Genomic DNA, 288,358 nt, shown 5'->3' with positions numbered 1-288,358 from the left:
AGTCGCTACTGTTGCTCATTTTAAATATCCAAAGAGTCGAGTTCGTCGGTGACCTAAATACGCATTCATACACAGTGCGTGGAAGGTGCAGTTCAGGCCAGCGGTGGGTCTGTACTGTCGTGGAAGGGTCTCCCGTACCGTCGCTCAAGACCACTAATTCAGATAACCTTAAACATGAACCAGGATGTCCATTTCAACATCCTGAGTTGCTTAGTTTTACCCGTTTTTCTCCATCTTCATGTCGACTACGACACTCATTCACGCCTTCCAAGTCGATAATAGTCATATTCACAGAGTTTAATGCATTCCTTCTTGGTTTGAACACTCAGGCCCCCCGTTGCATCTGCTTGCTACATAACACTATCTTAATCCTACAAAAAAAGTTGATGACTCTTCGGAACATCGGATGAAACGTATCAATCAACGTCCCTGCAATTTGGCGGCTTTACCGTACTTAATCATGGGCTAGTAACTTACTCTGGTTGTCGAGTACTCGAAGAAACTTCTGCTGTTCCACGCATAACAGATGTAATTATCAAAGTAATCGGCGATGGTACCGGTACTAGCGAAATTCCGCATGGTGGTAACTAGTTTTCTAGTGTTCTTACCTCAGGACAAATAGATCCAGCAGTCTTCAGTTCTATGGGAACTTAAGAATTCATAAGCAAATCAATAAGAGGCGTCTTTGGAACACGAATGTCGTTCATAATATGTAAACATCTTCACTAATTGGTGTAGAGAGTCACAGTAGTCGTGTAGAGCATCTGATGTTACCAGGCTTGTCCCTTTCCACCACTGACTGCCATTAGTTCCAAAAGATGCGAAGAAATGTTTTCTGCGAAAGTTAAGAGCTGTTGCGCCAGTGGTAAAAAGTCTTCTAGTTCACCAGAGTGATACTGTGGAGGGCTGCACTAACGAAAGAGTGCTTGAGTAGTTAGGAAAATTGGGTTATTTGAAACCCTCATGAGAACTTGTGGGATTATTCATTTCTAACCGTACTGGTGACTGATCCAGTTTTAGTCAATCAAAATTTGTTGTGACCTGTGGACCACATGGTAGGTGTTCCTACAGTGTGGTGCAGCACACTACAAAGTCGTCGCAGATCACATTTCTTAGAGGATTTATCCTTGGTCGTCCCTCATAAAAATAGTTTCCGAGAGGAACATGCGTGTTTTTATATATGTATCTAAGTATCCTTATGTATATATGTGTCTATATGTTTCAAGTTGCTGTAAATTTAATTTAATATTTTACCTTTGTAGTTAATGTCTAACAATTACATTGACATACACATAATTTGACATGTAACTAAGTCTGTAATGGCATGTATACTCTAGCTGTCTTCGACGTTTACTTTTTTTTTTTTTTTTTTTTTTTTTTTTTTTTTTTTTTTTTTTTTTTTTTTTGTCACCAGTCTACTAACTGGTTTGATGCGGCCCGTCACGAATTCCTTTCCTGTGCTAACCTCTTCATCTCAGAGAAGCACTTGCAACCTACGTCCTCAATTATTTGCTTGACGTATTCCAATCTCTGTCTTCCTCTACAGTTTTTGCCCTCTATATCTCCCTCTAGTACTATGGAAGTCATTCCCTGATGTCTTAGCAGATGTCCTATCATCCTGTCCCTTCTCCTTATCAGTGTTTTCCACATATTCCTTTCCTCTCCGATTCTGCGTAGAACCTCCTCATTCCTTACCTTATCAGTCCACCTAATTTTCAACATTCGTCTATAGCACCACATTTCAAATGCTTCTATTCTCTTCTGTTCCGGTTTTCCCACAGTCCATGTTACATCCTCAGAAATTTCTTCCTCAAATTAAGGCCGGTATTTGATATTAGTAGACTTCTTTTGGCCAGAAATGCCTTTTTTGCCATAACGAGTCTGCTTTTGATGTCCTCCTTGCTCCGTCCGTCATTGGTTATTTTACTGCCTAGGTAGCAGAATTCCTTAACTTCAATGACTTCGTGACCATCTATCCTGATGTTAAGTTTCTCGCTGTTCTCATTTCTACTACTTGTCATTACCTTAGTCTTTCTCCGATTTACTCTCAAACCATACTGTGTACTCATTAGACTGTTCATTCCGTTCAGCAGATCATTTAATTCTTCTTCACTTTCACTCAGGATAGCAATGTCATCAGCGAATCGTATCATTGATATCCTTTCACCTTGTATTTTAATTCCACTCCTGAACCTTTCTTTTATTTACAAAATTGCTTCCTCGATGTACAGACTGAAGAGTAGGGGCGAAAGGCTACAGCTTGTCTTACACCCTTCTTAATACGAGCACTTCGTTCTTGATCGTCCACTCTTGTTATTCCCTCTTGGTTGTTGTACATATTGTATATGACCCGTCTCTCCCTATAGCTTACCCCTACTTTTTTCAGAATCTTGAACAGCTTGCACCATTTTATATCGTCGAACGCTTTTTCCAGGTCGACAAATCCTATGAACGTGTCTTGATTTTTCTTTAGCCTTGCTTCCATTATTAGCCGTAACGTCAGAATTGGCTCTCTCGTACCTTTACTTTTCCTAAAGCCAAACTGATCGTCACCTAGCGGATTCTCAATTTTCTTTTCCATTCTTCTGTGTATTATTCTTGTAAGCAGCTTCGATGCGTGAGCTGTTAAGCTGATTGAGCGATAATTCTCGCACTAGTCAGCTCTTGCCGTCTTCGGAATTGTGTGGATGATGCTTTTCCGAAATTCAGATGGTATGCCGCCAGACTCATATATTCTACACACCAACGTGAATAGTCATTTTGTTGCCACTTCCCCTAATGATTTTAGAAATTCTGATGGAATGTTATCTATCCCTTCTGCCTTATTTGACCGTAAGTCCTCCAAAGCTCTTTTAAATTCCGATTCTAATACTGGATCCCCTATTTCTTCTAAATCGACTCCTGTTTCTTCTTGTATCACATCAGACAAATCTTCACCCTCATAGAGGCTTTCAATGTATTCTTTCCACCTATCTGCTCTCTCCTCTGCATTTAACAGTGGAATTCCCGTTGCACTCTTAATGTTACCACCGTTGCTTTTAATGTCACCAAAGGTTGTTTTGACTTTCCTGTATGCTGAGTCTGTCCTTCCGACAATCATATCTTTTTCGATGTCTTCACATTTTTCCTGCAGCGATTTCGTCTTAGCTTCCCTGCACTTCCTATATATTTCATTCCTCAGCGACTTGTATTTCTGTATTCCCGATTTTCCCGGAACATGTTTGTGCTTCCTCCTTTCATCAATCAACTGAAGTATTTCTTCTGTTACCCATGGTTTCTTCGCAGCTACCTTCTTTGTACCTATGTTTTCCTTCCCAACTTCTGTGATGGCCCTTTTTAGAGACGTCCATTCCTCTTCAACTGTGTTGCCTACTGCGCTATTCCTTATTGCTGTATCTATAGCGTTAGAGAACTTCAAACGTATCTCGTCATTCCTTAGAACTTCCGTATCCCACTTCTTAGCGTATTGATTCTTCCTGACTAATGTCTTGAACTTCAGCCTACTCTTCATCACTACTATATTGTGATCTGAGTCTATATCTGCTCCTGGGTACGCCTTACAATCCAGTATCTGATTTCGGAATCTCTGTCTGACCATGATGTAATCTAATTGAAATCTTCCCGTATCTCCCGGCCTTTTCCAAGTATACCTCCTTCTCTTGTGATTCTTGAACAGGGTATTCGCTAAGTTACAGAACTCAATTAGTCTTTCTCCTCTTTCATTCCTTGTCCCAAGTCCATTTTCTCCTGTAACCTTTTCTTCTACTCCTTCCCCTACAACTGCATTCCAGTCGCCCATGACTATTAGTTTTTCGTCCCCCTTTACATACTGCATTACCCTTTCAAAGTCCTCATACACTTTCTCTATGTGTTCATTTTCAGCTTGCGACGTCGGCATGTATACCAGAACTATCGTTGTCGGTGTTGGTCTGCTGTCGATTCTGATTAGAATAACCCTGTCACTGAACTGTTCACAGTAACACACCCTCTGCCCTACCTTCCTATTCATAACGAATCCTACACCTGTTATACCATTTTCTGCTGCTGTTGATATTACCCGATACTCATCTGACCAGAAATCCTTCCACTTCACTTCACTGACCCCTACTATATCTAGATTGAGTCTTTGCATTTTCCTTTTCAGATTTTCTAGTTTCCCTACTTCCCTACCACGTTCAAGCTTCTGACACTACACGCCCAGACTCGTAGAACATTATCCTTTCGTTGATTATTCAATCTTTTTCTCATGGTAACCCCCACTCCCCCCCCCCCCCCCCCCCTTGGCAGTCTCCTCCCGGAGATCCGAATGGGGGACTATTCCGTAATCTTTTGCCAATGGAGATATCATCATGACACTTCTTCAACTACAGGCCACATGTCCTGTGGATACACGTTTCGTGTCTTTAATGCAGTGGTTTCCATTGCCTTCTGCATCCTCATGTCGTTGATCATTGCTGATTCTTCCGGCTTTACGGGCAATTTCCCACCCCTAGGACAAGAGAGTGCCCAGAACCTCTATCCGCTCCTCCGCCCTCTTTGACAAGGCCGTTGGCAGAATGAGGCTGACTTCTTATAACGGAAGTCTTCGGCCGCCTTTCGGACGACGCAAGACATCCCGTTCAAGTTCGGTGGTTGATCCTTCCACTCAGTTTTTTTATTGCAGAGGCCAACCGGCTCTCTGATCGAACACGTTGAGCTACCGTGCCGGCGATCTCATTTTGTTCGTTTAATCTGCTCGGGGCGGACGTCGTAAGACATCCGTTTAAGTTCGTTGTTGATCGATTAGCTGAGCTTTTTTATTACACAGGGCTGCTAACCCTCAGACCGAACACGCTGAGCTACCGTGCCGGCACCCCTAGATCACGGGTACTAAGTGACGTTTACATATACAACCATATAAGCATACATACATACACTTATTATTATTATTATTATTATTATTATTTGCTTCGGGACCCTGTTGGATCACGCAAAGCATTCTGCCTCATTTGAGCATTTTTTTCTGATCATTCACGATTCTCTCTCTTTTTTTTTTCTCCATGGCTCTTTCTATTCTCAGTCCACTTGTTCCCTGCTTTCTTTGGGACTTCATTCCCTGCCTTAACGTTATTCTTGTATATTCTGTCTCTGCTTATGTCTGTGCCTTCAATTTCTGTTGGATCGTTTTCTGCTTTTCCTAGGTCGTGTTTGACTTGTGTGATCCATGATATTGTTCACTTGAACCCTTGTATGAATGTCAGAATTCTGTCGATGAGTCTTGGAGGCAGTATGCTGATGTGCCCTTAGAGCTTTAACCTTCTCTTTTCTGACATCTGCTAAGTTTGACAACTTCTCTGCGGTTTTCCTAGAGTATAGTCTATATTCTTCTCCTGGCAGCTTTTGGTTCGAGGATGTCACCTAGATATACACATAGAGATACACATGTAGAGATGTACACTCATATACACATACAGGATGAAGAAAACATGCAGCACTCGGAGGCCAGCAAGCCATTTCTCACTCACGTTCTAGACGTGGTTACCTAGCAAAATCTGATCGGTTGCATTTCGAAAACACATGTAGCTTCAGTCTGAAGAATACAGTCTTCCACGTTTGACTATCCTCTCTCCCTTCATTTCTGCATAGCTATAGAAAACCACCTCTTATTCAACCTATTTACTGCGTTCATCATTTGGTCTGCCTCTACAATTTCACCCCCCCCCCCCTCCACTTACACACACACACACACACACACACACACACACAGATATATCAGCTCACTTAGTAGACTGCTGGGACATCAAACCCATATCCTCAATAGAAATGCGGTTCTAACCCTCATCATATACCTTCTTTAGATTTTAGACGTCCGTTCCCTAGTTCTCGTCGTTCATAAGCAAGTCATCATTTTGTCACATGACACATGACCTCATACATGACAGCGAGATCCATTAAACTGCATGCATGTGTCTAACAACCGCGCAGTGCATAATTCACACTAGTTCTGCCATGTTTGTTCATGAAGGCGGCTTCCTGATAGAGTACAAAAACGATGAATACGTCGATATGCTTTTGGTGCTGGGTGCATCCAATAACTAAACTCCTGCTGCTACTCGTGCGTGTGCTGCACGGTACCCTCAAAGGCGCCATCCGGACAAGAATGTTTTTTGTCGCCTGGGGCAACGCCCTCGGGAAACGGGTAATCTTCGTCCACAAGTAATCGACACAGGTCGTTCAAGGTCTAGATTTACTTCACATCGAGTGAGGTGGCGCAGTGGTTAGACACTGGACTCGCATTCAGGAGGACGACGGTTCAATCCCGCCTCCGGCCATCCTGATTTAGGTTTTCCGTGATTTCCCTCTATCACTCCAGGCAAATGACGGGATGGTTCCTCTGAAAGGGCACGGGCGACTTCCTTCTCCATCCTTCCCTAATCCGATGAGACCGATGACCTCGCTGTCTGGTCTCCTTCCCCAAACAACCCAACCCCGTACTTCCCGTACTTCACAAACAGAGGAGGCGATTCTTGAAACGGTTCACCAATCGCTTCGACAAAGTACCCGTGATATTTCAATGCAGTTCCGGGTATCTTAGAGACTGACTGCTGAAGTATTCCACTATGAAGAACTGCATCCATGTCACTACACGGTAACTCAACACTAGTGGCCAGGAGACAGCATTCGACGACTACAGTTTTGCGAATGGCTTTTGTACCAGTGGAAGTTAATAAATATTTTATAAATAGCGTGAAGATATATTCAATGTCCACAACAGTCATTATTAGTGAGAAAAAAAACTTTGAAGGTTGCTTTCGGGCACGCTTTGGCATAAACCTTTGGGCTGGAACCGTCGGAGGAGTGTTTATATGCCCTTACGTGTTGCCGGACAAGCTGAATGCACTCCTGTATCGTTTATTTGCAGAACTTTGCCTGACGCATAAAAAGTTCACTTGGCGTTCGGCGACGGCTATGGTTTCAGCCTGATGGTGCTACGCCACACTTTAGAATGAATATGCGTAACTGTATAAATGAAACTTTTCTAGGGAAACGGATTGGTCATGGGTGGCCAGTTTTCTGGCCTCCACTTTCTCCAGATCTTAATTCACTAGATTTTCATTTGTGGGAACACTTGAAGGAACATACTTCTAGCACTCCACCTATGGGTATACACTACCTAATATCTCGCGTGCATGTCGATTTGGCTATAGTGGACGCAGGTGTGTTACGTATGGTGACGCAAAGTATGATAGAGTGACAGGTGGTCGCTTTGAACATCTGCTCTGAGGTGAACATTGCTCGTATGTGTGCATGTAGGCTCTGAGAAGATTAGGCTGGACATCAAACGTACAGAATGGAATTATTGTGTGTAGCGTGAATTTGTAATGTAGTGTAGCGTACCTGTTGTGATTGTACGGAACAATCTGGTCGTTTACGTCTGTAAGAAGTTCATATTGTGTCTTAATGTTTAAGTAAAGGTACCAGTAAGAGAAAGAAGTACGCAATATATCGCATTATGGATAAATTTTGACACTTTATTTGAAAAAAAAATTGCGCGAACGTTACTCGAACATTGGGCTGTTTGCATATCCATTTTCCACGGCATTGCCTCGTCTCCCGTTTTTGTTTTATTATCAGAGTGACTTGGTACTTTCATGAACATTCAGACGATCATAGTCAAAAACATCATGTAATATGATAGGTAAATTGAGAGAACAAGCTACTATTAGTAATAACAGGAAAGAAAAAGTATCTGAGTAACCAGGAAACTAGCTCAGGATCTATTGTCTATTTCTAATTTTATATATTTAATTTTTAAATTTTTTATTTTTGTGTTTATAAGAAAGAAAAGTGAACAAAACAAGATTTCACGTTACTGGTCACGAGACGTTGGGAGGAATCAAAGACAACAGGGGAACATAATCAAAACCTTGTCGATTAAAGACAGGAAAAACCGTATTTGCAAAAAGCACTCTATAACGTGGAAACCGCAGCTACTTCCAATGCGCCGTCTCCGGACACCGGTGAAAGACACTGAGGTCAGGGTCATTCCTCATTCAACAACGTTTTGATGGCGGTGAGTCAGAAGCCAGACGATCGTATTCATTTTCGTCTGAGGAAGAATGGGTATGTGCGGACGAATAGGATATTTATCCGAAAATGAAGATTCAGGCCTGTTGACGAATCCAGACACAATGATCCCGTTCACAAGAGATCAATCTTTGAAGTAAGGTATCAGTGTGATGATATCCGTGCTATTAATCAGTCGGGCGAAAGCCTATGCGAAAAAGACGGTAGCTAGTCAGTATCAGACTATGAATGACCCTATACCGCGAGGAAGAAACCTCCGTCGGTGATATAGGAAGACTAAGAAGAGACCAGACAGTTTCCAGGGTGTTGAAGGGGGAGCTATTTCATCAGATACGAATCAAAACGGTTGACCCCAATGGAATGATTAGTCTCTGATAGTGAGTTGCGTCTTTGAAAGACTGTCAGCACCAAAAATCTGGCACTTATAAAGTATTCGTGAGTATATGAGTGGCCGGCTGGAGACAGGAAGATAAATGATATATAACGGAATACGGCGACTGCGTCCAAGTTAAGACATTGCTTCGTTCAAACGAGATGAGTGCCTTGACTTTAATATCGGAAAGGCATAGTCCTCCGAGCTTGCAGAGCCTCGAAAATACATCATACTGAACTTGCAAGATACTTCGTCGCCACAGGAACCGATCACATAGTTATTTGTGGCTGGGGACCATCATCACAGGAAGCGGGAATATCTTTGCAGTGGTAATACACTTTACCGAAAATATAGGTGTCTAAGACCTGCACCTGGTGAAGGAGCCTAAAGGAACAGCCTCCAAGCGCTAATACGACAGATGCGGCACAGCGCAGAGTTCTCTTAGCTGTTCTTGGCCACGCTGCACGTAGCTACAGCGTTGCCAGAGCCTCTTTCTCTAAATCGCACTTTTACTAAACCTGTTGGTGGGACTAGGTTTTGTTAGATACGTTTTTGTCTTGAACTGGGATGAGGAACCGCATGTCTACCGCAAAGTGCGGCATTTTCTCTTCAGTCTGTACGTAGATACTCACACACATAATAATGTAATAAAGTATAAAAAACTATAAAAAAGTAGAAAAAGAACAATACTCGCTCTTAACCGAATAGTCATTCTATTGGTATATAAAAATCGCCCACGGATGCTAATGTAGAGGCAATGTTGAGATTCCTCGCTCTTCCTTCTATGCCTGCAAAGTCCACTTGTGCCCGGCAACAGCCTAATGTGACGAGTTTTTAGCTAAACTGGCAGCAGAGAAGATCGGCAAGTCGAGTTTCTGAGCATACGGAGACGGCGAGATAAAGTCACCTGAAAAATTGTAACACAACCCTTATGAGAAATTTTTGTTTCCTATTGAGAAAAAAAAGGTAGAGCTAATGGTTTAAGAGCATCCGCCATGCGCTCTGGGTAGGTGAATGGAGTACTGTCCTGTCCTCATGCAAAGAGCTGTACATCTGTCCTTCCGGAACCGGCGTTTCTTACTCAACTTTTATTGTCCGTACCCCACAAAACCACTAAAGAGTACATTTTGTTTTCGCCTACCCTTGTTCTGATGCAACTCTCTTGTTTAGTATTTACCGTTGTTTTGAAACTAGTTATCACGTATCTTCTGTAAGTAGAACAATAATAGACCGATAATTTGCGTTTAGGGCCAATAGCGAGAAACTTGTTGGCTCTTCTGCCAGCGCATCAAAATAAAATCTCTCTCAATATGAAACTTATTACCTTCATGGCCTCAAAAAGCTAGTCACGACTTTTTTGCTGCCCAGTTTCCAAACACTGCTTTTTCCGGCACCAGTTGACTTTCATATTAGTGTGGTTTTTTTTTTAACATAGTAATGTTTTCTCCTTTCTAAACGCTTAAGTATATACCCGAAAATATATTTACGAATAACTGCATTTGACAAGAGTACCATGCGACTGAGGTATCGTCATGTCTTGTACTAGATGTCGCCGTGACTGTTAACATCAGGATTCTTGGTGATCATCATGAGCGCGTCAAATAGTAGAGGTATTTAGAAGTAATACGAGAGTAGGTAAAAAAAATTATTGCCTCATGTGTCTTAAAAATTTAGTAGTGAAGACAGAAGAGCGAAATTGTTATGGATCATAGCGTGAACTGTCCTCTAGACAATGTTGCCTTCAAGATAGGCTCCAAGCATTTACACACATATGTGTTATCGTTGAACGCAGGCATGAAAAGCAGTTTGCAATAAGTCAGGATTTTGGTTCTCTACCCAAGATTTTAAAAACCCATGTTTCGCTGTCGATTGTGAACACTGAACCGCCAGTCTCCTCACATCACTGTATGAGCACCTGCTGGGCTATCAGCAGTTACAGACGTTGTAGGCCGGCCGCTGCGTCGTTTATCTGGAATGTCCCTTTCTTCGTTACCAACCTTCTTCGCCAAACGCCGCACATTTCTGAAGCCTATTACAGTGTCTCCGTACACTTTCTTCACAGATAAGGTTAAAACAGATTTTAAATAATGGCTCAACAACCAAAACTGTGAATTTCCCATACAGTTTTTAATCTGTGAATTCAAGGATGGCACAGATGTGTACAAAATGCACGGTGACTATGTAGACGGTAGTGATGTGTATAGAACAGTTCCGGCTACGTTCTTTACTAGTTACCCTGTTATATGTTCATTATTTAATTTTTTATGACACATGAGGCATAACGAAGTGAGATCAGTATTAGGGAACGTGAATGGGAGACTCATATTTATTGGGAGGGTTATGGGAAAATGTAACACATCTGTGTAGGAAATATAATGAAAGACATTATTTTGATGTATTTTAATGTATTGTTCCAGTGTTTGGAATCCTTATGAAGAGGGCATGAACGAATTCAGAGACGAGCTGGCACAGCACATGCGAAAGTGGAATAGAAGATGACCGGGGAACATAAATGGAAATCTTTAGAGAAACTGTATTCGAAAGAAACAGGTGCTCCCACCGTATATCTCGAGTAGGGTAATGCCAATAAGGTAAGAAAGTTCGTGGCACATACAAAGGCACATGGACGGTAATTTTAAGCCTGCCTTATACGTGAACTGAATAGGAAATAAAACAGATAATACTGCTGCTTTTTACCATACGCCATACTATGTGCAGTGACTCGTAGCAGATGCGACTTGTTAGCACATTTACAAGTGACTTGATGGTGAGCTGAAAGAGGACTGGGGCACTCCGTGTACCAGATCGTGCAAATACTCGTCGTAACACAGCAATTATTAGGCGCTTCAGTATTTCACTAAATCAACTGGTGAGCATCCATATCATCCACAACTACCTCAGCTATGTTGGACATACAATCCATCGCCCCATCCGTTTGTTTCTGCCCACCGTACCCCGCAGGGTGCGGAGGTTAACGTTAGAGCAAGAACATCGTGATTGGGCACTAGAAGCATAGGAAAAGGTCGCCCGAATTTTGAGTGACGGTACAAATTGCTACACACAGTTGACTGAGTTCAAGTAGGTATTACGAAAAGCACATGAGGCGGTTCGCCCTGGCGTTCAACAAGGCGTCGTTTAGACAGATCGTGGTGGTATCCTCCCATAAGGAATGTTTATTTAGGAGGTAATGGAACCCTTATAAGTTTGTGAACGTCTCTTAGAGGCAAGTGCGCTACAGTTACACATACTGTAATCAGAGATGTGATGAGAATTATTTGCTGTGGATGCTAGTGAGGTTATGTACCAAAATTCAACCCTCTATAGAAAAATATATTTATTAAAATATGTACTTTAAGTGAGGTATACGCTCATAATATTCCATTACTATCCTTACTTACATTGTCACTGAAAATTTGTTTGTCCGGCACGCAGAGCACAATAATAAACACCTAATCATCGCTTAACATTTTCACATTCAGTTGTTTTTATTCCAAAGACTCTTAGCTGCCACGATAAACTTTATCGATTGATGAAATATAATGGAAATGTGATGTTTTCATAAATGCATATTTATGTCGTAACACATATTAAATAGTATGATGAATGGTATTTCTTAGTCATTCAGTAACGTTAATACTTCATTTTTCCTTTCAGCCAAGTGTATTGGTTGACATTACAAACCTATACACAAACACACCCATTTCAGCGTCACGTTAAGTCATCAGGTCAATCGTCTTGAAACATAAACAGCTGTAATTGCCTTAAATTGGTCATTTCAAGGACCTACTTGAACTGCTACTAACCTAACACGGTTTCTCATTTAATAATAAAATTTACATGCAGTATAAAGGTCTCACAATGAATTCAAGTATAGCAGGTATCCTTTGGGTCAAACTGAATCAGGTGGTAGTGGGTCCGCAGCCGATTATATTGAGATAGAGAACCAATGGTCGCATATCATATTTATTGTGTGATGGACATTCACAACATACACAGCATAACAACCACGTAGCTCACAGTAATTGTTCGAAGTGATGACGACCAGTCTCAAAGTAAGTATTGCAATTCTGCTGAACTCTCGCAAAGATCACAGGTGTCTGTTGTACACTGGAATAGGCAGTGAATGATAATCAGCGTACATCCCTGGCTACCAGACACTCATGCTACGCACAACTTAACTCATACAACGTGTTTCTTGTGACAACTGAATGAATTGCACGAGCGCATTAACCTGTGCTTCACACACACTACTATTGCTTCTGTCAGTTTTCCTTTGCATCTAACAATTTGTGATGTGTTCATGGTATGGTGCTTTACTATGTACAGTGCATGGTGTGTAGTCAAACATGAAGCGTTGCTCGGCACGAGAGTTAGCAGTCATGCATTTAATATATGGTGGGACTGGACGTGGTGCCCATAAAGCAACACAAATGTGGAGAGAATGCGTTCCCAACAGGCGTCGCCCCAATTGGAAGAAGTTTATCTTTATGGACACCAGCGTATGAGAGCTGGGGTCGTTCATGCCACAGAGACCTGCCCATGGTTCCCACCAAAGACATGTCTGAATACCAGAATAAGGAGATTGTTATGTCCTTGTGGTCGACCACAAAGCAATATGCACACTTCAAGTTGGCTGTGAAATTGACACTTTGAAGGATACTGTGCGGAGAGTAGTGTTCGAACAGGTGTTACACCACTACCATAAAGAATATGTGCAAGCACTGGGACCTACGGATTCTGAGCCCCATGTTCACTTCTGTCAAGGGATTATCCTCGAAAATGCTGCAGTGCCGATCTTCATAATGTTTATGTTGTTCACGTATGAGGCCTCATTCACAGCCATGTCTGGACTGATGACAGTCCCCACGCCACCCACATCAGTGGCTACCAGCAACGATTCTCTCTTAGTGTATGGCTTTGCAGTGTCCAAGGTCACCTAATAAGACTTTATTTGCTGCCTCCCCACTTGACTTGCCCACGTTACCTGGTGTCCATGTGAGATGTGCTGCTACAGTTCTTGGAGACTGTACCCGTCGTTGTGTGTGAAAGGATGTGGTTTCAACAAGATGGTGCACCAGCCCACTTTTATCTCAATTTCCACGAGCACGTGAACAACACATACCCGCATTGTTGGATTGGAAGGGGAGTTTGTGTCCCATGGCCAGGGGCGATCACCGAATCTCACACCTCTGCACTTTTTCCTCTGGGGTTAACTGAGGTTACATCAAGAGCTTGGTACAAGAAATCCCTGTAGAAATGGATGAAGATCTGCTTGATGGGACCCAAGCAAGCGTCTCCAGGTATAACAAACACTGGGGATCTCTGAGTGAGTGCACCAGAACTCCGTGCGCCATCGCCTCACATGCACTGAAATCGCTGATTGACACTTTGAACGGTTACTATGAGCCACGTTTTTGTTATTCAGTTTACGCTGTGTGTGTCCATAACACAATAAACATACATTTCCGACCATTGGTTCACTATCTCAGCCGGCCGCGGTGGCCAAACGGTTCTAGCGCTGCAGTCCGGAACCGCGGGACTGCTACGGTCGCAGGTTCGAATCCTGCCTTGGGCATGGGTGTGTGTGATGTCCTTAGGTTAGTTAGGTTTAAGTAGTTCTAAGTTCTAGGGGACTTATGACCTAAGATGTTGAGTCCCATAGTGCTCAGAGCCATTTGAACCATTTATTTGAACCCTATCTCACTATAATCGCATCTTTCAGTATGACTGAAAAGGCTTGAGACACCCTGTATAGCGTTTACAGTAAATAATTTTATTCATGGAGGTTGATTTAAATGCAAGGTTCTCTTCTCCAGGTGCTACACACACACACAGACACACACACACCACTATAGCAAATATTTTCAGGCCCAGAAAATTAATTAACTACGCACACAAACTGGAAGAAACTTTAAAAAATGCAATTAAAACATAAACGTTTACCAAACATTTGTGCTAAATCAGCAGTAGCTACTCACATTACGAACTCTGGCCACACATTCCAGAATACCATGAATGATCTTCACAAATTACATGAAATGAACAAGAGATATGAAATGGTAAGTTATGAAGGACTAGAAATTCCCTTTCATCATGACACAGTACAGGCTAACAGGTTGCTAAATTATAAGCTAGAATGTAATATGTAAATTTCTTCAAAACTTTCTCCAATGCAAGGCTTATTTTCTCAGTGTAAAAAGTTAACTGAAAATAATTGTCCTCAGTAATTCAGTAATGTAAGGACAATTATTTTCAGTTTAATTGTACTATTCAATATGTATCACGACATTAATATGCTTGAATAAAATGGTTTGTATTTTCACTGCTTGTGCTATTTTAGCAACTGGAAGAACTTATCTTACTAGTTGAGAGTCTTTTAAATATAAAACATATAAATATGAAAGTAATAAGTAATGTTGTTGTGTTTATTACTACATCCTGTGTCCTAGACAAATAAATTTCCTGTAAAAATGTAAGCAGATATATCAATAAAATTTTTAAACATACCACTCAAAGTGAAAACTAAAACAAATTAATCTTTCTGTAGAGAGTTAAATTTCACTACATAAATTTACTGACTTATTTAGCATATAATCCTCACTACACTTCTTATTAATGTACTTGTAACTAAAGCACCAGATAAAGGCAGGCAAAGTTGTGCTACAAATTTTAGTAAAGTGTGATTGAAGCATTAAAAATTGGATCTTAAGTTCGAACACCTTTATTGTCTTTTTACCAGAACTGCTTATCACTCGCGTTTCACTTCCATACCAAGCTACACTCCAGACGAGTTTCTCCACAAAAGGCTTCATACATTCAAATTTATGTCAAATGTCAACAAATTCTTCTTTTTCATAAAAGCTTCCTACTTCGTGCATCATCAGTTAATTTTCGACATGAGCAGCGAAACACATATACTACGTTTAGTGTCATTTTCTTAATAAATTCCCTGACCATCACCTTGTCAAATTCTGTTACCCTTGTTTTACTTCTGTTAATGTTCATCTTACAACCGATTTTCAAGATCCTACCCATTCTGTTCAGCTACACTTCCAAGTCCTTTGCCATTTTTGATGGAATCAGAGTGTTAGTGGCTATTCTTAAGTTTCTTCTTTCTTCTCCCTCTTCTTTAATTCCCTTTCTGTATTTCCCTCATTTTTCCATAGCTTGCTTCATGTACATACTTAATAACATCTCCGTTACGGAGAGATCCCATGACGAAACGTGCTGCACTTCGTGTGGTCTTCTCTTCTGTCAGTCCTAGCTCGTAAGGGACCCAGATTGATGAAGAATACTCCAGAATCGGTCGAACAAGGGCCTTGTACGCCACTTCCTTCGTGATGAGTTTCACTTCCAAGACCTTGGCGATGGCATGGCTATGATATTTGAACCCTACTAACCAATAACAGGACAAATACACTAACAATCACAGACACACACAAACACACACACACAAATTCACACTCCTGGCGTAAATGTAGCTTATACGCTGACGTAACGTCGGTGGTACGCCGACGTAACTTAATACGTCAGCATATATACCACATTTACGCCATTGCTAAGAGTATTGACTAAGTACCACCACAATACCGTCAAGTAATATTACTTTGTTAAAGCTCTTGAGAAAAAAGACATGTATCAAATGCAAACTATCATCTACCTGCCTACCGTCTACCAGTCTACAGTCATGCACTGTTACTTTCAGCCAATAGCTGTTGTGCTCCAGTGTTCTTAGGCAATTTCCCCTCAATTCTAGTTCCGTGCTTTGTAGTGTAAGGATTAGGTTAGGATGTGAGTATGGATATCGAAGCCATTGCTGTGAGGAAGCACGTCTTACAGTGTCTTTCGTGCCCACCTACAAATATTCGATTGAACTCCCACGTCTGTAAGTCTAAGCCTGGCACTATAGAGATACATTTCTAATTTTGCTTGTCAGGATGCTACGTCTGCTAGTCGAATCGGATCGTAGGTCTTAAGAAAAAGAACCAATCTGTTCTCTACCCATCTATAGTTTTAATTATTTAACGAGGAAACCGGGATGCTATTGCGTCACGTGTTACAGCGTTTGGTTGATCTAGTTTGAGTTTTAAGTTTCGATTTATGACTACAGTATTTATTCTAAAAACACGAGAAAGGAGGTGTCTTACTACTGCGCTGCAGGTGCAGCGTCGTTAGCACACGGATCGTCAAGGGCTACAAATCAACTTTACATCTCACTGAGGACCGAGTAACGTGTTTCTTCAGAAATTAAAGAAAAAGTGTTATAACGGTATTTATTGCTGTTTAACAGAAGGACAATATTCAGTGAAAACCGAAGGTTCACTTCATTACTCTTTGTTACTAGGTGTGAAGCTCGTTTTCGAATTAATAACTTCATCAAACTGTGGCTTTAGCTTACTTTGTTGTATGATGTAAATATCTTGTAAATGTATGTCGCTCAGGCTGCTTATGTATTTAGATTCAGTAAATTTCAAGAGAAAAAAAGGTTGCTACACGCCTGCAAGTAGTACCAAATGCAGATAATAACCTCGTTCTTTGGGTGGATTTCTTCTGGAAGGGATTTGTAAAATTAAACGAGTCTTCCTTCTTTAAATGTGTCCTCCGCGGTGTGATAAGTTTGCAAATCAATGATTTCTATTTGCAGTGTTGCCTGAACACCTGCAAGTACATAAGAAAAATAGTTCTGGAAAATCTGGATCTCACTGGAATGACCACCGAAATCCGAGAACCTGGAAGAAAACTTTCTTCAGCTCACTAAGAAATTCAACAGCAAACAAGAAGGGGAAACTTCAACCATGTTCAAGATTGGTAATTAGCGAAGTGTAAGAAAAATTTCTTTCTGACTGTTGACCTTAAACACCAGTTTCTGTGTGAAAGCTTTAACATGTGCGTAAAGGTCCTAACTAATATTATCCTCAGCTTGAAGCATTTTATTCAGTTCATTCAAAGGGAAAGCAAAATCAGCCCGTCTCTGAATTTTCTCAATGTCTTCCTTCATTCCAGTCTGTTGCGGATCCCAAATACTGGAGCAGTACTCAAGAACAGATCGCACTGGTGTCCTATATGTGGTGTCCTTTACAGATGAACCACACTTTTCTAAAAGTCTGCCAATAAAGCAAAGTCAACCATTTGCCTTGCCTACCACAATCCTCACATGCTCATTTCATTTCATATCGCTTTGAAACGTTACGTCAAGATATTCCAATGCGTGATGCGTGAAGCATCCAGACATTACGAGTTTGTTTTTCCTTCTCACCCGTATTAAGTTACATTATTTTTCTACATATAGAATCAGCTGTTATTTACCCCACCATAAAGATGTTTTGTCTGAGTCATCTTTTATCCGCCTACAGCCACTCATCTTCTTCCACATACCACACCAGCGTCAGCAGACAACTGCAGATTGCCGTTCACTCCGATCCCCAGATCATTTATGTACACAGAAAGTAACAGCGGTCCCATCACAGTTCCCTGGGGCATGCCTGACGACACCCTTGTCTCTTATGAACTCTAGCCGTCGAGGTCAGTATTTTTTTTTTCAGTCATCTGACTGCTTCGCTGCGGCCATGAGTCCCTGTCCTGTGACCACCTGTTCATCTAAGAGTAACACATACAAGATATGTCGTAAATTATTTTCTGCTTTTCACCTCCTCTTTGCTCCGACCGTGAAAGATTATTTTGCTGCTTAGGTAGCAGAATTCCTTATCTTCATCTACCTCGTATTCACCAATCCTAACGTTAAGTTTGGAAGGTAGGAGACGAGGCACTGGCAGGAGTAAAGCTGTGAGGATGGGGCGTGAGAAGTGCTTTTTTAGCTCAGATGGCAGAGCACTTGCCCGCAAAAGGCAAAGGTCCCGAGTTCGAGTCTCGGTCCGGCACACAGTTTTAATCTGCCAGGAAGTTTCATATCAACGCACACTCCGCTGCAGAGTGAAAATCTCATTCTGCCAACGTTACGTCCCTCGCTGATCATATTTCTGCTGTTATTCGTTACTTTCGTCTTTCTCGGTTTGGTCTGTACTCATTAGCCTGTTCATTCTCTTCAACATATCTGTAATCCTTCTTCACTTTTACTGAGGATACTAATGCCATCAGAAAATCTTATCATTGATATCTTTTCACTTTGAATTTTAATCCCACTCTAGAACCCTTCTTTTATTTCCGTCGCCGTCATTGTTTCTTCGAAGTACAGATTTAGCATTAGGAGCGAAAGACTTCATCACAGTCTCACACCGCTTGTAATTCGAGCATTTCGTTCTTGGACTGCAGTCTTATTGTTCCCTCCTGGCTCTTATACATATTCTATATGACCCTTCTTTCCCTATAGCATACCTCTATTTTTGGCAGGATTTCGAACGTCTTGGACCATTTGACATTCTCGACAGTATTTTTCAGGTTAACATAGCCAATGAGAGTGAATTGGTTTTTCTTCAGTCTTCCTTCCATTACCAACATCAACGTCAGAGTTGCTTCTTTGGGGCTTTACCTTTCCTAGAGCCAAACTGATTATCATCTAACACATAATCAATTTTATTTTCCAGTTTTGCGTATTCTATTCTTGTCGCCAACTTGGATGGATGAATTTTTAATCTGATTGTGCAATAATTCTCGCACATATGGGCTCTTGCAATCTTCGGGACTGTGGACATAATGTTTTTTTTTTCCGAAAGTCAGGCAGTATATCGCTAGATTCATACACACCAACGTGAATAGTCGTTTTATTACAACCGAGAGTACAATAGCCTCTGCTTCCTCACTATTTTCCGAATCTCGTTATTAAACTATGATCGGTCTTTTCGGTCCTTAATTCACTCACTAGGCTTATTTTATTTTGAGAGAAGAAAGTGTGAGAAACTTATTAGATATCGACAAATGAGTTGTGGAATTACTTGATAATGACAGTGCAGACTGCGTCCTTTGTACAGAAGAAAAAACGCAACATTTACAACAAAACAAACAAAATATTTAGAGTACCCTAAAGCAACGATCAGAAATAAATTCATGTTTGTTGAGCAGTCCGGTGTGTCAGTTGAAGATAGCAAAACAAAATCCGAAGCTCTAAATTTCACGTTCAAGAAATCGTTCACAAAGGAAAATAATAGAAACATAGTTTCGTTTCAACATCGAACAGACTCTAGTATGAACGATATGGTAATAAGTATCCCTGGCATAGAGAAACAACTGAAGGAGTTGAAAACAAATAAATCAGCAGGTGTTGATAGAATCCCAGTTCGGTTTGTCAAAAAGTGTTCTACGGCATTGACCCCTTGTTTAGCTCGCACTCATCGCGAATCTCTTGCCCAGCGCTAAGTCCCAAAAGACTGGAAAACAACGCAGGTGACTGCTGTGTAACAGAACTGCAAAAGAGCGGACCCTCAAAATTACAAACCAATATCCCTAACATCGGTTTTCTGCAGAACCCTTGAACATACTCTAAGTTCGAATATAATAAATTTTCTTGTGACCAAGAATATATCTTCTAAGATAAGTCGTAGGGTCAGTAGTGCCTCGCGTGTTCCAACGTTTCTAAGGAATCCAAACTGATCTTCCCCGAGGTTGGCTTCTACCAGATTTTCCATTCGGGGGAATTCGTGTTAGTATTTTGCAGCCGTGACTTATTAAATTAATAGTTCGGTAATTTTCACATCTGTCAACACCTGCTATCTTTGCGATTGGAATTATTATATTCTTATTGAAGTCTGAGGGAATTTTGCCTGTCTCGTACATCTTGCTCACCAAATGGTAGAGTTTTGTCAGGACTGGCTCTCCCAAGGCTGTCAGTAGGTCTAACGGAATGTTGCCTACTCCCGGGGCCTTATTTCGACTTAGGTCTTTCAGTGCTCTGTCAAACTCTTCACGCAGTATCATTTCATCTTCATTTACATCCTCTTCCATTTCCATAATATTGTCCTCGAGAACATCGCCCCTGTATAGACCCTCTATATACTCCTTCCACCTTTCTGCTTTCCCTTCTTTGCTTAGAACTGGGTTTCCATCTGAGCTCTTGATATCCTAGCAAGTGGTTCTCTTTTCTCCAAAGGTCTCTTTAATTTTCCTGTAGGCAGTATCTATCTTACCCCTAGTGATATATGCTTCTACATCCTTACATTTGTCCTCTAGCCATCCCTGCTGAGCCATTTTGCACTTCCTGTCGATCTCATTTTTGAGACGTTTGTATTCCTTTTTGCTTGCTTCATTCAATACATATATACATGATCTGCGGATAGGGTGGGCAGCAATCTGTGGTTATTTGATGACGATGCTGTGGTGTACGGTAAGGTGTCAAAGTTGAGTGAATGTGTGAGGATACAAGATGACTTAGACGAAATTTCTAACTGATGTGATGAATGTAGAAAAATTTAGGTTAATGTGGATGAGTAGGAAAAACAAATCCTTAATGTTCGGATACAGGATTAGCAGCGTCCTGCGTGACAGTCACGTTGTTTAAGTATCTGAGCCTTACGTTGCAAAGCAATATGAACTGGAACGAGCATGTGAGAACTGTGGTACGGAAGGCGAATGGTCAAATTCGGTTTATGGGTAAAATTCTAGAAACGCGTGGTGCATCTGTGAAGAAGACCGCATATAGGGCGCTAATGCGATCTATTCTTGAGTATTCCTCGAGTTGTTCGAATCCTTTCCACCCCGGACTAAAGGAAGCCCCGAAGTAGTTCACAAAGACGAGCTGCTAGATTTGTTACCGGTAGGTCCGGACAACATGTAAGTGTTGTGCAGAAGCTTCGGGAACTCACACTGGAATCCCTGGAGGTAAGGCAATGTTCTTTTCGAGGAACACTATTGAGAAAATTTATAGAACTAGCGACTGAAGCTAACTGAAGAACGATTAAGTTGCGTCTCGTTCTATATGAGAGTGGAACAGGAAAGGAAATGACCCGCAGGAGTACTGGGTACTGGTGGTATGAGGCACCGTCCGCATAGCCTCATAGGCTGGATAGCAGAGTATCGATGTGGACGTAGATGTACTCCATCTGCTGTTATTAGTGGAACGCAGAGAGCATTAAATGGTTTCGGGGGAGTCTATAACAACACATTTTATTTCAAGCTGCCATCCCGACAGAACTTGACATAGGTATCAGAGACAGGATTAGGTCTCAGAAAATTGTCTTTGTACCTCAATTATCTGTGAAAGACATTTTATATGCTTTTTTTTTTAAACTAACGAAGTTGATATTCCTTTCTTGCTCCCCTCGTCTTCTTCGACAGTGATTTAAGATTGTATCGTTCATGTAACTTGTATTTTTTTAAGTTTAATAATGATGCTGCCTGAATTGCTTCCTCTTTATTTTGGTAGCATTGTAGGAACCCCTGCGTTCCTATGATAATGAAGTTCGTTTTTTTTATAAGCTTTCGTCTGTAAATTAATTGTAAGTAGTCAGTTTGGTGAATAGATGCTCGTACGCCATAAGCGCGCTATTGTTTTCCCATTTAGACATTTGTAAATCGAGCCTCCAGCTAGGTTTTTAGAGAAAATCCGATTATGATTACACCTATTAAGCAAAGCCCTTGCATTAACGATTAACACGGTTTCTTGTTACAAATCTCGCTGCTTCCCAATGGCAACTGCTTGGCCTGAAGCTAATTCCAGCACGAAAATGAATTTAAACTAAGATAAGTAAAATTCGCAGCTTGCCAAAAGAAAGGGTAAAAAGGATAATACTTGCTTGCTGATTTTGTGATTACATGTTTACTTTTCTTATCACCAATGTAATGTATCCTTCCTTCGACAGCATTTTACTTTCATGGACGAATTTAAAATAGCCAAATCTAGTCAGTGGAAGAGAGGTGATACACTTAGTCTCTCAGGGAGTGGCGGTGCGAGGATAGGTAAGTGCCGTTTAATGCCACGTTCGTGGCATAGCATTTAATGTGTGCAAAAGACGCATGTGACAGGTATACTTTTCCTGCACCTCAGCGTGTGGCGCAGTCTGCTCGTGTTGTCCTTCGAACCAGGCACTGTATCACTTCTCTTTTTTGTTGGCTCCTTCCAGTGTGGCGTGCTGAGTATCAAAGAAGATAATTTCCCTTCGCTGCTGTGGTGAAGGGCACATGTACGCTGAGTGATGTACCGCCTTTACTGTAATGTGTGGAAATCCTTGACATTAAAGAGCAGTCAAATTTAATTTTGGCCTGGACAAAATTGCTTCACAAGTGACTGAAGTGGTATTCAATTCAATAATTATTGCCTTTTTGCATACCCAAAATCAGAAAAAACGAACCATGGGGAAGCATATAAAAAACGAGAAAAAATGCCGTCCATTTATCAAAATTATTTTATTTTTAGTATAAGAATAAGTCTTTTCTAATCAGCTACTTAAATTGAGATAGTGTTTAACGAAAATTTTCCTGTTTCACGTAAAATTTACTAAAAGTTGCTTCTGCTGGGCAGAATTCCAGTATTGGAAAAGAAAAATTCAGAAACGGACAAGAGGCAATAACTCTTACGCAAAATGGCGCTGATGACATGAACGCAGCCGAAAAACTCCTGTGGAAGCGACATCCTGTTAAATGTTGGAAATAGAGTGTATGTGGCACTCCGAAAAACACACAGTGGAAAGAAAAGCTTAGATATATGAAATAAATACAATCTACAAGTAAGACACGTATTCGTAAGACAAGTGTCCGTTTAGCTGTAGTATCATTTCTCGTGCCAACTGACTGCTTGTTTTGAGAAACTAATGTGGATTTTTCCTAAGAGTACAAATTGAAATCAGCTCTATATTTGTCCAAGCCATCAAAAAATCACATGAAAAACATTCGACCAATGATTTTATGTACTAAAAATACGCAGAGTATATTTTGTTTCAGACCAGCATGCTGCTGACTGTCTCTACCACAGCACACATTGTGCGAATTCCGTAGCGGGAAAAATCTTCCACAAGAATATGCACGAACCGAACAGTTCTCAAAAAGGCAGAAACAAGGGTGATAAATCAATGCAGAACGAGAAGTGCCTTTTTTGAAGACATGTCCATACCATGGATCTAATGACGAGAAACGATTGTTAGCCGATTGAACTTATTTCAAAAAATGAACAAGTATCTGAAAGAAAGTGATATTTGGTTCTTACATGCTTTTATTGATGTTGTTACAAATCCCATGATCTTTGGGATTGGAAAAGCCACTGCATTCTAAAAACTGATGAAACAACTACAAGTGGCTACAAATGTATTTTCCTCAGACGGAAGCCAACAATTTTAAACTGAATCAGCAGGACATATGTCTATGTTATTACTATACGACGAAAAGATGGGAATTCTTCACAAACACTTCGTCATCGAATGTTATAGAAAACGTTGCAGCAGCTAAAGCATTTGACGGATCTGCACGTTGGCCACCTACAGAATCAGAAACGAAGTACCATTGCTTTCGGACATTCAGTAATACCAAATCACTGTTTGGAAATCAAGAGAAATTCTTTTAAATGCTACTGAATGGGGTTGGTTTGATATAGAAAACTCATTTTACTATACAGCTCTGATATGCCACCAGCACCAGAGTGGTTGCTAAAAACAATCCATCGTTCTTACAAGACGGAAAGTGCAACAACGCGATATGGTTGCAAGCTCAAGGTCCTGCCTTGTTCAGCCTCTTGTGGGGAGTGTCATATCAGTCGACGTGACAACAGCGTTATAATTTTAAACAGTGACAGTGATTTAGATACCAAGTTTATTGAATTCTTATGGAATGTGTTATTACCTGTATACAATGAAGAAGTCATTCACACTTATCACCAAAAAATTAGAATTATTTCTATGTTGTTGATAGAAAGTCTGTTGTTTTAATGTTATATAATTTCTATGTTGTTTAATTATATACACTAACGTTTAAAGGAATTGCTTTTATTGCCTTACATATTACAAAAGTCTTCAAGCTAAGGAATCAACAGTTGCAAAAACAGACGAAATTTTTGTTATAGGTTGACTCTTACACAGAAGATTACAGCAATCAGACACTTCTTTACAATGCTATTTATTTATTTAAACAGCGCCGTTACCGGTTTCGTACCGATAGGTTCATCTTCAGACGGCTAGTTCACGTTTTACATTAGATTTCTCCTTTTGTTTCCCCACCTGATGAAATTTCCTTGGGGTGGTGGTGTCCTGCAACCAAAACAAGAGGTGATACAACGCCTTTTTAACTGTAATTGTGTCTCACAACGATTTTAACTAATGTAAATAAATTATTATTATTAAAGGGAAGATGTTTCGATTACTTACGATGATGAATCCGCGCCATTATGTTCCAGTGCAGGTTGTTCATCAGCTTGCGCCAGCAAAAACTGAATAATGCACTTTTTTGTGTATATAAGTCGTCTGAAGATGAACCTGTCCGTTCGTAATCCGTAACGGCGCTGTTTAAATAGATAAATAGCCTTGCAGAAACTGGCTAGTTGCTGTAATCTTCTGTGTAAGAGTCAACCTATATTTTGTACACTGCTGCGGGCTCATAATGTAAGTTTTTGCGAAAATAGCAAGAATTTTTTATTTGATTTTCCGCTACTTCCCCATTGTCCAATATCGTTTGATTTTTGATATGTTTAAAAACAACATTTTTTGAGCTGAATACAACTCCAGTTGCTTGTGAATATGTTTTGTCGAGATTATTCTTAATTTCACTGGGCTGTTAACCCGGCGGACACCTCCCACTGGTTCCACCTCACCCGTGTCACACAAGGTAGCCCACGTGGTCGCAGATCTCATCGGGACAGCTCTGCGTCCGATCGTGAAAGTAGTTAAGTTCAGCTGGTCCCTTGGTTTCGCCTTTCTTGTCGAAACCTGAAGCCCTATCGTCCTGCCCTCTGTGTTGTCGATCACTTCCTGCGGCACGTTCCTCGGTTCACCTGTGTAACCAATTGCATACCATAATTCCTACAATAATTTCTACGAATAACATTAAGTAAACATGACAACTTATGCAAGGTTTACAAATGTTTTACAATGAGAGCAGTTTCCTCTTGAAACAAATAATTTACGGAATGAAATTAGCTTTCAATTTAAACAGTGCTCCATGAGTGTGAGTTGAGTTAATGATAAGTGACCAAATGACTAATGTGACTTTCCTTATGATTCATTTACTACATATTTATTGAAACAAATTAATTTTACGTATATTTGATTGAGTATTAAAAGTTAGTCACTTTACCTTCTTAGTGACCATGCATCATCATTCTCTTTTGTCATGCGATGTTTTAAGTGCAATTAATGCTTTAATCTACACTAATTATCGGTAACCTAATACACTGTACAAAAATAGGAAACCTTCATCGTATCCTATGCAATACTCCCTTATGCGTCATACTTTCCTCATCTGTCTTACGACTTTCAATCGGTTATAATATTCTACCATCCTTTTATCTTTCTTGCTTTTCCACTCTATCTGCGCATCGCTCGAATCTGTGGAGATCCTTATCCAAAGCAAAATTAAAAAGTAAACATACACATTTCGTAGTATTGTCTTCTAATTCTTATTAATATATATTCTTTTGGAACGAAAAATTTACTTATCATCAGACTGATATAAGCCTCTATACCTTGCCACTGCATTTACCAGATCATGTTTTGTACTTTGTTATACTGATTTTGATTCCCTTCTTACAGCTTCCTTCTTGGTGTATCCTCTTTGTCGTGTACCTACGATCCTTGAATTAGTCTTACGTCTTTCATCAATTCCGTCTCTGCTCTCCTGGTGTCATCACATTATATAAGCAAAAATTTATCAAGACTACTCACCCATTACTAAAACTGACGTTCTGTCTTTCTGAATTGTGGCTCTCGATTGGTGTGCGTCTAAATCTCAGCCGTGCATACTAGGCAACTGTCATTTCAAGTTGATCTATCAGAGCTACATTTTCTTGCGCCTTCTGAGCCCCTTAAACAAAACACATAAGAAATGCCTCCAACTTAATCCCATTAAAGGTGCAGGTACCCCTCACTGAAAACCCTAAATACCAACATCATTCTGCATTATGGTCCTTACGCTCTCGGCGTGGACAAAAAAATACCCATTTACATTCCTAAGTATCCCTCATCCAGATACCTCCATGGCGTAAACGCTAGAAGTGGGACATAGGGAGATCTGACGTAATTTTAATATCAAGTTAATTATTCAAATTACTTAATAGACCAATTAATTATCCTCCAACCAATTATGACGTCAAGGGTCATAAAACATGTGGGTCGCCCTCAAGGAAATCCATTCCACTCCCCTCCCCTCTCCATGACACCTAAAACTGAGATGTCCACACCTAGGAGTGGAGCATATTCCCACTGCCTTTATTCGCGTGAAATCCATATACAAAAACGAACTGCTATGAGTCAGATGCCTCAACCTCTCTGCTACACATCCTAGTTGCTACTGGTAACACTCTGTTCCTTTATTCTTATTTTGCATTTTCGACTTGCCCTACAGTTAAACTCATTCATTTCTCCTTTACTGTTCGTCCTCAGTGGTGCACAGTTGCGTTTTTCCATCGGATTTGCCTCCGGTCCTAGCACTTGCATTGCTTGTTCTCTTATCATCAGCATATCGTACCTTTGAACTTGTGCCACTTTTACCTGGCGTAGATGTTGGACTTCTTCTTGCAATCAAATATGCATTTGAGCTGTCTGGCCCTATATACCTCTTGTACAATTCTCTCTCAATAATTTCCTGACTACGCAACTCTAGGTGCCCTCTTCTAGTTTACTGACGATACATTCTTTCGCGCTGTTTATCCGCTCTTCAAAAAAATGGCTCTGAGCACTATGGGACTCAACTGCTGTGGTCATCAGTCCCCTAGAACTTAGAACTACTTAAACCTAACTAACCTAAGGACATCACACACATCCATGACCGAGGCAGGATTCGAACCTGCGACCGCATCAGTCGCACGGTTCCGGACTGCGCGTAGAACCACGAGACCACCGCGGCCGGCTATCCGCTCTTCCGTCCTGCCTATCAGTTCCTCTTGCTCTTCCTGCTTATCGCTAATCTTCTCCATGTCTGGAAGTTGTTCTAATTGAACATTTTTTCTTCCTCCTCTTGTTTTTCTCATTAGTCACCTTCTTAACTACTTTCGCTTCTTTGTTAGTCTCTGTATCTTCAACTTTTGCTCCCTTCGCTACTTTTCTGACGTTCTTAGTTTCTGCAGTTGTTATTATCCATGTTTCCCCATTTCTTTTCTAACTGATTTAGCTTCCTCTGTGAATTCCTTTCATATTTCTTCTACCCTTGTCTTTATTCCTCTTCTCGTCCTTCTGTCGCTTTCCTAATTTCTTTTCCTCAAGATCTGGAACAGAATCCACAGTACAAAAGAAAACTTGTAAGAAAGATTTATCTGTTAAGTACTGGCCACAGCAACTTAATCTAAAATAGTAGGAACGTTGTTCTAATATATCTCAAACTTTGCAATGAAAAACAATTTTAAGTTATTACAATCAAATATATGTTATTGGTTGAAATTTTCTAACGTAACTCTCTCATAAATGACCACAGAAATAACTGAAATCTGGCCAGATTATGCCAGATTAATGTGATCCCCGTTCCCCATTTCTATCAAAGATAGAGTATCTAGATCCTTGCTTATGTAACCATGCTAATCACTCTCTGCACAACGGATTAATAAACTCTAATTTTCGGCCCAGAAATGGATCAATGGGTGAGTAATAATCACAAATTTTCGTTAATTATGCAAAGACATGAGTAAACAGAAATCACAGGTAAGAAAAATCCCGAGCTTTACTAACATAAATTGTCAAGTTATTCAGTAAAAGCTCACTCCAATGTGACAACATTAATGATTTTATAAAAAAAAATTGAAATGAATTATGGTTGAAAAGTTCAGCTTCTGAAGAAATTAAATGTTAACTGGCCCAAATTTGCAACAATCAAGAGTGATTGCTCATCAGGCTTGGAACAGAAGTGAAATTGTTGTGCAACTGTACCTGACCCAGGACCCAAGTAGAAACTAACCGTGATGTTATGGGTAGGTAATTAAATTCATCGCCGGCCGGGGTGGGCGAGCGGTTCTAGGCGCTACAGTAGGGAACCGCGCGACCACTACGGTCGCAGGTTCGAATCCCGCCTCGGGCATGGATGTGTGTGATGTCCTTAGGTTAGTTAGGTTTAAGTAGTTCTAAGTTCTAGGGGACTGATGACCTCAGAAGTTAAGTCCCATAGCGCTCAGAGCCATTTGAACCATTAAATTCATCGCGATGTATACGCCAGTGCTGCCTGTAAATCTGACTATCACTGAAGTGCGAATGTGTTAACTGCAGCTGCTAATGATGACTATGTTTTTATTTACGTCACAGTTATGACAAGATTTCCCACATTTTCTTTGAGCTCTTCAGTTTCTTCGGAAATTGTCTCTCTTACAGGTACTTCACTTTTTTACTTTTGATGGTTTTTTCGTTGTATGCAAATTCTCTCTCGGAGTGATATGGGCATCTTCTTCCATGTCATTTTGCTTGGGTGCCTTTTGAATACTTGGTACTGACGTAGAAGGGGTAACAGATTTCAGCCTGAAGTTGACTGGCGACTGGTAGTGCAAAATTTTTGCTTTCTGTTGTTTTTTTTTACCTTTACTGTGCTCCACTTCGACGATATTTGACATTTGTATACATATTTCAAATAATATTTCTGCAAAAAGTACATTTCTTTCTAAAAATTTATGTAATTTAGTCACTAACAACAATTTTGCATTGACGAAAACGAAATAGTTACGAAAACTAGTAATTCATTAAGTACCAGCAGCATTTACTTACCAACACTTAATGACACCGAAATGATTACGTGCAAAATAAGGGAAATATAACTTAGTCCGTAGACAGTTATAGAACAAATTTTTTTGCAGCATTGAAATACTTCAGTTAGCTAAAGGTTTTGTGCATACAACGCTGCACAGCATTTGGCACACACTCCCCTTGCAAGCAGCACGTTATGTTGAATGCTAGGTAACGTTTGTGCTAGGGCAGATGTGACGTCTCTTCATTTTCTGCAGTGTTGCTCCTCCTACTGCTGCCGAGTTGGTACTTCTGTTCCTCTACGTATCAGAAGCAGCTTCATTCTCTCTAATAATTTAGGTTATATTGTTATTACCATTTTATTGACAAGTTCTCCACGATAAGTTAGTTTTAAGTTCCTTGAGAAGTAACTCTCTTTGTGTCTTTTTAACGGTCTTAATTTTGTAAATGGTATATGTGTTTAATGAGCAGGCGTTCAAAAAATAGAAAATGGCAAGGGGTCATAAGCGTATCTTGAGCCCACCACTATACCTGTTACAGGGATCTTCATTCGTGTTCAATCTTCCCTCAGGGCAGTTATAGAAAATAGTATTTTTACGTGTATCTTCATGTATGTTGTCATCCGTTTGCCTTGATTATCTTATAATTACGCATCGGGACCTCTTCAGAACCTAAAATGTCATACAAAATTATTCGTACAACCAAGCAAACCTGAAAGCAACACCTCTGTGTTTCTTTGGGTGGAGATCAACAAGAATTTCATGTTGATTTTTAGTTATATTCCCATTAAAGTCAGCTTTACGTTGATTGAGATTGTTGCAAGTGGGACACTGATATGCCAGTCAGCAATAGTTTCATTTCTCCACTAGTCCTCTATATGAGTAACAATATATTTAAGAATATCCGTAAAACGGTTACACTTCTTGAACGCACCGACAGACTGTATTCCTGCATTACAAGCCAAATGTGTGCAAATATAAATTTTTATATTCTAGAACAGAAACCCATTTTGCGAATTTCTATTGATTTATTATTCCAGTACTGCTTCAACGAGGAACACACCCTAAATGGAATGAGTTACTCGTCAAACATAATAAATTTTGTAAGAGGACATGATTCTTTTTTTCCTATGAGGGTTAGAGTCAATCTGTATATTGAGCAAGCAGTGAAGGAAACAAAACAAAAATTCGGAGTAGGTATTAAAATCCATGGAGAAGAAATAATAACTTTAAGATTCGCCGATGACATTGTAATCCTTTCATAGACAGCAAAGGACTTGGAAGAGCAGTTGAACGGAATGGACAGTATCATGAAAGGAGGGTATAAGCTGAACATCAACAAAAGCAAAACGAGGATAATGGAATGTAGTAGAATTCAGTCGAGTTATGCTGAGGGAATGAGATTAGGAAATGAGACACTTAAAGTAGTACAGGAGTTTTGCTATTTGTGGAACAGAGTAACTGATGATGGTCGAAGTAGAGAGGATTTCAAATGTAGACTGGCAATGGCAAGGAAAGCATTTCTGAAGAGAGACATTTGTTAACATTGAGTATTGATTTAAGTGTCAGGAAGTCGTTTATGAAAGTATTTGTTTGGAGCGTAGCCATGTATGGAAGTGGAACATGGACGATAACTAGTTTGGACAAGAAGAGAATAGAAGCTTTCGAAATGTGGTGCTACAGAAGAATGCTGATGATTAGATGGGTAGATCATATAAGTAATGAGGAGATATTGAATAGGATTGGGGAGAAGAGAAGTTTGTGCCACAACTTGACTAGAAGAAGGGATCGGTTGGTAGGACATGTTCTGAGGAATAAAGGGATCACCAATTTAGTATTGGAGGGCAGCTTGGAGGGTAAAAATCGTAGAGGAAGACCAAGAGATGAATACACTAAACAAATTCAGAAGGAGGTAGGTTGCAGTAGGTACTGGGAGAAGATGCTTGCTCAGGATAGAGTAGCATGGAGAGCTGCATCAAACCAGTCTCAGGACTGAAGACCACAACAACAGCAACGAGGGTTAGAGATCCACGAAAAGCAAGAAATAGGTGGATTTCTTCGTCTTATAATCACAAATTTAACATGTAAATATGGATGTCACATATTGTATTTTCGTGTAATTTTAATGCCTTATTGTCGCTGTACAACCTAATGTACCATGCTGGTGGCTACGACGGGGAACAGCTCTGGTCTTATGCTGGACTATTCTTACGATAGGATCCTGCTTTTGTACATCTGAGGCATGACCACCCTAGCTCCACACAAATGTGTGATAGTAATATTGTGTTTTTAGCACGCCTTCTGTGGTTAAATGACTGCTTCACTCCTGTGATTTTACCTTCAGCTAAAATACAAGGAACCATCAGTCATAGCTGATGTTTCAAAACTAAAAGGAGCAACAAATGCTGAATAAATACAATATTTGCACCTGTAGTTTAGGTATAGCGTCTTTGACTAATAATCAAAACGTCCTCTCTCCCGGTTTCGAACTGCTTATATTTTGGTTAATAATCACCAGCAAAGCTAGTCGATGACTTCCGGCTTCAGAACACACACTCGTTCTGCCAAAGACCTTTTCAAATAGGGAGGACAGTGGCTCAGGGCACATTCCTGGTGGGAAACTGCCCCTAAAAGCAGGAGAAGCAGCAATGATCAGCGGAATGAGATTGCAAAAGGCAATAGACAGCACTACATTAAAGACCCATAATGTATATGTACAGAACGTATGGCCTATAATTGAAATAGTGTCATGATGATATCTCTTTTTAAAAAAGTTTCGTCACAAGCCCCCATTCGGAACTCTGGGACGGGACGGCCAAGGGGGAGGTGACAACGAGAAAAAAATTGAATGGCCAACGAAGGAATAGTGTTCCAGGAGTCGAGGCGTGGGATTTCAGAAGTTGGAACATGCTATGGAACCTAGATAATCTGAAAAGGGAAATGCAAAGGCTCAATCAAGATATAGTGAGAGTTAGGAAGAGAAATGGTAAGAAGATAAGGATTTCTGATCAGACGAGTATAGGGTAATATCAGCAGCAGCAGAAAACTGTAAAACAGGAGTAGGATTCGTTATGAATAGGGAGTTAGGATCGGGAGTTCGCCTGTTTAGCTGAGTGGTAACTTGCTCGCCTTCCATGCAAGCGGGCCCCGGTTCGATTCCCGGCTGCGTTGGAGATTTTCTTCGCTCTGGGACTGGGTGCTGTGTTGTTCTCATCATCATCTCCTCCTCACCACCAGCGCACAAGTCGCCCAATGTGGCGTCAAATGAAATAAGACGTGTACTTGGCGGCCAAACTTCCCCGAATAGGAGCCTCCCAGCCAACGATGCGATGCACTCATTTCCATTTAGGGCAGGGAATATGCTACTGTGAATAGTTAAGTGATAGGTTTATCTCATTAGAATCGACAGGAAACCAATACTGACAACAATAGTTCAGGTCTACATACCGACGTTGCAAGCAGAAGTATATGAAGATATTAAAAGAGCAATTCAGTACGTAAACAGAGAAGAAAATCTAGTACTTACGGGAGATTGAAATGCGGCTGTAGGGGAGGGAATAGGACAAAGTGTTACTGGGAATATGAGCTCGGTAATAGCAACGAGAGAGGGAACAGACGAATTGAGTTCTGCAATAAATATCAGTCAGTAATAGCGAATACAATGTTCAAGAGCCACAATATGATGAGGTATACTCGGAAAAGCTTGGGAGATACGGTAAGATTTCAGATCACGGTAAGGCAGAGAGTCTGATATCAGATACTGGACTCAAAGGCTTAGTCAGGAGTAGATACAGACCCACATCATAATTTAGTAGTGATGATGAACAGGCTGAAGTTTAAGAGACTAGTCAGAAAGAATCAATGCGCAAAGAAGTGGAATATGAAATTACTAACGAATGAAGAGATACGGTTTTAGTCGTCTAACGGTATACATGTTTGCGTTAATGAATGTCTCAGTAGGCTGTTAAGTTGAAGAGAAATGGACATCTCCGTAAAGAGCAGTCAAAGAAATTGGAAAGAAATCTGTAGGTACAACGAATGTAACAGCGAAGAAACCGTAAATAACAAAAGATATATTTCAGGTGATTGACGAAAGAAGGAAGTACAAAAATGCTCAGGGGAATTCAGGAACACAGAAACAGCCGGCCGCGGTGGTCTCGCGGTTCTAGGTGCGCAGTCCGGAACCGTTCGACTGCTACGGTCGCTGGTTCGAGGACCTGCCTCCGGCATGGATGTGTGTGATATCCTTAGGTTTGTTAGGTTTAAGTAGTTCTAAGTTCTAGGGGACTGATGACCACAGCAGTTGAGTCCCATAGTGCTCAGAGCCATTTGAACCAGAAAGACAAGTCACTCAGGAACGAAATAAATAGGGAGTTCAGGGAATCTAAGGCAAAATGGATCCATGAAAAATGTCAAGAAACTGAAAAAGGAATGACAGTAGTAAGGACGGATCAACAATAGAAACGTTAAAATAACCTTCGATAAAATTTAAAACAAGAGTGGTAACATTAAGAGCGCAACGGGTACTCCACTGTTAAATGCAGAGGAGAGAGCGGATAAATGATAATTAAATCAAGACCTTAAGCTGGCGACAGGCGTTGATATACATCAACGGTGACAGTTGAAAATGTTTGCCCCGACTGGGACTGGAAACCGATATCTACTGCTTACGCTTTTATTTCCAGTATAGTTCGTTGCGTTTGGTCTGAGCGGACGTCACAAGACATCCGTTCAAGTTGATCGTTGATTCCTTGACTCAGTTTTTTTACTACAGAGAGCACGCAGCCCTCTGACCGAACATGCTGAGCTACCGTGCCGTCATCCATCTGAGCCATCGAGGGCACAGAAGATAGTGCGACTGCAGGGATTTATCCCTTTCACGCTCCCCGTGAGACTCACATTCCCAGCTTAATGTCCACACACTACATTCGTAGTGCCATCTTCTTATAGAGAGCGAATAGGTGGAAAGAGTACATTGAAGGTATCTGTGATGGGGAAGACCTGTCTGACGAGTCATACAAGAAGAAACAGGAGTCGATATAGGAGAGATAGGGTATCCAGCATTAAAATCAGAATTTAAAAGAACTTCGGTAGACTTAAGATCTAATAAGGCAGGAATGATACATAACATTCCATCGGAATTTCTATAATCATTGGGAGAAGTGACAACAAAACGGTTAATCACACGAGTGTGTAGAGAGCATGAGGCTTAGCTATCTACCACCAGACGTCTGTAAAAATATCATCCCCACAATTCAGAAAATAGCTAGGGCCAACAGTCAGCTCAACATCTCATGCAGCCATGTTGCTGACAAGAGTAATATACTGACGAACGGAAAATTGAACTGATGATGATCTGTTAGATGATGATTAGTTTGGCTTTAGGAAATGTAAAGGAACCAAAGAGGCAGGCTGCCGTTGTGGGTGAGAATGGAAGCAAGACTGAAGAAAAATCAAGACTCGTTCAATGGATTTGTCGACCTGGATAATCGTTCGACAGTGTAATATAGTGGAATATGTTCGAAATTCTAGAAAATAGAGGAATGCTATAATGAAAGACGGGTAATATATTACACTCCTGGAAATGGAAAAAAGAACACATTGACACCGGTGTGTCAGACCCACCGTACTTGTTCCGGACACTGCGAGAGGGCTGTACAAGCAATGATCACACGCACGGCACAGCGGACACACCAGGAACCGCGGTGTTGGCCGTCGAATGGCGCTAGCTGCGCAGCATTTGTGCACCGCCGCCGTCAGTGTCAGCCAGTTTGCCTTGGCATACGGAGCTCCATCGCAGTCTTTAACACTGGTAGCATGCCGAGACAGCGTGGACGTGAACCGTATGTGCAGTTGACGGACTTTGAGCGCGTACCGCCGAATTGCTCAACACATGGGGCGTGAGGTCTCCACTGTACATCGATGTGGTCGCCAGTGGTCGGCGGAAGGTGCACGTGCCCGTCGACCTGGGACCGGACCGCAGCGACGCACGGATGCACGCCAAGACCGTAGGATCCTACGCAGTGCCGTAGGGGACCGCACCGCCACTTCCCAGCAAATTAGGGACACTGTTGCTCCTGGGGTATCGGCGAGGACCATTTGCAACCGTCTCCATGAAGCTGGGCTACGGTCCCGCACTCCGTTAGGCCGTCTTCCGCTCACGCCCCAACATCGTGCAGCCCGCCTCCAGTGGTGTCGCGACAGGCGTGAATGGAGGGACGAATGGAGACGTGTCGTCTTCAGCGATGAGAGTCGCTTCTGCCTTGGTGCCAATGATGGTCGTATGCGTGTTTGGCGCCGTGCTGGTGAGCGCCACAATCAGGACTGCATACGACCGAGGCACACAGGGCCAACACCCGGCATCATGGTGTGGGGAGCGATCTCCTACACTGGCCGTACACCTCTGGTGATCGTCGAGGGACACTGAATAGTGCACGGTACATCCAAACCGTCATCGAACCCATCGTTCTACCATTCCTAGACCAGCAAGGGAACTTGCTGTTCCAACAGGATAATGCACGTCCGCATGTATCCTGTGCCACCCAACGTGCTCTAGAAGGTGTAAGTCAACTACCCTGGCCAGCAAGATCTCCGGATCTGTCCCCCATTGAGCATGTTTGGGACTGGATGAAGCGTCGTCTCACGCGGTCTGCACGTCCAGCACGAACGCTGGTCCAACTGAGGCGCCAGGTGGAAATGGCATGGCAAGCCGTTCCACAGGACTACATCCAGCATCTCTACGATCGTCTCCATGGGAGAATAGCAGCCTGCATTGCTGCGAAAGGTGGATATACACTGTACTAGTGCCGACATTGTGCATGCTCTGTTGCCTGTGTCTATGTGCCTGTGGTTCTGTGAGTGTGATCATGTGATGTATCTGACCCCAGGAATGTGTCAATAAAGTTTCCCCTTCCTGGGACAATGAATTCACGGTGTTCTTATTTCAATTTCCAGGAGTGTATATGTAGAAGAACTAAGAGGGGACAATAAGACTAGAAGACCAAGAATGAAGTGCTCGGATTAATAAGGGTTTAAGGCAGGGCTGCAGTCTTTCACCTCTAATGTTCAATCTACACATCGAAGAAGCAATGACTGAAATAAAAGCAGGGTTGAAGTGTGGGATTAAAATGCAAGGTGACAGGATATCTATGATAAGATTCGCTGATAACATTGCTATCCTCAGTGAAAGAGAAACAGGATTACAGGATGTGTTAAATGGAATGACGTCTACTGAATAGAGGAAATGGATTGAAAAGAAATAGAAGAAGGACGAAAGTAATGAGAAGTAGCAGAAATGATAACAGTAAGAAACTTAACATTAGAATTCGGGATCACGAAGTAGAGGAGGTTAAGGAATTCCGCTGCCTAGGCATCAAAATAACCCATGACGGACAAAGAAAGGGGGGAATTAAAAGGAGACTAGTGTAGGAAATAAGGTATTCATGGCCAAGAGAAGTCTGCCACAATCAAACACAGGTCTTAGTTTGTGGAAGAAATTTCTGAGAATGTATGTTTGGAGCACAATAGCATACGGTATTGAGACATGGCTATTGGGAAAACCAAATCAGAAGAGATCTGAATGGTTTGAGAAGGGGTGCGGCGGAAGAATTTTGAAAGTCAGGTAGACTGACAGGGTTAGGAATGAGGTTCTTGACATAATCTGTGAGGAAAGGAATATGTGGAAATCACTGACAAGAAGAACGAGAAGGATGGCAGGATATTTGTTAAATATCAGGGAATATATTTCATGGCACTAGAGGGTGTTGTAAAGGGTAACAACTGTAGAGAAAGACAGAGATTGGAATACTGCCAGTAAATAATTGAGGACTTGTGTTGCAGTTGCTACACTATGATAAAATGTTTGGTACAGAAGAGGAATTCGTGGCAGGCCACATCGAATCAGTCAGAAATCTAATGACAAAAACAGTATCGTATTCACCTTTTTAAACCTTATCATATTTAAGGTTAGAAATACGTCACAGATTCATCATCATTATCATCATGACCATCATCACTGTCATCACTACAAAGTGAATCCCAAAGAGCCTTAAGGAATTTTGTAGCTAGAAAAAAGAAACCACTTGCCACATTCCTTACGACTGAGAGAATAAAAAATATTTGTAAATAGTTCTATTTAGTCGCTTTATTCGATCTTTCCTGAGTTATATCTTGCCAACGACAACACTCACATCCGTTCACTTACGGTAATAGAAGAGTGCAAACAGTCGTGTCAGATGCAAAATAATGGCATATTAATGTGAAACAACATTAGCAGCAGTGACTCCGATTATACTACTCCGGATACATGAACAGTAAAAGAAAATTCACTGTTTTGTTCATATGTTATTTTAGAGATAAAATGCGTCCAGCCCATAAGCTCTCTGGCCCGCCCTCTCCCGTAAGTGTCAGGAGCGAAACGACGAAACAAAACATCAGAACAACGTATATCGTCAGTTAGCATGTAGTCGTACCGGGTGTTGGTGCATGTACATTTTTCTAGTATTTAATCCGATGTTAACAGTTAGCCGAATTGCATTATGAAATTAGAATTATAAAGTGTGGCCAAGACTGAAACAATTCCGTGTGTTCGTGAATGATTATGGCCACTGATCTATACAAAAGCTGCTATTTTAATATATATATATATATATATATATATATATATATATATATATTGACAGCTCTTGTCATAGAATGTAGAAAATTTTGTCTCCCCCGTGGAGACGGTATCCAGTGCCGACCGCACTCCTCGCATCCCCTTTCTTAAGCTTGTGGTGACCTCCTAAGCCTTTAGGGCGACCATATAACCCTTTCCAAGCGTTCATTGCGCCAGTTAAAACCACATTTACATCTCAGACTGGACATCGCGAGCGTATTTTGCGTTTGTAATTACGGTAGCTTTGAACCTCTGGATCTCAACAACGGATAATGATATCGAAAAAAGTTTCAAGGTTCCCTGAGAACATCATCTTAAGAACAGATGGTGAGAATTTAGACGATTTTGCATGAATATAAATTAAGTAGTGGCCATACCCGCAATTGATACCTTTAGTGCCCCAAAAACGCGATTTCTCTTGTGTATCTTGATAACGTCTACAGCTTCTCGAAAACGGAAAGGGGCGTTTATTTATGAATGTCTGAAGATGTACAGTTACAATTCGAACCATTTGCTATGGTAAGCGGATTAGATAACAATGACCCACCATTCAAAATCGTCTCAAACTGTTTTTTCCGCTTTGCTGGGTATGTACGGTGAATCTGAAATTCTCTATCTTGTAACGGAGAATAATACCGACAAATGTTACAAAGTTTCCCCATAATATCATCTTCACAACATGCAGTAAGAATTTCGAGTGTCTGCCATGAACAGAAATTAAAGAAGTGGCCATCCCCATGGTTGGTGCTTTTCATACGCAGAAACTATCGCTTTTCGGTGTTTGCTCCTGAAACGCTCATAAACAAATGGTGGTTTTATGAGCTGTATAAGATTTACTCTAGACCACATCTAATGCAAACGAACGAACCGATGTGCCGAATTTGCCTGTGCTGGAGGAAGTGAGTAATATTTAAATTTTGACCCTGTACTGTAGGTTAGCTCAGTATGCCCGTTCTTCCGGCAGTTGTACAAATGATGGCTGGGTCAAGAATTATCCAAACCATTTGACACCTTATCTCTAGAATCGATAGAACCCAAGATATGATCTCCTACAATATCGCATTTTCACGGACTCCTTTTTGGAACATAGACATTATATGTACCGTGCTTAGATTAGAAATTGATAGAATGAATATCGTAGGATTAATAATGTTGACCAATATTATAGAATTATTATTGAAATGAAGTAAATAATTATTGATGTTAATCAGAAATTAGCAAAATCTCTCTTCGAATTGGTGCATATCCATATGAAAGTTAATAAGATACTAATAGTTAACAATATACAGCATAAACGTGAAACTCGTGCATGCCGAGTGTGTTTCTGAAAATATTAAGAATTGATGCCAACAAACAAACCTTTTGATTCCACAGTCTCTTATCTATCACTAACCATGAAGTCAAACATTGTTCATTGCTCTAGAATCTCTCGAAAACAATCACATATTTCACTTGCAATTACTAACGTAAACTGCAGAAAAGTGTTCTAAGTTCCCTGCTTCTTAAATTATCACATTCTCAAAGTTGAAGTTCATACAAGCATTCCAAAATAAATCAGTGAAGCTGCGTATAGAAGCAGTGCAAATATTTAAAACATGACCCCCTCTAGTTGTAATTACGTAAAGTTCAACACTATGTATCCAGAAACAGTGAAAGTATTACATCGCGCAGCGCACTCCCCGCCCAGGTACTAATTTCTGCAAACTCACACTGGCCCAATAAAGACCAAACACACCACAATCCTGCCGACTCGAACACTTAAATACTGTCTTTTGAGGTCACATGTTACAAAGTCCAAGCTAAGTAATCACCACCGTTCAGGATTATGGCTATTATCACACACAGGGATGGACAAAAAATGAAAACACCAAAAACACACATCACATAATTATGTGCTACACGCTGTAGGAAAAACTTTGCCATTCAAAACAGCTTCCAGTCGTCAAGCGAACTTTATACCATTCTTAATGTAAAATAGAGGCTAGTGCAGGTAACAATGATGGAGGTGGTTGGTGGACGTGGATAGCGATTATACATCCTTATTTCCAAAGCAGGCCACAAAGGCTCAGTAATATTGAGATTTGGTAAATGTGGTGACCAGAGGATGCGCAACCATTCATCCCCGTGCTCACAAAACAAGTCGTGGAGGATGCGATCTATATAAAGAGGGGCTGCGTTGTCTTGGAACACAGCATCGCCACTGTGGAACTAGCATTTCAACATGTGATGGATCTGATCAGCCAAAATGGCCACGTAATCATCACAGAAGCCCCGCTATGTTTCTCTCTTCAGATGTAAACTCAACGAGAAGTTGGAAGCGGTGTGAAGCAATAGTCATCCGATGGGATGATATTCTGCCATTACTCCACACTCCAGGTGTTAGGTGTCATAGCTTCGACGTTTTCCTGTTACGGGCGTTTCATCATTGATGAGTAGTTTTGAAATTCCAGCTGGCCTTGCAATTTCCTGCTGATGATTTTAGTGCCGACAGGTTTCGTGATTGCGACATCCAGTTCTGCAGTGACTTCTGCAGCTCCCGTCTTGCTATTTTTTGGCCCGGTCCTCTGCGTTGTCTGTGACGATCACGCGCTTTCGTCCGCGTTGTGAGTTAGTGTATCATAGTTTTCTGCTTTCAAGGTATGTCATATAAATCTTCGACACGGTAGCTCTTCAAACACCAAACAGTCCGGCTACATTGGTAACGGAAGCCCTTACCATACGAGCCCGATCATTTGCCGCTGTCGCATTAACTCATCTCCCACACAATGCACTCACAGCTACATAGGACTCTGCTTTGACCGTGACTGACACTTGCGACGTATTGAGCACATTGTGCAGGTTCCCTTATTGGTCGCCGGCCGGGGTGGCCTAGCGGTTCTAGGCGCTGCAGTCTGGAACTGTGCGACCGCTACCGTCGCAGGTTCGAATCCTGCCTTGGGCATGGATATGTGTGACGTCCTTAGGTTAGTTATGTTTAAGCAGTTCTAAGTCTAGGAGACTGATGACCTCAGAAGTTAAGTCGCATAGTGGTCAGAGCCATTTGAGCCTTATTGGTCAAATACGAAAGCGCAGCTTGCAGGCTTGGCTAGCATCTGCATTTGTTTGCAAGCATGCATTTCTCGCGCTGTTTCCACATCTTTGTCTAACACTTTGTGCGATTATATTATAATTACCTTAAATTTATCGTGGTCATTTTGCGAGCTCTTAAGACGCTAGAAATACAGTGTTTCAAAGGTATAAATAAAATGAAAATCGTGCTCACATATGCTTTTTGTAAGACGAATGTAAATTTATAAGAATAAATTTATTAGAATTAATTAAACCATCTGAAAAGTACCCTTTTTCAGCACTCTAATCATTTGGGCCACTAGATTTCAAGTACCGTGCACCATTTATTAATTAGTCGAAACTTTACTAACGTTCATTTGCTTAATCAGTACTCTTTTAACTAAATTTAAACTACAATGCTCTTCACCTTGGCTAATTGGTGTAGGATTTGGGTAAATCGTGCTATTTTCACACTACATTCAACTGTGGAGGCCTCAGAGTAATGGCACATTTACATAATCATACTGTTATAAAGGACTTGAAGTATTATTTTATGTGCTTCTTACTGACATCTTCAGCTTTCATTTGATACAACATGTGCTATGATCACTCAGACTCCACATCACAGCCATTCTCAACACTGTGAATAATGACATTTTGCTGACTGTTAACTAAATTTAAACTGCAATGCTCTTCACCTAGGCTAATTAGCGAAGAGGTGAACCAATTGTCAGCTACTCCACATATTTCGTAATGGTCCAACTTCTGGAGCAATATTTTGTGATAAGCACAATCAAACCCCTTAGTTAAATCAAATAATATGACTAGGGTTCTAAATCTTTTGTTTAACCCATCCAGTACCTCACAGAGAAGACATAATATACCATTTTCGGTTGTTAAACGACTTCTAAAGCCGAACAGTACATTTGATAGCAAATCGTGTGATATAAAATGATCAATTATCCTTACATACACAGCCTTTTCAATAACTTTAGCAAACATTGGTGGCATGGAAATAGGTCTACAATTGTGTACATTATCCCTTTCTCCCTTTTTATAAAGCTGCTTTACTACTGAGTACTTTAATCGCTCAGAAAAACTGACCATTCCTAAAGGAAAAATTACAAATATGGCTAAATAAAAAGCTAAGATGTGCAGCACAGTACTCTAATATTCTGTTAGGCACTCCATCATATCCACGAGAGTCCTTAGTCTTCAGTGATTCAATTAATGAGTAAATCTCCTCCTTGTTTGTATCATAGACGAGTATTTCAGACATCAATCTCGGAAAGGCACTTGCCAAGAGATTTATATGATTCCCTGTAGAAACTAATTCTTTTTTTTTTAATTCACCAGCAATGCTCAGAAAATAATTGTTAAATACTGTACATATATCTGATTTATCAGTAACAGAAATATTTTTTACTTTATATCTTCGACCATGTGCTGCTGATCAGATACTTCCTTCACAACTGACCATATGGTTTGAATTTTATCCTGTGAATTAGCTATTCTACTTGCATACCAGATACTCTTTGCCTTCCTAATAACATTTTAAGCAGTTTACAGTACTGTTTGTAATGGGCTACTGTAGCTTGCTTGTGACTCTTTCTAACATTTTGATATAATTCCCGCTTTGTTCTACATGATACCCTTATCCCAATAGTCAGCCACCCGGGCTGCCTTTTACTGCTAGTGCCACGTTTAGAACGTTCTAATAGAAAGCAACTCTCCAAGAGCATGAGAAATGTGTTAATGAAAGCATTATATTTGTCATTTATGTTATAGGCACTCTCGTTCCTTGACGAGGTTTAAAAAACTCTGTATTTTTGTCGGATTAACTTTGCGACATAGTTTGTGAATATAAGTGACATATGCTTGAGTACAAAAGACTTTTAGTGTTAACATTTGTGTATCATGGTCTGAGAGGCCATTCACCCTTTTACTAACAGAGTGCCCATCTAGTAATGAAGAATAATAAAACTATTTTCTATGGCTGTGCTACTGTTCCCCTGCACCCTAATAGGAACAAACACAGTCTGCATCAGATCATATGGACTTAGGAGATCTACCAACATCCTTTTGCTTGCAGAATCATGAATAAAATTATTATTGAAGTCACTATTTATAACTAATTTCTGGTAGGCCTACTTCCTATAATGTGAATCAAGAAATCTCTCTAGCTTGAGCAGATATGCTCTGAAGTCAGAGTTAGGGGACCTATAAACAATAATAATTAGAAGTTTCGTGTCACTTAATTCAGCTGCCCCTGCTCAAGGTTCAAAATCTGTTAATTGCAGTGCCGTGATACGTCTATGGACCCAAATGGAATATTATTTTTTGCGTACATTGCAACTCCTCCACCCCGCACGTTTGGATAAATGTCCACTACCGATAATTTTATTGTCTTCATGAAAGGATCTCCGGAATTATCAGTCAAATATCTGACAGGTTTCATATTTTTCACCACAGTAGACGCCAATAATCGTTTCCAGATTTACGAAACCAACGTGAATAATATGTTTTATATGCACCAGATTACACCACTGGATAGTTTGAAAATTAAACATTTTGTTTTTAATGTTCTGCTAACCCCAGCATATGTCATAATTCAGAAACTAAAAAGAATGCTTGTCTGTTATGGCTTGCACAACTACTACAATCGATTAACTTAGAGAGTCTATAGATTAAGACGATGGTGACACTGACGGTAGTGGATGAATGCACTACGTCAGTCGGATTCCGGATGTAATATAACCCCCATTTGGATATCAAGGCGGGTACTAGTCTGGAAGATATCGTTATCAGGAGAAACAAAAGTGGCGTTATACGGATCGGAGAGTGGAATGTCACATCTCTCAATCGGGCAGGTAGGCTAGAAAACGTAAGAAGGGAGTTAGTGAAGTTTGGTAGCAGCAGGAAAAGGACTTCCAGTCAGGTGAATACACGGTTATAAATACAAAATCGAAAAGGAGTAATGCAGGAGTAAGCTTAATAATGAATAAAAAGAAACAGGAAGATGCACTAGCTACTATGAACAGCACAATGAACTCATTATTGTGGCCATGATAGACACGAAGCCCACACCCACCACAAAAGTATAGGTTCATATGCCAACTAGCTCCCAGATGATGAAGAGACCGATGAAACGTATGATGAGATAAAAGAAATTATTCAGATAGTCAAGGGAGACGAAAATTTAGTCGTCATGGAGGACTGGAATTGATATTATGAAAAGAAAAAAAAAAATAGTAGGTATATACGGACTGGGGTAAAGGAATGAAAGAGAAAGCCGCCTGGTAGAATTTTTCACAGATCATATTTTAATCATAGCTAACACTTGGTTTAAGAATCGCGAAAGATGGTTGTATACGTGGAAGAGACCTGAAGACACTGAAAGGTTTCAAACTGATTATACAATAGTAAGACAGAGATTTAGGAACCAGATTTTAAATTGTAAGACATTTCCAGGGACAGATGTGGACTCTGACAACAATTTACTAGTTAACTGTAGGGTGAAAAAACTGCAAAAAGGTAGGAATTTAAGGAGATGGGACCTGTACAAACTGAAAGTACCAGAGGTTGTAGAGGGTTTCGGATGGAGTATCAGGGAAGAATTGACAAGAAAAGGGGAAAGGAATACAGTAGAAGAAGAATAGGGTAGCTTTGAGAGACGAAATACTGAAGGCAGCAGTAGAACAAGTAAGTAAAAAGGCGAGGACTAGTGGAAATCGTTGGGTAATTGGCGAAAGGAGAAAATATAAAAACGCAGTTAAATGAAGCAGAAGAAAGGGATACAAACGTCTTAAAGACGAGATTAATAGAAAGTATAAAATGGCAAAGCAGGGATGGCTACAGGACAAATGTAAGGATTTAGAAGCATACGTCATTCGGAGAAACAGATGCCGCCTACAGGAAAATTAAAGAAATATTTGGAGGAAAGTGAACCATCTGCATGAATATCAAGAGCTCAGATGGAAAAGCCGTCCTAAGCAAAGAAAGGAAAGCAGAAAAGTGAAAGGAGTATAAAGAGGGTATATGCAAGGGAAGTGTACTTTATGACAACATTATGGAAATGGAAGACGACGTAGAAGAAGATAAGATGGAAGATATGATGCCGCATGAATAATTTGAGAGAACACTAAAAGACCTAAGTCCAAACAAAGCCCCGGGAGTAGACAACATTCCATTTGAACTACTGATAGTCTCGGGAGAGCCAACCGTGACAAAACTCTTCCATCTGGTGAGCAAGATGTATGAGACAGATGAAATACCCTCAGACTTCAAGAAGAATATAATAATTGCAATCCGAAAGAAAACAGGTGTTGACAGTTGTGAAAATTACCGAACTACCAGTTCAATAAGTTGCAGTTGCAAAATCCTAGCACGAATTATTTACAGATGAATGCGAAAACTGGTAGAAGCCAATCTCGGGGAATATGTGTTTGGATTCCGTAAGAATGTTGGAACACGAGAGGGAATACTGAACCTACGATTAATCTTATAAGATACGAGGGTAATCCCAAAAGTAAGGTCTCTTACTTTTTTATAAGTACATGGACCTGTTTGTTTCTACAATAGTTTACATCAGTTTACAGCTTGAACATTTGGCTATTTTCAACATAATCACCATTTCTGTCGATGCATTTTTGTAGACGCTGTGGCAGTTTTTGTATGTCCGTGTCTACCAGGCCGCCGCCATGCGGTTCAGAAACTTATGAACCACTTATTTCAACTCGTCGTCGGAGCTGAATCGCTGGGACCACAATTAAAGCTGACAGGTACTGTGAGACAGAAAAAACTCAAACGGGCAATTCAGAACCGGAGAAGAGGAATGTTGAGGAAGGGCGTACACATTCTCCATGACAACGCTCTCCCACACGTCGCTCGGCAAACCATTGCTCTCCTGCAACAGTTTCAGTGGAACATAATCACCCACCCACCCTGTAGTGCTGACTTGGCGCCCATTGACTATCACCTGTTCCCTATGTTAAAAGAACATTTGGCTGGAAAACGATTCAGATCCGACGAGGTTCATAACTTTCTGAACAGCATGGTGGTGAGCTGGTATGACATCGGCATACAAAATCTGTCACAGCGTCTACAAAAATGCAACGACAGAAATGGTGATTGTGTCGAAAAATAGCTAAATGTTCAAGCTGTAAACTTATGTAAACCGTTGTAGAGATAAACAGGTGTATGTACTTAAAAAATAGGAGACCTTACTTTTGGGATTACCCTCATAGATTAAGGAAGGCAAACCTACGTTTTTATCATTTGTAGACTTAGAGACAGCTATTGACAGTGTCGACTGTAATACTCTCTTTCCTGAAGGTGGCAGGGGTAAAAAAGGGGGGGGGGGGAAGGGTATTTACAATTTGAAAAGAAAGCAGATGTCACAGTAATAACAGTCGAGTGAATGAAAGCGAAGTAGTAGTTAAGAAGGGAGTGTGATAGAGTTTTAGGTTATTCTCTATGTTATACAATCTGTATATCGAGCAAGTAACAAAGGAAGCAATAGAAAAATATGGAGCAGATATTAAAGTCCAGGTATAAAAGAAAAACTATGAGGTTCGCTGATGACATCGTAATTCTGTCAGAGGCAGCAAAGGACTTGGAAAAGCAGTTGAACGGATTGGACAGTGTCTTGAAAGGATGATATAACCTGAGCATCAACGAAAGTAAAACGAGGATAATTTATTGTACCCGAATTAAATCAGGTGATGCTGAGGGAAATAGATTAGTAAATGAGACACATAAAGTAGTAGATGAGTTTTGCTATTTGAACAGCAAAATAACTGCCCATTGTCGAAGTAGAGTGAGTAAAAAATTTAGATTAGCAATGGCAAGACAAGCTTTTCTGAAGAAGAGAAATTTGTTGACACCGAGTACAGATTTCAGTGTGACGAAGTCTTTTCTTAAGGTATTTGTATGGACTGTAGCCATGTATCGAAGTGAAATATCGATGACAAACAGTTTAGACAAGAGGAGAATATAAGCTTTTGAAATATAGTGTTGCAGAAGAATGCTGAAGATTAAAATAACTAATGAGGCGGGCGTGATTAGAATTGTCGAGAAAAGAAATTTGTGGCACAACCAGACTAGAAAACCTGATCGGTGGCCAGGACAGATTCTGATACATGAAGGGGTCACCAATTTAGTGGCGGAGGAAGAGGGCGGGGAGGGGGGCGGGCGTTGGAATCGTGGTAAAATTTATGGTGGGAGACCAAGAGATGAATACAGTGCGCAGTTTCAGAAGCCTGTAGGTTGCAATAGTTACCTCGAGAAGAAGAAGCTTGTACTGGATAGAGTAGCATGGGGAGCTGCATCAAACCAGTTTCCGACTGCAGACAGCAACAACAACAACAAAAACAAGTCGGGGTATAAAACGAGTAGCCAACTTGGCCACCAGCGAGCAGTAGCAGTGCCAACAGCGCGAGAAAAACTTTCTTTGCTGTGCTGATTTCATTCCTGTAGTGAAAAACGCCTTTTTTATTCCATGCTAAAGACAATATACTGATCTTAACCTTAGTCATGAACTAATAGACATGTCTGTAAATATTCTAACTACATAAAAAATATCCGTGAAAGCATTTTTAAGGACTTTCGAGCACAGCGTCTGCTGTTTGACTTCTTTTTGAAGGGGGATCATTGCTAGAATACGGTACAGATATTAATTCTAGGCCGTTAAATCGGTGTCAGGTAATAAAATTCATTATTTTTTGTGTGATATGCAAATATGTCTTTGCTTTGTGAGACCTTAACTTTTCCCGGCGAATTGAATGTTCAAATAACTTCCGGGTTTGCTGCCGGGTGACGTCGTCGAACACCGCCGATATTTCGACAGGAGCACACCCTGCCATTCTCAAGGCACATTTCTTCTTCCTTGCAGTTATGCCTTGAGAATGGCAGGATGTGCTCCTGTCGAAATATCGGCGGTGTTCGACGACGTCACCCGCCAGCAAACCAGTTATTTGAACATGTCTTTGCTTTGCCTTGACCAGAAAAAAAAATTGACCTAGATTGTAAAGTAAACTTGCACGTGAATGAGTCTTAGACACTTTCATCCGATAGTTAATTTATTTATTTATTAATAAACTGATAGATTACTTCTAGTAGTGATGACGGTCATAATAGGAGTAGTGGTATTTCTTTCTGGTTTGTGAAAGGAATGCCCTTTCGGTTTCACTTTTTAATTCTCGTATCCTGAGCGTCAAAGACATATTACATACAAGTCCTTTTGAATGCCACTCTGTAAAATTATGATTCTGGAAGGAAGATTAAGCTGTTCTGCAATTTTTTTCCTTATTGCAGTCTCACATTAATTCTAACATTAGAACGCCTGCATATAATGAGAGTAGTTATATTGCCAAAGTAAAAGGCCAGAGAGCTTTCCAGTAGAGTAATGTTTTTATCTTTTCATGTGTTCAGGTTAACGTCTGCAGCTGAACAGTGACAAAGGATTTCATAGTTTACGTCATCTCAACTATTTTTCTGGGTGATTTGTTTACGATTACAAGTCTCGTTGTGTTCCGCTGTCATAAGTAAACAGCATTTTATTTCCTTTTATGGTAAGCGCAAGCAAGAGTATAAATATCTATTACTTTCTGAAAGGTAACCTAACTTTGCCAAATAGGAGACTAATTCGATGTGGTCATATTATTCGAGCACACAATAATAGCTTATGAGTGCCGTTTTAATGAATATACAAATGTGACTGTGTGCTTTTTCTACGAATGAATCCACTATTTCAAAAAAAGATGCGGAGCGCCGTTCATGCAGTGCAGGCATACTGTGTGACAAGAAAGTGCGCTGTACATTACTTGGTTAAATAAACCGCCTACATTATCGCCAACGATATCAGGATCTGCATTTTGTTTATGTAAGAGTATTGTTATTTCTGATCCAGAAAGTACGAGTGCTTACTTAACACTTCAGAAAGACTTGATATTTATAATCTGGTAATATCAGAATTGACTGGATCAATTTGCTATCACAGAGTGGCCCAGGATGGGAACGTTTGCGAGGGTGCCATCATGAATATCTTGGACATGAGTGCAAATTTGCCCAATTTTTGCATCAACAACTCTCTGTTAATACTGGAAGTTGTACATTATGTACGTTATGTGACTATCCTTCAATGAATCCTGTGCAGGGGTGTCAATAGTTTTGACCCGGAATGAGTAAGTGATTAGAATGAGATATTCAGCTGCTTCTGTACTGCTTTACAATATTTCTTCGCCTAAGTTTGCCTATTGAACAGTCTATTAATTACAGTTAGGAAGCCCTATGGCAGCCAATATGTGCTTATTCCAACTGTGCTGGATCCTTGTAAATTGTCCAACGTAGACCTAAGGCTCTCTAATTTACGAGACAACGGATCTACGTTAATGTGCTGACCGGTCAGTTTAAAATTGGTAACGTAGAACCCACTGTCAGAAGAATGGCTCTAAACTGACGTTTACGGCGCCTTCAGTCTGTCAGGTAGTGTGTAGCGACCAAAGAAAAATGAGCAGAGCATTGAGGGAACATTCTATATTGCCGCAAAAGGCAACGAGAAAGGCGTTTGTCTTAGTTTGACAAAATGATATCAGAATGGTTTTGATACAATCACTTCAAACCTCAGCATGTTTTTGATTGAGTCTGGTACTAATAATGTTTCACATGTGGCTATTCCTAAACAGTAACAGTTTCGTGGAAACCTTCTATAAATAAAACCGTGTAATACGTTCATAATATTGATATACGACTTACAAAAACTTGTTGTTTCCACTTTTTGCTAATAAATAAAACCAAAAACTAGTTTTTATGGAAATCACTTATCGCTTCCTGCGATTACCCCGTCAAAGGAGTGTACTGTTTTCGGCCATTAAAAAACTTAGTGACTCATTAACTTTTCTGTCGGCCCAGGTGTCACATTTCTACACCGCTTGTGAAGTGCGTGTCCTCTGACGTGTGTACTGTCGTTATTTTAGCTGTATAGTATTTTCTGAGGCGGAGATTGGGACCAACATAGAGCATACGTAAGGGACTAGAAAACTGCGTAAAAACCACACTCACACTGATGTGTCTACGCTAATCCTCTGGGTAAATTTGTTCCTGTTTTGACTCACCTCCCCGTCTCGCAAACCTAACGCGCTACTTTATTAAGTAAACAAGCTAATCTTTTTATCGATTTCACATATTTTCATTACATTCAAGGAACCGTACATTTCCTTCTAATGCAGCTAGATTTCACACTGTAATTGAATTAGCGTTTGTGAAACAGGATTTCTCATTAGAAATTTTAGAAAGTCCTAAGATTTTTGAGTAACCAAAACAGGCATTAACTTCTGAAATCGTTAAACAAGATTTTTAGAGTAAGCTCGAGTTAGAGATGTAGTGGAAAATTAGCATTTCCCTGAAATCACTAGCTCCAGAGATGAGAACATTTGGGGAATCAACAACTCTCTCCTCCCAAAAGTTCGACATTTGTCCTTGGAACGAACATATTATTTAATACTATCTGAGTACCACGCGCTGCCGGGTTATGTATTGATTCCAGACTTCTGTTAGTCCATCTCCTCCTGTCCCTCTCTTTGTCCATGTCCTCTCACCCTTCTCATTGTCTATTTGCTCATCTGTCCCTCTCTCTATCCCACTCCCCCCCCCTCTGCCAACCTACTCATTTACCCCTTCCTCTCTGTCCACCTCCTCCTCTCCCCCATTTCATTCCATCTCTTCCTCCCCCTGCTCTTTGTCCATTTCCTCCTCCCCCTCTTTCTGTCTGTCTCCACCTCCCTCTCTTCCTGTCCATCTTCTCTTCTCCCTGCTCGCTGTTTATGTCATCCTCCCTTCTCTCTCTGTTGACCTCCCTCTCTCCCTGACCATCTCCTCCTCACCCTATCGCTGTCGATCTCCTCCTGTCTCCCTCTATCTCCTTCTCTTTCCTTTCTCTGTCCTTCTCCCCTCTCCCTGTCCATCTCTTGCTCCCCCCAACCTCTCTCTCTGTCCATCTCTTCCTCACCTCTGTCTCTGTCCATCTCCTGGCCTTTCCTTTTTCTCCGTCTCATCCCCACTTCTCTCTTTCTGTTCATCTCCTTCTCCTTCTCCCTGTCAATCTCTTCTTTCCACCTATTCGTAAGTCAATCTGCTCCTCCCCTTTCTCTCTCCACGTTATCACCCTCACCCCTATAGGATGCTGGCAGTTCTGACCCCCTTAGTGTTTCTTTCCAGATCGTAAGATATACCAAATACGGTTAAATCGTTCCAGGAGTTCAAAATGAACTTTTGACCCATACCTTTGCCCGAGCACGCTCTTCCTGTCAACCTCTTCTTTCCACCTATTCGTCAGTCAATCTGCTCTTCCCCCTTCTCTCTCCACGTTATCACCCCCACCCCTATAGGATACTGGCAGTTCTGACCCCCATAGTATTTCTTTCCAGATCGTAAGATATACCAAATACGGTTTAAATCGCTCCAGGAGTTCAGAATGAACTTTTGACTCATACCTTTGCCCGAGCACGCACATGACACAAATTTCACATATATTTATCGTTTTCCATAGGTATTGGTACATATATCTAGTGAATTTCACTGTGCAGTTTCACTTACACGTACCTCAATTTTTCTGATGTATCTCTTGAACTATGGTCCAACAACTGTATAATTTTACTCATACATTCAGTGGTATACACACTACTGGCCATTAAAATTGCTACACCAAGAATAAATGCAGATGATAAACGGGTATTCATTGGACAAGTATATTATACTAGAACTGGCATGTGATTACATTTCCACGCAAATTGGCTGCATAGATCCTGAGAAATTAGTACCCAGAACAACCACCTCTGGCCGTAATATCAGCCTTGATACGCCTGGGCATTCAGTCAAACAGAGCTTGGGTGGTGTGTACAGGTACAGCTGCCCATGCAGCTTCAACACGATACCACAGTTCATCACGAGCAGTCACCGGCGTATTGTGACGATTCAGTTGCTCGGCCACCTTTGACCAGACGTTTTCAATAGGTGCGAGATCTGGAGAATGTGCTGGCCAGGGCATCAGTCGAACATTTTCTGTATCCAGAAAGGCCCGTACAGGACCTACAACATGCGGTCGTGCATTATCCTGCTGAAATGTAGGGTTTCGCAGGGATCGAATGAAGGGTAGAGCCACAGGCCGTAACACATCTGAAATGTAACGTCCACTGTTCAAAGTGCTGTCAATGTGAACAAGAGGTGACCGACACGTGTAACCAATGCCACCCCATACCATCACGTCGGGTGATACGCCAGCATGGCGATGACAAATACAGGCTTCCAATATGCGTTCACCGCGATGTCGCCAAACATGGATGCGACCATCATGATGCTGTGAACAGAACCTGTATTCATCCGAAAAAATAACGTTTTGCCATTCGTGCACCCAGGTTCGTCGTTGAGTACACCATAGCAGGCGCTTCTGTATGTTATGCAGCGTCAAGGGTATCCGCAACCATAGTCCATGCTGCTGCAAACGTCGTCGAACTGTTCGTGCAGATGGTTGTTGTCTTGCAAACGTCCCCATCTGTTGACTCGGGGATCGAGACGTGGCTGCACGATCCGTTACAGCCATGAAGATAAGATGACTGTCATCTCGGCTGCTAGTGATACGAGGCCGTTGGGTCCAGCACGGCGTTCTGTATTACCCCCCTGAACCGACCGATTCCATATTCTGCTAACAGTCATTGGATCTCGACCAACGCGAGCAGCAGTGTCGTGATACGATAAACCGCAATCGCGATAGGCGGAAATTTGATGGTACGCATTTCTCCTCCTTAGACGAGGCATCACAACGTTTCACCAGGAAACACTGGTCAACTGCTGTTTGTGTATGAGAAATCGGTTGGAAACAGCACGTTGTAGGTGTCGCCACCGGCGCTAATCTCGTGTGAATGGTCTGAAAAGCTAATCATTTGCATATCACAGCATCTTCTTCCTGTCGGTTAAATTGCGCGTCTGTAGCACGTCGTCTTAGTGGTGAGGCAATTTTAATGGCCAGTAGTGTATGAAAAATGTCTGCTAAATGTGTCGCGAGTATAGTTAGTAGTAAAGAAGTAATATATTAGAACGGCACGCTGCATGTGGCAGTTTTATTGTATGAACAGCGAAAATGTAGTAAGCGATAAAGTTATATCTTTCATTATTTTTCGAGAGTTGTGAGCAAGGAAAGGATGCATATTATATGTAGAGTTTATTTCAGGTCACTAAGAGCTTTCATTCTCAGATACTGGACGAGTAAACCATGTATCTTCGTGCCGCTCGTAGGCTACACAACTTTGTTACTCTTACCCCCATAGCGAGTCCTTCCAGACAGATATATGTACTAAGCTTGGCTTAAATCGGTCCACTCGTTTAGGAGGAGATGTCGCACTTATATATGTATGTTAGTTTGTTATTGACTTTCGATGTGAATAAGCCTTTCGACGACAACTCATCTGTAGAGCTAGTATAGTTTTAAATGACTATGGTTGGCTTGCAACAGAAACTTGTAATCGTTTACACCATTGTATAACATGGTTGCCATTTATGCCTGCCGAGCTAGAAAACGGTTTATGACCGAAACTAGAAGCTGTATGCAAAATAAAAGAAAGCAGAAGATTTACAACATAAATTTATACGTATAATTTGTATAATATGTGTGGATAAATAAATGTCAAGGCATGAGGAAGGAAATGTTTTCAAGCAACTTTTACTGGCACAGAAAAAACATAGCGATAACAACAATTTGGTACAATTGGCGGTCTCTGCGGGCTACACGTTCTCTGGGAAGATCTCATCGTAAGGCACCAGATTTGTGATGCCGGACAGAATCTGCGTCACCACCGCGGCCAGCGCCTCCGCCAAGGCCGGACCAATCTCCTTCGCCACGTCCTGCCAGTTTTCGTTAAGGAATTTGTTTGTGTTGTCACCTGCAAAAAAACCACAAGAGACATCTGTCATCAGTACATCATCACGTATTCGCATATTACAGACTGCTCGCAAGAAGGAAGTAGAGCAGTAGGACAATGCCGCACGACCAGAGAGGGAACAAAAAGGAAGGAGGCTGGAATGGTGCATTTAGATGGATAAACTAATCATGAAAACTTAGTGAGTTAGCATACCGATGCATATTGTGAAATAATCATTCCTAGTTTCCGCGAACTGTGTGTTTAAGACATGTTGGTATCTCAGACTTCTAATGGAGATAATGGTTCCACGAGCTATCGGCCAAGTATCCCTGCTCATTCTCAGGGGGAAAATGCTACCTCTCGTTTAACTGACGGCTCCTGCCACATACACCCAAGCTAACAGCTGCGCCGTCGCCGGCGGTTATTTAGGGTTGCGTTATGTGTCCCGCATGTAGACAGCAAATGCGATGCTACGTCCTCAGCTATCTTTCTTTCACAGTTCCGCGCGACAGGCTCCATCTGCTCTCCCTATTGGTAATTAAAATCCTATGGCATGGTGCGCGTGGGATCTCAGTTTCTGCTTCTAAAGCTCTCTCGGAAAACTGAGATAGTGTAGTTTTGCTGTCTCTTGTCCGTGGAACAGTCAGCTCTTTTCGTAATTTGACCCATAATGAAATCTATAGCAGCAAAACAGATATCATCATGTAAAGATAATCACAAAAAATCGCCGATAAATGTTCAATAGCCACTCAAAGTGCCCACAAAAAACAAAATCAGAAGAATATCTCCCAGTCACACTTCATATTTTTTGTTCACTACCATAGTCCATCGTTGTAGCAATTAATGTTCTCTTAGGCATGTAATGGGCCTGCTTTACATGATCTGTGACTCGGTCCTGCATATTCCATTGTTCAGGAAGTTATGTGTTAATTCAGTTTTTGCTTATTCTGTTGTAGAGCATTTCCAGACTAATTGGGACTAATGATAACGATATTATTGAACAGGCATTCAAAGGCAATTGAAAACTTCATTCTAGAAAGAACTTGGGAGCGGGGAAGGTGTGCCACTAATTACGTTTTAGCGAGTATTAAGAGGAGTAGTACCAACGTTAACGACTAGCCGCTATGGTCAGTAATATTGTGGAGGGGCTGCAAGCATTGTAGACAGCGTGGTGAGTTAACGCCTGCAGCCCTCTCCAGCAAGTGTACACTACCAGTCAAACATTTTCCATCACTCGTGCTAAAAACAAACACCTCTTACAAATTAAGTATTTCAACAAAATAAGTACTTTCTCTCTATCATCAAGTACAATACAATATAGTTTACGTTTTTAGTCTCTTCAAAGTATCCACCCTTTGCCCTCAAAACAGGTGCACAAACTCTTGGAATTCTGTAGATAAGATTTTGTAGATGCTGCAGTGCAACAGCTTTGTAAATTATTCAATAGATCTTCAACATTAGATGACCTCAGCTTGCTGACATCCATGTCATGTACATCCCATTAGAGACGGGCGACTGACTTGACCAAATCATATTCTTCAGTTTCCACATTTCTCTTTCGTATTGACATAGCCGCTCCACAGTTCAGAAGCACCTTTGGAATCATTGTCCTGCTGTAGAGCAAACCTACGACCAACAAGTCTCTTCCAGATGGAACTGCATTGTTGATCAGTATCCTCTGATATCCTTCCTTCTTTAATGAATCTGTAATTCTCACTAGACCACAGTCTTTACCACTTGTAAAACATTCCCACTGAGTCCTAATAAACTCACTGTGAAGACGACGAACAAACATTCGACGATAGCTTCCATGTGCGTCATACCTGGATTCGTCCGTGAATATCGCATTCGACCATGACTGCACGTTCCAGTTTTTACGTTGCTGTGACCGCTGCAATATTTTAACTCTATTTTGTTTCCGTAATAAATGTTTCTTTGGCCTCTATGCTCCCCTTTAAACCCTGTTCACGAAGATGGCGTTGGAGCTGCTATCATGCTGTTTACTTACTTGCAAATTTGAAGTGCAATACGTCTCATCTGACATTCATTCTATGCGCATAGAACTGACCTTCCCTATGAGATGTTACTCGGGGCCATCCAAATCGCGAAACACTTGCATTGGTACGACTTCACTTGAACCGGTGCGATACATACTTCAGTATAGATTGGGTTACGAGCTTTTCTTGCTATTACCCTAATACATCTAAATCTACGTGATTACTCTGCAATTCACAATAAAGTGCCTGGCAGAGGGTTCTATGAACCACCTTCATGTTGTCTCTCTACCGTTTCACTCTCGAACGGCACGCGGGAAAAACGAGCACGTAAATTTTTCCGTGTGAGCCCTGATTTCTCTTACTTTATCGTGATGATCATTTCTCCCCATGTAAGTGGGTGCCAACAGAATGTTTTCGCAATCGGAGGAGAAAACTAGTGATTGAAATTTCATGAGAAGATCCCGTCGCAACGAAAAACGTCTTTGTTTTAATGATTGCCACTCCAATTCACATATCATGTCTGTGACACTATCTCCCCTAATTCGCGATAATACAAAACGAGCTGCCCTTCTTTGTAATTTTTCGATGTCATCCGTCAATCCCACCTGATGCTGATACCACAAGGCACAGCAGTACTCCAGAATAGGGCGGACAAGCGTAGTGTAAGCAGTCTCTTTGGTAGACCTGTTGAACCTTCTAAGTGTTCTGCCAATGAATCGCAGTTTTTGGATGGCTCTACTCACAATATTATCTATGTGATTGTTCCAATTTAGGTTATTTGTAATTGTAATCCCTAAGTATTTAGTTGAATTTACAGCCCTCAGATTTGCGTGACTTATCGCGTAATCGAAATTTAGCTGATTTCTTTTAGTACTCATGTGAATAACTTCGCACTTTTCTTTATTCAGGGTCAACTGCCACTTTTCGCACCATACAGATATCTTATTTAAACCATTTTGGAAGTCGTTTTGATCATCTGATGAATTTACAAGACAGCAAATGACAACATCATCTGCAAAAAATCTAAGACGGCTACTCAGATTGTCTCCTATGTCGTTAATATACACTCCTGGAAATGGAAAAAAGAACACATTGACACCGGTGTGTCAGACCCACCATACTTGCTCCGGACACTGCGAGAGGGCTGTACAAGCAATGATCACACGCACGGCACAGCGGACACACCAGGAACCGCGGTGTTGGCCGTCGAATGGCGATAGCTGCGCAGCATTTGTGCACCGCCGCCGTCTGTGTCAGCCAGTTTGCCGTGGCATACGGAGCTCCATCGCAGTCTTTAACACTGGCAGCATACCGCGACAGCGTGGACGTGAACCGTATGTGCAGTTGACGGACTTTGAGCGAGGGCGTATAGTGGGCATGCGGGAGGCCGGGTGGACGTACCGCCGAATTGCTCAACACGTGGGGCATGAGGTCTCCACAGTACATCGATGTTGTCGCCAGTGGTCGGCGGAAGGTGCACGTGCCCGTCGACCTGGGACCGGACCGCAGCGACGCACGGATGCACGCCAAGACCGTAGGATCCTACGCACTGCCGTAGGGGACCGCACCGCCACTTCCCAGCAAATTAGGGACACTGTTGCTCCTGGGGTATCGGCGAGGACCATTCGCAACCGTCTCCATGAAGCTGGGCTACGGTCCCGCACACCGTTAGGCCGTCTTCCGCTCACATCCCAACATCGTGCAGCCCGCCTCCAGTGGTGTCGCGACAGGCGTGAATGGAGGGACGAATGGAGACGTGTTGTCTTCAGCGATGAGAGTCGCTTCTGCCTTGGTGCCAATGATGGTCGTATGCGTGTTTGGCGCCGTGCAGGTGAGCGCCACAATCAGGACTGCATACGACCGAGGCACACAGGGCCAACACCCGGCATCATGGTGTGGGGAGCGATCTCCTACACTGGCCGTACACCTCTGGTGATCGTCGAGGGGACACTGAATATTGCAAGGTACATCCAAACCGTCATCGAACCCATCGTTCTACCATTCCTAGACCGGCAAGGGAACTTGCTGTTCCAACAGGACAATGCACGTCCGCATGTATCCCGTGCCACCCAACGTGCTCTAGAAGGTGTAAGTCAACTACCCTGGCCAGCAAGATCTCCGGATCTGTCCCCCATTGAGCATGTTTGGGGATGGATGAAGCGTCGTCTCACGCGGTGTGCACGTCCAGAACGAACGCTGTTCCAACTGAGGCGCCAGGTGGAAATGGCATGGCAAGCCGTTCCACAGGACTACATCCAGCATCTCTACGATCGTCTCCATGGGAGAATAGCAGCCTGCATTGCTGCGAAAGGTGGATATACACTGTACTAGTGCCGAAATTGTGCATGCTCTGTTGCCTGTGTCTATGTGCCTGTGGTTCTGTCAGTGTGATCATGTGATGTATCTGACCCCAGGAATGTGTCAATAAAGTTTCCCCTTCCTGGGACAATGAATTCACGGTGTTCTTATTTCAATTTCCAGGAGTGTATATCAGGAGCAATAGAGGACCCGTAACACTTCCTTGAGGAACTCCGGATATTACTTATGTGTTTCTGGATGACTTTCTGTCTACTACTGCGAACTGTAACCTTTCTGACAGGAAATCACGAATCCAGCTACACAACTGGGGCGATACTCCGTAGGCAAGCAGTTTGAGTAGAAGACGCTAATGAGGAACGGCGTCGAAAGCCTTCTGGAAATCTAAAAATATGGAATCAATTTGACTTCACCTGTCGATAGCGCTTATTTCTTCATGAGTATAAAGAGCTAAGTGTGTTTCACAAGAATGATATTTTCTAAATTCGTGCTGACTAAATGTCAATATATCGTTCTCTTCATAACGTCGAAAACAGTATATGTTCTAAAACCCTACTGCAAATCGACGTTACTGAAATAGGCCTGTAATTCAGCGGATTACCCCTACTTCCCTTTTTGGGTATCGGTGTAACTTGAGCAATTTTCCAGTCTTTAGGTACGTATCTTTTTGTGAGCGTGTGGTAGTATATAATTGCTAAATATGGAGCTATTTTATCAGCATACTCTGAGAGGAACCTGACTGGTATACAATCTGGACAGGAGGCCTTACCTTTATTAAGTGATTTAAGCTGCTTTGTTACACCGAGGATATCTACTTCTATGTTTCTTATCTTGGCAGTTGTTCTTGATTGGAATTAAGGAATATTTACTTCGTCTTCTTCTAGATAACCTTCCCGATGCAGAGCTACGCTAAGAGTATATTTTTCAATTTCAGTTTCGTGCTTTCGTCCCTTTAGGAGGTAAGGTGGTATGAACCCGATCATGTACACAAACACATTGCTAGAAGCACCCAATATACTGTAAAGTAATTCGAACTGATTGCTACACAGACAGCTGAAGGAACGAGGCCTGTCCGAACGCAACTATCTTAGGTCAAAGCAGTGATGTTGAGGATAGTCATCTCCCCTCTGCACGAACAACCAATCAGATACACCAGAGAGACGCTTTGTCTTTACGTATTTGTATTTGTTTTACTATCGGAACGGGAATGTGATAGAATTTTTAAAACTAAATCTAACTTTTAACCATAAATTCATGGTTCTGATGGGTGATTGGAAGCTTTTGACCTAGCGACACAAAGACTGACAGAAGCCAAATGACATTATTACGACAATTTACTTGTTTGTTAATTTCATCTCAGACGCTTTTCTCATAAAACAAACAACTATGTTGTTCATTTAGTGCGAGGTGGTAAAGGAAATCAGATATAACGGCAGTCTTCGAAACGGAGTTAAGGTTTTTAAAGGGGTTGATCGTAAAAGAGAAAAACATTGTGACAGAGAAAGGCACATTACTAGCATAAGTATCGCTAAAGCAAAAGCTATAGCCACGGACATCCCGTGACGAAATTAATGTGTCTTGAAGTAAGAGACGGAGCGAAGTGGCGCAGATGTTAGCTCCCTGGACTCGAGTTGGGTGGCACGACGGTGCAGTTACGCATCTGGCCATCCGGATATAAGTTTCAGTGGTTACCCAAAATCATTCTAGGTAAATACTTGGATGGTTCCTTTGAAAGGTCGCGGCCCATTTCCTTCTCCATCTTTGAAACGTTAAACCTAGTCTTCCTTAAAAGTGTGCTATAGGATATTCCACCGAGTCGGTAGAACTGCCGGAAGCACACTAGTACTCAAACGAGCCGAGAAAACATGGGAAACTACATAATCTCCCTCTTTCTTCCTGGTGAGGGTGCAAATTGTGGGGTGGACCGAAGCTTTTCTATTCAGAATTGGAATAATCCACATATGATTTTACACACCTACTAGCTACAGCTCCACCGCTAACCTAGAGCCACCAAGGCTGTATCAAACGCCATCAGCTGAACCAGTCAGCCCTCAAACAACACCTAAACATATCAACACCAGCGTACTCAAAAACTGTGGCTCATTGTATCATTTTTATGTGGAAATTTACACTAGTGTAATATAACTGAAGTGTAATACGCCTTAAGGGGTCATCAGGCTTCAGACCAGTAGCCACATAATACTTTATGTGGCTACGAAGTCCGTCTCATACTCATAAACTGAAATATAATCCTTTGCTTAGTGAACTATCGGTGGATCCGCAACGGAAGTTTAAGTAAAAGCAGGAATATACAGCAATTTTCACTACTGTTTCCCAATGGTTTTTCATGTCTAAAATATGTCGTTGAATGTCTTCTTCGATCAGAAACGCATTTTGACGATTTTCTTCCTTCTTATTTAATCCAGATTTCTAACAAGCGCGGAAATAACGTCATGATACAGTATGCAGCAACAGAAACCAATACGTTCCCAAGGCAATCCTCTGTGCCACTGTGAATATTCAAACTCATGCCAGACTGTTCAGTTATTCTTCATGTGTTGACATCCTTGCCTTCCATGTATAATGTGAATCCTGTAAAGCTTCTACCGCTAACATAAAATTTCGTGTGAGTCTAATTACTTTTATAAATTCCATATAAACAGAATTATGAGCTGCGTTCAGTAAACACCGTAGCAGAGGCCTCTAATATAATTCATTTTTCCATTATCGTTCGACTACGCGATAGCCATCACGTCAAGTGCGGAAGCAATGATCGTTCTTGAAGACCAGACCTGCGCCTGTGCAGGCCCTACTGGATTATCTTCCTAATTCCTGTACGCTGTCTTACGGAAAGAGGGTAAGCGAATTTGTTCATCCCTTTCGGTCCATCTGATAGGGACTTTGTGCTTGGCAGGTGCTTTACCGCTTTTTGAGAGGAATAGGCATTTCTTCGACTGGGTTTCATCCCTTCCTTCTCTTTTATAACTCTCATCAACCACACGAGCACTATCCTACACTCCTCAAGTTCTGACCAGTCAACTAGAATACAGCTTGAACTTTAACGAAACCAACAAACTACGGGGACGAATTTCTGAATGGAAATGGAGGAAAAAAGGACCTATGAACATGTCTCCAGGAATGTATCGTTGCCGCGGTAGATGGTGTTGATGAATGGAAGTTCCTCTGACCACATACAGTGTGTTCCTTGTGTGTTGCAGGCTGTGTGACTGATGCAGCGTACTGTAAGCAGCAGAATGGCCCGGTATTCATGTCAGTCGCAAGCTGAGGTGGTGTTTGTGTAAAGGCAAGGAGATGGAAACGGTAGAGAGGCAGCACGGCTATACCAAAACAGGTACCCTCAAAGACAGCAACCACATCACACAACATTTCAAGACCTTTTTGAGTGTCTGTATGATCATGGGTTCTTTCAGACAGACAGACGTGCAAGAATGCGGCAGCCTGTACGTGCACCAGATTTGGAGGACCGTGTTCTGCCTCTCGACCACTTGGCCGCGTACAAATACCACCTCAGCTTGAGACCGACATGAATACCGGACCATTCTTCTGCTTACAGCACACTGCTTGCAGCATACAAGGAACACACAGTCCATGGTCAGAGGAACTTTCATTCGTCAACCCAATCTGCCGTGGAAACGGTGCAGTTCCGGACACATGTTCATAGGACCTTACTTTCCCATTTCCTGTCAGGAATCCGCCTCGGAAATGGTCGGTTTTAATAATGTGCTCCCTGTATAAACATTCACACTTAAGGCACGACACGCTTCGAAAATTTAAGTTGTCCGATGGATGCGAATAAAGAAAGTCTTTCTGGTACAAGAGACTAAGCACTAGGGCTATATCTCAGCCTACATTGACACACATTTAATTCTAACTGCCGCAGAGTAATAAAAATGCACGGTTGCATACTCTCTCTGTTTCCTATCCCAGCAGACTATCACAGTAAAAACGCCCAAGGTCCATCGCAAACATACTACGTGCTGCATTCTACTGTCTCATAGGAAACACGCCTGTCGTCAAAGTTATGAAATTATGCCACGTGAAACAGAGATCAAATTATTAAACGTTCTTGCTCCACTCTGACGACTGGTGATTGAAGCCATTTTGTCGATGAGTTGTAGAAACCCATGAGACGCGTTACAAGTAGAACGTTAATGTGTCACTTTTCATCACTTACTCAGAGCCTTGTCGCCACCGAACAGACCGTCCAGGTTGATGTAGGCGCGGCTCAGGTCGTACTTGATGTCCGAGTGCACAGGCTTAATGTACTCCTTTCCGTCGTCTCTCTTCTCCAGCTCCCAGTGGACCGTGACGGTGAGGTCCAAGTCAGCTGAAAATAAAAACAACCAATGTGATTTGGTGGTGTAATTTCATTGATGGGTTTCTCATTCTAATTTTGAACAACTCGGTTGGTTTCAAAGTTTCTCTTGGTACTATTATAACAAGCAGAGACATACTGACAGAACAACTATGGAGAAAATGAAGCACTTACACCATCACGCTGTCTGACAAAATAAGTGACTGAGTAAATTTAGAATTAGGCTTCGTCTCCAAACAGCTTTTGTCTATTACGCAAGTTTCCATATAAAGAAGCAATAGCCTACACAGAAATTTATAAAAATATTGTTTAGATTTGTAATTTCAGTCCTCTGTTTCTCTATGCCTTAGCAGATATTTTTATGTCCCGGGCATTGCGTTTTAAAAATGAAGATGTATTGTAGAACAGCTCTCGATGTGTAATCACTTTCGGATTTTCGACCCCTCCACTGCAGAGTGACACGTATCTTGTAGCTCCTGTTGTTGCAAAAATCTACATCTATTCTCTGCAAAATGCCTTTTGGTGTGTGGCGGAGGTTACTTGTCCCACATTTACGGTCAGCTCCATTCCCTGTTCCAACTGCGAATGCTGCTTGGGAGGAAAGACTGTTGGTAAGCTTCTGTACGAAATGGAAATTCTCAAATTTTCTCATCATGATCATTTCGCAAGACATGAATGTAGGAAGCTATATGTCCCCTAGATCTTCGAACGTGCACTCTCGGAATGGTAATCCCAAACCTCTTTGTGATCCACAATCCATTTCTCATACCGTCAGTGAAGTTAGATTCCAATCTCTGTCTCGCTCTCACGCTCAGTAAACGCCCCTGAGACAAAAAGTACCGCTAGTCGTGGGATCTCCCACCTTGTAAGGGCCCCAGCCTGATGATGAATACTGTAGTATCGGTCAATAGAGGATACTGTAAGCTACCTCTTTCATGGGGTGCTTGCATCATTAAGATACTTCCAACGATTTTCGCTCTATCTGCTTCTTTTGTAACTACATTGCCTAACAAAAAGTAGTAAAATATCCACAGCACATGGTCGAAAGTAATTGTAACTTCGTACACATACACACCATCGGCGGGTACAGCTGCAATTTTTTATGATAAGTAGAATGGCTCCCAGAGAGCATTATTGTTGTTCGTATTTAGTATTGGTATCAGGCCTGGTTGGATATGCAGCAGCAACGGGCACAAGTGTAGATATTTTTGTTGGTGACTGAGGGCAGTTTAAGGAACAATATTACACTAGTGTTTTCGTCATTTGCAGACTAAAAATTGTAGTTATTAAAATCGTATGTTGTCAGGTTGGTTAGTACCTCCAAGTACATTTGGCAAGAGCAAGCCATAAACGCTTGTTTTCCCCTGGCCAGCAGGGCTTATATTGCAGTGTGGATGCGTGGACGCACAACAGGTAGTCTATAGTACCAGGCGTAGTCCACTTCGAAGTGCAGTTATGACTGTGCAGAAACATTAGGTCGTAAAGTTTGTGATGTGTTTGTGGGAAGACTCTTCAACGCAGAGAAAAAACAACTTACGTGTGTGCAAGCTAAGGTACAACGCATTAAAATATTTGCACTTGTACCTGTTACACCCTGTGTACACGACGTGAATAGCGTCAGATATTGAATGACTGAGTGATCATTGTGGACGAGACGGAGATGCTGTGTATCATATGGCACAGCGTTATCACCACTTGATGGAGTTTCAAAGGTGCGTCATTGCGGACTTCCATTTGGCTGGGTGGTAGAATCATGCAATATCCAGATTTGTGGTATATTCAGATGTGACAGCTACCTGATGATGGACTGCATGAAAACATGAGAGCAAAAACAGTCTTTGTCAAGGTTGCTGCCAACCACGTCTGACCACCATAAGGGACAATCGCTATGTTCTGCACCATGCCCATCGTAGCCCCTTCACATCAGACCTGCCAACCCGAGAACAAATAATGGACTTCCTGCAACTTTCAGTGCCATCCCGCACCAGTGGTCGGACAGGGGAATTACCGTCCCACGTATAGATCGCCATTAACACCGCAACACAAACGACTGACTTGGAGTTGTACTGTTACCGGGAAGTGTGGACTGCCGATGAACGACGTCACACTGAACTCAGCAACGAATGGCAGTTCTGAACTAAACCTAATGAACGCGTCAGCGTGTTATGGCGAAGACTTGCGGTTGTGTCCCAATAGTCCGTTGTTTTGGAGAGGCACAGCGGTGTTACTTCTGGCTTCATAGTGGGGGGGAGACCGTCGGGTATGACTTCAGAACGCGGTCGATAGTGACCGAGGGAACTCTGACATCATAAAGGTAGGTCACGGTCTTTATGCGTTCTCACGTACTACCTCTGTTGGTGCCCTGTTACAACTGGACGATGTTGGTCCACACACGGCATCATGGCATGTGTCTGCGAACGTTGACGTTCTCCTGCAGCCAGCAAGATCTTCATATCTGTCCCCAACATGTGTGTCACCAGCTCGAACGTCACCTGCGTGCCAGATCAGTATCCAGGTTACCAAGGATCCGTTAGGCAGTTATGGGACGTCTTACCTCAGGAGAGGACAAAACGGCTTTATCACACACATCAGAACTGAATCAGTTCATGTATCAAGGCCAGAGAGGGTGCAGCGTCATTCTGATACGCGGGCTCGTACTGCCAAGTTTGACTAGATTTTCTAATCACTGAAATAATATCACATAGCTTCTCAAGCCGTGTAGTTACATTTCATTTCCTAGTCCCCTTCCGTGTGCTCGACCTTTTTTTCATCTTGCAGTATAATTTTACATGACTCTTCCAGATCCCATCTTCTCAGACGATTACTACCAGATATTTGAGGTTGTTACTGTTTCCAGTGGTTTAGTGCCACTCGCATAATCGAACAACAATGTAGTCTATTTTATGGTCAACTAATTTATTTGTGTTCAAAGTAAATTGCCATTACTTTGAAAATTACTTTTACATATGACGATTTCATCCTATTCAGACCGACTGGATTTGTTTTACCTGTTAGTGACTATCTGTTGAATAGTCACTAAGCCGGTCCGGTCTTCCTTGAACTTAAACGTTTTTTCAGTTGACGACAGAATGCATCTGTATGCAAGTGATGCAGTACACAAACCTTGGATCCATTATCTAATGCCGTTTGGACTGATGGACAAACAGAGCCAGTTCAGTTTCACAACAATTCATGTTGATTCTTACAGAGGATCAATATATCTTCAGTCAAAATTTCTAATAATTTGGTAAAACAAAATGTTATGCGGCTATGACGCAGATAGAGCATGTTCATAAACAAAATACATTTGTATTTTCTGTAGAATTCGGAAACAAACCAGTATTTGGTTTCGAAATAAAAAAGTTGCTGGCCTGAGGGGTATTTGGTTTCGAAATAAAAAAGTTGCTTGCCTGAGTTGTTGTTCAAGTTCCCGGATGCCTGATGTATCTATCTAACAATTAAGTGCTGAGCTCTCTCAATTTTAATCAAATTTACTTTATCCAGTGCTGGAATATTATCTAGTTTTGAAATATTATTTTCTTAGTTTCTTGATTCCGTTGGACAACAGTGCTAAAGTCTTTCTCTAAGATATAAGCTCATTCAGAGTTCTAACGACAGTGTGTTCGCAAGTGGCGACAGGGGTAGTTGCTGTAAACTCATTGAGGACGTCTACCGCATTTTTCTCTTTTCTTGTAGTCTCCGAAAGTTTGTGCTGAAGGATAAATATTACTGGAGACTCTTATGACACTTAACAATATTTCAAGAAGCGATGGCATACGATAAAGATTAACTGGAGTGTATTTGTACTTTCTGAGTGTTACTCTAAAGTACACCTCACCCATGACCACGACGAGAAATTCACAGAAAATCACATTCCTCCCACTCACCATAGGGGAGTGGGACAAGTAAACAAGGAGGGAGATGAGAGTACTTCCGGAAATATCGTCTGCCACATCCCGTACTGTGGCTTTCGGAATATAGGAATTACTGTAGATTAAAAGAAATACGCATATCAATCTTGATACACTAGGAAACTCGTGGCTCGAAACGTCAGTTGAAGAAATAAGAAACTTTCACTAAAGTGCCGTCAACCGGAATTACTTTACACACATTCTTTGTGTTTCTTGGTTTATAAAGTGTGGTTAGATATATAACTGACAGAAACGAATTTGTGTACACCATCAGGACTCTTAAGGACAATTGTAACCTGAAAATGAATGAAAATCACGTTTATGATGTGTCATAAGAAAAATTGTGTATGAAGTTACCTCCACCAAGGGGTAACTTTACAGACATATATTTAGCAAGATATTCAACAATATTGCCTCGTAATGGTTAACTTTACACGTGTACGGAAATTTTAAATGGAATGAAAACAGAAAGCTGTAGAGGCACGGAAATTTTCGTAGCTTTATTGACTTGTCGTGATACATTAAAAAATCAGTGGAATATGGCGAATCATTGCAATTTTAAGTTCCTAGAAAATAAGCTGAAGACAGTGTTCCTGTAGTTTCCGGAGCGCGACTTCTCACTCTTCACTTTTATGGCACTTCTACGGCACCATGGGACAGCACTAACTCTAATTTCACTGCAGTAAAGATTGATATGTACGTAAATGATTACAGGTGTTCTTTGAACTTCAGAAACCCTCTTCGCACAAATCTAGGTTTATCAAGTGCGCACACAATGTCCTTATAATTGATTTCGGAGATATCGTGAACATCAGGCCTATAAATGTGTATGTTGGATCATTCGTTATCTTCTCGAAATTGTCTCTCATCACAACATATCACTTTGTCCACATATCCAATAAAGTTCTTGGTTTTCTTTTTTTCTAATTCTGTCTGCATCTAACAGTCTATGTAAAGTTTCCCCCACCCAATCGTGAGTAGTACACCTACGGTTCTTTTCGGCTTTCTAGTGAATTTTGCCTATGTTTCCCACCTCTTGAAACCTTATTGAAGTACATTTCATGCAAATCAGAATAACAACTAGAACGTAAGTATGAAATAGCAATGAAAATTTCTAGGTAACATACAATATATAAAGTTACGTATTATTAACTGCATTTATCATCCAGCTAAATGATGTACCAACAACACAATCACGTATTTTCTACCACTAAAGTTCACTGTGTCTTACCTATGCAACCATTTTACTCAGAACTTCCAAAATCGACCGGGTGCGGCACTCGATAGCACTTAATGGGATGAGTGTTAAGTAACGCAGGTTGTGTAAAATAACACCGCTTGATGGTACGCTAGGAAAAACAACAATATAATTCCCACGTTTCGGGTGAACCAAATCTCGGAGATAACCTTTCTTCCAAAAGTACTAACGCATTTAGGTAAGCGGTACAGCTTACGTGAAATTCGTAATGTATGAGAGAAGTCATGTGAAGGATGAAGGGATTAGAGTTGTGAGACGTGCAAATTCATTATTGTATTAGTATACATTTCTAATTCTATAGTAAATTGCCAAAGAACGAAAGAAAGGCAACGGTTAGCTAGTGGTCGAGAGGAATCACTTACAGGAGGACAGAGGCTGTGGTGCGGAACAGCACGGGAGGTGGGATTGCCGCCGACATGCACTTGTACTCACTGAGTGTGATGTTGGAGTCTCCGTTGCCCTTGATGGGTACCAGGAGAATCTTGCCGTCCACGACGTACTTGCCCACCATCTGAGCTACAGGGACGCTGGCTTTTATCACAGCTTCGTTTTTGGCGAGATCGAAGCTGTAAATAAAACAGTGATGGAGTGAATCATTAAATCTCATACCACTTCCACAACTATAGCAAGCGGCTGTGACAGTAAGCTCGTTCACCTTAATCGATAGAGAGATCACAGGGACTAACATTGTCTGGATAGGTGGGCAGTGATTTGAACCTCACTCATCTCAGATGTGTGCCAAAAAGTCAATTAAAGAAAAGAACATGTTATTAGGTAAACAAGGTTGCAAGTAATGTCGTTTGAGTACGTACTCTTCCTCAACCCCTAACCACGTAGTACATCTCTAGACAAGTTTGCCTTACCGGCCTGGTAGAGCCTATGTACCATCGTGGGCATCCAGTTCTGAACCGTCGCCAGAACCACGTCATCCGAAGACGACTTCGATTGACGCAGGTCAATAGGGCCAATGAAATGAACACCGCCTGGAGATACGTCAAGACTGAGCGTTGCTCCAGGAGCTCAGAACTACGATTCTGATCATATTGGGGCGTTTTTCCAGCCGTAAGAGGGCGCGCATTATCATGAAATGAAATCACACTTTTCGAAAGCTTGCTTCTCATTTTCCATTCGAGTTTCAGATCTTGCAGCTGATCACAACAGCTGTCATTTGTCAACACTTTGTTTAAGGAGTTTAAAGTTTAATGAATTAGCAGTTTAAGTTTCATATCTCAAAACACTGTCATTAACAACTTCTTTTGCTGAAGCGTAGTTTTTGAGCGGTTCTACTATAGGCGGAGATGGATATTTCGACACCATGCCCTCCCAATTACGCTGCAATACGTAGTGGTGGAACCTTATCGCAACAACGGTTACTATGCGTCTGAAGAAGTCTCCGCCTTTCTTATCAATACGGTCCGTTTTTCTTCGTTCACATGTTATCAGACAGGCACAAACTTGAGCAGTACAAATACTCTGTCCAATATAGACCTTTCGATAATGACAGGGAATGCTATAAACTCCAGGCTTTCTCAATCCCAAATCAGTTTCAACTGATCCAAACTGGGCTCTAGTCTTGGTTACAGGCAAAACGACACTTTTAATGTCATATTTTCTGAGAATTCTAGCAATTTTTGAAGAAATACTTCCAGCAAAGGGTACAAAAGCAACTGATTTACTAGTATCTGGCACTTGTTCACTTGATGGTCCAAACTGAAAGGCCCGATTAACTGACAAGAAATGGGATGTTGCTACTTTGTCGGCTTTGGAAAAAAAAAAGTATGGACTTTGTTCCTACACCAAGGAATCTGCCCACTATTGACATGCATGATTTGGGTATACATGGACGATTTCAAATTCTAATTTTCAACTTTTACCATATAATTTTAGTTTTGGCATGACAGGCATCATGAACTATTAGCTCAGGTATCTCAGTGTTCCAATCCGGTTTCGAAGTGGTTAGCTTACCTCAACGTTCTTCGTCTCAAATAGATACACACCAACTTTCAATACTATTCATTCAATCCTAAAGTCGTTGTTCACTCAGACAGTCACGACTAGAATGCAAACGCATTCTGCTTCATTCTCTCCGCTACGTTAATCCCTCCAGTTTATAGAAAAAGAATTGACTCTACTCATTACGGAGAACGGAGCAAGTAATAAAGAGCTATGGAATCATTTGTAATAGAACAGTTCTCTGAACCAACGCACGAGAAGCACAGTGATGCCAAGGCACGTCATTGGTGAGTGACTGCAGTCAACCTACAGAAAGGAAAAACAAAATGACCTGGATTATCGACTTGCCCTCGTGTCTATAACATCTGCTTGTACATTTACGTGGTTACTCTGCTATTCAGAATAAAGTGCCTGGCAGAAGGTTCAATGAACCACCTTCAAGCTCTCTCTCTACTGTTCCACTCTCGAACTGCGGCGGGAAAACGAGCACTTAAATTTTTCTGTGCAAGCCCTGATTTCTCTTATTTTATCCTGATGATCATTTCTCCCTATGTAGATGGGTGCCAACAGAATATTTTTGCAACCGGAAAAGAAAACTGGTGATTGAAATTTTATGCCTGCCGCCGGATTTAACGTATAATTTTTCCAGCATATGGAGGGTAGATTGAAGTCACCACCGACTGTAATTGTGTGAGTGCGGCACCTATTTGAAATGAGACTCAAGTTTTCTTTGAACTCTTCAGCAATCATATCTTCTGAGTCGGGGGGGGGGGGGGGAGGGGGTCGGTAAAACGATCCAATTAATAGTTTAGTCCGATTGTAAGGTATAGCCTCTACCCCTTACTATTTCGCAGGAACTATCTACTTCAATTTCACTACAAGGCGAACTACCTCTGACACCCATAAATACTCCAACACCGACTGTATTTAATCTAACATAAGCATACGCATTAAGCATTAAGGACTAAAGTACTGATATTTTTGATTTCTAACTTTCGTGAGCCAAATGACTTACCGCATATACTAGAAGGTTGGAAAGCTGTATGCATTTAAATGATTACCGGCCTTTACAGTCAGCCCCCATTCGACTGGTTTACTGTCGTTGGTTGATTTTTCTTTACGAACCTCTTCATTTGCTGATGTACCCAATGGCTCGATAATAATCTGTTACATGCTATGATCACTGTCTACCCTTATAATAGTCTTCCTACTGGCTTTAATGTAATTTAAATATTTAACGTATAGCAGTAAAAATGTATTCATTATAAACCATCATCATAACCATGATCAACACAATTTGACAAACATATGTAGATAGAAATATACATTAGAAATATAATTAATTATTATTTAAATTATATAATGTTACAGCTACAGAAGCGATGTACACACACACCTGTACCGAGCTGCCGCAAATAATTACTCGAAAATTGAATTTTCGTGCCGAAAATGGTCATGAGATGTTGACTTTTGAAACGTGGGTGTGTAGCAGCCTTGTAATGTTTTATGTTTTAATGTACCAATCATCTTAAAGTCTTTACTTATTACGTTCTGCAGTTGTAAACCGAAATCACATAAGAAAGTCTTCCTACTGCACACTGACCGGAAGTAAAGAAACGTCTTGGCAGGAGCCGCTCCGCGGAAACAGGCGCAGCGAGAACTCACTTGGTCTCCTTGATGACCGCGTCGGTGATGCCGTAGAGGTTGACGTCATTGAAGGTTATGCCGAGTCCCACGCTGCCGTCGCCGGGGCTCACCTTGATCTGACTCACCTTGAGGGGGTTCATAGCCGGCACGTTGTACCTGCGGTCTCCTGCGGGACAACGGAAGCATCAGAAAGCTGCGCTCGAGGCTGCGCCGCGTCACGCCGGAAGCGTGACCCGGTGTCTGTGCCTAGTCGGCAACCGTCATTTCTCAACGCACTCTGCACGATAGCACAACGATACGCGTATGAAAAAGTACTTTTGTCGGCATTCGCTGTTACGTGATAATTAAAAGCAGAGGGTCACAAAGCGTTAAAATAGTGAATTTACGAATATTTTATTTCACTAACATATGAAATTTTGTTCGTGGGTAAAGTGGAATGTACAGTTTAGATTTGCGTAGGTGAGTAATTTGAAAAGACTGTAATAAAAGAAAAACTATAAGTTCTTATGTAACGCACGGGGAACGTTACTGGTGCCAAGTTAGCGGTGAGTTTCTTTAAGTGTGAAGCGTCATTTGCAGGCAACGCAAAATGCACGGAGAAGGTACGTTCAGTCCTTTTCTTGCGTTAAGTTTTAACAACAAATAGGAACCGAAGAAAGTTTAGTGAACAAGTAAACAATTTATCAGATCGCTCTATTATAAACATGCCTGACTTTCGAAGGCTAACTTCTTAGCTAATTTTCTATTCTTGTTAGTTCAGGTACTGAATAGTGGCTTTCAATCTGTTACGTACTTCTTTTGTCAGACATCTAAGCCTTACATTGCTTCAATTCGAAAGTGCTGGATGTAAGACTGCAACGTGCTTCCATTTCATCAAAACTGCAAGGTTTTCTTAATATTTTCTATACTTTTGTGGTCACCGTAACATATTTCTGGAAAGTTTCTTATTTTTTTCTGTTAGAAGAACTAAATGAGCACAGAAGTCACTGTGAAAAAATTAGCACAGGAAGACACTCCTATGTGCCTAGGCAATAACTGAAAGCAAAACCTTTTCTAAAAGAATTACGAGATGGGAGCACACCTCGCGCTCTGAGTCTTTCTTACAAATTTAACTATTTATATAGACAATTCATCCAAAATGTTTTAATTTTAACTTTGAAGTCAGATAACAAACGAGAAAAGAAATATTTTTTGTGTGTGATATAACTAAAAATTAACAATTTTCTGATTTTTTCGTGCACTGTAACGCTTTGCTTCTTGTCAAATTTGATGTTTCTAGGTCAACGTGAATTAGAGTATAGCTGCTAATGAGTGAGTTTGCCAGTATTAAAATAAGCTGGCCGTATCTTTGGTTGCACTGACTTAGACCTTAACTATTTTATTTCACCTAGGCTCCATAGACATTGGAATGTGACTTAAATTTCAATTTGATACGTCTACCCGGAAAAACAGACAAACGGACAGCAAAGTTGTCCTATAAGGGTTCCGTTTTTAATGATTTCGATACGGAACCTTAATAAATACTAACAGGTGGTTAAAGTTTACAAATTGTGAAACGAGTTATTCAGAATCTTTATTCCAGCATATGTGAATATACGTAAACATTAGCACAAAACAGCGATAGACGAATGACGTCATCAAAGCGGTTACAATACCGAAATATTAGGCGACTTGGTGCTCTGTTGGCGTTTCTTAACAGATATAGATTAGCTTCGATTCAGAAACCACTTTCATGTTTCAGTGCCGTACAGAAAGAATGAGATCATCTTATGTCAAAAATTACAAAGCTTCACGTGTAACAGACCTCTTAATACAGCAAACGCTTTACAGCACGACATGGTACGGCACGCTATAGACTGGAGGACGACGCCCAGTACTCACCTTTGAGGATGCTCGGGATGGCCTCTTGTGCGTGCTTGTAGGCGCAGCCGTTGAGGTTCGGGTCATTCTTGGAGCACGGCTTTATGTAGCTGGCTGAAACGGTACAAATTTTGATTTTTGAGACACTGCCGTCTCCAAAGCTATAAGAGCAGGTAACAGTGAGAAGAAAGAGAGACAAAATAAAAACTTCAAGATAATCGAGCGAAAGAGATACTGAAATGCAGTTCTCAAAAAAAAAAACTAACTATCAGTCAATCTCTCTCTCTCTCTCTCACACACACACACACACACACACACACAAAGTTTGATAGGAGCCGACGGCACTATATCTTTTGTGGTGGTACATAGCTATTGGTTCTCCTTTTTCTTATTGTTGCTTTGCACACTATACCACCCACATGAACAAATTTGTCTCTTTATGAGGTGCAACAGAGTTATATTTTTCTCTAGTTTTCACAGTTCGCTTTGCTTCTTATTCCAGTAATACGTAAATGCAGACTGATCTGAAGCATTATATCCAAATTTAGAAAATATACGTACATCATAATTTCACATTTCTAAAGAACTATTAGTGTGAGTGGATGAACTGACTTCTTTCCCTTTTTTTCTCCCTCATATCGATCGGAAGTCGAGACTGTGGCTTTCACTGGCTACCTAACTTTACTTGATGATCAGTCAGTAAAGAGGAAGTTTAACTGTTAATAAATTAGTATGAGATATTCTTGGGGATCAGATACTAGACGCAGTCCACGCTCATTCGAATAGATGTGATGCTTGAGAGCAAGTGGCAACGTGTCACAGACAGTCATTCGTTTGGAAGGAAAGAGAGGAAGGGACGAAGGTTAGCTTTGAACGTCGGCAAAGAGAACATTAGGGACAGAAGACACGCTTGATTGGGGAAGGATGGGTAATGAAATCATTCGTGTCCTTTTCAAAGGCGCCAACCCATAAATTTAGGGTAAGCACGGAAAATCTAGAACTGGATGGCCCTCTGAGGTTTGAGCCACCAACCTCCTGAATGCGGGTCTCGTGTCCCAACACATTCGAGTCACTTGGGGAAGCCAAAGAAATGAAAATCAAGATGGCCAGACAGGGGTTTCTATCCCGTCTGTTCGCAGTAATAGCTCATTCTCTTAACGAGTATGCCACTTCACGAGTAAATGTATTTTTGAGGCAAGCGAATTTGTGCACTAGTTTATTTAATCGTTTGTTTCAACTCGATAGAAATGGGTGAAATAACAACAGAATGGAAAAGGAAAACTCAGTAACTACAAGACAGTTCAGTATTGTATCTTCAACGAAAAATCAGACTTTTGGAAAAACATATTTATTTATCACACACATGCCAAAAAACACCAGCACTTAGTATAAGACACTTCTAAATTAAGGTAAGTGTAATAACTCGTGTCTTTTAATCAGTTCCTTCGAAAACAATCAGACTAGAGACGAATATTGAAGACATACTCGACGCTAATTAGCTATGGGTCAGAAAATGAATATATCAAGGAAATTATTGTGTTAAATAGTGGTAGCTAATTATAACTGAGTAAAATAGAGATGACGTAAACTCAGCGAAGCGGTTACCAATAGCTGGAAGCATTAAATACAAATAATTACAGTGAAATGTGTATGAAGAGGAGCTCAGTTTCAAGGGGAAAAAGAAAGTGTCACAGTTGTTCGTCTCACGGTATGTGGTTAGCGCGTTTTCACAACAAACGTAGCAACTTGTTTCGATCACCGACAGTGCCCAGGATTTTTCCGCTGTGAAAAAACTGGAACGGGATACAAGCAAACGCGCTAGAACAACTGAGTTGCTTCTTGAACGTAAGGAAGAGGTCGAGTTAAGTTTCGAAAGACGAAATGACGACATCAGGAGTGGACATATGGCTGTGAGGCGCCAGTGCTGCCGTCCCTCGGTCTCTAAGGCAGCGGCCGGTGAACTGCCGGTTAGCAGGTCCAGCAGCCACAAGGTCTAGCATTCAGATTTATTTCTGTGTTAAAAGACAAATGTTCGATAAGGACCATAGTGGGGAAAGGACAGTTCTCTCTATGTAGAAAACAAAACCTGCACAGAATGAAGCGAACAGACGTTTCCTAATTACAGAATGAAGAGCACTGCCTTCTAGACCGGCGGAAGAAGCTACCGGAACAGGTACAAGCAGAATGCTATGCGGAAATGAAAATGACTAGTGACTCAACCGCTAAAGAAGAGACTGGGTCCATTTGTCAGTTGTTGGTGAAGATCTTAAAAATTTACCGAACAGAAATTTAAGTCTATGAAATGTAGAAACGAAATCCAGAGACAAGTATGGGTTAACGACTTACCACAGGAAGATATATGTGAACTAGAGGATGTGAAACACAGTTTGGAAGATTTTATTTATTTAATCGTATGGTAGGGGCTCCGGTCGCCGGGTCCGGTCTTTCAATCTGACGCCACTTCGGCGACCTGCAGTCGATGAGGATGATAGGATGATGATGAGGACAGCACAACACCCAGTCCCTGGGCGGAGAAAATTCCCTGACCCAGCCGGGAATTGAACCTGGGCCTAGAGAATTGATAATCCGTTACACTGACCACTGAGCTACCGGGGGCGGACATATAGGAAGATGAACATCTGCAGTAATATACTTTACATTAATATGAATGTATAGATTAACAGATTCACACATGAAAGCAGGAATGGGGTGTGCCCCAGTGTCAGAGAAGGTAATTGCCTGACTACATACCCAGGTAGCTGTGGTTCTATTACCAGCTAGTCCTAGGGTCTTTCTCTCACTTATTGTTTCTTTCACGTATGACAGTCATTTATTAAGGCGAACAAGGCCAAGCTGCACTGTGGTTCACGGTTCACGTCAAAATCTAAGTATCCCTGCAAGTGGCTGGATAATTCAGGTCAAAGGTTGGTTACGGTCTAATAGGAGCATGCCTAGTAAAGCACAGCGGTGCTGACATCTAGCTGCGGGATGAGGACAGCTTTACTTTAGTTAACAAGGGATCATGTCGAAAGCACACTGAACTGAAAATAATAACTAAAGCCATTGAATTGAATCCTACAGTTGTTTAGTCAATAATTCCACTGTATAATCACTTCAAAAGTAGCAAAAATACATTTCTGACAAAGGTATATTTGTTATCATCGAGAACAATTATAAATTTTTACATAAACCGATTCCCAATTGCTCGAAAAATATTTTAGTTAGCTTGTGCCGGTCGTATTTCTTCACTACAAGCTTTCTTCGGCAAGAGCTGTCATTTTATCTGTCAAAAATAGTATTCTATACAGAAGAAATTAAGTAATTCGTACTACATGTCACCAGACAAATATCCCATCCAAGGTGCATTATGGAAGTCACTCCACTTAGACATACACTTCACACACGGCGTACTAGGCGCAACAAGCTTGTGAAGAAGAAATACGACCAGCACAAGATAAATATAGCATTTATCTGATAACTGGTAATCATTTCCTATAAAAACTAGCTGATAAACAAGGCACAGCCGGGGTTTTCATTTTGCCAGTTTTCTATCAGAAGCAAAAACAACAAAGAACTGTATTTACAGAGAAGTATCGAATAAAATTCGTTTCCATATATTCGTGAAAACACCTTTGAAATTATGGGACAGTCGTTCAAATTAGAAGCAGTAAAAAACAGTCTTGATTCCATAATCGGTTTTGTCCTCTAGTAGTAGACCATCTCCATATAATGCACCTTCCGGCTTACGACCACGACGCTTGGAACAGCTGGGTTGACCACAGTCACAAAACTGCTGTCCCAAGAATCATCATCTTAAGCCCCATGGTGCATATCCTGAATATGACCTACTACTAGAGGCCGAACACTCTCATATTTTTAACAAATGGCTGTGCAATGGATTCTGTTTCTTACTAATTTTACTTCACTGGCAGATCGTTGTTTCCAAATAATGTTATCTAAAATTCTGTAGTCGTACAACGTAATATGCACAATGTACAAATTTATACAAACAACATCCAGTTTAAGAAACGTTACCCCGGACAGTCTTTATATGCTGGGAGCAGCTGCTTCGCTCGTCTGCAACGTGATCTTGTGAACATCTCTATGGCAACACCTCTCCATATCTCTATAGACTGCTACTGTTTTCGCCTACAGCCATTCGTGCTTTGCAGTTGAAAGCTGTCAAAAGCGCTGCCAGGTGTCAGCTCTCATTAATTTGACTCGACTGAACGAATGTCTTAACAGTAAAAAAATGAATGTATTACAACTTCACATATGATGCGACAATTTTTCACGCATCTCATTGTTTATTACGTCATATCTCCCTAAGTATGTTAGGTAGGGGGACTTACTCTCGCCGCAGTTGTCGCCTGACAGTACAGGAAATCTGTGCCAAGTGTGGTTGAAACCGATCTAGTGGTTTAGGAGCAGATTTGAACGCACACACACAAACACACACACACACAAATATATGAATATCATATTTTGACCACATCTATGCTGTTGGCTCAGCAGAGAGGAGACAAATTTAAATCTGAGGATGGCTTTTCTGGTTGTTTAGAGCAGAGACGGCTACGGCGTGCCAAACTTCACGTGTGCAGCGTGTTTGGGCCGCGTGGGGGCCAATGCCCGAGCTGTCAATTGGTTTTGCTGTGTCCTTCCCGGAAGTACCCGGAATAGCACGACATTTCATTTAGCACTGCGCTGTGGCATTTTTTGGTCAGCACAACTCTTTGATTTCTGCAGAATCGCGCTGTCAACACTGTTTAATCTTCACTATGTGCTCTTGATATGAAGGACGTTCATACATCCAGTGGACGTTTGCAGAAAGTTAGTCAGTCCACCAATCTGTTGTTGCAGTCCTTTAAAATGAGTGAGGATGACAGAAGAGAGGGATGAGAATTCTCAGTTCAGATAAGCGACAGGTACTGCATATCTGCTATGGAACGACATTACAGTACTATGCAGAAAGAATTTAAAGATTTAGTTGGCAATGAAAGACCAAAAATTTACGACCCTCGACTGACGGGATTGATTGATTTGTACCTCAACAAGCACTGTGCACTAAATTTGCAGGTCTGGACCACGTGAAGAAATTAGTGGAAAGAATACTAAAATTAATGACATCGCACATTGTCAGTTGTAACAATTTTCAGTGGAACTGTACGAAGAGCATGGAAACTAGACATAGTACTGGAAAGTACGTTGGTTAAGTCAAGGGGCAAGCTCGGAACGATTTTTCGATGTGAAGCTCACTAAGCGAGTGCATTTAAAAAGAAAACTGGAAATAGCGTTGTACAAGTGACACATTCTCACAAAGAATGTCCAGCTCTACAAGCTCGCTGGCATTGAGGATCAAGCAAGGTTTGAAAAATTCATTATGGTCTTGAAAGAGTTACAAAGAGTTATATAAAGATTTTGAGGACACTGTCTCACATCTGTATCTGGGCTGTTCCCGATATCGTTTGCCGTTTGAGTTGGAAAGCGCTCCTGCGCTTGTACAGAGGTAACTGACTGACCTGCAAAGTAATTCCAGTTTTAATGACAAATACCTTTAAATTTAAAAGTCTACATTGCTTTCCTGAGGTAGAGCTTCAAAGTTTCCATATGAAGTTGCTAAAGTACTACAATATTTCAATCCACATGTTTGTGTTAAATATTGCTCGATTAAGAAACTAAGTAAGTCAGGATTACGTGGCAACCTGAGGTCGAAATTCCGTGAAATTATCTTCGTCTTTTCACATGCTGACAGTTTGTACTAGATAAAAATTATATTACAGTTTTCAAGGCGCCAAAAATAATGAAATAAGACCGAAATTTTTGTTTGTTTCTGATCTTTGTTATTGAGAAATGTGAAATATAAAACGAAGTAAAAGCCAATTAGTATGCGGTGTGACTGCACTGCGCGGACGGGTCTGTACTTTTCCCCTCTTCTCCTCCTCACGCTGAGGCAGCGCGCCGTGGTGGTAGGGGAAACGTGGTGAGGCTGAGCGCCTTGCCCGGGCACGACCCGCGAGCCGAAATCTTCACCGGTCATGGTCTACACTGTAGCGTTCTAGTGAAATTAAACGTGAATAATAGCAGGTTCGGATAAGAAGAGAACACAAGGTTTTGATATGTATTACCAAAAAAGAAATTCTTACAAGGGAACCTCACCATCGCACCCCCCTCAGATTTAGTTATAAGTTGGCACAGTGGATAGGCCTCGAAAAACTGAACACAGATCAATCGAGAAAGCAGGAAGAATTTGTGTGAAACTATGAAAAAAATAAGCAAAATATACAAACTGAGTAGTCGACAGGCAACATAGGCGACATTAAGGGCAATGTAAACCCAAGAGCGCCGTGGTCCCGTGGTTAGCGTAGGCAGCTGCAAAACTAGAGATGGTTGGTTCTAGTCTTCCATCGAGTGAAAACTCTAATATTTTATTTTCAGATAATTATTATCTATCCGTCCGTCCGTCCGATGCGAGGTAACTACGCCGTAGTATGGGGACGCTACACGTAAACAAACATCGAAACAAAACATTATGTTTTGGCAGAGCACAGGGAAAACTGTGCGACTGTGAAACTGTTGCATTCATTCTTTGCAGTTTATGTGACAAACTCTTATGTTTTCATCACTTTTTGGGGGTGATTATCACATCCACAAGAAAACTTATATCGTGCAAGGTAGAAGAATCTTCTTACCCATTCGCCAAGTGTACAAGTTAGATGGGTCGACAACACATTCCTGTCATGTGACGCACATGCCGTCACCAGTGTCGTATAGAATACATCAGACGTGTTTTCCTGTGGAGTAATCGGTTGACCTATGACCTTGCGATCAAATGTTTTCGGTTCCCATTGGAGACGCACGTCCTTTCGTCTACTAATCGCACGGTTTTACGGTGCGGTCGCTAAACACAGACACTAAACTTATTACAGTGAACAGAGACGTCAATGAACGAATGGACAGATCATAACTTTGCGAAAATAAAGAAAGTAATATTTTCACTCGAGGAAAGACTTGAACCAAAGAGCTTTCGTTCCGCAGTTGCTCACGTTAACCACTGGACCACGGCACTCCTGAGCTCAGACTTTCCTTTATGCTACCTGTCTTGCAAGTGGACTACTCAGTTTGTATATTTTGGTTATTTTTTTCATAGTTCCACACAACTTCTTCCTGTTTTCTGTATTGATCTGTGTTCAGTTTTTCAAGGCCTATCCACTGTGCCAACTTATAACTAAATCTGAGGGGGGTGCGATGGGGTGGTTCCCTTGTTAGATTCGACGGGTGGAACGGACAACTACTGAAGAGATGTTAAATCTACTTAGGGGAAACGAAACTTGTGGCACAGCTTGACTAAGAGAATGGATCGGTTGATAGGATACTTCCTCAGGCAATAGCAAAAAAATAAACTCCGCCGGAACAGTCCATGAAAGCCCAAAGGTACCGACCGACCACCCTGTCATCCTCAGTCCCTGCCATCCGCAGACCACAGGCGTCACTGGATGTGGATATGGACGGGCGGGTGGTCAACACACCGCTCTCACGGCCGTATGTCAGTTTACGAGACTGGAGCCGCTACTTCTCAATCAAGTAGTTCCTCAGATAGTACGCAAATTGGGGATCCAGGCTTGGCCACTGAAAAAAGGGTTTAAATGGCTGTAGGTCGTACGGGATCGAGTATTTTAGAGATATGCGTAAAAACCAGTCTTCACGGTTCGGTTTTCAAAATATAGAATAGGTCGTATTCGACGATGCCAGTGTGGTCCTCGAGGTGAACAAGCAGTGGAACTTGAGTGGACTGGATGTGGCTACTCACGTAGCTTGAGAGCTGACGAGGGAAGGACGGAAGCCGAGACAAGCAGCAGCAGCAGCAGAGCGCAGTGGGCAGCGGCGTCCATGTCTGGTGCGCTTAGTGTGCAGGAAGGCGGTGTCCGGCGGTGGCGGCGGCGGCGGCGACTACGCAGCCGGCCGGCCGCGCGCCCTTTTATACAGGCGCGCCGAGGTCTGAACCCCCGCCCAGCCTCACCGCGCGCCGACCGCACAACTAAATCTTCCGCAGGCAGCACTGACGCTCGCGCGCACTGTATGACGCAGACAGCGTCTAACCGACGTTAATCGGATCCCGAGGATTACCAAAATACCTTAGGATAGAGAAAAACAAGTCTGGGGCCTGCCGGCTTAGGTCATATGAAAATATTGGCGACTATCTAGAATAGCAGTTGCTGATGTTTACTGGCTCACTGACTCAGCAAAATGGCTAACTTGGTCCAGCGACTGGATGTGGAATTTACACTTGTCACACTGCGAATACCAGTATGTCTGTACGCAGTAGGATTTACTCAGAAAGTAGACATTCTTACTTGTTTATAAAGGCCCGAGATTTCTATTGCAGGTTTCCGACAAATGACAGTACGCACATTAGCGGGTATATGCCGTATTATCAAAACCTTTTACGGACCTAAATACTAAACTTCTGTATAAAATAATATTTATAGCAAATCGGGAACAGTTCTATAATAGGACAAATATGAGTGATATATTTCCCACAGTAAACTGCGATTTTCCTATTAATCAAACCCAGATCTTATGACGCAATTTATCTTTTCTTGTCCTTTCAAACGACGTTCATTTGACGGCGGAAGTTAAACTCTGGCTGTTTTGCTCTTCGTATTTAACACATTTACGCCTTTTTTCATCTTCCTACAACCTTGAATTTAGAAGCCTAAAACCATAATAATATCCGTTAACACATTTCTAAAGGAAAAAGCTTTTCTGCAAACCTCAATATATCTTATCACTACTTATCAGTCTCTTCTGCAGAGCACTTGCATGCCCTAGACAGTGTTGTTGTTGTTGTTGTTGTTGTTGTTGTTGCTGCTGCTTTCCTCTAATATTAAACTGATGATTCCCTGATGTCTTAAAATGTTTACTATCAAACAATGTCTTCTTCTAGTCAAGTTTTACGTTGCAAAACACTTTCCTCTAATATTAAACTGATGTTTCCCTGATGTCTTAGAATGTTTACTATCAACCAATGTCTTCTTCTAGTCAAGTTTTACGTTGCAAAACCTTCCACTGTCTTTCTTGTCTGAACTGCTTATCTCCAGGTTTCAATTCCGTACATGGCTACACGCCAGTCAAATAACCACAGAAAAAACATCCTAACATGACGAATTTCTCTTCTTCTGAAACAATTTCCTTACCATTGACTGTCTATATTTTGTCCTCTCTCTACTTGACCCATAATCAACTATTTTACTGCCAAAACAGGAAAACACATGTATTACATTTAGTCTCTACTTTGTAATCTAACTCCCTCACCTGCTTCAGTTCGAAATATCCCATTACCTTTGTTTTGCTTTTGTTGTTCGTCATATGTACTCCTTTCAAGACATTGTCCAATACATTCAAGTGCTCTTCGAAATCCTTTGCTGCCTCTAACAGAATAACAACAGAATAACAAGTACAATATCATGCGGAAAGGAAAAGTTTTTATTCCTTTTCCATGAACTTTAATTTCTCTACCAAACTTTTCCCTGTTTTTTCCCGGTCGTGTGCATACAAGCATCTCAATAGCTGACTGTCAGTTATGAAGATACGAAGTTCGGCAAAACTCAACACCCAGTACCTAGCGGAGAAGTTCTCCGACCTGGCTAGGAGGAATCGAACCTGGGCTCCTTCAGCTAGCATTCCTCCGCGCTGACCCATAACTACCGAGGCGGACTTTTGCTTCTTTATCGTTTCCGCAACTGACGGATACTACACTAACGTGTTTAACTTCTCACAGTCGAGCTGTTTCAAAAACATCATATTCGCCGTTGGCTGTAGAAATCATTTATTTCACAATTTCAATTTCGGCCTTTGGTCCAATTTTACGTAGTACTCGTTAAACTAAAAGATTACAAAAATGAAGCACAGAGTGCATAGACAAAACTGCACAAACATGTCATGTAGATAGCAGTACGTCACAAAAAGTGAAAATAACAGACTACATCACTTACAAGTTCTTTGAGCACATGTCGACTTTAACATCCTCCGAAAGTCATAGTCAAAATTAAGCCTTTTCACAGAAGAAATACCGTAACTTCAGGCGACTGCAAAGCTCTGTACATTGTGACATGATGAAAATCTCGTGAAAAGTTGCTAATGTTAACACCCTTCACATGAATCGTTAGCAATCAATGTTCTAACACACTGTTTACAAGTGAACTAAGGCCGTTGACGCGAAAATATATTCACAAGTCTGAGCGTTTGGACTCTAGTCAGAGATAATACATTCAAGCGATATGAACATTCTCGAAGAAATAGAAATTTACAGCTACATTAAAAATCAACCTGATGACTTACATTATGATCAGTGTTATTTAAGAAATAGAAGATTTCTAGATAATTTCCAGTCTATTTTATGTGCAACTGACAGAAAGTCAGTGTGTTTGCTGGCCTACGATTCCATATAGAAATGTTTGTCCTTGATTTAATAATATGTCTGGTGCTTACGAAGCTTTTATTCAGTAACATGTGCGCTATTACTTTTTATTTTCATCTTTATTTATTTTTAGAATCTCTTAAGTGATATATGTTACAAACTCTTCATAAATGCTATGTAACAAATTGTATCAGTGCTCTCGATGCTTGCTTTTGTATTGCGAGTTCTATGAATGATAACGAGGAATGATTAAGTACACTACCATACATTTTATTTCAGTAAATTAATTTTATCTTTTACATTTCATTTTGTTCTTAAGAGGTTATCTTGTCATGTCTTATTTATTTTGGCAGAGCATCATACTAGTGCGTAATTACTTTTTACAATTTCATCGAAAGCATTTTAAGCACTTTGCAATTCAATGTTTTATATACATAAGTTTTTACACATCTACATTCCACATATTAGGACTTGTTAAGAAGACTTAGCCTGTATTTACGGGGTAGCGTCTTCTGATTAACTGTCCAAATTTGTTGTGCTGCATCGTTGGCTGTATCTTTAGCGTTCATTTGGAGCTTTCTGTGTTTTTTTCATCAGTTGCAATGTACGCATAAACAAAGTAATTCTTAAGATTATTGTTGCCACTTTCTCTATGAGTATTCAAGTCAGTGAGAGATCTTTAGATCAGATAACGTATGTAATTTTACGCTACTTTATTACACACACAAATAAATTTTCGTATCCTCTCCACTGGCGCCTTATGACTGTATCATCACCTAGAAAGCAATATAATGTCAACAGATCTAAAAAGATTTTATGTTATGAAGCTTACAGTTGCTATCGCTGGATTGTAATATCTCTCATTATTACACAATGTACTCGCGAGTCAACGGTCTTAGTTCACCTGGAAGCATCCTGTTGGAACATTTGTTTTTAACGGTTTATGTGAAAGACATTAACATTGGTAATATTTCATTTTATTTCCACCAATTCACGACATACAGGGCTTCGGACTAGTCTGATGTTACGGTATTTGTACTGTGAAAAGGCTTATTTCTGATAATCGTGTGTCGGACGATTTCAAACTCGACTTGTGCTAAAGCGAAATGTAAGTGATGCCTTATTTTCACCATTTTTCTAATGAACTACTGTCTACATGACATGTTCGTATAGTTCTGTATGTACACTGTATACTTCATTTTTATGTTATTTTAGCTTTTTCAGTACCAGTTACAAATGGCTCAAAGGCCGGAACTTCTGCAGCCAATGGCGATTAAGATCCTGTGTCTCACTGTTTAAAGCATTCGATCATAAATATATACAAAAATACGCATGTCAATCCATAGTATCATTTTTCACAAAATATCTGTGGTTTAAAAATGATATCAGGAATATTTGATGTTCACATTCTCTTTCACGTGCTTTTTCTAGACCCATTCATTCGGAGCACTGAGTACGGCCGCTAGCAGGAGGGAATGTATTGATACAAACCATTGAATTCGCTGTGTCAGCGACGGAAGTGTAAAGCTTAAAGCAATATTTGTATAATACATTTTTTGTGAAAAATTAATATATTTTGCCAATTTTAGATTGCGTGCTGTTTTTTTTAAAAAAGGGCGAAGTAGCCTACAAGTAGTCGTCTTCCTTACCTGTGCGTGTAAGCCACTGGACGATCAGGTCAGATAATTAGTGTGATCTTGAGAATTCTTTTGAAATAATAAGAAATTTAATTGTTATTCGGGAACATTACATGTAACGCTGCGACCCTCTAGACGATGAAATCTTTTAATGTCTGTGTTAGCCTATTAAATTAATTGCGAGTGGTCAGTCTGGTGACGCAATAATGGCGCCATAATTGCGCTAGCGTGTTTCCATATTACAACGTATATGATTCGAGTCGGTAGTTTACAATTTTAACTAAGTCAGATCATCACTGATATTTTCATTGAAACCTAACACAAAACATATTTGCCGCACGGAGTGGCCGGGGGGTTAGAGGCGCCATGTCACGGATTGCGCCACCTCTCCCGCCAGAGGTTCGAGTCTTCCCTGAGGCATGGGTGTGTGTGTTGTTCTTAGCATAAGTTAGTTTAAGTAGTGTGTAAGTCTAGGGACCGACGACGTCAGCAGTTTGGTCCCTCAGAAATTCACACACATTTGTACAAGACATAGTTTTGTGTCACCAAGCTCTCCCAATTTACAACAACGACTTCTGAGTCTAATGCTTTAGGTTCACAAAGAGAACAGATTTTTAATTGCTTTAAAGTGATACAGCAACAGGAGAATTTTCTTTGCTCTCAACTGATGAATCCTAAAGCATGAGTATTCGTATGTTTGCATCATTCTCTTTTTGTCGTTAATGTGATGATACCTTCTTTCGTGAACATTTTATATTGTTACTTTAAAAAGGTTACAATATCCTCACAAGTCGGAAGGAGACAGTATCACAATATGCATCTATGGACGTACATTAACTCTCTCAGATTTAATGAGATCACAGCAGAGAAACGCGAAAGAGAGTGATATTCCAGCCCTAACACCCAAACCTGAAAAGCTGTTAACGCCCACAACTCCAGCGCCATGTTCGTTGTAATCAGGTTGTTTGAATTCTTGTCAGCTACTGAGCATTTCGTTACCAACAGAGCTGTTATTTAATAACTCCGTAGATGCAGCGGTTACATGATTATGAAGTCTTTTACAAAATATGGTTCACATATACTAATTATTTAATTAAATATTGTAAAAATTAACTTTCCTGTTGTACTGCAACGGTTATTGCTACCTACAGCCTTCCAGAGTAACTCCAGAGTAATCCCCACCCTTTTGTAACACCTACAAGCCATCAGACGATAACTATTCGTACAAATGTAAGGAGAAATCAGTAACACAAAATATTGACGACCTCCATCCACTGAACTACTTTCCCAGATATCGCTCGCACTGCTCCAATTATATTTCACTTTTTTTAAAGAAAATGTAATTTTGAAAACATCGTTATATAATAACGTCTTAATTATGACAGACAGTTTCAATATGTTCTATTCTTCATCTGCACGATATAATTGCTACAGTGGTATTTGCTACAATTGTAACTACAGCGTGACTTATCTCCAAAGGTAGTGTTATTATCCGCTAAATGATGGCCACTATATGTCCTCCTACTTAAGGGCCCCCTATATTTAATTGTATAGAGCTATGCTGCCAGAGTCAGTCAACGTAGAAGTTTAGGTTTTTATGTTATAACGAGGTATCATACCCAGAAAACTTTTGTATTAAGTGGCCCCCATATTGTCCAAAAGAATCACATTGGCACCACGGCCTGTCTTTCACAGTACTGCCAAAGTCTCAATATTCCAAAACCGGTCCCTTTTCCATTTTCCCGCTTAGAAAGTCTTGTAAGCGCTATTAGAACCCCAAATAACATTTGTCATACTGCTACACCCGATCCCGTCCACCGGCAAGGCAAAGTTCTGTCAGTGATCCCAACCTTGACAATATTCGCCGAAATAATTCCCTCCTGCAATCCTAAACCATAGAATCACCTCTTACCAGTTCATTCTACGTCCATATTATCTCATACGAAGTACTTTCCTGAAACCGAGCATTAAATGTAATGTCACCACGAACCGAACCTCTGCGGCACCAACAATAGCAACAGAACTACCAATGTAATCACCACCACATCATCATAGAACAGGGGCTGGTATGGCTGAAGAAGTCACATTCAGACAATAAGCTTGATCCAACGGTACAACGAATGCTACATTCTTTTTAAAAGAAGAAAGGAAAGAAAAAGAGAACAGAACAGCTAGTTTTGATTTCCTTCTCGTACCCTTGAAGGATCGCTATATTCTTTTTTTCCCCTATGCCTCCGTTGCCTCTCTCATTCTTTTACCTTACCAGTAATGTCCATTATAAACAGAATCGTCGATTTCTTCTACACTTTGTGTGTATGTATTGTGATGTAATGAACTAATTCCCGTTCAAACGTTCGTTTTCATTTAATGTTGTCCATAAGTAAAGTTGCGCAAGGGAGTGAGTGTTATAGGAAAAAATCTCATAACTTACTTACCCACTGCAACATTATCAAATGTTTTTATGCAGTGGAATGTTCTGTCTCTTAACGACATCCGAGAACTCTCTATCAGGGCAGTGTGATTATGACTAGATCATTAACTTTTATAACAAAATCTCTTCTCCAAAGAAACAGGGTGAGAAATATGCTAAATATGACTGGCATGATTCCAACATTGTTCCACTGTTATAGACACGTAAATACCGGAAACTGTTACGCCACCAGAGTTGACCTTCACATGAGGCAAATTTCCAGCTTCTCTTGTGACATATCTCAACCTGACATGACGTCACACACCACTCTCTGTTCCCAATTTTAGGGTACTGTTTCTGAATTACCAGTAGACTATTGCGCCCCATAGTATTCTCCGCAGCATATTATACCATTCACAGTTTTGGGGCTATTTTACTAATTTTCTTTCACTAATCGAGAATATACTCCTAATTACGGGACTTTAAATGTTTAGCAACTTGCATCACTATCCATGCCCTGTAACCACACAACATTTTGTGCTAATTTTATTGTTTTCCCACTTTTCAAAAAGACACATTAAACACAGGAAAAAATTTTGGAAATTTGTGGTAAGGTTCTATGGGACCAAACAGTAGAGGTCATCGGTCCCTAGACTTGCACATTACTTAAACTAACTTACAGTAAAGACAACACGCACATCCGTGCCTGTGGGAGGTCTCAAACCTCCGACGAGGGAGCCGCGCGAACCGTAACAAGACGCCTCAAACCACTCGGCAACGCTGCGCGGCTTAAACACTGGACTGTGAATGATTAAAAATTTCCACAGTGAATTATATAACAGCGAATACACTCCTACTGTGTACATTCTGCAAGTACACCACCTCCACCCACTACTATTACCAGTTATGCCGATTTTATTCCAGTACTCAAAAGCATGGCCAACGTTATCTGGATGTCACCATTCCAGGACGTTGTACTGGACGAGGAGGAGCAGAAAATGAACTTCATGGCCGGTGGCCTCCCAGGTCTCCAGACCTCACACCTTGTGACTTCTATCTGTGGGATTACGTAAAAGACCGCTTTTTTACCCCTTCTATGCCTGACACTCGTGAAACTCTGAGACATCGCATTGTAGAAGCTGTGAACTCCATAACGAGAGACCAGCTGCTTCGTGTATGATAGGAAATGAACCGCCATTTCATCGTGTAAGACATGGTTCGCACACTGATTGCATAAGAATTGATATTTTTCCTATTCCAGGAACGCTGGAATTGTGTTTCTATCTTTTGTGGTTTGGAAGCAATAAATGTTTGAGATCTGTACCTTCTTTCTGAATATCCCTCTATACTCAACGCAAGATTCAATGTCCTCGGTTCACTATTCATTGTAACAAACAACATCTACATCTACACTCCGCAAGCCACCCGACGGTGTGTGGCGGAGGGCACTTTACGTGCCACTGTCATTACCTCCCTTTCCTGTTCCAGTCGCGTATGGTACGCGAGAACAACGACTGTCTGAAAGACTCCGTGCGTGCTCTAATCTCTCTAATTTTACATTCGTGATCTCCTCGGGAGGTATAAGTAGGGGGAAGCAATATATTCGATACCTCATCCAGAAACGCACCCTCTCGAAACCTGGACAGCAAGCTACATCGCGATGCAGAGCGCCTCTCTTGCAGAGTCTGCCACTTGAGTTTATTAAACGTCTCCGTAATGCTATCATGGTTACCAAATAACCCTGTGACGAAACGCGCCGCTCTTCTTTGGATCTCCTCTATCTCCTCCGTCAACCGATCTGGTACGGATCCCACACTGATGAGCAATACTCAAGTATAGGTCGAACGAGTGTTTTGTAAGCCACCTCCTATGTTGATGGACTACATTTTCTAAGGACTCTCCCAATTAATCTCAACCTGGTACCCGCCTTACCAACAATTAATTTTGTATGATCATTCCACTTCAAATCGTTCCGCACGCATACTCCCAGATATCTTACAGAAGTAACTGCTACCCGTGTTTGTTCAACTATCATATAATCATACAATAAAGGATCCTTCTTTCTATGTATTCGCAATACAATACATTTGTCTATGTTAAGGGTCAGTTGCCACTCCCTGCACCAAGTGCCTATCCGCTGCAGATCTTCCTGCATTTCGCTACAATTTTCTAATGCTGCAACTTCTCTGTATACTACAGCATCATCCGCGAAAAGCCGCACGGAACTTCCGACACTATCTACTAGGTCATTTATATATATTGTGAAAAGCAATGGTCCCATAACACTCCCCTGAGGCACGCCAGAGGTTACTTTAACGTCTGTAGTCGTCTCTCCATTGATAACAACATGCTGTGTTCTGTTTGCTAAAAACTCTTCAATCCAGCCACACAGCTGGTCTGATATTCCGTAGGCTCTTACTTTCTTTATCAGGCGACAGTGCGGAACTGTATCGAACGCCTTCCGGAAGTCAAGAAATATACCTGGGAGCCTGTATCTAATATTTTCTGGGTCTCATGAACAAATAAAGCGAGTTGGGTCTTACATGATCGCTGTTTCCGGAATCCATGTTGACTCCTAAAGAGTAGATTCTGGGTTTCCAAAAACATTATACTCGAGCAAAAAACATGTTCTAAAATTCTACAACAGATCGACGTCAGAGATATAGGTCTATAGTTTTGCGCATCTGCTCGACGACCCTTCTTGAAGACTGGGACTACCTGTGCTCTTTTCCAATCATTTGGAACCTTCCGTTCCTCTAGAGACTTGCGGTACACGGCTGTTAGAAGGGGGGCAAGTTCTTTCGCGTACTCTGTGTAGAATCGAATTGGTCTCCCGTCAGGTCCAGTGGACTTTCCTCTGTTGAGTGATTCCAGTTGCTTTTCTATTCCTTGGACACTTATTTCGATGTCAGCCATTTTTTCGTTTGTGTGAGGATTTAGAGAAGGAACTGCAGTGCGGTCTTTCTCTGTGAAACAGCTTTGGAAAAAGGTGTTTAGTATTTCAGCTTTACGCGTGTCATCCTCTGTTTCAATGCCATCATCATCACGGAGTGTCTAGATATGCTGTTTCTAGCCACTTACTGATTTAACGTAAGACCAGAACTTTCTAGGATTTTCTGTCAAGTCAGTACATAGAATTTTACTTTAGAATTCACTGAACGTTTCACGCATAGCCCTCCTTACGCTAACTTTGACATCGTCTAGCTTCTGTTTGTCTGAGAAGTTTTGGCTGCGTTTAAACTTGGAGTGAAGATCTCTTTGCTTTCGCAGTAGTTTCCTAACTTTGTTGTTGTACCACGGTGGGTTTTTCCCGTCCCTCACAGTTTTACTCGGCACGTAACTGTCTAACACGCATTTTACGAGTGCCTTGAACTTTTTCCATAAACACTCAACATCGTCATTGACGGAAAAGAAATTTTCGTTTTGATCTGTTAGGTAGTTTGAAATTTGCCTTCTATTACTCTTGCTAAACAGATAAACCTTCCTCCCTTTTTTTATATTCCTATTTACTTCCATATTCAGGGATGCTGCAACGGCCGTATGATCACTGATTCCCTGTTCTGCACATACAGAGTCGAAAAGTTCGGGTCTGTTTGTTATCAGCACGTCCAAGATGTTATTTCTACGAGTCGGTTCTCTGTTTAATTGCTCGAGGTAATTTTCGGATAGTGCACTCAGTATAATGTCACTCGATGCTCTGTCGCTACCATCCGTCCTAAACATCTAAGTGTCCCCGTCTATATCTGGTAAATTGAAATCTCCACCTAAGACTATAACATGCTGAGCAAATTTATGTGAAATGTATTCCAAATTTTCTCTCAGTTGTTCTGCCACTAATGCTGCTGAGTCGGGAGGTCGGTAAAAGGAGCCAATTACTAACCTAGCTCGGTTGTTGAGTGTAACCTCCACCCATAATAATTCACAAGAACTATCCTTTCTAAACACCGTCTGTACCTTTGTAAAAATTTCGGCAGAATTTATCTCTGGCTTCAGCCAGCTTTCTGTACCTACAACGATTTCAGCTTCGGTGCTTTCTACCAGCACTTGAAGTTCCGGTACTTTACCAACGCAGCTTCGGCAGTTTACAATTACAATACCGATTGCTGCTTGGTCCGCGCATGTCCTGACTTTGCCCTGCACCCGTTGAGACTGTTGCCCTTTCTGTACTTGCCTGAGGCCATCTAACCTAAAAAAAACCGCCCAGCCGCTTGTTGCGTGTAGTGGACTCCTGACCTATCCATCAGAACCCGAAACCCCACCACCCTATGGCGCAAATCGAGGAATCTGCAGCCCACACGGTCGCAGAACCGTCTCAGCCTCTGATTCAGACCCTCCACTCGGCTCTGTACCAAAGGTCCGCAGTCAGTCCTGTCGACGATGCTGCAGATGGTGAGGTCTGCTTTCATCCCGCTAGCGAGACTGGCAGTCTTCACCAAATCAGATAGCCGCCGGAAGCCAGAGAGGATTTCCTCCGATCCATAGCGACACACATCATTGGTGCCGACATGAGCGACCACCTGCAGATGAGTGCACCCTGTACCCTTCATGGCATCCGGAAGGACCCTTTCCACATCTGGAATGACTCCCCCCGGCATGCACACGGAATATACGTTGGGTTTCTTCCCCTCTCTTGCTGCCATATTCCTAAGGGATAAGTTTGCACTTATTTAGCTGGACACTACAACGATTTTAGTTCAAATGGTTCAAATACCTCTGAGCGCTATGGGACTTAACTTCTGAGGTCATCAGTCCCCTAGAACATAGAGCTACATAAACGTAACTAACTTAGGGACATCACATACATCCATGACGGAGGCAGGATTCGAACCTGCGCCCGTAGCGGTCGAGCGGTTCCAGAATGTAGCGTCTAGAACCACTCGGCCACTGTGGCCGGCACGATTTTAGTACTATATCACTTGTTTGTGCTGTTGCCATCACAGCATTCGTTTTAAAAGTGTAAGGCTACAAGCTTTACACGATATGAGGCGAGGTCTGTTAGTACAATATTCGTTGTACCAAGCTAAGAATAACACCCAGAGAATACACGATGGTAATACTTAATGCAGCAAATGAGTGTTAATGTTCATTCAGTCACTTTTTATTAAATAGGTGGGCGACATTACAGCAGGTGAGCTGTTAAGAGTGGCAACATTTTAGGCAGTGTGTTGCGCCAAGAGGATCAACTGACCTGCATAAAATTCCTCCACCGTCTATTCCTCCACCATCTGTCAGCGGGAATGCCTCTCTTTCAACACCAATATCCCTTAATGGGTGGGTGTGTATATTATTTCTGGAACATGTTTCAACCGCCCACGGATGTAGTTAGAGCATAGTTGACAAAGCATTTTACTTATACAGATGTTCCTAAATAAAAGGGATGAAGACAACATTCTGTCAGATAAGCAGAATACCTCAACCTTCCACAATATATGAGGTTGTTGTTCGGTACAGTTGAGCATCTGAAACTTCTGCCAGACGGCTTTCAGAGCGTTTAATATCTTACCAAATAGGATTAACAGAAGAGGGAGGTAAGATCCAATGCATATCAGCACGTTTCGTTATGCGATCTTTCAGTCGCTGCAAGAGAGGCATTGTATATCACGGAGAAGACAACTGCTGAAATTAGGAAAGCGTATTTCTGAAGAAGAGTCAAGCAACATATTACTTCCTGCCACACATCTCTCGCGAAATGCACATGAAGAGAAAATCAAAGAAATCCGAGCTCATCGAATTGCCACGCACAATTCATGAATGAAACAGAAAGGGGAGAAATGATAGTGCATCCAGAAATAAGCTCTGCCACACGCCATACGGCAATCCACCATGCGGAGTGTTGATGTCGACCTAAACACGACATAATTGAACTTTTCCGTCAAGTCGAAGCTGTGTGGTGAACGGTACGGAAAAATAGACCCCTGGAAAGAAACTGTCCTACCATCTGTGACATCCGAAGACTTCTCCCTGACCGACTTACTGTTTCGAGTAGATACTGGTTCTCTCCATTCTTAACAAGTTTCACGGAAGCTGTCAGTCAGTAAGGGACGCTCGTGTGGCCTAATGAAAGAGCGCACTATTATCGGAAGGCCGGATTCGAATCCCGGTTGGGCAAACGGGTTTGGGTTCTCTGCTACGCAAAAGAATAGCAAAATGTCATATCGGTATATATATTCTCTGTAACCCAAAGCTGCAGTAACTGAAGCTTGCAAGAATCTGCTGTCGACTATCGCATCGCCTGCTTGTGCAACACCCCGTTGGGTCGTTAGCATAGTGTGTATACGGATCTGTTAATCGCAATGTTACCATTATTTATGCTGAGCTGGAGGTGAGGACAGTCTCCGTACACTGATACTGAGACTGAGTTCCCTGCAAAGCAATACTACAATGTGGTTTCGTACTTGCTTGTTAAGGCTTAATTTTTGTCACACCCATTACGCAAACAATATCTGGATTTGTACAGATGTCAGTAATTGGTGGTGGTATTTTCTTTGATACGAGTGAAAACCTTTGTTTTTAGTTCGTCTTCTATAATGTAACATTCGGTAGCATTGTCTTGTCAACGCTAACACATAAATGAGACACAGGCCAGTAAAATTTTCAGAGATGTTAACGAGATTTCGAGAGCTACTGAGTGATCACAGACGAGCAAAATTTAATGGTTTCCAATACTGAGACGTGTCTAACGCAATTACTCCACACGTTAATAACTTACGTTCGTTTTGCTGAAGATTTTTATGCAGTCAGTTGAACAAACTGAAAGTAAGTCGCTCTTCCCTATACTGCTCGCACCATTAACCCCTTGGGTGGGATTCTACGTATTATATAAATATAACGTATTTATTCATATACAATCCTATGTAGAAGAATATAGTTTCAAACATATTGTGAAAAAGCTCTAATATATTGATACTGTGCTCAGAAAATCTCCTGGATAGGAGTCAAGGTAATAGGAGAAATGACGTCTGAAGACATCGCGACCACGTTTAATGTAGTAAATAAAGACAGGCAGCGTCTGTGTCACAATTTATGTCTTTTCAGATTAGTGGTTTCGATTGTTACTGGAAGTGATCTTCAGTTCCAAATGTAACTACCGCAAATCACACTTCATCAACAAAGCGAAGTTTATGTTAAATCGCTCTGCACTAGTGTAATAACTGAAAATTGGACGAAGCAGCTTTAATGACTGTTCGTTATGTCGTCGCCTAACAAGGCCAATACTATATCACTCCAGCATGGGATACATTCGCGTCATCCAACTTGGTGTACCTGAATAGAGTCGTTGGCAGCTGACTTCAAGATAGACTTATATACAGTATTTGTAATTTATTATACAAATCATCTAGAAGATGCTACATCAATCTTGTTGACAAAATGTTGAATTAATCTACAAAATTATTATATGTAAATAGGAGCGCTCCTTGTTCAGTACGAAAGTCAGCTGTATCTGTGTATCCTTGTGTGCTTACATAATAAACCTGCTTTTCGTGTTAAGCGTTGACGATCCTGCGCTCGTGTTCGATACAAAGTTCAATGAGAACGTGATAGCTACATCGATAAGCTCCCGAGATACAACCATTCTTCAAAAACAACAGTCCCCAGCTCGGGAGCACTTGCGGAAGGTGATGGCATAATATACCAGGAACGTTCATGGGATTCGAATCCTCAAAGACCATTGGCCGTTACACACGCTAGGGCTGCCAAAACTGATTGTTACCCACAACAACGGTCGGGTGTCTTCAAATGGGGGATTGATGCTATGCCACAATATTTGCATGTCTCAATACATCGTTTGCAAGACGCTCCATTTAATCAGTATCATTCAATCGATCCCAACCAAGCGCAGTTTCTCACAATAACCTCACCCAGTCAGTTTCATTCAGTCAATTTATAATCCCCTAGAGTAACGTAATTACCCCTGAAACACCTCAAGTCCAAAGATACAGCACAACCTCTAGCTACTGCTCCCCAAAACATAAAATTTTTCGAAAATGAAACCATGGAATATCAACAGTGTAGGAAAAGGCAGCCTGGTGCTTACTCTAAAGAAGACACATCAAGTTGCAGAGAGGCACAATTAAAAGACACTCACATATAACATTTGGGTGCAGCCTTCGTCAGTAAGACACACACACACACATACACACAAGCAAGCAAGCATACCTTACGCACTTACGATCTCCAATTCCAGCGTCCCAGGCCAGAATGCAACATCATGTCGGATGCAAGCAGCACTCTGGAGGGGTGGGGATGGGGAAACAGATAGTAGTGTACGAGTCGGGGAGAGACTAACACTGTCTGGCGGAGTGTGCAGGAACTAGACTGCCAATAGGTACATCATCAGAAGGTTATGTAGCAGGGAGGTGGAGAAAAAAGGAGAGAACCGGGGAGAGATGGGCGGATGCGTTGGCAGAGGGTTACAGATAAACAACATGAAAGGTGAGAATTAGGAGGAGATGATAGAATAGACGGATTGGAAATTGTTGAATGAAGGTGTGGGGACAGTATGTTACCATAGTTAGAAGCTGGGATGATTATGGATGTGAAGAGTGTGTTGCAAGGACAGGTACCATCTGCACAGTTCAGAAAATGTGATGGTGGGGGGAAGGATCAAGATGGCTTGGGCAGTGAAGCAGCCATTGAAATCAAGTGTACTATGTTCAGCTTCATGCTGTGCCACAGGGTGGTGGTCTACTTTGCTTTTGGCCACAGTCTGACAGAGGCCATTCATCCTAGTGCGTAGCTGGTTGGTTTCATACAGTATAAAAAGCTATGCAATGGTGGCTGCTTTCACAGGTGGCGCAAGCCCTGATGGGGTAGGAAAAACCTATGACATGGCTGGAAAAGGAAGTGCTGGGAGGGAGTGCTGGGCAGTTTTTCAACCTGGGACTTCCACAGGGATGTGATCCTTGTGACAAGGGGTTGGTATTGGGAGTGGCATTGGGATGGTTTAGGATGTTGTGGAGATTGTGTGGGTGACAGAACCTCACTTTAGGAGGGTAGGAAGTATCTTAGGTAGGATGTCATTCACGTCAGGGGGCAATGATAGTTAATAAAAATCCTGGCGAAGAATGTGGTTCAGTTGTTCCAGTCCAGAGTGGTACTTGGTGGTGAGGGGGACTTTTTTGTGGCTGGTTCTTGAGGGTGCTGGAAGGATTTGGGGTGTGAGGGGAAAAGGCACAGGAAATCCATTTGCAGACAAGGTCTGGGGGATAGTGCTTCTCTGTGAAGGCCTTGATGAGACCCTCAGCATACTGAACAAGGGAGCAAGGCTGTATGGGAGGGATTTTTTGGTGTGAAAGGGATGACATCTGTCAAAATACAGGTGCTGTTGGTGGCTGGTGGGTTTAATGTCGACAGATGTGTGGATGCAGCCATCAGAGAAGAGAATGTCAACGAGTCATCGCCTAAGAAGGTGGCACGCTGCATTGAGGAGGGCCACATGAAGCGGATGGGAGATAATGTGTTGAAGTTGTGATGGAATGAAGACAGGATGTCTTGGCCCTTAGTCTGGACTCAGGGCCCTGAAATGCCCAAAAATGAGGGACTTTCTACTCCAGATACTTCCAACCTCCCCTAAAATGGTGTTCCATTACCCAACCAACATCCTAGTCCATCCCTATGTGACTCCCAATCCCAACCCCTTACCACAAGGGCCATATCCCTGAGGATGTTCCAGGTGCAAGACCTGCCGAATCCACCCACCCAGCACTTCTTATTCCAATCCTGTCATAGGTTTATCGTACCCCATCTGGAGCAGGACAGTTGTGAAGGTGGCCATGTCATTTACCAGTCTGCCACAATCACAGCTGCCACACAACCAATGAAACCAACAAGCTGGCCACCAGGGTGAACAGCCACCATCAAATAGTGGCCAAGAGCAAAGTAGACCACTACCCAATGGTACAGCATGCAGCTGAACGTAGCTGCTTCTTTAGCCCAACCATCTGTATCCTTCCATTCACCACCAGCTTATCTGAACTGCGTAGATGGGAGTTATCATTGCAACATTTTCTTCGCTCTCATAATTATTCCAGCCTCAATCTACAGTAACATACTGTCTTCACACCCTCCACTCTATCTGTCCCATTACCTCCTCCCGATTCTCATCTCCCACCCTATTTATTTGCAGTTGTCTGCCAACATATCCTCCTGTCATTCGCAGCTCCTCTCCTTATTGGCTTCGTTTTTCCCCACCTCCGTGCCCCACAACCTCCTGACGCTGTGTCTATTGGCATTCTAATCCCTGCACACTCAACCACACAGTGTCGTTCTCTCCCCACACCTGTACACTAATATTATTTCCCCTTCCCTAGACCCTCCAGATTGCTGCTTACATCCCAAGTGATGAGTTCCAGGCAAAGATGCTGGAATTTGTGGTCACGTGTATTTGAGGTATGCTTGCTTGTGTGTGTGTGAATGGTATATATATATATATATATATATATATATATATATATATATATATATATATATATATATATGTGTGTGTGTGTGTGTGTGTGTGTGTGTGTGTGCCTCTTTTACTGACGAAGGCTGGCCGAAAGTTATATGAGTATGTCTTTTGTTGTACCTTTCTGCAACTTGGCGTGTCTTGTTTACATTACGTAGGAACCTTTCGAAAAGTGTCATGTATAAGCGGCTCATGCTTGGAGTACATTGCATTTCCACATTACAGTACACTCCATATATTTCAGTAGATAAGTGGACTTTTACTCTAAACATACACTCCACATATTCCAGCAAATAGGTAGAAGTTCTCTTTTTCGTTTACTTTGTTTTATTGTCCATCACGTTTTAACCTCACAAATGAGACCCTTAGTGCCTAATGTTGTGGTGCAAAAACAACAGGACTTACTTGTCGACAGCATATTCTCCTTCATCAAAAACCGACATATGGTTGTGGAGGCTATATATCAACACCTAGTACAACATTTCATCCTCACTTGATCTTTGTTTAGGTAAACTGTTGAATCGTGACGTTAGAGGTATGGAAGAAATTGTCTAAACTTAAGACGCCTGGTCTTTAACTTAGGACAAGCAGCATGTGACCTCAGGAAATACTGTGGCCATCTGGCATCATACTCTTGAATTCTGTACTGAGAAGAAGTGGTATCATAGGGCTAGGGGGAAATCTGGCAACCATGCAGAGATACCAGTATTACAGGATCAGTCGTCTTGGATTAGGTGTGGGGAAGCTGCGCCAATATCCCAGAGTTAGCCAACTTGAATTTTGGCATTGTAAGGATGGGGAGGAAAACTGGCAACCATACTGGCTGCATCAGTATCCCAGGGTAAGTCATCTTACTCTTTCAACCAATAGGGTAACTGTCCAATTTGGGTTTTTAAATTTCCAACCATTTTACAGTTAGCATGACCCGCCTACTTCCACAGTGATGTCACGTGAGTGGCTATGTTGAATTTCCTGCTGCTTTACATATCGGGTAGCTGGTCTACATCGGAAGAGTAGGAAGAAGGAGAAAGAGGGAAATATGACTACAGCACAAGATGTCAGGAGGTGAGTTGGGAGGAGGAGGAGATCATTGTTTAACGTCGCGTCGACAACGATATCATTAGAGACGGAGCACAAGCTCGGATTAGGGAAGGATGAGGATGGAAATCGTCCATGCCCTTTGAACGGAAGCATCCCAGCATTTGCCTGAAACGATTTGGGGAAATCTCGGAAAACCTAAATCAGGATGGCCGGAGACCGATTTGAAGCGTCGTCCTTCGGAATGTGAGTCCAGTGTGCTAACCACTGCGCCACCTAGATTGGTTTGAGTTGGGAACATTTTAGACTGCACCTGAACACACTCTGCCCTACTATTGGCACAGATGTCACGATATTCTGCTTTCGTTATACAGCTAATTACTCCCCCCCCCCCCCCCCCCATGAACCATGGACCTTGCCGTTGGTGGGGAGGCTTGTGTGCCTCAGAGATACAGATGGCCGTACCGTAGGTACGCCTACTACAGTAGTACAAGTTTATATGCCAACTAGCTCTGCAGATCATGAAGAAATTGAGGAAATGTATGATGAGATAAAAGAAATTATTAAGGTAGTGAAGGGAGATGAAAATTTAATAGTCATGGGTGACTGGAATTCGTCAGTAGGAAAAGGGAGAGAAGGAAACATAGTAGGTGCATATGGATTGGGGGGAAGAAATGAAAGAGGAAGCCGTCTGGTAGAATTTTGCACAGAGCATATCTTAATCATAGCTAATACTTGGTTCAAGAATCATAAAAGAAGGTTGTATACATGGAAGAATCCTGGAGATACTAAAAGGTATCAGATAGATTATATAATGGTAAGACAGAGATTTAGGAATCAGGTTTTAAATTGTAAGACATTTCCAGGGGCAGATGTGGACTCTGACCACAATCTATTGGTTATGAACTGTAGATTAAAACTGAAGAAACTACAAAAAGGTGCTAATTTAAGGAGATGGGACCTGGATAAACTGAAAGAATCAAGGAGAGCATAAGGGAACAATTGACAGGAATGGAGGAAAGAAATACAGTAGAAGAAGAATGGGTAGCTCTGAGGGATGAAGTAGTGAAGGCAGCAGAAGATCAAGTAGGTAAAAAGACGAGGGCTAATAGAAATCCTTGGGTAACAGAAGTAATAATGAATTTAATTGATGAAAGGAGAAAATATAAAAATGCAGTAAATGAAGCAGGCAAAAAGGAATACAAACGTCTCAAAAATGAGATCGACAGGAAGTGCAAAATGACTAACCAGGGATGGCTAGAGGACAAATGTAAGGATGTTGAGGCTTATCTCACTAGGGCTAAGATAGATACTGCCTACAGGAAAATTAAAGAGACCTTTGGAGAAAAGAGAGCCACTTATATGAATATCAAGAGCTCAGATGGAAACCCAGTTCTAAGCAAAAAAGGGAAAGCGGAAAGGTGGAAGGAGTATATAGAGGGTTATACAAGGGCGAAGTACTTGAAGACAGTATTATGGAAATGGAAGAGGATGTAGATGAAGACGAAATGGGAGATACGATACTGCGTGAAGTGTTTGACAGAGCACTGAAAGACCGGAGTCGGAACAAGCCCCCGGGAGTAGACAACATTCGATTAGAACTACTGACGGCCTTGGGAAAGCCAGTCATGACAAAACTCTACCATCTGGCGAGCAAGATGTATGAGACAGGCGAAATACTCTCAGACTTCAAGAAGAATATAATAATTCCAATCCCAAAGAAAGCAGGTGTTGACAGATGTGAAAATTACCAAACTGTCAGTTTAATAAGTGACAGCTGCAAAATACTAACACGAATTCTTTACAGACGAATGGAAAAACTGATAGAAGCCGACCTTGGGGAAGATCAGTTTGGATTCCGCAGAAATGTTGGAACACGTGGGCAATACTAACCTTACGACTTATCTTAGAAGAAAGATTAAGAAAAGGCAAACCTATGTTTCTAGCATTTGTAGACTAGATAAAGCTTTTGACAATGTTAACTGGAATACTCTCTTTCAAGTTTTGAAAGTGGGAGGGGTAAAATACAGGGAGCGAAAGGCTATTTACAATTTGTACAGAAACCAGATGTCAGTTATAAAAGTCGAGGGGCATGAAAGGGAAGCAGTGGTTGGGAAGGGAGTGAGATAAGGTTGTAGCATCTCCCCGATGTTATTCAATCTGTATATTGAGCAAGCAGTAAAGGAAACAAAAGAAAAATTCGGAGTAGGTACTAAAATTCATGGAGAAGAAATAAAAACTTTGAGGTTCGCCGATGACATTGTAATTCTGTCAGAGACAGCAAAGGACTTGGAAGAGCAGTTAAACGGAATGGACAGTGTTTTGAAAGGAGGGTAAAAGATGAACATCAACAAAAGCATAACGAGGGTAATGGAATGTAGTCGAGTTAACTCGGGAGATGCTGAGGGAATTAGTTTAGGAAATGAGACACTTAAAGTAGTAAAGGAGTTTTGCTATTTAGGGGTAAAATAACTAATGATGGTAGAAGTAGAGAGGATATAAAATGTAGACTGGCAATGGCAAGGAAAGCGTTTCTGAAGAAGAGAAATTTGTTAACATCGAGTATACATTTAAGTGTTAGGAAGTTGTTTCTGAAAGTATTTGTATGGAGTGTAGCCATGTATGGATGTGAAACATGTATGATAAATAGTTTTGACAAGAAGAGTATAGAAGCTTTCGAAATATGGTGCTACAGAGGAATGCTGAAGGTTAGATGGGTAGATCACATAACTAATGAGGAGGTATTGAATAGAATTGGGGAGAAGAGGAGTTTGTGGTACAACTTGACAAAAAGAAGGGACTGGTTGGTAGGACATGTTTTGAGGCATCAAGGGATCACAAATTTAGCATTGGAGGGCAGCGTGGAGGGTAAAAATCGTAGAGGGAGACCAAGAGATGAATACACTAAGCAGATTCATAAGGATGTAGGTTGCAGTAAGTATTGGGAGATGAAGAAGCTTGCACAGGATAGAGTAGCATGGAGAGCTGCATCAAACCAGTCTCAGGACTGAAGACCACAACAACAGCTAATTACTATGCAATAATGGAATTACCAGTTATGGTGTAAAGATTTAATTCAAACGATAAAATCCATTTTCATGCTGTTAGTCTGACATTCAAGTTGGCACCTGTCTAAAGCTGTTTAGGGGAACCACAAGAAACGTAAATCAGGATGGCTGGATGAAGACAAGGGTCTCCGCCATCCCGAATACAAGGCCAGTCTTTTGAAAACAGTGCAACCTCATTTGGTTTCTCCCAAGTATACCATACTGCGTTACAAAGAAGCTATTTACCAATTGAAAAGGTTTTTGCTTCATTGTCCTTTCATTCAGTCCATGCAAACACTACACATATTTTACATACATTATTTAATAACGTAACATTACACTATTAGCTTAAATCATTGTCACAGGAGCAATATTTTGTTCTAATGTCATGTATGGCAACTTCCTATTTGTTATTCTGGAATACTAAGTCGTCGTTGCTCTGTAATGAGTGACATGTTGACGTAAGAGAATACGTGGGTTAAGATTTTCTGGAAAATAAAAAAAAGAAGGGAAAACGGTGTGAAAGTTTTATCTAATATGGTAGATGTTTTATTATCTTTATTATGATTTGATTTGTGTTAATTTCTTAGCAAACCCTTGCTCTGTTTATCTATGTATTCTTTCACTGTATCACATTCGTTGCCTAACAGGTACTTTTTAATTGCCTTTTTAGATAAGTTCGTTTTAATAATTTCTGCAATCACGTTTCCCAATTGGTTGTACAGTATTATTCCATAGTAGAAAATAGTTTTGAACAACATGTTTATTGTTTCTTGGTAAATGTAAGTTAAGTCTAGATCTTGTTTCGAACTCAAGGACAGAGCTGTTTATGCAGTAATCATCAATGTTGTTTCCGATTCACACAAGTTATTGGTAAATATACTCATGCGGTGTAGATCAAATCCCCTAGTGGTATTCGAACATATCTTTAAAATGAACTCGTCTACTGTTTCTGGTGATTATTCTTACGGTCCATTTCTGTAGTTTAAAATTTTTTTTTCAAAGTTTGTACATTTGTTCCACAGGAAAGAATCCCATTACTAAGAACTGAGTGTACATAAGAATTTTACGTAACTGAAAGACACTTAGCAGTTACACACTGACGACAGGAATCTAAGGACATGACAGACTGATGATATTCTGTTTTAATGTATTTTGGTTGTGATACGTACTTCGCTAAATGTTTAGCCTTGTTAGAGATATGTGTTAGCTCTACTTTACGAGCTGTTTTTGCTGTATATGATCGGAACCCGTTACTAGCTACAACTTTCTTTCCTAACGATTCTAGATTGTTTAGTGAAATCATAAGTTTACCAGCATCATACGTCTATAGGGTGAGGAGTCATAGTGAAACATGAAAAATGTGAGAAAACAGAAAAGTGACAAAATAATTGAAAAGGGCGACGAAATATTCTGAAAAGGTGTTTAAAAGGTGACATTATTTCAATAACCCGAAATGGTATCAGGCCGTAATCAACATCCGTGTAATGATCCTGAGCGGAGTACGGCCTTCTTTCCCATCGTATATATTTTTTTAAGTCATCGGTAGCCTGAGGCAGTTTTGTTGCGGCCGGCCACGAATTCACCTCCTGTTCCAGCCATTTCATACCAGGGTAGCACCTGCAGCCTACGGCCTCAACTGTTTGCTGGATGTATTCCAATCTCTGTCTTCCTCTACAGTTTTCTTTCTTTTGTTACCCCTGACAGCTCCCGGTGGTACCGTGGAAAATTTGCTTGATGTCGTAAGAGACGTCTTCTTCTTGTCTATGTTTTCCATACTTTCCTTTCCCCCCGATTCTGCAGATAACCTCCACATTACTTAGCAGTCCATCTAATTTTCAACATTTGTCTGTAGCACCACATCTCAAATGCTTCTATTCATCTGTGCTGTCGGAAAAAGCACATTCTTAGAAATTTCTTCCACGGATTAAGGCCTATATTAGATAAGAGAAAACATCTCTTGCCCTGGAATGCCCCCTTTACCAGTTCTAGTCTACTTTTAATGTCCTCCTTGCTCCTTCTATTATGGGCTATTCTGCTGCGTAGGTAGCAGAATTCCATAACTTCGTCGACTTCGTGAGCCCCAATTAGAGTGTTCTTTCTCATTGCTCTTATTTCTGCTAATTCGCATTACTTTCGCCTTGCATCCAATTGTTTGAAATGCTTATTTTGCTCTCATTAGACTGTTCATTCCATTCAAAACGTCCTGTAATTCGTCAGTTTCACTGAGGATAGCACTGTCATCAGCGGATATTATCATTGGTATCCTTTCACCTTTAATTTTAATCCCTCTCCAGAAATTTTCTTTTAATTCCATTATTGCTTCTTATATGTATAGATTCAACAACAGGGGCGAAAGGCTCCATCCCTGTCTTACTCACTTTTTAATCAAAGGACTTCGTTGTTGATCTCCAGGCTTGATATTCCTTCTTACGTCTTGTACATACTGTATACAAACGTCTGCATCTACAGCTTACACCTATTTTCTCAGGATTTCTAACATCTTGCACCATTTTACTTTGTCGAACGCTTTTTCAGGTAGACAGATCCTATGAACACATTTTGATTTCTCCTCAGTATTGCTTTTATTATCAACCTCAACGTCAGAACTGCTTCTCTTGTGCATCTACCTTTTCTAAAGCCAAATGATCGCCATCTAGCACATCCTCAATTTTCTTTTCAATTCTTCCGCGTGCTAGTCTTGTCAGCACTTTTGTCGCGTAAGTTGTTAAACTGACTTTGCGATAATTCTCGCACTTTGCGGCTCTTGCTTCGCATAGTGTGGATGATGTTTTTCCAAAAGTCTAATAGTATATAGGCATACTGATATCTTCTGCATACGAAAATGAATAGTCTTTTTTTTGTAACTTTTCCTAATAATTTAAGAAACCTTGATCGTTTGTTATCTACCTCGTTATTTGATCTTAGGTCGTCAAAAACTCTTTTAAATTTTGACTCCAATACTGGATCCCCCACCTCTTCCCTGTTCACTTCTGTTTCTCCGCCCATAATATCATCAGATAAATCCTCCCATTCCTGTTTCCTCCTGTCTGATGTCTACGCAGCATTTAACAGTGGAATTCCCACTCCACTCTTTATATTACCGTCTTTGCTTTTAATTTCATCGAAGTTTCTTTTGTCTTTTCTATATTCTGAGTCACTTCTTCCGGCAATCATTTGTTTTTCGATTTCTTCATTTAATATACCCATTTCACCTTAGCTTCCCTACTCTTCCTATGTATTTCCTTCCTGAGCGACTTGTATTTCTGTATTCCGGAATTTCCACGAACATTTTTGTATTTCCGTCTTTGGTTTATCACCCGAAACATTTCTTCTGTTAGACATGGTTCCTTTTCAATTACCTTCCTTGTACCTACGTGTTTCTTTCCAACTTTTTAATTGCCCTTTTTAGAGACGTCGATTCATCTTCAACTGGACTGCATACTGAGCTGCTCACTATCGCAGTATCTATAGCCTGAGAGACCTTCATGCATATCTGTTCATTCCTTAGTACTTCCATATCATACTTCTTTGCGCATTGGTTCTTCGTCTTAAGCTTCAGTCTGCTCTTAATAGTGACTAAATTGTGATCTGAGTCTATATCTGCTCCTGAACTGTGTGGTAATTACAAAATTTGCGTACGAGTGCAGGATGTGACGCTGGAATAACGACACATGGAAGTCTGGAGATGGGCATGAGCTGCGCACGGACAGCCGAAGCAGTTGAGGCCACCACTTGAGCAAAGCGGGAAATTCGGGTTCAAGTCTCGGTCGGACACATATTTTCACTGCTGTCATTCACTTATGTAGCTGATGGTTCTTTGTATTTGCGACTGCTAACACATTTCATGTATTGCATGACGGCTGTAGTCGCCGCAGCGTCTGCTCCTTCGGACATGCATGTATGTTCGAAGGAACATTGCTTTGCGCTTCTTAACAACGCAGGCGCAGCTATTTCATATCATCGTATGAATGTTGCAATATTTGATGTTTATAAGTTTTCTGTTCCAGGTCTCCTTGGACATCACTATCGAAAGGCGTAAACACTTCCTGTATCAATGCTAGATCCGTGTGATTCCAGCATAAGGCATTTGGACAAGTCGGCTTCAGAAAGTGCTTCATAAAACTCGTAACGTACGTAGAGGCTACGTAGAAAATTAAATACTAACTATACCAAGGCGAAATTATTCCACGGTGCAGAGAGCCCTCAAGCAGTCGCGACTTGAAAGCTCAGTTCTGCTTTGCTGCAAGGGAAGACATTGTTTGGGATAAGGTCCTAGAGCTTGAGCCCATAATAATTGATCAGGGGCACGTAGTCAATTTCAGTCTTTGGGTTCTTTCTGTATGCCGAAAATGCAGATTTGAGCTGGCGATATTGGTCATACGAAAATTTAACTGAACGACTGTTTATATCACAGTCAGACCTCACACATGACTCGTTTTCAGAAAAAATAGAGCCTCTACGCCGCTCAGTTACTTATCCGTCCTACAGTTGTGACCTTTAGAAAGTACAGGTGTCAATCATTCTCTCGCACTGGTTGTCACTCGCTCCGTCCCACTGCTGCCGCTTACTGCCCCAGTGCGAAGTACCGTACAGTGTATTGAGTACAAGCTTAGTGAAATACTTTTTTTGAGATTGAAAACATACTTTGCTCAGCATGTCAAAATGCAAGGTTTCTGTCCTGTAGCTCGTTCCAGAGATCTCATTGCGTTGAAAATTTTCATGTTGCGATTCACAAATGTAATGTAAATTAATAAAACGAAGGAGTGTATCATTAAGGGAAGGTCTACTATCGTTTGGTTCAAAAAATCGATTTTTTTAAATAGCATATTTGGATCCACAAAAGTGTTTAGAATCCACCCCTGAAACGGTTTTTCCGAATACGGAACGGAAATGTTTGTAATTCGCACTTGAACAAAAAAACGCACCTGCCTGAAATCGGCCTTTTTCACACACCATTTTTTTCGGGAAATTTGACTTTGTAGTCGCGAAAAATTATTCTATGTGCTTGCCCATGACTAAAATTGATAATGTGATCAAAGAGCTTACTACGTACTACGGCTTGTCAATCAGACGGCATTCCAGTTCGGTGGAACAGATGAAGAAGGCAATTTGCGTAAAGTATTTCCACAAGTGTTCGTCGGATGACTATCCACAACACCAAAATTGTTCGGCTGCGGAAACTGGTTGGTAGGAGAGGCGCACTGCAGAGGCTACCGGACATCTGGACGAATATCAACACTACTAGCCACTCTGCAATGAAGTTCAAAAAGTGATTCATCCAATCTACGAGGCCTGTGCTTGGGAGGGAACACATAAAATTCAAATGAAAGTTTGAACCCCTGTGTTTGTAAGTTAGCCCCCAAGCATTTGCATTCTGCTGCGAAGACTGTGGAGACTGCGACTTTCCTGGCAGCGAGCAGCTTTAACGAAGGGTATTCAGCAGTTCTGAAGACAGTGACAATGATGGACGTCACCCTGGGACTCTATTCGACGCAGTTCGCCAAGCATTCGGACGACCACCGGATTCAAGCGGCCGAAAACCGCTTGTCACCGGCCGTACTTGCGGCTCTAGAGCAGTGCAGGATGGCCGAGATCGAGCAGAACGCCCTTTATGAGGAAACGGAAGGACTATTTTATGGATGCGGAATAGCAGATTAAACCTAAGTTGCATAATATTGCATTTATACGTAGCCAAAACTTCAAACTCGTTTTTCGCGGAATGACTTTTTTATCGCACTGTATGGTTACTTCAAATCAATTGAACAGATTGGCATGATTCTTTGTTTCTGACAAAGCTAACTAAATTGTCTAGGAGTTGTACCACTTTTATTCCGATCCATCGACTATAAGAATTTTTATTTGGCGGACGAAGTCGAAAAATCTATGAAAAAACCCTATGTTTTTGGAATGACACTCATTTTGTTTCCTATGGTCCAGATAACTTAAGCGAGGTATAACTCCTAAAGAATCTTATATACTTCGCTAAAGTGAACTCAATTTTGATTTTAGACGAGCAGACTGACCCCGACATACCGCGCGTTGAGGTCTACTTCGAAATTTTGTTTCGTTCCGACGGCAGTCCCGCCTTTGCCCTTCGAGATTTCCGGTCGAAAAAATTCCAGATTGTAGAGGAAATATCAGCAAACGTTTTGACCAAATTTAACATCGATATCTATAACATATCCCGAGAAAAAATTCTCAAAGAACATGCTTTTTCCAGGCCAAAGATAGTAAATCTCCCCTTAAAGAAGTAGCGCAACGCGTTTGAATTGTTACTATCGCAGTTGTGCGTCGTGTCCTTTGGATTGTAAAACTGACGCTGTTAAAATCATGTACGTTTTCAGGAGGAGCTACGTTGTTGTTCAACGTGATTAGTACGATTAAAACTTGAATCGAGAATCATTAACTTCATATCGTAATTCAATGGTCGATAAAAAAAGTTTCCGTTCGATGGCTTTGCTGCACGTGTATACGCAATCCAGCGCGATTCCGATGCGGGTATGTAAGTACAGTAATATAGGCAAGGGTTTGATGTGTCATTCGTGTCTTCCGGAATTGGGTGAGGCAAACACGCCAACTATGGCGACGTCATTACAATATGCGTCCAAACAAGACCTCTCTATAGTTCTGATCTTCCTCATGCGATTATCACATCTTCGGTTGCGTGAAAAAGGTACTGAAGGTCGACGGCTCGAATCGGACGAGAATGGGGAGCAATCAACTGCGGACTTCTTCACGCAGCAGGAAGAATAATATTGAACGTACTTGTGCGTGATGTTTACATATTACGTACTCCATTACTTACCTGTTTTTAACGTAGAATAATGTTTGCTCTAAAGCAAGATATCAAAACACGTTAGACAGAGGTGACCCCTCCACCCTCCTCGGCCCTCGCGATCAACATCCAACGAATAAGAGGGCTCTAGTTGTTAATCCTCAGTACAGCGCTTAGTGCTCGAGAAACAGGCGGTTACTGTGGGACGGAGCGAACGACAAATAACGGTTGCTCACGAATGTTCAAAATCTGTAGAGTCAGAGGGTCTGACCTGCCTACCATTAGAGTTACGCCCCAAATTTTCACGCAGTGTCGAGCGCTGGAACAGTTGTTTTACATTTGTGTTTTATTCTCCTTAAAATACGAGTATAAGGTCGAATTGGTTTATTTCCTAGTTATAGACAGAAATGTGGAACTTCTTCAGTGGTGTCGTTATACATTTCGTTCCACGAAAGATGACTTCTAAGGCAAATGTAACAGGTTCTCCATGAGTAGAGCTAAGAGGAGTAATTGGTAATAAAAGACCGAGTAGGCGCAGCCACGGCGCAGTCCTCGGTTATGAGGCTCCATGGCAGCGTAGGTCATCGCGTGCGTTCTCCCGTACGCGAGACACGTCGCGGCGTACGTCATCGGAAGGGATGTGCGCGCGTTTCTGCGTGTCTCGTCGGCCGCGGGAAGCCCTCTGAGTTGTACGACGCGGCGTCACGCACGCAATTTCGCAGAGAGCGACAGGTGTCGTTCATCTTTCGGGAAATCTATGTTCGCATCGACATTCAGCCAATGCCGGTAATCGTTATGCGGTGAGTACTAGCTAGCACCGACGTTGCGACTTTTCTGATAATTTAAAATGATATTACCGCTCAACTTATGCAAGATACGTAATTGGCCTCAAAATCCCCGTTCTTTTGCGGAGATGAAATACACACACAGGAAGTTAAAGCACCCAACAAATTATACTGAATTACGAGGGCGTGCTGGAAATTAATGCTTCCGAATTTTCGTGTGAAAAATCTTAGGGGTTTTGAAATGAAATAGTCGTTATTAACATCCTATCTTTTTATTCTTCATCTCTATACACTTGGAGCCCTCTGCCGCTAGAGGGCTCCGAGTTGTACCGTGTAGCATGACGGTGTCTAACGTCACTGTACGGGTGCATCAGAAGCAGCGTGCTGTTATCGAGTTTCGAATTCGAAGAGTTCGGCCACACATGGCGCACCTTCTCCTTTAAAGTGACGATGACAGGTCACACAACATCACTGTGACCTCTACAACAATCCGAGGCCCTTGGTTCACAGTCATCGATCATCCTCCGTACAGTCCCGACTTGTCCCTATCTGATTTTCATCTGTTTCCGAAACACAGAACAACTTCGAGGATTTGGTTTTGACAGTGATGAAGCATTGCAAGCTGAAGCTGTGAATCCGTCAACGAAGTCAAGCATTCTACAGTGACGGTATCAACAAACTGGTCTCTCGTTGGGAGAAACGTTTTCGTCGCCAGTGACTGTGTTGAGAAGTAAATTTATAGACATAGAGACTAATGATGTAGAATGCTAATAACGTTCATTTTATTTAGGAAGCTTTAAGAGAACGCTCTCGTAAACTAAAATGTGTTAATTTGGTTATGAGTCAACGAAGTGGTATCGAACACTTCAGTTAATCGGAAATTTGTTCCTTGTGTTCTTTTCTGATCGCATTTTCAACACACGTTACACGCTATAAGTCTTCTATTTTCTTTTTTTGGCACCGAAATCAAGCAGGAAACTCTTAGACGTGGCTTGAGAAGGACTGTTTATTTCTTGCTTCGGGTTTCTAAAAAACAATACGCCTTCTTTTTTTCATAAACGACGTTATCAACACCCGGGAGTTGTTCTTTGAATCTTCTCAGTGTCATTACGTAATACAATTTTTAGTAACTGATCGAGTGAATTAGCGTACGCGTTAAGACATTGGGCTCACATTTCGGGGCAGGAGGGTTCAGTGCTTCAGCCGACGGTCAAGATACAGGCATTTTAAGGTTTCCGTAAATCTTTTAAGAAGGATCCCTACACACTTTTGAACTGTTTTACAATAAACATTATTACAGTTAATATTTACGTGAGCATTTCTGTGGCTGTGGCGGTCATTGTTCATGAGCATCTCCTCAAGATTTGCCGGTAGGAGTCTCGCTCGTGTAATGACGCTATATGTCGAAGCCTGAGGGCTATGGAAACTTACTACCCAGCTGAAACCAATGAAGTCATAGAAGTTGAAACGTCCTCTTAGAAAAAATATTGAATTATTGTGCTGGTAAACCCCTTACGTTATTTGATTTTGAAACAGCTGAGCAGAACTGAAGGTACTCAGACATTTCGCTCTTTGCTTATTCTGATCAACACTAAACTGACACACAATATTTTTAGCGCAACGTAATCTTACTTTCAAAAATCCCTACAAAAGAATGGCCCTGACTAACAATAACCGATACCTATCATGAACCACTTACCTCACAAAAATCTTCGTTATTCAAACTACTGCAATACAGCGAGCGCCACTACTGCCAGCTAAATAAAAGATTCAAACTACTGAAGTCACTAAGTACTGATAGGCATTGTTAGCAAACGAAAGATTTTGATAAAGGACAAACAATGTATTTACCTTAATAGTGTTCAAAAGTTATAATATATATATATATATATATATATATATATATATATATATATATATATATATATACATATCAGTTCTACATATACATCTACACCCATACTCCGCAAGCCACCTGACGGTGTGTGGCGGAGGGTACCCTGAGTACCTCTATCGGTTCTCCCTTCTATTCCAGTCTCGTATTGTACGTGGAAAGAAGGATTGTCGGTATGCTTCTGTGTGGGCTCTAATCTCTCTGATTTTATCCTCATGGTCTCTTCGCGAGATATACGTAGGAGGGAGCAATATACTGCTTGGCTCTTCGGTGAAGATATGTTCTCGAAACTTTAAGAAAAGCCCGTACCGAGCTACTGAGCGTCTCTCCTGCAGAGTCTTCCACTGGAGTTTATCTATCATCTCCGTAACGCTTTCGCGATTACTAAATGATCCTGTAACGAAGCGCGCTGCTCTCCGTTGGATCTTCTCTATCTCTTCTATCAACCCTATCTGGTGCGGATCCCACACTGCTGAGCAGTATTCAAGCAGTGGGCGAACAAGCGTACTGTAACCTACTTCCTTTGTTGTCGGATTGCATTTCCTTAGGATTCTTCCAATGAATCTCAGTCTGGCATCTGCTTTACCGACGATCAACTTTATATGATCATTCCATTTTAAATCACTCCTAATGCGTACTCCCAGATAATTTATGGAATTAACTGCTTCCAGTTGTTGACCTGCTATTTTGTAGCTAAATGATAAGGGACCTATCTTTCTATGTATTCGCATCACATTACACTTGTCTACATTGAGATTCAATCGCCATTCCGTGCACCATGCGTCAATTCGCTGCAGATCCTTCTGCATTTCAGTACAATTTTCCATTGTTGCAACCTCTCGATACACCACAGCATCATCTGCAAAAAGCCTCAGTGAACTTCCGATGTCATCCACCAGGTCATTTATGTATACTGTGAATAGCAACGGTCCTATGACACTCCCCTGCGGCACACCTGAAATCAGTCTTACTTCGGAAGACTTCTCTCCATTGAGAATGACATGCTGCGTTCTTTTATCTAGGAACTCCTCAATCCAATCACACAATTGATCTGATAGTCCGTATGCTCTTACTTTGTTCATTAAACGACTTTGGGGAACTGTGTCAAACGCCTTGCGGAAGTCAAGAAACACGGCATCTACCTGTGAACCCGTGTCTAAGGCCCTCTGAGTCTCGTGGACGAATAGCGCGAGCTGGGTTTCACACGACCGTCTTTTTCGAAACCCATGCTGATTCCTACAGAGTAGATTTCTAGTCTCCAGAAAAGACATTATACTCGAACATAATACGTGTTCTAAAATTCTACAACTGATCGACGTTAGAGATATAGGTCTATATTTCTGCACATCTGTTCGTCGTCCCTTCTTGAAAACGGGGATGACCTGTGCCCTTTTCCAATCCTTTGGAACGCTTCTCTCTTCTAGCGACCTACGGTACACCGCTGCAAGAAGGGGGGCAAGTTCCTTCGCGTACTCTGTGTAAAATCGAACTGGTATCCCATCAGGACTAGCGGCCTTTCCTCTTTTGAGCGATTTTAATTGTTTCTCTATCCCTCTGTCGTCTATTTCGATATCTACCATTTTGTCAACTGTGCGACAATCTAGAGAAGGAAGCACAGTGCAGTCTTCCTCTGTGAAACAGCTTTGGAAGAAGACATTTAGTATTTCGGCCTTTAGTCTATCATCCTCTGTTTCAGTACCATTTTGGTCACAGAGTGTCTGGACATTTTGTTTTGATCCACCTACCGCTTTGACATAGGACCAAAATTTCTTAGGATTTTCTGCCAATTCAGTACATAGAACTTTACTTTCGAATTCATTGAAAGCCTCTCGCATAGCCCTCCTCACACTACATTTCGCTTCACGTAATTTTTGTTTGTCTGCAAGGCTTTGGCTATGTTTATGTTTGCTGTGAAGTTCCCTTTGCTTCCGCAGCAGTTTTCTAACTCGGTTGTTGTACCACGGTGGCTCTTTCCCATCTCTTACGATCTTGCTTGGCACATACTCATCTAACGCATATTGTACGATGGTTTTGAACTTTGTCCACTGATCCTCAACACTATCTGTACTTGAGACAAAACTTTTGTGTTGAGCCACCAAGTACTCTGTAATCTGCTTTTTGTCACTTTTGCTAAACAGAAAAATCTTCCTACCTTTTTTAATATTTCTATTTACGGCTGAAATCATCGATGCAGTAACCGCTTTATGATCGCTGATTCCCTGTTTTGCATTAAGTGATTCAAATAGTTCGGGTCTGTTTGTCACCAGAAGGTCTAATATGTTATCGCCACGAGTCGGTTCTCTGTTTAACTGCTCAAGGTAATTTTCAGATAAAGCACTTAAAAATGGATTCTTTGTCCCTGCCACCCGTTATGAACGTTTGAGTCTCCCAGTCTATATCCGGCAAATTAAAATCTCCACCCAGAACTATAACATGGTGGGGAAATCTACTCGAAATATTTTCCAAATTATTCTTCAGGTGCTGAGCCACAACAGCTGCTGAGCCCGGGGGCCTATAGAGACACCCAATTACCATGTCTGAGCCTGCTTTAACCGTGACCTTCACCCAAATCATTTCACAATTCGAATCTCCGTCAATTTCCTTCGATACTATTGCACTTCTTATCGCTATAAACACGCCTCCCCCTTCACTGTCCAGCCTGCCTCTGCGGTATACATTCCAATCTGAGTTTAGGATTTCATTACTGTTTACATGTGGTTTCAGCCAACTTTCTGTCCCTAGTACTATATGGGCGTTGTGACCGTTTACAAATGAGAGCAGTTCTGGGACCTTTCTATAGACGCTCCTGCAGTTTACTATTAGCACATTAATATTGTTATTCCCTGTTGCATTTTGCCTACTCCTGCCTTGCCGCGTCTCAGGAGGCGTCTTGTCGGGCCTAGGGACGGAATTCTCTAACCTAAAAAAAAACCATGTGCACTCCACACGTACTCCGCTACCCTCGTAGCCGCTTCCGGCGTGTAGTGCACGCCTGACCTATTCAGGGGGACCCTACATTTCTCCACCCGATAGCGGAGGTCGAGAAATTTGCACCCCCAGCTCTCCGCAGAATCGTCTGAGCCTCTGGTTTAAGCCTTCCACTCGGCTCCAAACCAGAGGACCGCGATCGGTTCTGGGAACGATACTACAAATAGTTAGCTCTGATTCCACCCCGCGAGCGAGGCTTTCCGCCTTCACCAACTCCGACAACCGCCTGTACGAACTGAGGATGACCTCTGAACCCAGACGGCAGGAGTCATTGGTGCCGACATGAGCAACAATTTGCAGTCGGGTGCACCCAGTGCTCTCTATCGCCGCCGGTAGGGCCTGCTCCACATCTCGGATGAGGCCCCCCCGCAAGCAGACAGAGTGAACACTGGCCTTCTTCCCCGACCTCTCCGCTATTTGCCTAAGGGGCTCCATCACCCGCCTAACGTTGGAGCTCCCAATAACTAATAAACCCCTCCCCCCGTGTGCCTGCTCGGACCTTGCTGAAGGAGCAGCCACACGGCCAGCCTCCACATTGACCCTCCGCCTCGTGCGCCGCGAACGCCGCTGAACCCGCCACTCCCCTTGGGGAGAGGGTTGCACAACCGCGCCCGGTACCCGCGAAGATGTCTCGACAACAGGGACAGTGGGTGAAGCATGTAACACCTGGGGTGTACCTTGCGACGCACCAGACTCCCCACTGCCGGTACACTCCGAGGCAGCAGCCTGAAGACGGCTGACCGCGGCCATCAACACGCTCAGCTGTTCGCGAACAGTGCCCAGCTCCTCCTGCGTCCGTACACAGCAGTCACACATCCTATCCATCCTAAGGAATCAATTTACTGAAGAGACTTAATCAACTTTTAACTAGACTGCTAATTCACTAAAGGCGGCTGATTATTGACTAAACCGTGATTGCTAACCACTTCTTGTAGAAAACAATGAAAATAGCACTACCTGTCTCTGGACTGTATTCAAAACAAACACGAAATCTATGGAACACTATTACTTGCACTCGACAATTAAAGCTTCCTAAAAGCAAAAACACACGGAAGAAGTGACAAGTAAGAAAAATACTGTTAATACTTAAATTAAGGTAACTCGCTGCACAGCAGACGTGAAGCAGACGACGGTTAGGGCGACACTGACACTACTGGCACTAGTTCATGACATCCAGTCTTACAAATTTACTCTTTCTGGCGGACACACGTCCAGATCGTCCGCTCTTAAAATTCTGCAATCTCTCTCCCCACATTCACCACTGCTGGCGGCTCACCTCCAACTGCGCAACGTTACGCGCTGTTAACAGCCAACTGCCCAGCACTACAATAGCAAATTCCAACAATGCAAACCAGCCACACATTGCACATAGCACAGTCAGTGATTTTCATATAGAGCGCTACATGGCGTAACCAACACAAAAACCTAAACATCCTACTTACAAAGTGTTGACTACTTCCTTAGTGTATTACGTCTGTATCTGCGATTAAATGAAGGCCGACCGCCATATTCATATCGCTGCTTTTACTTTTGTTTTGTCTTCAGTGGCGTTTCCTTCGTATTTTTGCTGTGATGGAACAGAACTGGGTTACCTCATACAGTCCAGAGTGACTTATTAAGCACATTTCTACGCACATTTCCCTGTTTCTACTTCACGTTGCCATGTGCGCGCTTATTAACACGGTTGTTTACTACGTACACGTTTATAGTACCCAGTGAGGTGACACAGTGGTTAACAGTCGGACTAGCATTCGAGAGGACGACGGTTCAAACCCGCGTCCGGCCTTCCTAAATTAGGCTTTCCGTGATTTCTCTAAATCGCTTCAGGAAATGCAAGGATAGTTCCTTTGAAAGTGCGCGGCCGACTTCGTTCCTCATCCTTCTCTAATCCAATGGGGCCGATGACCTCCCCGTCCCCGCCCCGAATCAACAAACCAACCAACCAAGGTGTGTAGTGTGTATAGGCGTTTACAAAGACATACTATACATGCCCGTCGAACAAATATTATTTTATTTAGTCGCAGAGGAAGTCATTATACACGAGTAAGATAGGCATCGTGAAGTTAGCCACTTAGGACCTACAATAGATACATACTATAATGAAGCCATAGAAATACGCTGGGCTGATTAAACTCATGCGACACTTCCTAATATCGTGTCGGATCTCTTTCTGGCCGGAATAATGTAGTAATTCGAAGTGGCATCGACTCAAAAAGTTGTTGGAAATCTCCAGCGGTAATAGTGAGCCACGCTGCCTCTACAGCCATCTATAACTGCCTAAGTGTCGCCGGTGCAGGATTTTGTACGCGAACTTAGCTCTCAGTTATATCCCTGAAATGTTCGATGTGATTCATATCGGAAGATCTGGTTGGACAAACCATTCCCTCGAATTATGTACAGTGTTCTTCGAACAAATTGCGAACAATTGTGACCCAGTGACATGGCGCATTAACATCCACAAAACTTCCATTGTTGTTTGTGGAACATGAAGTAAACGAAAGGCTGCAGACGGTTTCCAAGTAGCCGAACATAACCATTTCCAGTCAATGATCGGTCTGCTCGGTTGGACCACAGGACACACTCCATTCCATGTAAGCACAGACAACACCATTATGGAGCCACCACCAACTGGTACAGTGTCCTTTTGATAATTGGGGTCCGTGGCTTCGTGAGATCTCCGCCACATGCGAACCTTACCATCAGCTCTTGCCAACTAAAATTGGGACTCATCAAACCAGGCCACGATTTTCCAGTCGTCTAGGTGGTCTCGAGCCCAGGAGAGGCACTGCGATGTCGTGCTGTTAGCAAAGGCACTTGCGTCGGTCATCTGCCGCCATAGCTCATTAACGCCAAATTTCGCAGCACTGACCTAACGGATATGCTTACTGTACGTCAAACTTAGATTCTTGCGGTTATTTCACGCAGCGTTGCTAGTCTGTTAGCGCCAGTAATTCTACGCGAACGGTGCTGTTCTCTGTCTTTAAGTGAAGATCATCGGCCACTACGTTTTCTTTGATCAGAATTAATGCCTGAAATTTGGTATTCTACTCACACTCTTCACATTGGTTCTCGGAATACTCAATTCCCTAACGATTTCCGAAACGAAATATCCCATGCTTCTAGCTCCGAGTACCTTTCCGCGTTTGAAGTCTGTTAATTCCCGTCGTGTGGCCTTAATCACGTGGGAAAATTGTACACACGATTCTCCTGTGTATAAATGGCAGTTCCGTCAAAGCTGTGCCATTTTATACCATGTGTACTCTATACTACAGCCATCTGTATAACTGCATATCGCTATCGCATGATTTTTGTCACCTCAGTGTACGAAAGCGACAGGCGACTGTAAGGAAACGGTATCGTAAAATCTTGTGCTATCTACTGCTCTCTGCCTAATGTTGCAAATATGAAACATATGTTTCCTTTTCTGCTTGGACCACGTTTTTTTGTTGTTAATGTTATAATGAGTCAAACGTGCTAGTCCTTAAAATGAATCTGCGTGTATCGGACTTCTTCCGTGAGGCGAAGTAAGTAATTTTTTGTAGCTACTATTTTAAAATTCAGTCTCCTGGATGCTGGAACAGAACCTGTATCTGTATGTACATAATGCCAGTTTCTCGCGTCTCCCACGCCACACTACACGAGGTAAAGACTACCACTGATAAATAATCGCCACTGCCACAGTTAAACATACGACAAACTCTTATGAAACATATTTTTGTCACTTACTTGTTGAACAGACTCAAAACTATGCTACTTTTTGGAAACAGAGAAGTAATACTTCTCCAAGTACGTCGTCCGATTTGCATTAACTTACGTACAACCACTGGATCGGAGATTTTCTCCTCTCAGGGACTGGGTGTTGTGTTGTCCTAATCATCATCACATCATCCCCATCGACGCGCAAGTCGCCGAAGTGGCGTCAAATCGAAGGACTTGCACCCAGGGAACGGTCTACCTGACGGGATGCCCTAGTCGCACGACATTTACATTTTTTCCATCTATAAAACATACAATTAACAATAATCCTGTTATTGGTATAAAAAGGCAAGGAATCATTAATCTTCGCAATTACTTCGCTGCAGCTTGAAAATTAGACCTCTCTGGTTCACTTTACGTTTTTTGACGCAGTCACAGGTCGCACTCACCTCGATAGTCCATGGTCATTCTATCAAGTTCTCTTTTTTCCATCAGAGGGCTATACCATTGTCTGTCAGAGCGTCTTTCTCTCTCTCTCTCTCTCTCTCTCTCTCTCTCTCTCTCTCTCTCTCTCTCCTCAGCGTGTGCTATAAATATTTGACTGCGGCATAAAAAAACCAAAAGATCAAAACGTGAACTCCTATTCCTTCCTTTTTCTTTCCGATTGCAAAACATTTGCCAGATATTATATTTCAATAGAGTGCTGTGAGAAATTATGTGTGTGCTTTGGTAATTAAGCAGCTCAGACGTACTGTTTACGACCTGGCTGTGCACACTCATGGTCGAGTTGCGTTTACTGCTTGCAGATTCTTATAGACGAGCACTATAACACACTCTTTCAGAAAGACCACGCTCATGTTCATGTTCTCTAATGAGTATGCGAGTTCTAAACCCCATCAAATCGAACACTTTCTGCGAGACGAAGTGTACATTAATTACAACGACCTTATGGCATCCATTTATCGATCGTGCACTGTATCGTCTACGTCAAGCTAGTTACAGGAACTTCAAAATGTCAAACGGGGATTAAAATTTCGACACTCAGAGTGCTATATAGGAAATGTATCAGTGGATAACGCACGTTTACGTATCCACACCATATGAGTCTTTGAACTGCCTCGTGAGGTACAAAAATGACAGTGAGACACACATTAAGCCAGCCACACCGCCGATAAATTGGCAAGCTTCACAATTTATCCAGTAGCCAAGGGTGTCCAACAGGTCCGCTTTGAGCTGGCAAAACATGTACTCACATATTTGTACATCTGGGGCTGCAGAGCCATAGTGATATCCGATAGACAGATGAGGACCTGTTCCAGATGCGGCAATGAGGTCCATGTTCGGTCGGAATGCCTACAGAGGAGACAGAAGCAATTGCCTAGAGGTTACTAACAAGTTACAAATGCGACCACGCCTCTTGCGCTGACATACATGGCCGCACTTCGGATCACACCGACACTGACGCCGAAGCTTTTTATCGATCCGACGACTCAGAAGGTGACGGAAATTCCGCTGCATACGGTCGAGTAGACACCGATCGCAGTTACATCAGACACAATATCGCCAGATATGCACGACGTGACACGCGATGACGTGGAGAATGCAAACCAGGAGCCGGCCTCATTGGCCGAGTGGTTCTAGGCGCTTCAGTCCGGATCAGCGCTGCTGCTACGGTCGCAGGTTCGAATCCTACCTCGGGCATGGATGTGTGAGATGTCCTTAGGTTAGTTAGGTTTAAGTAGTTCTAAGTCAAGGGGACTGATGATCTCAGTGTTAAGCCCCCTAGGGCTTAGAGCCATTTGGACCATTTGTGAGCAAACCAGGATGAACCCTTACCAAGGCGTCAACACACGTACGCGAAAATAGCGTTAACCCAAACAACGTAATAAGCGTCGACTCAATAAAAATGATTTCCATTCCCTGCCATCCGAGATTAGTGATGGTTATAACACCTTGGAGCATTCGTCACTAGAGCTGCAACACCATGATATACGGACTGTATGCTTTGTGACAGTGAAAGTATGACATGCTTTTCTGATGACTCTTCCCCTACTCATACTGTACACTCTTCTGTACTCCAACAGGATGCGATGCGACAGAGGCGTCGCAGACACCACCCGACAACACAGATAACATACAGAGAGGGTTGTGGACGCGATGCTGGGGCCTGCCCACTCAGATGAATGATGGTGTTCGACATCCACAGGAGTAGCTCCACCGTGGAAAACGTGGGTGTCCACACTTCGGATGCACCCCGTACTCCATTTTGAACTCATATGACGGACGCCAAACCGCAGGCCTACAAAATTGGGAATATCATAATGAACAACATTGGTTCGACGGAGAAGTTCCAATTTTTTCTTGATATGCTGTACGCATATTACATTGCTATCCTGTTGATGCAAGAACTTCGACTCGACGCGCTCCCTGAGGTATCTGGTTATCTCACGCACAAATCACCTTAGTCGGCCTATACCAGTGGCACGGAGATATTGATACGGGAAGGGATGCCGGCTACGGAGCCACCTTTTCTACCATCTGCACGAACCTGGCGGTTACAGTTATCGGGACTCGTCTCATCGACATCTACGCTCTCTCTGGCACTGACCAGCGAATGGAAAGGACACAGTTTCTCCTCTTTTTGCCGACAGGTACGATTACTGTCACCTCGGCGGTGACTTCAATTGCATCCTGGCTCAGAAGGATCAAACTCTCAATATCAATACCAGCAAAAAGCTGCAAGGGATATGCCAGGACATGAACATGTGCGGGACACTGGAAAGGATCCACAGAAATAAGGGACGTTTCACTTTTTCCGCCGGACATTCGGCGAGTCCTATTGAACGTATTCATGCCTCCAGTAGTCTACAGGAAGCGAAGGTTGATGCTGAAATATGGCCCACGCTGTCTTATCATCTAGCATACTTGTGCACCATCAGCCTACCATGACAGATTGTGTGGCACAGTCGAAGAACTTGGAAATTAAACGTTTCTCTCGTGTCAGTTCGAGGGTGTCATGAACGAAACTGAGAACGTATGGGCCACCTGTGAGCGGCGACTTTCAGCACACGCAATGCCGATACAGAGGTGCCTGGGATATGCGAAGCCGGCTCTACGCCGTGTCCTTATTATGCATGGCCTTCGTTTGCGCGCTCATGCCACACAGGGTGGCCATGGAGCTATACTCGTAGGTCTCTGCCAGAGTAATGGATGTGGCCTGACAATGGTGTCCTAGCCTAACGACAGGTGATCTTTTAGCCACTCAGACCTGGATCTGCCAACATGCTGTCCACTCGCGAGTGCACCGGCTGCTCCCGGAAAGGGCAGTGGCGCTGGTGTCATGTTGAGATTGCATCCTGGGAAAATCATTCCTTCCTATAACATCCGACGGTGCTGCATTACTGGATAAGAAACACCTGTAACATATTACTAGGGGCTATCTATGTAATTTTGGTGCTATCTCGTTTGTAATCTATAGTGTACTTGATGTGTTACACAGGATTTTGTATGTATATGCAGTGTATACTGTCCTTGTTTCATATCCGACTGTGGTCACTGCAAAACACTTGCGGCCCATGTTTTAAAACACAAAAACTGGGATAACCTTTGATTTGTTAAACGTTCTACGATTTTCAACTTGTAGCAAGCAAACTTAAGTGGACTATTTGAATTTTCTCTTAGAACAAACACAATATCTTAGATCTTCCCGTGCTTCTTGAATTTCCCGCCATTTATAGATGTGTGAACAACTATTTTGGAATACTGGAGGTCTAGTATGTACTTCATCTTTGGCTGTGGCAATTGCTTTTAAAATCAGGCTTTCCTGCTGGTGCCAGATCCTTTCATTAAGGTGTTGAGAACACACGTGATGGTTAGTGCGCCAGGGTAAGTAGCGCCTACACTTTCTTCCAATATTTTTAAGTCACCCAGTCAGCCTAGAGAAGTGAAGGGGTGGGTAGCTTTGGCACCCATGTAGGCTGCGCTCATTTTCCCATTCAGTAGGTCAATGCCCTTTCGTTTCTAAATCACACAACTGCCCTAGAGAAGTGGCGAAGGTGAGATGGCAGATGGGTAGAGGAGGGGTTAGGGGAGAGGGAGGGGGCAGGAAGAAGAGCACCGAATAATCGATACTGGTAAGTTTTTCACCATCTGCCAATTTTCAGATCAGTTCTTCTGATAGTGGGCTTATCCATCATGCATTTTCTGGTTCCGTTAAAAGTAATGATGTACTGGTGGTGGTGTAGTATTTGTATCATACAAACTGGCACGTACCACTGTTCATACAGCTAAGTAAACTAGTGCCAACTGCTTGCTGACATCAACAACATAATCATCTTGATTTGCTAAAACTTCCCAATCATCCTTTTTGAGCCAAAAACCCCGCACTATGGTAGAGTCTGTCACTCGCTTGCCATGTACTTTTTTTTTTTTTTTTTTTTTTGAGTCATCAGTCTTCTGATACGGTCCGCCACGAATTTCTCTTCTATGCCATCCTCTTCATCACAGAGTAGCACTTACAACCTACGTCCCCAATTATCTACTGGATGTTTTATCATCTCTGTCTTCCTCTACAGTGTTTGTCCTCTACAGATCCCTCTAGTACCATGGAAGTCATTCCCTGGTGCCTTAACAAAGGTCCTATCATCCTGTCTCTACTCCTTGCCAGTATTTTCCACATATTGCTTTCCTCTCCGATTCTGCGTACAACCTCCTCATTCCTTACGTTTTGGTTATCCTTGCTTCACTACCATGCAATGCTGTACTTCAGACGTACATTCTCAGAAATTTCTTCCTCAAATGAAGGCCTATGTTTGATACCAGTAAACATTTTTTGGCCAGGAATGCTCTTTTTACCAGTACCAGTCTACTTTTAATGTCCTCCTTGCCCCGTCCGTCATTGTTTATTTTGCTGCCTTAACTTCATCGACTTCGTGACCATCAATCCTGATAAGTATCTCGCTGATCTCATTTCTGCTACTTCTCATCCCTTTCGCCTTTCTTGGGTTTACTCTCAATTTGTCCATTCCACTCAGCAGATCATGTGATTCTACTTCACTTTCACTCAGGATAGCAATGTCATCAGCGAATCGTATCATTGACACACTTTCACCTTAAATTTTAATTCCAGTCTTGAACCTTTCATTTATTTCCATCATTGCATTTTCGATGTACAGATTGAACAGTAGGGGAGAAAAATTACATCCCTGTCTTACACGGTTTTAATCCGAGTATTTCGTTCTTGGTCGTTCACTCATATGAATTCTTTCTTGGGTCTTGTACGTATTGTATATTACCCGTCTCTTCCTATAGCTTAGCCCTACTTTTCTTAGAATTTCGAACATCTAGTACCATTTCACATTGTGAAGGATTTTTGTAGGTCGACAGATCCTATAATCGTGTCTTGATTTATCTTTTGCCATCCTTCCATTGTCAACCGCAACGTCATAATTATCTCTCAGGTGTCTTTATTTTTCCTAAAGCCAAACTGGTTGTCATTTAATCATGTAACACATCCTCAGTTTTCTTTTCCATTCATCTGTAAATTATTCTTGTCAGCAACTTGGATGCATGTGCTGTTAAGCTGATTGTCCTATAACTGTCGCACTCGTCAACTCTTACGGTCTTCGGGAATGAGTGGACGACATTTTTTCCGAAAGTCATGAGGTACGCTTCCAAACTCATATATTCTACACACCAACGTGACTAGTCGTTTTGTTGCCACTTCTCCGAATGATTTTAGTAATTTTGATAGAATGTTATCTATCCCTTCTGCCTTATTTGATCTTAAGTCCTCCAAAGCTCTCTGAAATTCTGATTCTAATACTGGATTCCCTATCTCCTCTAAATCGATTTCTGCTTCTTCTTCTATCACATCAGACAATTCTTCCCCCTGATAGTGGCCTTTAATGTGCTGTTTCCACCTATCTGCTCACTCACCCGCATTTAATAATGGAATTCCGGTTGCACTCTTAATTTTACCACCGTTACTTTTAATTTTACCGAAGGTTATTTTGACTTTCCTATATACTGAGTCAGTCCCCCCGACAATCATTTCTTTTTCGATTTCTTCACATTTTTCATCTAGCCATTTCGTCTTAGCTTCCCTGCACTTCTTATTTATTTCCTTCCACAACGACTTGTATTTCTGTATTCCTGAATTTCTCGGAACTTTTTTGTACTTCCTTCGTTCATCGATCAACTGACGTATTTCTTCTCTTACCCATGGTTCTTTACTTTTACCTTCTTTGTACCTATGTTTTTCTTTCCAGCTTCCGTTACTGCCCTTTTAAGAAATGTCCATTCCCCTTCAACTGTGCTGCCTACAGGACTATTCTTTATTTCTGTGTCTACAGCCTTAGAGAACTTCAAGCGTATCTCGTAATTCCGTAGGACATCTATATCCCGCTTCTTTGTATACTGACTCTTCTTGACTAATCTCATAAACTTCAGCCTGCTCCTCGTCACTACTCCATTGTGATCTGAGTCTACATCTGCTACCGGGGTCTTAAAATTCAGTATCTCATTTCGGAATCTATCAGTTATTTAATCTAACTGAAATCTTCCCGTATCACGCAGCCTTTTCCAAGTACATCTCTTGTGATTCTTGATCAGCGTATTCACTATTGCTAACTGATATCTGTCACAGAACTCTATTAGTCTGCCTCCTCCCTCAATCCTCATCCCAAGCCTATATTCACCAGTAAGCTTTTCTGCTATTCCTTCCACTACAACTGCATTCCAGTTCCCCGTGCCTATCAGATTTTCATCTCCCTTTACATATTGTATTACGCTTTCAATATCCTCATACACTTTCTCTAACTCTTCATCCTGAACCTGCGATGCCGGCATGTTTACCTTAACTATCGTTGTCAGCGTTGGTTTGCCGTCGATTCTGATAAGAATAACCCTATCACTGAACTGTTCACAGTACTATACAGGCCCTTCCTTCTTATTCGTAATGAATCCTGCTCCTGTTATACCATTGTCCGCTGCTGTTGATATTACCCTACACTCATCTGTCCAGAAACCCTTGTCTTCTTTCCATTTCACTTCACTGACCCCTACTATATCTAGATTGAGCTTTTGCAGTTTCTTTTTCAGAGTTTATAGCTTCCCTAACGCCTTCCAGCTTCTGTTATCCACTCCTCGGCCTGTAGAACGTTAACCTTGCATTGATTATTCAATCTTTTCCTCCCCCTTGGCAATCCCCTTCAGGAAATCCGAACGGTGGACTATTCAGGAATCTTTGTCCAATGGCAAATACAGGCTACATGTTCTATGGATACGTGCTATGTATCTCTAATGCAGTGGTTTCCATTGCCTTCTGCATCCTCATGCCGTTGATCATTGCTGATTCTTCCGCCTTTAAGGGCAGTTTCCCACCCCAAAGGCAAGAGAGTGCCCTGAACCTCTTCCAGCTCCTCGGCCCCCCTTGACAAGACCGTTCGCGGAATGAGTGTGACATCTTATACCGGGAGCCTTCGGCCGCCAATGCTGAATATTAATCAAATTTTAAGGGGTGGCGGGTTTTTTGAACGCGGGAGCGGGGCCGTTCTGATTGTTAATCAAAGTCGCTACCTCTAGACCACGGGTGCCATGGAATGCAGAGCCTTCAATAAACTTGCTTTGACCTAAGTACTGACTAATTCAATCAACCAGTGTAAAATATAAAATATGTAAAAGCCAAGATGAGCACATCTATTACAAAAGTTTTCTCGTCTTTCCACATGGGTCCCGTCCTTACAGCCAGATTGACATATACCAGTTTTCTTCTTAATCACTAAAATGGTTGGTCTATCAAAAATACAGCAAACAAAGGAAAAATGATGTAAACGTTATTCTGCATATTAATACGGTATATAACTTGCCACTTGTTACGTACTTTCCATTGCTGTTATCAAACATTATATATTTGAAAACTCATATGAATCAGAGTCAGTTTTATTCATCATCATTTCAATTAAATATTATTTTTGCCATTAAATTAATCTTACATCTAAAATATTTCTGCATGGGAAGATAGATAAACGTAAAATAAATGGCCAAGTAACTGAGTGTTAAAAACATTCTCTCATGGCGTGCTGCTACCGACCCTCAGTTTCCAGATTGAGGGGGTAGGGTTGGGGGGGGGGGGGGGGGGGGAGGGGCAGCTGTGCTTTGCGTGTGTGACATCGTTGGCGCCCTAATATCGATTGTATCTGTCCTTTGTTTGTCTCTGGACTGTTGCTGGGATACCAGAGGACGCCTGATCATAAGGGGGCACATAAGCAGTGGCAGATGTGGATATATTATAGCATGCTCAGCTAGCTACAGGGAGGTGACTTGCTGGCACCACTTTGAGAGTCAGGGTTCACTGAGTATAGTTGAGTGCTTTGTTAGGCCAAACATAACTGGAAGGTCATAGCCTCGTCTGTGTAGTGTTATTGGCGCCATCACACTAGCTGTAGTTTAGCTGACAGCTACTCGACTATTGGAAGAAACCAAGTTCAAAGAATGGCATCACGTTTTGAACACGTTTTGTATTATCCCTAAATATGGGAGAGGGTGTCACTGAAATGATACAGGATTTGGGCTGGACATCATTAAAAGAAAGGCGTTTTTCTTTGCGACGAAAAATTCTGACGAAATTCTAATTACCACCTTTCTCCTCCGAATGCAAATATATTTTGTTGACACCGACCCACATAGGGAGAAACAATCACTACGATAAATTAAGGAAAATAAGAGCTCATACGGAAAGATATAGGTGTTCGTTCTTTCCGCTCGCTATACGTGATTCGAATAATAGAGAATTGTGAAGGTGCTTCGATGAACCTTCTGCCAGGCACTTAAATGTGATTTGCAGAACATCCATGTAGATATAGCAGATGTATAACCTGCACAGGGAACCGTTGCGTGCTCTTATTGTGGACTACACGGTGAGGCCTTTGTAATGGAAATTAATTTTGTTCTTAACTAATGTGTGGCCCACTGCATCCTGGTTCCTTCTGGGTCTAGCTGGTAATCATGTCGATTCCCCCTATTCACTGCTGTGAAACACAGATACTTGTTTGTATTTTGTTGCTGTGTAGTCGACTTTCTTGACACTTATTCGCAATTTGTGGCAAACGTAGACTATATTTTTTTTATTTTTCTGTCTACTTTGCATGTTACCGAGCAGTATGGCATGTTACTGAGTAGTATGGCTGGATTGTTTGGGTACACAAGACACACTATCTGTCAAAACATCCTGTAAGTCACCTGCCTAGTATAGGCCTATTACTTATTCAATGCTCACCAGTTTTCTTTAATTCATTGATGTCCTGTACCTTATTATAATAGCGTTTAAATCACTCACTATTATGGTTAACTATAGGCTACCTGTGTGGCATATTATCTTTTCAATACTCGCCAGCCTTGTTTAATTTATTGGTGTCTTGTATTTTATTAAAGAATACTTAAACATTTATTGTTAAGGTTAATTGTCAGCTACCAGTCTTGGTTGCTGTTTTCTGAACTAGCTGCCTGTGTAATGATTATATAGTGATTTGTTCATTTGCCGTTTCTGCCCATCAGGATTAGTTGATTCCGCCTTTATATTTGGCAAACTATTGCCGCTGTTTGTTTTCCTGTAACTTCTGAAATTAAACACTTGTCTTGCATTGGCGTTTTATATTTCAATTGCATATTCTTTAATACTTCTGATTACTTCTAAATCCCAGTTAAGTAAATCTAAGGAACACCATCTAAAGGCGGCACGTAGTATACATTTAACGTGATGTTTTGGCCGGAAATTGCTCTATAAAGCTCTCTCTTTTAAGTTTAAGGTCCTTCAAAATAGTTACTAATATTATGTCATTTTTTAGTAAATCCTGAAGCACCTTCATCAATCGTAAAGTTTCTTGTTTGGCCGCCGGCCATTAACTCAGTTGTCCTTTATCTGCTGTTGAAGTTCCTTCTAGTGAAAATCTATTAACTCAAGGGTGGTCAGTATCGCTGTAAACGGGTCTTTAGGGCCAAAGTGTCGCTTTCCTTAATGAAAATTATACCTTAAATAGTATTACTCGAAATGTCTTCGCCATGGAACATATTTATCAAGAAGCCTTAATCTATTTCTGAAGACGCTAAGTATAATTATTTGCTTGATCAGTTGATTTCTTGACACGTAGTTCTTTATTAGTAACTTTTGCTGCAGCTATTTAAATATTTAAATTATTTTGATTTTGCCATGGAAGACCTTTACCACTGGGCCTTAATCTGTTTGTGTAGTTCCTGAGCAGAATCATATGTTTGATCAGTTGATGTTCTTGAATTGTCTTTTAATAAGCAATGTCTTAGGGTCACTAATAATTTGATTGGTATTGCTTATTAGTTATATTACTTTGATCATTTATTTTTTGTTTGCCAACGTGGGACAACCTTTGTTCATTTTTAAATTATCGTCTTACTCCCATGCATTTCATGGATTGTATTTAATTGTGTATTTCCTCAATGTAAAGAGTTTAATTTTTTTGATTGGGGTGCCAATACCTTTCCACTCCCAAAACAGCTTCCTAAAACTTCAGTCTCATATTGGCTGGTCACACAAATTGCCTTGTTACCACTTTATATGCCTTTTCGTCCAGTATCTTATAGGCGGATTACTTAAAACATATTATTCGAAACGGAGGGAATGAATCTGTTTTGGATTAAATACGTTGACCAGCACCAGGTTATTAAGATTGAAATGAAATAAATTGTTATTGACAGTTCAGAAGTCAGCAAACAGTACTTCACGTCAAGGCAGAAGCAAATGAAAGTTAATAACCAAATAACAATGAATAAAGTGCAGCAATACAACATATATGCCAAACATGTGCACGCAGAATCCTTTCCTGAACACATTTACTGTGGAAACACATGAACATTTATTCAAAGTCAGAACTCAGTGTTCCTTCACTAACCATGAGCATTCTAATATAAACGAGTCAAGCTGTGTACAGAACACGTTACATCCTGAGCAAAGTTAAAACATGAGCCTAAGCTCTTTTGAAATTCCAACGATTTGCACATGGAGAAACTTAAATCATTAACTCACACCGTCGTCTCACCACTGAGATACTATCTCTAGCAACCTCACCATAATGACCACCACCAGAGGCCACTAAGACAACACACATAAACACTTCCGCTCAGAAATACTCTCTGTGATGTCATGCACAACTGAGTCCTAATTTAGTAACGACCGCTATATGAAACTCTCTGTTTACATAAACATGCCTTACATTGAAGTGGTCTTCCATTTGTGATGTTGATTTTGCTTCATATACAATACAACGTTAATAGTAAGTGAATTAAAAAGTAAATCGCGCCCACACATGCTGTTTAAACCACATGTTAAATAAATACACTGGAATAAATGCGGTCAGTTGAAAAGCAGCGTTCTACGACACTCTGTTCTTTTGTGCCTTTAGATTTTACGCAGTTTGCATCATTTAATAAATGATTATCTAGAATTTCACTAATGTTCATTTGAATAATCAGTAAGCCAACTATTACATAAACTTAAAATTTACATGCTCATCACCTGCAGTAATTAGCAAAGCATTTTGTGCAAGCCATGCCGTCTTCACACTACATGCAGTTGTGGAGGTATCAGAGTAATGCTTCATTAACATAATCATACTGTTATGAAAGATTTGAAATGTTACAGTATGTAATGTTTACTGACATCAACAGCTTTCATTAATTGATACCCCACATTCTACAACAGCTCAAAGCAATTGCTACTGACATAATTCATAATTATTTAGTAATAAAGGAGACAACTCTTGTATACCTAAGTAATTAGTAGAGTCATCTCCTTTATTCCCAAACAATTCATAATTCTCAACTGCAATTTTCCTAACCTTGTAATTCATAATTATAAAAATCTGTAACCTTTGAAAAATTATCATAAAATTTTGGTCTGTATTTCAATCAGTTCGTATCATCCCCAAGTTCCCCATGGTTCTATTGTAACACGTTCATAAGAAACTGAACTTAATTCTGATTAAATTGCCAGAGCCGTATTACAGTCAGCACTCAGTGGCCACCATGACATTCCGTCCAAGTCTCCTTTGGCCAAGAAGTCGATTCACAAGCTGTGCCCTGGCACAACTGCCGTAGCACTCGGCCTGCACACCAACTCCTCCCCTCCCCCCCCCCTCCCGTCCGGAGAGGGAAGGCTTGCAAACTGCCTCAGGGTAAGGGGAGGGAAGAGTTGCACTGCATACGACTTGGTTTTATTTTTCGCATTTATCAACAACATGGATCACAAACAAATCAAATTTTCAGTATTATTTAATAATTTATTGCACTCTTAAGTTGTAATACAATTTTTGTCTGGTACAAAACTGTCAGCAGACAAACAGATACAGACAGTTTCACAGACTTTCACACTGATGTTGCAATTGTAGCGGTACCACCGTTTAGGATAGGGAAACTTAGTTTTGTACAATATCCTGAGCACAAGTTACAGCCAGGATTGCATGTAGTTACAGTTCGAAGTAGCATAGAGGCCACAGGGCCATCAAATTGCTGAAAGAGTATACGTAGCAGTTTTGCATGTCGCAAATCTGGCCAACGTAGCGTGTTATGAGTACTTGACATGTGGCAGCTCTCCTGTCTGACGAGGCGTGTCACACCGCCAGCTAGATGCAGCAACAGATGGGGCACCAGCGTTGCAGACTACTCCGAGTCGCTTGTTCGATCCTCTCAGGCCGACGTGCGGTCCACAGCCAGCCAGCGGCGGGCCACTCCATGGCTCTGTACCGCGGACAGGCATCCTGACTCCCCAAACACGCCCGCAGAAGGCATCCTGAGGCGAGGGTCACAGATTCAGACGCCGCATAGTGGGCACTTGTCGCTGCGATCACAGCCATGATGGCGAGAATCACGCAGGTGGCCGCCTGCGGCTCACACCGAACGGCACTGAGCAGGCAGGGATGCAGCCAACTGCCGGCATCCTGACGAAGCCGCAACTCCACTGGCGTGCAAAGACGACACACAGTGCGAACACAGGTTTCACAGACAGTGAAGTGGTGTCCTCAGCATTGCGGGACCCAGTGACACAGACCGAGAGGACCACGGCAGTGTAGTTGGAAACAATAAATCACTTGGAAAGCTCAGACGATTCTTAATATAGTGCCTTCTACCTCTTCCCACTACATTTGGTCATACTGATACATTTGGTGACAGAAGTTACCACTTCACAATGTAATTGTGGTTTATTTTGTCTCATCAACGTGGGAGCTCCAAGCTGATGTAGGACTTGTGAACCTCTAAGAACTTCGACTTTCGGTGCGTTGAAGAGAGAGATTGTATTTTATTTTTTCATCTACACCACATACATATTACCATACAACCAGTACTGTCACAGTACGTGGACTCAGAGGTCAACAGAACTGCCACAAGGTAGCAGTACAGTATAATCAAGCGGAATATAACGTAAAAAAGGGAAAAGTGCTAAAACTGGAATTTAAAAGGGAACTAATATAACCAACAGTTTTTGTTATGGTGGTCTTGAGTTTGAAGTCTGGTTCAATGCAACACTCTGTGTTAATCTGTCCTTGCAAGCCTTTTAGTCTCTGAGTAACTACTGCAACCTATATCCTTCGGAATCTGCTTGCTCTTTCATTTCTTGGTCTCCCTCTAGGTTTTTGACGCCCTGCACTACCCTCCACTACGTAAACTGGTGAGGCCTTCAAGACTCAGAATGTGTCCTACCAACTGATTCCTTCTTCTACTCATGTTTTGAGACAAATGACTTTTCTCCCCAATTCTATTCAGTAGCCCTTCATTGGTTACATCGTCTACCTATGTAATCTTCAAGTTTCTTCTGTACCAATACATTTCAAAAGCTTCTGTTTGCTCTTCTCTAAACCGTTTATCATTCCTGTTTCGCTTCTGTACATGGCTACATTCCATATAAATCATTCCAGAAAAGATTTCCTGACACTTAAATCTATATTTCTTCCCATTGCCAGTCTACATTTTACATCCACTCCACTTGACCATCATCCGTTATTTTGCTACCCAAATTACAAAACTCATCAACTACCTTAAGTGTCTCCTAATCTAATTTCCTCAACATCATCTGATTTAATTCGACTACATTCCAGTATCCTTGTTTTGCTTTGTTGATGTTCATTCTGTTTAACTGCCCTTCTGAATCCTTTGCTGTCTCTGACAGAATGACAATGTTAGCGGCAGATCTGAAAGTCTTCATTTCTTCTCTCGGAACTGTAATTCCTTCTCCAAAATTTTCTTTGGTTTCCTTTAATGCCTGCTCACTGTACACATTGAATGACATCAGGGATACGTTACAACGGTGTCTCACTCCCTTATCAACCACTACTTCCCTTTCATGCCCCTCTATTCTCATAACATCTGTCTGGTTCCCGAAAAAGTTGTAAAAACCTTTCACTCTGTATTTTATCCCTGCTACACCTTTCCTTTACATATATTAAATGGGAAGTCGTAAGATCAATATTGCCTCACGTGTTCCTACATTTCTACAGAATCCAAACTTATCTTCCCTGCGGCTGGCTTCTACCAGTTTCTTTCCATTTTTCAATAAAGAATTCGTGTCAATATTTTCAGGCATGACTTATTAAACTAACAGTTCGGTAATATTCTCACCTGCTTGCTTTGGCTTTGAAATTATTACAGTGGTTTCGAAATCTGATGGTATTTCGTTTGTTTCATACATCTTACTCACGAGATTGAAGAGTTTTGTCATGAGTGGATCTCTCAAGGCTATCAATAGTTCTTATGGAATGTTACATAATGCTAGGGCCTTGTTTCGACGTAGATCTTTCAGTGCTCCGTCAAATTCTTCACACAGTATCATATCACCCATCTCATCTTCATCTACGACATATATAATTTTCATAATATTGCTCTCAAGTACATTTCCCATGTGTAGACTCTCTGTAGACTCCTTCCACCTTTCTCCCTTCCCTTCTTTGCTTAGGACTGGTTTTCCTTCTGAGCTCTTGTTCGTATGGCTGATTCTCACTTCTCCAAAGACGTCTTTAATTTTCCTGTAGGTGGTATTTATCTTTCTCCTAGTGATACATTCTTCTAAATCCTTACATTTGTTCTCAACCCATTCCTGCTATGGCATTTTGCACTTCCTATCAGTCTTGTTTTGTAGACGTTTGTATTTCCTTTCGCCTGCTTCATTTACTGCATTTTCATATTTTCTCCTGTCATCAATTAAATATCTCCTGTGTTACCCAACAATTTCTACAAGCCCTCGTATTTTTACCTATTTGATTCTGTGTTGTCTTCATTATTTCATCTCTCAAAGCTATTCATTCTTCCACTACTGTATTCCTTTCCCCTGTTCTTTCTCTTTGAAACTCTAAACAAGCTCTGGTCTTTCATTACATTTGAGTCCTATCTTCTTAATATCCTTCATTTTTGTAAGTTCTTCACTTTTAATCTGCATGTCATGACCAATAAAGTGTGGTCAGTGCCCAGATCTGCCCCTGGAAACGTCCTACGATTTAAAATCTGGTTCCAAATTCTCAATAATCATTCTGCAACCTTCCGGTGTCCCCAGGTCTCTTCCTCGTATACTACCCTCTTTCATGATTCTTAAACCAAGTTTTAGCGATGATTAAGTTATACTCAATGCAAAATTGTACCAGGCGGCTTCCTCTGTCGTTCCTAACCCCAAGTCCATATTCACCTACTACATTTCCTTCTCCTCTTTTTCCTACTATCGAATTCCAGTCCCCCATGAATATTAAATTTTCACCGCCCTTAACCATTTGAATAATTTCTTTTATCACATCATACATTTCTTCAACCTCTTCTTTATTTGCAGAGCAAGTTGGCATATAAACTTCTACTACTGTGGTAGGCGTGGGTTTCATGTCTATCTCGGCTACAATAATATGTTCACTGTGCTGTTCCTAGTATCTGACCCATGTTCCTATTTTTTTTATTCATTATTAAACCCTCTTCTTTATTTGTACAGCTAGTTGGCATATAAACTTCTACTACTGTGGTAGGCGTGGGCTTCATGTCTATCTTAGCTACAATAATATGTTCACTGTGCTGTTCGTAGTATCTGACCCATGTTCCAATTTTTTTATTCATTATTAAACCCACTATTGCATTAGCCATATTTGATTTTGTATTTATAGCCCTGTGTTCTCCTGACCAGAAGTCCTGTCCCTTCTGCCTTTGAACCTCACTAATTCCCACTGTATCTAATTTTAACCTATCCTTTTCCCTTTTTAAATTTTCTAGCCTAAGTACCCAATTAAGATATCTGGCATTCCACACACTGATCTGTAGAACGCCAATTTTGTTTCTCCTGATGACAACATCCTCCTAGGTAGCGGCCACCCAGTGATCAGAATGGAGGACTATTTTACCTTCAGAATATTTTCCCCAAGAGGATGCCATTATCATTTAACCATACAGTAGATCTGCATGCCTTCAGAAAAAATTACAGCTGTAGTTTCCTCTTGCTTTCAGCTGCTCACAGTACCAGCACAGCAAGGTCGTTTTGGTTTATGATAGCAGACTGTCGGCCCTGCAGCTACTGTAAAGGCTGCTACCCTTCTTCGGACCCACTTGGTTGTCTGACCTCTCAAAAGATGCTCCTCTGTTTTGGTTGCACCTATGGTGTGGCTATCCATATTGCTGAGGCACACAAGTCTCCTCACCAACAGCTAGCGTCTGTGCTCCATGGTTGGGACCAATAGTTAAAGTTATAAAATTATCAAAATTTTGTTTAATAAATGTTGGTTATAAAATTATAATTATAGTTATACAATTATTTAAATTTTGTGTACTAACTTACCTGATACGACTGTTTAGCATTTAATCAAATTTGAACCATACACATAGTTCTACATATTATATATTCCAGTAGCCACAGGTCTGTATCGATTATTAATTTACATTAAAATCTTTTATAATCTCACCAAATTTGTATAAATCTTGCCTATATATTGTATTACATTACTTTTCACAAAATATTAGTTCAATTAGATATTGAATTTTTATTCATAAAACCACAATTCACGCCTAATGTCTGATCTGTCATTAGTTACCTTAGCTTACATTGCCATATCATATACCATTTCCCTGTTCTGACACACATAATATGGTATTGTACATCAACATTTAGTCAAATCTACAATTAGTTATAAGTCCAATGTTAATATAGTCCTGTAACTAAATGTCTATCTTAGTCAGAATTTCTATTTATAATCTTTTATGTCTTCACTACAAGGTGAATAAACATTGTATACATTGAAACTTTACTGGCAGAAGTAAAGCTGTGAGTACCGGGCGTGAGTCGTGCTTCGGTAGCTCAGATGGTAGAGCACTTGCCCGTGAAAGGCAAAGGTCCCGAGTTCGAGTCTCGGTCGGGCACACAGTTTTAATCTGCCAGGAAGTTTCATATCAGCGCACACTCCGCTGCAGAGTGAAAATCTCATTCTGGATTGTATACATTACTTTACATTATCTTTCATAACAACATTAGTTCCAGGAATGTTATCGTACATTAACAAAGCCACTAGGTACACCTAGAGTATGTCTGCTCTGTTTCCAATGTTATATTCTGTTTGATAAGGGACTTTTTCTGAGTATATGTGTTACGCTACCTATTACAAATTTGATGTTAATATTGATATATTTATTTGTTATAGGTCTGTCATTGGCTATCTTGAATGATTGTGCTTGAGGACCAAATGCAATATTTGTGTTACTGCTTTGATTGTTATTCTAGTCTATGTATAATAACATAGACACATTCTACATGTAATTAATAGTAACAATAACATTCAGTAACTATCCTGAGGATTAGTTAATGGTTCATGTAAATATTGGGCCAATTTCACTTCCACTACCAGCCAGTTATTCAAATTATTTCATTTCTTACTACAGGTTATGGGTGTATTATATGTATTGTATTGTATTCTGTATCGTTTACAGCAACATTTGTTGAATGGCGTTGTGTTTGGTTATAATGCTGCTATCATTCATAGTGCCTATTTCTCCTGGCTTTCGTATCACCCAGTTAGAGCCAGTGTAATTTCATTTATTTAAAACAATAGTCAAGATCATAATAATATTTATTTATTGATCGGTTTTGTTTTATCTACACACCATCTTCAGAATCTTTTGGCTCTCTATGGCTATTGCACACGATCATGGTATAACGAAAAATCCTAGGAGCCTCCAGCACCAGCCACACAGGGCCAAAAAATTCTAAAGATAGCTTGTAGATAATATGAAACCGGTTAATAAGGAGATATTACTGCGATTTCGATTGTTCATTTTTAAATATAGAATCAGGTCGCTGCTCTGGATTATCATCCATTTATAGGCATCTGCTATCTATACAGCAGCCGTTTTATTACACATAATTTTAGTGATTTTACACCTTTAGCAATTGGTTGTATCGGTAACTTCATAAACTGTTTTAGTGTTTCCACATTTTAATTTTTCTATTACATTATATTTCACTTCATTATAGTACACTGCCACCTTGTAGCATGTTTGCTGACCTGTTACCCCAGTCAGTCTATTTGCCACCTTGATCTGATTAACTTTTTACTGATGTTGTGAGCAGCCATTATGACTTTATCTTATGTCATATTCATATTACTACTATGATGTTTGTATGATATGCTTCACATAAATACATTGTAAATACAACAATAAGGTATGTTTTTACTGTAATTTTCTTGCACATAGCTTAATATTATTGGCTTCAGATTAAATCCATATAATATTATTCAATGTTATTGTTCAGTGGAAATTTCCTTAAGTACATTAACACTACAACAACAAAGAGTCTAACCTCTTCTCTAGACTTAGATACTGGAAGTTTGTACCCTTGTATGTAATTCAAACAGCTTTTGCAGAATTATTCTTTTTAATGCCATTGCATTCTAAACTGTTTTTGATTTGAGATGTTTTTTAACAATTTACATATCTGAGGGTGACCATTTAAGTGGTTGAAATTAGTAATCACTGTTTTCGACAATGCAGTCTTTGCTAAATAAAAGTTTTAATAAAATCTCCAACATTCATGTTCACAAATGACTTCCATGCTATGTTGGGTAAATATACAATGCAACAGTTGTGACGCCGGGTATGTGAGGCGAACAGGTGGAATGTCCCATGTCAGATACAAATACACTTGAGAGCCTGAATGACATCCTGCAAATTTATATATACTTACTACCTGGTATGCGTCTATATCTCTTGTAAGTTTTAGAGCATATTTTTGGGTAGTGTTGTCTGTTTTTGTATGATGCTGTAATGCCTTCACGTTTGAAAATGTTGATGGTTTTATTTGTGAATTTGTTTTACATGTTATTATGTTCCATCTTGTGTCTTCCCTTACATTTTTCTCACCACTCTTCTTCTCTTATATTTTCCTGACTTTCGCATGTTCCTCTTATAGTATTGCTGGTGTTTGTGTTGGGTTCTGTTGTATTTTTTTCTGTGGCTTGGTGTTTAATCATATTATTTTTCTTATAATTTGTTTTTCAGCATCATGACTGGTTTATTATTATATCCATTGTCTGTGGCTGTCTCCATTATTTTGGTTAGTTCATTTTGGTCATTTTGTTTGTCTAGTGGTACTGTGTTAAGCCAGAGGAACATGTGTTGAAGCACTGCTTTCCTTTGTGAGTTTTTTGTGGTTCTAACATTTATGGAAGATTTTCTCCATTGTTGTGGGTTTATAGTAAACTTCGAATTTGTATTTGTTTTATTTTCTGATTGTCATGTATATAAAGTTAATTTGATTATTATGTTCATTTCCAGTTGTCAATTGTTTATTTTTATGTGCCTTGGTAATGCCAGCATGTTGTTTTGCTAGTTTTGATTGTGATTAATCTATTAAGCAGAGTATTCATCTATATATCTGAACCAGTAAAATGTTTTGTAACCTGCTGCAACTATTTTTTTGAAAATGATCTATTCAAGATAGTTTGTAAAAATATCTGCCAAGACTCCTGAAACTGGGGAAAACATTGGTAAACCACCCCTCGTACATAAAACTCATTCTTGAACAAAAAGAAATTTTGTGTCATTTAAAGCTTTACTAACATGACTATTTGATTGATCAGTTCATAAGGGAGTTGAATGAATGTTTGTAGATTTTTATCTATAATGTCTACCGTTTCTGTTACCAGTGTCCTTTTTGTCTTTTATTTTTCATGTTAACTGTGTAGTGTTTTAGCGACCTTTCTTCTTGTGCTTCCAATTTCTCAGACAGTCATTATAACATATGCCTTGCAAGTTTGTAAGTGCAGGCTTTTCTGAATTTCACTAGGTAACTGACTATTATCTTGCACTTGTGGAATTTTGGTTTGCTTTGGAGAATCAGTGCAGTTGGATTATATTGTACGATTTTGTTTCTACTGCATTATGCAGTGTAATGTCTATATTTTTCAGGTTTTTTAACTTTGTCTGCAATCTGTTTGTTCTATCTGATTTTATTTTTGTAATATTATTTTGCGTTTTATTAATACATTGCGCTTTGTCATAAGTACTATCAGTACCATGGACATAGACATGCCTGCTTCTTTCTATAAAATTTTTGTGTATTGTAGCTTCTGTGTTTGTTTTGTTTCTGAGATCTTTCGTTTCCATGTCAGTTATTATACTGTAGATTAAATTTTTACTAGCTATCCAGTTATTTCAATGTTGACGTTTCTGTTTCCTCCTCAATCATCTCTCTTCAATTACCTTTCTCTCTATAATTTGTTTTTCTATATAACCCTTACCTATTCCTGAATTTACATTATTTTCAAACCCTTTCTCAAACTGGAGTCTTACTTTAAAATTCCGTTGCGGGCCGTTAGGTTCAGTTTAATCTTAGATAAAATTTGTGTGTATGGTCGTGTTTAGAGCCGCTGTGTTGCGTTTAGAGCGTTCTCAGTTGACTCATCCTTATGCATGAACTGTTTCTGTTCTTATTACATCACTTTTTGGGTGACAATCGATGTTGTTGACCAATGTGTGACAACTGCACTGTTACTAATGGTGTTTGCAAGTTGTAAATATGTTGTACATAACTTATATTTAATTTTTGTTTTGATGAGTAGAGAAATTTGATATCTGAATTGAACGACTTTTCTAAGCAGCTTGCATTACTTTCTTAGCTCTGAGTAAATTGTCTTTAACCTTTACATTGGCACACTTACATACAAAATCATTAAATTTGCATTTAGTGTTTTACTTTTATGTTTTGTGTGATTTTAAATTTGTTAATTGTGATGCAATGTATTTTACTCCCCCCACAAGAGTTTTGCCTTTTACACTAAGACATCTTGTGTGGATTTTGTCTTGAATAGTACACATTTGTTATGTGTTTTTTGTAGATTAGAAAACTGAACGTAGTAGTTTGGTTCTATATATATTACAATGTTAACTGTCTTCTAACCTACAAATATCACATATTAAATAAACTGTAAGAATTGATTTGTTTATGAAAAATTATGACATGAACTCTTTTCTGATCGAGTAAGAAAGATGTATTATTCCAGATAAAATCCATTGAAGATGTCTTAATGACAAAATGAGTGTGGATCAAATAAAATACATTGCAGCAAAATAAACGTCTTCCAATTTAGAAAACGAGCATTGTATGATGTTTGATTATTTTTGAAGAAGGGGAGTTACTAGAATACAGATTTTCAAACCAGACCCTTTAATCTGTATTAGCTAATATAATTTTATGAAATATATTTTGTGTGTAATACGCTTTGCTTCGACAAGAAATACAGATTTTGAACTTTAGAATAAAGTAGATGTTCTACAGTGTACAAGTATTTCACATATCCCTCAGATTATTTATTTATTTATTTATTTATTTATTAATAAAGTGAAGTATTATTTGTAATAGTGGCAGTGGTAGTAGTAGTTGTAGTAGTAGTAATCGAAAAGTTTTGGCACTGTTAGTAAATGTGAAGTACCCCTGATTTCACTTTATGTAGCTTACAGCCTAAAAATCAAATTGTTTTGAATGCCCTTTTGGAAAATTATGATTTTTATAGCAATGTTAAGCTGCCCTGTGATTTTTTCCTTGTTTCAATATGACATGAGTTGAAGCAAATGGAAAGCTACCAGCATCAAGCAAAGCTATATTGGTAGTAGACCAAAGACCTTTTCAGTAGGACGATATTTTGATATTTGCATTTGTCTTTGCTATCTACTGCAGATGAATAGTGACAATGGATTCTTTTTTGCATTGTGTGAAATATTTTTCTGAACCTAAGGTATAAGAACTAAAGGTAAAAGCTTTATTATTACAAGATATGCTCTTATGATTGTAACCCACTGTCGTAATCAAGCAGCATTTTATTAAGATACTGGTATATGCACACAATTTCTCAGCATAAATATCTCTTTCTTTCTCTTTCTGAGAGATACTGTCACGCCATGAAATAGAATACATATTCGATATGAGTGGCTTATGAGTACCATCCTGCTAAATATACGAATGTGACTAGGTGCACTTTTTAAGAATGAATCCACTTGAGACAGAACCATCAGATATATCTCTCATAATTATCTGACATTGTAAGTCAGTCTGTTTTACTTTATCGCTTACTAACTGTTTGCGGTGGTAGGTAACTCTCCCTGGACAAAATGACTCGTTTTATTCTCATTATTGAGCTAGAGATTTGAGAAAATGTGTCTTTTATATATCCATTTCTTATTACTTAATCTGTAGCGCGTGACTGAAATGAGTGATTACTAGTTTTCGTAAGGGAAGCCAGTATCTGTTGTATGTTAGGACAGTTGCACCCATAAAGTTAACTTCCGTCGAAATGCAGGGACGTTTGCTGATGCTGTACGCTATGTGTCTGAGAAGGTGTACAATTAACTTCGCAGGAGGGATACTGGCCACCTACCCACTGCGAAGTGGCAAGGGCTTTCTGTTCATCCGGTACCTCATTCGCCCAATGGCAGTAGGTAAGGGCAAGGGCTATCTCGACACTCTGTAAATCGATGTGCTTGAGTGTACTTACTGCATAATACGTAACAATCTTTCTTTTGGACTTTTGGCAAAAATTATATTAGTTACGCTGGAAGAAAGTTTTGAAGTGACTTTTTCATTATTATTCCTGCACTTTTGATAGGGAGTACATTTTCCCATGCATCTACCGTTTTGCAGTATGTAAAGTAAATCTGTGGAATGTAAGTGCGAGGAGTGTGGGGCTAAATTCTATATTTTTATGACTTTTTGGGACTTATAAGTCGATGGCTTTATTCAGCTAGCATGCCACATAGACTGTTGTAGGATTTAAACCTATTCCTTATTTACCTTTCGGTAAACATTAACACCTTCAGTGTGTGGGTGATACCTACTGAAGTTTCCAAATTTGATCTTATTTTTCTTTTTCTTTCGGAAACGTGGGTGTTCTTTGTTTGAGTCTCGTGGTGTCCAGCCGTGTGTAGTTCAGAGTATAGTGTACTGCAGTTCCTTCCTAATCTAAGGAAGAGATGGGTTTATATTCAGTTCTCTGTTGTTCATTGTATACATCTAAATCCGCGAAACACAATAAGTAGCTATTATGGACTTTATTTCCTTTTCACTAAATAGAATTTTATGGTTTTTTCGTAGTTCGTGGCCTGCTACTGAGCAGGTAGTAGGCTACATGATACTATCTGTGGTGGGAAAGATGTTTATTTTTATTTCTTGAGGTATGAATGGATGTTTGATTCTGAACGTGCTGTCCTAAATCACGTATCCTTTTATTATTTTGGCTACTCCATGTCTCTAGTCAGTTTGGTGCATTAATAAAATTAATTTAATTCTCACATGAAGCACAGACCATATCGATGTAATGTTGCATTTTCCTAAAGCCACTGTCATATTTAAGTCATATACTGGTCAGTAAATCATTTGACAAATTAAGGAGGATGAACAAATTAAAGTAACAGTTTGGATTATCACAATATTGGTAACTAAAGGTATATCAGTTAGCGACTCATGCCAAGATTTCACGTTGTTTGTTTTATCTAAGAGAGACCTTTCAGTAGATGACCTCTGGCAAGATAGTGTTTCGTATAAAAACAGTTGCCTTTAAAATCTTTCACACTACTACAAAACTCAAGAGATGGAGCAATATAGTAACGCACGCACTGTGCGGCAACAAAAGATTCAGAGGCTGTTGATTAAACAAATCATCTTCCTGCCTGCATTCTGTTGAAGTAAGAATATTACGATCTCTGATATAGAAACTGAAAGTGCTTGTGCAACACCTCAGGAACACTGTTGATTGAGATTTATAACCTGCTAAGATCAAAATCGACTCGACCCATCTGGTACACAAAGTAGGTCACGATGTGAATGTCTGGGAGATCATCACCAGTTGTTATGCAACATGAATGTGCAATTTGTCCAATATCTGCATCAACACCCGGCCATTAAAACAGAGCTGGAAGGGGTTCTTCATGTAAACCATCTTCCAGTTACTTCTGTGCAGGAACATAAATTCTTTTGCTCCACAATGCCTAAGTGATTACCAAGATAGATTACTTGCATTACAGTATTTCTGTGTCTAATTGAAGTCCGTCCAGCACGTAGCAAATAAAGTTAAGAGTCCCTGCCGCAGCCAGTAAGCGCTTAGACCAACTGTACTAGAACTTTGTAATGAATCGTGGAAGTGGGAACAAGCTGAGACGTTACCGGTAAATGATTCAAGGTTTGTGATACTTCATCGTCTGTACGATAGGAATTCACTTTTTGCGTATCAAATGTTGATATAAGGTCTGTTTACTTACGAGACAAAGCATTAGCATTAATGTGCTGACTGGTCGGTTAAAATGGATAATGTAACTCACTGCTAAGTAGCATGGCTAAGAACATGTTTCTGGCTGCTGCAGACTGCAAGACGCGTTTCAAGACTGAAGGGACATAAAGAGCAGTGCACTGAGGAGGTATGCTTTATTGCCACAAATGTACACGAACATTGCTACCGAGCTTTTCTCAGTTCGATAAACTGATAGAACGCTTCTTAAATGTTCTCTTGTGATAACATCCACTTCAAAAACCAAATAGTTATTTGCTGGAGCCTGAAGTTAGTAATTTTTGATAAGTGAGTATTCCTAAACAGTAACACGTTGACAGTATTAGCATTCAACTTACAAAAGGCTTTTCTCCGATTTTTGCTAGTTATTAGAACAAAAATTAAGTTTCTAATTTAATTCCCATCTGTTCCTTTGCGTTTACGTCTTCGAATGGGTTCACTGATTTCATAACTTGGTAATATTCTTAACTTACAATGACCTTATATCCCACCTGTCGCCACAGTTATCAAGGTGAAATAAGGGAGAGAAATCTTTTCCGCCATCTGCCTGTGTAATCTTTGTTCTACTTGTTACCGTATTTCAACTGTTCGTATCGTATTTTGTTAGATGGAGACTGGGTAACAGTCCAGAATATATATAAGATCGCCTAAAAACCACACTGCGGCTGGTCGGTGACCGAAACAAACAGTCGTCATTCGCCTTTTGAATTAACTCTGGATCTCACTGACCTCCCAGCCTCGCAAGTTAGGCCACTGTGTCCAAAGCTATACGAGCGTGTCTTTGATTGATTTCCCTTATTCATTAAGTACTAATGGAGTGGGAGTTTCACATTGTACTTCAATTAGTGTTTGTATGGTTGCGAAATAAGTTTTATTCATAAGGAATTCTATAAATTGCTAAGATTTTTGAGTAGCCAAAACAGTCACTGACGTCAGAAGTCATCATACAAGTCAATAGTGATAATACAAAAGGCAAGTCATTTATAATTTTTTAGAGTAAACTAGAGAAAAAAGTGTAATGGAAACCAGTGATAGGTAATTATCATATTCTCTGAAATAAAATGCCCTTGCTCCGGAGGGCCAAAGGGGAGAACGTTTGTGCAATCGACCACTCTCGCTTCTCAAACGATAGGCATGTCTTCTGGAGAAGTAAACATTATTTAATATAAATAAGTGTCTAAGCACGAGGAAGGAAGTGTTTTCGCCTAACTTTTAAGGCACACGAAAACATATCAATAACAACAATTTGGTACAGATGGCGGTCACCGGCGGGCTACACCTTCTCTGGGAAGACTTCATCGTAGGGCACCAGGTTTGTGATGCCGGACAGAACCTGCGTCACCACCGCAGACAGCGCCTCCGACAACGCCGGACCAATCTCCTTCACCACTTCCTGCCAATTCTCGTTCAGGAATGTGTTCATGTTGTCACCTGTAAAAAACACACACGAGATGCCTCATCAATTTATCAGGAAATATTGAGACATGACAACTTGTGTACAGGAACAAAGTGTAGCAGTAGGAGAACGCTGCGCGACTACGGGGTAACCACATGGAAGGAGGCAGAAAAGCTGCCATTAAGTGGATAAATTAATCACGGAAACTTACTGAGTGTAGCAAACCGATGCTTGTTGTTGAGCAACCATTCATAGCTTGTGTGCGTTGTGCATATAACGCAGAGTGATACATAAGGCTTCCAGCTAAGTTAAATGAATACATGAGCTATGCGACGAGAGTTTCTGCAAATTGTCAGCTAGAAAGTACTACCTTTTCTGCAGTTGACGGCTATGATTATGTGAATCCAAGCCAGCCCGTTTGTATATTATTGAGGGTGTCGTACAGATTTCGAATACCTGATAACTCCCTCAGTTAGTTTTCCGCCACTGCTCAGCTCGACAGGCCCCAGTTGTTCCCTCTGCTGTTAGTGCTGAACTGGGGTCATCGTCCACAAAGAGTGCCACTTTTAGTTTCTGACCCTTTCTCGTAAAACTCTCACAGTATTATTTTACACTCTCTTGTTGGTGCAATTGTTGGAAGTTTTTCTGTATTGATCCACTAGAAAGTGCAACGGCAAAACAGACATCACTCTGCAAGAATAATCATACAAATTAACGCTAAATGTTTAAAGTCTTCACTGGAGTAACCACAACCAACGAAACTAGCAGGACGTGGCCAGTCTTGCTGCGGGGCCTCTCTCTTATTTTCCAAATACCTCAATACTGTAGTCCACAGTTATCGTAAACAATGTTGTTTTACGCACCTAAAGCGCCTAATTCAAATTCATTCTGCTGCAGGTGTCGATGTCCTCAGGGATTCGCCTGTTGATTTAATTCAAACTTGTTCGGTTGTAGAACAGTTCCAGAAGGTTTTTACTCAAGTAATGACAGATATATTATCGAACGCATATTTCTGTGCGACTGAAAAGGTGCCTCTACAAAGAACTTGGGAGGGGGGTGTGGTGGACGAGAGAGGGTTCTCCCTTAACCAGGTTTTAGAAAGGCCTAAGAAAAGCGTCGTAGACTTTTACGACGATAATGTTACGGATGGCCTGCTCTCCAACTCGCACTGCACACAGTGTGCTGAGTTGAAGTCTGCGCCCTCGGCCATATGTGTTAGGAGTGACACAACGACTAACAGAAACCAAATTACATTATCATAATAATTTATTTGTTCGCTAATCCCGTCTGAGACGCTCTATACGTAAAACCAACAATTGTGTTGTTCATATACTGCTAGATTGTAAAGGAAAGCAGGCGTAACGTTGGAAAACTTCATTGTAGCCCTTGAAACGGATTTGTAGCTTAAAAAGGTGTTGAAGATAAAAATAAAAATTAAATACTCTCCAAGAAAGTGGTATATTAGTAGTGTAAATATTCCTAACGTACATGGTACTGCCACGGTCAGCCTAGGTCGAAAAGTCTGTTAATAACATCGTTAACTTCTCTTGACGTAAGAGTGCGAATCGTCTGCGGACCCACGCTTTTGCATGCAGAATCTCAATACTCCCCATGCGAGTTTACACCCTCCTGTTAAAACCCTACCGCTTATCCAGAGCCAACAACACAACCAGGGTCCAGCACCTGCAAAAGTCAGCTCATAGGTGCCGCTCACACACACTAATACCAGCACACTCAAAAAGCCGTGACATGCATTATTCTATTACGTGGAAATTTACATTATCGTTACGTAACTGTAGTGCAATATTGTTAACGGGGTAGTCAGGGTGCTGACCAGTAGCCAATTATCCACATAATACTTAATACAGCTACGAAATCCCACTCACGTAGCTTGTATGAAATGAAATACAGTCCCTTCCAAAGTCAATTAAGCTGCACCCACAACGAATGTTTATGTAGTACAAGATACAGGTTGTACTTTTGGTTTCTCGACAATCTTTTATGTTGATGATATTCCGATCACTGGCTACTTTACTCAGAAACGGATTCTGATAATTTACTTCATACTTATAAAACCCAGTTCCCCACTAAACATGGAAATAAATCACTATATAGCATGCAGCAACGGAAATCGTGTGTCACTAAGACAATGTTCTGTATCGTTGTGGACTTTCAACAGCACGCAGCGTTGTAAAAGATCCTTCATGGGTTGACATCATCTGATTTTCGAGTATCCTGTGAATCTAAGCTTCTGATGCTGATCAAATCATGTTTGCTTTAAATACAAGCTGTAACGATCGTGAGCGCTATTTACCTCTGAGACTGGACACGTTGAGTTAACGTCAGTCAAGAATGCCTTTAAGGCGACAATGACGCCGTTATCAATGCCTAACTGAGTTTGGACGAGATCGATAATTAGGGCTGCGAGAAGCTGAACGTTCCTCCGCGATATTGCAGATTGCGTTGGGAGGAAAGTAGCCACTGTACATGATTGCTGGCAGTGGTGGCCATGAGAACGTACAGTCGCAAAAAGATCGGGCTACGGATGGGCACGTGGCACTACCGAGAGCAAAGGCCGCCGTGTTCGTCATATTGCGCTGGCTCATCGTACTTTATCTGCAGCAGCAATATGAGCAGCCTGATCAAACGAACTGGTATAGAATTGTTATTTCTAGGAAAGCTCCGAGCCAGACTCCCTGCAGTGTGCATTCCACTAGCCCCAAACCACCGCCATCAGTGCGACAGAATGTCAATCGTAAGGGCCCGGGTTCGATTCCCAGCTATATCGGAAATTTTCTCCGCTCAGGGACTGGGTTTTGTGTTGTCCTGATCATCAACGTTTCATCCCCATCGACGCGCAAGTCGCCGAAATGGCTTCAGATCGGCAGACTTGCACCCGGCCAACTGTCTACCTGACGGGACCCCTAGTCACACGACATTTAAGTTTGTTGGTGGGCAAGATTAAGGTCTGTTGTGTTTTCAGATGAAAACTGGTTGTGTCACGGTACCAGCGATGGCCGTGTGTTGGGTAGTTGAAGTCCTGCAACCAATCTGTCTGCTTGCTGGACACACGGGGCCTACACCTGGAACAATGGTTTTAGTTGTGGTTTCCTACGACAGCAGGAGTACTGTTGGGTTATCCCATACACCCCGACTGCAAATTTGTGCTTCAGTCTGGTGATTAGACATGTTGTGCTGCAATTCATGAACAGCATTCCAGGGGTGTTTTCCAACAGGGCAACGCTCGCCCGCATTCCGCTATTCTAACCCACCGTGTTCTACAAAAAACCAACTTGTGGGCTCGGCTTGGTTGATCACCAGATCTTTCTCCAATCGAACACATATGGAACATCATCAGACGACAACTCCACATCATCCACAAACAGTATTAACCGTCCCTGTATTGACCGACCAACTGCAACAAGCAGTATAGTAATCGCCGTTTCCGTTCCCAGTACACTACGGCAGTAAAAACGCCCACTATCCAACGTAAACATGTCGTAGGTTGTATTGTCTTGTTTCCTTGGAGATGTACTTGTCGTCAAATATTTGGAATTACGCCAACGAGCAGCAAATATCATATATGTAAATTCTTTTTTCTACTATTATTCAAGGCTTTGTAGTGATCAATCTTATAAAAGCGTGACGCGCGTCACAAGGAATACATCAATTGATCTTTGCTCACCCAGAAGCTTGTTGCCACCGAACAGGCCGTCCAGATGCATATACGCGCGGCTCATGTCATACTTGATTTCCGATTGCGTAGGCTTAATGTACTCTTTACCGTCGTCTCTCTTCTCCAGTTCCCAGTGAACCGTGACAGCGATGTCCAAGTCAACTGAAAATAAAAGCAAAGGTGATTTGATTAAACAATGCTACTGATGTGGTTCTCATTCTAATATTGAACAAATCAATTACTTTCAAATGTTCTTTTGAGATGAGTAAAACTAGTAAAGACATAGAAACAGAACGAGTATGGGGTAAATGAAACACTTATACTACCAAGTTATCTGCGAAAATAGGCGAACGAGTAAATATAGAAGTAGACTTCGTCTCCAAACAGTGTTTGGTCAGTACGCAAGTTTGTGTGTCAGGAAGTAACAATATACACAGGTATTCCAAAAGTATTGTTTGGATTTCTGATTTCAAGCGAAAATCACCGAAATTTTTAACGAGGAAATCAGAGTAGTACCAACGCCAGGCATACCGTAGGATGGCTTGCGGAATGTGAATGCTAAGGTACACTCCTGGAAATTGAAATAAGAACACCGTGAATTCATTGTCCCAGGAAGGGGAAACTTTATTGACACATTCCTGGGGTCAGATACATCACATGATCACACTGACAGAACCACAGGCACATAGACACAGGCAACAGAGCATGCACAATGTCGGCACTAGTACATTGTATATCCACCTTTCGCAGCAATGCAGGCTGCTATTCTCCCATGGAGACGATCGTAGAGATGCTGGATGTAGTCCTGTGGAACGGCTTGCCACGCCATTTCCACCTGGCGCCTCAGTTGGACCAGCGTTCGTGCTGGACGTGCAGACCGCGTGAGACGACGCTTCATCCAGTCCCAAACATGCTCAATGGGGGACAGATCCGGAGATCTTGCTGGCCAGGGTAGTTGACTTACACCCTCTAGAACACGTTGGGTGGCACGGGATACATGCGGACGTGCATTGTCCTGTTGGAACAGCAAGTTCCCTTGCCGGTCTAGGAATGGTAGAACGATGGGTTCGATGACGGTTTGGATGTACCGTGCACTATTCAGTGCCCCTCGACGATCACCAGAGGTGTACGGCCAGTGTAGGAGATCGCTCCCCACACCATGATGCCGGGTGTTGGCCCTGTGTGCCTCGGTCGTATGCAGTCCTGATTGTGGCGCTCACCCGCACGGCGCCAAACACGCATACGACCATCTTCGGCACCAAGGCAGATGCGACTCTCATCGCTGAAGACGACACGTGTCCATTCGTCCCTCCATTCACGCCTGTCGCGACACCACTGGAGGCGGGCTGCACGATGTTGGGGCGTGAGCGGAAGACGGCCTAACAGTGTGCGGGACCGTAGCCCAGCTTCATGGAGAGGGTTGCGAATGGTCCTCGCCGATACCCCAGGAGCAACAGTGTCCCTAATTTGCTGGGAAGTGGCGGTGCGGTCCCCTACGGCACTGCGTAGGATCCTATGGTCTTGGCGTGCATCCGTGCGTCGCTGCGGTCCGGTCCCAGGTCGACGGGCACGTGCCCCTTCCGCCGACCACTGGCGACAACATCGATGTACTGTGGAGATCTCACGCCCCACGTGTTGAGCAATTCGGCGGTACGTCTACCCGTCCTCCCGCAAGCCCACTATACGCCCTCGCTCAAAGTCCGTCAACTGCACATACGGTTCACGTCCACGCTGTCGCGGCATGCTACCAGTGTTAAAGACTGCGATGGAGCTCCGTATGCCACGACAAACTGGCTGACACTGACGGCGGCGGTGCACAAATGCTGCGCAGCTAGCGCCATTCGACGGCCAACACCGCGGTTCCTGGTGTATCCGCTGTGCCGTGCGTGTGATCATTGCTTGTACAGCCCTCTCGCAGTGTCCGGAGCAAGTATGGTGGGTCTGACACACCGGTGTCAATGTGTTCTTTTTTCCATTTCCAGGAGTGTAGATAGAAAGAAATTGGGATATAAGTCCTGATAATGTGGGCTTCTCGTGGCTCGAAACAGCACATCATGACTATACAATTGTCATTAATGTACTCACGGAAGACTAGAGCCGGCCGAAGTGACCGAGCGCTTCTAGGTGGTACAGTCTGGAACCGCGCGACCGCTACGGTCGCAGGTTCGAATCCTGCCCCGGGAATGGATGTGTGTGAAGTCCTTAGGTTTAAGTAGTTCTAAGTTCTAGGGTACTGATGACCTCAGAAGTTGAGTCCCATAGTGTTCAGAGCCATTTGAACCATTTGAAGACTAGAGCATAACCCCTACTTGGTGGATAGACCAAATTTTAGCGATATCCTTTCTTTCCCAAGGGATCAGAGAAGCAAGGTAAGTTCGAAATGTATGAGAGAAGTCTTAAGAAATGGTTTTGGCTCTGGTTGGAGTTGAGACGTGCAATTATATTATTAATATATAGTTATGTTTCGAAACCGCGACTGAACAACAGACAGGAAACTGTTGGCTAATTGTCTTACATGAATCATTTACAGCAGAACAGATTCTAGAATGTGAAACACGACACGGGGTGAGTTGTCCGCTCACATGCACTTCTACTCACCGAGTGTGACGTTGACGTCTCCACTGCCCTTGATGGCCAGCAGGAGGATCTTGCCGTCCACGCTGTACTTTCCCATCAACTGGCACACAGGAATGCGAGCTTTGATTTCTGCTTCGTTTTTGGCGAGATCAAAGCTGTAAATAAAACAGTAATGTCCTAAAGTAGGCTAATCCTGTAACTTTAGCTGACAGTAGTGGAAGTACTGAGATTTACCACAATCGGTGGAGAGATCCTAGGGACTACATGAATCTGATTGCCGTAAATGCAGCAAACGGTAATGACAATACGCACATTAATGTTAATCAGGAGTGAGATACCGAATACTGCCTGAATGTGGATGGCTGGACAGAAGTTTCAACCTCGTTCATCCCAGCTGTGAGACCAGCGCCTTAACCAGCAAACCAACTCTGCATGTGTTTGTATGAAGTCTAGTCAAAAAAGGACGTCAGTCTTTCAAAGAATCTTTTACTAAAAATTAAAAAAAATAAAATAAATAATAAAAGCTTTACAAGGGACGTCATTTCGGGGCGTAATCTTTCTCAGCCTCTGTGCACTAAGTCCATCTCTTGATAAGCTTGCGAAACCTTCCTGGGAGACACTGTGTGGGATCGTGGACATCCACTCGTGTAATGCTGCCACAACCACGTCATCGGACGACAGCTTGGATACACTGATGGGCCAAAAATATGAAAATAACGCGGAGCTAGGTCGAGTGAAAATAACGCGGAGATAGGTCGAGAATGTAAGTTGGGTACTGCAAGAGCTCACGCAAAGATTCAGAAGGCTGTTTCCCCAACAGTATGAGGGCGGGCATTATCCTTAAATGAAATCACAGCTTTTGAAACTTTTCTTATTCTGTTCATTTTCATTTTGGGTTTCAGATGTCACAGTTTCCTAAAGTAATTGTTATTATTCACTGTTTGTCCTTTAGGAGTTTAATGAGCAAGCAGTGTGGCAGTATGCGCTTCATACCTCAAAACACAGTGATCGTCAACTTCCCTGCCTGAACTTGACATTCGGAACTTTTTTCTGTAAGCGGATGTGGTTATTTCCACATCATCCCTTGTCGCTTACTCTGCAATACATAACGATGAAGGTACATCCGGTAATTTCCAAGAACGATTGCCTATCGAAGTCGCAGGGTCCAAACGATACATATCGAACGTGCGGTTGTAAATCGATCACGTGACTCTGGTGACGGGCGCTATGACCAATTTTATGTGAGCGTCATTTTTATCTTTTTTCCATCGTTCCTTTAGTTGCTCTAAATTACATACCTCCGCGAATTATTTGTGAGGTGCTTAGGAAACCTCTCGATAGTGAGTGTGATGTCTGGTGTTCCTGATGTTTCTTCGGCGGATTCTCTCACATGGAAAAATCTAATTCCATGATTATCCAGCGTAGAAAATTGTTTGACTTTTTCTCGCAAACATGGAGTACTACCGGATGAGCAAATACGGGAGTGTGTAGACTGTGGTGGTGCGAAGTGTGTAAAACTTCAAAAAGAGGAGTTTCGATGCTGAAATACCGTCACAGTTTCATTGCGGAAAACGAACGAGTATCAGGGAGAATATGTGGTTCGACTCTTCCAAATTATCCATCCAGACCAGCGTAATTCTTGTATGTTGCTGGATTCAAGACTACACCTTGCAAGCAACAGCATCAGAAACTGATTTATCTGCTAATCCGAGTATGGCTATTTCAGGTTTGCAGAGAAGTGTGTTATGTGGTAGTGACAATCTGTGAAGTTTCCCATTAAAAGAGAAGGATGTCCAGAACAAAGAGACTAACTGTACTTGTTTCATTACCTCCATTTCCACAACTTGCGTTTGCAGGGAAAGGTTAACGCGTAGGGCACTCTGCCGATATTCTTGCATGATACTAGCAAAATTTTGCCGGGCTATGGCGAAACGAGAATTGTCACTGTAGCGTACAAATCACATGAACTTTCATATGCCGACAACACCAACAACGAGTAAGGAAAGTCGTCTCCTTTGTAACTACATGTACTTTTGTAACGCTCTTCTTTTGTTGTTGCTGTAGTGAGCACAGTAAACATACTCATAATGCCCGCCACCAGAGTAGCATGATCGATTTACAACTGCACGTTCGATATGTATCGTTTGGATCTCGCGACTTCGATAGGCAATCATTCTTGCAAATTACCGTACATCTCGTCAACGGTTACTATGCGATTGTGAAAGTATTTTCCTTTTGTTCAATACGCCTTAAATGTGATTCCGACATTTGGAAGCGCTTCAGAGGTGTCATGGATTCTGATATCAAATCGAATGCGCGATGTAAAAACTCTACCCGTCACCTACAACGACCTGCTCGCCTTCCAGCCAGGAGGCTCGCACATGTTATGGAGCGTTCACGTAACGTGCCTGAGAGTCGGCCAGTGGTTGGTTATTGCTCACCGCTAAACGGAGGAAGGGCATCGGGAGTGGTGGTTATGTGGATCTGGAAGGCTACAAACACCTACCAAAGGCGGGCGGTGTTTTAAATAGACGTCTGCATTACCAAACTGGCGTTAATAGCAAACATAGTGTTTGAATTGCAATTGATTCGACAAGGGTCAAGCACAGGTAACATACGGCTTTGCTTCTTGAGCTTCTTATTCTATGTTGTGGGCTGCTTGTACTCTGTGCTTCACTGCTAAGAAGAGTTTACTAGTACTTACGTTCGTGAAAATGATTTGACCCTACGGTTGTGTACATCAGCAGATTTTGTCTCTTGTGCACTGTGGACAATTTACAAGGATTGTGAGTTGTTTGCATCACATGTTAGCGTTCAGACAAGGCAAATATTCTTATTTTAACTTAGCCCTTTGGGGCGTCCTTCTGTTGATTGTATTCCTACTATTTTAATCAAATTACTTAGATTGCAAGTATATATTATTTAGAATCTTATCTGGACTTTTTTTCTATATTTTTCTTGATTGCGGTTCGAGCCTGATGTCTAATTTGTGATAGTACTTCTTCTGGGTAGGATAAAAACATTCTGTTCGTAGAAGTCAATTGGTACATTTGATTTTAGTTAATAGACATTATTCCTCACTGATTTAAGATTGTATTTTTTTTCTAATTTGAAAGATAATTGCAAGTTGAATCGTAAACTGAATGGTCACTGCTGAGTTGGAATCTGTCCCTTGGACGTCTATTGCACATGTTCTTCCAGCGTGGGCTCTTGCTCAAGTTAATAATTTCTGCCCATAAGTGTCACTGCCATTAGTGGGATCTGATTTCCTGATTTGCACTTGTAAATATTTTTTCCCACTGTCTTCGTAGTATTTTGTAGTTGTAGCTCTCTGCCTGATATGGGCCGAAGATTAAACATTCTCTTGCATTGCTTCTATTAGTATAAGATGCCCATTTAAAATTCTTTCCTCGCGTTTTAGTGAAAATATGTTTGTCCTATACAGATCATAATTGTAGCGCTGATTGATTATATTGTACTTTCACTCTTGTCATATTTGTTAAAGTTGTGCTAAGCAATAAATGATCACCCTGATAACAAAACAATGTTACTGCCTATCGGATACAGTAAATAAGATATGCGTCATATACTATGTATGCCTCTACTTCTTAAATTTTGACCCTTACATAAACATAACATACTTCATAATTTAAATCACTTCAACGTGTGCACCCCCTGTAACACGCAGAATATCAACTGGCCATTCGGTCTCTTGCCATGCATTGTGCAACATGTACATGGTGTGATAGTGCCAATGGCATATCTGATGCGCTGTTTAAGTGTAACAGTATCAGGAACTGTTGTTTTGTACACAATATCTATTACATACCCCAAATAAAGAAATGTAAGGGTGTATTGTCAGGTGACGTCTGGGGCCATGAAATTAGGCAGTCTCTGTCAATCTACCTGTTCGGGAAGATTTCATTAAGAAAATGGCGGGCTTCTATAGCTCAATGAGGGAGAGCACCATCTTGCTGAAAGATGACAGTGTCTTGCATATCCAGCATCTAGGGAACGGCATAATTCTCCAAATTTTCTAGGTAAACGGATCCACTTACACTGCTTTCAAGGAAGAAAAGTGGGCCAACCGCTCGATCACTTATTAACCTACTAACACAACCATTGGACTGTTCCGAATGTGTTTTCGTACGATATGAGGATTTTCTGATCCCCAAATCCGGACATTATGCTTGTTAACTGGGCCATGTACATGAAATGTAACGTCATCGGGAAAACACACACACTTCAAGAAATCGTTATCCTCGTCCAAACGGTTCTACATTTCCACTGCAAGATTCTCACTTTTTGGTGATCATCTGATTGTAATGCATGAACAATTTGGACCTTGGAAGCATACAATTTCAGACGTATGAGAACCACTTTACGCACTGTACTCTTTGGCACTTGAAGCTCTCGCGAAGCTTGTCTAACCGATTTCTGCGGCGACCTCGTGAATGCTGTTTGATTTGCCTGCGCAGACTCCTGCGAAACAGGTGGTCTGCCTTTGCTTTTCCGTTTCTGAACAGATCCCGTTGCTAAAAATTTTCCATTCCTGTTCTGGTTAGACTGACATCAGGTGCTTTCTTTCCATAATAGGACACAAACTTTTACTGCACGGCAAACGGTGATTCGGTTTCTGCTAGACACATACACTGAACTTTCTGCGGGAGAGGGGGGGGGGCGGAGTGTAGGGGGAGGGGAGGGGAGAGGGGAAGCCATTTTTACAATACAGCTCATACAGCACTCCTTACGTGTTGAATGAGACACAGATGTGTAGAAACTTTATGGGTTCAATAGTACTCCTGTAACAAAAATCAAACGTTACCATCATAAATACAATTAACGTTCAATATTGAAATCAGGGTAGACATTCATGAACATCTTGTATATTGGTGCAGTGTTCCCACTAATCTGTGTTTACAAAGTAATATCTTTCTCGGACACATTTTATTACCCAGCACCTTAACGCTCCAAGCTCGTTACTTGCTACAACGTTTCAATTTTTAGTTCGTCTTTGGCAACACACGTGTTACTGAACAAGAAGCAACTTTGTGATAATTTGGAGATGGCTTGACGATTCCAAGTACTAATGTTCTACTTACGCCCAAATTTTCAGTTCTGACATGACGATCATCACGAAACATTCGCTCAGCTGCCTCGATTTTCATATCAGCTTTCAAAGTGAGTTTCATTCCCGACTGCCGTTCATTACAGATAAATACAAGTCCATTTTCAAAAGCAATTCATTCACTCCTAAAGCTTTCGTTCATCACCACACTGCAGCTGCGCTGAAATATCTCCGCATCGTTAGTCTCTTCAGAGGGCAACAAACGATATCACTTTCCTTATTTGTTCGTTGCATGTAATAAAATTCTCTGAAATCAGTTCGAGTGCTGCTATTCACTGAACGAACACAAGCAACGGGCAACAGCCAGAAATAGGAAGGTTAAGGCATGCCATTGGTGAGACATTGCTGTCAGCCTTTGGAACGGGAAAAAAGTCCTTTACTTACTGACTTGCCATCGTCGCTAGAGTATTATAGTTATCATACTGCTGATTTCTAATTTTGATGAACCAAATAACTTTCCCCATATTGTGTAATTTATGTAGACCGTGCATTCTAAAATAATTGTCGTTTTAGTGGTTAGCACCATTCGGCCGATTTATCGCAGTTTTCTATCTTTTCGCTAGAAATCTCTTCATTTGTAGGTATGACGATTGTCTCCATACTCTGTTACCCACGGCAATCTCTGTCCGCCCCTACAGTGTTCCCGCTGTATCCTCTTGCGACTTACAAACCATGCAGTCATGTGCCGTGGGTTACTGCAGTGCAGGCGTGCTAATAACACTTCCTTTGGAGCTCAGACGAAACAATCCGCAACAACGGGCACGTTTTTGGTTTTTGGCAGTCGAACCTCACTGCCAGAGGTATAAGCATCGCCGCAAATGCGCGCTGCCTTGGCGGCACTACCTTGCTTCAGTGTGTCACGTGCCCCTCCGACATCCTTCCACCGGACGAGTATTTAAGTCGCAGCTCAACCGCTCCGTTGTCAGTTGATACACCAGACTTCACGTCGACTGCACCTAATGGTTCCTCAGTTCGGGTTCTTTCGCCATGCGGACTCTAAGCTCCGTTCTCTAAGCCAGATGCACCTAGCGGTCCATCCACCAAACGTAGTCCATTGCACCAATCCAACCGAGGAGCACTTCGCTGCCATATCGAAACAAGGCCGTTGCCAAGTGCATCCATCGCTCACCGCTTCACGGAACTTCGTCTGTGAGTCGTTTCAGAACCACCGCCTAAAGGGACACCATCAGCACGGACTTGTCCACATGCAAAGATTCCAGCGCAAGGACTGTGATTACCTGATATGACATTCCAGTGCAACATCAGTGATAACATAGTAGGACATCCTAGTGCTTCAGTAATGAACTATCAATCTGAAGCATGTACTGCAGACGAACATTCCAAGATACTGCTACTGAATTTTATTTATTGGACTCAATAAAGTTCCAGTATTCTTGGCTACCTCGCCACATCAATCACAGTGCGCTGTTCGTCTCGTCACTAACATTACAGTGGCGACCAAGGTCACAGCATTTAGGATCAGACATTCCAAGTTATCGTCCGCACTACAGTAGTGAAAAGAATACTTAGCTTATTGATTTTGTTCCAACAGTGCCTAGCGTCCAGATTATCAGAATTCTGTGGTTTCGTGCTTGCCTATAGTAGCCTACCGTCCCCGTGCACTACTTCCGACTGTTTCTGATATTTTTTCGCCTCATACATATGCTCTCAACGCCGGCTGTCTCTTTCCAGCTGTCACCACAGCCCCGAACATCTTGCCACACCTCCTGCTTCGCTTACAGCACCTACAGCAAGACTGCGAGCATTCTCTTGCCGAAGTTAATCTCTCTGGCCGCTGCTCCTTCCCAGATGTCCACGACACATCGACTACTCCATCAGCAATTCAAAAATGGTTCAAATGGCTCTGAGCAATAGGGGACTGAAATTCTGAGGTCATCAGTCCCTTAGAAATTAGAACTACGTAAACCTAACTAACCTAAGGACATCACACACATCCATGCCCAAGGCAGGATTCGAACCTGCGACCGTAGCGGTCGCGCGGTTCCAGACTGTAGCGCCTAGAACCGTCAGGAATTCAGTAAAGAGTCTTAGCCATGGTTGGAAAAGTACTTCGTGGCTTCTACGATTCACGATGCTACACAGACGTTGAGCCTCTCTCCACGCTTATTCCGTCGCTCACACCCACCGCACTCTTCAGTTCTTTAACTCATGTGCTGGCCTTACTACTCTGTCATACGTCCATTACGAAGCCAATTCAATGTCCATTATGACAATCCTCGTGCGCCACCGTATATTCTGAGACATCTTTCTCGACTCCCATCCACTTTCCTTCTCACATTCTCAGTGCTGATTTGCACGATTTACAGTGTCCTCCAAACCAACCCTTGGGGCCTTGTTGGCCTTTCATTCTTATCAACATACTCAAAGCGTTTGGCAGTCTTGTCACTTATCAGCCACTACACGCCGCAACCCGTACATCCTCCGATCCAGCTCTTGGAGTGTTTCCACGTCTGGTTATGGGTGCCAACCATCTATCCTTGTCAGATCCCTCCTGCAAAAATCTGTGAGATCTTGTAAGGTGTCAGGCAAATCCAACACCTTACATGAAAACCCTGACATAATAAGCAAATCTACTAGTATGTCACATAGCTCCGAATAAATCGTAACATTAAGTTAACCAAAGTAATACAAGTAACGAGTGAGCAAATGGAATACCACAGACTAACACAAGAATGCCTAAATGCATGTCGTACCTTCCCACCGTGAGGCAGACGCAGCTCCGAGGGGAGAAACGAGGACAGAAGCCGAGAGCAGAACCGTGTTAAGCTAGAAGGCCCTGCGATAAGGAAGAATGGGCCAGACTACCTGTATGACTATCACCCGCACGTTTTAGCGTGAGACTGTTTCGCATCTCAGGTACGTCAAGGACAACCTCCAACCCATGTTACAAGATAGAGCCCTCCAGAAAAACAGTATAGATCTTACGATAACACAAAAAGGGCCACTACCACCCGCAAGTTTTAGCGTGAGCCTTTTCGCGTGTCTGTTACATTAGGATCACTCCCCAGCCCATGTTAAAAGATAGAGCCCTCCAGAAGAACAGTATAGATCTCACGATAACGCTAAAAGGACCACACCAGCTGCAGGTTTTTGCGTGAGACTTTTTAGCGTCTCTGTTACGTTGCAAACTTTAAAAACATTGCCCCACCACGAAAAGTATAACGTTTCTCATTGGATAGACAGAATTTTTGTAGGCGGAGCTTAAGGTTAACATTGAGACCCTGATTGGTCAGATGAAAACACAGCCAGATAGATTTTTAAATCTACTTCGGTAAATTGTAGTAAGGAGAAGTTAGGGAAGAGTTGGTTCCGCGACGGCGAGCTGGATGGCTGCTGCGCCGGCGGCTGCCGCCCTCACGCTGCTTAAACCCCGACAAGGTAATGAACGCACGCGATGCCGCATTCTTGAGCGCATAAGGCTTCACTCAGAACTGCAGAAGTCTTATCTGTTACACCCCTTTTTGCGTAATACTAGTGTCGATCGTTAATTAAAACTCATGGTGTTCACATTTACCACTTGAAGTAAAAATCTGAAACGTGATAATTTTTCTATTTTTAGTTATTGGGAAGCCACATCAGCCACTGTAATTTACGACAAGTTAAATAAGTAATTAAAGATAATTGAGGGTCACTGTAGACCATTTTTATAGTAGTAGACCATTTTGATAGTTTTCTCTTTTGTGAAACTTAAATTAAACCGAGATTATAGATATGATATGGCATAGGTCATCCTTTGATCGATTGTAGAACTTGGAAACCCATTTAGGGAATATTCGTTCACATTTTTGTTGAACGCAGTTGGTTTTTACCATCCTGTATTAAAACATTTCCTTTTATCAATCGTGCAATTTATAAACGATGCTTTGTGAGTAGAATAAAATTTCCAATTATAAACTTAACTGCTTTTTCGACGTTATTTTACCAGATAACTAAAAATAGGAGAGCCTTGAACCCTTTCCACTAAATTTAGTTAGTATTAAGATTCTTTTACAGGGAGTGCAGTGGAGCTGACGCTGAGATCATTAAGTATTTGGTTATATCATCAATAGTCTCACTGAACTCTTCTGAATTCTACATGTCATGTGTGGTCTGGCGTCTCCTTACCAGCAACAGGTCCCAGGTTCAAACTAGTCAATTCCCTAAAAAACACGCTCAGAGCGTCGTTGCGCGAAAGTGGTAGGGAGACACGATATAGTACAAACAGACACCACCATGAATGTTTAGAATCTAATATATTTCGCCTAATATCCTGCTGTCTTTCTTCCTGTAAAGGCGGCGTGCCTCATGCTGCTGCCCTGTTTCCAGATCAGCAACAGCGTAAGATACTGCAAAGCTACTGACGAGCCACTCCCTGCACCTCCATTGCTTGATCCCCTCTCCAGGATTCCTCACGCCCGTGGCATCGCGTGCGACCGCAGGATTCTCCTGCATTGCACAAAGCTGCAGCTGTTACTCATATGGACAACCCACATTTGGCTCATTCTCCTGGAAATTTCGATTCAAAACGTGGCTACACTTGGCCATGTCTCTGTTGCCACCTTCAGTAGCCTCGGCAAACCCTCATACCTTCGGCAGCCATGTCTCCTTAGAGATGGATGAGACACTCCTTTATTTGGGGGCGAAGGGATGTGACACCGATGCTTGCCGTACATCCCGTCGACTAGCGACACTTCTTCCGGAACTGAGACGATAACTATTCACACAACAGACACATGCTGGGTTGTTTACAACTGAACCTCCAGCAGTCAGCACAGGACCGCGTTGCGCCAGCCTCGTCGCCAGAGGATAAAAGTCGCCGCAAACGGCGCTGGCAACATGGCACTACCTTGCTTCCGTGAGTCATATGTCTAGCGGTAGCCTTTCGGGCCGTCAAGGACCTCTCCCTCCCCTCCCCTCCCCTCCCTCCCCCCCCCCTCCCCCCGCCCGTGACCACTCTGGATTCAGTTTATATGCCCGGCTTTGCACTGACTGCGTCTAGTGGTTCCTCAGAGTTCTTTTGCCGAGTGCACTGTACACTCCATGCTCTCCAATTGAGTGCACTCTAAGCTCCGTACTCTGCACTAGCCACGCCTTGCACTCCACCCATCAATCAAAGTTCACCACACTGAGCTGGCTGAGGGATACCACAATACTGTGTCCAAATGGCAGGCTATTGCCAAATGCATCCTTCACTCACCACTTCACAGTACTTCGTCTCCAACTCGTCTAATAATCCACCACCTCAAGGGACACTTTTGCCACGGACTTCCTGCACATGTGGATATTTCAGTGCTATGACAGTAACTACCTGCTAGGACATGCCAGAGCTTCACTGATTAACTATCAGAATGAAGTGATTAGTACAGATTCACATTCACAGGAACTGTTATTGTCTTTTGCTTATTAGACTCAATTAGGGTTCATAGTTCTTGGCTACCTGGCCACATCAAGCGTAGTGTGTTGTTGTTCTCTGACATGAGCACTAAAATTATGTTGACTACCCTTGTATTATAAATATTTAACATAGAGTTATAAAAACATGTTCAATGTAATCCATCATATTCATGATCATCATCATTATCATCATAACCACCATTTAACACTCACAGACGGATAAAGTTACATCTTACATGTATAATATAAATAATTAATATTTGGACCACATATTGTTACGGTTACTGTGGCGTTTTATCCAGTCACATGTACCCATCTTCTGCAAGTAATCATTTGAGAAAGGAATTATCATGCCAAAAGTGCTCATGAAATATAGTCGCTCTGAATTTGGTCTGTCTTAGTGTACAAAAGCCAACGGCTTTGTGGCAGTGGTAACACCGGTTCCCGTCAGATCACCGACGTTAAGTACCGTCAGGCTTTGCTAGCATTTGGATGGGTGACTGCTGTAGAGGCTCCGGTCACGAAAACCGACAACGGTGTGCTGACCACATGGATCTTAATGTCCGCATCCAGTGACGACTGTCGGTTGAGGATGACACGACGGTCGGTAGGTACCGTTGGGCCTTCCGAGAATTGTACGGACGGAGACTGTAGCGTACAAAACTCTCATTTCTACATTTATTCGATACCAAGATGTGTAGGTAAGTGCACTTGTCTACGTAATATTGCGAAATACCTTAAGCCATGCATCCTGCCACTCAACGTATAGCCTACACGTGATTATTAAGTCTATGCAGTTGTAGACCAAATTTTTAAAGGACACGTTTCCGACTGCATAATGAATGGACACAAGGAAATAATTTTCCCGGAACTGCTCTACGGAAACACATGTAACGAGTACTCACTTGGTCTCCTTGATGACCAGCTCGTTGATGCCGAAGATGCTGATATCGCTGAAGGTGATGCCGAAGCCGGGGCTGCCGTCGGTGCGGCGCACCTTGATCTCACTCACCTTGAGAGGGTTCAGGTCCGGCACGTTGTACTTGCGGTCCCCTGCAGGCCAACGGGAATATCAGAAAGCTGTCGAGGCAGCGCTACGTCGAGTCAGAACCGAGGCTGCAATCTGTGGCTGGTCGTAAACCAAAACTTCTCAACGTACTCTGCTTGAAAGGACGAAGTATGTTTCTGAGAAAGTAATTTTACCGGTATTGATTTCTAAATTATACATGAAATCAGTGAGGTACGAAGAGCTAAAATAATGAATTTACGTGTATTTCGTACCACTAAAATGCGATAGATTGTTTGTGAATGCAGTGGAATCTACGGCGTAGGTTCGAGATCACTCCTTGCTTCGAGTTTTAACAACGAACAGAAGACGAAAGATGGGTTGTCAACAAATAAATAATAGTGTGAAACTGCACTGTATTAAACTTGTATGCAATTCGTTAACTGCCCTAATTCTTTATTTGAGATACGGCGTGTACTGAATAGCGGCTTTCAGTCTGTTTATCTACCTCTACTGCCAGACTTTCATTACTGAGATCGCTTATGCCTGAGACCGCTGAATGCAAGACTGCCACTCGCTTCCACTGCCTCAAAACTACAACACTAGCTCCACAGTTCCTCTGCTTCTTTCGTTACCTTAAAAAATCTATTGTGGGAATTTCTAATTTATTCCCTTTAAGAAATCCAGTGCGGGGAACTTTCCAGTTGTACGTACACAATGTGTGCTAAGTCAATAATTGAAAGTAGCAATATTACAAATCTACCAACTGGTTTTCTGTGTTGACGCTACGGGAAACGAGTCATTGTAGATCTTTTCTTCTAACAAGCGCGCAAAGATTTAAGTATCAGCACAAGACTTTTATACCTCAGGGCAACCCGGTTCTCTGTGAGATTTTTTCAACAGATACAGATTAGCTTAGCTTCAGAAACAACCTTCAAGTCCCAATGTTGCACAGAAAGAATGAGATCATCTTATGTCAAAAATTACAAAGCTTCGCGTGTAACAGACCTCTTAATACAGCAAACGCTTTACAGCACGACATGGTACGGCACGCTATAGACTGGAGGACGACGCGCAGTACTCACCTTTGAGGATGCTCGGGATGGCCTCTTGTGCGTGCTTGTAGGCGCAGCCGTTGAGGTTCGGGTCATTCTTGGAGCACGGCTTTATGTAGCTGGCTGAAACGGTACAGTTATTTTTATTAGTGAAGTTCCCGTCTCTAAAGCTATACGTGCATGGAATAGTGAAAACAAAGGAAGTCAAGTTTAAAATAAGTTTCAAGGTTATTGAGCGAATGAGATACCCGAATACTGTTCTCAACACAACGAACAACCTGAATTAATTCTGACAGCCGGCCGGAGTGGCCAAGCGGTTCTAGGCGCTACTGTCTGGAACCGCGGGACCGCTACGGTCGCAGTTTCGAAACCAGCCTCGGGCATGGATGTGTGTGATGTCCTTAGGTTAGTTAAGTTTAAGTAGTTGTAAGTTCTAGGGGATGATGACCTCAGAATTTCAGTCCCATAGTGCTCAAAGCCGTTTGAACCATTTAATTCTGACACATACGGCGTTTGATATCGATGGCACTACACTCAAGTTCTCTCAGTTCTGTTTGCCTTTTATTCCAATAATATCCACGTTCAGACATATTAGAAACACATTTAAGATGTCCACATTTAGAATACATACACATATATGTATGTTCCATATCTCGTAACCAAGGGACCGATTTCAACCAGACTCGCTACACATATCAGTTAACATCTGGAAAGAATCTGTGGGGGGAGTACGAGAGGGAGGAGGGTGTAGGGAGTGGGGTGATCGACAGACAGAGGGGAAGGGGAAATGTACAGAGAAAGGAAATAGGAGGATATCGACAGAGAGAGGGGAGGGCGAGAAGATGGACAAAAGAAAGGCAAAAAAGAAGGCAAGGAAGAGAGGGAAGGAGGAGATGGACTGACGAAGGGAAGTGTAGAAGGACAGTGAGAGGGTGGAAGAGGAGATTGACTAAGAGGGGCAGAAGAATATAGCCAGAGAGAGGGAGGAGGAGGAGATGGACTGAGGAAGGCAAAAGACAAGGCCAGGCAGAGGGTGCAGGAGGAGGTGGACAGAGGAAGGGACAAAGAGACCAGGGTGAGGGGGAGGAGGAGATGAAGGGAGAAGAGAAGGACAGGGAGAGGATGGAGGAGGAGACCGACTGAAATAGGGGGCAGAAGGATGTGGACAGTGAGAGGAAGGAGGAGTAGATGTACAGAGGAAGGGAAAAGGAAGCCAGAGACAGGGGGAAGGAGGAGATGGACAGAGGAAGGGACAAAGACAACAGGGAGAGGAGGACGAGGAGATGGACAGAGGGAGGGAGAAGAGAAGGACAGGGAGAGGATGGAGGAGGAGACCGACTGAGAGAGGGGGCAGGAGGATCTGGACAGAGAGAGGAAGGAGGAGGAGATGTACAGATGAAGAGAAAAGGAAGCCAGAGAGAGTGGGAAGGATGAGATGGACAGAGGAAGGGACAAAGAGATCAGGGAGACGGGGAGGAGGAGATGGACAGAGAGGCATTAGGAGGACATGGACGGAAAAAGGGTAGAGCAAGAGATATACAGACAGCGATGCACAAGGAGGAAATGCACAAAGATATGGGGGGGGGGGGGGAGAGAGAGATTGTGATGGGAGGAGGAGACAGAGGGTGAGGAGGAGATGTAGGGGGTAGGAGGGGATGCAGTTAGAGGGGGGAGGAGGTGAAAGACAGAGGGCGAATGAGCAGATCGGCAGAGGGGGGGAGGAGCAGATGTTTAGAGAGATAGGGGAGCAGCAGGTGGACATAGAGGGCAGGTAGAGGTATCAGACGGCAGAGAGAAGGGCTCGATGAGATGGACAGAGAGTGGAGGTGAAGGAGACGGCAGTTAGCGGGAAGAAATGTAGATGGAGAGAGAAGGGCTGCAGGAGGCTAAGTTCAGTCTAAAAACTAATTACTTCCATACAGTTTATTTCTACGAAAATAGAGAGAAATAAATATTGAATATGTACACGAGGCTAGTCGGTTAGGGGTCAGAAAACCGGATATATCAACAACATTATTGTCATAGCTTCTCATTGCTGAATATTGTCAGCGACGACGCAAAACAGAATAAGATAACTGAATTTCCGAGAAAAATAGGGATGACGCATATCGACAAACCAAGAGTTTACAATATTTGCAAGGAATAAATACAAATAACTGCTTTTAAATGCGAACGGAGAGAAGATAGTTTTGAGAAGTGAGATAGAATTTGTCTCTGTTGTTCGTCTTACAACGACGAGCAACGAAGAAAAGTTAGAAATGGTGAAGGACAACCAAGTTGGGGTTCGCAATTAATAGTCACTGTTTTGTTCGAAGTGCGATAGGTCAAGAAAAGCTGTTCAGTTGAGAGATAAGACGTTTATCAAAGAGAATAACTTGATAACAAAGAATAATAGTAAAAAATACCAGACACAGTAATTATATCATCCTAACTAAAAAGAAATGACCGCTTCCTTCACCGAGCGATCAGCATGTTTGCACAAGACATGTAGGACGGTGGTCCGATTGTCGACAGTGACCAAGATTTCAATAAAATGGTTCAAATGGCTCTGAGCACTATGGGACTTAACATCTGTGGTCATCAGTCCCCTAGAACTTAGAACTACTTAAACCTAACTAACCTAAGGACATCACACACATCCATGCCCGAGGCAGGATTCGAACCTGCGACCGTAGCAGTCGTGCGGTTCCGGACTGAGCGCATAGAACCACGAGACCACCGCGGCCGGCGACCAAGATTTATCCACGGTAGGAAAACCAGAAAGGAGAACAAATACCCGCATGAGAACAACTAAGTGCTACTTGATGGTGATGATTGGAGTCAGTTTTTGCAAGACAACATTAACAGTCACCAGACTGCTCTGCCACGCCAGTGCTGCCGTCCCACGATGCCTGATGCGGGGGAAGACGTGACACAGTTGGCTGAATCAATTTGCACCTGGGCTAACACTGAGCTTAATATAATTTACAAATATAAAAGTTCGATGAGAACAGGAGAGAAAAAAGAGCGTTTCTTTCCAGGGAGAAGGAGAGAGCGGTGCAGGTACAGATGCAGTTGGCAGTTGACGATAAAGGTGTTACGAATTAACTTAGAGCAACGAAATGTGTGAATGAAATATAAAAACAGAAGAAATCTGAGATGTCGTCTTACCAGAAGAAGGAATGTGTAAACTGGACTGTGTGAAAAGGATTCTGGAGGAGCAACATCTACTGTAATCTAATTTACGCTAATCTGTAAGTATGGACTAATAGCTTGACACCAGGTAGGATTAGATGGAGTGCGGCCCAGTCGCACAGAAGATAACTGGCACACTACATTCCTAAATGTATGTGATTCTATCCCCAGTTCGATCCAGGCTTCCTCTCCTCACTTGTCCTTTCTTTCACGTATGGCAACATATTGGTAATGCGAAAAATTTATTAATATGCCATAGTTCGAGGTCCACGCTAAATGGTAAGTTCCCTTGTAATTAGCTAAGTCGGTTCAAAGGTAGGGGGTGACGCAGGCAAAAAAATGGTTCAAATGGCTCTGAGCACTATGGGACTTAATATCTGAGGTCATCAGTCCCCTAGAACTTAGAACTAATTAAACCTAACTAACGTAAGGACACCACACAACACCCAGTCATCACGAGGCAGAGAAAATCCCTGACCCCGCCGGGAATCGAACCCGGCAACCCGGGCGTGGGAAGCGAGAACGCTACCGCACGACCACGAGCTGTGACGCAGTCATACCACCCCCAATACGACTATGATCAGTAAAGCACTGCGGTCTTTAAATTGGCTTTTTGTTTTATTTTTTATTTACTAGGCAAGAGGTGGAGTCGAAAGTGCACTGAGTAAAAATCAAAAAAATATCCGGATACGTGAGAGCATGATTCGGGCACCAGGGACTCCGTAAAAACTTTATTGTGTTTATAGATACTCAATACATCCCGGGAATCGGAAATTGCGTTGTTTTATCCCTGTTATCGATACCGGTAGCGGCAAGACATCAGAATGTGTGACATAAATGGCCGTACCTTTCGATCGCATTGACTTAGAAGCTTACATAGTTTACACCGTCAAGGGACCGTAGACCTTAGTATGTGACATAAATTTGAACTTGATATACCAAACCGTTCTTGAGAAAAGGGGTCTTAACAGGCGGACACACAGGCAGACAGATGGATAAAAAATGACACAAAATACTTTTTCGGGTGATATAATTACAGATGAACAATTTTCCGATTTTTTGACTTACTTGCACTGTAAAAGCTGACTTCTTACAAAACTTCATGATTCTACATCAATGAGAAGCACTCTATAGGTTTTGATGAGCGATGTTGAGAGTGTTAAAATACGTGAGATAAATGAGCGTGTCCGCTAATTTAATTGATGTAGAAGCTTGAATTTATGACATCGAGAAGGGACCATGGACTTAAATATGTAACATAGATTTCAAGCTTATATATTTACCGTTTCCTGAGAAAAACGTTTCTTAACAGTCAATCAGACAAACAGACGGATGGAGAGACAATACAGTGATCCTACAAGGGTTCTGTTTTTACCAGTTGAGGTACGAAACCCTTAAAATGACTAAAGTAATTCAGTTGAATGTCGTGGTGTTTCTGTCGACAATTACACCGCATATTTCCCTCATAAATAGCACAAAAAACCAAGTAAGAGAAATTCGCTATAATCAATTTAAGCGTTATGAAGTTTTTCTGAAAGTACTTGCATTAAGTATAGCCTTGTACCGAAGTGAAACATAGACGAAAAACGATTCAGACAATATGAGAAAGCTATTCAAATGACGTGTTACAGAAGAATGCTGAATATTAAATGGGTAGTTGAGGTAATTAAGGAGGAGATATTGAATCGAGCTGGTAAGAAAAAAATATATACGGTACGCGTTGACTAAAGGAATGGAAGGATTGATACGAGATATCCTGGAGCTTAACGGAATCATCATTTGGTAACAGAGAGGATTTGGGGGTGAAAAGTACAGAGGGAGACTAAGGCTTGTCTACACTAAACAGGTTGAAGTTGTAGTTTCAGTAAATCTGATGTGAAGACACTTGGACGGGATAGAAAATTGTCCGAGATGCATCGAACCATTATTCTGGCTGAAGACTAAAACACCAACTGCGATTCTTATCGACAGCTATGCCTGGGCAGAAGTTCCGTCTCTGGCGACAATGCTGTCCAAGAGGAAAGATGCCAGCCATTAACTTTGCTTCGTTCTTTTTGTTTCGAAAGTGTGGACTACGTGGTTTCGGACGAGACCAGTCTGGGTCTAGTGCTGAGAAAGCAGAGATGTTTGTGTGTGCCGCCATTTGTGGGCGTGGCTACTTACGCAGATTGAGTGCCGATGAAGGAAGTACGGCAGCGAAGGCAAGCAGAAGCAGAGCGAAGGAGACGGCGGCGTCCATGGCTCGTGCGCGAGGCGAAGTCGCGGGCGCTGTCTCGTTGCCTGCCGGCGGTGACTATGGAGGCGGCGGCCAGCGCGCTCTTTTATACAGACGCAACGAGATGTGAACGCCCGCCCCACCTCCGGTGCACAACATCTGCAGGAAGCTCATGCACCCGCTCGCCTTGCATAACACACATAGTTCCGAAACAATGAGAATCGGAGGCCTGCGCGCCACTGTTGCGGCCTTCACTTTTCGTGTCGCCGAAACACGCTAGGGCAGAAAAGAAAAAAAGTCCGGCACCTGTTTTGCTACCTCATATGACGTTACACTGACAGTTGCTGACGTACGTTCTCTCACTGACTCAGCGTCTTGACTGACTAGGCATTCAATTCTTCTAAGCGAATACATGTCGACTCTATGCTTTTGTCTCGCTCCGAATATCAGCATACTAGCATGTCACTCCTAGTGTTGTATAAGCAGTCCGAGACAGCGATTCTATTATTCGATTACTTTTGAAAATATATTTGCTTCTATATTTCGGTGTACAGTAAAATGGCTCAAATGGCTCTGAGCACTATGGGACTGAACTTCTGAGGTCATCAGTCCCCTAGAACTTAGACCTACTTAAACCTAACTAACCTAAGGACATCACACACATACATGCCCGAGACAGGATTCGAACCTGCGACCGTAGCGGTTGCGCGGTTCCAGACTGTAGCGCCTAGAACTACTCGGCCACCCCGATCGGCGCAAGTTCTATGAATGGTAACGAGGCATGATTAGTACACTACCATAAATTTTTTTAGTAAATTAATTTCATCTTTTACATTTCATTGTGTCCTTAAGAGGTTATTTTGTCATATCTAATTTATTTTGCCAGAGCATCATACTACTGCGTAACTACTTTTTACAATTTTATAGAAAGCATTTTAAGCACTTTGGAATTTATTGTTTTATATACATATGTTTTTACACATCTACAATCCGCGTATTAGGATGAAGACTTAGCCTGTATTTACGAGGTCACGTCCCATCGTAACTATTATAAATTATATAATAATATGTATATTAATATTAAATATTATTATAATTGGCTATAATAAATAAGATTAATAATATTAAATATAATATCTTATATTAATATAAATAATTACAGTAATTATAATAATATAATTAGAGAATTATCTATAATTAAATAATTTAGCTACTTAATATTTAAGTTAACTTAATATAAAGTTAATTTTGTATTAATAACATATTACATAGATATATACATATGTACCCATACGACAAGAAATTAGTAACAGTTTGAGATTTTCAGGACACATGTGTATTCGGCCACCAAACTAGGGCGGCTAGAATGACAGAACAGACACAGCTGTAGACTAAGTAGCTAGCCTAGACTGCCCTCAAAGTTGCTGAGATCACGGTGAGGAACATGGGATAGGATGATATTCCAAGCCTATCACTCATATCGGGAAAGCTCTGAACATCCACAGTCGTTGTCAGCATATTATCGTATGCTTCCTCAGTACTCATCATCTCGATGCATACAGAGCTCTGATTTGCTGATGTTAATACAATGTATCAAGGTTAATGCGATATTTTGCAGAGTATTCCTTACATAGAGGGACTATTTAATTTAAGACTGTAAAAATCACTTATCTTTGTTGACGCAGTGGGTATAATGGGTACTGAAAACCCCATAGAACCCCTTACAGTAATGTCCAAAATGTACTCCCCACGCTTTTATAACACCTGCAATACGTCGCGTAATAACTGTTCCAAAATATATGGCGAAATGCCTTGCATATAATATTGACTGTCTCCATCCACGTCAGTGATACCCTACATCCCTCTCGCATTTCTGTAAATACCTCGCTTTAAACAAAATGTCATTTTTAGAACATCGTGAGCTCCTATGTCATAATCTCTTTACTATGAAAACCATTTCGCATCTATTGTGATCATTACTTGGTCTATAAATACCTTATAATAGTTTTGAAAGACGAGAGTAAAGTCGTGACTAATATCTAAAGCAACTACTATTGTATTGTTCTTGCTCGCCAGACGAAGACCCATACACATCGATCCTATTTCGTATATTAAAGAGATGTTTTTACAAAGTGGCTTATAGTGTCATCAGAATGCCGTTCTGTAAATTTCTGGAATCTGCGAAGCACTGATATACAAGAAATTAATGAGTTTGCTACCATCATCCTTCAAAGTATTCAATCTATTTCGTCGTGAGCATATCGTCCAAAAAAACCATGTTGCTACATATTGCGTCCTCATACAATCGTCACATTATTTTAGAACAACTCTCTTCTACAATTTTCTTTGGTCATGTATTACCCCACTGCCACCCAGTACGGCCGTCCTGTTGCATCTTATCCCCTCCACCAACACGGTATGGTTTCGTTAATAACCTCACCGGCGGTAACATTTGTCTAAAAATGCTCCTCCTCCAATCCTACGCACACGAAATCAGCTTTTTTCCAGGTTCCACTCCATTTTTCGTCCGCATTATCGCTTTCCATCTACCAGCAGTGAGCCGGGCGTTTAGCACCATCAACAACAACGCCAGGGCGATTACTACACACCCTTCGCCGCATCATCGTACAACAAGGATTTGCACGGCTAGAGAAGCCACACTGCGATTGCCCCCCCTACCCTCAACGGGACAATCAAAGGCGAATAGCAGAAAAATAAATAAATAAAAATCTTTAAATTTCCTTTCCTCAACGGACACTTGAAGAACCGCCACTCTTCCCTGCGTTCTCTGTCTCTTCGTTGCCACTTTCCGATTTTTTTAACATGTCAATAGTGCCGTTTATACAGAGAATAATAGAATTTTTTACAAGTTGTGTATATATATTATGAGTTAATAAAGTGAAATATCTCCCACCTTTTATATTCATATCCTAGTCAAGATATCGTAGCAATATTGTCCACTCGTAACTCAATGAAACGGAGTTGTATCATATGGACAAAACTCATTACTGACTAATCCGCTGAATCCACTGAAATATTAAAAGAACTGAAGATTTTTATGGATTGGAAGGACCTACTCTTTAGTGATATTCAGGAGCTCTAGAGAAGATCAATTAGTAGTAATAATGAACCTTTCTTTAAAACGTGAGAAATGGGTTAAATACGACAGATGACGATTCCGATATAGTTCGATTTTTCATCGTGGAACGGAAACTTATTCCAGTAACCTTGACCTTCACATGTGGCATAGTTCTAGCATTCTTTACGAAATACTTCAATTTTGTATGTGCCAAACCTCTCTCTCTCTCTCTCTCTCTCTCTCTCTCTCTCTCCCCCTCTCTCTCTCTCTGTGTGTGTGTGTGTATCTCTCTCTCTCTCTCTCTCTCTCTCTCTCTCTCTATCTCTCTCCCCCTCTCACACACAACACACACACACACACACACACACACACACACACACACACACAGTCTTTCTGCGGCTATATTCCCATTCCTACGCCTGTGACGCTCGCCCATCCTCCATATAAAAATTTTACTTTTCTGTGGTCGATCAACACTCCTCTCACCTCATAGTCTGTGTGGCTTCTGTGACTTGTACACATACGTATCTACGTATCGTTTAGATTTGACTCTCAATGCTTTCTGTTCCTGCTCTTTGTGAGCTGCCTTTCACAGACTAAGATGGAGATTCAGCGTGGAAGACAACCTAAAAACCTATTCAGGCTCAGCGGTACGGTCATTAACACCCACGGTGAAGAAGCCTATCTAACAGTTCTGCTATAGCTTTGGCAGGATAACACAGTTGAATGTCACAGCGTAGAACACAAACTAAAAAAAAAAAGGTTTTCACTCCCATCAAAGTAATACCACGCGAACCATAGACTCTCCTGGGATTCGAGCACTTTGATATTTGTCAATCGCGTGTCTAATTGAGGAAGGCGGCCTGTCTTCTCCGCACTGATTGTAAATTGTTGTACATCAATGAAACCCAGACGTTGCTTATGTGAAGGATGTGACGGATATTAAGCCCCATCATGGAAGTAAATGTAAAGATTTGAGGAACCAGTTCGTAGCGCTGGTTTGTACTGATCCCAGTTGCATAATTAATCTCATTGAACATTTAAGAAAAACAAAAATTGGCTGCTGAACTGCGATTCAGTCACGGGTCCATGTCCTTGGGGAACACTGCGTTTCCATAAGCTCAATCCGTGCGCTACCTACAGATTTCCGCTCCGACAGCTGAGTGGTCAGTGCGACAGACTGCCATGTCAAGACTCCCGGACTCGATTCCCGGCTGGATCGGAGGTTTTCTTCACTCAGGGACTGGGTGTTGTGTTGTCTTCATCATCATCATCATAATCATCTCATCCCCATCGACACGTAAGTTGTAGAATTGGCGTCAACTCCAAAGAACAGAAGCCGTAGATATATTCTGCCTGGTCAGGGATGAGCAGCATGAATTACTACCGCCGTGGATGAGACAGGGGTGCTACTTGTCGTTTTTGAGATATGTCCAGTTCAGATGCTCCATCCGTGGGTATTTCTTGTTTCTTTTGTCAACGATATTTTAAAGCAGACAACTGAATTTAGTGACAGTAAGATTCCGTCAACACTCTCCCTTCGTTACTCTGCTCAGACTAGTTACCGTGTCGCAGAGAGAGATTCCACTCATTATACGCTAAAAAGCCAAAGAAACTGGTACACCTGCCTAATTTGTGTACATTTCCCGCAACCACACAAGAATGAAACAAGACGACGTGGCACGGACTCGACTGTCTGAAGTAGTGCTGGAGGGAACTGACACCATGAAGCCTGCAGGGCTGTCCATAAATCCGTGAGTACGACGGGGTGGAGATCTCTTCTGAACAGCACATTGCAAGGCATTCCAGGTATGCTCAATAATGTTCGTGTCTGGGGAGCTTGGTGGCCAGTTGGAGTGTTTAAACTCAAAACAGTGTTCCTGGAGCCACTCAATTGCAATTCTGGACATGCAGGTGTCACACTGTCCTGCTGGAATTGCCCAAGTCCGTCGAATGCACAGTTGATTAGATAGGATGCTTACGTACGTGTCACCTATCAGAGTCGTATCTAGACGTATCAGGGGTCCCATGTCACTCCAACTGCACACGACCCACACCATTAGAGAGCCTCCAACAGCTTGATCTGTCTCTTGCTGAAATGCAGGGTCAATAGTTTGACGTTCTCTCCGTTCCCGTACACGTCCATCCACTACATACAATCTGAAACGAGATTTCCAGTCATAAACAGTGCAATGTCGGTGTTGACGGGTCCATGTGAGGTGTAAAAAAAGCCTGTGTCTATGATGTTTCATTGAATGGTTCATACACTAACACTAGTTGCTGGTCCAGCAATGAAATATTCAGCAATCTGCGGAAGGGTTGCAGTTCTGTCAAGTTGAACGATTGTCTTCAATCATCGTTAGTCCCTTTCTTGCAGGATCTTTTTCCGGCGGCAGCGATGTCAGAGATTTGATTTTTTACCAGATTCCTGATATTCACTGGACACTCGTGAAATGGTCGTACGGGAAAATCCCCATTTCATCGTTACCTTGAAGATGATGTGTCCCATCACTCGTCTGTCGGATGTAGCACCACGTTCAAACTCATTTAAATCAGGAAAATCTGCCGTTGTAGCAGCAGTAACCGATCTAACAACTGCACCACACAACTGTCTTCTACAGGCGTTGCCGACCCAAGCCCTGTATTCTGCAGTTTGCGTATCTCTGCAATCTCTGTATTAGAACACGCATGTCTATACCAGGTTCTTTATCGCTTCAATGTATAAACACAAGCTCTTGAAGTTATTCATTATAATTTTCTACGTAGGACAATATATCAATACTTTCAGATATAATATGAAAAAGCAGAATATATGTATGTAGTGCTCTGAAATTCTTCTCTATGTGACTTCAGACCGCAAACTATTTGTGGATGAAGATATAACATCGAACTGCACCTTGATCACTTTTAACAAAACGAAGGAAGATAAACATGTTTTATATTTACACTCCTGGAAATGGAAAAAAGAACACATTGACACCGGTGTCGCAGACCCACCATACTTGCTCCGGACACTGCGAGAGGGCTGTACAACCAATGATCACACGCACGGCACAGCGGACACACCAGGAACCGCGGTGTTGGCCGTCTAATAGCGCTAGCTGCGCAGCATTTGTGCACCGCCGCCGTCAGTGTCAGCCAGTTTGCCGTGGCATACGGAGCTCCATCGCAGTCTTTAACACTGGTAGCATGCCGCGACAGCGTGGACGTGAACCGTATGTGCAGTTGACGGACTTTAAGCGAGGGCGTATAGTGGGCATGCGGGAGGCCGGGTGGACGTACCGCCGAATTGCTCAACACGTGGGGCATGAGGTGTCCACAGTACATCGATGTTGTCGCCAGTGGTCGGCGGAAGGTGCACGTGCCTGTCGACCTGGGACCGGACCGCAGCGACGCACGGATGCACGCCAAGACCGTAGGATCCTACACAGTGCCGTAGGGGATTACACCGCCACTTCCCAGCAAATTAGGGACACTGTTGCTCCTGGGGTATCGGCGAGGACCATTCGCAACCGTCTCCATGAAGCTGGGCTACGGTCCCGCACACCGTTAGGCCGTCTTCCGCTCACGCCCCAACATCGGGCAGCCCGCCTCCAGTGGTATCGCGACAGGCGTGAGTGGAGGGACGAATGGAGACGTGTCGTCTTCAGCGATGAGAGTCGCTTCTGCCTTGGTGCCAATGATGGTCGTATGCGTGTTTGGCGCCGTGCAGGTGAGCGCCACAATCAGGACTGCATACGACCGAGGCACACAGGGCCAACACACGGCATCATGGTGTGGGGAGCGATCTCCTACACTGGCCGTACACCTCTGGTGATCGTCGAGGGGACTCTGAATAGTGCACGGTACATCCAAACCGTCATCGAACCCATCGTTCTACCATTCCTAGACCGGTAAGGGAACTTGCTGTTCCAACAGGACAATGCACGTCCGCATATATCCCGTGCCACCCAACGTGCTCTAGAAGGTGTAAGTCAACTACCCTGGCCAGCAAGATCTCCGGATCTGTCCCCCATTGAGCATGTTGGGACATCATCCAGAGCATGTTGGGACTGGATGAAGCGTCGTCTCACGCGGTCTGCACGTCCAGCACGAACGCTGGTCCAACTGAGGCGCCAGGTGGAAATGGCATGTCAAGCCGTTCCATAGGACTACATCCAGCATCTCTACGATCGTCTCCATGGGAGAACAGCAGCCTGCTTTGCTGCGATATGTGGATATACACTGTACTAGTGCCGACATTGTGCATGCTCTGTTGCCTGTGTCTATGTGCCTGTGGTTCTGTCAGTGTGCTCATGTGATGTATCTGACCCCCAGGAATGTGTCAATTAAGTTTCCCCTTCCTGGGACAATGAATTCACGGTGTTCTTATTTCAATTTCCAGGAGTGTATTTGGATTAGCGATTTCGACTCTTTCCACAGTTCATCTTGAGATCTAAATTTAATTACTGTGCTTTACATTTCGGCGAAGGTTAAGACTCCTTGTAGCAGTGGAATTACTGGATATTGGACGAAGCAGCTTTAATCACTGTCTTTCAACATGTCATGTCATCGCCTCAGTAGGCCAACATCGTTCCGCAGCGTCCTTGGTCGTGGTGTGTCTGACCACAGTTGCTGCCATCCAGTGTCAGGATGGATTTAATGAAATAGCAATTTAGTACTTAATTTTTCTGGATGATGTCATGTTCCTTTTGTAAACAAAATTTGAATGGGACTATACAATTTTTATGTCTCAGTAGGAGCTTTTCCGTTCAGCGGACAATACATCCGCGTCTGTATTTTATTGTGTGCTTATGTAATAAACCTGTTCCCGGCGCTGGTCGCCAGTGACTCCGCACTCGTGTCTCTTACACACTTCCGTGGGAACGCGGCAGTATTGCTGATGAGTTTCTGAGAGGTGCCACCACTCCCGAGGCACAACAATCTCCCGCTCGACAGCAGTTGATATAGTGCCGACATGGTTACAGTACAAGAAAATTCGTGCAAATTCCATGGGATTCAAGTCCTCAACGCCGTTGACTTTGTCCTACAGCATGTTTGCCAATACTGATTGCCGCCCACAACAGTCAGCTTTTGGGTTGTTCCACACAACAGTATATTCAGATCTAAGCGAGTCGGTTGTCGCACTGTCTACGAAATCGGAACTCCTTCTATCGATCCCATCCAAGCGAAATTCTTCTCTAGGAATAACCTGATCTAGTCGTTTATATCTGGAAAATACATACAATCATACAGCAAAATAATTATTCTCGGCGGTCTTCATAAAGGAAGATATTGTACTACACGCCCATAATGCTCTCCCAAATATAGAACCATTTCAAAGTTTTCACACACTACGTTATCAAAAGCATTCGGAACCCCCCCCCCCCCCCCACAAAAAAAAGAAACGTTTTTCATATTAGGTGCATTGTGCTGCCGCCTACTGCCAGGTAGTCCATATCAGTGACCTCAGTAGTCATTAGACATCGTGAGAGAGAAGAGTGGGGCGCTCCGCGGAACTCACGGACTTCGAACGTTGACAAGTGACGGGGTGTCACTTGTGTCATACATCTGTTAGCGAGATTTCCACACTCCTAAACATCCCTAGGTCCACTGTTTACGATGTTATTGGGAAGTGGAAACGTGAAGGGACACGTATAGCACAAAAGCGTACAGGCCGACCTCGTCTGTTGACTGACAGAGGCCGTCGTAATCTGTAATAGGCAGACATCTATCCAGATTATCACACAGGAATTCCATACTACATCAGGATCCACTGCAAGTACTATGACAGTTAGGCGGGAGGTGAGAAAACTTGGATTTCATGATGAGCGGTTGCTCATAAGCCACACGTCAAGCCGGTAAATGCCAAACGACGCCTCGCTTGGTGTAAGGAGCGTAAACATTGGACGATTGAACAGTGAAAAAACGTTGTGTGGAGTGATGAATCACGGTACTCAATGTAGCGATCCGATGGCAAGGGGTGGATATGGCGAATGCCCGGTGGACGTCATCTGTCAGCGTGTGTAGTGCCAACAGTAAAATTCAGAGGCGGTAGTGTTATGGTGTGATCGTGCTTTTCATGGAGACAACTTGCACCCCTTGTTGTTTTGGGTGGCACTATCACATCACAGGCCTACATTGATGTTTTCAGCACCTTCTTGCTTCCCACTGTGGAATAGCAATTCAGGGATAGCGAATGCATCTTTCGACATCATCGAGTACCTGTTCATAATGCAAGGCCTGTGGCGGAGTGGTTACATGACAATAACATCCCTGTAATGGACTGGCCTGGACAGAGTCGTGAATCCTATAGAATACCTTTGCGATGGTTTGGAAGGCCGACATCGATACCTCTCCACAGTACAGCACTCCGTGAAGAATGAGCTGCTATTACCCAAGAAACGTTCTAGCACCTGACTGAACGTATGCCTGCGAGAGTGGAAGCTGTCATCAAGGCTAAGGGTGGGCCAACACCATATTGAATTCCAGCATTGCCGATGGAGGGCGCCACGAACTTGTAAGTCATTTTCAGCCAGGTGTCCGGACACTTTTGATTACATAGTACATACACGGTATCTGTTTTCTTTATTTTCAATGTCAGTCTATTGCATATTTGTCAGCTGTAAATTTCATTGAGGCTTTCAGCTGCTTTCTCTGCATAGAGGCCGGCCGGTGTGGCAGAGAGGTTCTAGGCGCTTCAGTCTGGAACCGCGCGACCACTACGGTCGCAGGTTCGAATCCTGCCTCGGGCATGGATGTGTGTGATGACCTTAGGTTACTTAGGTTTAAGTAGTTCTAAGTTCTAGAGGACTGATGACCTCAGATGTTAAGTCCCATAGTGCTCAGAGCCATTTGAACCATTTTTTTCTGCGTGGAGATCTCTTGTTTCCTCAGAACTTATGGTATTGCTACCAGCAGCAAATAGAAATTTTTCCCACAACTAACACTATTGAAAAAATCATTGATGTACACTCCCTGACAAAACAATTAAGTATCCGGAAGACATGTACTGATGTCTGTGTAGCTTTGTACACTTACATACCGCCGACGAGTATGTAAACGATGAGAGTTGCAATTCTGTGTGACAAAGTGCATTAATTTTGTTTGTGTTTAGTATTGTTACCAAGCCTATTACGGTGTACGAGGGGCGTCAACAATATTAAATGTTAAGTATTTGCTGTGGAGGTCACAGATATGTCCCATACTCATATGAGGCAGTATTTAAGCATCTGATCGAGTTTAAAATGGGCCCATTGTGGGTTTACATTTGGCTGACTGGTAAAATTGTGCAATATCCCGATTTTCGGAGCATTCTGGTGTGACAGCGGACTGATGCTTCACTGCATGGGATGCTCAAGGCAGGCATACTCGTCGTCTAGTTTCAGCTCGACAAGCAGGGGGAACCGCCGTACTGTGCACCAACCACACCGTAATCCTTTCATGTCTGCGCCTGCCGTCCTAAAACAAGAAACGGATTCCCTGCAGCTTTCTGTGCCATCCCTCACTATGTTGTCTGAGACTAGTAGTAGCTGGACTAGGGAACTACTGCCCCATGTATGGGCTGCCGTTAACACCGTGGCACAAACGACTGCAGGCTGGTGTCGTGAACACGATGCACGGACTGCTCATGAACGGGTCGCACTGCGTTCATCGATGACTCGTGGTTCTGTATTACGTTGGATGACCATCGTCGGTGATTACGGCAGTGGTGTGGAGAGGCATTCCATTCTTCCAGTGCTCTGGAGAGGCACAGCCGTGTTGCTGATGGCGTCATAGTGTGGGGAGCCCTAGGGTATGACTTCAGATCACGGCTGGAAGTGATAGAGAAAACTCTGCATTACAGTACGTCACAGACATCCTACATCCTCATGTGTTAACTCTCACCCGACAGTATCGAGGTGCCATTTTTCAACACCACAATGTTCGTCCACTGAGGGCACCTGTCTCCTTGAAATATCTGCGTGATATTGAGGTGCTGTCGTGATGAGCAGGATACCCAAATCCGTCCCCAAAACGACATGTGTGAGACCAGCTCGGACGTCAGATTCATCCTAGCGCCAATATTTGGGATATGAGGGACAAGTTATGACATTTTGGGTCACCTTGCCTCAGGAGAGTATACAGTGACTTTTCGATATCCTTCCTACCTGACTTAGTGCACGCATCCTAGCTAAATAGAGCACAACGTCATACTGATAAGTGGGCTCATACTCATAGGAAGGCGGGGTAAAAAATGAATTACTGGGAACAGTTCAGTGATATGGTTATTCTCATCAGAGTCGATAGCAAACCAACACCGACAAAGATAGTTCAGGTCTTCATGCCGACGTCGCAAGCTCAAGACGAAAAAGTGGAGAAAGTATGGGAGGATACTGAATGGGTAATTCAGTACACAAAGGGAGGTGAAAATCTAATAGATATGGAGAAATGGACTGGGATTACATAAGAAGGAGCATAAGAAAGGGTTACAGGAGAACATGGGCTTTGTACTAGGAAAGAGAGAGGAGAAAGACTAACTGAGATCAGCAATGAACTTCAGTTAGTAATAACGGTTCAAGAATGACAAGTGGAGGAGGTATACTCGGAACAGGCCGGGAGATAAGGGGAGAGTCTAGTTAGATTACATAACGATCAGACAGAGATTCGGAAATGAGATGACGGACTGCAAAGCGTACCCAGGAGCAGATATAGACTTAGACCACAATTTAGTAGTGATGAAGAGTAGGCTGAAGTTTAAGAGATTAGTCAGGAAGAATCCGTATGCAAAAAGTGTGATGCGGAAGTACTAAGAATAAAGACATACGCTTAATGTTCTCTGATGTCATAGATACTGCAATAAGTAATAGCTCAGTATACAGTTCGGTTGAAGCGAAATGGAAATGCCTAAAAAAGCAATCATAGAAGTTGGACAGAGAAAGATAGGTACACAGAATGCAACTGCGAAGAAACCATCGGTAACAGAAGAACAAAAATGTTCAGGGAAATTCAGGCATACAAAATACAGGCCGTTGAGGAATGAAATAAATACGAAGGGCTTGGAAGCTAAGACGAAATGGCTAGACGAAAATAGTAAAGAAATTGAAAAATAAGTGATTGTCGGGAGGACTGACTCAGCATATAGCAAAGTGAAAACATCATTCGTTGAAATTAAAAACAAAGGTTGTAACATTAAGAGTGCAGTGGGAATTCCAGTGTTAATTGCAGAGGAGAGAGCTGATAGGAGGAAACTTCACATTGAAGCGTCTATGAGAGGGAGGATTTATTTGATAACCTGATGAAAGAAGAAACACGAGTCGAAAGGAAAGAGACAGAATCAGAATTTTCTACTAGAATCAGCATTTAGAAGAGCTTTGGAAGACTTAAAACGAAATAAGGCGAAGGAATAGATAACATTCCATCGGAATTCCTGCAATCCCTTAGCGAAGTGGAGTTTAGGATGTATGGGTCTGGCGATATACCATGTGACTCTCGGAAAAATATTATCCACACAATTTCGGAAACTACAAGATCTGGCGTGTGCGAAAATTATGGCACAGTCAGTGACAAGAATAATATACAGAGGAATGGAAAAGAAAACTGAGGCTGTGCTAGAGGACTATCAGTTAGGCTTTAGAAAAGATAAAGGCAAGAGAAAGGCAGTTCTAACATTGCGGTTGATAATCGAAGCAAGACTAAAGAAAAATCAAGACATGTTCATAGGATTTGTCGAACTTGAAAAGCGTTCAAAATGTGAAATGGTGCAAAATGTTCGAAATTCTGAGAAAAATAGGCGTAATCTATTGGGAGCTACGGGTAATACACAACATGTACAAGAGCAGGATGGAACAAAAGACTGGGAGACCACGAACGAAGTGCTCGGATTAAGAAGGATGTAAGACTGGGATGTAGTCTTTCATCCCTACTGTTTAATCTTTACATTTAAGTGGCAATGATGGAAATAAAAGAAATGTTCAAGAGTGGGGATAAAATTCAGCGTGAAAGGATATCATGATAAGATTCGCTGATGACACTCCTAGCCTCAGTGAAAGTGAAGAAGAATTACAGGATCTGCTAAATGGAATGAACTGTTTAATGAATACAGAGTATGGACCGAGAGTAAATCGAAGGAGGACAAAAATAATGAGAAGTAGTAGAAACAAAAACAGTGAGAAACTCATCGTCAGGTTTGGTGGTCATAAAATAGATGACATTGTAGAATTCTGCAACCTAGGGAAAAAAATAGCCCTTGACGGCAGAACAAGGAGACTAGCAGTGACAGAAAGGGCGGTCCTGGCCACGAGAAGTACACTTGTGGCAAACATAGGCCTTAATTTGAGGGATAAATTTCTGATAATGTATGTTTGGAGCACAGCAATGTATGGTAGTGAAACATGGACTGTGGGAAACCCGGAATAGAAGAGAATAGAAGCATTTCAGATGTGATGCTACAGATGAATGCTGAAAATTAGGTGGACTGATAAGGTGAGGAATGAGGGGGATGAGGAAGTTCTGCACAGAATCGGAGAGGAAAGAAATATATGGAAAGAATTGACAAGGAGGAGGGACAAGATGATATGACATCTGTTAATACATCAAGGAATAACTTCCTTGGTACTAGAAGGACCTGTAAAGGATAAAAATTGTAGAGGAAGATAGGGACTGGAATACGTCCAACAAATGATTGAGGACGTAGGTTGCAAGTGCTACTCTGAGATGAAGAAGATGGCACAGGAGTTGAATGCGTGGCGAGCTGCATGACACCAGTCAGATGACTGAGAATAAGAAAAAAGTGATACACACTGCGGAGGTCAAGCTCTATTTGTTACGTTTCTGATGATTATGACCTACTGTCATCGTAGGTGTGTATGCACTAAATATGTCTCTGAGCAAGGTTCAAAATGGCTCTGAGCACTATGGGACTTAACTGCTGTTGACATCAGTCCCCTAGAACTTAGAACTACTTAAACCTAACTAACCTAAGGACATCACACACATCCATTCCCGAGGCAGGATTCGAACCTGCGACCGTAGCGGTCACGCGGTTCCAGACTGTAGTGCCTAGAACCGCACGGCCACTCCGGACGGCGAGCAAGGCATTTCTGAGTTTCTGACATACGTCTTGACAGTCTTTAGTCCACACAAAAGGTACATTTTTGCCGCGTAAGCAGTGCAATGGAGCCGCGATCTGAGTGGCATTCGGCATGAACCGAATGTAGTATGTGTTCTTGCCTAGTAGTGACTGCAGTTCAGACACGTTGCGAGGTTCTCTGCCTCGTGATGACTGGGTGTTGTGTGCTGTCCTTAGGTTAGTTAGGTTTAAGTAGTTCTAAGTACTAGGAGACTGATGACCATAGATGTTAAGTCCCGGAGTGCTCAGAGCCACACGTTGCGAGGAACAGGCAGCTCACGGTTTGCAAGCAAATGAGACTGGAGAGGATGCACCCCCTGACTGTTCATCACATGACCTAACTACTGTAGTTCAATTTGAAAAAAAGTCACGCTTTTCGAGACGACATTTGAGCCTTGCTTCTGACCAGACTCTCAAAAGAGGACGCAAATTGTCAATGTGTTCCACTAGTGTACGACCTGAGACAGCAATATCGTCAATGTCGTTTGAACAAAATGGCATTTTGAAGTCAGCTGTTGCAATTAAAGTCGAAAAATGGCAGGTGTGGAAGCACTGCCGAAGGGCAAACGCAAATACTTGAACAGTCCTAAGTGTCTATTTACAATAAAAACTTTCTGTGATTCTTCATCCAATGGTATTTGCAAGTTGGCATCACGCAAATCTATCTTAGAAAAATGACGTCCTGCACCAAGCCATGAGTTCCTCAGGGCGAGGTAACGGATAAGTGTCAACTATTGTTTGTGTGTTGACTGCAGGCTTTAAGTTCACACAAATGCGAATACGACCAGAAGTCTCAGGCAACAAAACGAGAGGACTTTCCCATTGACTAGCTTGGGTGGAAGCAATTAGACCATTGTCTTGCAATTCTTTCAATTCACTGGCTACTTTGTCTCCTAAATGAATTGGAACAGGACGGGCACGAAAACAAATAGGCTGCGCATTGTCTTTCAATGTAACATGATCTACAAAGTTATTAGCTTTTCCCATTCCTCCTGAAAGTAGTTCAGGAAATTCTTTAAGCAAGCTGGAGACACTAACTTTTGGTGCAAATGTAGAGACTGGCAGTACCAAACAAATCAAAGGCACCTAAATCGAATATGTTCTCACTGTCTCTTGATTTAAACACATTAAAATTCACTGTCCTACAGTGAGATTTGTAACAGGCAGCGAAAGATACTGTCCAAGCACAGGAATTTCCTGTCCATTGTAAGCAGTGATGTGAGATTTAGAAAGCCGTGGTGAGCCTAATTGCTGCAACGTGGCACGATTAGGCAAATTTACTGAGGAACCTGTGTCTAACCGAAAGTTCACACGACGGGCAGCAATTCGTAATAAGACAAATAGTTTGTTGGAACGTCGTTGCACAGCTCTAGGGTAAGGAGGCACAACCTTAATCTTACTTTTGTCAGAACCTGTTGTAGGTTTGGAAAACACAAAAATTGTTCAAATGGCTCTGAGCACTATGGGACTTAACATCTGAGGTCATCAGTCCCCTAGAACTTAGAACTACTTCAACCTAACTAACCTAAGGACATCACACACATCCATGCCCGAGGCAGGATTCCAACCTGCGACCGTAGCAGTTGCTCGGTTCCAGACTGAAGCACCTAGAACCGCTCGGCCACCGCGGTCGGCGGAAAACACAACGTTCTCTGCAATTGCAAAAGCCGGTTTTATTCGTGGAGCGGGCAAATTGGCGTTTTTGTGCCGTTGCAAACAAACTGCTTGGATATGGCCCTTTTTCCACACGTGTAACAAGTGGCGTTACGTGATGGGCAATCCCGTCTTTTGTGGCGAGCAAAGCACCTAGGGAAGACTTCACTAAATTCACAGACCTGTTTACATGCGTATGTGGCTGTCCGCGCGGCTCTTTACGCGATCGTTATTGTGACTGTTTGGGGGCGGTAACTAGCATGGGGCGACTCGACACGACAGATCGAGGCTTGGTCAAACTGCTATGGCACACGAATGATATTGCTCTGAGATTTGCAACACGAGAGGAAGGGATGGATCAGAGTACTTTCGCAACTGCTCTCGTATTCTGCTATCTGGCACATCCTATGTTATTGCATCCCTAATCATTAAATCACTCTAAAAGTAGCCACAAGTACGCTTAAATTTACGCATCCTAGTCTTGCCCGTTTATTCTGTGTGCCACTGACGGTACGTCTGTTCTGGCTTTTTCTGCAAGCGAAAGATCTGATACCCAGTTGCAGCTACTTGGACTTTCTGGACATAATAGTGAATTAATGCAGCAATTACTTCGTCATAGCTATTGGGAACAATTTTTGTATTAACCTGAACACTGGGGACTCCGCAGTCGGAAGAAAGTATTGTAGGTTTACAGTACCTTGAACTCGATGAACTTCACAGTGTGCTTGGAACTGTGTCAGTTACTCGAGCCATTCCTTTTCTGTGTCGTTAAATTTCCGGAACGGTGGTATACTGGTCGGCTGCACTTGGCCTGATTTGTTGGGCTGTTGTGCCGCCGACGCAGCTTGTGCAGCCAGTAGTTGTCATACTTTCGTCAGCCAGAGTGAAATTTGTTGGCACTGAAACTGAAACATTTGTGCTAAATCCATCACATTGGTCGTCTGCGGCTGAAGCGCGGTCTCAGGAGTGGAGGGGACGGGGTAGCCTTGGTTTACACTAATACGTTATAGTAAAAAGTAAGCGAAGCCTCTGGAAAGAGAAACTTGGTTAGTATATGAAGATCATATATATATATAGTTGAGACGCAGTGGCCATTTGACCATCTTCTTCTGTGCTGATACACAAACAGTGCCCGAACTCTTAAGGGAATCGGCAAAAAGCCTCGCACTATCCTCTGTGTCCTCGGTGGCTCAGATGGATAGAGCGTTTGCCACTGTAAGCAGGAGATCCAGGTTTCAATCCCAGTCGGGGCACACATTTTCATCTGTCCCCGTTGACGTATATCACTGTATGCAGCAAGGGGTATTCATTTCATTGATTAGTTCTGCTGCTCCCCTTCTGGAAAACATGCAAGAACACAACAACAAATTAGCAAAATGATCACCCTTGAAAGCTTAAACACAAGAGAAGCAAGCAAGATCATCTTGTGCACTTAATTATCTTCATCGCCTCTTTTGTGTTGTCGTTGCCACTGTACTGTCTTGCACCATGGGAAGCAAGGAGAGGATGTTGTTTGGTGGCCAGTATCCTCTTTCTACAATACAACTGCGCACATGCATTTAGAGGGCTCTTTATTCATACGAACAAGAAGCTACTTATCTTTAAGCAAGTTGTTGTAGTACAAGCTCTTACGTAATAGTCCACGTTAGCCTCACTATTGGTGAGGTACAAGTCCCCCTATATAAACTACTCGGGTCGCCAAGTACTGACTCTGAGCTAGAGACTGTGAGTACGACTGACTGCGACTGTAACAGACGGTGACTTACTGGATGACTGTATGTGACTGGCGTGAATTGAATGGACCTTCCTGTCCACAGTGGTGATCTAACTACTGACAGTCGAGAGGGAGTGGTGGCGCATTGCTTGCGAGTCTGTCTGTGGCCTCTCTCTTGATAGGCGCACTGGATTCAGCGCCTAGTATCTATCTTCTTGCAACCTCTTTGCCGACCTGTGTGAAGGTGACAGCTTACGCCAGCATAATACGAGTAAGATTCGCTTATGGCACTGCTGTCCTCTGTGAAAGCAAAGAAGAATTACAGGATCTGTTGAATGAAATGAAAATTCTAATGGGTACAGAATACAGGCCGGAAGTATATCGAAGAAAGATGATAGTAACGAGAAGTAGCAGAAATGAGAACAGAGAGAAACTAAACATCAGAATTGGGAATCACGAAGTAGACAAAGTCAAGGAATTCTGCTACCTGGGCAGTAAAGTAGCCCATGATGGGTAAAGCAAGAAGCAAATAAAAAATAGACTGGGACTGGTGAAAAGGGTATTCCTGGCCAAGAGAAGTCTAGTAGTATCAAATACAGACCTTGATTTGAGAGAGAAAATCCTGAGAATGAACGATTTGAGCACAGCGTTGTATTGTAGTAAAGAATGAACTGTGGGAAAAACAAAACAGAAGATAATCGAAGCGTATGACATGTGGTGCTAAACAAGAATGCTAAAAATTTGTTGAACTGATAAGGTAAGGAATAATAAGTTCTCCACAGAATTGGCGAGAAAAGGAATATACAGAAAGCACTACCAATAAGAAGGGACTGGATAATAGGACAGCTGTTAGGACGTCAGGGAACAACATCCATAGTACTAGAGAGAGCTGCAGAGGGTAAAAACTGAAGCGGAAGACATAGATTGGAATACATCCAGCTGTTAATCGAAAACGTAGGCTGCAACTGCTATTCTGAGACGAAAAAGTTGGAACAGGCGAGTAATTCGTGGTGATCTGCATCAGACCAGTTGGAAGACTGATGGAGGAAAGAAAGAGAGAGAGAGAGAGAGAGAGAGAGAGAGAGAGAGAGAGAGAATTTCCAGGAAATATTTAAAGCTCAAAGTATATGGTTTAAGTTCGTAGATGTGGGACTGGCTCGAAGGCTTTTTTAATTAATAGAACCCAATAAGCTGTCCTCTACGGCGAGGCTTCATAAATGATCTGATGGACAGGGTGAGCAGGATTTTATGGCTATTTACTAATGACACTGTCTTGTGTTGGAGGGTGTCGTCATTGAATGACTGTAGGGGAATGGTCAGGTGAATGGCAGTGTATATTTAGGAAAATGCATGTAAGATGAATAGGAAATACAATCCTGTAATGTATGAATATAGCGTTAGATGGGTGCTGCTTTACACAGTCACAACGATTAAATATATGGACTTAACATTGAAAATTGATTCGAAACGTCAGGTTGGTGGTAGGAAAAGTGAATGCTCGACTTCATTTTACTGGAAGAATTGTGAGAAAGTGTAGCTCATCCATAAAGGACACGGTGTATGTATTGAGATGACAAAAGCAGATGGATAGCTTGTAATATGGTGGCGGGCCTCCTTTTGTCCAGCGTAGTGTATCAACTCGACGTTACAGGGAAGTCCCCTGCAGAAATATTGGCCATGCTACCTCTATAGCCCTCCATAATTGGGAAGGTTGCCGGTTGCCGGTGTAGCATTTTTATTCCACGTCTAGCAAAGGTGCCATAACACAATCTGCAGCATCTTACGACACCGACGCCGATGACCGTGAGCTTGCCGCTGTTGCACTCCACGTGAAGGCCACCGGGCGAGAGAACATCCTGTCGGCGCCTTTGACTTAATAAATGTAAGTAATTTTTGAACTGTTTTGTAATAATGGAGAGCTATGTTTGGAAATGGAAAAATGCGATGTTTAATATCATATCTCGTTTGAATTTGATACTAAGAACATTTGTGTTAGTGTATGGCTATTGATGTGAAAATATATATGGATCAATGTGATATTTGTCGTGTTTCTCAATCAAGAATATTGATATCTTGGAATATGGTTAAGGGTGTGCACGAATTTGTTTATTCTGTCATCTTCATGTGATGATTGATATGAGGACCGAATTTCCTTCATGACTTTTTTGGAAGATCATTGAATGTTGAAGCGAGGCACCGATCGATATATTTGGAGTTGCCAGCAGAGATATCAGGGAACTGGTGCAATTGGTGAAAATCAGGGAATTTTATGAATGTCTGATATGTACAAAACTGAATCTTCGTCTCTCTTGACTTCCGAACGCGCAGAAAGTTAATCAGAACCATCCTTTGAGTTCATTCAATTTGCGATGTAGCGCCCCACTGAAAAAGAAGTCTGTTGAGGTCACTTTCTACATACGATCGAAAGTTTTCATTACTATAGCATATACCCGTGCTGTAGCCTATTTAAAAAGGCGTTTGGAGCCGCACAGTGCCTTGTTGGCAACTTGGGTCCATGGCTTCGTGGGGTCTGCGCCACACACGAACCCTACCATCATCTCTTAGCAACTGAAATCGGGACTCATCTGACCAAGCCACGGTTTTCCAGTCGTTTAGCATCCATCCGATATGGCCACTAGCCCAGGAGAGGCGCTGCAGGGAGATCTCGCCACAATATCCTAACGGATACGTTCGTCGTACGTCCAACATTGATTTCTGCGGTTATTTCACATAGTGTTGGTTGTGTTTTAGCGCTGAAAATTCTACGCCAACGCCGCTGCTCTTTGTGGTTACGCGAAGACCATCCGACACTGCATATCCGTGGAGAGGGATAATGCCTGAATTTTGGTATTCTCGGCACACTCTTGACACTGTGAATCTGGGAATATTGAATTTCCTAACGATTTCCGAAATGTAATATCCCATGCGTCTAGTTCCATCTATCATTCCGCGTTCAAAGTCTGTTTATTCCCTCCGTATAAATGACAGCTCCGTCAATGGACTGCCATTTGATATCTTGTGAAGGTAATACTACCGCAATCTGTGTATCTGCTTATAGTCATCCCATGTCTTTTGCCAATTTAGTGTAGAACGCTAGTTTGACCATTCATGAGAGTGTTTCGGGATCCTCACCAGCTCGGATTTAAAGAAGGCAACGAAGCACAGGTGTGCTGCTAGGTTTGTTACCAGTAGGTTCGAGTATCACGCATATATCACCGAGATACTTCGTGAACTAAAATGGAAATCCTTGGAGGGAAAACGAGACTCATTTCGCGAGGCACTATTGCAGGAAGTTAGAAAACCAGCATGTGAGGTCGACTGCAGAAAGATTCTACTGCGTCAACTTCGTGTAGGGATCACGAAGGCAACATGCAAGAAATCAGGGCTTCTTAATTTATGCTAAGAATATCACACACACCCACGTCCGAGGGAGGACTCTATAATCTCCAGCGGGAGAGGCCGCGCAATCCGTGATACGGCGCTTCAAGCCTCGCGGGCTCTCCGCTGGGCCTACCCTCCGTCCTGCACCATACGGCGGCTTGCTGAGCAGTATGTAGATGCAGATGTAGACCGACAGTCATAGTGCAAGCAATCTCTTTTAGTAGATCTATTGCGTCTCCCAAGTATTGTATAAATAAAACACAGTACACAATTATTAAAGCTTTCATGGCCACTTGTTGTCAGTGTGCCTGCTGTCTTCTGTCTCGGGTTCTTCGGCCGACGTTTAATGATTTTTCTGACATTTCGCCGGCACCAATGGCTGACATACAAGACTTCACCCACCATTGCTGGTGGTGGACTGGAGTCGAGCTTGGGGCTGCAGGTTATATGTACCTGTCGCTCCAAAGTTCAAGGCATTCTCCGTGGTCATTTCCGGGGCAGTTTCCTCCTTGTTACCTGCAACGGTCGTTCGTTGCAGCACGGGAATCCAGGATCCGATTACCTTGAGGATTTCTTCTTTCTTGTTGAGTCTATGTCACGTTTGCGAATTTCACTATGTGGTCGGTCTCCATGGCCGATTTCCCTAGCTGCAATGTCCCTTATGTCCGGTGATACTGTTGTTGATTGATCGTCCAGTAATTTCAACACAGACTTTTCCGCATGTACAAGGTAATCGGTTTATTCCCGACGTTGCCAGTCGGTCCCTTTTCCCCTTTGCCGACCTGAGACACTCTTCAATCTTCTCGGTGGGTTTATAAATAGTCGTTACGCCATGTTTACGCAATGTACGGCCGATTCTGTCCGTCGCACTGGGAATGAACAGCATAAAGGGCGTACCCGACATTTCTTTTTCCGATGTGTCACTTCACCGAGTGCACTTCTTATGTAACTGATGGGAATGAAATGCAAATGAGCGTTTGGCGTCATTGGCCGAGAGGCCCCTTACGGGGCAGGTCCGGCCGCCTTGGTGCAGGTCTTATTACATTCGACGCCACATTATGGAGTACCCATTCTTTCTCAAAACGCTTTCCAGGTGTTGCATCCCGCGTCTTAGGTGCTATGGCTCACATAGGAGTCTTGTTCGCTTTACGAGCGTGTTAATCTTGCCTCTTTTTCTGGATAGGGTGGTGATCTGGCAATCTGTGCAGGTATCAGGCTATATGTGTGTTTTCAATAACCACTGAGTCCAAGGTTTTCACCATACCTCATGACCTAAGACACTAGAACAGCCTCCTTGCCAACAAAGAATTTGCCATGGAGATAGAAATGGACAAACAGCTACCTTTTCTGGATGTGCTGGCCACAAGGGATGATGAAAACCTGGGACGCAGCGTGCATCGAACACCGACACACACGGACCAATACCTGAACAAACTGTCAAATCACCACCCGACCCAAGAAAGAAGCATGATTAATACGCTCGTAGCCCGGGCAAGACATTTCGGCATCACCTCAGACACGAAATGTAACGCCTGGAAAGCGTTCTGAGGCGCAATGGGTACTCCTCTAGTTACATAAGAAGTGTCATAGAATCCGACAATCGAAGTGAGACATAGGAAAAAGAAATGTCGGGTACAGCCTTTCTGCCTTACACCGCCAGAGTGACGGAAAGAATCAGAGTATATTGCCAAACACGACGTAACGACTATTTACAAACCGACAAAGAAGATCGAAGAGTGTCTCAGATCGAGAAAAGGAAATGGGCAAACATGCAACGTCGGAAATATACCGCATACACGTAATGCGAAAAGTCTGTATTGGAATGACTGGACGCTCAATCAACAATAATATCATGGAACATACGATGGCGTTGCCGGTTGGAACAGGTGGAGAAATTGGCTGTGGCAGAGCAAGCGCGCCGGTCGTTGTGACCGAGCGGTTCTAGGCGCTTCAGCCCGGAACCGCGCTGCTGCTACGGTCGCAGGTTCAAATCCTACCTCGGGCATGGATGTGTGCGGTCTCATTAGGTTAGTCAGGTTTAAGTAGTTCTAAGTCAAGGGGACTGATGACCTCAGATGTTAAGTCCCATAGTGCTTAGGGCCACTTGAACCATTTGGAGCACGCGCTGTGTGAAATCGACCACACTGTCAAATTCGCCGACACAGAAGTTTTTGCTCTAGAGAAGAGCTATCACATCCTCCTATTCAGAGAAGCTATAGAAACGCACTGACGTGAAAATAGCCTCAACAAGAAAGAAGAAATCCTCAAGGTGATCGGATCTTGGATTCTCGTGCTGCAGCGAACGATCGTTGAAGGTAGCAAGGGGAGAACCGCACCGGAAATGACAGCAGAGGAGCCCTTGAACGTTGGCGCACCAGGTACATATACCCGTAATCTACGGTCATGTGCTTGTCTCTAGTCCACCACCAGCGCTGGAGGGTGAAGCTTTGACGATGCCAACCATTTATGCTGGCGTCACATCAGAAAAATCATCAAACAAACGTCAGCCGAAGAATCCGAGACAAAAGCCAACAGGTAGTTTCTCAATAAAACACAGTCTTTCACTCGTCCTTCCATATGATCTAAATACCGTTGTGCTTCTACATCTACATCTACAGTTATACTCCGCAAACCACCCAACGGTGTGTGGCGGAAGGCACTTTACATGCCACTGTCAGTACCTCCCTTACCTGTTTCCGTCGCGTAGGGTTCGTGGGAATAACGACTGCCGTAAAGCGTCCGTGCGCGCTAAAATCTCTCTACTTTTACATTCGTGATCTCTTCGGGAGGTATAAGTAGGGAGATGCAATATATTCGATACCTCATCCAGAAACGCACCCTCTCGAAACATGGACAGCAAGTTACACCGCGATGCAGAGCGCCTCTCTTGCAGAGTCTGCCACTTGAGTTTGCCAAACAGCTCCGCAACGCTATCACGCTTACCAAATAACCCTGTGACGAAACGCGCCGCTCTTCTTTGGATCTTCTCTATCTCCTCTGTCAACCCGACAAGGTACGGATCCCACACTGATGAGCAATACTCAAGTATAGGTCGAACGAGTGTTTTGTAGGCCACCTCCTTTGTTGATGGACTACATTTTCTAAGGACTCTCCCAATGAATCTCAACCTGGCACCCGCCTAACCAAGAATTAATTTTATATGATCATTCCACTTCAAATCGTTCCGCACCGCATACTCCCAGATATCTTACAGAAGTAACTGCTACCAGTGTTTGTTCCGCTATCATATAATCATACAATAAAGAATCCTTCTTTCTATGTATTCGCAATACGCTACGTTTGTCTATGTTAAGTGTCAGGTGCCAATCCCTGCACCAAGTGCCTATCCGCTGCAGATCTTCCTGAATTTCGGTGCAATTTTCTAGTGCTGCAACTTCTCTGTATACTACAGCATCATCCGCGAAAAGCGGCATGGAACTTCCGACACTATCTACTAGGTCATTTATATATATTGTGAAAAGCAATGGTCCCATAACACTCCCCTGTGGCACGCCAGAGGTTACTTTAACGTCTGTAGACGTCTCTCCATTGAGAACAACATGCTGTGTTCTGCTTGCTAAACACTTTTCAATCCAGCCACACAGCTGGTCTGATATTCCGTAGGCTCTTACCTTGTTTATCAGGCGACAGTGCGGAACTGTACTGAATGCCTTCTGGACGTCAAGGAAAATTGCATCTACCTGCGAGTCAACCTATTGTAAACATTGACGAGCCTCTGACAGTCCATTGACTCGAAATTATCAATACATCTGTCACTTTGGTCCACCTATAGTGGTTCCATCTTCTCCACTCATGCTCATAAATTAAGGATAATGCTGATACATGTTGAAACAACGCTCTGGTTGGCGGTCTGCTGGTTTAAATCACCTCGGGGTATGGCCATGAGGTGCATTTGATCAGCGGTCGTCGCACGGTGGCGCTGGCAGCAGTCCACACATGCAGAGGTGTGTTGGTGCATGTGAGAGTACAGTGCAGCGAGTAAGTGTGCAGAAGTTTTCAGACGTGCTAATGGTGAATGTGTGTTGAAAATGGCTCAACGAACATATACTGATGACTTTATGAGGGGTACAATACTAGGGCAACTGGAGGCTGGTCAAACACAGCAGGTCGTAGCATGGGCCCTCCGTGTGGCACAAAGCGTAATCTCAATATTATGGTAACGATTCCAGTACACAGGAAATGTGTCCAATTGCTACAGTACGGGACATCCACAGTGTACAACACCACAAGAAGAACGATATCTCATCATCATTGCCCGCAGACGGCCACGGAGTATTGTACGTAGCCTTGCTCGGGAACTTACCGCAGCCACTGGAACAGTTGTCTCCAGACAAACAGTCTACAGACGACAGCACGGACATGGTTTATTCGCCCGAAGACCTGCAAGGTGCATTTAACTGACCCCTGGTCACACAAGAGCCCGTATAGCCTGGTGTCAAGAACACAGTACATGGTCATTGACACAGTGGTCCCAGGTTATGTACACGGACGAGTCCATGTATACTCTGCACAGTGATTCTCGCTGGGGCTGGCCGAACGGTTCTAGGCCCTTCAGTCTGGAACCACGCGACTGCTGCGGTTGCAGGATCGAATCATGCCTCGGGCATGGATGTGTGTAACGTCCTTAGGTTTGTTAGGTTTAAGTAGTTCTAAGCTCTAGGGGACTGATGACCTCAGATGTTAGGTCCCATAGTTCTCAGAGCCATTTGAAACATTTCTCGCCCGGTTTTCACCTGGCGTGAAACAGAAACTAGATACCAACCCCTTAATGTCCTTGAACGGGACCTGTATGGATGTCGTTGTTTGATGGCGTGGGGTGGGATTATGATTGGTGCACGTACACCCCTGCATGTCTCTGACAGGGGAACTGCAACACGTCAGGTGTATCGGGATGTCTTTTGCCCAGTATGTCCGCCTTTTCAGGGGTGCAGTGGGTCCCACTAATGGATGATAACGCACGGCTCCACCGAGCTGCTATCGTGGAGGAGTACCCTGAGACAGAAGATATCAGGCGCATGAAGTGGCCTGCCTGTTCTCCAGACTTAAACACCATCGAGCACGTCTGGGATGCTCTCGGTCGACGTATCGCTGCACGTATTCAAACTCCTAGGACACTTCAGGAGCTCCGACAGACACTGATGCAAGAATGGAAGGCTATACCCCAGCAGCTGCTCGGCCACCTGATCCAGAGTATGCCGACCCGTTGTGCGGCCTGTGTACGTGTGGATGGTGATGACATCCCACATTGATGTCGGGGTACACGCGCAGGAAACAGTGGCGTTTTGTAGCACTTGTGTTTCGCGATGGTTTTCTCAACTTAGCACCAATACCGTGGTCTTACAGATACGTGTTGTATGTGTTCCCTATGTGCCTATGCTATTAGCGCCAGTTTTGTGTAGTGCCACGTTGTGTGGCACAGCATTCTGCAAGTATCCTTTATTTATCAGCATGAGTGCAGAAAGTTGCTGAATCCATCCAGAAATCTGAGACTAGTGACCCAGTGCGATCAAGCAAATCGACCACTAAGTGGCATGCAGATAATTTGATGGGGAAAGATTGCATCCCATGTCGTGCGTCATGTCGGTGACAATCTCAGCTCTACGTAGTAATAATGCTAAATGCGCTACCCTCCTTTGAAGATTTTTTCGATGTCCTCCGTCAATCCTATCTAGTTAAAATCTCCCACCATGCAGCATTACCCTAGAAGAGGATGAACAAGCGTGGACTATGCAGGATCTTATAAGGGGGCACGCTGAAAAGTAAAGCCTCCAAATTTTTAAAGTGAAAATTCTTAAAGCTTCTTAAATAAGACCAATGTTATCAACTTTCTCACCTTTATGCTTCATATCTACATATTTGCAGATCTCTGCTGCTATGGGCTCCGAATTGTAGCGAGTAACATAACGGTGTAAAATATATCTGCGTCGGTGCGTGACAATCAGAGTGCTGTATCAAGTTTCCAATTTGAAAAGTTCCTAGACCATGCTGCACCGTCTCCTTCAGGATGACAATGTCAGAAAACACACGAGCGCTGCGAAATCTGCAACAAACCTCCACACAGTCCCAACTTGATTTTCATCTGTTCCCAAAACACAAAGAACACCTTCGAGGACTTCGCTGTGATAGTGAAGCTGTGCAAACAGAGGAGAGTTTTTGGCTCCGTCAACAAAGTCAAACATAACACTGTCACACCTGGCAGAGAACCTTAGAAAATTATGGTCGTATGTAAAATCGCTAACCTCTTCTAAGGCTTCCATTCAGTCCCTTGGTGATCAGTGTGGTGTGGCAGTTAAAGATAGCAAAAAGAAAGCCGAAGTTTTAAATTTCACGTTCAAGAAATCGCTCACGCAGGAGAATCGTAAAAAACATACCGTCATTTGATCATAGGACACACTCCAGTATGGACGACATAGGAATAAGCGTACCTGGCGTACAGGAACAACTTAAGGATTTGAAAATAAGTAAATCACCAGGTTCAGATGAAATTCCAGTTAGATTTTACAAAGAGTACTCTACGACATCGGCTCCTTACCTAACTTGCATTTATCGTGAATATCTCAACCAGCACAAAGTCCCAAGCGACTTGAAAAAAGCACAAGGAAAGAAAGGTAAAGAACGGATCCGTAAAATTACAGACCAATACACCCAACTTCTGTTTGCTGCAGAATCCTTGAACACGTTCTCAGTTACTTCTTGAGGTTAAGTAGCTTATGGCCAAGAATCAGCTTGGTTTTAGAAAGCATCGCTCGTGCGAAACTCAGCTTGCCCTTTTCTCACATGATATACTGAGAACTATAGATGATGGGCAAGAAGCAGATTCCGTATGTCTAGATTTCCGGAACGCATTTGACACGGTGCCTCAGTGCAGGCTGTTAAGGAAGGTACGAGCATGTGGAATAAGTTAACAGACATGTGAATGGCTCGAAGACTTCTTCAATAATAGAACCCAGTATGTTTTCTTCTGTGGTGAGTGTTCATCAGAGACAAGGGTACCTTCAAGAGTGCCCATAGGGGAGGGTGATAGGACCGCTATTGTTCTCTATATACATAAATGATTTGGTGGGGAGGGAGGGCAGTAGATTGGTGGTGTTTGCTGATGATGCCGTGGTGTACGATAAGGTGTCTAAGTTAAGTGACTGTAGGAGAATACAAGACGACTTACACAAAATTTCCAGTTGGTGTAATCAGTGGCAGCTAGCATTAAACGTGGAAAAATGTACGTTAATGCGGATGAGTACGAAGAACAAACCTGTAATTTTTGGATACAGTATTACTAGTGTCCTGTTTAGCACAGCCAAGTCATTTAAATATCTGGGCGTAACTTTGCAAAGTGATCTGAGGTGGAACGAGCATGTGAAGACTGTGGTAGGAAAGGTAAATGGTCGACTTCGGTTTATTTGGAGAATTTTAGGAAAGAGTGGTTTACCTGTAAAACGGACCGCATATAGGACACTGGTGCGACCAGTCCTCGAGTACTGCTCGAGTGTTTGAGATCCCTACCAGGTCGGATTGAAGGAAGTCGTGGAAGCAATTGAGAGGATTGCTAGATTTGTTACCGGAAGGCTCGAACAAAACGTAAGTGTTACGGAGACCGAGCGGTCTAGGGCGCTGCAGTCATGGACTTTGCGGCTGGTCCCCGCGGAGGTTCGAGTCCTCCCTCGGGCATGGGTGTGCGTGTTTGTCCTTAGGATAATTTCGGTTAAGTAGTGTGTAAGCTTGCGGACTGACGACCTTAGCAGTTAAGTCCCATAGGATTTCACACACATTTGAACATTTTTTGGTACGGAGATGCTTCGGGGACGTAAATGGGAATCCCTGGAGAGAATGTGGCTTCCTTTTCGTGAATCACTATTAACAAAATTTAGATAGCCGGCATTTGAAGTTGACTACCGAACGATTCTACTGCAGCCAACGTACACCACGTGTAAGGACCACAAATATAAGATACGAGAAATTAAGGCTTATACGGAGGCGTACAGACAATCGTTTTTCTCTCGCTCTATTTGAGATTGAACAGGAGGGGACAGGACATTTGGTGGTACAGGATACCTTCCGCCAGGGACCCTACGGTGGCTTGCGGAGTGTCTATGTAGATGTAAATGTAGGTTCTACAGTGTTGGTATCAACAAACTGGTCTCCAATTCGGAGAAATGTGTTCATCACCAGGGCGACCATGTTGCAAAATAAATATGTAAGCAAGAAAAATAAAGACGCAGGACTATAACAACGTATGATTTATTTCAAAAGCATTAAGAATTTTCACATAAATGCGGAGGAATTACTTTTCGGCATGTCGTCATAGTAGATTTGTTGCGTCTATTGAATGTTCTCGGAGGGGGGGGGGGGGGGGGGGCAGGCAGTATTTGATTCGTCTTTTCCACAAAATGTAAATGTTACATGTAGTTCCCCGTAAGCTAGACACTGTTGTTCCCAAAGTAGAGGATAATCACGATAGTTCACACGGTTATTTTATGTAGAATACTCGTCAATACAAGCTCTCCGCCATGTTTCATGTCAATAATTATTATTAATTTAAATGATGAACTGAAACGTTACTGTACAGTTCACACACAAGACAATTGTCTTGAAACGATATCGATGATCAGTTACAGGGCTGTTGAGTGGTGGGAGGGAGGGGTGGGAGGGGGGCAGGTTCTTGGTGGTAACATCCGCCGTCTTGGTGACCCTGTGATCTTCCGCCACCTTGGTTGCCGTCTTGGTGACCCCTTGCCTCTGAAGGGGGGAATGCGCACATTAATTCCTGGGTTTGTGTGTGATCTCGGTCAGACAGGCCTGCAGGACTGTGTTACAGAGGCCATAAATAACTTGACAGGTGTATTAGGTTTGTACATCTAAATTTCAGTGGCGTCAATGAGCTCTTGATCATCAAATAATTCCGCTGTCAGCCTAAAACTCCTAGGTGGAGCTCCTACAGTTTTAACCAAGGAATTTCTCCCTAAAATTCTCATATTACATGTCTATGGGCAACGTATTTAATTCCCTTGTCAGCCTAACATTCCCAGGTGCATGCAATGTGGGTGGTCCAGCTTATCTTTAATCTGATATGGGCAATGGTGATGTATTCACAGGAGGGACAGGGTGGAGAGTGTTAATGGCTTTGTGACGGTGTTTGAGGCCTGGTGGGGAGGAGTGTCTGGCTGGGCCAGCTTACTTCCGACCATAGTGAGGCGAGATGTGGGCAGGGATGCCGTGAAACTGGTCCGGCAACGAGGTTGATGAGATGGGAACGGTATCGTAGACACAACACGTGCACCTCCAGTGTTGGAGCACATTTCGCCATTGATCTCCGTGGAAAACATACGCAACTGTGGCTTGTGTGAATCAATAGCCAATATACGTGCAGGTGCCATTTGTACTCCCTATTGGACAGTGATATGCAGGACACCGTATTATGTAAGTATCGTCATTGTGTACTTTTTGAAACACCTCTAGAGCGTAAATATTAATTATCAAGAGTCTACTTAGTTTAAAGAAACTCCAAAATTTAATTGTAATGTAACAAGAGTGTGGATTCAGGCCACGACTTTGTGCAGTCCAGTCCATTACAGGGATCTTACTGTCGTGAAACCACTCTGCCACAGGCCGTGCATTATGAACAGGTGCTCAATCGTGCAGAAAGATGCAATCGCCATTCCCGAATTGCTCTTCAACAGCGGGAAGCAAGAAGATGCTTAAAACATCAATGTTTGCCTGAGCTGTGATAGTGCCACGCAAAACAACAAGGGGTGCAAGCCCCCTCCATGAAAAGCACGACCACACCATAACACTAACGCCTCTGAATTTTACTGTTGGCACTACACTCGCTGGCAGATAAGGTCCACCGGTCATTCGCCATACCCACACCCTGCCATCTGATCGCCACATTGTGTACCGTGATTCGACACTCGACACAACGTTTTTCCACTGTTCAATCGTCCAATGTTTTATGCTCCTTACACCAAGCGAAGCGTCGGCTGGCATTTACCGGCGTGATGGGTGGCTTATGAGCAGCCGCTCTCACCTCCCGCCTAACTGTCATAGTACTTTCAGTGGATCCTGATGCAGTTTGGAATTCCCGTGTGATGGTCTGGATAGAAGTCTGCCTATTACTCATTACGACTCTCTTCAACTGTCGGGAGTCTGTCAACCAACAGACGACGTCAGTCTGTACGATTTGTGCTCTACGTGTCCCTTCGCGTTTCCATTTAACTACCACATCGGAAACAGTGAACCTAGGGATGTTTAGTAGTATGGAGATCTCGCGTACAGACGTATGACACAAGTGACACCAAACCACCTGACCACGTTCGAAGTCCGTGAGTTTCGTGGAGCACCCCATTCTACTCTCTCACGACGTCTAATGACTACTAAGGTCGCTGATATGGAGTATCAGGCAGTAGGTGGCAGCAAAATGCACCTAACATGAAAAACATGTTTTTGGGGTGTCCGGGTACTTTTGATCACATAGTGTACACAATATTATCCTCTCAGGAGAAAAACTGTGAATGAATCCACTAATTTGTCTTGTGAAGGTTAATAGCTCAGTCGAGCAATTGAGACTGGCCGCAGCAGTCACGTTCTTTCGGCAAATAAATGGCTACTGAAGCATTTTTGTGCTTTTAGCCTGTAGGGTTATTTGCCAACTTTCATTGTTTCATGCATGGAAATTTTTTCTCTCGCAGAAAGTTATGAATTCTGATCTCCCTTCTTGCAAACGGAAAACAACTCTTTCAACACGATATGATTTTACAAACATCAAGCAAAATCCAGGTGGAAGAGGTTTCTGTGTCTTTAAACAGAATCGGTGTTACGATAGAGAAACCACATGGAGAGTAACTATTTGGAGAAGGACCTAAAAAGGATTGTTAAGTGGTTCAGGGACTGGCAACTGGCTCTGATTGTAAATAAATGTAACATACTACACAGACATAAAAGACGAAATCCACTACTGACGAACTACGGTATTGAAATTGCTGGAAACGGTAACCATCATGAAATATCAAGGAGTATCTGTCTGGAGCGATTTTAAGTGTAATATTCACATAAAACAAATAGTAAGAAAAACAGATGTGAGACTGACATCCATAGGAAAAATGTAAATGATACGTAATCCGTCCACTAAAGAAGAGGCTTACAAGGCACTTGTTTTACCAGTTCTTCAGTATCGTTCATCGGTCTGGGACCCGTATCATGCAGAACTGACAGAAGAGAGAGAGAGAGAGAGAGAGAGAGAGAGAGAGAGAGAGACACTGGGTCGTTTAATCGGTGTAAGATCGCTACGGAGATGCTCAACAAGCTTCAGTCCAGACACTACAAGAGAGAATGAGATTTCCACTCTGCAGCGGAGTAAGCGCTGATATGAAACTTCCTGGCAGATTAAAACGGTGTGTCGGACCGAGACTCGAACTCAGGACCTTTGCCTTTCGCGGGCAAGTGCTCTACCAACTGAGCTACCCAAGCATGACTCACGCCTGTCCTCACAACTTTACTTCTGCCAGTACCTCGTCTCTTACCTTCCAAACTTTACAGAAGCTCTCCTGCGAACCTTGCAGAACCAGCACTCCTGAAAGAAAGGAGATTGCGAAGACATGGCTTAGCCACAGTCTGAGGGATGTTTCCAGAATGAGATTTTCACTCTGCAGCGCAGTGAGCGCTGATATGAAACTTCCTGGCAGGTTAAAACTGTGTGCCGGACCGAGACTCGAACGTGGGACCTTTGCCTTTCGCGGGCAAGTGCTCTACCAACTGAGCTATGTCTGCATTTCGAATCTTGGAATGCGATACACACTTAGATCTCTTTGGACGACCTTCGTATGAGAGACGATTTGCTACACAGACGTGTCTCGAAACAAGTTCACTTCGGTTTTTTGTTCCTCGCTGAGCAGAATCAGCGTCCCCGTTATCTCCTTCAAATGCAAATAAACCAGCTCGATTAGGAGTGTTGTGCTGATTCCCATGTGTTGTTTACCTACCCGAAAAAGACATCGACGTAAAGTAATATACGTTGGTTTTTGCGGTCAGTGTTACGAGAAACACAGTAGTTCTGCGTGAAACGTCATGTCACACTGCAAGTAACATAAATAAATATGGGACAACGGACTTGTTATACCAAGCGCTGAGACCGCTAAATTGTGCTATGCTCTACCTCTCCCAACAGTCGGAAAATATACGGCCTACGGGTAACACGTTAGGTAACAAGAGATTCGCATTTTTGTCTAGCATAATTGTATTGAGCAATGTAAAATAACGAAAGCCGTTCAGATCGTAAAGCACCATACCAGGAATGAAGACTTAAACTGCCAACTTCCTAATCGCGAGCGAACACTACCCAGTGAACCAGATGTATTAGTCTGACTGTAGCTCCACAAGTCATAGGTGTAACAGGACGAACAAACGACCGCTAGAAATTGTGCACAAGAAAACTCGGCCATTGTTGACAGTCTACCGATTCACCTCGCCTGCAGATCAGCAGCAGTTGTGGAGTGTAACCAGTAACCTCTGGGGTAACCATAGCCTCTGGGGTAACCACAGCATCCCCTCTCTCTCGACTTTGATCTGTTCCATCAGATCTGAGACCAGTGCCGTCGCTCACCACATAACAGTCAAAGTAAGGCATTATAAAAAGTGGACGAGAGAGAATTAAAAATTTTCCCAGCATCGCAAGCAACGATATAGTGCTCAACATAAACTGTGAATGCTTTGTGACGTGAACTAATACTGAATTCAGTTTTGTCATCGAAATAAATGCAATACGACAATCCACTGTAATATAGTTCTTCACTCTTACTCTTTACTGGAAGCTACTTGTGGTATCGATAGTAACGATGCTACATAGTTTCAAAGGTTGGCACTACCACGAGACAGCGACGGCAGCGCCCTACAGCTGGTGCTGTGCAGCTGCAGCTCTACGAGCTCTGCTACAGATTCTCCCCATTTGATCTGGTGCAGCCAGCCAGGATACTTCGCTTCAACTTCGCACCACCTTGCAAGTTATATAATATGTTTGCATATGTTTATCCACTAGTAAAGGTGCTTAAACCGTATTTGCAGTACCGAGAGATTAGTACCTGTTCCTATTCCTTACCCTCGCGCCGCCTCCCAGGCGGGATACAAAACTACTAACAAGCACTGCAATCGACAGATCTTAGTGATATGTTCTACGACTTACTTTCGACAAGATTTTGTTTTATGAGAAATGCTACTGTCACCAGACGGGCACTTACTCTCTCTCCTGTAGGAGCCATATTAGTGAACGGATATAGTAAAAGATTGCGACTTACAATGTTTACTTCGATTAGCTGAACTACAGTAACATGAAGATTTACTTTAATCATTAGTATTATTTAATTTACTCCTCGTCCTCATCCAAAAAGTTTAATGTTTTTCAAGAAATATTCGTTGTTATTCGTCTTAATACCGTGATGCAACGGATCGGCTGGCACTGTCGCAGCATCAAGTGCTCACAGCACGTTTCAGAAATAAAAATCTTCATTCAATTCCAGGATAACGATTTTCGAAGCCGATTATGAGCGTCATTTTATCTGAAAATTATATCTGATGCACAAAACTGATTAAACATCTTTCCACAGTCATGCATAATTTGTTAAAATTGACCTACAACAGCCATCACCGATTTTCGCGATTTTTGTCATTCATCTTATCATTATAATCACCCTTTCTCTCTTCTGACTTTTGTATTTACTACACCAGTATTAAAACCGAACTAAACGGAAAGATGATTACAATGACGACGCCGCGAAAGAATGTATAATCATCTAACGTTGTTTGCTTTTTATCTTGCATGTACCACATCTCGACGGAAAATTTGCATTTAAAAAGAGAAATAGAAATAAACAATAAAAAAAGAAAAAATTGCAATAAACCTAGAAAATTCCATTCATCAAATCCAGGAAACATTTTGAGAATATCAACACATAACTATTTGAAGTAGGTAATCTGCAATGCGTATTATCGAAAATTTTCGTCCAAGTCTTTCAATAACAGTATTACCTGTGTTAAATTCTGGGATTGTCAATTATGTAACTGTAAGCCACAAGAAGACAATTCCATTGTGTTTTATCTGTAATGGCATGAGCTGCTTTAATTGTTGTACAAGCATTCCTGAGCTGAATATTACTACCTCGTATTTTTTTCCAGATAGTAGTGATTGAAAATTTTTGCAAAAAATATTTTTAATTTAGAGTAATTTTATGGTGAAAATAGGTACGATTTCTACAATGACTGCACAGCAGACAGTAACATAGAGCTGAAATTTTACGCACCACGCCTAGAATAGCTTTCCGTCGCCCTCCCATTCTCTGCAATATTCTTCTCAGATCCAATACTCCTTTTCCACCCACCTCCCTACCCCATAGCTGCAATTCGGTGACCGTCCCCGCTGCAAGATTTGCCCTATGCCCCTTCTACCAACACCTTTAATAGCCCTGTAACTGGAAAAACATATCCTATCAGAGGGAGAGCCGGCCGCTGTGCCCGAGCGGTTCTAGGCGCTTCAGTCCGGAACCGCGGTGCTGCTGCAGTCGCAGGTTCGAATCCTGCCTCGGGCATAGATGTGTGTGATGTTCTTAGGTTAGTTAGGTTTAAGTAGTTCTAAGTCTGGGGACTGATGACCTCAGATGTTAAGCCCCGTAGTGCTTAGAGCCATTCGAACCATTTGATGACAACGTTCAACGTGATGTAAATGTACCGAACGGCAATATTTCACATGGAACGAACAGACAAGTTGTCGGTCAACCAAATGACCTCATTGCTCTACTGCCAAACAATTTGAAGGTAATGAGGGACGACATAACCTCCTAACTTGAGGATCAATGCAAACAATTACAAAACCAATCGAAATAATTACAAAGTCGTTACAAATACAACTACAGTCTAATAATTCGGATAAATCTAGTAGCATACAGAAACTGATTGCTAATTCCAATGTATTGTCATTACAGTACGATACTACGGCAACTGATGTTTTACTATTAAAGAAAGCTTATCGTTGTCTTTCAGAAGCTGGTTAGACCTTATGTTAAGATAAAAAACTATTGAGACACCGTTGTCGAGTTAAAAAACTTAGTCGATGCTTTCGTCCAAGAACAAGGTGTGAAAGTACAAAAACAACTCAATGATCAGTGAAAGCACAGCCGCTATGTCCGAATGAAATAATGCTGGCAAAACGGCAAAATCTGAATCACAACAGACAAGTCTTATTTTAAATAAAGATCTTCCAGACAAAGTAAGTGCCCGAATCACGATCGTACAACAGGAACTAGTACAGTCACGGACATAGTTCAAAGCAAAATACCGACTGTCAATAAAGTATGTGATTATTACTCCTGACTTCCTGCAGCAAATCATACAACATATGGCAATGTCACAAATTCTTATAACGTATCGCCAGCTCGCGTACCATGTGAAATAGCAACTGCGTTATCACTCTCTTCTGTTTTACTTGAGGAATGTCTGTTCACTATAGGCAATTCCAAATTTTTATACCAGGGAAAAGTACTTTGCGTCCAATTGTGTTTATACAAACATTCAAAGGTGTGTTACAACTGGACTGAACAGTAAAAGACCCGTTTCATTACAGGGTACATACAATCTGATGGAGACCCTTGCGTCATAGGTGCAACTGAACTCTGTCAAACTTACGAGCAGTTCGAAGGAACACCCCTATTTAAGTACTGGTCAAGAGGCCATCAAGAGAGATTGCGGAAACAAGTTTTCAACCCAGAGCTTTTCCATACCAAACAGGATATTCTCTGCAGGTACTTTGAGAAATATTTAAACAAAACTCGTTGCTGGGGAAAGTCCATTTCTCACAAAGACATAATAAGCGTTCTGAAGACAAAGTTGCCTTTCTATATTCGTGAGAAACTTGTACATGTACCAGAGGAATAACGTAATCAATCACAAAGATCAGGCCTAATTATGCAACTATACGCATAGTGCTACACAAGGTCGGCATAAAAGCGCAATTCAGCTGAAAACTGGCGGTACCACTCAACTGGTGTTACACTGCTAGAAAAAAATTTCGCAATGCTCCTCGAAACTAGTGACAGACATACTCAAACTCTACTCTGCACCTACAAGCTGGCGTGGGAAAGGCGGGGGTGAAAGGTAGTGTCTTTAGTCTTTTTGGCAGGAAAAGTGTTCAACATATGAGATGCTGGTGTTGGACAGAGCAGAGTTCAAATAGTGCATTACATGTAAGCATACAGTAGTATCATCTATCGTTGTTTGACATCAGACTTCACTACAGACGCCTGCTCTAAAACCACCTACAGCCCACGTAACTGATTCCAATACACGATACCACAAGAAAAAAATGATTTACAGTTTCAATTACACTTCCAAATTGTTGTGAAAAAACCAGCACTTATAATGAATGGGCATAATGCAGCACATGCACTGGGGAGAATCGTCGTCCTAAAATACTGCAAATGGGTTAGTAGTTGAACGTGCGTTCTCCTCAATAGGCGTCCTCAAACTGCGAAAAATCGAGGCCCTCTTCCTCCGTCCCTCCACTCCTCCCTTCCTCCCTCCATCCACCTACGGTGGGAGGGGGAGGGGGCACAGGCTTCTTGAAATGGCCAGCTGCTCCGCCGAGCATACCGTAGTTACTCTGCACCCTCGCTGTTCGCCCTTCGCTGCCATCCTCTGCGGTCACTGGCCGCACTTGGCTCTCCAGCATCTGGCCGCCACCTTGAGGCGAAGCTCCTACCCCAGCACAATAATGTGCAACTAGTTTGTCTAAAATATAGCGGCAGAGCCCCCACGCACCACCCGCTAGGCAGAGAGTGGATGTGTCCGGCGAGCGCTCATAGCAGGAGCACTCCTGCTGCCTCCCTTTCGAGCCACTCGCGATTCACAGCATGCCTTCAGGCGGCTGTCCTAGACAACACAAAAGGGAAATCATGTTGCATAGCCCCGATCATCCGGAGAATGCTCTAGATGGCTATTTCAAAAGTCGGATGCATGTAAAACAGGAATCCCCTGTCGCCTAAAGTGAGCTCATCCTCACGCCATCAGCCCTCAGAACCGCGATAAATGAATGCTATCGCGACCGAGAGAGAGCCGCGACCTATTAGAGAATTCGCTCGCAGCAGCCCGTCGTTCTGCGCTAGTGTATTTAACATCAAATCGACTGCTATAATAAAGCAACTACAAGAAAATAGGCGAAGTCCATTTTCTTTTAGTTTTATTAGTAAAACCGGTATAGTATGTACGTTCGATTGCAGTCGCATCTCAGTATTTTGTGACGTCCAACAATGTGCACCGCCACCGATCACAAATGATCAGGAAAAAAAATCTTCGACTATTTTGCTGCAAAAACTACTGATCACCTCAGAATGTCCTCGTTATTTCGAAAGCGTCATCAGAGTAAAGAAAAAGCGATAATTTAAACTCCAATGAAAAAAATCTATATTATGCAATTTATTTCATCTTGTTGTACACATTACACTACCTAAGAGCGTTTCTAGCGTTCAGTGTCTGTAAATAAGCTGTCATGCCCGTGAAATAACATAAGAGAACACAATCTTTGATGCTGTTGACTAACATGTCGGAAGAAACACAATCATTTTACATTCGACAACAACAGATTGTGATTTAAGAGAACGTAGCTGTTTTGTACACTATGACAAGTCCCCTTTTACCAGTGCGATGTTATATCATACTAGTGTTTACGAAACAAATCGTGAGAGACTGAAATTTCGTCAAAGGATATCGCTAAAAAGAATCATTCCGTCGCGCCCTAGCCATTTCCTCCACCCGCTAGGCGGCACATCATTCGTATCAATTTCATAGGCTAATTAATTAAATTGACCATGAGAGCCACTTTGCTTGGCGAATAATTGTTTTTTACAGCAGTCAGATTACATTTGTCAAGTAGGACAACTGGGAATCGGTGGAGGGAAGATGATGTTCTTTTCGAGGAACACTACTGAGAGATGACTTCTGAAGCTGAACACAGAGGAATTCTACAGCCAACAACATACGTTTCATGTAAAGACTGCACTATTAAAAACACGATCATAACGCCTATGTTACCATCACCCCGCATAAAAAGCTATCTTGAGTCCACAGAGGCACACACGGGTCGCCGATAGTGTTACGCTTTCAGGCAGAAATGCTATCTGAAATACTGTCCACAATTTGGAATGAAGTCTATCCATATAACCAAGTATTTGCGTTGGATCCTGTAGAGATGTCTTTTAATTATTACAGCCACGGGTGAATCATATTTTCGCCCCTCTCATATCTCGAAACGAGTCACTTTATTTTTCAAACCTATCTGCCAAGGATACCATACAACAAGAACACCCTCTGCATCTTGTAACTGCTCCTAAGTCTCTGCCATGCCCTCTCTGCAGCTTAGTCTATGTGATCGTCCCAATTTAAGCCTGGCCTGTATGGAAGTCGATATATGTAAGACTTTCTGCATCCTGTGGGGAAACAGGACGAGCTGAGTTAATGCGACAGGAGCGTGTTTTGACCACTTAGTGGGAATGGGAACACTGTGTTATAGCTCTGCCAGCCGTGTACAGTGAGTAAGGCCAGCAGCAAACGAAGCTTTCCCCTGCAACGCAAGGTAGTAGAAGAGATAGTAAGAACAGTTATGGTGGTGTTTCTTGTTGGGAAAATTAGAAAGACTACACATCATACATGACATGGAGGAAGGACGAAGCTTTTGCTACTGCATTATGACACATATCCAAACTACATACATGTAGTCCAAAGGAGATCTGTGTCTCTCAAGGTGCGTTCATGGCTATCACCCAAACGTATGTGACGATCCTATTAAATATACAGGTATTGGCTCACTTGAGCAGGTGGTTCATGATCGAAGTCGTTTCCACAGACTGGTGTAAAGTTTCATCACCTGTACTGTAGGATGACCATATCCAACAGACTATCAATCACACGAGAGGGTTCCTGTATTGTTGCTTCATAAGCAGTTGAATACATTTTTTTTGTAACACATAGAATCCGTGTACACTGCCATACACTTTGTTTTTTCTACCTTGACTTAGAGATCTGTGTGTGCTGCTGCTAAACCGACATTAACATGTTTCGATCCTCTGGCTCTCACAGAAAACTGGACATCGCGTGGCATTAACTGTACAGCTGCCACAATTCAGGCTGTTAGAAATAAAATGCAAATGCGATGTTTCTCATAGACAAAAATGTGGAAGACTTTGCAACATATGGAAATTGGAAGAAGGGTAGTGAATGTCTAGGTGCTCTGTTTTGAAAAGCATTGTTCCCTCATTTTGCAGTCATGTACATGATTTCTGTTCCGGTGTTGACCCTCACCAGAAGGTGCTGTTCACAACACATTTGAGGTAGGACAAATAAAAAGAGGTACTGTTGTCTTATTGGTGAAAAAAAGAGTTGTGTAGAATATCATAGCATATGGAAATAGGACGAATCTGCAGCAATGAGGAACGCCTCCAAACAACTGTATTAAGGTAATGACCTCTACATTTAATCCCATGCTCCATCTCAACGAAGTAGTACCAGTCAGTCTTTGTGCAGCAATCAACAGTGTACCCAGAGGACGGTCGGGATGGGGAAGATACCATTGGTATAGGGCGATGTGTTGTAATACATACCTCTGTTGACAGTTAAATCAATTTTACGCAGAAGTCTGAGAGAACAATATCTACCACATTCTGCAACCTGTGTAGAAACAGTCGGCTGAGTTAATGCTATAGGACCAAGTTTTGAGCACTCGGAGGTAGAGGGAACATGTGTACATTGTGTAAGGTCAGCACCAAATGAAGCGTGCTCCTGCAACATGACGTAGTGTAAAAGACAGTGCGAACAGTTACGGCGTCCTTCAGGATGCATTCACTTCTATCATCGAAACATTCTGTCATCGTTATTCTGTACCATCCAGCAGAGATAAATTACCAACTATAAAAGCTCCGTTTATTTCCTCTGATAGATTTTTACTGCATCCCTCTCTTCTGATATATCGAAAACGAATACCGTATACAAGCTGGCATCGAGCATCTGCAGCGATCCTATTAAATATACAGATATGTATCCACTAGAACAGCTGGCCAGTGCTCGACATCGCTTGTACAGACCAGTGTAAAGTTTCATCACATTTGCTGTAAGAGAACCTTCTCCCACATGTTATCAGTCGCAGGAGAGGGCTGTAACATTCTTTGCACACTGCCATAAATTTTGTTTTTTTCCACCGCGACTTCGACGCCTGCGTCAGATTCTAAACTGATATGAACACATTTTCGATTGACTCCCCCCAGAACATTAGCCATCACACAGTGTAAATCACATTATGTGGTAATCAACTGTGTGCCAGTGGACTGTTGGGATGGAAAAGACACCGTCGATATAGTATAATAATAAGCATCCTCCCCGATGTTATTCAATCTGTATATTGAGCAAGCAGTAAAGGAAACAAAAGAAAAATTTGGAGTAGGTATTAAAATCCAGGGAGAAGAAATAAAAACTTTGAGGTTCGCCGATGACATTGTAATTCAGTCAGAGACAGCAAAGGACTTGGAAGAGCAGTTAAACGGAATGGACAGTATCTTGAAAGGAGGATATAAGATGAACATCAACAAAAGCAAAACGAGGATAATGGAATGTAGTTGAATTAAGTCGGGTGATGCTGAGGGAATAAGATTAGGGAATGAGACGCTTAAAGTAGTAAAGGAGTTTTGCTATTTGGGGAGCAAAATAACTGATGATGGTCGAAGTAGAGACGATATAAAATGTAGACTGACAATGGCAAGGAAAGCGTTTCTGAAGAAGAGAAATTTGTTAACATCGAGTATAGATTTAAACGTCAGGAAGACGTTCCTAAAAGTATTTGTATGGAGTGTAACCATGTATGGAAGTGAAACATTGACAATAAATAGTTTGGACAAGAAGAGAATAGAAGCTTTCGAAATGTGGTACTACAGAAGAATGCTGAAGATTAGATGGATAGATCACATTACTAATGAGGAGGTATTGAATAGAATTGAAGAGAAGAGAAATTTGTGGCACAACTTGATTAGAAGAAGGGATAGGTTCGTAGGGCATATTCTGAGGCATCAAGGGATCATCAGTTTAGTTTTGGAGGGCAGCGTGCAGGGTAAAAATCGTAGAGGGAGACCAAGAGATGAATACACTAAACAGATACAGAAGGATGTAGGTTGCAGTTGGTACTGGGAGATAAAGAACCTTGCACAGGATGGAGTAGCATGGAGAGCTGCATCAAACCAGTCTCTGGGCTGAAGACCACAACAACAAACAACAACAGCAACAAAATATTCAGAAAATTGATGATTTAAATGCAGACAAACTTTAAACAGATTTTTAATTATTCCACAATGTCTATACTCAATAAACACGTTCCTGGCCACAACAAAGATATGTTACTCTGAGTGTATCCAAACACAAGTATGACAAAATTCCTCTAGAGCGCAAGCAACAACGTGCAGCGAAAAGGAAAAATACCAACAAAATCCTCAATTAATACCAAAGTCTTCTCTGGCGCTACTAGCACGACCACGGCATGCTGCGACCTCTCATGTCGCACGGCTTCTCTCCAGCGCACCCTGCATCCGACTACTTCCGACCCTCGTCGACAACTGCTCCCTCGTTACTACCCGCGATAATAATATCTCAGACTCAGAGGTTGTGTATGCACACAGCAGAATCTCAGCCGTCCAACTCTCATAACCCCCACCCTCACCGTTAAGAGTTTTGTGGGCGGTTCTTACCTAACATGTTGGCAAGCAGCAAACGGAAAATTCTTGCATAACAAAATTGACAAGAAGAGTATCATAACTTTTACAAAAGTGGTAAACACATAAACATCAGCACAAGATTACATAAGTTGTGTACATAATAGAAAATTCATAAGCTGTACAGTATAGTCAAGAAAAAATGATACACAAGTATCGTCTTGTGCACGTCAGCACTCGTAACTGCCTGACGTTAACAGCACTTCATTGACAGGGTAACAAAACGTTATTGACAGTTCTCCAAGAGTGTACAAAGAAAAGTCTTTCAGTTGAGCAGATGCAAATATTACATAGAATTGCAAATAGTGCAAAGAGAGAGAAAATAAATATACAAGTATCATTGTGCTGGTGAGCACTCAATTGCATCTGACATTGGCGGTAATTCATTTGAGAAGACAAAAAATATTATATACAGTTCTTCAACAGCAAAAAATTCATCTGGCAACAGAAAACCAGGAAAAAAAAACACGTGTTAGGTGCAGCAGACTCGGGCATTTAGGTGCAGCTGACTGAGGGGCAACACGCACTATGTCCACTGACAGCCACACCAAAATATTAATATTTCCATTTGGTGACACACAAGCTCCAGGTGTTAGCAGACTCAGGGACGCATTACATGCATTATTTCCACCAAAATATTAATATTTCCATTTGGTGACACACAAGCTCCAGGTGTTAGCAGACTCAGGGACTCATTACATGCATTATGTCCACTGACAACCACACCAAAATATTAATATTTCCATTTGGTGACACACAAGCTCCAGGTGTTAGAAGTCTCAGGAACTCATTACATGCATTATGTCCACTGAGAACCACACCAAAATATTAATATTTCCATTTGGTGACACACAAGCTCCAGGTGTTAGGAGACTCAGGGACTCATTACTTGCATCATGTCCACTGACAACCACACCAAAATATTAATATTTCCATATAGTGACACACAAGCTCCAGGTGTTAGCAGACTCAGGGACTCATTACATGCATTATGTCCACTGACAACCACACCAAAATATTAATATTTCCATTTGGTGACACACAAGCTTCAGGTGTTAGCAGACTCAGGGACTCATTACATGCATTATGTCCACTGAGAACCACACCAAAATATTAATATTTCCATTTGGTGACACAAGCTCCAGGTGTTAGCAGACTCAGGGACTCATTACATACATTATGTCCACTGACAACCACACAAAAATATTAATATTTCCATTTGGTGACACACAAGCTTCAGGTGTTAGCAGACTCAGGGACTCATTACATGCATTATGTCCACTGAGAACCACACCAAAATATTAATATTTCCATTTGGTGATACACAAGCTCCAGGTGTTAGCAGACTCAGGGACTCATTACATACATTATGTCCACTGACAACCACACAAAAATATTAATATTTCCATTTGGTGACACACAAGCTCCAGGTGTTAGCAGACTCAGGGACTCATTACACACATTATTTCCACTGACAACCACACCACACCACACACGTTTGAGGTGTAAGCAGACTCAGGGGGCTCTCTATATCCATTATGTCCAGTGACAACAACATTAAAATGTTTTAATGTGTTATTCCTTTTCATATTCAGATAAATATGCAGTAAAGAATCGGTAGTAATAGCATAAGGCACAAGTACACCTTACTGAGTACCAAAGAATTCATGATGATCAAAAGAATTGACGTCGTATCCCTTTGAGAAAACAGTTTGTCATAATTGGCATAGGAGATCAAAAGCCTCTTACGTCACATAGTAACAGAACCAAATCATACTGAATAAATGAATAATAGTAAGTTACGTGCGCTTGAATATAAAGTCCACATTACGTGAATAGGCACATAAGCTCAGTGCTTAGTAAATGGCTAAAACGTACATGACCACGGATAATTATGTAACTGTGAGAAGTTCTTTGAATTTTAGGCCAATCACATAATGGCAAACTAATTCTATACAAATTCATTTTATAATGGTACAATACACAGTGTACCACAAAGTACATGTCTTGACCCAGAACATACAATATATAAGCCTTATAACATCACTGAGTGACATACAGATGTATCCTAAGAAATTAATGGCGACATATCTAGAACATATTACAATTAATAATTGAATCCATAGTTGATTTATACATAGTAGCTGCATGTAGTTTTATTTATCATACAATAGAAAATTAGCATTGCTCGAAGATACATTTATATACACAGTAAAATTACTGGTAAACAATCAAAATATGAAGATCACATAACACAGTTTCTGTGGGAGATATTTAAGAAAAAGTATATACGAGTTTACATGCAATTTCTTCTTAAACAGTATAAGTGACCTGAACTCCAGTCAACGTAAGTTAGTAAAGTATGTCGTTTCTTATGACTACATATTCAGTTTAGTTCTCATAACTTATTAGACATTCAGTCATTGAGTAATGGGTCTGTGATTATCACAAGTACTTCCTTATTATTACAACATAATTATTTCAATCTCAAAAATCATGCTACAGTTTACATGATCATCATCGGACAGAAAAAAAAACAGATAGCAACACAAGGTCAATATCATCAGATATCAAATGTCAGCTTGTCTTGGTGTAGTGTCGTCAGAATTGAATGGCCATATGTATTTACTCACAACAGCAAAATAAATACAACATTCAAAAGACATATCTTATATAGCAACTAATAATGACAACTTACTCCAAGATGCTGCGCAAAAAAGATTTAACCTCGAACTATTCAGTAGTAGCTGAAAGAAATGTTTTATTAACCGAAAATGAAGCAAATAATTTTTCTTGAGCTTCATTATTGCTTAATGACAAGACAAAAAAGTCATCATCTTACATTAATTAACTTAAAGTGATAGAATCGGCATTGCATAACTACTGTAGCAGAATCATAGGTGAAGCCTGAAATAAAATTGTTTAAATAGAAACACACAATTGTACTGAAGTAACTTATTTTATGAAATTATTTACAACTCGCCTAAAATGTAACTGACCAAATTATATATTTATATGCACGTCATGGATCAATGTTTTCACCACGACTGGGTACTTCTGGAATGTCTGATTCTCCATAAAACACTCGTATTGTTAGAATGTAACTCGCTCGCTACGTACGTTATACTCCGATCTGAAAAAGATTGATTATTTCCTACAAATGCATAGAGTTGTGTGCCTCCCCAGGTGGCCGAGAAGTTCTAGGCGCTACAGTCTGGAACCACGTGACCGCTACGATCGCAGGTTCGAATCCTGCCTCGGGCATGGATGTGTGTGATGTCCTTAGGTTAGTTAGGTTTAAGTAGTCTAAGTTCTAGGGGACTGATGACCTCAGAAGTTAATTCCCATAGTGCTCAGAGCCATTTGAACCATAGAGTTGTGTATTATTTTTAATACTTCTGCAACAAAGAAAAATTCAGTTGTGGTCATGTCACACACAAAAAGAGAGTAAAATGGGTATAAGCAGTAATAAGTAAAAAACAATTTTTTTAAGTGAGATAATTTCATTCCCAAATTTCGCAAAGCAAGAAAAATCATATCACATATACCTCTCATAATTTAGCAGTAGAGAAAAAATCTATTTAAAACCATCCATGGTCATTAATCAACGGATACATCCACACATGCCTTGTTAACTACAATTAGGACAAAAGTGTCATCTGTATATTCTGGTGTCTTATACGGGTAATAGTTTCGTGTTTTTTTAGAGTTTACAATATTTGTAGCAGTTATGATTGGTATCTCAAACTGTAATTTGTTTTCTTTCCATAATCGATAACTCTTAATGTCGTAATACATCTCGTCAGTAGCAACAAACTTCAGTAGTACATTACTCTCAGAAACCTTGTCATAACAATATAAATGTCTTATGAAAACATCACTGTGACTCTACCTTCGAATAAAGTGTACAGAAACAGAACCTCCATGTACCTAGAATTTCTGTGGGTTACTTCGTTTAACAGTGTACTTTCCTTACTTTGTCTTTTTCCATAATAGGTAAATCGTATATAGTGCCTCGTCTGTCTTCCTAAAAACAACATATTTCGTTAACATTCAGCATAATAACCTACGATTCGTAGTCCACTTCACATATTATACCATGACTGCTCCAAAAATATGTAAAGTTGCACCATAATAAAACATGTTAGCCTCATAAGCCTCACATGGCAATCCTAAAGCAAAATTCCTCATCATATTCCATATCTATATCGCACAGTTATCTCTAGAATCATCATGTGTATGTATACAAGTCTGAAATTATCACTCTTCAAAAATAGTTCATAAATAGCAGAACAAGAATCAGTCAGAACTGTTCCCAGTTAACCTACTGCCCGTCATAAATACCTTCCTCGGCTCTGGACCACTCATACACAGTTTCTCATTCAGAATAAAGTCAACAGTTATACCTCTGGAATACATGATCTACTTCACAAAATACGTTCCTACAGCAAACCTCATTTCATGCACTTTTATTAAAAATAATACAATATTCTGTCTGGTAAAGGTAAAGCAAAATGTACATCACAAGTTACCACAAAACACAAAAAACTTCATTATATGTGCAAACCATTTTCCTGAAGAAAAAAACGAGTCTCTTAGAACCTATAAAACATTTCTACTCTGCTTTACCAAGACCTCAAAAGAAAAATTCTAGAGTTAAGAAATAATATAATAGTACTACATTTCAATCAGATTCTTCAGCAGTAAACTCAGAATAATACCAGCTGAATTCAAATTGTTCACAGATGGCTTACCATTCCATATTCTCATAGTGCAAATATAGATGCAAAAAAATTGTCTGTTTCCACTGTCCTATCAGCTTGTCAGACTATGCTTAGCAAATTCGAAGTACTTTTCTTCATACAACACAAATCATAGACCACCATTATTCTTTAAAATAGATTGGCAGTAATACATACATTAATAAATACACAGATTCGATGAAGAGTATGAAACAGTGCTGAAACCTAAAGTAAGAAAATGGACTGAAAGGTCTGGGACATCTATGCTCGCCACTCCATATGTTTACCGAAGTACATTAAACCCCCTAGGGTACTATTCTTTGTACACTTTGGTGTTCAATACATGATGAAGACCTCTTGATTTATGTGTACCTATAGTTTCAAGTTCCACAGTATTTGCACATGCGGTTCGCCGCATGCGAAAAGAGCCTTCATAATCCAAGGAAAACTTGCTACTTAACCTATTACCTGACAAACTATTTTTTTTCAACCTACATTTATTTCTGGGCTACGTGATTAACAGAGACTGGGAAAATGAAAGTTAAGAAAAAGAAATATCCTTGAAGTAAACGTCATATTTTAGTCGATCCACAAATGGGAATCACGGCAGTTAATTGGTTAAAGAATTTGCCTTATGGGATAAACGATGCGATTTGAGCAACACTTTCTGACCTACCTGTAAACTCTTGTTGCGTGGGTTAGGCGGTCTGATTTCTGCAGCTGCATCACGCTCATAATTTGAATTTTGGTTTGATCTGTCATCATAATTATTTCGTCTTGCGTAACTGTAATTAAGATTTTTGTCCCATGGGCACAATGCTCTGCTTTCTACAGCCTGAGCGCCACGTTCGTAATCAATGTTTGTGTGGTCACGCCAGTTTCGATTTATTCTGTCATTATCATTTCGTCTTCATTCTCATAACGTCTGTGTTCACCCGATCCGCGATCTCTCTTCCTGTACTGATACTTCCTACGGTCACGGGGATCATTCCTCGAGCGTCAATCTGTACTGTTGGGCTGGTGTCTCATACCATGCTTCTCCCCATCACATCCCTCATAATATCGTTCACGCAAATTTCGCTGACGGTAATTTTCTCAAAACTAATTATTATTATCTCTTTGTGTTTTATCAGTATCGTCAAATTCAAGTGCGCTTGAGAATATTTCAAGTGATCCTTACAACGTTCTGTCAAAACCATGTGTCATAATCTGATAGGTAATTTAGTCAGAAAAATGCGGATTATTTCTGACCAAATGTACGGATTAGTTAAAAATCTGCTCATGCGCATCGTGTTTTCAAAGTACTGTATAGGAGTTTAAAAATTCGATTGTTCATTATTTTTTATCATGATAATATTATGTTTCACGCGATCTTCAGTTGTTTCAGACTACTAAGCGGACAAGATAAAAATCACGTGTGACATTCACGTGTAATCGATCTCATTCTTGCCGCAGGTCCTCCTTCGTGATAACTATAAATGAATTCTAGTTTGTGGCCAATTGGCCATGCTGATGGTAAAGAATAGCAACCACTCCCTTGGGCGAATTTCATAACTAGCATTGCGAAAAATTTTAAATTTCGTTACTGTGAGAAAATGTATTTAACCAAAACCATGGTTTTTTCTGAACAGATGAGTTTTCTCTCACAGCGTAACTCGCATTCGAGTCATTGTGTTCTGCAAACAAATCACGTCCACGAGAGACGTGGTCAGCATTTCCAAAATAGACTGTGATTCTTCGGTATCAGTGAACGGAAAGGGCTCAGTATTGTCTGACGTTTTATCTGAATCGTTGTTCATTTGCATCACCCTCTCTGATTATTCTTCGACTCGTTTTGCAACAGTCATCAACTGGTTTACGTCTTTGAAACTTCGGTGTTAGTCTGTAACTGTAACGACTCGAACTTATGTGCTAATTCCTATATATGCAATTCCTGTTGTGACGTCTGTTGTCTTCTTAACAATATCAAGTCTGGACTCAAAGTTATTAATATCTGACTTGAGTTCCTCACGTACCTGAATATTCAACGGTTCTGACACTTCATCGAATTAACGATTTCAATTGCCATTAATCTCATCCAGCCGGCCGGGGTTCTAGGCGCTACACTCTGGAACCGCGCGACCGCTACGGTCGCAGGTTCGATTCCTGCCTCGGGCATGGAAGTGTGTGATGTCCTTAGGTTAGTCAGGTTTACGTAGTTCTGAGTCTAGGGGACTGATGACCTCAGAAGTTAAGTCACGTAGTGTTCAGAGCCATTTGAACCAATCTCATCCAGACAGAATTTGTAGTTCTCCTCCTGTTTGTTACTAGATTCGTTGATCGTGTCATTTATCTAGTCACTAGATTTTAAGTCTAACCAAGCTGAGATAGTATTAATTGCATGGCATTATTACTTAAAGAGGAAGAGACAAAATTATTTTGCTATGTAGAAGTAGGAACAATACCTGAATCTCTCATAACAAAAGCCGACTGTGTTACGATATTTTGAGCGCCTGAATTGCGTGTAGTTCCCTGCAATTCATCACGCATGATCCGCAAATAATAGCCTATACTCCGGATATTCGCAGTTTTGTTTGAAGGTTATCTTACTTTAACATCCTGAGAAGAATTTTCTACAATATGTCACAAATTTTGGAAACTTCATTTGAAGCTACTTCTACTGTCTTGTCCATCCCTGCCTGTGCTCTAGTTTTCATTGTCGTGGTGTAATAAAGAAAATGACTCAAAAATGCAAACCAACTATCTTAACACAAAACTGTTAAGTTTACTGTTACAAAATAAATACTGAATTAGAAAACTACTTAAATAAAAATTTTGAATTAAGGTAAGGCCCCGCGCAAGCAACAGAAAATGCTATTGCACAAAATTTTGCAATTGCAGTAGCAAGACGAAGCATCTCTAACTGCGAAATCGTCCTGGCATGCAGGTTGACAGTTGAAATGTAGCGGATCGGGATTTCGTGTCAGTACATATCGAACGTCATTGACACAGGGAGCAAAGGTCATTATTTTGTCAGGGATAGCAGGAAGGAAGCGACACTTTGTGGGCGGTGGAGTGGTCTCTTTCCTTGGTTCAGTGGGTCAGATATGAGTGAAAAATTTGTGGTTCCACTAACATTCATTTATTGAAACACAGACCCTTTAAAGAGGAAGAGTAGTACAACGTGTTTTAACTCGCTCAATTCCTCACGGCTGCGGAGCGGCTAAGTCGTAGCGTGCGGATTCCAGTGACCGCTAATACGGAGACGGCTACTGTTGCAGCAGCGCGCCAGGTGTCGTATTCTTTCCTCAGTACCGTACCCGCGACTGCGGCGGCGGGGTGCTATCCTCCTTGTGAATCCGCTCGCTGCGTTATTTTCAAGAGGCTACGGGTGGCACGGAGTACTCTGTCCAGGAACCCAACCAGCGACCCTCAGGTTCGACCCATCTGGTGAGGCCCCAGTTCCTTCGTGCTCACCAGCCACCTGGGTAAGTGCCACACGAACTTCTTTTTGGTAACATCTGGGATGGCATCTTCTGCGTTGTCCCATTCGCGCGGTACTGAAATCTTCTTCTGTTGGGCAGCGTAACGGATAATTCGTTGTAGCGACGTATCACGTCCTCTGACTAACCATCGGTTCGTCCGTCGAGGATACGTTGTTTCGTGTCTTCTTTCTCTCTTCGAAGGACCCTCTCAACGGACCACCTCACGCCTGTTTGTCAGGGATATTTATTGGGTGTTTTTGCCAATGTCACGAAGTTTATAGGGTGGCGACTGACTTCTCAGTCGTTGATCTATGCTTCTCACGTTGGGAAGAAACGTGACCAATGTCGACACAAGTGCCGGCCTCCCTTCCTCGACTGCTGACTCATAACGTGTCAATGTATCTAATATGTTCACTTAACCTATAGTCAGTCCTAACATGTTTTTGTTTTGTTTTGAACAGCCATAAATAACACATAATTATTACACATAATTATCATACACCCTACATTCCTTCTCCGGCCGGAAAATTCGTCCTCGAATTTTCTCCTGTGTCCATCTACATATGACTAACAAACGATAAACAAAAGCACAGTGGCAACCTTAGTTTGTCAGGAAAATTATGTTATACATTTATTCCGTAATAGCCTGAAAAACATCAGCACTAAGAAAACTTCTGAAAGTAGTGTTACAAATGGTAGAACGACGATCAGTAACAATACAATGAAGTAGCAAGCAAGAGTTCTACATTTATTTTAGCAGTACACGTGTATGGTCAGAATTTCAACTGGGATTTGAAGTAGTCATATTGTTTGTCTTGGGTTTTCGCCTGATGCACAGGAAAGCAGCACAAAGTACAATTATGAACTAGAAGGTTCCAGAAATACCTGTGCCCAGTATCATAATTTGCGCTTTATGTTGCTCTTTTAATTGTACAATATGTTGCATGATAGCGTTGGCATCAATCCTGCCTTGATGTGTAGTGATAAGAACATCTAATGACTTCAGAATGGAGGAATCAAGGGAGTTGTTTAGGTAAGGCATATTTTGAGGAGTCAATAGTTGCATAGGTGTTTCTGGACAGTATATTAGTGGGTAAGTGATATTTCACGCCTGAGAGGGAACATGAAACATCTTTAATGTGCAAAGTAATATTCGCAAGCACATCTTACATAATTGTGATTTTACGGTAAAAGAAAAATTATTGTGCACTCTGTATGGCCTATATACCCTTATAAATACATTCTACTGAATGATTTATACTTATTTAAGCAGATGATGTGTAATCGTATGACCGTATTTCCTGTTATTTAAAACCCAAAATTCCGCTTCATGTATTTTGATAATTCCCTTTTCTGTGGTTCCCCGTTACTATATTACGGCTAGAATCTGTAGTATTTGCATTAGAATGGTAGATTTTGTATTGTGGATGCGTAATTGAGTGCGCTCGGCAGAAGGTTGCATGGGGACAAGTGCGTGTTATGTGTTGGTGGATCAGCGGTCTTCCTCTTCCACGATCCAGTACGCTTGGGAACAGTATTTGCTACCATTAGTGGCATCGCATCCGTTACTCCCTTAAAAGGTTTCAGTATGCTTGCATGAACAATAGTTGTTTTTTTGTTGGTAACTGTAACTTGACGTTACTGATGATGTGATTTCGACAACTTGGTAACGGCCCAGGTAATTTGACACAACTTTTTTCGTTTTTACTTTACCAACATAGGGAGTGGATAGGAAAACCCATTGTCCAATTTTGAAATCGGGATGTGTAGCGTGTACGATGCCTAATTTCTATTTCCATCCTAATGCTGTGGTATTTGCTCTCTGTATCTTTTTCCACACGTCCTTAATGATTATATCAATTTCCCTAACTTCTTCTCCATTCTTTCCTTCTTTGAGCTTAATAACATCGAATGACGAAGGCATCTTTCTTCCACAAATAACTTCATCAGACGTCACGCCCGTTCTTGTGTTTTTGGCGTTGTATGCACTTACACAGTATGGAATGACGATATCCCAATTGTTGTGTTGGTCGTTGATAAAATAACTCAGCATTTTCCAGACAGCGCGGTGGACTCTTTCTGTCCGTGCGTTTTCCAGTGAGTGTAATGGAGTGGTCAGTAATTTACGTACTTTCAGCAAACGGCAAAGTTGTTTCATGAGGTCGGACATGAAGCTACTACCTTGGTCGGTTATAAGAGCTTCTGATAAGAATAATTTTAAAATCTAGTTATTGACCATAACCTGTGCAACTGTGTTCGCTTGTTGATCAGGGAGACGTACCATGGTTTGATATCTATAATCGTTAGGACATACCTATTCCCGATTGTTGTTTTATTAAATGGACCATACATGTTCATTCCTTCGATTTTAAATTGGCGTAACGCTACACGGGAGTCTTTGTAACGGTATACGTTGACAGCAAATAGTCTTCTCGCTGAGCGCACGGTATGCAATTGCGCACGTATTGTGCCACATCGTGATCTGTTGTCTCCGACCAGAAAGTTCGGTAATGCTTCTTTCAGTAGTTCTTTGACCACCACGACCTGAAAGAATGTGATTATGGGCCTCTACCATGGCTTCCTGTCGGAGGTCTTTGGGAACCACGATTCTCGGCCCGAGTAGTTGTTCGACACAAGACCACATCCTGTAGGCAAAACTGCCGTTGTGCCGCATATCTTTTGCAATGTGCATCTGAAGCCTGTGCCTCTTGCCATTTTTCTGCATTGCGACGTACTGCTTCTATTACCCATACCTTTCGACTAAGACAATCTGCGTTGGAATGTTTCTTCCTCGGTTTATGAATGACTTCAATGACCATTTCGGAGAGGCATAGGAACCAACGGGTCAAACGACTTGACTGGTCTTTCAGCCCAAGTAGCCACTTCAGAGCAGCAAGGTCTGTGATTATCTTGAATTTATTCCCACACAGACAACACCAGAAATATTTTATGCCACAGGTGACACTCAGTAACTCCTTTCCCGTTGTTGAGTAATTATTTTCTGACGCATTTGCCTGGATGCGTAGGCTACTGGATGTTCTGCACCGTAAATGCTTTGACCCAAAACTGCTCCGATAGTATGTCCGGATGCATCGCAAGACAGGATGAATTCTTTGCTGCAGCCTGGATAGATTAATACAGGTCTATGTCTTAATTCGCATTTTAATGTTTCAAATGCTGTGTCTCATTCTGTTTTCTGTTGAAATTTAGTACGTTTTTTTTTCAATAACTACGTGAGAGGTCGTGCTATTTCTGCATAGTCTTTTACAGATTTTCGGTAATAATTTGAGAGGCCTGGAAATTGGTGTACTTTCTTGGTAGACTGTAGTGTTGGAAAATCTTGTACTGCGGTTATTAGCCGTGGGTCGGTTTTGATTCCGCATTTGCTGATAACATGGCCTAAATATATTACTTCCGTTAATGCGAAGTGACATTTTTCCAAATTTAATGTTAATTTAGCGTGCCTGAGAACTTGGAAAACTTCTCGTAAGCGAATCATATGCTCTTTGATGTGTTTTGAAAATACGATTATGTCATCGAGGTATATCATGCATTGTCGAGATTTTAATCCACGTAACACATTTTTTGATTGTCTCTGGGGCATTCTTTAAGTCGAAAGCGATTCTTAAGAACTGCCAGTGGCCTTAAAGAGTGGAGAAAACCCTTGTGTGTCTGTAACTTGGTGCACTTCTATTTGATGCTACCCACTTCTCAAGTCACCTGTGGAGAAATATTTACTGTTGCCGAGTTGGTCAATGGTATCTACGATATTCGGTAATGGATACAAGTCCGAACTTCTTTTGCAATTTAAATGCCTGTAATCACAACGGAATCTATAACGTTTGGCACCGTCATCAGATGTCTTTGGCAGAATTACGACATTTGCACTTTATGGCGAATCCGAATACTCTATTATATCATCCTTTAATTGCTGATCTATGAGTTCATCAAGTAACGATCGTAACTGGTGTGCAGGCCCGTGTGGCCGACCGGTTCTAGGTGCTTCAGTCTGGAACCGCGCGACCGCTACGGTCACAGGTTCGAATCCTGCCTCGGGCATGGATGTGTGTGAAGTCCTTAGGTTAGTTAGGTTTAAGTAGTTCTAAGTTCTAAGGAACTGATGACCTCAGATGTTAAGTCCGATAGTACTCCGAGCTATTTTGTAACTGGTGAGGAACTGTGTATGGCCTCCTATAAACAGGTGTGTTATTTCTTGTTGGAATCCTATGTTGTGTGATGTTCGTTGCTAGTAGTGGTCCCTGTGACCTGAAGACATCCTGAAACTCGTCTAACACTGATTCTATCATATCCCGTTCGTTTCCTTTTAAGTGTGATATCCTCTGACGCAACGCAGTCACAAAACTGCATGCAAAACCGCCTACAAAAGGTGGCTGGTTTGTCGCTATTGTCTACATCTGATCAATCAAAATCATCTTCCTCTAAGGCACTTATGTAAGCTATTAACATCCCCTTTCGTAATTCCTTGTCTTCTGTCCCAAAATTATCTATACGCACCGGTATCTTCTGTACTCCATCAAGTGTTGCGGCACGAACTATACTCCTATGCACAAAACGATGTGCTGTGTCTAATTCATCATTTTCCTCTAACGGTTCCACTATGCATAGAGGCTTTGCGGTAAAGCAGCGTTAATGTCCACCCAAAGTAGCTATCCTGCACCGAATAGTATTTTATGCTGGGAATCTACCTTCAGGGACATTGCTCGCAGTGTAGTGATTCCTCTTTCCGGGTAGCAGAATCTTGCGACGGAGCGTCCTTGGCAGCTGTCACCTAATCGAAACATGTCCCGTTAAACTCCATTATTTCCTGCCAGAGGTTCATTATGGCGTGATGTTTATTCAGGAAACCTAATCCTAGGAGAACATCATATTCCTCGCTTACCCTTGATACGACTTCCACAACCTCCTGGAACCTTACACTCTTAATGTGAAAGGTCAGTGACGTACAGCCCACTGAACATATGTCACCTCCGCCTATACTACTTACCTTCATATCTGCTAACCTCAGTGCTCTGTTTACTTATGACTGACACGTGAGCCCCAGTGTCGACTGATGGCCCACATATTTTACCATTAACAGTGTCTGGTAACCAACATTCCCCCTTTGTATGCACCATAACAGCAAGGATTTTTAATGGGAACACCAGGCATCGGTTCCATGATTCCCGTTCTTGTTTAGGGTACCTCTGTTTGTAAATTTCCCTGTACCGCTACACTCACGATATGTATGGCTCACCCTTTGGCAATTTGTACACTGTGGGTGGAGACAGTTTTTCTCATCTAAAACAATGAACCCCTGTGGACATTACATTTTTTCTTTCTTTGCACATCTTCGCGGCGTCTATCTCCTCTATTGCTGTAGCACTGTCCATTGCATCAGTTACATTCTTCGGAAATTCTGCCCTAACGCGGCGCTATGTTTCTGGGGAGCAGAATCTTGGGGCGGAGCGTCCTTGGCAGCTGTCACCTAATCGAAACATGTCCTGTTAAACTCCATTGTTTCCTGCCAGAGGTTCATTATGGCGTGATGTTTATTCAGGAAACCTAATCCTAGGATAACATCATGTCTAAGGCCCTATTCTCCGCTTCTTGTGGAATATACTTACTCGCTTCATCACTGGCTGACAACTGGTATGTGTACTATTAACTTTTCGTATTCTATCCACAAAGCTTTCTGCTGTTTAGCTGTGCCTTTTAGCACATGGTATTCAATTGCTCCCTATATAAAAGGCAACTCTTTTGCTTTTTAAACCTTTTGAGCAAACCTTGTTTCAATTCATCAAAATTTAATGCATTTCGTAGCTTCTCGTGATATAGTACGTGTGCCTTAGCTTCCCCGATTAACAGCAATTTTGTCATTTGCGACATCTGTTCATCTGACCAAGAACTAAGTTCAGCGGCTGGTAACAAATCAGCAAAAAATTCTTCTATATTTCCGCTTGGCTTGCCAGAGAAGGAGCCACAAGGGTGGCTGCTGATCAATCTCGTATGAGAGGGGTTACATTAGATTTCACCCTATACTCGGATAATCGATGCAAGAGTTCATTACTGTCAGATCACAGCTGGGCTACCTGATGAAGTAGGCTCTGAATAGCCTCTTGGATGGAAACTACTTGAGTCTTACTGTCTGCCATTGTAATGCTTTCCTGGTTTACATATAGTTATTCCACAAATATACTTCCTATGACCAAAAGAACATAGACTCAGCTATATAATAAGTAACATCAGAAGTCTGATTATAATCCTGATCAAAGTAACAAGAACACCTAACACCATCCGACACAACCCGAAAAACAATTCTCTAGTGTTAAACTTCTTTGAAAGAATGAGAACTTTACATCGTTCTTTTTTTAATTTATTATTTTTTATTTTCTTTTTTTTTAACACTGTGAAAGCGCAGCTTGAAATGGTAAAACATCTGGAAAGAATGCACTCACCAATGAACTGAAATACTGTCCGCTGGCTGCAGGTTGTCGTCTGCTGTCTGTGGGTTGTTCGCGGCCCGTCGCTGGCGATGGCTTTTATGAATTTCTTATAACATAAATTACTTGCAATGTTCATCTCAAAATAGAGCCAAGGTTACCTGACACCAAATGTAGTGCGTCGGGGTTTAGTGGCAGTAGATACTGAATGTCAGTGACAGAGAGGAGCAAAGATCGTTATTTTGTCAGGGATGGCGTGAAAGAAGCGACAATTCGCGGGCGGTGGAGTGGGCTCTTTCCTTGACCAAGTGAGTGGAGTGAAACACTGGAGGTTCCATTAACAGTCCTTTATTCAGACATAATACCCTCTAAAGAAAAAGAGTAGTACAACGTGTTTCAACTTGTCAATTCCTCGCGGCTGCGGGGTGGCGGGGTCGTAGCGTACAGATTCCAGTGCCCGCTGATACGGCGACGGCTCGTGTTGCAGCGGCGCGCCAGGTGTCGTATTCATTCCTCACTACCGTACCCGCGACTGACCGCGGTGGCGGTGTGACCTTCTCCTTGTGAATTCGCTCGTTGCGTTATTATCAAGCTGCTAAGGGGTGCTCTAGAGTGCTCCGTCCAGGAATCTAACCAGTGACCATCAGGTTCGGCGTCTTCTGGCGGAGTTCATCAACCTCTAGGTTCACAAGTGACCCATATTTTGAGGCCGCAGTCTGGGTAAGTACCACAGGAGATTCTTCCTGATAACACCTGTAATGGCATCTTCTGCGCTGGCCTATTAGCACGATAACTTCTTCTGTCGAGCTGCGTAGCGGCTAACTCATTGTAGCGACGTATGACGTCCACTGACTAACCATCGGTCCGTCCGTCCAGGCGACGTTTCTTCGTGTCTTCTTTCTCTCCTCGAAGGACCTCCTCAGAGGACCACCTCACTCCAGTTTGTCGGAGGTATTTCTTCGGTGTTTTTGCCAAAGTCGCGTAGTTTCTAGGGTGGCGACCGACTCTTCAGTCGTTGATCTATGCTTCTCACGTTGGGCAAAAACGTGACCAATTTCGACACACGTGCCGGCCTTCCTTGTTGGGGTGACTGCTGCCATTTCCGAATATTGTGGCTTAATGTGTCAAAGTGTCTAAAAGTTCGCCTAACCTACAATAAGTCTTTACGTATTTTTCTGCTTTGAACAACCATAAATGACACATAATTATTATATAACAACGAAAATAATCAGACATTGACAAAATGTGTCGCTTCGATGGGGCTTTCCTGGCATCCATAAGTCTTCAGCCCCTGGTTTGTTTTATGTACATTGGGTCAAATGGCTCTGAGCACTATGGGACTCAACTGCTGTGATCATCAGTCCCCTAGAAATTAAAACTACTTAAACCTAACTAACCTAAGGACATCACACACATCCATGCCCAAGGCAGGATTCGAACCTGCGACCGTAGCAGTCGCACGGTTCTGAACAGCGCGCCTAGAACCGCGAGACCACCGCGGCCGGCTTTGTGTACATTGATAACATCTTAACCATATAGATTCATGGTGAGGCTGACCTGCTAAAATTCCTTGAATCTTTGAATACCTTCTTCCAATTAAATTTGACATGGTCCTATTCTGAATCCCACGCCACTCTCCTTTATGTTGATTTCGTCCTTACCGAAGGCCAGCTACACGCTTCCGTCCACATTAAACGTGCCAACAAACAACAGTGCTTACATTTTGACAGTTGCCATCCTTTCCATGTCTAACGCTCCCTCCCATACAGCCTTGGCATCCGAGGCAAACGTATTTGATCGGATGCAGTCTCTTTACAGCGATACACCACCATTAACATCTCAAACCTTCACTGCACGTAATTATCCCACCAGCCTAGTTAAAAAAGCAGATTTCCCGGGCCATCACATGCAGTCCTTTTACTGCTGATCATTCCACAAAACAGCATCGGAGCACACCACTGGTGGCTCAGTATTATCCTGTTCTGGAATGTGTTAATCAGCTACTTCGACAGGGCTATGACTTTCTAAAATCATGCCCTAAAATGGGATCCATTCTGTCTGAAATTTTACGCACCACACCTAGAATAGCTTTCCGTCGCCCTCCCATTCTCTTCGATATTCTTCTCAGATCCAATACTCCTTTTCCACCCACCTCCCTACCCTATAGCTGCAATTCGGTGACCGTCCCCGCTGCAAGATTTGCCCTATGCCCCTTCTACCAACACCTTTAATAGCCTGTACCTGGAAGAACATATCCTATCAGAGGGAGAGCCGGCCGCTGTGCCCGAGCGGTTCTAGGCGCTTCAGTTCGGAACCACGCTGCTGCTACGGTCGCATCGTGCCTCGGGCATGGATGTGTGTAATGTCCTTAGGTTAGTTAGGTTTAAGTAGTTCTAAGTTTAGGGGACTGATGACCTCAGATGTTAAGTCCCATAGTGCTCAGAGCCATTTGAACCATCAGAGGGAGAGCCATCTGCGAAACGACACGTCATGTATCAGCTATTATCTAAATACTCTTCAGCCTTCTACATCGGCATGACTACCACCAAATCATTCGTTAGAATGAATGAGCATAGGCAGAGAGTGAATATCGGCAACCCGCAATATCCTGTTGCAGAGCATGCCCTATCGTGACCTCGGCGCCTGTTTCACCACACACGCCATCTTGATTTTTCCTCCAAACGCTAGTTTCTCAGAACTCTTCAGGTGGGAACTTGCACTGCAATATGTCTTTGGTTCTCTCCACCCACCTAGCCTTAATTTACATTCATATCTTCCGTCTCAGCATTTCTTCACTGCAACTACTCTTTGCTTCACTCCGTTTTAATTTTCTACATCTTTCATTGTGCTTCCCGTCTATTTTTCACCTCCCCCTCCCACCTGTGTTGCCGGCCGGAGTGGCCGAGCAGTTCTAGGCGCTACAGTCTGGAAACGCGCGACCGCTGCGGTCGCAGGTTCGAATCCTGCCTCGGGCATGAATGTGTGTGATGTCCTTAGGTTAGTTAGGTTTAAGTAGTTCTAAGTTCTAGGGGACTGATGACCACTGAAGTTAAGTCCCATAGTGCTCAGAGCCATTTGAACCAACCCACCTGTGTTACGTGCAATGCACTTAGCTTTTCACTGTTATTAAGTCGTGCACGATGATTTAGTGGTAATCTCAGTCTTGTATATTACCCTGTCTTCCACCTTCAGGCTCTCAGGTTTTCAAATCTCGTCCGATGCAGCCCCTTAACAATCAGCCTTCCTTCTTGTCTCGTACGGAAAGTATTTTCTGATCCTCGGTTCTGAGAGTGATTCGCACGAATTATAAACAAACCTATTCTCAACCATCTCACATCGAGTTTTAAAAATATTCTCTATCGTCTCCTAACTACTGTCCTGCAATGCTCCTGTACGCAACAGACAATTTACTTAGTTCTGCCGCTGCAACTGCGTGATGAGCAACATGCTAAAATATTTCGAAAAGCAATACTGCGATCCAAGCAGAGTGCAATGGATGCACTAATTGCAGCAGTTACTGCCATACTTTTATACATAGAAACTGAATGATCAAGATTGGTTTGGGCAACTAACCTTAAACGATGTAAAGAAAAATGAAAGAAACCAGTAAAAACTGTTAATTTACTTTATTCAGAAAATTAATGATTTAAATGCTGACAAACTGTACACAGACTTTTAATTATTCCACAATGTCTAATATTCCATAAACAAGTTTCTGGCCACAACAAAGATACGAGTATTACTGTGTGCGTATCCATACACAGATCTGACACCTGCAGTGCGCAAGCACCCAACAACTAAGTGCAGCGAAAAGGCAAATTACGGGAAAAAATCCTCAATTATTACCAGAGTGTCCTCCGGCGCTACTAGCACGATTACGGCAGGCTGCGGCTTTTCTACAGCGCACCCTGCGTCCGACCACTTCCAACTCTCCTCGATAACTGCTCTCTCACTACTACGGGCGATAATAATACCTCAGACTGAGTTTGTAAATGCATGCAGTAGAAACTGCGTAAATGACGAAGCTCTGAATTAAAACCTCTTGACTTGCAGTGAAGTTATGACGTGTTAAAAAAGGAACATAAAGTGATATGACTTAGTTGGAGAACCTACGAAAGGTATAAAGTGTAAGTGAAATCCTGTTCTGTGAATCGTTTCTGTGTGTAACCGTAATACTTCACGGACACTGATGCATAAGAAGAAGGTGTACACTTCACTTACCTGGACTTAATCCTGCGAGCATCTGACTGACTGTCGTTTAATGTGTGGAAGAGGGATGTCCTTGGAAGATCAAGTAACTCATTCCATATGAACTCGAACGACTGAGCACGTTATTCACTTTGCGCCAGTACAGACGAACTGTTCATCGCACCTGCGTGGGGTGAAACTTACGGCGGTCTCAGCTGTACAATGCAGACTTGATTATAGGGTGCCTAACATAGATTTTCGTGGCATGTTACACTGTCCAGGTACTTTTTTGTGCTGTGTGATTAAATAGAAATTTGTGTCCCTGAATAAAACTGAGGGGATTTCCCAGCATGTTATAGAACCGCTTTAAAGCGCTTAGGATATAAATCCCAAGCGCTTGAAAGGTGACCTTTAGAATTTAAAAACACACACACACGCACAGACTGTCTCTCTCTTTCTCTCTCTCTCTCACACACACACACACACACACACATACACACACTCACATACATACACACACACAGAACAAAAGCATCACTAGTTCTGCCGTACAATTGTTTTATGATTTCGGCCTATGTGGAAGATCTGACGACTACCATAATGACATCCTGGCCGAGTCGTGACATCCAGGAACAGTACTGTCCAGAATCTCATTTCCTGGATCCTATCTCCCTAATTGCAACCGTCTGTCAACTTCTGTCAGCTCCTGTCATCTGACTTCCCTGGGCATGTGGTCTATCTTTTCATCGGTCAGTGATAAAATAAACCGTGTCCATTAAACGAATGTTTTTAAATACTGATATGCAAAAACAAATGAGAAACTATCTATTCAAAAGAAAGAAAACATTTTCCTATGTGTATGAACAACTTCTACCTATGTAAATTAAATCACCATATCTGTTGGATTGTGTATGTGATAAAAATGTTTAAGAGTTAGGTGAGTGCATGGAAAAAAGGAATCAATAGATATTATGTAGTGACTTGTTGAATGGTGTTGCCAAATTAATTCTGAAGAATTGCCAACGCATTTCAAGGTGGCTGCGTAATTCCACAATCGGTATTATCACAGCTTCTCAATTTCAGAGATATTTTCTATTTGTAACAAATGCTAGTTTCACAAGACTGTCTTGTACATATTCTGAGCTCAAACATAATGAGGTGTCTCGAACAGAATGACCTTCTCCTTTTCAACCAGCATGGATTCCGAAAACATCAGTTATGCAAAACCCAACTCACACTTTTCTCACACGGCATAAGGAAAGCTTTGGAAGAAGGCAATCAGTTAGATGCAGTGTTTCTTGGTTGCCAAAAAGCATTTGACTCTGTACCACACCTACTCTTCTTGACGAAACTATTATCCTAGTGGGCATCAAGCTAAATTTGTGACTGGATTCAGGATTTTTTGTATGAAGGACATAGCATGTTATCTTGGATGGAGAGTCATCTCATCTGTATAAGTAACTTCGAGTGTGCCCCAGTGAAGTGTGCTGGAACCCTTACTGCTTTTGTTATGTGTTCATACCCTTGCGGACAATATTAATAGTAACCTCAGACATTTTTATAGATAATGAAGTGATCTGTGATGAAGCAATGTATGAAAAGAGATGCATAAATATTCAGTCATATCTTGACAGGAGTTCAGATTGGTGCAAAGATTGGCAGCTTGCTTTAAACGTTCAGAAATATAATAAAACTCTTCCTCACAAAACGATAAAACATAGTACCATATGACTATAATATCCATCAGCCACAGTTGGAATTGGCTGACTGAGACTAATACCGGTGTGTAACTCTTTGCAGGGCTATGTGGGTAACATAGGTTCAGTCATGGGTAAAGCAGGTGGAAGACCTGTAGGTTGAATACTGGGGAAATGTGATCAGTCTACAAAGGAGATAGCTTGCAAATGCCTCATGTGACCCATCCTAGAACACTGTTTAAGTGTGTGGGGTTCGTAGTAAGTAGGAATAACAGGCGATATTGAACATACACAAAGCAGGGCAGCACATACGGTCACAGGTTTTTTGACTCATTTAAGAGCATCATGAAGATGATAAAGAAACTGAAGTGTCAGACTCTTGAAGACAGAAGTAAACTATCCTGAGAAAGTTGAAGTTCAAGAATCGGTTTTGTATGATGACTATAGAAATATACTACAACCCACAACACATTGCTCACATAGGGATCAAGATAAGGTTAATTACATACATGAATGGAATGGGAAGAAAGCACAATGGCACAATGGGATGTATCCTCTGCCGTGCACTTCACAGTGTTTTGCATTGTACACATGTAGATGTAGATATGTTTCTTATGGGGCTGTGCATCTATTTGTCTGCTTTTTTTATTTCTCGTACTATCCTCACAGAGAAGGTCCGGATATTCTGCCATAACGAATCGCAACAAAGTGAATCAGATTGCCTACACATCTTCACATTTATTTAGTTACAGTTAGGCGTTGCCCCAAATGCAACAGTTGTTGGCAAAACTGTGATAAATTACCCTAGCAAAAAGTTACAACATTGAAACAATAATACAGTTTTGAGGCAAGTTGTTACAGTTTGGAGGCGGGTTGTGCAAAGTGATAGATAAGAGAGGTGTGGTTTTCCATTTGATAGATAAGGGGGACCGAGTCCTTTGACGCCATTGCCACCGCATGTAGGCATGCCTCTCCCCTTGTATATAGGAACCTAATAGACAAAGGTCAACGTGAGCAAAGAGTACATCCATGTACTACTCGTGCATTTGGAGATGACATCAATGATGATCATTTAGAGTCGTTGAAAGTCATGATGTCCCTCAACATATTGATATTCTGAACTACATTGAACTGCTGTCTCTTATACATAATAATATAGAAAGAGACAAAGCTCTACCAACATATTGTGTACAGGCGTCATTTCGAAAACCAAACATCTCTTGATATATTTTTATTTTTGCGTTGACCAACTAGGACCACATAATAACTTCAGCTCAGCTTCTTTCCTTATTCTTTTCTATTTTTCCAGTATTCCTTCATCTCCTTGTCTTTTTCCGTTTTCTGTTCATATTGTTCCAGATTTCTTATTTTTTCCGCATTGAAAGCCTTGTAAATTTAGTATTTTATTCTCAAAATGGTTTCTGTCTGTTATTTCCGATTCTTTCATGTTGTTTCTTTCTAGATCCTTACATATTTCTGTAATCCATGCTACTGTCCATTTCTTCTTCCAGAAATACAGTAATATTTTTTTCATGAGCGTGTTCTCATTCATTCAGTAGAGGTGTCAAAAAAAAAAGATTAATCTCCTTTTAGCTATTTCTCCTATTATTTTCTCTATATTTTTGTAGATCATTTCATTATTTTTCTTTTTCCAGTCATCTCTAGTTTGTGTTTGCAAACATTATTTTTCTAACTATCCATCTTTCAAGTACCTATATTGTGTCCAGCTTATAGTTCATTGTTAGGCATTCATATCCATGCTAAAATTCCGGTCTTACCATTGTGGTAGAGTGTTTTAGTTTTGTTTATCTAGCTATGCATTTCTTCTTATAAATATGCCTTGTCAAGCCATAGGCTCTCTGGATTTAATTAATTCTTACATCTACTGCAAATTTTTCTATTCTCCAAGATATATGAATCCACTTATGTGCTATATTTTATCTATTTGTGTTTCTATGAATTTTAGTGCATTTTTGTTTGCTATGGATGTTGTCTTTTCAGCTGAAATTTTGAGACCAGTTCTATTTGCTGTTTCTCCCAGAAGATTTATCAGAATAACTGCAGCTGTCAGATTTTCTGAAAGTATTGTAAAATCATCTCCAAAAGCTAGGAAGTTTGCCTTAATTCCATTTGTTTTGCTTCTTACAAGTATTGGTTTAGTTTTGTGATTCCTTAACTCCCTATTCCAGATGCTTACAAGTTTTCCTAGAATGAAGTGAAACACTGAAGCTGATAATAAATCCCTTGTAACACCATTTCTAATTTCAAATGGTTGAGACAGTTCTCCAATGAATTTAACTGAGTGTCTTTATTAGAATTTCATGAATTATTTTTGCTAAATTTGTCTTATCACCGAATTCCCTAATGATTTTGTCTATTGTTTCTCTGTCTACCGTATCAAATGCTTTTTTTTTAAATTAGTAAATGATACTATTATAGTTTACCTGGGTAACATCATGTTATTGATTGTAAGTTAAAAATCTGTTCTGTGCATGATCTTTCCTTTCGAAAACCTCACTAATATTCTTCCAATTATTTGTCTAAGCTTTCTATAACTCTGTCCATGAGAATTTTTGATAATATTTTGTAAACCACAGAGAGAAGTGACATTCCTCTGTAATTATTAACATTTTGTTTGTCACCCTTTCTATATAGCACGTGGCTTAATGCTATTTTCCCCTATTTTGGAATCTCTTCTCTTTTCCAAATGCTCATTTCCAAATGTTCTCAGCAAGCAGTTGTAGATTATTTATGATATTTGGTTGTGATCATTTCAGTAATCCTGCTGTAATGGAATCTTCAACTTGCATTTTTTTGAGTGGTTCGACAGCTTCATTAATTTCTTGCTCTGTTGGTGGAAAATCTTCCTCCAGATTTTGTGGTAATGCTGGAAATTCCAGTCGAACTGTTGGAACTGGGCAGTTTAGGAGCCTGTCAAAAACTTTTGTTAGTATTTCGAAATTTTCTTTGTTATTTAATCCTATTTTGCCATTTTCATCTTTGAAACAAATACTTTGAGCTGGACGCCCCTTAAGTACATGTTTAAAAATTTGCTAAAAATTTCTAGCATTACTTTTGGTAAAACTTGTTTGTATATCCATAAGCTGAGTTTTATCAACGGTTCTTTTCACTTTTCGGATTATTTTTATGTTTCTTTTCTTCCTTTATGAATTCTTGCAAAAGTAGTTCTTTATCTTAACATTTCCATTTTTGAGCTTTTTCTTCTAGTGTTTCTTCACACTCCTCGTTCCACCATGTCTTCTTTCTAATCTTGGCCAGTCTTAAAGTTTTCTCTGCTGCCTTAGTAATCTGTACATGGAGTTCATGTCAATCACCTTGTATTGTTGTCTCGTTTTCTTCTCTAAATATTTCTGTATTTCCTATTATAACAGCTGTAATGGAGTTGTATCAGATTATTTTCTTGGTCGTATTTTTTGTTCAAGTGGGGAGGAATCCTATTTTATTCTCTGTTAGATAATTATCTTAATCAAATTTGCCATTCATGATTACTTTGACGTTCATAAATTCTGTGACTTTCCTTTTCGATATGGGTATGTAAACTAGTTGAAATTCTCCTAGGTTTGAATTAGGATATATCGAAGTTTTTGCTTTTCTTGGTAATTTGAGAAAATGTGTTGACATCCATTTCAACTGGAACATTTTGCACATACTGATCAGTATTTCACTTCCTCATCAGCGTTACCACCTGGGGTACTTTCCATTTTGCGATTTGAAGTTTAAGTTGTAGAGAGTAGGAAATCTACGGTCACCCCTGAATTCACAAAATAAGTTCAGGTTGCTAGCGGAGAATATTACTAATTCAGCCGTCATTAACATGAGCTTAGGAAAAGGGGCTCCTCTTTCACCAGCGCTGCCATACCAAAGCCCATCTTCTCTGTAATCGCTACCATTGAGGTCTGCTGATTATTTTTTGAAGTGTACCTCTCGAGTCCGTAAACTAACGAAAAATCGGGATTTGGTATGCACTGTACTGCAACAAAATAATTAAAATTTATCAAGGTAACGTTAAAAAAAGGACTTTTTTTGGTGAAACAAATTATCCAAAATTGTAGCGAATTAGCGGGACAATACGCAAAATTGTTTGTGCCTACATTCAGTGCACACTCATGCTGAAGTAGTTTTACAGTAAGGATACCCACAAAAGTATTCAGATGCGACAATAGGGGTGAATGCATAACGAAACTGTGTTAACAGATCATTCAGTGGTACAATTATGTCAATAAAATTGAAAGAAACAGAAAAAGTGTTTATTAACAAGTGCGGAATTTGGAAATTTTTCACCTTGAGATCTACAGCGTGCACAATCAAGATAACGAAAAATCTTACTGGAGAGAAGTTGTCCTACGCTTTCCTTATTGATTTTCTCTCTGCTTGGTAGTGGCTATTTCGCACATGAAGCCAAGGTCTTGTCTACGGGGAGAGTAGACTAAAAACTAACGTACTCTTCTCTTTAAAGAGAGAACAGCTTACCGCTGAGCAAGCACACAACGCTAACAAGGAATGTTCTTTGTTGCCTCAGATATTGCTAAGACGCAGAATTCGTAGTGTAAGCTGCAGTTTCTGTTGGAATGAGTTTCCTGGATACAAAAACATAAATTTTCTACTCCACTGCTGTTCCTTAAGGGAGGGTCATTCAGAATATGTAACTCAATGAATAGAAAATATCGATTGGATTTACCAGGATGATTGTGAATCGCTATTGGATATAAATCGACGTTCACATAGGAGCCAAACATATTCTACAATGTTGCCAAATCTCCATGAGACTATCGACATACATTACCTAGATTCGTTCGCAATTCTGTAGCTATGGTTTTGTCTAAAGCGTACTTCCAAATAATATCAAGAGGCAATGAATGCAACTCGAAAATCATAAATAAAGATCGTGAAATTATTTGGACGGCTCTGCTCTTTAGTAGCTGTTGTTGCTGTTTTTATTGTCCTGGCTTAAGACTACTGCAAACCAAAACACTTGCTCCCTGAAGAAATTCGCTGTTTTAGAATCACCAGATGCTATTAAGGATATGAGTAAATATTCATTTTAGTGGCATTTAATGGAAACAATTTCGTTATGGCACCACCTCTGAGACATAATAACACGAATCTTAAGACATCATAACTCTGATTAGACAACTCAAAAATCCACGAAGAAGTTTCATAAGCCATGAACAACACGTAGTTTCAAATCAGAAAAACAAACTGTAATAGGAAATCTTGTGCATTGACCAAAAAAATAGGTTGCAAAAGCCCCGAGGAAATCTGAGCAAGTGAATGGCTGCAGGTACTAAGCACTAATGATAAGAATGTGAAACAAGGAACAAAAGGTGGCGACAGCAGTGCCTTCAATATGTCATTCTTAAGCAAAATTGTCATTGATTCAATACTAAAGGAACAAAACTATCGTATACTCTTAGTAATTATAAGTTAACTGATGCTGATGCTTTTTCAGTAAAAGAGAGAAGTGCCTGATGAACGAAATTTTCTATTTTCAGGCAATTTAAGATCAAGAGAAATCAAAGTAACAAGAAGAGATTACCCTAGGTGGGCATGGTGTACCTCGCAATCGGCTCATTCTGCTCGTAGTTAATTTCCCAGTTGTGTCACACTGACAACGTTACTATGTTATGAGTATTATCCAAGCGTAATTGTTAAAACAAACTTCCATGTTAAATATTACAACACTTTCAGCCGAATCTGATTCAGTGGATTACACTACTTGTAATTTCATTTTATCTTGGAGACTATTGGAAAAGCTTAATAACGCTTTTAAGGTAAATTCTGAGTACATCATATCAACTTGTCTCCTGATACAATTGCTCGTCAGCTCTTTCTGAACTAGGAGTTGAGTGTCAAATAGGGTATGACTAGAAGGACAAATATACGTGGAGACTAGGCACCTCACTATTTATGTCAGTACAGACTAACGTCAAAAATTTGAACATTGGCAACGAGCTAAGCTGAAATGAGGTTGATGGACTAAATTAAACATATTCTAATTACACCTAAACATTGCTTTCATAAGTATTCCCATCCGAAATCGTCCCTAAACAGCTCATAAATGTCAAATCGTGACACTGAAGATCACTTCGACTCTTTTTAAACACTTTGGTAACTCTAGGTCGAGTGTCACCACCTGATACCTCCTTAATCGCAGTCATGTTGCGATGCAACATCAAAACTCATTAAGTGACGCAATTAAACCGTTATTTTCAAAATTAGTAGGCGATTGCTGTTCAACTCCCTTCGCCTTGTTACTAAGGTCTTGAAATAGTTTAGATAAGGGTCGCCAGTTTCGCCTTGTCTCACGTTGCCAGGATAAACAAGTCATTAGTTCCATACCACCGCAATCTCTGTAGCAGTCAGATTAGCTTAACATAAGATCCAGATTTGTACTGCTGAACCAGAAACATACAAAGCTTACAGCCTCCACATTAAATCCAACTAGCACTCTGCAGTTTCATTGGAAAGTGCGGCTAAAAAGGGGAAACTGCCACAGATTGCTCTCTGATACTGTCTAAACTTCATTTGCTAAGAAGGGTGTAAACAATTTTGTCTTAGTTGCTAACACTCAAGAATTTCCGAGCAAATGCTAGTTTAAGTTTTGATACTACTTCATCTATTGTGTCTCACTGTTTAAAGGCACAAAACGCGTGGGTGTTTTCAGCTTGTTACTAAATGCAAATAAGTAGGAGGCCGAGTTGATAGGAGTTGAAGGAGTCCAGGTTGCAATAATATGCGGTACTGCACACTGGTAGAGAATGATTATTATTCAAGAAACACATAGTACAATGAAAATTGCTTATCTTCAGTAGTTTGTGGGGCTGCAGCTGCAGCTATGAACTAATACAACGTATTCTCAGGGACTAAGCCTGATGGGCCCTCCTCAGAAAATCAATGCAAACAGAACTGGCTGAGGGCCGATTATGAAAGGGCGTCTGCCTAGGCTGAAATCTAGCTAAGAAGTGAACTAGGCACACCCCAGTTCCGTCGAGCTGCACAGCCCGATAGAGTGCGGTGTGCTCGGCAGACGACGGGCTGCCAACCTTGCATTGGCGCGGCGTTGTAGTGGTATCTGTGGTAATGATACTACATCATCAGCTCGAGCATGGCGAACTGGCTAAGAATACAGTTTCGACTTCTTGAACTCCATGTCCATATCCAATCGAGATCGCACGCTGTATCGCAACAGGGCTACGATAACGATAGCATCGGAAGGCGGACACTCCATTCTGCAGTCTGGAGCTTCCAAAAGGTTTAAAACCACTCGAAATGAGTCACGACACGATCTGACGTTTATTAGCTGCATGGAGGTGATGTAAGGAACGGAATACTAACGGAAGTAATGATTTGGGTATGATCTCGAATATGTTTAATTTATGTAGTCAACATAATTTCATCTAAGTTCGTTGCCTTACCTATGTTCAACTTTATCAGGTTATTCCAGGGTTATGTAAAGCATGAGGTGTTAAGTCTCCATGGCTGTTTGTCCTGCTTCTGCCCTACTCATGTGACCCTCAACTGTTAGTTAAGCAAGACCCAATGAGCAATTGTAGCAGGAGACAAGTTGGTGTGATGTGCGCAGGATCCGTGTTAAAAACGTCATTAAGCCTTTCTAATGGTCTCCAAGATGAAATGAAATTACAATTAGCATAGTCCACTGAGCTAGATTCGAACGTACGTACAGTAATATTTTATGCAATAGACGGTGTTAACAATGATAGTTCGATAATTTTCAGATAGATGTTGTGATAGCCTAGAAGCGTCGTTAATGCGAAAGGATAGAGAAATAAACTACCACCGAAATGTGCCAGCTGCATAGAAATTCCATCTCATGCTCACATAGATAACCTCTTTTTGTTTCTTTTGATCGTAAGTTGTTCAAATATCGACAAGTCCATTCATCAGGCAGTTTTTGCTTTAATTGCAAAGGCAACACTAACAGTTATAATGTAATCATTGCTAGTAGAGGATAGTTTTCGTTCCTTTGCTTTTTTAAAAAATGAATGACACTCCTGGATAAGAGTTAAATATGAGAGACGTTGCTGTCAGCACATTTCGTTACTTGTTTCACATTCTCATAACAATTGCTTCACTTTGTTAGAAGATGAAATTACACTGCAGTAATTCACATGTTTAATTGTCTTTGAGGCTTTTGAATCCCATTTTTCGGACACTGTCAAAGTTTTCCTTGTACGGTTTGCTTTCCGGATTTAAAACTATATGTTGTTCACACCCTATGAAAATTCTTTGTAGATATTTGCGCTATGCAATCAGTGATACGCTGTCTTTTGGTTTGTGATATTATGTGTTAGAGGTGGTGCAAATGAAAACGATCAGAAGGAAAACTGGTTTGAAGTATGCAATATTAAAACGAATGTTATATATTTATGACGAGAATAGTATTTGGTGATGCTAAAATAGCGAATCGCTTCAGGTGAATGAGTTTTTTGGTTTGCAAAAATGGCTACAACAGATACAGATGTGGGGAGCCACCCAAATAATTTCCCCAGCTCTCTGTTTATGATGTTCAAGTTGCATTTGTGCATCTGGATAATATTTGTAACTACATTAGGCCAAAATCATAGTTACAGAATTGCGAATGTATCTCTTGGCCTATTCTAGATATTTCTACTTCTAGTCAACCCAATGGGAGCCAGTGCCGCAGCGTTTTTCATGAATGAGCTTCACTAGTGCTAGCCAGAAACACATCAGCTGAATAAACGGCTTCTGCATGTCACTAGTCTAGTGGAGAATTGGCAGCATTGTAGAGTAGTTTGGCGACTAAGTTACCGACGAGTTACGTCCAGGAACGCTTCAAAATTATTCTGGTAAATTCACTCGATATTTTCTTGTAAGTTAGATTACATATTCTGAATGATTTTCATTTAAGAGGTGACACAGTGGTAGAAAAATTATGTTATTAGGTTCAGGAAGCTCGTTTCAACAGAAACTGCAGCTTACCTCGCCATATACATTCTGAACTCTCCGTCTTAACCATCATTGGGACAACCAGGGAGCAATGTGTGCTTTAGTTTTATGCTAGCTTAGCGGTAAAGCATTGACCCTTCAAGGGGAAACTGCGTAAATACTCGATTCTACGAGCGCTGGAGACCAGACTTTTACCTCTTCTTTTAAATAACCAGTAATAGGCAGATTGATAATAAAGAAATCTTAAAATAACTTCTCCTCCATTGTATTTTGTCATTACCTTGATTCTGTACCCTGTGTAAGGCGACTGCTGCACGTCCGCTTACTTCTAGTCTTATTTCGGTAATATTCTACGTTTTTCAGCTCGTCCGAGGTCGTACATACTGTATTGAAGCGCAACTTATCCCTATCCCAGTATTCCATCACAGGTTTACTCCAACCAAGCACCTGTGTACTGATGCTCAGAGGTTCTGTGGCAGTCGCAGGGGTATGCTTTTGACATAGTGTGTTGTTGTTGTTGTTGTGGTCTTCAATCCTGAGACTGGTTTGATGCAGCTCTCCATGCTACTCTATCTTGTGCAAGCTCCTTCATCTCCAGTACCTACTGCAACCTACATCCTTCTGAATCTGCTTAGTGTAGTCATCTCTTGGTCTCCCACTACGATTTTTACCCTCCACGCTGCCCTCCAATACTAAACTGGTGATCCCTTGATGCCTCAGAACATGTCCTACCAACCGATCCCTTCTTCTGGTCAAATTGTGCCACAAACTTCTCTTCTCCCCAATCCTTTTCAATACTTTTTCATTAGTTATGTGATCTACCCATCTAATCTTCAGCATTCTTCTGTAGTACCACATTTCGAAAGCATCTATTCTGTTCTTGTCCAAACTATTTATCGTCCATCTTTCACTTCCATACGTGGCTACACTACATACAAATAGTTTCAGAAACGACTTCCTGACACTTAAATCTATACTCGACGTTAACAAATTTCTCTTCTTCAGAAACGCTTTCCTTGCCATTGCCAGTCTACATTTTATATCGTCTCTACTTTGACCATCATCAGTTATTTTGCTCCCCAAATAGCAAAACTCCTTTACTACTTTAAGTGTCTCATTTCCTAATTTAATTCCCTCAGCATCACTCGACTTAATTCGACTACATTCCATTATCCTCGTTTTGCTTTTATTGATGTTCATCTTATACCCTCCTTTCAAGACACTGTCCATTCCGTTAAACTGCTCTTCCAAGTCCTTTGCTGTCTCTGACAGAATTATGATGTCATCGGCAAACCTCAAAGTTTTTATTTCTTCTCCATGGATTTTAATACCTACTCCGAATTTTTATTTTGTTTCCGTCACTGCTTGCTCAATATTCAGATTGAATAACATCGGAGAGAGACTACAACCCTGTCTCACTCCCTTCCCGACCACTGCTTCCCTTTCATGTCCCTCGACTCTTATAACTGCCATCTGGTTTCTGTACAAATTGTAAAATAGCCTTTCACTCCCTATATTTTACCCCTGCTACCTTCAGAATTTGAAAGAGAGTATTCCAGTCAACATTTTCAAAAGCTTTCTCTAATTCTACAAATGCTAGAAACGTAGGTTTGCCCTTCCTTATTCTAGCTTCTAAGGTAAGTCGTAGGGACAGTATTGCCTCACGTGTTCCAACATTTTTACGGAATCCAAACTGATCTTCCCCCAGGTCGGCTTCTACTAGTTTCTCCATTCGTCTGTAAAGAATTCGCGTTAGTATTTTGCAGCTGTGACTTATTAAACTGATAGTTCGGTAATTTTCACATCTGTCAACACCTGCTTTCTTTAGGATTGGAATTATTATATTCTTCTTGAAGTCTGAGGGTATTTCGCCTGTCTCATACATCTTGCTCACCAGATGGTAGAGTTTTGCCAGGACTGGCTCTCCCAAGGCCGTCAGTAGTTCCAATGGAATGTTGTCTACTCCAGGGGCCTTGTTTCGACTCAGGTCTTTCAGTGCTCTGTCAGATTCTTCACGCAGTATCGTATCTCCCATTTCATCTTCAGCTACATCCTCTTCCATTTCCAAAATATTGTCCTCAAGTACATCGCCCTTGTATATACTCCTTCCACCTTTCTGCTTTTCCTTCTTTGCTTAGAACTGGGTTTCCATCTGAGCTCTTGATGTTCATACAAGTGGTTCTCTTATTTCCAAAGGTCTCTTTAATTGTCCTGTAGGCAGTATCTAACTTACCCCTAGTGAGATAAGCCTCTACATCCTTACATTTGTCCTCTAGCCATCCCTGCTTAGCCATTTTGCACTTCCTGTCGATCTCATTTTTGAGACGTCTGTATTCCTTTTTGCCTGCTTCATTTACTGCATTTTTATATTTTCTCCTTTCATCAATTAAATTCAATATTTCTTCTGTTACCCAATGATTTCTAATAGCCCTCGTCTTTTTACCTACTTTATCCTCTGCTGTCTTCACTACTTCAGCCCTCAAAGCTACCCATTCTTCTTCCACCGTATTTTTTTTCCCCCATTCCTGTCAATTGCTCCCTTATGCTCTCCCTGAAACTCTGTACAGCCTCTGGTTCTTTTAGTTTATCCAGTTCCCATCTCCTTAAATTCCCACCTTTTTGCAGTTTCTTTAGTTTTAATCTACAGGTCATAACCAATAGATTGTGGTCAGAGTACACATCTGCCCCTGGAAATGTCTTATAATTTAAAACCTGGTTCCTAAATCTCTGTCTTACCATTATATAATCTATCTGAAACCTGTCAGTATCTCCAGGCTTCTACCATGTATACAGCCTTCTTTTATGATTCTTGAACCAAGTGTTAGGTATGATTAAGTTGTGCTCTGTGCATTATTCTACCAGGCGGCTTCCTCTTTCATTTCTTTGACCCAGTCCATATTCACCTACTATGTTTCCTTCTCTCCCTTTTCCTACTACCAAATTCCAGTCACCCATGACTATTAAATTTTCGTCTCCCTGCACTATCTGAATAATTTCTTTTATATGATCATACATTTCTTCAATTTCTGCGTCATCTGCAGAGCTAGTTGGCATGTAAACTTGTACTACTGTAGTAGGTGTGGGCTTCGTATCTATCTTGGCCACAATAATGCGTTCACTATGCTGTTTGTATTAGCTTACCCGCACTCCTATTTTTTTATTCATTATTGAACCTACTCCTGCGTTACCGTCATTTGATTTTGTATTTTTAACCATGTATTCACCCGACCAAATGTCTTGTTCCTCCTGCCACCGAACTTCACTAATTTCCACTATATCTAGCTTTAACCTGTCCATTTCCCTTTTTAAATTTTCTAACCTACCTGCCCGATTAAGGGATCTGACATTTCACGCTCCGATCCGCAGAACTCCAGTTTTCTTCCTCCTGATAACGACATCCTCTTGAGTAGTCCCCCCTGGAGATCCGAATGGGTGACTATTTTACCTCCGGAATATTTTACCCAAGAGGACGCCATCATCATGTAATCATACAGTAAAGCTGCATGCCCTCGGGAAAAATTACGGCCGTAGTTTTCCATTGCTTTCAGCCGTTCGCAGTACCAGCACAGCAAGGCCGTTATGGTTATTGTTACAAGGCCAGATCAGTCAATCATCCAGACTGTTGCCCCTGCAACTACTGAAAAGGCTGCCGCCCCTCTTCAGGAACCACACGTTTGTCTGGCCTCTCAACAGATACCCCTCCGTTGTGGTTGCACCTACGGCACGGCTATCTGTATCGCTGAGGCACGCAAGCCTCCCCACCAACGGCAAGTTCCATGGTTCATGGGGGGAGGCAGTAGCGAGAAAGTGTTCCATATTATCTAAGACAGTCTGACAATGCTTGAATAGCCTTAGACGACTCCTGTAGACAATATGTTGGTAGCACATCGTCTTCTTGCAAAGTTGCTCTATAAGGGGCAGTAAAGCTATGCAGTTTATCTTAACGATAAGGCGAGGGGTCTCGGACTTCTGTCACAGATTGTAGATTCTTATGGTTTCACTCTGCATGACTACAGTTCTATGGCACATTCGGTTCATCTTGTGTGTACTTTCAACATCCAAATATTAAGGGAATCGGTTAGTTAGCTCGAACACTGGGCCTAAGGGTTCCTGGGACATGTCTGGGATATTCCCTACTAGCCTGCTGCTGCTGGCATTCCCTTTCACAGTGGGAGTAGCTTTCAAGAAAAATGACTACAGATGATTATATATACTGTCACTGACATCATAACACAACATTGTATGCGCGACATGAGCATTCCATATTAATTTTGTTTATGGTCTACGAATATGATCTTTTTCCTACATTGCGAATCAGTTATAAATTGAACACAAATTCTGTCATCAACTGAGTTCCCTTAAGTTATTTATGCCATACTGTGTGCTGTATATTTTAACTAATCTATGAATAAATTTTTAGATAACATTACTTTTGTGACTTCTGCTATGGTAACAGTTGTATGATTCAAAGAAAAGAATGTTGTGTCACCGAGTTCAGCACCCCTGATACTGGACTGGTATTCGAGAGAGGCTTGGTTCACCTCCCTGTCCAGTGATTTCATACATGACACATACGCGCTTCAAATACAGCGATAGGTGAATTCTGGAGTGGTTCTTTCAACGGTTGCACACTTAATTCGACATTTCTCGCATCCACATGTGGCGGTGCTTCACTGCTCTTTAATAAATGGTCCTTTGCATTTCTTATACGAAGCTGTTTAAATGGCTACAGGGTAAATCCTTGAGCTGAGTTCCAACTATGTTGATCTTGAAGATGTTCCAAAATTGCTATTTGTTTTGGGATGTTCATACAACACAGTATAACTGAAATCACAATAGTTTCTTTGCATAAATACTTAGGGGAATTATGTTATCAGTCTTGGAATTTCGTGTAACAGTTAATGTAAAACTTTCGCAAGGGTATGGCCTCGTAGCTTGGCATTGTGTTCTGCGAAACAAATGTGCAGATATAACTTTTCTTTTTCTGTACACGTGTCATAAAACGTTACTATGAATATATTGGGGTTTGTGTACTCGTAGTTGCAGATGATCTGTTGTAGCCGAAGTCCTGGTTTCTTCAAGTTACAGCAATTATTAACTATAAAGTTAATATGAATTTTTAATCCTGTATTTAATTTCTAGAAGTTATTTATTGCAATTTCAAAATCAAAGCATCTTTACATAACAGAAACAATTGGTAACACACAGTACAAGTGAAGCAGCTAGATGCATACTGCTCAAAAACCAAAACCAGAGTGACCTCTCTGCCAACATGGTTGTAACTATTTATACTTTCTTAACAATCCCGAACAATCCTCGACATTGTTTAAAATGATTTTTCATTAAATTACAGTTAAAACTCTCATCCTAAAACAAATGACACATTTCAATAATTACCCTGACTCTTATATATTAAACACATGAGTGAATTCTAGTGTATACATTAATTGAAGGGTGTATAAAGGCTTAGGTATCAAATGTTAACAATACACTTGTTATATTTATTAATTACAGAAGATTCATACCATATAAAATGTTTCTCCCAATTGACAGACTTCTACATATTAGTGTAACTAGGATTCTGTAATTATTTTCTTCATAACTTTTTCACAAGTACATATTTGATACACCTCTATGTCAGAAATTACTGTTTATGGTTAAAACTTACGTGTTTAAATAGGTCCAATTAGACTGTTACATCTCAACAACACCCAAAATGAATTGTGCAACTGAAAGTTGAACAAAACCTTTTCAGACAGATCTACATAACAGTACACATTCTTACAATAAATTGAAGAACAAGCATTTTACGTGTGGCATGAGATAAATCCTGTGTTTTATAAAACATGTAAATTAATATGAAGCATTATACAAAAATTATTACTCAATAGTACAAGGAAAGAACAAGTTATTTCTTAACTTTAAAATTCCTTAGTGTAAATTCACTAATCTCTATACTTGACATAAAATATAAATAGTCTTGATGTTTGCAGCATGCAGACTGCATTATGGATAATCTTGAAGTTTGCAGTACGCAGACTGCTTTGTAGAGAGTCCTGAAGTTTGCAGTACGCAGACTGCTTTGTAGGATGAAATGTCTGACCAATATCCAATGTTACTATTTTTAATTTGTCCAGACACATCCAATGTTTCACTTTCATCCTTTACAATCATTCAAACATTAATTAATGTATTTCAGGAATATATGCACAACATAGTTGTTGCTTTCCCCTTCACAGTAAGTGCAAGCATATAACACAAAATTATGTAAGAGTGCAGTTACATATTACTTTGAGTGAGAATATACAAAAACTTGAATACATGACCAATACATCATACTGATTGTGTTTTATAAGTGATTGGAACATCACCAAAAATTATGTGACTGAGCCTTATACACACATACATGTTCACCACTTGGGTGTGAACACACAATAAATGCATCATAAAATATTGGTATATCATAACAAAACATGGTTAGGTAATATATATATATATATATATATATATATATATATATATATATATATATCACAAATAAAGAAAAGATGTTATGTGGACATGTGTCCACAGGCGCACAAACAAGCTGCCAACATTCCCTCACACTGTGCTTCCGGTATATGACCTATCGGACACAAGATCGATAACAAACCTAACTGTTGCAGGTTGCTGACGCTGAACGAGGACTCTGTACCAGCACCCAGCGCCAGCCGCCGAGCAGCACAACGCACAACGCCAAGGCTTTTTTCCCTTGGCGCTTGCCTTGGCACTTTTTTTCCTCTGCCCTTAAAACCGCTACCCTTCGTCAGATTTCGACCAATCTATCTCCAGATGAGAGCGTATTAATGGTTAATCTTAACCAGACGTATGCAAACATCGCAGTACCCACATCCTGCGACACCTCACTTCAGTGAATACTAACCCTTATGCAGTGATGGCAGTAGACCTTTTGTGTTGGCCATCATGCTGGTGTGGGCGTGGAGAGACTCCACCTCTAAAAAAAGGACACGCTTAATTTCCATGTTAGAACTCATTTTAGTTTCTTCCACCTACGTTCAGTGGAGCACGTTATCATGATTGATTTCATACAGGATACTCTACCTGTGCTGCTATAACATGTCCCTTTACAAGTACGACACAACATGTGGTTCATGCACGATGGAGCTCCTGCACATTTTAGTAGAAGTGTTCGTACGCTTCTCAACAACAGATTCGGTGACCAATGGATTGGTACAGTCAGACCAATTCCTTGGCCTCCACGCTCTCCTGACCTCAACCCTCCTGACTTTCATTTATAGGGGCATTTGAAAGCTCTTGTCTACGCAACCCCGGTACCAAATGTAGAGACTCTTCGTGCTCGTATTGTGGATGGCTGTGATACAATACGCCATTCTCCAGGGCTACATCAGCGCATCAGTGATTCCATGCGGTGGAGGGTGGATGCATGTATCCTAACTAATGGAGGACATTTTGAACATTTCCTGTGACAAAGTGTTTGAAGTCACGCTGGTACGTTCTGTTGTTGTGTGTTTCCATTCCATGATTAACGTGATTTGAAAAGAAGTAATAAAATGAGCTCTAACATGGAAAGTAAGCGTTTCCAGACACATGTCCTTATAACATACTCTCTTTCTTTGTGTGTGAGGAATGTTTCCTGAAAGTTTGGCCGTACCTTTTTGTAACACCCTGTATATATATCACATGAAACATAATTATGTGACAATGTGACAGAGAATAGTATAAACGAACCATTCCTCATGGCAATATAGTGACAGAGTGACAGAGCACAGAGCATACTTGCATATAAGTAGGTGTTCACAATTTCAAGTGTTGGTATACAGCAAAATAAATACAACAGTAAATGTTCAAATCTTGAAGAATTACACATGAAATATATTTATGTGACAGAGTAGTATAAATGAGCCATTCCACACAAAAATATTGTGACTGAGCATACTTGCATATAAGTAAGTGTTCACAACTTCGAGTGTGGTATATGGCAGAAAAGGAAAAATACATAAGTAGATGTTCATCGCCTGTGTGACAAATCATAACAGAATCAGACATAGATAAGTAATATAGTATGACAGTGCATAGTTTCATTAATTAACGCAGAAAGCTAGATTGCTCCCCAGGTCCTCCTATAAAATAGGCTTTAGTCAGTTAATAAAGCTGACACGGTAAATGAGAAGGGTCTCAGCAATAGGGACATACACATGTGAACAGAGGGGAGGATAGCTTGGTACTCTGATGAGAAGCAAGAAATGAAATAGACTATTTCGAGTGTTGGAGTTTAAGAAGAAAAAATGACAAACGCCAAGGACAGGATAACCCCCTCCCTCCCACCCCAAGACCCATACTGTTCCTGTACTTCACTGTGGCACTGGAGGGAGAAGTGTGATTGGCATTCCCTACAGAATGGGGTTTTCACAACTTCACCTATCCAGTCCCTGAACATTATCCCCAACACTTCCTATTGGCTGATCGAAGAAGGGTTAACAATTATCATTCTGCAAGACCAAATAAATTACATATCTAATGCTGTGTTGGTTAATTCAAGTAACTGATGCTAGATATAACCAGCTGACTTACAAGCAGTCCCCCTAATATCTGGGTTTGATCAAACATAATTAATTACATAAATATGAAAATATTGAAACCTGTGACATATCTGAGACATAAACATGGAAAATTTAAAGCGAGTTACAGAATTACTGTGTTCTTCTGTTATCTGTTGCTGCTCGAACATAAATTAGTACATAAACATGTAAATATAGAAATAAGGTACACAAATGTCGTATTGAATTAATACATATCCCATGTCGATAAATAAACCAAGTGAGATGCCTCTTTGGATGGATCATCCAAGTGTTATAATGCTCACTTTATAAGAAGAACGTTTTCAGGCATCTTCAAACTTAAGCAGGAGGCATATCTGAGATATAAAATTTTATTTTCTCGATTCTCATTCAAACTTCATATATGTTCTTTTCTCAACTGACAGTGCATATGAAGGTCCAAGGACTATTTCATTAAGTACATGTAACAAAATTATTTCAAGTGGCAGCTCCTATAAACAAACAGAAGTTAGTTTGAGAATATCTTGACAATGAGCGATTACATAGAATTGGGTTCCATGTCACATTATATCATGGTATAATACATATTCATACATCTCTAGTTCTAATTTTGTGCCTGTAAGTTGTAGATCTAAATTAAGTAAAAATATTTCTTTTGAAAGGAATAGAGCATTGATAATGAGTGGTTACTGAGAACCATGTTGCACGTGACAGTATATCATTAACAGTAGAGGTAGAAAATAATATAGCAGCAGCGCATATGAATAAACACTCGTAAGTTTGAAAATACATTGACAACAGGCTATTATAAAGAATTATATTGCAAGTAACAGTATATCATAGTATTGAGTGTAGATAGACCAGATTAAACAGATGATTATAGTGTATCACGTAAAAGTAGTTGTCAAGCAATTTGCAAAAAACGGTAATTGTTAACCCTTCAGAAATCTATTTTCATGGAAAAATTGAGTCAGTTTTTAACTGTTGAAATGCACCAAGACATAATGACTGAACCACATTTCGAAAGCTTCTATTCTCTTCTTGTCTAAACTATTTATCGTCCATGTTTCACTCCCATACATGGCTACACACCATACAAATACTTTCAGAAAATATTTCCTACACTTAAATCTATACTCGATGTTAAAAGACTTCTCTTCTTCAGAAACGCATTCCTTAGCGTAGCCAGTCTACATTTTATATCCTCTCTACTACGACCATCATTGTTATTTTGCTCCCCAAATAGTAAAACTTATCTACTGCTTTAAATACCTCATTTCCTAACCTAATTCCCTCAGCATCACCTGATTTAATTCGACTACATTCCTTTATCCTCGTTTTACTTTTCTTGATGTTCATCTTATATCCTCCTTTCAAGACACAGTCCATTCTGTGCAACTGCTCCTCTAGGTCCTTTGCTTTCTCTGACAGAATTACAATGTTATCGGCAAACCACAAAGTTTTTATTTCTTCTCCATGGATTTTAATTCCTACTCTGAATGTTTCTTTTGTTTCATTTACTAAACTCCCGCCTGGTTTTTGTACAAATTAAAAATAGTCTTTCAGTCCCTGTATTTGACCCCGCCACATTCAGAATTTGAAAGAGAGCATTATAGTCAATATTGTCAAAAGCTTTCTCTAAGTCTACAAATGCTAGAACGTTGCTTTGCCTTTCCTTAACCTTTCTTATAAGATAAGTCGTAGGGTCTGTATTGCCTCATGTGTTCAAACATTTCAACAGAATCCAAACTGTTCTTCCCAGAGGTCGGATTCTACCACTTTTTTCCATTTGCCTGTAAAGAATTCGTGTTAGTATTTTGCAGCCGCGTCTTATTAAACTGATAGATTGGTAATTTTCACACCTGGCAACACCTGCTTTCTTTGGGATTGGAGTTATTACATTCTTCTTGAAGTCTGAGGGTATTTGGCCTGTCTCATACAGCTTGCTCACCAGATGGTAGAGTTTTGCGTGGTTGGCTCTCCCAAGGCTATCAGTAGTTTGTAGTAGTAGTGTGTAAGGTTTTGAGGACATAAAAACAACTGTGTAAGCTGTAAATATTTTGGGTTTAATGCTGCAATCTTATCACAGAAATACACGCATTTACACATTTTACAATGTGACAATGTTACGACAGTTGTCAAACGAACGTATCTCGTGCTCAGAAAGTGAAATACTCCTAAAGACAACAATGGTAAATTTTAACTAGAAGATTGTTTACAAAATGATTCTTATGGCCACATCATTATGTTGGCCAGTACTACGATAACTAATCCGATTCTGGTTCAAAGTTCTATATTATTTAGGATGACAATCAAGTCTATGGAGGATGGTTGGTTTATGACAAGTTGAGCAAAAGATTACCCAAGGTCGCTCGAGTTTACAGTGGACGCAAGCTGGTGAACCAACAAGTTTACGCCTCTGCTCATGGTATTTACCTTAGCTGCGATGATTCTTATGGCCACATCATTATGTTGGCCAGTACTACGATAACTAATCCGATTCTGGTTCAAAGTTCTATATTATTTAGGATGACAATCAAGTCTATGGAGGATGGTTGGTTTATGACAAGTTGAGCAAAAGATTACCCAAGGTCGCTCGAGTTTACAGTGGACGCAAGCTGGTGAACCAACAAGTTTACGCCTCTGCTCATGGTATTTACCTTAGCTGCAATGATTCTTATGGCCACATCATTATGTTGGCCAGTACTACGATAACTAATCCGATTCTGGTTCAAAGTTCTATATTATTTAGGATGACAATCAAGTCTATGGAGGATGGTTGGTTTATGACAAGTTGAGCAAAAGATTACCCAAGGTCGCTCGAGTTTACAACGGACGCAAGCTGGTGAACCAACAAGTTTACGCCTCTGCTCATGGAATTTACCTTAGCTGCGATGATTCTTATGGCCACATCATTATGTTGGCCAGTACTACGATAACTAATCCGATTCTGGTTCAAAGTTCTATATTATTTAGGATGACAATCAAGTCTATGGAGGATGGTTGGTTTATGACAAGTTGAGCAAAAGATTACCCAAGGTTGCTCGAGTTTACAGTGGACGCAAGCTGGTGAACCAACAAGTTTACGCCTCTGCTCATGGAATTTACTTTAGCTGCGATGATTCTTATGGCCACATCATTATGTTGGCCAGTACTACGATAACTAATCCGATTCTGGTTCAAAGTTCTATATTATTTAGGATGACAATCAAGTCTATGGAGGATGGTTGGTTTATGACAAGTTGAGCAAAAGATTACCCAAGGTCGCTCGAGTTTACAGTGGACGCAAGCTGGTGAACCAACAAGTTTACGCCTCTGCTCATGGTACGAGGGTCAGTCAAAAAGTAATGCCTCCTATTTTTTTTTCTACGTTTAATTGTCAGGAAATTTAAATGCAATTACATAGGTTGAAAACCACAACATTGAGGATCATTTTGTCATTTTTCAATGTAATCTCCGCCCATCTCTACAGTTTTGGTCCATCTTTGAACAAGGGCATGTATCCCAGCACGGTAAAAATCACAGCTCTGCTTCCTAAGCCATTGACGCACGGATGTTTTGACGGCCTCCTCATCTTCAAAATGAATCCCACGATGATCTTCTTTTAGTGGCCCGAACAGATGGAAGTCTGATGGTGCCAGGTCAGGGCTGTATGGGGGATGAGGCAAAACTTCCCATCCAATTTTGACAATCTCGTAAGAGGTGTGACGACTGGTGTGTGGTCTTGCATTGTCATGCAAAAGAAGAACATCTGCCATTGATTTTGTTGGGCGAACTCGCTGAAGACGTGCTTTAAGTTTTTTGAGGGTTGTGACGTATTGAACAGAATTTATTGTGCATCCCTGCTCCAAAAAATCAACCAGAATCACACCCTCTGTATCCCAGAAAACTGTTGCCATAACTTTCCCTGCCGATCGCACAGTTTTGAATTTCTTCTTCCTCGGCGAGCTTGTGTGACGCCACTCCATTGGCTGCCTCTTTGATTCGGGTTCAAAAAAATGCACCCATGTTTCGTCCCCGGTCACAATTTTTTTCAGAAACTCATCTCCCTCCAAACGGAAGCGCTGCAAGTGTTGGGAGGCTATTGTTTTCCTTGCCTCTTTATTCTGATCGGTTAACATTCTTGGAACCCACCGTGCACAAACTTTTGAGTACCCCAATTGTTTAATAATCGTGATCACACTGCCTTTACTAAGAGAAATAATGCGACACACTTCATCTGCAGTCACCCGACGGTCACCACGAATGATGTCATCAACTTGCTGAATGTTGTGTGGAGTCACTGCACTCACCGGCCTGCCGCTCCGCTTTTCGTCAGTCAACGGTGTTTGCCCTTCAGCTTCCTTACAACGACGAACCCATCGTCTAACAGTGCTGACATCCACTGTCACAACACCATACACCTTCTTCAGTCTTTCATGAATGCATATGGGCGTTTCACCTTCTGCATTCAAGAATTCAATCACACAACGCTGTCTCAAACGAACATCGATGTCGGCCATCTTACAAACTTCTGCTGTGCTGCCACCTGTTGACACAGAAAGTTACTACTGCAGTGCATTGCAGAAGAAGGTTTGAGGAATGGCGCCAAATTCAAATTTTTCACTTAACTTAATTTTTTTAAGAAGAAAAAAAATGGGAGGCATTACTTTTTGACCGACCCTCGTATTTACCTTAGCTGCGATGATTCTTATGGCCACATCATTATGTTGGCCAGTACTACGATAACTAATCCGATTCTGGTTCAAAGTTCTATATTATTTAGGATGGCAATCAAGTCTATGGAGGATGGTTGGTTTATGACAAGTTGAGCAAAAGATTACCCAAGGTCGCTCGAGTTTACAGTGGACGCAAGCTGGTGAACCAACAAGTTTACGCCTCTGCTCATGGAATTTACTTTAGCTGCGATGATTCTTATGGCCACATCATTATGTTGGCCAGTACTACGATAACTAATCCGATTCTGGTTCAAAGTTCTATATTATTTAGGATGACAATCAAGTCTATGGAGGATGGTTGGTTTATGACAAGTTGAGCAAAAGATTACCCAAGGTCGCTCGAGTTTACAGTGGACGCAAGCTGGTGAACCAACAAGTTTACGCCTCTGCTCATGGTATTTACCTTAGCTGCGATGATTCTTATGGCCACATCATTATGTTGGCCAGTACTACGATAACTAATCCGATTCTGGTTCAAAGTTCTATATTATTTAGGATGACAATCAAGTCTATGGAGGATGGTTGGTTTATGACAAGTTGAGCAAAAGATTACCCAAGGTCGCTCGAGTTTACAGTGGACGCAAGCTGGTGAACCAACAAGTTTACGCCTCTGCTCATGGAATTTACCTTAGCTGCGATGAGCTGTCGTCTGCATGGCTGCGCTCATCTTTCGAAATTCCTACACAAACTAATTAAGTCTTTGCTAATTTTTCCACTAGAAACTCTCCCTATGTTTCTTGCTATGCAAGAAAACATGTTCTCATCCCTAGTCTTGGAGAGTGGGGATATGCCATGTGCATGTGCACGGCTAGAGCAGCATGCATATTAAAATGCCCTTGCAGACCTTGCAAGAACAATTAACTATCTGGCTGGTTCGTTTCTCAACAGTTGGAGCTCAACAACGCTACAGCTAATATCCAGCTGAATGTCAGCCACAGTGAACTCAATGTTCACATAATTTCTCCTCTGCATCATATGGATCGTTATGCACCCCATTATGCACTTGACGCCAGTTCAGAGAAGAGTCCCTGAAAATTTTGTTCTTGTCCTTCTCGTAGCCAAACTGTCTCCCCACCTGCGATGTTTCGTTTTCCACGCCATGTCTTTTCTCGAACAATATGAGCATTCCTCTTAATTTTGTGGAAATTCTCTCTGCCAATCGTAAGGGCCGTACCATTAAACTGCATCGAAATCTTGGCACTTTCCTCCTTTCTAGTTAGTTTCCACCAATCGGACGTTTTGAGCCTACTCCAGATACCTAAAAGTTACATGCGTACATCACATATGTACCACTCGCTGCTCAAGTGATCAACTGTGTCACTGGTTTTGTTCGTATCCATTTGGAATTTCGAAACGCAGTTTTCTAAAGCTTCTTTCTGTCCCACTTCTGGTGCTCCATTACTTGCTCTCCAGTATGCCTCACTTGTCCGGTCACTGACTCCAGCTGCGGGACACCGCCTAAGATGTTTTCGTGGTGCCTCATGTGGTGCCGCCTTTGCTTGTACCCATGCCTGCTTCCATACAAAATGTTTCCTCTCGCTGCTTGTTTCACCTTCTCATTGACATGCATTATGCAGGAGTGGTGCGGTAATACTATCAGCTGAATGTCATCCATTTTGCATTACATTCTTATAGGCAAATCTGCTCACTACCACAGAATTAAGTTAGGTGTCACATTCACCTTCCCGTTACGATGTATACAACTCTTATGTAAGGTGCGAAATTGACCTTCATTTATTCTGCCACCTTACAAATGGATTGTTGTCTACTCCTGGGGCCTTGTTTCAACTTAGGTCTTTCAGTGCTCTGTCAAACTCTTCACACAGTATCATATCTCCCATTTCATCTGCATCTACGTCCTCTTTCGCCTCCAAAATAATGTCCTCAAGTACATTGCCCCTGTGTAGACCCTCTATATACTCCTTCCGCCTTTCTGCCTTCCTTCTTTACTTATAAATGGTTTTCCGTCTGAGCTCTTGATATTCATACTAGCGGTTCTCTTTTCTCCAAAGGTCTCTTTGAGTTTCTTGTAGGCAGCATCTATCTTACCCCTAGTGATATATGCTTCTACACTTTTACATTTGTCCTCTAGCCATACGTGTTTAGCCATTTTTCACTCCCTGTCGATCTCATTTTTGAGACCTTTGTATTCCTTTTTGCCTGCTTTATTTACTGCATTTTTATATTTCCTCCTTCCATAAACTAAATTCAGTTTCTATTGTGTTACCTAAGTGTTTCTAGTAGCCCTCGTCTTTTTGCCAACTTGATCCTCTGCTGCCTTCACTGTTTCATCTCTCAAAGCTACTCATTTTTCTTCTCCTGTATTTCTTTTCCCCGTTCTTGTCGGTGGTTTCCTAATGCTATCTCTGAAAGTCTCTACAACCTCATTCAGTTTATCCAGGTCCCATCTACTTAAGTTCCTCCCTTTTCGCAGTTTCTTCACTTTTAATCTGCAGTTCATAACCAACAGATTGTGGCCAGAGCCCCCGGAAATATCTTAAAATTTAAACGTGATTCCTAAATCTCTGTCTTACCATTATATAATCTTTCTGAAACCTTCCAGTGTTATCAGGCCTCTTCCACATATACAGCCTTCTTCCACGATTCTCAAGTCAAGTATTAGCTATGATTAAGTTATGCTCTGTGTAAACTTCTACCTGGCGGCTTCCTCTTTCATTCCTTACCTCCATTCCATATTCACCAACTACTTTTCCTTCTCTTCCTTTTCCTGCTATCTAATTCCAGTCCGCCTTGACTGTAAATTTTCGTCTCCCTTCACTATCTGAATAATTTCTTTTATCTCATCATAAATTTATTCAATCTCTTCGACATCTGCGGAGCTAGTTGGCATATGTACTTGTACTATTGTGGTAGGCGTGGGGTTCGTGTATATCTTGCCTACAATAATGAGTTCACTATGCTGTTCATAGTAGCCTACATGCGCTCCTATTTTTTTAATTCATTATTAAACTTACTCCTGCGTTATCCCTATTTGATTTTGTATTTATAACCCTGTATTCACCTGACAAGAAGTCTCGTTCCTCCTGCCACTGAACTTCACTAATTTCCACTATATTTAACTTTAAACTATCCTTTTTCCCTTTTTAAATTTTCTAACCAACCTGCCCGATTAAGGGGTCTGACATTCGATACTCTGAGCTGCAGAACACCAGTTTTGTTTCTCCTAATAACGACGTCCTCCTGAGTAGTCCTCGCCTGGAAATCCGAATGGGGGACTATTTTACCTCCATAGTATTTTACCCAAGAGAAAGCCATCATCATTTAACCATAAAGTAAAGCTGCATGCCCTCGGGAAAATTACGGCTGCAGTTTCCCCTTGCTTTTAGCGGTTCGCAGTACCAACACAGCAAGGCCGTTTTGGTTAATGTTACAAGGCTGGATCAGACAATCATCCAGACCGTTGCCCCTGCAACTACTGAAAAGGCTGCTGCCCCTCTTCAGAAACAACACGTTTGTCTGGCCTCTCAACAGATATCTCTCCATTGTGGGTGCACCTACGGTGAGACTAACTGCATCGCTAAGGCATGCGAGCCTCCCCACCAATGGCTTGGTCCACGGTTCATGGGGGTGGGGGGGAGTTGGGAAGGGGGGCTTAAATTTGGTATAAAACACAGACTTGAACCATCAGCTGTTTTTATTTTACATCAATACATCTACCGGTTACAGTCTAGGACCATCTTCACGGATGGAGTGTTAAAATGTTTTAAGCCACCATATTTCTTTACCCATCACTTACTAAGTGTAGTGCATACCATGAATATAAATATATCACATAGGACTTTAAAAGGAAACATATGAATACTAGGTGTATACAGAGCTGTACTGCAATAGAGATGACTGATGACCAGAGTAAGACTAAAATTCCTTACGCCCTAGACCACGTCGATGGGTAAGATCTGAGACTTGTTTGCCAATATTGCATTTCGTTTGTTCTTGAGTAGATTATTAGAAAGTACCAGTTTATTTTGTACTATTTAAAATAGGATTTAAAGTGCCCATTTTTTTCATATTTCATTCTCGAGGGATCGATACAATGTTGTTTTTGTACATGGGGGTATAGTTATGGCCATCTTAAGAGAGGAGGAGATAGTGATAAAGTTTCCTTTCTCTCAGGCCGCATAATAAAACGGGTACAGGTAGGCACTAAAGATGTATTACTAATTTCAGAGCAAAGAGTCGCTATTCCCTAATGTCAGTGTAAGACCTACGGTGATGCCTGAGGGAAAGTGTTGCGATCTGCCCACGTGAAATGTTAGAGACTGGAGTGCAGACATGCGAGGTCCAGTTGTTCTTTGAAAAGCCGAAGCAAGTGATGGACAAAGGGCTGAGTTAACGCTTTATCCACATTCAGAGAGTAGGCACCCACTGGGAGTATTCAATTATTTTTACCAGAAGTAGCCGACATCTACATCGACACGGATACTCTGCTAATCACACTGAAGTTCCTGGCGGAGAGTCCATCGAACCACCTTAACAATAATTCTCTATTATTTCAATCTCGAAGAGCACGAGGTAAAAACGAACACCTATATTTTCCCGTACGAGCTTTGATTTCCCTTATGTTATTATGATGATCGTTTCTCCCTATGTGGGTCAGCGTCAACAAAATATTCTCGCATTCGAAGGGAAAAGTTGGTGATTAAAATTTCGTGAGAAGATTGCATTGCAACGAAAAACGCATTTATTTAAACGATGTCCACCCCAAACCTGTATCATGCCAGTGACACTCCTATCGATAATTCAAAACGTGCTGATATTCCTTGAAGTTTCTAGATTTACTCAGTTATTCCTATCTGGCAAGGATGTAACATTCTTTAAAAATGACAGCTTTACGATTACAATGAATGTGTATTGATCTCAAATTGTCATGTTGCGTGTTGTAAGTGCAATTGGTGTGCTTACTCTGTATTATTGTTAGCAAAACTTTATGAATCGAATGAGCAATGCAACTCGCAACACCAATAAAGAAATACAGTCACTGCAAAACACATTCAGCCCCTTAGGCACTGAATCATCTGGCCCTGTTCAAAACTGATAACTTTGTTCCTTTGCACATAAAAAATAAATTAAATAGCCTTACCTCTAGAGCAGCAAAGGGAGAACGCGATATTTTCTGGCCTCTCATAAAAAAATGTAAATGTGGTAACTACAGGCTCAGCAGTGTACAATGTTGGCCCTAATACTTGAAATGCACATGAAATTCATTTGGCTGATAAACGAGAACATTTAAGAAAATCCGACTTCTTTGAATAGTATATGACCTGGACTGGGAGTCAGTAATGATTATGGTGAATTACTACACTCAGTTATCTTTGGCAAAATTATATTGCAATTTAAGTTTGTCTTTTCAAAAACATCTGAAAATTTAAGTTACATTACTCATAACTGATTCACAAAGAATGAGATTTAAACAGCAAGTACTGTCTAACTTCCTTAATCTAGCATAAATGCAAATCATCAAATTACACATAGCTCTATTAACAAAGCGTAAAAGCGTTGCAAAAATGAAATATCTAACTAGCCTTTCTATCAGAACCGTTTATGTACATTCTGGGGTTACTCCACAATTACTAATTATCAGCCAACTCATCTATACTAACGCACTGGCAAAGACAGAAATCATAATTATTGAACATCTGTACCTTGTTTGCATGAAGACTTCTGCTTCCATGTTCAACAATATTGACACACCTAAATTAATCTAACTCTTGATGGCTTCACACAGCACATCCCTAAGACTGCCTACTCCTTTGTCTTACCCCCACAGGCATCTACCTACAACTGTGCGCCCAGCGCTCTCTTACTCAAATACTAGCAGTATCTTAGACTCTGCTGTCGCGCACAGTCAGCGATCTGCATTATCGAGCCCATCAGAGACATTCAACGTTTATAATATACTTGTTTCATTTCAATTTACTAATATTCTTATGTTATTCTGGCGCGACATACAAGTGTGCCCTAGTATACTCCTTCCAATTCCAAGGATCCCACATCGATCAGAAGTACTCCAAAAGAGGGAGGACAAGCATAGTGTAGGCATTGTCCTTAGTAATCCAAGATCTGTTATATCTTCTAAGTTTCGCCTTCCCCGCAGAATTTTCTATGCATTCTTTCCAATTTAAGTTTTTCGTAATTGTAATTCCTAGGTACTTAGTTGAATATACGGTCCTTAGGTTCGATTGATTTACCGTGTAACCGAAGTTAACGGATTCTTTTCAGCACTCATTTGTATGACCTCACTCTTTTCATTATTTAGGGTCACTTGCCAAGTTTCACACCATTCAAATATCTTTTATAATTCGTTTTGCAGTTTGTTTTGATCTTCTGATGAGTTTATTAGACGATAAACGACAGAATGCTCTGCAAACAATCTAAGACACTGCTCAGATTGTCTTCTAGTCATAGTAAATTGTTAAGAACACGGGAAACCAACAGATATGAATAGAATGGAATTACGGATTATAGGAATAACAATAAACGGTACGACTTGTGATTTAGCAGGCGCGACATTCCGCCTGCCAGCTACGATCATTAGTACGACTGCACTTAAGTGGGAACAATTTATGTTGTACTGGCCTAAGATGCCGCAAGAGGTGCTGCCTACCCAAAACTTCACCTTCCTAAATAATACCCTGATCCAGACATTCTACGCTCACTAGATGAACTAAAAGAAGTGGCAAAATGAGAGAATTACAGCCGAGCGAATATTCCACCACATACAAGAATACCGCGATGGACTCGCTCTAGACCAAAGAGATTGTTGTGTTTCATAAGAACGATATTTTTTATATTTCGTGTTGGCTACTTTAAATCGTTTTCTTGGAGGAAATTCATAATATTCGAACACAATATATGTTCCAATATCCTACTGGAAATCTACGTTAGCGATATGGATCTGCAATTCAGTTAATTACTCCTACTTAATTTCTTCGGTAACAGCGTGACTTGTGCTACTTTCCACTATTTAGGTACGGATCTTTTGACGAGTGAGCGATTGTATATGGTTGCTAAACATGAAGCGATTGTATCAGCATGCTCTAAAAACAATCTGACTGGAATTGGCCTTGCATTTATTAAGTGATTTCTGATGTTTCTCCACAATGAGTATATCTACTTCTAAGGTACTCATGTTGGCAGTTGTTCTTGATTCAAATTCCGGAATATGTAATTCGTCTTGCTTGGTGAAGGAATTCGGAAAACTGTTTTAGTAACTCTGCTACAGAGACACTATCATCGGCAGTAATGCCATTGTTACCGCGCAGTGAAGGTATTCATTATGACTGGCCGCTGATGCACTTTACACATGACCAGAATCTTCCTCGGTTTCCCACCAGTCTTCCAGAAGAGTTAGGTTGTGGAAACTATTGAAGTTCGCGCTTAATTCCGATCGTCTGTAAAACTTCACCAATCTTGGGAATTCTACGTTCTTTTAAACTGAGGTGCTTTTTCGTTGCTCCTACAACAGTGTTCTTGTCTGTTTTCTGTACCATGTCTTATTAATTTATTTAGTATCTATCTCTCAATTGCCGCCGGTACTGTTTCTTTGAATCAAATGGTTCAAATGGCTCTGAGCACTATGGGACTTTACATCTGAGGTCATCAGTCCCCTAGAACTTAGAACTACTTAAACCTAACTATCCTAGGGACATCACACACACCCATGCCCGAGGCAGGATTCGAACCTGTGACCGTAGCGGTCGCGCGGTTCCAGGCTGAAGCGCCTAGAACCTCTCGGCCACAACAGCCGGCTTCTTTGAATCCAAACCACATCTGGTCTACACTTACACAGCCAGTCTGGAAGGAGTGGAGACTGTCTCGTAGAAAGGCTTCAAGCTCATTTTTATTTGCTTTTTTATATAGAGGTATCTTTCGTTTATTTTTAGTAAGAGTGGAAGTTACAGTATACAGTCTCACTACAAACATCTTGCGGTTACTAATTCCTCTATCCGTCTTGATGCTCCCCGTTTGCTCAAGATTATTTTTACTAACAGGTCAAGTATTTTTCGCAATCATTTAAACTTCGAGTGGTCTCCAGAACTAATTGTTCAAAATAAGTGGTAATTTCCAAGAACGCTTGCAAACGACATATATTGAATGCGCAACTGTCGCGGAAGAAGATATCGATTTTTTTTTTACAGAACAGGAAATTCTAAACAAAACACGAACGATATTGATGTCGGTTATAGCACAGGCAACGACAATGACGACATTGTATGTATTTTCACTTACCTCAAGCGTCGTCGATGTCTTCTTCCTGGACAAATCCGCGTGATGTGTATGCTGCCGGTAGAAATCCGCTTTTTCCATATCCGAGAAACTATCTAGCACTATCTCTTAAGGAAATTGGCAAAGTCTCATAGGGTAGTTTTATACCATATAAGCGCCAATTGTAAAAGAATATGTACTGAAAAATGTACAGATGATCTCGGTCTCCCAATCGTCCTTCTCTTTTCATGGATGATTTCAGGGATTTTCACAATCACTCGATGTGTTGTGTGTCCACAGACGGATCATCAGACGACAAGACTTCGGCAGAATTGTTTACAAACTCGTGGTGAAATCCCTTTATTTCAGAGTGTTGTACGAATGGAAACTGTAGCCGCTTCGGTCATCTCTACGAGGTTACTGAAAGAAATATTCTTTACCACTTACTATGTGTCAATGCTGTCGCTCGAAGCGAGATTTTTTTGTCGCAGATTACGTATCATCGCTGTGAACAAAATTGATGTCTTGCTCCGCGACAGTCACGTGTTCTTGGAAATTACCAAATAATTTTGTGAGAAAGGAATTAGTACGATTTCGCACGACGTTTTATGCCTACCACCGAATTTAAACATGAATTTTCGCCAACCCCGGAATTTAGACAATTTCAAATAAAACATGCCACAGATTCTACAAAGGAAAAACCGGTAGAAATTTCAAAATTAGATACAAAGAGCACACCAGAGAAAGTGAAAACAACATAAGACATTTTTTCAACGTCCACAAATAGAAAAATACGACGTAAAACCTGTAAACGAAGCACTAGAAATCGACCATGTTACGCAGAACGCGTTGTTCATGAACATTCTTGAGGAAATAGATATATATTCATATGCATACAGCAACCGTACAAATTTACTGAACGAACAAACCGACAGAAAGCACAAGAAGTACACAGTAAATTTTATTCAAATTATAAATCAAGAATAAGTTTAAAGTAAATAACACATATCCATAGTAACAGCGATAACAACGTGAATAGTATAAAACGAAGACATCACCAACATAAATCATACAAAATAACAAAATTATTACTAAAAGATAAAAATATAAAATTAAAATCAGAAATAAAACTAAAACAAATTCCAGACAAAAGTATAATTAGAGCAATGCCGATCAAGGGCGCCCGGTTGGCCGTGCGGTCTAATGCACGGTTTTTCGGGCGGGAAGGAGCGCCGGTCCCTGGCACGAATCCACCCGCCGGATTTGTGTCGAGTTCCGGGGAGCTGGCCAGTCTGTGGATGGTTTTTAGGCGGTTTTCCATCCGCCTCGGCGAATGCGAGCTGGTTCCCTCTATTCCGCCTCAGTTACACTATGTCGACTATTGCTGCGCAAACAAGTTCTCCACGTACGCGTACACCAACATTACTCTATCACGCAAACATAGGAGTTACACTCGTCTGGTGTGAGACGTTCCCTGGGGGGTCCACCGAAGGCCGAACCGCACGATAGCCCTGGGTTCGGCGTGGGGCGGCGGTGGGGTGAAGTGGACTGCGGTAGTCGTCGTGGGGTTGTAGAGCACTGCGGCTGCGGCGGAGCGGAGCCTCTCCGTCGTTTCTAGGTCCCCGGTTAACATAACATAACATGACTATAAAAGTAATAAAAAACAACCGAATTTCCACACATCACTTATTTATAATGGCAATTATTTTAACATGTAATACGCTGTCCACTGTCATCCAAGCTGTCAAGAGAAATATACCACACACAAAAACCAACTAAAAACAGATAAACATCTCCATTATACATTTAAGTAGAAAGAAATCATACTAAAAATGTAAGACATGGCAGCAACGATATTACATGTAAGGTAAAAACGCCTAACGATGTATTATAACTTTTCTGATCATAGTTACATACCGTTATATTAAGACCATCGCTTACTTATTTGTAGAGCACCTGGTGATGGTAATATGCCGAAATGGACTCCCATGAACGTTTCATAAAAGAAAAACCATTTAAAGAACACTGTAGCTTTCTGATATTCGTAATAATACCTAATGTAGATTGAAATCACCATCAACTGTAAGTGTTTGAGTAGGGTACCTATTTGAAATGTTCTTCAACTGGATCATTTGGGTTAAAGGTACCAACCATTAATTTATTCCGGCTGTCAAGTACAACGTCTACCCACACTAGCTCACAGGAACTTTTTACTTCAGTTTCATTCAAAGTTAAACATCTTCTGACAGTAATAAACAGCCCACCATCAACTGTACTTAATCTGTCCTTACTGAACACGATTAGATCCTTTGTAAAAATTTCGGCTGAACATATTTCTAGCTTTATCCAGCTTACCGCACCTATAACGATTTGAGCTTCAGTGTTTTCTATTAGCGCTTGGAGCTCTGTTAGCTTCGTCTTGTGTTTGCCCTGCAGCCTTTTAGACTGACGAGCTTTCTGTGTTTTTCGGAGAACCTCTAACCTAAAAAAACCGCCCTGTCCCCTCCACACAGCCCCTTCCACCAGCGGAGCCGTTTTCTTGTGTAGTGGAACCCTGATCTATTAAGCGCAATCCTGAAATCCACCACCCTATGGCGCAAGTCAAAAGATCTGCAAACTACACGGTCACAGAAACATCTGAGCCTCTGATTCCGACCCTCCACTCGTCTATGTACCAAAACACCGCAGTCTGTTTTGACTACGAGGCTACAGATGGTGAGCTCTGCCTTCATCTCGCAATCAAGATTGGCAGTCCTTACTACTTCATCTGGCCGCCCGAAATCAGAGAGAATCTTTTCCACTCCAAAGCGACACACGTCGTTAAGGCACCCGGAAGCACCCGTTCCGCATCTAGAATGACTTCTTCCGATAAAGACACAGAGTGCACACTAAATTCCCTTCCCACCTGGCAGCCACATCCCTTAGGGGCCCTAGTGTTGGAACTCCCAATTACCAGTAAATCCCACCCTCTGTGAATGCCCAGAACTTGCGCTCCGATGTGGAGGGAAATCATTTCATGCAAAATCCCTTAATTTGCTTCGACATATTCCGCATACAAGTACCTGAACGACATGAACTTCATTTGTTTCAACAGTGCATTGCGATATTAAAATAATTAGTTAAATAACGCTTACATTCGTGTCAGAGATCGACCAGTTTCTGTGCTGCAGCGCACGCGCACTCACACACACAGACGGGACAGGCTTAAGCGAACGTGACTGGAGCAGACACTCCACGTGATGTGGGTCACGCACTGGAGGGTGAAAAACACGGTTTTTTCTCGTCTGTAATGCGATTGAAAGCACTGGTTTGGCCCGAAAAAGTGAAGAGATATACATCACCTAACAGAACTCCAAACGTAGAATAACGAGATAGCCGGCCGCTGAGGTCGCGCGGTTCTAGGCGCTTCAGTCTGCAACCACGCTGCTGCTACGGTCGCGGTTTCGAATCCTGCCTCGGGCATGGATATGTGTACTGTTCTTCCCTTACTTAGGTTTAAGTAGTTCTAAGTCTAGGGGACTGATGACCTCCGATGTTAAGTCCCGTAGTGCTTAGAGCCATTTGAACCCGTGAGCCATTTGAATAACGAGATATGTTGAAATTTAGGACGTGATCTGGCTTTTAGGGACGTCACCACATCCCAGATTACTCTAATGTCATATTTGTATGATTAACAGAAGACAATAAAACACGAAGAATAGCAAGGGTAATGTCCCATCTTCCCAGGCCAGACTACAATTTGTAAGTGTGCTGCGTGGCGTTTTGAGATCGCTGAATGGTATATGTCTCTGAACTGCTGTCGATAATGTTTTTCTGAATCAAACCACATCTGTTCTACGCTTACTTAGTTAGATGGGAAGGAATGGAGACTGCCTCTAACTGTCATTTTCCGCGTTGATGCTCTATCTCCAGGCAGAATTCTGTGTCGATAAACCCAGAACAAAAACTCATCCATATGACAATTATACCAAAACATTATGGCAACCATACACCAATGATATTCCCTGTTTGTAAACAAAGATCTCTATAGCGGCTCTCTAACATCGTTCAAGGATATGGGGAGTCAACGAACGTCAGCCTGTCGCCAGAAATCGTTCGATAACATCAGCCGACAGCTTGGTCATAGTACAGCTGATCTCCTTCCCTAGTTTTTGATGGGTTCACGAAGGTTAGGTTAGAATCTATTTCATCTTCCGTTGGCGTGATGGACGCCGCTACGGCTCTGAACTTACAGAAGTGTGCAACTCTTGCTATTGAAAAGACGCCAAAAAGAAAATGCCGTGTACTGGATATACTTCCCTCAGCTATTGAATGAACGGACAAATTTTACGAATGTATGCGATGAAGAGAGAGAGAGAGAGAGACCCAGAGAGAGAAACAACTTTGAAATATAGAAACGTCTTGATATATTTCTTTATTAACGCTTAATAAACAACTGCGCGATCAAGATCTTTCTATGTTCCAAAGATGTGCGAAATCTGCATGGTCGCCTGCCTCTACCACGTACATATTTCTCCATTAAGTAATGGAGAGAGAGAGAAACATTCTCGAGATTACGAACACTTTCCACAACATCCGATAAATTCAGCAAAACAGTTATATATCAATAACCTTTGACGGTTGTCATTCAGAAAGACAATCACAAATTTTAAAATAACATACTCTGAACGCGTTAATCATTGAAAAGTGGAATCACATGGTACACCCCATTTGCAAATCACCTCATACAGAATCACCATCCTACTCACATAAACATGCCGGTAAGCGGCTGACGGCCAACAATCACAAATCAAAGTAAGACCCACCAAAGTGACATTAAACATAAGTTATGTCACTTTTCTCATCGGAGTAAATTCTTTTTGAGGTTATAATTTACAACTAAAATTTCCAATAGGATTTTGCCTACTGGTGGTCTCCAACGAAGCCTCAGTTTCAGTCCTTGTATTCCGAGCAACACGTCGATTATGAAATTTTTCGTCTTCGGGAAGAAACAGTCTCCTTCCTTGGACCAAACTTAACGGCTTCGCAGAAGCCATGTTTCGTGTATGAGAAAGTGTGCCGATTTGACAGAAGTCAACATATGAATTCGGTCTAAGTATGTACTTTCGAGTAATGAGATTCACCGATTTGAAAACATCAACCATCTTCGTTCGATATAAGACTCTTTCGATATCGATGCCAATGTGATAGCAGCCTTACAGACTTAGTTCGTTTTTTAAGTCAGTGTGAAAAATGCGCTACTTTTATCGACAGCCGTGTAATACCTGCCAGCGGGAGTTATGGTTATCTTGGCTTGTTGCCGAGTGACACAGTACACAGCTCACTTAAGGATTGTAGTGTGAATATCGCGAAGAAGGTAACGCGTCACATCCTACCTTTTAAACAGTCAATCTGTTAACAAAGGGAGTGCACTGGGTACGGCTGCTATTTTTACTTTTCGGTGGGAGTGTAAGCGCCAGGCGACTCAAAAACGTCAGTAGATGGGCTTTCCCTGTTTGTGCGGAGCCTCGTGCGTATCACGTGCAGCGCGCGGTCCCACGGTTGCGACATCTCCCCAGCACCGAGGCTCTGCAGTGACCTCGCTGTGCGTGTGCTGCACAAGCTTCTGCGTATAATTTGAGACGTGGCGCTAATGGCCATCCGCCAGACCGGCGGACGTTCGCAACGCGAATTGCTCTTTTCACCAAATAAATACGCGATATCATTTAGTTGATAACCCTGTGTGATCGGACACGGAGGGAAAGAAAGTCCATTTTTCCGAATGAGAAGCGCATAGGTGCGGGACATGTTGTTGCTGGATCAACCAAAAAGTACATTTGTGCTAATGTATTGTTCTGACATGATTAATAATAAAATTCAAAACTTTTGGAATACAAGAATGTGTAAATAGGAGATTAATTCTAATGGACGAACCTAATTTTGATGAAGATTGCTAAAATAATGCAGATTCCGTAAAATGTGAGTCAGATTAAATTATGTCCAAACAGACCATTGCAATAAGACTTTGCACATCGTTAACATCAAGTTTTCCTTTATTACGATACGTTCTTTTATATTTATTCTGTAAGATGTGCATAATTCTATTGTTTATTGTCAAATCACAATTTATGAAAGATGTTTATATTTTATTAATAGGATAAAGTAGCAATAATTAATATTTTTCATGTTGGAAATAATTGTGGTAGCAGGGAATGTCTGCACCAAAGTATTGTTGACAAGAGAGACCGCAAATTGATATAATTTTAAAAAAGGCGGGAGAGACCGTGTATGGATACATTTTAAGAAAAGAGCGGGAAAGAGCGCGCAGTGATACATTTTGTATTGGTAGCAGGGATTGTCTGCGCCAGAAAGCATTGTTGGCAGGAGAGACCGCACTTCGTAGGAAGTCAGTAGTAAGCGAGAATTGAAGCGAGTCGGTAGCAGGTCTGAAGCGAGAGGTCGAGAGGAGCGGTGTGCCGGCTAGCCACTAGTTATGATTTACAAGAGATTATAAACGGATGTACAGAGACATCAGCTAACTATTATCATAAGAGAAACTAATATTATTGAATTAATTTTTTTGAGAAACTCAACACTACTGAAGGTATGTTTGCGCATTGCTAGTTGTAAGATTATTATAAAAAGTAAGTCCCATTTGAACGTTTATCACATCATTGCATTCAGAATATAATTAACTTTTGCCAGCAATATTGCATTTCTAATTATATTCCATCCCAAAAGCCATCAAGGTAAAACAATGCAAAATTTTGTTGTTGTCAAGAAAAAGTTTAACTATGAATTACGTAACTTCAGTCAAATTAATTGAAGAATAACTTCAGCTTTGCTATCAAAGAATAACGTCAGCTTTGGTAATAAATATAGCCACTTATTATGAAAGCCCACCAGCAGCTAATAGAGTATAGTAAAACAGAGTAAGTATATTCGTGTCGCAGTTCGATGTAGCAGTCAGATGGCGATCCAGTAACAGTAAAAAAGGTAAGGAACAGTTTTGGGTATTGCAGATAACGACTGAGGGCCACGACGACGACACATTCTATGTTTCGTCGAACTAATCAGAAAATCACTTTTAATAAGCATCAATTAAATTTGTATGCGAAGATAGAGAAAGAGAATAAATTTCAAAGGGAAGATTTCATTTGTTATTATTAAGCAAGAGATAGGAATCCTAAGGAAAGGTTTCATAGTTTATTGTAAAAGGGAAGGATATCATTAACACAAGAGGTAAAGAGGAGACGGGATGGTTTCAATTCTATTCAGCGGAGCAATCAAGGGATTTCGTTGCAGATGCAGGTGTAGCAGTTGTTGGTGCACTTGCTACTTTTGTGTGATTACTAGTAGTAACAGCCTTTGTTATTTTCCATCCTTTTCCCTGAGGATGTTCACCAGGAGGTTTTGCACCGTTTTCACGAATATTTCGAACAACTGTTTTCAAATGTATAGCAGCCTGACTTTATGCTCTGTAAACTACTACTTGTATTTTTCGGCCTTAGAAGTTTTATCAGGATCCAAACCATATACTCCAAGAAAAATAAAAAAGAAAGAAAACAACGCACCACGAAGGAATTGTCCGAATGGGACGGAAATCGGTAGATGTGATGTACATGTACAGACAAACAAATGACAACAATTTCAGAAAAAATTGGATGATTTATTCAAGAGACAGAGCTTCACGAATTGAGGGAGTCAGTGACGCATTGGTCGGTCTCTTAAACTGACATATGGCCGACAGAGCGGTGAGCTGACCACATCCCCCTCCATATCTCCATCCAGAGATGCCTTTGGGCCGAGGATGACATGAAGTTCGGTCAGTACCGTCGGGCCTTCAGTGGCCTGTTCGGACGGAGTTTAGCTTTAGTAGCGCATTGGTCCACCTCTGGCTATTACGCAAGCTCTTATTCTGCGTGGCACTGATTGACACAGTGGTTGGATGCCCTACTGAGGAATATCGTACCAAATTCTGTCTAATTGGCGCGTTAGATCGTCAAAATCACAAGATGGTTGGACAGACCAGGCTACAGTGCTCCAAACGTTCTCAATTAGGGGAAATCCGGCGATCTTGCTGACTAAGGAAGGGTATGACAAGCACGAAGACAAACACACGAAAATCTCTCCCTATGCGGGCGGGCATAATCATGCTGAAATGTAAGCAGCTGAAATGTAAGCACCGTATGGTTTCAAATGAAGGGCAACAAAACGGGGCATAGAATATCGCGACGTACGCCTTTGCTGTAAAGGTGCTGCGGATAACAAAAAAGGCGTCCTGCTATAAAAAGACATGGCACCCCCAAACCACCGCTCCTAGACTCTTGGTTGTTGGTCCATATGACTGGCGATAGCTACGTTGGTATCCCACCGTTGCCCAGGGCGTCTCCCGATGTGTCTTCGGCCTGGAGTATCATTTACTGTTGCATAATTGTCTTCAGTGATGAGTCCCACTTCGAACCGAATTTAATTAAACACGTGTTACAAATTAATGAAATTATATTTATTTATCATTACTTAATCTCATACATTCAATAAATACTCATTTTTCCTCCGTCAAAACCACCTTCCATATGACAGTATAAACCATACAACTTTTCAGTGCACTCTAAATTCATACATATGTAACCCGCTCAAACGCTACTATAAAATCATCCAACTCGGAGGCAACACACTGGCGATGTTGTAGAATACTTCACATGATGTCATCAATCACATTGTTCACCTCGTCATTTAACGGATGTGTCTGGTCATCAACGAGAAATGTAGCATCACCTAGCACTCGGATGTTTGCAACACTAGCCGTTATGATACTAAAGTATCCATCGGCATACCATCCAGTAATTTCAGTGCTGCACCGCTAAAAACCGCACTAAGACGCCCGCTGCTGGTGAACACAGTGATGCTGATGTCGATGTTGTCTGGCCTGAACTCTTCGGTTAATTGACTCTCAATGCGCAATAGTCTATCTCACAAACGATACCACTGCATTTGCGTGAGCTGAACCTTCCTCCAATGCACCATCACGTTTCTGTTCCAGCTACCACCTGTCATAAGCCGATGTCAGGTGAGATGCCAATACTAACACGCTGCCATTTGCAGTCGCTCAAATGAAACATTCTTGTGAACAGTAGTTCATACTTAGGAGAAGGTGATCTGGTGGGTTTGTATGTACAGACAGACTCACTCCGTTCCCATCCCCATCCCTACCGCCGTTGTCTACCGGCCACCTCCCCTCACCCACGTAGAGGATATTTTACCATGTGAAACAAGTCTAGGATCATTCTCGATGACGAATAATTTTTTTGTATATGAAATTAAATGAAAAAATTAATGTTGTAATATGAATCGTAACAGTGTGTGTCTGTATGTGCGTAAAAGTGCTCCTCGACACGTGTGTACCTACAATGGCTTCTTTAATGAGAGAATGTCTAGAATGTAGATAACAGTACATTGAACTCCTCAATCAGTACCGTAGTTTAGTTCAAGAAGCGATGTGCGAGGCATTGAGGTAGCCCGCCCTAAATCCGGAATATATGATGTGAGGTTGACGTCTCTCGATATTTAGCCATTACTTATGAGGCAGCATCCTGACAAACTATGTAAGGCTGGATTCTTCTGCAGAGTGAATCACCTAAGACTTGCACCGCAAATATTGTCGAATGGAAAATGCTGTTGATTTGCGATATTCACATAATGGATTGAAAGTCAGCGGCTCGTATTGTTATCCAACCAACAGTTTTCCATAATACGTAGAAAATATAACTTTTGCGCAAACATACACATTGTTAAATGTAACAATGCCTATTCACATTAAAGTCCTAGAATTGGGGTAAATTAGAATGTCAGTGGTGTTTGTCGCAGGATTCCAATGCGAGTCGTTTATGGGCTATCGTATTTTGAAAAGTTGCAACACCGACGCATGTACAATAACTGTGGCTGCGCACACTAAAGAACAACAAACGTACGTACACTACTTATATGGAGGCTGAACAGTAACAACATAATTTACCATCACAGGTTGTGTTCAAAATGATCAAGGCTGCGGCAATACACCCTTCCTCTCAGGTATGGATCTACTGCCGCACACGTGCTAGCATTTCAGTGGAGACCTCCGAGCAGACTGCAATAATATGTTGTCACTTATCATCGGGTGCAGTTGGTATGTCCTTGTAGACAGTGCCTTTCAGCTTTCACCGTAGAAAAAAGTCTACAGCTTTCAGATCTGGGAATGGGTTCACTGCTACCAACACAACGGTTTCGAAACAACTTGTGAATACATGCTGTAGTACTTCGTGCACTATGGGCTGGACAACCATCATCAGCTATCATGTTGGTACCACAGGTTCCTTCTAGTCTGCGGAGGAACGTCGCCTAGCATCTGTGGAATATCGTTGTTAGGAGGCTGCGATACTTGTGCGCGTTTAGTGTTCCGTCTATAAAAAGGCGCCTATGAGGAGATGGTTCAGTATCCCACACCGTACGTTTCTACTCCATGTACGCTGATGTTCCACGTGACGAAGCCAACGGAGATTGTCAACACAGAAGCAATGCATGCTTCGGATGTTTACCTGCTATCGTTAGTTAATGTGGTTTCGTCACTAAACACGATACATATTACATTTGGAGTAACCTGTCTTAATGCCCATGTACAGAAGTTAACACGATTCTCATAATCGATTCCATGCCGCACTTGATGTAGGTAGGGATGGATCCTATGTCGATGGAGAAATCTTTGGACGCTTGCTTGACTCATGCCACCTCCTCGTACGACTGCGCGGGCGCTACGGCGAGGATCAACTGCAAAAACAGCAAGAACATTAAGTTCCCCCTCTTCTGTCGTCACTTGTTTCCTTCTGCTGTGTTGCCTAGTTGTTACACTACCACTTTCACATAGCTGGTTGAAGAGGTTAATAAATAACTGGCGATCTGGTTGACGTGTATTGGGGTATCTTGCCGAATACACCTACAAGAACGAACTGCTTTCTTCCTACAACCTCCATTTTTTTAATTTTTTTTCCACCAGTCTACTGACTGGTTTGATGCGGCCCGCCACGAATTCCTTTCCTGTGCTAACCTCTTCATCTCAGAGTAGCACTTGCAACCTACGTCCTCAATTATTTGCTTGACGTATTCCAATCTCTGTCTTCCTCTACAGTTTTTGCCCTCTACAGCTCCCTCTAGTACCATGGAAGTCATTCCCTCATTGTCTTAGATGTCCTATCATCCTGTCCCTCCATACACCATTAGAAAAAAAAATGGTTCAAATGGCTCTGAGCACTATGGGACTCAACATCTGAGGTCATCAGTCCCCTAGAACTTAGAACTACTTAAACCTAACTAACCTAAGGACATCACACACATCCATGCCCGAGGCAGGATTCGAACCTGCGACCGTAGCAGTCGCGCGGTTCCGGAAAAGTGCCTAGAACCGCTCGGCCATCGCGGCCGGCACACCATGAGAATATCGGGTTTTTCTGTATTGGTAAATTACATCGTCCACTCACGACCTACTGCTTGTACTATCACACAATAACTGACTAGCAAGTCGCAATGCACTCAAGGAACACACAACCATACTATAAGCAAACATAACAACATCGTACCTAGCAACTACGCAGGCTGAATGGCACAGAAAAGTATCGGTGTGGAAACTTTTCGAAATAACATATGTCGTAAACTACTCGCATTAGAATGCTGCAACAAACACCAGTGACATTCTAATTTACTCTACTTTTAGTTTGTCAGTATCAAAAGACATTTTGTGTGTTTGCACAAAAAATACAAATTCTAAGTATTATCACAATCTATTGCTTGGCAAACACTACGAGCCGCGACTACCAGTCCATTTAGTGAAAACCACACATCAACAGCACTTTCTATTTCCTCAATATTTGCAGTACAGGTCGGACGACAACTCGAGCGTTACCCACAACTAGTATTAAACGTCCCTGTACTGACCGACCAAGTGTAACAGATAATGAACTCCATCCCAAAAACTGACATCCGACACCTACACAACGCACGCACGTTCTTATGTCATTCAGCACTCTGGCGATTACACAGGTTACTAATGCTCAGCATTTCACATTTGTAATGGCTCGTCTCACACTTTCTTTAACCCGTGTTCCTGCAATGTTAATGAATTAAATATGTAGAGAAATGTATTCCCGAAATTTCATTACACTACATTAATAATTTTTTGATGTTGCGATTACGCAGTGTGCTTCCAAATCGCGGTAGATCAAATGTTTCCTAGGAAATAAGTAAGCATTATATTATGTGAACATTGCAAAAATACTAAATTTATGGCAACAGAGCAGAGCATGAGGGGCGTGTTTCAATTTGCAACCATGTTAGGATCATCACGCATACCCATCACTCACATGTGGTCCATTAGTACACCTTTGGAGTATCCGAAAGACTGGAATGAGTGGTTTGGTGTTATGGTTATAATCTTGGAATGGCTGGGCCATTTAGAGGCAACGACTAGGATATTTTTTCTAGACACGATACTGATGTGAGTGACCTTAATTGTGTGTTCCAGTGTTTTTGCTTTCCTGCTTTGTATTCAATTTAGTAGGACCTTGAGAGATTCGCAAGACGTTTTTATAGTGCTAAGAGTTCAGAGTAGTATTTGCGCTGAGTGGAATCTTTGATTACACCGCCGCCGTCATATTACAATATACCGAGTGTGGACTGGAGCATAATAAAGCTCGTAATTTCGCCCGCGGAGCGATTATCCTGAGCGTGCAACAGCTGACAGCGAAACCGGCTCTGATAACCGGATGTGAGTAACTGTGGAAAAGCAGCTCTGAGTTCTTGGAAGCACAACGTGACTGAAAACAGGTCCGGGGCCTTGTGCTAATCTTTTTTTCCTACTCCTCCACCTGAAAGCTATTATTATTCCATACTAACACGGGGCTAGCGAACCAAGATCAACTGCTAATGAAAAACCAAAAGACTTAACGATTAATGTTCATAGAAGTGGTGCAGTTAAGTATTCATTGGCACAGTTTACCATAGTCTTGTCATGCAACGAGTGCATGGCGAACGCCATGATTTAAATAAAACACAATCCCATTAAAACATAAATGTGATTCATTCTTTAATGACTGATGTAGCCGATCCACAAAAGCTTCGTGTAATAGAGGTCTTTCATAAGAATGTTGCCTACAAGTTTTGTAAATACTTTCACCGTCGATTTCCTTGCTGGCAGAATGACTTATGTTCCGCAGCAGCGGACAGTATTACGAGAGGTACAACGATGAGAATGCATGCGTTATCCATTTTATTCCAAACGCGTCCCGACATGTATTTGTTTATCCACTCCACTACTGGTACATACGATTCTTGAAATTGTCCACTTGTTGGTGAAGATGGAACACACACAAAATTCTTGACATGTTCACACACCAAAGAATAGAATCGCACCTTCTCTATCAGTCCAAGAAGTTTCGAGAGTGGGTAATTAAAAATAGAGAAAGGTAAAGATCGTTTTTTTTAAGGCTTTAGGTGTTCTCCATAGTCCCCCTCGCCCTAACTCACTTGAGTACAAAGCACGGAACGTTCGTTCAACCAGGTGAAACTGTCAGAAAAGTCCCTCTTTGAGACGTTCAACTCGCGCGACACATTCGCTTGTGCCTTGGTTATGTTATCAAAGTTTTGATCTGTCAAATGAATTTCTGCAGTTTGTCGTTGTTTGCTAGGTTTGTATTGCTAACGTTGAGTCTTAACACTTTGGCGACTTTTTTTCCAGAAGAGAATTGTCTGTGTTTTGCATTTCACTCAAATCGTGATAGAAATCCATGTTGACTTTTTTTTAGTCAAGCTGTGCGGAACAAACTTTGCACACACGTTCTCTCCTTCTGAACCTACTGAAGAACGTCTTAAATACTTCATTTAGAGATGTTTCTCCATAGTGATTTTCTACACATCAATGTTGATGCACTACAGCCGCATGTCCACTACTTAGCACTGACTGCCATCAGCTGGGGTAGTGTTGTGTTCATGGCGTAAGAGGTACACAACAGAGGCACGAGTCACCACAGGCGCATCAGTCGCCTGGAGCCTTCTCAGTTCCGAGAAACAGTCTTGAGATGGTGCTCGCTAATCGGACCACTTTCTACTTCCGAGAACAGTCATCAGCGCATTGTGTTTGTCCGCCGATAGTGTTGGCAGCCGCTAGAGACAGCCCTGGACTACTTCACTTCCGCTGCTGCAGTCGGAGATGGAGAACCTCTCGACGACAGGCAGAAAAGACGACTCACCAGTGGATACTCTCCCATTTCCGTTCCTGCAGTTCAGCCACTCCGACAAGGGCCAACATTTCCTTTAATTACGCTATGGAGCGCTGATCCATGAATTACGTTCAGAAGACAACAGTTCCGACTCAGCAATAAATAGATGATGGAAAAAAAATCTCAGCACAAAGAAGAAGTTGTGCGAAATAAACAAAAGTTGGTAGGCGTGTTTATACACCTGTTATGCGCCAATCGTGAAACAATATCAGTAGTAGAGCCACAATGGGGATAACTATCAGGTCTGCTTTAAATAATGCAACGGTCGTGAACGTTAGTTACCCTTGAGACTGGACTGTTGAGTTGATGTTAGTCAAGAACGCCTTTGAAGCGACAAAGACGCCATTATCATCACCTCACTGAATTTGAACGAGGTGGTGGTAATAGGACTACGAGGAACTGGATGCTCCGTCTGAGAGACTGCAGTAAGATTTGGTAGAAATGTGGCCACTGCGCATGATTGCTGGTAGTAATGATCAAGAGGATGCACGGACGTAAGAACACTGTCCTCTGGATGATCATGAGGCAGTACCGACAGATATTACCATCGTGTTCGATTTATGGCTCTGGATCATCGTACAGCATCTTCGGCAAATATCTGAGTAGCGGTTGGTACCAAAGTGACACAACGATTTGTAACGAGCCAGTCGGCCTGTAGTGTGCATTCCACTTACTCCAAATCACTGCCGTTGGCGACTCAGTGGTGTCAAGCGAGAGACCACTGGAGTGCAGAGTGGACGTCTGTTGTGTTTTCTGATGAAAGCTGGTGCTGCCTCGGTACAAGTCATAGCAGTGTTTTGGTCAGAAGAGAGCCAGGTGAAACCGGCAAACAATTTGTCCGCATGCTAGACACACTGGATCTACACCTAGAGTTATGGCCTGGGATGGGACTTCGTACGACAGCAGGAGCACTTTCGTGGTTTTCCAGCACCGTGGCTGCAAATCTTTACGTTAAACTGGTGATTCGACATGTTGTGCTGTCATTCATGAACAGCATTCCATGGGATGTTTTCCAGCATCATAACACTCGCCCACATACTGCTGTTGTAACACAAAATGCTCCGTAGAGTGTAGACAATTTTCGTTAGGCGCCTCGACCATCGGATCTATGTCCAGTGGAGCACGTTCGGAATACCACCGGACGACACAGAAAGAACAATAACCGTCCCTGTAGTGACCGACCATGTGCAACAGGTGTCGATCTCCAGCCCACGAACAGATATCCGGCACTTGAACAACGCAATGCATACATGTTTGTTTGCTTGCATTCAACATTGCGGCGGTTACACCGGTAAGATTAAATCACCAGCATTTCACATTTGCGATGGCTTATCGCGCGTTTACATTAACATGTGACCTTGCAATCTTAATCACTTGCGTGTGTCACCTAGACAAACGTACTCCAGAAATTTCATTATTCTACATCAATTAGTTTTTGGTGTTGCCACTTTTATCTGTCAGCGTGGTTACAGAATTATGGGACAGTCAAATGAGTGTCTGCATAATTACTTTCAGTTACAGAGAACATTATAGGCTCCCAAGGGACAGCCAAGTTAGTTAGATTTGATTGTATTACGTATAAGACATCAAGAATCCATACTGTTAGGAAAGTTACGTAAAGTTTTATATCATACCTATTACTAAATATTCGTGATCATTTTATTCTCGTATTACCACCTTTGCGTTCTAGTACAATCCTGTGAAGCAAGTGTTTAGTTAATAATAAGTAGCATGATGACTACCATACATTTTATTGAACAGAGTAAATGAGTTTTCTTCTACCCTGTATGTTTGGGCTGAATTAATATTAACATCCAGATGCAACATCACAACAGGTAGAATGCACACGTGTCGTTCACAGTTGTTAGTTTAAGATGCCATCAAGGATAATGCGCTGATGTCGCATGTACGCCGAGAAACAAAATCAGTCTCGGAACTTTTTGAACAGACCGAGTATGAAACAACAGCGGTACTGGCGTATCATCTTTTCTGAGGACCGATTGTCCGTCTGGTGAACACGAAGGTCTGATGGAAATCAGAAGGAAAAATTTCTATTGAACGAGTCATTAGCTAATCCGTAAGCATCTCCTTGGTCCAGCGGTCTACTCTTAGCCCAAAACACGTTGAATTTAGGTCTGTATCCATCAGGCTCCGCAGCGGTGTGTGGTTTTCTGTGTAGAGCACCGTAACATTATGCCGATCTCTAGTGGAACATGACCTCAGTTTTTTTTTCTTTTTTGAGTCATCAGTTTCTTGACCGATTTGGCCCGGACAGCCACGAATTCCACCCCTATGCTAACCTCTTCAGCTCACAGACGTTCTTGTAACTTACGTCTTCAGTTCCAATCTCTGTCTTTCTCTACAGTTTTACCTTCTGCAGCTCTCTCTAGTACCACTGAGATCATTGCCTGATGTCTTAACGAATGTCCTGTTATCCTGTCCCTTTTTCTTGTCACCATATATTACTTTCCTCTTCGATTCTGGGGAGAACATCGTCATACCTTATCATTCCAACTAATTTTCCACATACTTCTGTAGCACCACATCTAAGATTTTTCGATTTTCCTCGGTTCTGGTTTTCCCACAGCACAATACAGTGCTGTCCTCCAAAAGCATATTATCAGAATTTTTTCGTTAAATTAAGGTCTACTTAAATTAAGGCCTACTAGAAGACTTCTCTTGGCCAGGAATACCTAACTTGCCAGTGTTAGTCTTGTTTTTATGTTCTCCTTGCTCTATCTTTCATGTGTTATTTTCCTGCTGGGTATCAGAAGTCATAAACTTCGTCTACTTCGTGATCCCCAATTCCGACGTTAAGTTTCTCACATTTCTCATTACCTTCGACTTACTCTAGATCCACATTCTATACTCATTACACTGTTCATTCTATTCAACACATCCTGTGACTCTTCTTCAGTTTCACCGAGGACAGCAGTGTCATCCGCGATGTTATCGTTGGTATCCTTTCACCTTGAATTTTAATGACAATCCTGAACCTTTCTTTTCTTTACTTATTTTCATCATTATAGACTGAATAGTAGGGGCGATAGACCATATCATTGCCATACACCCTTTTTAATCCGAACACTTGGTTCTTGGTTCTTGTACATATTGTATGAGCTGATGATGAGACAACTCTCTCACTAAAGTGCGTGTCATTTATAACGGCGGTCGAGTTTAGGTTCGTTCTGCGCATCTGACGTCACAAAACACAGTCAGCCAATGAACAGAGAACGACGTTGCCAGAGTTCGACTGCAGTGCAGATCACGGGCGAGTGTCTTCAGTTTTAGAAACGTTCACTCATAAATAAAGTAATTGAACAAAAGCAATGTCTTCATAGCAGACTTTCTTTTATAGAAAGCATTCTTTATACCAATTGCTTCATATTTTATTAATTAATTAAACCTAACAAGCAATAAGCCTCCTAATTCAGACGATAGCGAGGAAAGGTGTTTGTATCATTCTCACTAACCGCTTTTTCGCAATAAAGAACAGCGGTAATTGTTTATTTCCTATTGTACTTCGACGAAACGTAATTCATAGTCATACCAACAGTGTTTGTCGGTATTTTGCGTGATATTTTAAAGTCCTGTGGCAGATGACGAGCTGTGTTAGCGTAATGGCTGAAGTGTGTAGCTGCTAAGCAAAAGGTCTCGAGTTCAAACCTTGTTCGGTGCTTAACATTTTCTTTATTTAAAAACAATATCGAAGTGTCTTACCTCATGAATTTTATTCGTTTGAATGTAATTTATTGAAATTTCTAGTGGCAACTAAAATAAACCATACGGAAAGTATACGCTATGGACTTTTACCTCTGCAAACTCTTCAAAATTTTATGCAATGGTTTACTGCATCTAATGCTGCACAATAATTGCGTTGAACATCGAAACAAAATTAAGTCATTTATGTGGGGAAGGTATAAGTCAAGAAGATTTGTTAAAAAATTAAATTTTTGGGCCAAATAGTTTTTATGTAATCGAATGATAAAGTGTGTCAAAGCAGTCGAAACATCCATGAGTCTGCAAAGGCGAGCATTGCAATGATGACAAAATCGCGCACATCGCGGAATGCGCGGAGCACGTCTCTGTAGCAGCGAAAGGGTTAATGCGGCCGTGGTGGCTTTACTTTATAAACTGTGCGCTCCCCCCTACGCGTAAGTTTGCGAACTAGACTACGGCGCTGCTTCTCTTGGCTCGTACAACTGGCAACGCAGCAATCTCCCGCGTCTGGGCGGGCATGAACGAACCGCTAAGATAAAAGAATTGAACTATAGTCGCCTCTTGCTACGTTCGGAATTCTGTGGATGGTATTTTCCCGAAAGTTTCATGGTATGTCGCCGCACCAAAGTGAGTTGTCGTTTTGTTACCACTTTCCCAAACAATTTTATAAATTCCAATTGAATGTTATTTATAACCTCTGCCTTCTTTGATCTTAAGTCTTCCAAAACTCTTATAAATTCTCGACTCCTCTTTACCCTTCTATCATGTCATCAGGTAAGCTCCGCCCCTCCCCCTCCCCCCATTAAGAGCTTCAGTGTACACTTACTATCCATCCACGACCTCCTCTAGAGGTTCAGGACACACTCTTGCCCTTGGAATGAGAAACTGCCGCTAAAGGGGGAATAGGCAATGTCCAGCGGAATGAGGATGCAGATGACAATGAAAACCTCTGCATTAATGACACATAATGTATCCACAGGACATGTGGACTGTAAGTGAAAAATTGTCATGATGATCTCTCCATTGGCAAATATTCCGGACGAGCTCCCCATTCGGATGACCTGGAGGAGACTGCCAAAGGGGAGGTGACCACAAAGAAGAAATGGATCACCAACGCAAGGGTAACGTTCTACGAGTCAGGGAGTGGAATGTCAGATGTTCGAACGTGTTATAGAAGCTATAAAATCTGAAAAGGGGAATTATAAGACACAATCCAGGTATAGAAGGGGTCAGTGAGGTGAAATGGGAAGAAGACAATCGTCAGACGAGTGCAGGGTAATATCGCAACAGCAGAAAATGGTACATCAGGAGTAGGATTCATTATGGATAGGAAGGTAAAGCAGAGACTGAGTCACCCTGACCATTCCAGTGATAGAATCGTTCTTATCAGAATCGACAGTAAATCAACATCAACAACGACAGTTCACGTATACATACCGACGTCGCAAGCAGCGAATAAAAGAGAAAGTATATGTGAATGTTGAACTGTTAATTCAGCACGTAAAAGGACGTAAACGATGCAGAAGCCTAATAATTATAGGATACTGTAATGTGGTTGTAGGGTAAAGAGTAGAAGAAAGGATTGCGGGAGAACATGGGCTTGGTAGTAGGAATGAGAGAAAAGAAAGACTGAGTTCTGCAACAACTTTCAATTAGTAACTGCGAATACTGTGTTCAAGAGTCACAAGAAAAGGAGATATACTTCGAAAAGTCGGAGAGATACGGAAAGATTCCAGTTAGATTACATCATGCTCAGGCAGATATCTCAAAATCAGATACTGGTTTGTACGGGTACCCAGAAGCTGATATAGACACCGATCGAAATTTAGTAATGACGAAGAGTAGGCTGAAGATGAAGAGAACAATCAGCAAGAATCAATACGCAAAGAAGTGGGATACGGAAGTATTACAGAATGGAGAAATAAACTTGAAGTTCTATGAGGCTATAAACGCTGCGATAGCGAATAACTCAGTAATTGAGTTAAAGAGGAACGGGCGTCTCCAAAAAGGGCAATCACGGAAGTGGGGGGAAAGAACCTTCTTAAACGGAGGATAACTGCGAAGTAACCTTGGGTAACAGTAGAAATACTGCAGAATATGAAGGGAGAATGCACAAAAATATTCAGAGAAATTCAGGAATAATGAAACACGATTTACTTAATACAGAAATAAATAGAAAATGCAGGGAAGCCAAGGCGAAATGGCGGCATGAAAAACGTGAAGAAATTGAAAAAGAAATGATGGTCGGAAGGATTGATGCAGCTTGTAGAAAAGTAAAAACAACCTTCGGTGAAATAAAAACCAATGGCGGTAACGTTGAGAGTGCAATATAAATTACACTGTTAAATGACCTCATCATTCAATACTAAACTTCCAATGAATCAGTGTCGTATTGTGAGGGACGGTGGCGGCTTGTTGTTTCGGGCGCAAAATTTTAAAAGTGCAATTAAGCTGAAAGATATAATTTTTATCATAAAATACGATATTTCAGTGCTTGCTCATAGTCCGCGTCATAGTTGACGCCCTATGTTAAAGTCCTTCCAGCAGTTATAATTTTACATATACGGATGTGGGAATGGGGGTCGCTCCGACCTCCAAAAGGCAATTAGCGAGATCTTCGACTGGTTGCAGTGGTCCGCTTTTTCTCGTTTCGCATTCACAAATAAATACTCTCCTTTGCTTCACGACTCCGTAGTGTTTCTCTTCGGAAATAAAGGTTCTTCCTAGCAGCCTACATCAGGACTGAAACGGCATCGGAAAAAAGTAGTCTTTAGATATAACGGACAGATAAATAATATCTCTACACTATAGAAAGTTGCATAAGAAAATTTATTTATTGACAAATTTGTTTTTGAATTGTGGTAATACCAACCTTCTTTTTTTGGTAAATGCAGGCTTTCTCGGCTAATTTCGATGATTAAATCATGTCTGGTTGTCAGCTGAGGCAAGGCGCCTTTCTGCGGCAACGTTTGGACATGTTTCCTACTCGTTATCTTCAGGAGAATGTCTGGTTCACACTCAGTTCGTATCTTTATAGACACTGTACCGCAGGCTCCTTTGTCTCAGCTGGGCGAGTCACGTGCCTCCAGAAGGAGTTTCGCGGACCGGTCGGTGGTGGAGGGAATCGCGGACTGTGGTGGGGGGCTGGGGACTCCTGACGTGTTGGAGAGTTCTGGCGTCGCCTCCTGGTGCTGCCTGTCTTTTCCTTCCGCTGCCTTCCCAGCTTGCATATAAGAGCGCCCTTGACGATTCTTGCTAACGTTACATCCCACGCAGAGCTCAGTTGCAAACCGCTATCGCGGTCGATAAGATCACCATGGACCCGTATCTCCAATGCCCCTTTGATGATCGCGTCCCAGGAACCCCTCGTCCGGCCCAACATATCCGTCTGTTCGGAATCAAAGATATGATCTTTGTTGAGGTTGCACTCTGCCATTGCAGCTTTGTCCGTTTGGCTGAGGCGAACGCTTCTCGCATGTTATGAGCGACGCTGCGAAATACATCGCTGCGTCTGGCCGATATATTGCCTGCCACATACACAGTTGATGCTATAGACTCGAGATGTCCTTAAACCGAATGTGTCTTTCATTGAACCTAGAATATTTTTGATTGGAGCCGATAGGCGGAAAATGTTTCAATGTTGTTCTTCAATATCCTAGCATTCTTGGCTCTGCGCGGCCCAGCATACGGTAGGAACGCCAGACACTGTACGTCACCTTCCCGATCGCCTTCTTTCTTATTCTTGCTCACCTGAAGAACATGTCTCATATATGTCTCCAAGTAGCCGCTTTTTCGAAAGGGTTCCCTCATATGCTGCAGCTCGGTGAGTAGACTCTCCTTGTAGCGAACGTCTCGTTCTCTGTCACCAGGGTAGTGACTATAAATTTCCATTGAACTTCATAGTGGCAGCTTTGATACAGTTCCGTGTGTGTCTTTTTTTCTGTAGACAGAATGTCCCAGTGCGTCATCAGTTTTCTTCCATAACATCATATCGAGGAAAGGCATTCATCCGTTTTCTTTTTACGGAATTCATACCATAATGTAGATAGACAAGAAATTACTGCAAGTTTTCTTCGCCATGCGGCCGCACTACGAATGTGTCGTCCACATATCGGTAGAACGCCTTTGGTTTCAGATGCGTGTTCTTGAGAGACGTTTTCTCGAAGTTTTCCATATATAGGTTTGCGATGCCTGGCGCAAGGGGGAATCCCGTAGCGACTCCGTCTAACCGCGGGTAGAACTTTCCGCCACATTGTAAGCAGGTGGTAGTGAGCGCGTGGCGGAACATTTTCAGTGTCTTCGTCAAAGTGGCTCCTTAGAAATGTCACGGAGTTCCCTGAAGGTACCCGCATGAAGAGAGACGTGACGTCGAAACTAAGCAGATCTCCCTGGTAAGGCATTTGTTCAGTTTTTACTTTAACTTGGGGGAATAAGTCGCTTTAGGGAGAGGGGGGTGACGCGTGTGGAAGGTCTGTCCCTCCCTGTGTTTCTTTAAATAAATATGTTTGGGGAGAGACTCGAACTTAGGAGAAGCAGTAACCATACGCCTCTGCGTGAGTACTAGCAAAGGAAAACACGTCGCACGACTAGACCTGTACATACATACACCATTTGGCTCAGATGTCGTAGTGCCAGTATTTCGAAACGTTGATTCTGACGTCATAGATCGTTTCACAGTGTCTTAAGTCTGGTCCAGCATACCGGATTTCCACACAGTTATATAAATAGCTGGATTGTAACATCATAGAGCTGAGCCAGTGTGCCTCGGTCATCATGCTGTGTTTCAGGTCAAACGTTTTGTATTCTGATGTCATAGTAAGGCTGGTGTTCATATTCCATGTCAGACAGCGTGACAGTGCACCATTTTGAATTTTCCGCCAATTTATACTTATACTAAATATATTCGCAACTGCGAATATGGACAACCATCAGCTGTAGAATGGAATGACGACAATGAAAATTTGTGCCGGATCGGGGCTCAAACCCTGGTTTCCTGCTTTTCGCAACCGGTCGCCTTTATGTTTGGCTATCCGTGCACGACTCATGATAAGACCTAATCTTCCATATATATACAATCTGTGCTCATGTAGCCACTATGTTTATTTTCGTTGAGGGGAGACACTTCTTGAAAATCTCTAGCCTGGCGTCGGCGGCTAAAAACAATACTGTAGCCCCTGTGTTATTCTGAGTTACGATGCAAAGAGCTTTTGGACATGTATGCATGTTCAAAGAAACTATGCATCGTAAATCAGAATACAGCAGGCACTGCAATATCGAATGTATACTTAGGACAACGACAACAACCCTCCTTCCATAGAAAACGCACTAGCGCAGTTGGGTTATTTTTTATTTAATTCTCCACCAAAACTTTAATTTCCTGTTATTTTACACATGGAGTAATTGACTTTGTCAGAGGGGAAGACATGGGAGGTGGGAGAATACCACAACACAATGCGCTTGAACCTGCCCTGCATACCTATTACTCATAGCTATGCAAATTTTAGGTCGAAAACGTGGAAAAGCGATTTACCGCATTTTCTATAGCTGTAAGCGTCCGACTGCCACGAAGTTCCAGAGTAGAACTTAGAAGATGATGACATATTCATTGTTTGGTGGGAGATTTGCGAACTTCTGTTTTAGGAATTGGAAAATTTTATGGGTACTCTTTTTACGCGCACCTTCCCTAGATTTTCTAACGAGTAGATTATGACAGCATTTTAAATTGTCAATTTCGGTCAGTAACAATATGAGCTATTCAAAATCAGATTAATTGTTGCCCGTGTAAGCCGCTAGATAGGCACCCTGAACCTCGGACTGGGTGCCCTGTAGTAAGTTAGTCAGTAGGGCAATCCAGACACAGGACGTCTCAAACGAAACCCACTGCCAACACGACTTTAGCAACGGGCATATCAGCAGACACGACAATCAGTCTTCTGTAGTAAGCACAATCATTTGTGTTACATGAATTGGAAGCTAGTATTATAGGCCCCTTACAACTGATCTTACAGTCAGGTTTCTTACTTGACTTTGATAGTAAATTCTTTACCTTTAACAATTTTTTCAATTCAGGAGAATACAGTTTCCACTCTCACTTAAAAACTCTTCAAAAACGGTACGCTTATGCAAACTTTTCAAACCTTCAAATGCAAACACTAAGGGCGTAGGCTTCCTTCTCTAGATTGTCGCACAGTTGACAAAATGGTAGATATCGAAGTAGACGACAGAGGGATAGAGAAACAATTAAAATCGCTCAAAAGAGGAAAGGCCGCTGGTCCTGATGGGATACCAGTTCGATTTTACACAGAGTACGCGAAGGAACTTGCCCCCCTTCTTGCAGCGGTGTACCGTAGGTCTCTAGAAGAGCGAAGCGTTCCAAAGGATTGGAAAAGGGCACAGGTCATCCCCGTTCTCAAGAAGGGACGTCGAACAGATGTGCAGAACTATAGACCTATATCTCTAACGTCGATCAGTTGTAGAATTTTGGAACACGTATTATGTTCGAGTATAATGTCTTTTCTGGAGACTAGAAATCTACTCTGTAGGAATCAGCATGGGTTTCGAAAAAGACGATCGTGTGAAACCCAGCTCGCGCTATTCGTCCACGAGACTCAGAGGGCCTTAGACACGGGTTCACAGGTAGATGCCGTGTTTCTTGACTTCCGCAAGGCGTTTGACACAGTTCCCCATAGTCGTTTAATGAACAAAGTAAGAGCATACGGACTATCAGATCAATTGTGTGATTGGATTGAGGAGTTCCTAGATAACAGAACGCAGCACGTCATTCTCAATGGAGAGAAGTCTTCCGAAGTAAGAGTGATTTCAGGTGTGCCGCAGGGGAGTGTCATAGGACCGTTGCTATTCACAATATACATAAATGACCTGGTGGATGACATCGGAAGTTCACTGAGGCTTTTTGCAGATGATGCTGTGGTGTATCGAGAGGTTGCAACAATGAAAAATTGTACTGAAATGCAGGAGGATCTGCAGCGAATTGACGCATGGTGCACGGAATGGCAATTGAATCTCAATGTAGCGAAGTGTAATGTGATGCGAATACATAGAAAGATAGGTCCCTTATCATTTAGCTACAAAATAGCAGGTCAGCAACTGGAAGCAGTTAATTCCATAAATTATCTGGGAGTACGCATTAGGAGTGATTTAAAATGGAATGATCATATAAAGTTGATCGTCGGTAAAGCAGATGCCAGACTGAGATTCATTGGAAGAATCCTAAGGAAATGCAATCCGACAACAAAGGAAGTAGGTTACAGTACGCTTGTTCGCCCAATGCTTGAATACTGCTCAGCAGTGTGGGATCCGCACCAGGTAGGGTTGATAGAAGAGATAGAGAAGATCCAACGGAGAGCAGCGCGCTTCGTTACAGGATCATTTAGTAATTGCGAAAGCGTTACGGAGATGATAGATAAACTCCAGTGGAAGACTCTGCAGGAGAGACGCTCAGTAGCTCGGTACGGGCTTTTGTTGAAGTTTCGAGAACATACCTTCACCGAAGAGTCAAGCAGTATATTGCTCCCTCCTACGTATATCTCGCGAAGAGACCATGAGGATAAAATCAGAGAGATTAGAGCCCACACAGAAGCATACCGACAGTCCTTCTTTCCACGTACAATACGAGACTGGAATAGAAGGGAGAACCGATAGAGGTACTCAGGGTACCCTCCGCCACACACCGTCAGGTGGCTTGCGGAGTACGGATGTAGATGTAGATGTAGAAAACAGATTCATGGAATTCATGGTTAGGATCACAGTTTAGTAGACCTTCAAAAAGAGTTGACTTGCCACTACCACATAAACCATACAAACATAACATTTTCTTTAAACCTGGTGTAACGCCTGCATTCTCCCAATGAATAAATTTCCCCTTGTTTAATTAAATTTACGTAACTTCACTTCCGTATCCCAAAATGCACGAAAATAATGTTTCATAATCCGAACTCCGCTGCAACAATTAATAACAAATGAATCTGTAATGCTAA

At 41.8% G+C, this 288,358-nt stretch overlaps 1 protein-coding gene across 3 annotated transcripts; it reads right to left on the bottom strand.

Annotated features, from left to right (window-relative positions):
• Positions 1–53,583: 53,583 nt before the first annotated feature.
• Positions 53,584–168,884, bottom strand: LOC126337050 (protein takeout-like). Of its 3 annotated transcripts, none has more exons than XM_050001376.1 (6): positions 168,592–168,739; positions 73,098–73,190; positions 71,235–71,382; positions 68,049–68,182; positions 62,307–62,459; positions 53,584–53,819 (listed from the first exon to the last, which is right to left on the bottom strand). In XM_050001376.1, the coding sequence occupies exons 1-6, from the start codon at positions 168,665–168,667 to the stop codon at positions 53,662–53,664; spliced, it is 762 nt and encodes a 253-aa protein (XP_049857333.1). In that variant the 5' UTR covers positions 168,668–168,739; the 3' UTR covers positions 53,584–53,661. The 3 variants fall into 3 exon arrangements, with proteins under 3 accessions (XP_049857333.1, XP_049857332.1, XP_049857334.1); XM_050001375.1 differs by lacking the exon at positions 168,592–168,739 and adding an exon at positions 80,884–81,038; XM_050001377.1 differs by lacking the exons at positions 53,584–53,819; positions 62,307–62,459; positions 68,049–68,182; positions 71,235–71,382; positions 73,098–73,190 and adding exons at positions 143,889–144,453; positions 148,104–148,256; positions 150,693–150,826; positions 162,099–162,246; positions 163,285–163,377 and having other exon boundaries at positions 168,592–168,884.
• Positions 168,885–288,358: the final 119,474 nt, after the last annotated feature.

This window comes from Schistocerca gregaria, chromosome 2 (assembly GCF_023897955.1).
Source record: "Schistocerca gregaria isolate iqSchGreg1 chromosome 2, iqSchGreg1.2, whole genome shotgun sequence".
Lineage (NCBI taxonomy): Eukaryota > Metazoa > Arthropoda > Insecta > Orthoptera > Acrididae > Schistocerca > Schistocerca gregaria.
This window is presented reverse-complemented; position numbering and strand designations above follow the sequence as displayed.

Coding starts and splice junctions, on each gene's coding strand:
- LOC126337050 (XM_050001375.1), bottom strand. CDS start 80,965: ATGGACGCCGCTGCCCACTGCGCTCTGCTGCTGCTGCTGCTTGTCTCG. Junction 73,191..80,883: donor CTCGTCAGCTCTCAAGCTAC/GTGAGTAGCCAC, acceptor GTACCGTTTCAG/CCAGCTACATAAAGCCGTGC. Junction 68,183..71,234: donor GCGGTCATCAAGGAGACCAA/GTGAGTTCTCGC, acceptor TTTTATTTACAG/CTTCGATCTCGCCAAAAACG.